Consider the following 204,463-nt stretch of genomic DNA (forward strand, 5'->3'; position numbering starts at 1 on the left):
ATCCCAAAAGGTTGATTCTGTTCATCTGGACGTTTTCAGAAACGTTTGCTCACTGATCAGGTGACTTCTTCAGTCTCAGCTGACTGCAGCTTTACAACCTTACAAACAGCACATTTGCACAATGACTGAAACCAGCAGCACCTGATATATATGATACTAATATAATACATATACATATATAATCCATACTAATGATGAAGGAACTGAGCTCACAGTCCATTGTTCATTCAGTGAACTACTCAGTTTATTTTGGGCCTCAGAAATGCTCACTCTGTTTGTACATCACTGTCAGCAATAGACTCATTCTGCTGTGTGGACAGGAACACATGTGACATCACTTCCTGTTTGTTTGTGACTGAAGAGGAAGAAGTTTACAAGGAATCATTTAGAAGAGTTTCAAACATCAACTGATTGAATCCATGAATCTGAAAACGTGTTTGTGAGTGAAAGAGACAGACATGTACAGACTGAACTATCTGTTCAACAGTCAGAGTGTTTCTGTAACAGGAGACACTCTTTACACCCCACTCAGCACAGGGACACTGAGGCACCAGGAAACAAGAACCTAAACCCAGGATAAAAAGTTTGAGTGAATGTGGTGTTGAAGGTGTGGAGGTGGATCAGAGTGTCAGAGGAGACTCTGTAGAAGGACAGAGTGCCAGCAGGACAGTCCACATACACTGCTGCTCTGTTAGAGACAGAGGAGGAGGAGGAGGAGGAGGAGGAGATGGATGTTTGTATGTTATTGTGCCAGACACGACGAGGACCATCATCAGAGCAGTACAGACTCCAGGACTGATCATTGTATCCAAACACACAGTCATCACTGCCTCCTTTCCTTCCGATGCTTCTGTAACTCACTGATATAAAAACGTCTCCTCTCCACTCGACCTCCCAGTAACAGCGACCAGTCAGACCATTTCTACACAGCAGCTGATAACCATCAAATCTGTCTGGATGATCAGGATATGACTGAACCTCCTCCACATATGTCACCTTCCTGTTGTTGTCAGACAGTTGGAGGTTTGTGTTCACTGTGTTTGTGTTGATTGTGAGTTTACAGGAATCTGATGGAGAGAACAAACACAATCCAGCTGCAGTTATTGATCCATCATCTGTTCATTGATTGACACTTTGATGATGACTCCTGACATGATGAAGATGGTTGAATGTGTGCTGCTTTGTTTTCATGAATCCCATTAAAAACACACTTACACTTCCTCAGACCTGGTCTCAACCATCGGACTCCAGCAGGCTCCACCCTGAAAGGAGGAGGGGGGTCAGAGCAGCACAGTCAGCATGCACACATGGACATTACATGGCTCTCATACACACACTGTTACACACTGAGCTCAAAGCTCGGCTCCACTGTTTTATTCAAAGAAATCTACATTTATTTATCAGCACATTTAAAAACAGGTTGAGCCAAAGTGCTGCACAGAGTAGAGAGAAAATAGGAAACATACACAGTAATTACTATAAAGACTCGTCAGAATTGAAAGCTACAGAGTACAAATGTGTTTCCAACCGGGTTTTAAAAATGTCGAGTGTTGGTGACGACCTGATGTGAAGGGCGACTGTTCCAGAGTTTGGCTGCAGCGATCGATAAAGCTCACCTCTGTTTTTACGTCTAGTTCTGGTCAGAAGCTACTTATCTGCAGACCTGAGGGCTCGACTTGGATTATTTTGTTAAAGAGAGATAAGATGGAGCCAATCCATTCAGAGATTTAAAGACAAACAACAAGATCTGGAAGTGGATTCTACCACGTACTGGTAACCAGTGGAAAAAGCTGGAAAAAGCTGGTGATGGGTCGTCTAGCACAGACCCACCGCTGGAACCAGACAATTCATGAGGGAGAGAACTGTGACAGCGCCGTTCCTTCACTTGACCTCAGTCGCTCTCGTCTGCTCCCTCGTAACACTGCTCTTTATTGAGGTTACATGAATATGCATAAGTTCATTAACATGTGACGTCTTACACAGGTATGAACAAAGAGTACCAGTCTGTGCATAGTGTAGGTGTGTGTGTGTGTGTGTGTGTTCCAGATGTGACCCTGTGACCCCAAAGCTGGTGCTAAGAGTCCAGCGGTCCCCCTAACAAAGGGCTCTTATACTTAACCAGATACAGAGTAGGTGTCCTCCTAAACCATAAATCAGTAAGAGAAGGTACGACCTCTCTCATGACCTTAAGGTGTGTGTGCATGCCGGAGCACTCTGGAAGGCACACAGAATCTTTACAGACTACTGAGGCTACGTCCACACGTACACGGTACTTTTGAAAACTGAGATTTTCCGTTTTCGTTTTAAAAAATAATCCCGTCCACACGTAAACGTAGAAATGAAGGAAAACGCTGCTAGGAACATGCCAAAGCAACAGGTGGCGATATATTCCTAACCGTGTAGAAATGTTGGCCAATCAGAAGTCTAGAAGCCTCGGTGGGAAATAGTAAACAAAGCTGGGGCATAGAAGCAGAACCGAGTCGTATGTGTGGAGGGACAGTAACTGTGTGTATATGTAAGCATTTAAACACTGCAGAGAGAACAATTCACAGTAACAGTATTGTAGAAATTCATTTCACCGAAACAATAATGTGGCGCACAGTGTGACGTCAAAAAAGGCGCACACCTTTGACGCTGCGTTTTCTGCGTTTTTCTCATCCACACGTAAATGCACAAACGGAGTTTTCAAAAATATCCACCCTGGCCGGAGTTTTTAAAAATCTCAGTTTTCAGTGACCAAAAACGCAGTTTACGTGTGGACGAAAGGTGCAAACGCATAGAAAAATCTGCGTTTTCAAAAATACCCGGGTACGTGTGGACGTAGCCTAAGGATCAAACCTCTATCATTATGCAATCGATTATAGAACTCTAAGCATATATGAGTAAATATTTCTAAGCATAAATGACAATCAACAATATAAACCTTACAGCTGGTTTTAATAACAGAATTTATTTGTTTCTCAAATGAGAAAGAGCTATCGAGAAACACTCCTAAATCTTTAGTTCTTAACTTTTCCAGTGGGCCAAGGTCAACATTATCTGCTAACGCTAAATAGGCTGCTGTTATTAACTAATGCTAATTTGATGTGAATTAGCATTATGCACTAATGTTAACACTTACTTTTTAACAATGTGAACGGCTAATGCTAACACTCTTTACATTACAACAATCTGAACTGCTAATGCTAAGTAGGCCGCCATTAGCACCTACGTCTAATTTAAGGCAAATACGCATTAGAACCTTATGCTCATATCGTTTTCGTTTGCTTTATAACAATGTGAGCAGCTACTGCTAAATACACTGCTGTTATTAGCTAATGCTAATGCTAGGGGCGATCGTGGCTCAAGAGTTGGGAGTTCGCCTTGTAATCGGAAGGTTGCCAGTTCGAGCCCCGGCTTGGACAGTCTCGGTCGTTGTGTCTTTGGGCAAGACACTTCACCCGTTGCCTACTGGTGGTGGTCAGAGGGCCCGGTGTCCGGCAGCCTTGCCTCTGTCAGTGTGCCCCGGGTGGCTGTGGCTACAATGTAGCTTGCCATCACCTGTGTGTGACTGGTTGTGTAAAGCGCTTTGGGGTCCTTAGGGACTAGAAAAGCAATTTACCAATGCTAATTTAAAGCGAGTTAGCATAATTTGCATTATAACAATGTGAGGAGTTAATGCTAAGTATGCTGCCATTAGCGGCTAATTCTAATTAGGGGTGAATAATTATTACCAGCTAATGCTAATATCGTTTTCTCTTCCCTTTTAACAATCTGAGCAGCTAGTGCTAGGTAGGCTAATGCTAGCAGCTAATGCTAATTTGATGTGAATTAGCATTATATAAGTGAGGAGTTAATGCTAAGTAGACTGCCATTAGCAGCTAATGCCAATTTTAGTTGAACAGGAATTGGCAGCTAATGCTAATACCATATTTTCTTGCTTTATAACAATGTGACCAGCAAATGCTAAGTAGGTTGCCGTTATAAGCTAATACTAATTTGAGGTGAATTAGCATTATCCGCTTATGCTAACAATGTTTTTTCGTATTTTTTAACAATATGAGTAACTAATGTGAATACTATTTTTCATTCAATTTTAACTTTTCCCCTGCGATGTGAAGAGTTAATGCTAAATAGGACGCAATTAGTGGCCAATTCTAATTTTAGGTGAATAACCATTAGCAGCTAATGCTAATAACATATTTTCTAATTTGACGTGAATTAGCATCATCCGTTAATGCTAACTCTTTTCTTTTACATTACAACAATGTGAGCAGCTAATGCTAAGAAGGCTGCCATTATTAGGTCATTCTAATTTGATGTGTGTTAGCATTATCCGCTACTGCTAGCAATGTCTTACTTTTTATTACTTTTTAACAATATCAGCAGCTAATGCTAACGCTACATTCATTTCAGTTAAGCCTATTTAGCATAAGCATAATTAACTCATTTAAGAAAGAAAGAAAGAAAAAAAAGTGTACTTTATTGATCCCCGTGGTGAAATTCCTCTCTGCATTTAACCCATTCACTCAGTGAAGCAGTGGGCAGCCATTGGGCGCCCGGGGAGCAGTGTGTAGGGACGGTACCTCGCTCAGGCACAGTGTTGCCAACTTAGCGACTTTGTCGCTATATTTAGCGAGTTTTCAGACCCCCTAGCGACTTTCTTTCTAAAAAAAGTCGCTAAAAAAAGACGTGAAAGCGCATATCGCTTTTACTCTCAACAAGCAGCGGGTGATGTAACGCAGTCAGTTCTTCTTTTACTCTTATGCTGTTTTGTGGATCAGGTTTAAAACTACTTATAAACACACACACACAAAGTAACTCCACCAGAGTGCCTATTTCGGGTCACTTTTGCCAGTCCAAGCCCGGATAAAGGAGCAGGGTTGGAATTGTGACCTTACAAAAAACAATAATTGCTAAAAGAAATTTAATTTGTAGTTCTAAATAAATTCTAAATGCATTTAGGACATTTTTTGTTCACTTTATGTCTCGTCCACGATGTTATTTCTCTCTCCAGCAGCGTAAGTTACAATTACATTAGCATGACCAATTATGCAAATTAGGTGATGACGTCATTTAGCGACTTCTAGCAACTTTTAGGACAACCAATAGCGATTTTCCTTACTGAGGAGTTGGCAACACTGCTCAGGCATACCTCAGGGTAGCTGTTCAGGGGAATCAAACCCCCGACCTTCCGATCATGCGGCCACCACTCTACCTACTAAGCAATCCCTGCCCCTTTAGCATTAAGACGTTTATGCTCAATAGGCTACCATTAGTGGCTAATGCTAATTTTAGGTGAATAAGCATTGGCAACTAATGCTAATGCTGTTTTCTCTTTCCTTATAACAATATGAGCAGTTAATGCTAATTTGATGTAAATTAGCATTATATTAGTGAGGAGTTAATACTAAGTAGGCTGCCATTAGCAGCTAAAGGTAATTTGAGGTGAATAAGCACTAGTAGCTAATGCTAATACCCTTTTCTCTTTTGTTATAATGACGTGACGTTAATGCTAAATAGGCTGCTATGAGTGACTCTTTTCCCTTGCATTATAACGATGTGAAGGGTTTATGCTAAGTAGGCTCCCATTAGCAGCTAAAGCTAATTTGAGGTGAATAAGCATTAGTAGCTAACGCTAATACCCTTTTGTCTTGTGTTATAATGATGTGAGACGTTAATATTGTTCTCAAACAACAGAATGAGAATGAAATATTTATTCAAACAGGGCCCATAAACAGCATTAGCTTACCAGCATTAGCTTATCAGAGTTTCCATCATGCTCACACAAATCCTTAGCAGAGCAAAGTGGCCTACTTAGAAATAGCTGCTCAAGTTGTAGAAAGCAAGGGAAAACAATATTAGCATTAGCTGCTAAATGTACACTTGAGAACAAATTTATTGTTAATTCAGCTATAAACGTTGAGTTTCCAGTATTTAAGCTTCCATTTCCAAATGTTAGCTGCTCCTGTCTGCCTCTTTATCACACACAAAGACTGAAATGATTCACAGCCTTGTTTCATCCTTCTGTCAGTGTCACTGACTGTCACTGTGACTGTGGACATACAGCATGGGAAACATACACATGGCTGACACTTTATTAGGTACACAGTGACAACTGTCTAAGGTAAACCGGTGACCTAATAAAGTGTATTTAAAGTTACAAAATGTTGTCTATGTCCAAATATTTATGGACCTAACTATAGGTCTACTTTTAATGAAACTCTCAACATGACTCATCAGTTATCATTAATGTTCCTGCAAACAGACTACTTGGAGACCCCTACATAAATATCCATGTACTATCCAGCTAGACTAGTGTGTCTGTCCCTGAAAATATTCCTGCATGTGTGATTGTTCATGTCTCATCTGCAGGAAACAAAAAGGAAGTGAGTGAAGGACACAGGAAATGTTTCCAGCTCTTCCTCCTCTATCAGACATTCTCTCCATACCTGAGAGTGTCCAGTCTCCAGCCTGGGTCCTTCAGTCCAGCCGACAGTAGCTTAATTCCTGAGTCACCTGGATGATTGTAGCTCAGGTCCAGCTCTCTCAGATGGGAGGGGTTGGAGCTCAGAGCTGAGGCCAGAGAAGTACAGCCTTCCTCTGTGATCAGACAGCCTGACAGACTGCAGACACACAAAACAATCAATCTTTTAAAGATCATTTTCTGTTTGTCACAATAACATCTATCCATTTACATCCATTCAATGTAACTTTATTTAAAAGTGACAATTCCCAACAGACAACAACAGTCGTCTGAAGCTGTTTAACAGTGTAAGGTAACAGCCTTCAATATTAGAGAGAAAGCCCCGAAAACCAGACAATCCACTGTGAGCAGCACTTGGTGATGGTGGGAAGGAAGAACTCCCTTTGACACAAAGATCCTCCCAGTGAAAACAGGCTCCCGGAGGAGAACCTATCAATCAATCAATCATTATTTATAAAGCACTTTTCATACAAAGATGTAGCACAAAGTGCTTTACATGGTTAAAAGCGGCCCACCCCACCCCGCCCTCCAACTCACTCCCCATACTCTCATTAACATAAACGATCATGGATACATATACCCCCCCCCCACACACACACACACACACACACACACACGCACACACACACACTTAAAGAGTAAAATTGGGCTGGGCACACATGAGCCAGGTGAGGAAACACTATCACGGGGAGCCGTCTGCACAGGGAGCCGGTCAAAGACTGCAGCCTCCAGGCTGGGCACACAGCAGGGGGGAGGCAAAGAAGCCCCCCAGCCAGGCTGAGAGGACCCACAGAGCCCCAGCAGCCACGGTTGATCACAGCCCCGGTGCAGAGAGCCCCCTCTGAGGAAACACTGGAGATATGACCTAATAAGAGTATATACCGAATAAAAAAAATAAAATAAATAAGAATGGGATACAATATAATTATAAATAGAGTAAGAAGATAAAAAATGAATAAGAATAAAATCAATAAATATTAGCTCAAAGAGTTGGCAGTTCGTCTTGTAACCGGAAGGTTGCCGGTTCGAGCCCCGGCTTGGACAGTCTCGGTCGTTGTGTCCTTGGGCAAGACACTTCACCTACCGCCTACTGGTGTTGGCTAGAGGGGCCGATGGCGCAATATGTCAGCCTCGCTTCAGTCAGTCTGCCCCAGGGCAGCTGTGGCTACAACTGTAGCTGCCTCCACCTGTGAATGTGTGAGTGAATGAATAGTGGAATTGTAAAGCGCTTTGAGGGCCTCGAAAACCGCTATATAAATGCAATACATTATTATTATTATTATTAAAAACTAAATTAATAATATAAATAGAATAAGAGGATAGAATAAATAAGCATAAAATAAATAAACGTTAAGTAAAAGCTAAATTAAAAAGGTGGTCTTGAGCCTGATCTTAAAAACATGTACGTTCTCTGTGGCCCTGAGCTCCTCCGGCAGGCTGTTCCACAGACGAGGACCATACCACTGAAAAGCTGCCTCTCCGTGAGCATGTGTCCTGACTTTAGGGACAATCAAAAGGCCAGTACCAGAGGACCTCAGGGTCCACGAGGGTTCATATGGTAAAAGCAGATCTGAGAGATGAGAAGGCCCAAGACCATTAAGACATTTAAAAACCAATAAAAGAACTTTAAGATCTGAAAGACCTGAAACACACGGGGAGCCAATGCAGCGATTCTAAAACCGGTGTAATGTGGGCCCGCCCTCTGGTCTTCGTCAGTACACGAGCTGCAGAGTTTTGTAAAAGTTGTAAAGGTGAAATATTCTTTTTGGGGAGACCAGAGAGCAGCGCAGTAATCAATGCGACTGGTAATAAAAGCATGCATCAACATCTCCGTGTTGGCCTGAGAGAGAATAGGGCGGACTCTGGCTATATTCTTTAGATGATAAAATCCAATTTTGGTTACATGTTTAATATGTGGGATAAAACCAAGCTCAGAGTCAAAAACAACACCCAGGTTTTTCACTTGTAGCGAAGGACATAGTGAAAATGCCTGTAATTTAGACAAGAGTTTCTCTCTCTGAGCCTCAGGACCGACGATTAAAACTTCAGTTTTGTCCTGGTTAAGCTGTAAAACGTTTTCTGCCATCCAAGATCTTATATCTAAAATACAGTTAAAAAGGGCATCCATTGGTCTGGTGTCATCAGGAGACACGGAGATGTACAGCTGAGTGTCGTCAGCGTAACTGTGGAAGTTCACTCCATGCCTCCTGATGACACCGCCGAGAGGGAGCATATACAAATTAAAAAGTACAGGGCCTAAAACCGACCCCTCAGGCACACCACATGTCATTCTATGGATCTTAGAGGAGCATGTATCCATACTCACCATAAAAGTTCTGTCTGAGAGACAGGAAGTGAACCAGTTGTGTACAGCACCAGAGAGGCCCACCATGTGTTTCAGTCTGTTTAAAAGAATAGCGTGGTCTACTGTATCAAAGGCTGTGCTTAGATCCAGCAGCACCAGGACTGAGAGCTTTTGGGAGTCCCAGTTACATCTAAGATCATTTAAAACCTTTAGGAGAGCAGTCTCTGTGCTGTGGTTCACCCTAAATCCAGACTGGAATATCTCCAGGATCTGTCTATCATTCAGAAAATCATTAATCTGAGTAAAAACAAGTTTTTTCTAAAATTTTACTTAAAAATGGTGAGTTGGATACAGGTCTGTATTAAAATCATTACAATCCAAATTGCTCTTCTTCAGAAGGGGCCTCACCACCGCCGTTTTAAAGGCAGCAGGGAAGACACCCAACTGAAGAGAGCAATTCATCATATATGAAAGCTCAGCTTCAAAAAAATCTACCATGACTGGTTGCAGGGTGAGGGGAAAGAGAAGAGATGAGCTCAGAGAGACACAAAAGTTAAGGACAGTCATGACATATAAAAGCATCAGGAGTGAAAAGAGGGGAGAAGAAAGCAGAGCATCATCAACAGCCTGAGCCTATAGCAGCATCACTAAGGGATGGTTCAGGGTCACCTGATCCAGCTCGAACTATAAGCTTTATCAAAAAGGAAAGTTTGAAGCTGATCTTCAAAGTAGAGAGTGTGTGTCTCCTGAACTCAAACTGGGAGCTGCTTCCACACCAAGTCCAACATAGCCAGGCTGAGTCGTTAGATTAGTCCAAAGTAAAGTCAGAAAGTCATTATTTGTGTCACATTTTAGTGGAAATGTACAACAACTGTCCAAAAGTTATTTCTAAATCTGATATTAAACAGTTTAAATGGTGAAAAAGAAAACAGAGTCAATAAAAGCCTCTTTAGAGGGTCACCAGTTTAAAACTCAGACATTTAAACTGGTGATTCTCCTTCTCTGCTCCATTTCCTCTCTAGACTTCCTGTTCCTAGGAGGGATTTGATTGGCTGAACGTCCTTTTAGCCTTTCTTTAGTTCTTTGGGTGCTAATCAAAGAGGTAAACACACGAGTCATGTGACGTGACATAAGTAGCGCTCTGATTGGTTGGGATTGACAAACTATGGTGCTGTTTGCAAGCTTAGCTTTGCAGAGGCAAGAAAATCTCTTAGATAGGGATGAGACGCTCCACAGTGACATTTCCACACTTTAGAGCTTCTGAAGTGCAGATGTTTGGAAATGCTGCTCCAACACGTGGTTCAAACACTCAGATCACGTGACCTCAGCTGCCACAGGTGGCATACCTGCGGCTTCCATGTTAGCATGTTAGCTTCAACAGGTGGTCAGTGTGAGAGCAGAAGATGATATCAGTGACATCCAAACAAGGAAGGAAGAGACTGTTGAAGGCAGCGAGCTGTGACTGCTGTGAACAGTGTTCTCACACTATTTTCTCCCTGTGTCAACATACATGAGGCTGTTTCAGCTGCAACACACCACAAACACCTTTATACAACTAAATATACTGAGAGCACACTGCTGTGGTTGCTGTGGTAACCATTCATATATCCAGCTGTTTGTGGCCGAGTCTGCTTCCTCATCCTTGGGAAAAACCCTCAAAGTTTGATGCGTTTTTGACTTGAAGCTTTTTGTGATTTGGTTTTATTTGTTGTTCTACACACTGTGAAACAAAGCTAGAAGCCCCTGTGGTACAGTGGGGGACTCAAACCCAGGACCCAACCTGCTCCAACAACAGTCAGAAGGATTTTATTAAGTCTCATTTTCTGTTCATTAGGAAAACATCAATAATGAAGAGCACATGTTTATAGAGGCACATTCAGACCAATGACAACAGTCCATTCACACTGACCTCCACCTTTTTAAATGTGAGTAAACACATCATGGTTCTGGTGCTGATGTGGTATCTGGGACAGGTGATGATTTTGAACTCAGTCTGAGGTTTGATTACATTGAACCTGCACTGCTTTCTCCTGTTTATGACACATTTATACCCAAAGTCTCAGCTGGATAACAAAGAATGAGGAAAAACACATTTGTTGAGAGAATTGTTAACAAATGTGGTGAGAGTGTTGTAATAGTTACAGACAGAACTATGATTTATTTATTTAAATGCATTCCAGGATGTTTTTTACTCACATTATGTCGCTTCCACGATGTTTTTTTTCTCTCCTACAATGTACGTTACAATTACGTTAGCATGACCATTTATCCAAATTTGGCGATGACGTCATTTAGCGACTTCCAGCAACTTTTAGGACAGCCAATAGCAATTTTCCTTACTGAGGAGTTGGCAACACTGCTAGGAGCAGTGGGTGGATGGCAGCATCATCATGAAGGATCAGTGTGAGAATAAATCATCATCCACAAAGAAAACCAGTCTGAGTGTCTGACGCTCTTGTTAGAAAGACGCAGTCGCAGCTTAACATCACAGCGATGCACCAAAGGACAAATGCGTCCTCCTTTCCCCCGAATTTGAAGGATGGGTCGGGTGTGTCCTTCGTGGCCCACCATATCCCAGAATTCATATTGCGGCCCAGCCAAACTCCAGTTTCTGGTAATGGCGGCTGCTACTAAGATTTAAAATTACTCTTATTAATCTTCCTGGGTCACAAAACTTTTAACATATTTTCAGGCGAGAATGTGAGTGTGTAAACTTCAAATATCTGCTCGGTTTATCAAGACATTGCATATTTGCAAAAGTGTTTCGACGTTTTCGGAGACGTCTGTTACCCACCAGCTCGATAGCTAGCCGAGAGCTCCAGGATTACTGAAGCCGCCGAGAGCGGCACAACTCCCTGCACATCATTTTCAGATCACCGCAGAGTTTCCCTAATCAGGTATATAATCAAGTAATATATAAGTCACTTAGACAACCTAAACATGCTATTGTTTGGCTTTTTCAGTGTTTTATTTGTTAATGAGAAAATCGGTTTGGCTGAGATTAAAGTTATTAGATTAGATAAAATAAAACTTTATTTATCCCGCGGGTGAGTTCCTCCTTGGTTTTTACACAACTGAATAAACGTCAAACAAAAAACTGATTAAACAGAAGTGTGAGATGGTCAACAATTTACGCCAGTGTCCTGTTATATTTTAGATAGCAAGCAGCAGACGGCAGAGTTTATTAAACTCCACCGAGACAGCGGTGACACCAATCAGAAGGCTAGACCGTCCAATTCCATGGCCGTTTACTTCCGGCCTACCTGACCTTCTGAGGACCCGGCCCACGTAGACCGCGAAGGCCGGGTCCTCAGGAGGATGCAGCCCATGAATTTGGACACGACCACAGTCTTTCCCACTCAACAGTTTCACTCGTCACCCAGACTAACAACACTCCACATGTTCACCACTAGGAGGCGCTAAAAGACCACATACAGTGAGATTATCAGTAAATGTCTGCTGTGTCTGACAGTGACTTGAGTTTTTACTAACTGGCTACATGAGCAGGATTAGCTGCAGTTCCATCTTTGTAAAATAGACTCAGCAGCAGAACCAAACAGAAACATTTCTACTTTTTCTGCAGCACCAACTGAATGTATGGAACCTAAACTCCAGTGACAATGAGACACATACAGTGTGACTGCTGTGACTTTACAGCTGGGCCTCATTCACTGACATTAGTCAGATATGACTGAATCTATATCACACTTAAAGCTTTCTGAAAATGAAAGAATCAGTGAAAACGAGGCACTTCAGTTGATTTTAAACAAAAACTCTGAACATAACCTGATCCAGACAAGGTTATTGGTTCAGCATCAGTAACCACGGTGATGTAGCCAGGTAAACACAGAGCTAGACAGAGACAGACAATTTATGCTCACAATCACACATCTCCAGTTAACTTTGCATGCATGTTACTGGACTGTGGGAGGAAGAGTACCTGAAGACAACCCACATAGACCACACTATCACCCCTATTTACAGAATTATAATCTAATTAGATGATAAAGTAATAAATTATTTGGTATTTTAATGAAAATACATTTTAGCAATAGTTTATAAGTCAACAATTATAGTTTTAAAAAAAAGTGACAAATCAAACAGTCAATAAAATCTTCTACAGCTGAAACTAATGTAGACAATGTCGGGGGAGGAAGTAAAAGTAAAAACCAGAGACGATAACTACCAAAACAAAACAGGAAGTGAATAACATTCAAGCTCACTTTAAGCTCAACAGTCAAATTCTGTTTTGTATTAATCTATTGTTTTGAATTTTTGTTTACATTTTATGTTTAAGTGAGGCAATGAGTCATATCACTATGACCAAATATAAATTTCATCTTTTCAGTCAGAAATAATCAATTGATCATATTTTTATTACTAAATTTTTCTGAAAATCAAATTCTGATATCTGAACAAACAGCTCTGTAAAAACCTTCAGAATACAGGAATCAAACTAGAAGGTTTGGTGGATGAAGCACTGCTAAAATAAAGAATTTGGACTCAGAGGAGCAGATGGGACATTTCATTGTAAATGAAAGAAAGAAAGTGAACAAATATCACTAAAAACCCCAGACGCTAATTTCTACATTCAGACTTTTTTAAAATCAATTGACTGTTTCTGCAATAATAGAAATCAGGTTTAACATGATCATCAGTGGAACATTTTAAATCCTGACCTGAGAGTTTCCATTTTACAGCCTGGACTCTTCACTCCAGCAGACAGATACTTCATTCCTGAATCCTGCAGGTCAGAGTTACTCAGGTCCAGCTGTCTCAGACTAGAGGACTGGGAGCTGAGAGCTGAGGACAGAGCTTCATAGCCTGTCTCTGAGAGCTTACAGTGACTCAGTCTGAAAAATGACAGATAAACATTAAACAAACACTGTTATTAAATTGCAATGAGGGTGCACAAAAGAGTTTTTAGATTTTGCAATAAATCCTGTTTTTTTACTAAGAGTCAACACTAAGAGATGACACTAACAAAAAAAGTATTACAGAAGTTTAACTGACTTTTTTCCCCATTTAGTGGCTTCTTATTGGTTAATTCTGTCAATTGATGAAAAGCACAACATAACTTGATCTCACCTCAGAGTATTCAGTTTACAGTGTGGACTTCTCAGTCCTGCAGAAAGAAACTCCACTGCTGGATCTTGCAGGTTGTTGTTTCTTAAGTCCAGCTCTCTCAGTGTAGAAGACTGGGAGCTGAGAACTGAGGACAGAGCTTCATACCCTCTTTCAGAGAGATCAGGGACACTCAGCCTAAAAAACAAAAACAAAATAAAGACATAATCTGAAAAATTGTCATTTGATAACAAACTGTTTGTGATTAATTTAAATCACTTCTTGTGTTGAACCAGTGTAAATGTCAGTGTCCTCCGGGTCCTCACTGATCATTACATTCTGTCACAAATTGTCATGGTTCACAGACTGTGTACAGTCGGAAATCAAAGTGCACGACATAGGAGAGATTGAAAAACAATCAAGCATGCAGATCTAACAACAGGAAACCAGAAGAAACACGAGGAATATAATTGATTCAGCAGCTGCAGATCCTTGGAACTGTACTGGTGAGGCAGATTGTAACATATAGAAGTGAACTCATCTTCAGCTGAGCAGTGCACTGATGCAGAGCAATAAGACCAGAGGAGGAATGAGGGAGTTGATCACCTATGGGTCCATCACAGTCTTTGAACGTCTTCAGTCAGTACAGAATCATGCTGCGAGGCTTTTAACCAGCACATGAAATAGACTGGACATTACTCCAGTTTAATCTCTTCACACTGGTAACCAGTTCATTTTAGGCGTTATTTAAAGATTTAGTCCTTACTTTTAGTCCCAGTCTATATTTCTGACTTTCTACAATCCTACAGCTCTTCTCACATCTGAGATCTTCCAGTCAAAGGAAGCGTGGTGGTAGTTACTGGTCCCACTAACTCATTTATGCAGACTCTAGTATTCAGAGTGGCCTTTAACTAATTTTAGGCTGTATGATGTTCAGTGTTTGCTGTTTAATGTTTTTATCTTCTGTGTTTTTTATTGCCTGTTTCTATTGTAAAGCACTTTGTGGTTTTTGACCTGTGAAAGCTGCTGTATAAATAAATTTTACTTACAGGATGATTCTGGACATGACTTTGATAAAAGCTGACACCCAGATATGTTTAAGACACTCTGACATTTACTGCTGCGATCAAACATTAACTATAATATACTGTATTTAGTGCTGATGATCATGTAAAAAAATATGTTTAAGTTTTTAAGGGTCCATCACACATTACACTGTTTATGTTATAAATAAAAGCCTGATCACATGTTTACTCACAGAGCTTTGTTGGAAGCTTTGACCACTGGCAGCAGCCTCAGAAGAGCCTCCTCTGAAGCAGAGCATTTCTGCAGGTCAAACACATCCAGATCTTTTTCTGATGACAGTAAGATGAAGACCAGAGCTGACCACTGAGCAGGAGACAGTTCATCTGTGGAGAGACTTCCTGATCTCAGGGACTGCTGGATCCGCTCCACTAGAGAACGATCATTCAGTTCATTCAGACAGTGGAACAGATTGATGCTTTTCTCTGCAGACAGATTCTCACTGAGCTTCTCCTTGATGTACTGAACTGTTTCCTGATTGGTCTGTGAGCTACTTCCTGTCTGTGTCAGCAGACCTCGTAGGAGAGTCTGATTGGTCTGCAGTGAAAGACCCAGGAGGAAGCGGAGGAACAAGTCCAGGTGTCCATTTGGACTCTGTGAGGCCTTGTTCACAGCACTCTGGTAGAGGAGTTTCTCTGCAGATGCTCTTGTTTCAGACTTCTTGGAGGTTGTTTGTCGTTCTTCCAGCAGATTGACTCCAGAGTTGATGAAGGTCAGATGGACATGAAGAGCAGCCAGAAACTCCTGAACACTCAGATGGATGAAGCAGAACACCTTGTCCTGGTACAGTCCTCTCTCCTCTTTAAAGATCTGTGTGAACACTCCTGAGTACACTGAGGCTGCTCTGATATCGATGCCACACTCTGTCAGGTCTGATTCATAGAAGATCAGGTTTCCTTTCTGCAGCTGATCAAAAGCCAGTTTTCCCAGAGACTCCATCATCTTCCTGCTCTCTGGACTCCAGTGTGGATCTGTCTCAGCTCCTCCATCATACTTGACCTTCTTCACTTTGGCCTGAACCACCAGGAAGTGGATGTACATCTCAGTCAGGGTCTTGGGCAGCTGTCCTCCCTCTCTGGTTTTCAGCACATCCTCCAGAACTGTAGCGGTGATCCAGCAGAAGACTGGGATGTGGCACATGATGTGGAGGCTTCGTGATGTCTTGATGTGGGAGATGATCCTGCTGGCCTGCTCCTCATCTCTGAATCTCTTCATGAAGTACTCCTCCTTCTGTGGGTCAGTGAACCCTCTGACCTCTGTCACCATGCCAACACAGTCAGGAGGGATCTGATTGGCTGCTGCAGGTCGTGTGGTTATCCAGAGACGAGCAGAGGGAAGCAGTTCCCCCCTGATGAGGTTTATCAGCAGCACATCCACTGAGGTGGACTTTCTAGGGTCAGTTAGGATTGTAGTTTTGTGGAAGTCCAGAGGAAGTCGACACTCATCCAGACCATCAAAGATGAACACAACCTGGAAGTCTTCAAAGCTGCAGATTCCTGCTTCTTTGGTTTCAGTAAAGAAGTGATGAACAAGTCCCACCAAGCTGAACTTTTCCTCTTTCAGCACATTCAGCTCTCTGAAAGTGAATGGAAACATGAACTGGATGTCCTGGTTGGCTTTGTCTTCAGCCCAGTCCAGGGTGTATTTCTGTGTTAAGACTGTTTTCCCAATGCCAGCCACTCCCTTTGTCAGCACTGTTCTGATTGGTTCATCTCTTCCAGGTGGGAGTTTAAAGATGTCTTCTTGTCTGATTGTTGTTTCTGGTCTGTCTGGTTTCCTGGATGCTGTTTCAATCTGTCTGACCTCATGTTCATCATTGACCTCTGCAGTCCCTCCCTCTGTGATGTAGAGCTCTGTGTAGATCTGATTCAGAAGGGTTGGGTTTCCTGCTTTAGCGATGCCCTCAAACACACACTGGAACTTCTTCTTCAGAGCAGATTTAAGGTTACGATGACAAACTGCAGCTGGAAGTTCTGAATAATAATAATAAAAATACAACTTCAACAAATATATTTTACAAAACACTGATGACATTTTCTGACCCACTGAGAAATGACTTAACACACTGGTGTCATGAGTGTCTCATTTATCTAACAGCTTAAAACCTTAAGTAAGAAATCATCTTACGTCTCTGTAGACGGTCAGCCAGCTCCTCCTGCTTCATTCTCCTCAGGAAGTCCACTGCGATCTTCACAAATGCCTCTCTGCTGCTCCTCTGCTCATCATCCTCCCTCTGAAACTCCAAGCACTGGGGCTTATTTGGATTCAGAGCCTTCTGGATCTTCTTCAGCTCGTTCTTCACAAACGTGATGATGTTGTCCTCCAGCAGCTGGAACAGAATACTTTATGAATGAACCACCACTCTGAACTTCAGTCTACACAACATCCACTTCTTTACGATCAAGGGGCATATCATCCACGAGCTCTTCACCAATTATAAGTTTGACTTTATCTGATTAACTGAGACATTCTCCACAACTCCACGGTCCCAAAACGTTGATTCTGTTCATATGAATGCAGCGATTTCAGTGGGAGAAACATTTCACTGGTGTTCAGAGCTGAACTATCAACAGGTTGATGATCGAAGCCAGAAACTTGAAGATGTTATAGGTGACAGAGTTGATCATACAGACAACTGGTCTTAAAGGTTCACTCTGTTTACGCATACAGATCAGTATTTAAGGTTTGACTCTCATCATCCACTGGAGCACAAACTGGGCGTCATCAGGACGCTACAACACAGAACAAACGCCATCCCCACAGACACAGCAGCCAGGGAAGCAGAAGAACATCACACCAAGAAGGTCCTGAGGAAATGTGAACCAGCTGACCAAACACATCCTGCTGCAGGATGTTAACATAGCAACATACTGATGATCCCACTCACTGTGAACAACACATTTGGTCCTGATTTGTTGCTCTGGTTTACACGTGAACTTTGACTGCTGTCACCAACTTGAGAGGCTCTACAGAAAAACTGGGACTTGTCCACAAACAGATGTATAAAAATCATAAAGTACATTACAAGGACAGCATTGCCCAATCAACTCTAATTACTATGGCCATGTTATCTCTTCTAATTAAGGTACAGACACTCAAACTAGCTGCTTTCAGTGAGAAGTCAAATGTCTGAATATGAGCTGGAAGCTGCTGAGAGTCCTCCCTCCTTCCCATGGGGTTTACTTTCTCTACTACTTTCACTATAAACACGCCCCTTTCATGCACCTGCAGAGGGCCACCAGCAGATGGAGCTGTCTTAAACAAATCCACTTGGATAGTTAGCTGTAGATGATTTTCTCAGTATGATTGTAGGATTTTGAGTTACTCTTTAGATTTATTTAAACTCTTATATTGTGCACAAGTGTTGAACGACCCATAATTTCTCTGTACTTTTCATAAGAGCAGCCAGACTTTCAGCTAGTTTTTCTTTTGCTCTGCAGGCTTTATGAAGGTGTGTCAAAGTTGTTCTTTGGACATTGGCTGCTTTTTAAATCATTTTCAGTCCTCGTACAGGAACATTCTTCAAGCTAAATCCAAGTATATTAGACCAGAGTAAACTTGATAGATATGCGTGTGTGTGTAACTCTTAGAGCTGTTTGGCTGCTTTTTATGGGGGCTGGGTCTTTGGAAAGTGAGCAAACAACAGTTTTAGTAACACACCCTGAACTGCACACTTTAACAAACAACATGAGATTTTAACTGTAATGTAAAAATCCTGTGATTCACTGTTATTAAGCACAAACACATCTATGGCCCCGTTTCTATTAGTAGCTGCTCAGATCGACTGGAGCCATTGGTTTCCATTACAGTTGAGGACCACCTAATGTGGTCGTCTCAATACAGCAGAGTGTCGACTCACATCATTAGTAAGTGCTAATGCTCCTAATTTCCATCATATTTGTCATTTATTTCTCAAAGTTATTGAAGAAACAGTTATTCAGCTTCATTCCCACTGATCTCGACTACAAACTGTTTCACTTTGGTTTTTGTTTAAAGCCTCGATGTTTAAAACGTTTCCCTGTGATCACATTTGCACCGTCTGATTTCAAAGTTTGTTTCTTTTGGTCATTTAGTCCACAGAGTCCTTGGTGTTCTGAAAGGGACCTATAAATAAATGTATTATTATTAATATTAATAATAAAGTAGTTGTTGTACATGTACAGACCATAAACATGGAGTCCAGCTGTGTTTGATGCTGCTGGGCAGACTGACCACTGGGAACCTCTGAGCTCTGCTGGTCCACTCTGTGGAGGAACCATGGACACACACACACACACATGAAGCCACTTTCATTATTAAAATGTGAATTTAGCCTCTAAAAGCTGTGTTCAGTCAGTGTTGCTGCTTCCTGTGTCTAACCTCACGTATGTGCTTCTGAAAGAACCGTTAAAATTTCCCGTAAACACTTTTAAACCTGTGAAAAAACCTTTTTAGAACAGTTTAAGTTCTTATATGTTGAACTCTTGGCTGACATCATATTGAATGCTGTGGACTCAGAATATGATGTCACTCAAGTTTACATGTGTGTGAAGGCAGACGAGTCAGTACTTTGGTAATACAGTGTAAAGTTGAATTTATTGATTGATTTCCATGAACACCACTGTGGCTCAGTGTTGTCCTGATGGAGTCTCATTAACAGCAGCCAGTATGATCCAGGCTTTAGCTGCTGGGTCTCTGTGTGACCTCTCAGACTGTTTAACAGATCAGACACAAAGAGAATCAGAGCAGCTCTGTTCTTTAAAGACAAACATGAACCCACTCAGGTCACACTTTCCCCACAGATATGAGCATCACTGTCCTCAAACAGCAAATGACCAAGTCTAACATTTGGATCTTTTCTCTTTCATTGTTTTCTTTTTAATGAATCTTTGTAACAATCTGAGGATGTTTCAGGTCATATTTATCCAGGAAACACAAACATGTAAAGGAGTCATCACAGCTCTCTGACCTCGTTGGTCCAGGTTCACCACTGAAGTTTGGATTTTGACCTTTGGACCGGTCACTCCTCACAGACGGACAGCTGGACCCTGCAGACTGTGACCTCTGACCTCTGCAGACACAAATATGATTGAAGCAGCTGTGATCACACAGACTGCAGATAATGCAGCTGTTTCCTGTCAGTAACAGTCCTCTTAGATTAGAGTTCAGCTTTTTACAGGAAAACTGGACAAAACTGATTTTTGTTACAAATTCATTTTCATTTCCTCTCAGCTCACAAACACAGTCAGACAATCAACCAGAATCAACACTGATTATAATGTCAGTGCAGAATTATTTCTGTAACTCAGTGTGTTCAGCTCTCTGACCTCGTTGGTCCAGGTTCAGCACTGAAACCTGGAGGTTGATCTTTGGACCGGTCACTCCTCACAGACGGACAGCTGGACCCTGCAGACTCTGCTCTGTCCTCCTCTTCCTCCATCATCATCTTCAGTCAGTCTGAGAGGTAAACCACAAACACTCAGTGAGTTCACATTAACAGGAGTAACTGAGTTACAGTCGCTGACCTCTGACCTGTCATGTGACCTAGAAACCAGGTCAATATGTCTGTAGGTTCAGTCATCCAGGTCATGTGATCTAAGGAGCTTAGAAAGAAAATAGAGACTTCTTTAAGTTTCTGGAAGACGTTTCATCCAAGAAGCTTCTTCAGTTTTAAAACCAAACGGTGGAGAGTCCCAGATATTTAAACCTGAGACGGAAAGAAAGCATGTCGCTGACCCACCATTGATCATGTGATGAGACACATGATCAATGGTGGGTCAACAATATAACAACAATATAAACACTTATTTCAAGGATGAAACTGCGAGTCTGATCACCAGGAGCACAGACATCTGGAGCACAAACATCTGCAGCACAAACATCTGGAGCACAAACATCTGGAGCACAAACATCTGGAGCAGCATGTTGATGCTGTTGGTTGAGATCCTGAAGACTGAAGTCCAGGCAGCTCCAGCAATGATCCACTGATGTGTTTTTATTCCACGTATGAATGTTGTTATTGACAGAGATGAAGTTACTCAAAAAAGTCATTATTACACATATTACACAGAACACTTTAATTAAAAGTAATGGAGTATGTTACTTCATTACTCCTCATAACAGTACTTTCATGTTACTGTGTAAAATGAGCTGAAACACTGTCTCATAATCACCATCATCTAAAGCTGAGGTACAGCCCCACACACCAACACAGATCCTGATGAGGTCACGTGATCTTTCTCTGAGTGTTTATGAACACAAATCAAAGATGAAACAGCACAAAGACACTTCAAAGTGATTCTACTGTAGAAACATGAACAGGTAGAAACCTGCAGCCTGACTGCTCATCACTTTGTTACCTGTTCAGGTTCAGCAGCAGCAGCTCACTTTATCACGGTGCTGGTCTGGGGTCAGTGTTTACTCAGCTTTAACGTCACTTTGGCTTCTTGGCTAGCTTAGCGTTAGCTTAGCTTTAGCTTAGCGTTAACATGCTGTCAGGTGTCTCGTGTGGTGTGTAAATATTAATCACAGTGTCAGTAATGGAGGTAAAGGGCTGACGTCATCACGTACGCTGCGTCCTCTGTGGACTCTGAGTGAACTCACAAAGTACAAACTACAAGTACACAAACACGAACGTAGCTCAGAGTGGCGGACACACTCGGCCTCGTTGGTCCAGCTGTGAGTCCGTTACCGTGAACTATGGAGCGGCAGATTTGTGCTGAACTAAGCTGCACACAGCTGATGTTAGCCAGGAAAACATTACACACTGACTTTAATGGAGAGACCGGAAATACAAACACACAGTTTGTTGTGTGAAGAAATCAAACATGAGCTGAACAAACAGTAAAGTTCCTAAAGACAAACTGTTAAAGGAGGAAACAAAGCAAACTTACAGTTTCTTCACACACCAACAACAAGCTCCACTCCACACCTGGACACTAAACACGGACACACAGGTGAGCTGCTTCCTGGAAGGAGGCGGGGCTCCACCTGAAACTCAGCACAGGTGGGAGGGGCTCAGCTCTGTGTGTGCTGATGTGTTAACTTTAAAAATATGCCGTCTGACTGCTCAGACTGAGTCAGAGTAAAGTTCACATGCTGACGTGTGGAGACATGAAACCTTGTTGTAGCTGCAGGTGTGAACACACTGATCCCAGATCAGCTCTGCTGTATTTGTAACATGAACATTTCTGCTGCAAAGCTTCAAATGTTCAGCATGTTTCTCTGTTTCCAGTCTATAGATCCAGTCACACTTTCTACCTTCACCTGTGCAGGAAAGACTGAGAGCAGAGCTGAAACCAACCGTCCAATCAGTGAGCAGCATCAACACCTGAGCTTCATTCAGACTCTGTTATTGAAGATGTTGTTGGTACAAAGTTCATCTGCTGCTCACATGAATCCATGAAAGATTTATTTCTCTGAATGTTTCTTCAAAGCTCATTTCAACCTGTTGAAGTCATGAATGAAAGTGCAGACTGAGAGTGGATCACATGATGTTTAAGGTGTGTCATGTGACATGTTCTGTATTGTCACACATGTCTCGATTGTCCCTGATATCATAGCTGCTCAAACACTGATGATTATATTCAGGGCTGGACTGGGACAAAAAATCGGCCCAGGCATTTTGACTACCCATATGGAAAAGATATTTATAAATCTTATAAAGTTTGTATCTGTCTCGTGTGAAACTTGTATGAAAAGCATACAAGAGTGAAAACAGATTTAAGATCCCTTGAAAAATTATATAATGAAACTTGTATGTTTTGGATACTTACTAAAACAATATATGAAAGTAATGAGAAAGTGGCCACTTTCATGAGTAAATCATATAAGGCTCACGTGATTTACTCATTTCTTTTCCATATGGGTAGAGACCGGCCCACCAGGTATTACAGGAAAAACCATAAATCCTTTGAATGAAAACAAACGCTGTTGTCACAGTGATGTACACTGTCTTGTTGGTATATATGCATCAATCTAATAAACTTAAACCTACACCATCCTCCCTATTCTGCTGTTCTAAACAGTACCTGAAAGTAGACTGCTTGGTGGAGTTAACCTCCTGAACTATCTACAACACATGGTGAAAACCTGAAATTAAGACAGAGAAGACTAGAGGTGAGACATGACCATTACTGATTACTGATGACAGATTTAGATATATTTTCATAAACCATTCATTTGCCACATCAATAAACAGCATGGCAGGGCAAAATATTTTTTCTAACTTGGCAACCTTTAAAAAGTGAGAGGAGACAGAAAGACAGGTGAGAAAGAATAAAAATTAAACTGACTTTTTGATGGCATTTTACACACAGTACTGGTGCAGTATCTAGAAAATGTGGGAAAATACTGGCAAAATCAGCTGATCATTGATCAGTTTCATGATTGAAGTAGAAACAGGAGAGAATGAGAGAAGAAGAGGCAGCTGTGCAGCAAAGACAGAATAAATCGCGCAATATTTTCTCTGAATACGAGACCATTCCGTTTTTTACGGGACGGTTGGAAACTCTAATAACTAACCTTATAAATAAAATAGGATAAAACAAGTTCAACATCAATAACATCAAAGCACCCGCCCAGCAGTATATAAACTCCACAAAATATGAATAAAAACAGACAGGAATATTATTCCAGATTAAATAAACTTAAAAAAACTTTAACTTTAAATATTTTGCTCTTCATAAAAATATATCCTGTCAAAATTATGCAAGTTAGAAATATGAACATGCTGCCAAAACCCCAGAAAAAATAAAGGAAAGCAAACACAAGGTTGGAGCCGCATGTAGACGGAGCTGGGCGTAGCTGCAGGGGTGGAGCTAATAAACTGTGCGGGCCGTTCAGTGTCGTACTTTCCCTGAGTGCATCATTACACTGCAGCTCCACCTGAATCTGCACAGGTGCAGCAAAGTCGGCTGACTTGGTTCAACATTACTGCAACAGGGAAAGTGAGGCAGGCTGCACTGGTGCATTAGTGACATGACATCATACATGTCCATGAACTGACAGGTTTCCTTGCTGAGCTCAAAAACTCTGAGAACTTTTATCCCAACTCAGCCAGCGGACCTCTGTATGATGAGGAATGTCGGCAAACTCTGAATCTATTTCCCACATAAAAGACTGAAACTGACGGTGATTAAAACTTTTAGCTCAGATAAAATTTACGGTCTGCGTTACGGTGATCATTACATGCTCCATTTTTAGGACTTTACCACACAGCCTTTCCTGGTGTGTGATGCAGTGATCTGCTGTTAACTCACCGGTACAGTTCTCCTGCATCTTTACTCGCATCCTGCTGACTAGTCCACTTTTTTCACCGCACAACACCGGCGCTCCATCTGTTGTAAGTCCAACAAGTTTGTCCCAGGACAGTTTCATGTCGTTACACTTTGACATGCGTTTTAAAAATGTCTTTTCCTGTCGTTGTCCCGTATGGAACGCCAGGACTGCCATAATGAATTAATTAAATACACCATTAAATAATTAATTAAATGTGGCAATAATTAATTAAAATGGGAATTAATTAATTAAATAAATAGTTATGACACATGTAATTAATTAATTATGTATTTCACATTTTAATTATTTATTGACACATTTAATTAATTATTTAATGATATATTTATTTATTTCATTTTGGCAGTCCTGGCGCCTGGCTCTCATCTTGAATTAATTTTATCTGTCAACCTCACCCATCAAACGCAGGGGGCGGGGTTAACGCTGCCCATGCAGCTTCTCTAACATTTGATTGGTTGCCGTGCAAAGTAAGTCAAAACAGGTCGATCCTAGATAATCGATTGCTTGTGTAGACTTGGGGCAGCCAGGTATCCCAGAATGCATTTCAAATCACAGGCAGCAATGGTGGTGGTGTAGCTTTAAAATACCCCGTTTTTCTGTCACCAACGACACTTTTAACAGTGTTTTAGCCGCGAATGTCGCGCTGTAATCTTCACGTCTGGTCAGGTTGTCAACATAGAACATGTTTGTGCTCAGATGTTTTCAGAGATTTCAGTAGCTCTGCTAACAGTCAGCATGCAGAGTGCACAGAGGGAGTTACGTTAACCGGTTTGTTTACATATTCCACTCTCCGTGTTCACATGTTGCATTCGCAGATTCTCATTTTCACCGAACGATCGTCTCTTTCCACCTGCTCTTGTGTCTCTGTGCTTCTGTAACATAAAGAACGAGCTGACATTTTTCTCACGAAACCAGCGATCAGCTCAACAGGCCCTCAGTTTACCTGCATGCATCCTCCTCCTCACCTGTCAGCTGTTTAACACCTGCTGCTAATTCAAGAAACACGCCCACGTTACCTGGTGATAGTCACAGTTTAACTGGGCAGCCGGTGCTCGATATTACGCAACGTCAGCACATTTTTCTGCACAAGATAAGTAAATATAGTTTTTCCCGAGCGCAGAGCTGCTGGAGCTTGTTTCCCAACAGAGCACTTTATAGGCGAACCCACTTCCAATCACCGGCACAGCTTTGAAACCTCACCTGAGTTTTAGCTCTCAGTGTTAAACGCTGGACTTAATTCACTCAGGTTCTGTCTGTCGGGTCACGTTTACTTCGCTGTTTTATTTACAACTGAGCAAATCGGTTTGGCTGAGGTTAAAGTTACGTTTCAGAACTGCACAGTTTTACAGACGTTTAATGGTTCACTGGCACATGTGTTAGACTGAACTATTCGCTTTTCTTTATCTGGTGTGTTTTGGATTTAACAGTGAATTTTGAGATTAAACTGACTTTTAAAATGTTTTTATACAAAGAGGAAAGAGAAGGCGCATTTCCACCGAGAGGAGCAGAGTTTCCAACTACATGTTCATAATGCAGACTGCAACCTGCACAGAAATATTATATCATCTGTTTTTTAATAGTTATTCTAAGCACCAGCGATCTGTTAGAATTTTTAGAGTTTACTTAACTAAAAATAAATGAGGTTAACATATAATTTGTGTGATTTTTTTTCTCTCTCTCTCTTTTTATTCATTTATTTATTTTTTTGCTTTTTCGGTCATGTTATGTTTAACTGTCAAAGGTTTGTTACAAACTATGAAACACATGGTGCAGACTTCTGGATGTTAGAAGAAAACTAATACTGCTCATGAATGAGACTAAAGGCAGGAAGGTGTCCTTTAAAACTAAACATGTTAGTAGGACCTCCCTATTTATATCATAGTTTATGAAATAGCACGTGTATTTCAGTAATAGCTACTGATTTCAGTGTAGTGGTGAACAGTCACACAGCTCACGTGGGTGTTATCTGTGATACTCCTTAACTATAATTTATCCAGGTTAACTTCAGTTAACTCTGAGCGGCTGGATCGACGGAGGTCAGACAACAATTTTACATGTATGATCTTAAAACAGGACACAGCCATTATCCGTCCTGGCCTCATATCAAATGTGAACGCAGACTGAGTCTATGTTTGACGTTTGCTTTATATCTAATCTTCCTCTCAAACATTTAAACAGCAGCGAGTCTGCAGCTGAGGGAACACAAACTCAAACTGTCTGAACAGGTTTGCTCGTTTCTTGCGTTCATTTGGTGATTTATTAAATGTATAACTGTTATTCTAATCTGCTGCTGAGTCTCTTACGCTGATGAAAATGCAGAAAACACAGATCACACCTGTTCAACCAATCGCTTTCATTCCACTTTGATCTGTGACAAACTGACGGTTCATCTCTGTTACAGTGTTGTTAGACTGCTATATTTGTGTGTTCTTTATGCTGTAGATGTTCACGTCTCTGGAATAGTTGCAGTATTAAGGATGCTTTTCTGTAAAATCATATTGATATGAGCCGTGAATTATTGGTAGATGACAGTTAGATTAGTCAGCTGGGAAACTCTGTGTTACCTCAGAGAGCTGAAGATATCGTGGACATGCTGACCTCGCTCTGTGGTGTACAGGTCCGTTTACCCTCATGATTAATATTCACAATAAAAATATTAGCCGAACATCATGAAGTCTGTATGTGTGTCATAGTGTCGAACAACCTTTGTACAGTTAAAGTCAGCAGTTACTACATGAGGAAACACCAACGTTATCTCTTTTATGCGTTTATCAGGTCACGCTGATGACTGAACAAAAGCCCAAAGATCAGCTGTTAATCGAATTTATTTGCTCTCTCTCCTCCTTAAACATGTTTTTAATGTTAGTTATAATTCAGAATTGGCGACTGAAACACGTAGGACACATAAGAACATCAGGAAATAAAACCCTGATAAATATAACCTCAGTAAAAGAAGTCAGTGTCAGCGGGGTTATTACAGGTGTACCGGGACCTGCGCTTTGTCGGCGGTAATAACAGCTCGATTGCTTGCGAGGCGAGCAGGTCTGTCCCCCGCTTTGCCGTGAGACTGGGCAGACATCTCCGAAATCATCGAAGCACTATTGCAAAGAGGCTGTATCTTGACAAACCGACCAGACACATGAAGATTAAACCACTACATTCTCAGCTAAAAAAATATTAAAACTGTATTTGGTGACACACAAACAGGGTTTTTCAAAGTTCAGTTCTGTTAGTTTCCACATGCTGGTTGTTGTGTGCTAAAAACAATGGCCACCAGGCCAAAGCAATGGTTTTGAGTCGATCAGCGTTAGCCCCGCCCCCTGAGTTTGATGGGTGAGGCTGACAGATAAAATTATTTCATGGTGAGAGCCAGGCGCCAGGACTGCCAAAATGAAATAAATAAATATATCATTAAATAATTAATTAAATGTGTCAATAATTAATTAATTACATGTGTCATAACTATTTATTTAATTAATTATTGACACATTTAATTAATTATTGAGGTGCTGACGGCTGCTGTCAGAGCGATTTGGTTTTGGTTTCTTTGCCAGATCTGTTGTCTGAAGACCAACAAGGAGACCCAATGGATTTACTTTACCAAGTGGATCATCACAGCTTTGCCGTATTGGTCCATTTGATCGACCTTTGTTGTTATTATTTATTTTATTTTCAGTTGTTACAGACGGGACAGACATGACTGAGGGATAGGAAAGGGAGAAAGAAAGAAAAACAGAAGGGGAGAGGGACAGTGAGGAAGGAAACATAAAAAGAGAAAGAAGAGAAAACAAGCAAAAAAAACAGAGCAACATACTAAACACAACACCATCACGTTAATCTAGCTAAGTGTAAACAGCAGTAAATACTAAATATTGAATGTTGTTGTGCAGCACGCAGGACAGACAGCGCACAATGTGCTTTGAAGTAGCAGCCAAGAAAGGTGTAGTTTATGTCTATGAACAGTGAACACCCGTGTGCTCACCTGTGTGGATCAGCGCGTATGGATCCTACACACAGGTTTGTAAATGAGGCCCAGCTGTTTTACATGTGCACATATATGTGACTGTTCAGTGCATCAGTGTGTCATCGTACCGCTGAGACATGACTGTCAGATCATGCATGAGGTGTGTTTGAATCCCAGGTAAACACATTTGGAGGGCAGATCATGGCCTGGATGGTGAATGTAGCTACAATCGCTGCCAGGTACAGTCAGAAACACTTCTTTCCTTCATATTTTTACCTAAAAATAGGATGCATCACTGTGACCTTTGACCTCCATGTTGTGATCAGTGTAGTTCAGTCCTGGTGCAGATTAAAGGATCTGTCCAGCTGTATCTGTATGAGTAACCTGAACACGGCGAGCGCGTGGGAGGTCGTGGCCTATTGTCTCTGTGCTCTTTGCTTGCAGTCGTCTGTCTCAGGCTCATCCCACCCTTCGAGCCATCGACATGTTCACCTTCAGAGGACCTTCTCAGGTTGGAGACAGATTGCTGCTGAAGGCGATCGTGAACAATGCCTTCAGAAACAGGTATCCCAGAACACTGGCTCAGCGCTGCAGCTGTGCAGCAGACAGAGAACTGACACGTGTCCTTACTGCAGCATGGAGGTGGGCGTGCGTGCGGAGGCCTACCACGAGGAGGGGCCTAACCGACACATAAACTCCGCCTTCATGACCTTTGAGGTGCTCGATGATGGCGGGAAGCCACGCACATTACCACGGATACGACCTGAACCCCTGGTGAGTTAAGCTAACTCTCACAAACGGCTCATTAGCGTGCTGCATCCGTAAAGTGTCTGGATGTGACGCGGCTGTCTGTGATTGGCTAATACTGACTGAAAGACATGAAATCTGCTTCAGAATTTGTGGTATGAAACCGCACTCTGATTGGCTAACAAGGTGTCAGTCACAAGACATCAGCCTGTGAACGTTTGATTTCACAGCCAGACTCCTGATAACAGCTGATCCAAGGTGAGCTCAGAGAAAGCAGCGGGTGACATCAGTGTAGCTGGGTCGGTCTTTTACACCGCCCGTGGTGCTGATGGATGGACGAGCAGGAAACATGGCCTCTGGTGGTGTTGTTAAAAAGGGTGGAGCAGTAGATTGACAGTTGGTGTCAGCTTCATTCACACTGTGGTGAAGCAGTTTGTGGAGATCGTCCTGTAGAATAAAACATGAGTATCATAAACAGAAGGTGCAGAAACACTCGATTAACCATTAAGCCGAAGGCTGAGCAAAGATCAGAGCTGTGAACTTCAAATCATGTTATCAGTCATAAACCCGTCTGATGGAGCGACCATGGTGTCGTTACAGGCTGAAGGGCGCTCGCTGTAGTCGTAGATCGTTATCAGCACCAACAAACACCGAGTAATAACACTCCACTCAGTTTGTAGCACAGATCGGTGTACTGGTCATGAACTGGTGCTGGGAATCTGCCTGCTGTGTTACACACTGGTGCCCTCTGCCTGTGTGTCTCTCATTTACAGGAAGGACAAAGGAGGTTTCAGGAGGCAACAGCCAGGAAAAAGATCAGGCTGGACAGGTACATGTCTCCAAACAGCCCCTAAAGTCTCTGCGTTTACATCAGCTTTTGTTGTGCAGCTGCACAGACCCACAGTGCCATCATCCTGATTCCTGTAACTGTGTTTAGGAAGTACATCATTTCCCGCACGCAGGGGGAGGAGCCTCTGTCTGTTCCCTGGGATCCCACCAACCAGGTGAGGAGAAGCTCCACGCGTCACCTGTACTGCTCACGTTAGTCCACGACTCACGGGAGAGAAGTCAAACCTTCTTTACATACATGTGTATATTACTGTATTACAAATAACAGACAACTTGGCACTGATTGTGTAGGCACCTTGTTGCTAGCAGCTTGTCACAAAAACATCATTAGTTCTCATTTCTGTAGCTGAATCTATAAAAACCGGACATAAAACAGTATTTTTGATTTCCACAGAGCTGCTCATCAGCTGTCGTTGATGATGTCACAGCCTGTGCTTGAGCTGGACACAGTAAACCTTTAATAGGCTCATTTAGTTTCTTTTCACCCACATCAGCGTCTCAGCTGTGTGTCGGTGCTGCGTCGTCACGACTTTTGGGACATGATTTCTGTTTCTTTCTTAAAGGATGTTCAGTGATTTTATTTGTTTGTTCCACTGCAGTTTATATGTCAGTGTATGATCTGACCGAGCAGACCTCAGCGTGTTTATGTCCCACTTAGCTCCAAAGCTGAGCCACAGTCAGACTCTCACCGCGCCTGCAGACTGATTTAGTCGACAGGCCGACGAGTCGCACCGCTGTGCTTCACCTTCACTGCAGATGAGAAATAGTGCTGCAGCAGTTTGTCTTCATTTTGCACCCTTAATACTTACACTCTTCCTTCTCTCACCAACCAATCACAGCAGATGGCCCCGCCCCTCCCTGAGCCTGGTTCTGCTGGAGGTTTCTTCCTGTTAAAAGGGAGTTTTTCCTTCCCACTGTCGCCAAAGTGCTGCTCATAGGGGGTCATATGATTGTTGGGTTTTTCTCTGTATCTATGAAGCGCCTTGAGGCGACTTTTGTTGTGATTTGGCGCTATATAAATAAAGTTGAATTGAACTGTTGGACGGCACTGATTCATATATAATAAGTAGTATTTGAATGGCGGGAGGCGGCCTGCTAACGCTGAGCTCTGGAGATGAGTTTGTGGTGTTTCCTGTGTTTGTGCTTCCAGGTGTATCTGAGCTATAACAACGTCTCAGCTCTGAAGATGCTGGCAGCCAGAAGCAACTGGCGCCTGAGCTGTGAGAAGGACCAGGTATGTGCTTCTCACTAATGAGCTGTTTGTTTGTGTGAGTCTGCCCCCATCGGTGCTTTATGTTGTGTTCACAGGTTCAGCTTTACACCCTGGAGCAGAAGTCCGTGCTGAGTTTCAAGATCGAATATGAGGTGGACGTTCCTGCTCACAGAGCCTTTGATTTACTCGCTGAGCTGAGCAACAGGCCGAGCTGGGACTCGCATTATAAGTAAGACTCTGGGACTCGTCTGTTTGACCTTTGCTACGATCAGCGGTTTCTGTGCTTCACAGCAGCAGTCGCTCGGCCCTGTTTCTACTCGCTGCCTCGGTATTGTTCTCCGATTCCAATGATGGACTTTTCTGAGGCTCAGGGTTAAAAATAAGCGATGTGTGGTTTAGGTTCATGCTGCTCACTTTGCACTGAGGCTGACATGTTATCAGTTAAGGTTAAAGTGACATTAGCTGTGAGGGCCTGTCTGTCTCTTTATTCTCACGTTTAAATAAAAGGGGAACGGTGGCTCTCCCCCAGCCGAGCCAGCCTGCAGATGAAACTCATCCTGGCTGCTTAGATTTGCAGCCTTACCCTTTGCATTGATCTCATGACCAGCAGGTGGTGGAAAGAACATGTCTGTGGAGGAGGCGGAGCTTTGTCTCCGATGCTGCCAACACCGTGGGCCTGTGCTGGTGGAGCAGACCACTGTGGGAAATCCCAGTTTTAAAACAATAACTGGATGTTGTGGATCGGTCACTGAGGTATCACAGTGGGACAGGAGTCTGATTTTTGATTTACAGCTCCATCTAATATGCTATCATTGAATCAGGCCTGGGTTCCCCCCTGCGTCTCCCTGGTTCTCCCTGCGTCTCCCTGGTTCTCTCCGCGTCTCCCTGGTTCTCCCCGCGTCCCCCTGGTTCTCTCCGTGTCTCCCGGGTTCTCCCCGCGTCCCCCTGGGTTCTCTCCGTGTCTCCCTGGTTCTCCCCGCGTCTCCCTGGTTCTCCCCGCGTCCCCCTGGGTTCTCTCCGTGTCTCCCTGGTTCTCTCCGTGTCTCCCTGGTTCTGCCCACGTCTCTCTGCGTTCCCCCGCGTCTCCTTGGGTTCCCCCCCGGGTTCCCCCCCGCGTCCCCCTGGGTTCCCCCGCATCCCCCTGGGTTCCCCCCGCGTCTCCCTGGTTCTCTCCGTGTCTCCCTGGTTCTCCCCGCGTCTCCCTGGTTCTCTCCGTGTCTCCCTGGTTCTCCCCGCGTCCCCCTGGGTTCTCTCCGTGTCTCCCTGGTTCTCTCCGTGTCTCCCTGGTTCTCCCCACGTCTCCCTGCGTTCCCCCGCGTCTCCTTGGGTTCCCCCCCGGGTTCCCCCCCGCGTCCCCCTGGGTTCCCCCGCATCCCCCTCGGTTCCCCCCGCGTCTCCCTGGTTCTCTCCGTGTCTCCCTGGTTCTCCCCGCGTCTCCCTGGTTCTCTCCGTGTCTCCCTGGTTCTCCCCGCGTCTCCCTGGTTCTCCCGGCGTCCCCCTGGGTTCTCTCTGTGTCTCCCTGGTTCTCTCCGTGTCTCCCTGGTTCTCCCCACGTCTCCCTGCGTTCCCCCGCGTCTCCTTGGGTTCCCCCCCGGGTTCCCCCCCGCGTCCCCCTGGGTACCCCCGCATCGCCCTGGGTTCCCCCCGCGTCTCCCTGGTTCTCCCCGCGTCTCCCTGGGTTCCCCCCGCGTCCCGCTGGGTTCCCCCCGCGTCTCCCTGGTTCTCTCCGCCACTCCCTGGTTCTCCCCGCGTCCTCCTGGGTTCCCCCCGCGTCCCCCTGGGTTCCCCCGCATCCCCCTGGGTTCCCCCCGCGTCTCCCTGGTTCTCCCCGCGTCTCCCTGGGTTCCCCCCGCGTCCCGCTGGGTTCCCCCCGCGTCTCCCTGGTTCTCTCCGCGTCTCCCTGGTTCTCCCCGCGTCTCCCTGGGTTCCCCCCGCATCCCGCTGGGTTCCCCCCGCGTCTCCCTGGTTCTCTCCACGGCCCCCTGTTTCTCCCCTGTCCTCCAGCTTCCTCCACAGTCCATGGACATGCAGTTAGTGGGTTAGGTTAACTCGAAACTCTCACATAGGTGTGAATGGTCGTGTTTAGCCCTGCGACCGACTGGCGACCTGTCCAGTGTGTACCCTGCATCTAAGACGGCTGGGATAGGCTCCACCCCCTGCGACCCTGAGAAGGATAAGCAGCAGAGATGGGTGGAGATCTGGGTGATGTCATCACCAAGCCCTTTGTTATGTAGTTTCCCCTTCAGTGTCTCTATGCACGAGCTCCACCCTCAGCTGGTGAAGCACAGATGCAGCTGTTTGCCTCTGCCGTGGATACATGTGGAGTAAACTGCAGCTCAGTCTTTAAACAGTGCTGTCAGTCACCTTTTTCACAGTGTGTATGTGTTTCCTCAAACAGGAAGTGCGAGCTGATTCAGCTGGTTGACAACGATGACTTCATATATCGTGTGGTGACTCCATCGGTGCGTCATGGCGCGATGGGATCTCCCACTGCAGCCAATCAGGCAAAAGGGATTCTCCAGGACTTCATCCTGTTGGCCTCCAAAAGGAAGCCATGTGGCAGCGGGTCAGTAGAACCAGATCCATCCACCTGTGTCCTGCAGGATTTCCTGATGCGTTCCCTTTCTGTTTTCCTTCAGAGACCCATATGTCATCGCCCTACGCTCAGTGTCCCTGCCCACTCAGCCTCCCACTGAAGGCTATAACAGAGGAGAGGTTCTGTGTGCTGGATTCACCATACTGGAGACCAAAGACAACAAGTCACTGGTGAGAACAACAGCATCGTACATATACTCTTATCACAGCTGGCTGTTATTAGTGTGTTATCTTTCTTTCAGATCAGCTACTTTAACCAGGCGTCTCCGGAGGTCCTTCCCTACATCTCCACAGATATTGCCGGCCTGTCCTCCTTTTTCTACCACACCTTCTGCTCCTGCAGCCAGTACTTGACCAGGAACAGACTGTGACAGCGGCAGCAGCCTGTCCGAGGCTCTCCTCAGCACCAGACGCTCACTGTAGGGACAGCCTGCTTGGTTTATGTGGTGGGAAGACTTTATGATCATTTCATGGATTGATACAAAGGTCAGCAGTAAAAATCTACTTGTTAAGTGAGTAAAATCAGCCGCTGTGTCAGTCACTGAGTTGTTAAGCTGCTGTTCATGTTTGAGGTACATGACTGTAACAGCTGTACAGGTGTGGGCTTGTACTTAATGCAGGTTCATTTTAACACTATAACTGTTTGCTGCAGTTCAACATGACGAGCTGGTTTAAAACATGAATATTCACTTTTTCCACTGAACTACAATAAAGTGTTGTGTTGTGTTTTTTTCTTGTTTTAATCGAGTGATGGATGATTTTCTTTGTTGTAAACGTTCAAAAATCAGCATTAAAAGTACCGAGTGAGACTGAGAGCACTGATGTCACCTGTGACACTTTAAAGATTTATGGATGCAAATAAATGCAGTGCTGCAGTCAGTAAGAGAGGCGGGCTGCATGTGAAGTGTTAGCTACAGCAGGAGAGCGTTTCATATGTGTGCGCCGTGTTCAGCTGCCAATCACAAACCTCAGACTTTACAGTTACAGTTACAGTTACTTTACTTTACAGTTTGACATCATCAGGATGAACAGCTGATCTGTGACATGCTGCATTATCATGAGGTGATAGGAGATCGTAGCTATGAAGGGACGGACAGGCTGTGACCACGACTGATACTCAAAGGGACAAATGTTTGCCGCACCTCTGCAGCAGTCGCTTCCCCGTTGTCCAACACGCCGCCTCTGTCCACTGCGGCTTCAAACACTGATTTCTGATCAAGCAGCTGTGCTCTGTACTCTCTGCTCAGCACAGCTGTGAACACTTCTGTCGCTTTCATTTCTACCAAAACAACAGATAGTTTTCGTTTTTCACAATTGTTACTGTAACGGTCAAAATCCCAGGACATCAGCAGGTTCAGAAATGTTCAAACCAGCTTTTCTGCCACCAAGAGTCACTAAGAACATCATCCTGATGACCGATGTGAACACAAAGGTTCAGCTGCCACATGACGTCATACATCAAGTTCACTTTAAAATTACCTTGAGAAAAACCTCATGAGGGATCGCTGAATGCTTTGTGGCACAAATGAGGCAGTTTCTTGGTGTTTCTCGCCACAGTGCCACACTGTCATTCATAATGTTACCACCAGATGTTGCTAGCATATGTAAAGTACAACTTTGAGAGCGTGCTTTGCCCGGGCGTTTCAGTCTGGCACGTTAAAATCAGGTTATAAACCCTGAGGTGTAAAACGTTTGTGTCAACCTGCCTGAAAGCCGATGGAGCAGGGAGGCCCGGCCGGTGACGGGAAGCAAAGCCACAGCCAGGCGGTTCATGAGGTCTGAGCTGTAACCTGGGTGGAGAAACTCCATCAGATCTCCTCCAGGATAGAACCTCCTCACGCTGTCCTTCTTACCTGTGAACACACACAATGAACGCAGGAAGAACTAAACAGAAGCAAACTCTTCTTCATCTCAGAAGCTTAAACAAATACACACAATGAGCAAAAGGTTTAGTTTTCACTGATTTTTCTAATAATGTTTTTATTCTTCAACAACAGTCAGAAAGAACTCACTGAAAACAAATCTGTTGATTTGAATAAATCACAAACACAATTATTATTTTACCCAAACATAATCTGTGTAAATCTGCTCCACATAAACGCTCCTCACCTACAGCCTGCTTAAATTCTGACAGCGTGGGTTCATATATGTCATAGTAGACTTGCCACGGGTGGGTGTTGTCACGGACAAACAGCAGGTCGCTAACGCTGGGGTTAACAGAGCCCTGCCACAAAGTCAGGCTGAACCTAGACACAAAACATACCAGTCAGTCTGTGGCGCTCATGGACAGACAGCAGCCCCCAGTTACTGGTTTGCAGATTTTCAGTCATTGCCATAGTAAACTTGGAAGTTATCTGTTACCGTGGTGACTGGTTGAGGAGCCAGCTCAGGTGCTGCCAGCCGCTGCGAACCAGCATGGCGTGGACTGGGAACGTCACCTAAGAGATGAAACGTTGAACAGTCAGCTCTGCCTTTCTCCGACACCTCAGCGCGTTCTCATCCCAGCACGTAACACACCGACGATTTGTCCCAGGCGTGTTGGGATGGGAGCGTGTCGAACACCTACTGGGACCACTGAAACCTGGATTCACACTCACCCTTTGAGGTACGTCTTTGATCATGTTATACATTTCTTCCACCATGGCTCTGGAGTAGGTTTCGTTTGTGAGCTGGTGAATGTAGAGTACCTAAAGAAATAAAGCAGGTACAGCTGTTGTTCAGTCAAAAATATAAACCATGTGTTTACCATCTCCACTGGGTTCAGGCCAGGTGACTGTGGAGGCCAGGCCTCCATCACTCTCCCTCTTGGTCAAACAGCCCTCACACAGCCTGCAGGTGTGTTTGGGGTCATTGTCCTGTTGAACAATACATGATGGGATGTTGCTGCAGGATGCTGTGGTAGCCATGCTGGGTCAGTGTGCCTTCAGTTTAAATAAATCTCCAACAGTGTCACCAGTAAAGCCCCCCACACCAGCAAACCATCAACTCCATGCTTCACAGTGGGAATCATGCATGTAGAGACCATCCATACACAAAGTGGAACCAAAGGTCTCAGATTTGGACTCATCAGACCAAAGCACAGATGGTCTAATGTCCACTCCTCGTGTTTCTTGGCCCAAACAAATCTCTTCTTGTTGCTTTTCCTTAGTCGTGGTTTCTTAGCAGCTGTTTGACCATAAAGGCCTGATTCACACAGTCTGCTCTGAACATGTAGAGATGTATCTGCTACTGGAGCTCTGTGTGACATTTATCTGGGCTCTAATCTGAGCTGCTGTTAACTTGTGATTTCTGAGGCTGGTGACTCGGATGAATGTATCCTCAGCAGCAGAGGGACTCCTGGTCTTCCTTTCCTGGGGCTTCCTCATGTCAGACAGTTTCATCGTAGTCTTGATGGTTTTTCTGACTGCACTTGGGGACACATTCAAAGTTTCCGACTGACTGACCTTCAGTTCTTAAAGTAATGATGGGCTGTTGTTTCTCTTTACTTAGCTCATTGGTTCTTGCCATAATATGAACTCTAACAGTTGTCAAATAGGTTGGTACACAGCTAACAGCCCTGACTTCTGCACAACACGACTGATGGTTCCAACACCACCAATGAACCCTGACAGGCTCACCTGTGAGGTGAAACCATCTCAGGTGACGACATCATGAAGCTGAGAGAAGGCCGCAGCTCTGTCAACAAAACAAAGGGCGCCTACTTACAGGAATCTAAATACATTTAGAGTTATCATTTTTTCCTTTGCTACATAATTCCATATATCTTGCTTTGATGTCTTCAGTATCTGCAGTGTAGAAAGTAGTAGAAATAAAGAAAACCATTAAATGAGAAGGTGTCCAAACTCTTGATGGGTAATGTATGTCAACATTAATCCAACTGTCTTTAATTTTAGGGATCACAAGAACATAAAAGCTGTTTTGTCTACTTTAGCTCAAAGGATTGTTTTGAAGCTCAAAGTTAAAATTCTTCTTTGAATTCTCTCATAAATGTCAGTTCAGGATTCCTCGAGTCTCTTCCTGTTTCTGACAGGAACATTCCCAGAGCCTCGTCACATGCCTGCTACAGTGGTTCAATGGGATTCTTACTGTGAGCATGCTATACCTTCCATCCAGGAGACAAAGTCACATCTGGAAACTTGTCCTGAACGAGCTCCAAAAACCTGAAAAAAGAGGGAGACATGGACTGATTCTTACATAGCGCTTTCCTGCTCTCCCAAGTTCTCCACACCACACTCACCCAATCACTTTCTTCTAAGCTTTTTAGTGCTTCCTAACTACATTCATGCTGAGATCGGAGAGCAACCTGGGGCTAGCATCATGCCCAGGGACACTTGGCATGCAGACTGGAGGAGCCAGGGATCGAACCACCAACCTTCCGATCAGTCTTTAGATGTTAGACATTTTCCCTTCCTAACTCTGAACTCTGTCCGAGGGTCTGTGTCCGGTCTAGCTAGGATTTCATACCCGCTTCCATTGACTGGAGCTACAAAGCTTGGAATGTTGGGGCCTCTGAGGATGTCTGCATTCAGCCACACAGGTCTGTTTATTCCCTTGTTGCTTTCCTTTTGTTTAAGCAGGTCCAGTGACAAACCCACTGATTCCAGAGCCTTAAAGTCCAACTTGATGCCTGCAAACAAACACGCCTTTAAAAACTGATCTGATGGATGTTCTGTGGAGACAGCTCTGATCTGTACCTTTTCCAGAAGCCAGTACAGCATCTAACCATTCGTCGAGAGTGTTGTCACTATATATGTCGGGAGGGTGTGCCATGATCGGCACTGGCTTCTCATCAGGGGTCCCATAACCCATGAGAGTGACGTCAGCTTCCAAGATCATGGTGTCACCTGAAAAGATGACAGGAGGCGGTGTTTTGTCTGTACCTGACTGTAGGTTCAGGCACCAACACCATCAAATAATGCAGTGTTGTCTGTGTGAGTTTGGGTGTTTTTACCCATGAGCGCTTTGTACATGTCCTCCTTGCTGTTGGCTCGGTGAAACCACGTAGCCAAAAGGCCGTCCGCTTCACTGATGTTCCCCGTCTGCACCAAGTACTCCAGCATGTCTCCACCAGAGAACAAGGCAGAAGAAGGAGCTGAGGGACACGATTGGACAGCAAGACAGTGACAGAGTCATAGGTACGTAGTCCCTGTCACAGCAGAACTGGGAGCTTTCAACTCAAACAGCCGACGGTGTGTTTTTGGGGAGGCTGCTCTTTGTTGGGAGAGCAGTTTGTTTAAAGTTCATTCATTTCTTCAGCTTAAAGATTCTGTTTAAACCCATCCTTGTCATAGTCACACAGTCAACTCCAGGTCTCTGCATATAATTATATCGTTTCTTTTTTGTTTGTTGCCCAATAAAGACGTCGAAATGCTGCTTTGTGGCAAAACTGGTGCCAGACTTGAATTTTGATGGTTTGTGTATGAACTCTTTGTTTGAATGACATCAACCCCAGACTCAGAAAAAGTGTAAGTGGTCTCAGTGTTTTTGACAGTAACAGCCCTGTGACATCATTTAGCCATCAGCAGGTTATCAGGTTCATATGGATGTAGGTCCAAGTGCAAAACACCCCATGTTTTACTATTTTTACATCAATATATTAATTCTACAAGATAACAGCTACAGTAGCCACCTCTTATTTCTTTATGTTTTCCTAGGAAAATACTAAATGGGAGCAATGTATGAAACATGCAGCCTGTACAGGTCTAACGAGCTTCAAAGATTTGGTCCAAACAGCCTAACCTGTCTCACACGAGCTCTCGTCTCTTTGGGAATATTTAACCTGAAGCTCCAGGTCCAGTGTGGCCAGTCCACAACAATGACCCACTGTGTGTTTTTCTATCATGATATGCTTTTACTGCACTGGCAGTGTGTTTGGGATTGTCAGCATGAAGCCATTGTGAGACAGATGGGATTTGAAAGTCTGCACTGGCTTAACGCTGCAGATACTCATGAAGGCTTTTTTCTTAGTGTCTTTTTTAAAGAAGCTACTGTCACATATTACTCAAAGAGACCAAGGTCTAATAGCACAAAACACATTGTGTAACATTATCTTTGTTACATTTCATGTCAATTGATTCAAAAGTCACACAGTTCAAAGCAGCCGTGTACTTTTTGTCCACATGACTGTGGTCCTGTCATAAGACCAGAAGCCAAATGATGAGCACTCATGCATCATGGCATTGCAATGAGCTGCAGTATGATATCAAATGAACTTTGATCACTGTAACCACTGATTTTAGCAGCAGCAATATAAAGTTGTGATGCTGACACAGCGAGTATTTAAGTGTCACGTTTGGAGAAGGCCCACTGCTGGAGGCTGCAGCACCCTGTGAAACCCTGCAACACTGTGGGCTGTTTCACCTGTGCAAAGACATCTTACTGTCACTGTACACTCAGGTGAACTCTACATGCAGTAGGTATGTATGTCACAACACTGCCAGTCGTGAACTTTGACCTTCCAGAACCACGGCTAAGCCTACAGTCTGTGTTTGTCCTTATTAGACAGACACGGTGAAGAGGAAGGAGGGGGACACACGCAGCAAAGGGCCGCAGGTCGGACTCAAACCAATGTGGTCGCCTGCTCATCCAACTAAAGCAGGTCTTTGAGATACAGGTCAAAGGTTAGGTAAAAGCAGTAATGTCACAGTTTACTGATGGTATACATGACAGCAGTTAAAAAATCCTGAACTGAAATATTTGGAAGAACTATGGTGCAAATAGAAAACAAGAAACAAAGCTTTGGCACGTCTGCTCAGATTTGACTGTTGTTCAGATCCAATGCAGAGAAAATGCTTTGAAGAAAGGCCACAGGTGGGTAAAGGCTGCTGCATGGTGATGAGTAATAAATACATTTACTCAGGTACTTTTCATCATCTGGATCATAAAGTTGCATCATTGTTTTATCATTTATATCGTACATATTGTAAAAATGTACCTGACGTCTTAGTGAGCAGCACAACAGGCACAACGATGACAGTCAGCAGCACGATGAGCACAACAGCCACAGACGACATTATCAGCAGTCGTTTGGGCAGCACGCCACGCTTCTTTTGACCTCGCTCCACTCGCTGATCGTCAGCCTCGGGCTCCATCCTGTGGGAATACACGATTAATGCTCGTCTGTCTATTCTGTGTTAGAAGCAGCATTTCAGCATGTTGTAGAGGTTTACCTGAGCTTACACGTGCATGTCTCACAAGTGTACATGCTGCTTCATCTATTTTATTAAAGAGCAACTGATTTGTCTCCAACCTGTTTTGCTTTCCTTCTGATCCTCCAGCAGTTCGTTCATCTCTCCTTTTAGCCTCTCCTGCCATTCTCACACGTCTTTCTCCTCCTGTCCAGGTTCAAATGTCTAAGAAGTAGGAGACCTCAGGGAGCGCTCACTCTTCTTTTATACGATCCTTTATCTCAGGTGCAGAGAACAGTTTTCCTTCTGATAAGGCACACACACTCTTCAGTGTCCACTTGCTGCCTGACGAGCTGTGAAGCTCTTCTGTTATGTAATCTTCACTGTTCTGTTGGAAGAATTGTGCATTACTCCACAGTGCCCCACGGAAACATGGGAGGGATTATGGCATGAACATTTTCACATTTCTACAAACATGTTACTTCCCACAGGTTCGTGTGTCAGCCATCTGTCTCATAGTTACAGCACTGGTTCCCAAACTTTTTCTGCTGCCCCCCTTTGTTTTACAAGAAAAATGTAAGTAATCTGCAATAAATTACAGGTAGTAATAAAATAAACTACTAACTCTTTTACGCTACGTCCACACCTACACGGGTATTTTTGAACACGCAGCTGTTTCGTCCACGTAAACGGCGTTTCCAATCACCGAAAACTGAGATTTTTTAAACTCCTTTTTTGCGTTTACGTGTGGACGAGGAATACAGAGTTCGTCACGCCACGTCAAAGGTATGTGCCTTTTTTCACGTCACGCTGTGGCCACGTTATTGTTTACATGAGATGAATTGCAGAATGATAGAGACAAAATACTGTTAATCTGACTGTCTGCAGGTTTGACACACAGTTACTGTCCCTCCATTTACAAAGGCAGAGGCGTCACGCTGTGATTATTTTACTGTAGTTGTTTTTTTCCTGTGTAATAATATTCAACATTGCTGTCAATACATTTTTCAAAAAATGCCTCTCTGTGCAAAATGGGTTTAAAAACATAAACAGCTGTGGGATCCTGTTTGTCTGTGATTTAAACAGCCCAGCGCTGCTCCTGATGAAGGGAAAACAATCCTGCAGGGAGACCTACCTCAGCACTTGTGCAGGTGAAGCCAAAGGGAAGATTTGCTTCATCATATTTTTTAGTCTTTGGCTCAGAATGAAGTTGGTTTGGAAACATATTCAGCGATGCTTCATCTCCTGCTTTGCGTTTCTGTGGGCGCCGTGCTAGCAGTGTCCAAGCATTTTGTTTTTTTCCCTTTTCATACTGCCCCCCCTGCAATTGCTCTGCGCCCCCCCTAGGGGGCGGGCCCCACACTTTGGGAAGGTCTGAGGCTACGTCCACACGTACACGGTATTTTTGAAAACGGAGATTTTCCGTTTTCGTTTTAAAACATAATCCCGTCCACATGCAAACGTAGAAATGAAGGAAAACGCTGCTAAAGCAGCAGGTGGCGCTATATTCCTAACCTGCAGAAATGTTGGCCAATCAGAAGTCTAGAAGCCTCGGTGGGAAACAGTAAACAAAGATGGGGCAAAGAAGCAGAACCGAGTCGTATGTGTGGAGGGACAGTAACTGTGTGTGTATATGTAAGCATTTAAACACTGCAGAGACAATTAACAGTAACAGTATTGTAGAAATTCATTTCACCAAAACAATAACGTGGCGCACAGTGTGACATCAAAAAATGCGCACATCTTTGACGCTGCGTTTTCTGCGTTTTTCTCGTCCACACGTAAACTGAGTTTTCAAAAATATCCACCTGTCAGGGCTAATGAGCGGTATGGATTCAGGCGCGGAGCTCTGGGTTGAAGCCGAAAGTGCGTTTATTTACAGTGCTTGAAATACAGTCTTCAAACACTGAAACAATGTCCTTTCTCTAAATCCCAAAAGTGGTGAAGGCGAGTTTCCCCGTGAGGTCGGTGTGCACTCCTTCCGTGTGAATTCCTTCTCCCGAAAACACCAGTGAATCCCTTTTCTCCACTCCTCCGTTCCGTACTTCTCCACCGAGCTCCGAGTACAATCCAGCGTCGACTGCCGTCTGGACGCACCGTTATATACCTCCGTGTAGTGAGGAATGATTAGCGGCAGCTGGAGCTGAAGGTTACTCTTCCGGGTCAGAGGTCGGCCTTTCTCGCTCTCTCGGAGACACCGCCCCTAGACATAGCCCGACCCGCAGAAAAGGGAGGAAGAGAGAAAGAGAGGAAGGCGCACACACATCACAAATAAACAAGCAGGTCGTCCGGGTAGGACCGTCCGACCGTGACAGTACCCCCCCCTCAACGGGAGCCTCCGGGCGACCCACGAAACTTATCCGGGTGCCGGCGGCGGAAGTCCCGCACCATGCCAGGATCGAGGATCGCAGACCGCGGCACCAAGGAACGCTCTTCCGGACTGTACCCCTCCCAATCCACCAGAAACTGAAAACCCCTACCGCGGCGCCCGGCATCCATTATGCGAGTAATGTCATACGCCGGGGCGCCAGCGATAAGCCGGGCAGGCGGCGGGGGCCCAGGAGGCGGGCACAACGGGCTGGTCCGGACCGGCCTAATTTGAGAAACATGAAACACGTTGTGTACCTTCATGTTGCGTGGGAGGGCCAGTCGGACAGTCATTGGATTCAGGATGGCCTGCACAGAAAAGGGTCCAAGGAACCGGGGAGCCAGCTTCTTGGACTCAGTCCGCAGAGCGATGTTCCCAGAGGAAAGCCATACCTGCTGGCCCACCCAATAGGCCGGTGTAGGAACGCAACGATGGTCAGCGAGCTCATTATTACGTCCGCGCGTCCGCAGAAGAGGTCGCCCTCCAGATCCATCGACAGCGCCTCATGTGTTGTTGGACGGAAGGTACGGCCACCTCGCCCTCCGTGATAGAGAGAAGCGGAGGTTGATACCCCAGGGACGCTTCGAAAGGTGAGAACCCCGTAGCAGCCGATGTGCTGGTGTTATGAGCATATTCAGCCCATGCCAACTGTTCACTCCAGGAGGACTGGTTGGAGGAGACGACACAGCGCAACATGGCCTCCAGCTCCTGGTTAGCTCGCTCTGCCTGTCCGTTAGTCTGCGGATGAAAACCAGAAGACAGACTGACCTGGGCCCCCAGCTCTGCACAAAACTGCTTCCACACCCGAGCGGTGAACTGGGGCCCACGGTCTGAGACAATGTCCTGCGGAATGCCGTGAAGGCGAAAAACGTGCTGGGTAAGGAGCTGGGCGGTTTCCAGTGCGGTGGGGAGTTTGGCCAGGGCAACAAAATGGGCAGCCTTAGAGAAGCGGTCAATGATTGTGAGTATTACGGTGTTACCAGAGGATGGAGGAAGGCCGGTGATGAAGTCCAGAGCGATGTGCGACCATGGCCAGCCGGGGACGGGCAGCGGTCTGAGAAGTCCTGATGGAGGAGAGTTCGACGACTTATTTCGAGCGCACACCGGGCACGCCGCCACATATTCTCGGACGTCCTGAGAAAGAGATGGCCACCAGAACAACCGTTGCAAAAAAGTGATTGTGCGGTTCTTACCCGGATGGCAGGCAAATCTCGCGGCGTGGCCCCAATGGATAACTTTACTCCTGGCCGCCGAGGGAACATACAGTCTGCCTTCTGGACCGGTTCCGGGGTCGGGTTCCTGTTGCTGGGCATCCCGGATCACCTTTTCAATCTTCCAGGTAAGGACCCCCACAATACAGGAGGCGGGCAGAATGGGCCTCTCTTTCTCCTCCAGGTCGACGTCAGGTGCAAACTGGCGTGACAAGGCGTCCGGTTTCGTGTTCCTGGACCCGGGTCTGTACGTAATGGTCAGGTTGAATCGAGTGAAAAACAATGCCCACCTGGCTTGCCGGGCGTTCAGACGCTTTGCCGCTTGGAGGTAGGCGAGATTCTTGTGGTCGGTCCAAACTACTACTGGATGCTCACTCCCTTCCAGCCAATGCCGCCATTCCTCCAGCGCCAGCTTGATGGCCAGCAGCTCCCGGTCGCCCACGTCATAGTTCCTCTCAGCCTGGGTGAGACGACGGGAGAAAAAGGCACAGGGGTGTAATTTACCTTCTAAGCGCTGTGAGAGGACGGCTCCAACCCCTGAATCCGAAGCATCCACTTCCACCACGAACGGCAAGGTGAGATCAGCTTGGGCGAGTATGGGAGCTGACGTGAACAGGTGTTTGAGGCAGTCGAAGGCCTGTTGAGCCGCTGGAGACCACAGAAAAAGCTGTTTGGGTGAGGTGAGTTGAGTGAGAGGCAAGGCTACTTTACTAAAGTTCCGGATGAATCGCCAGTAAAAGTTGGCGAAACCAAGGAAACTCTGCAACTTCTTCCGGGTCGTGGGCACCGGCCACTCCAGAACGGCTTTGATTTTTGCGGGATCTGCTCGCAATCTGCCCTGTTCAACGATAAAGCCCAGGAAAGAGACAGTGGAAACGTGGAACTCACACTTCTCTGCTTTGCAAAACAGGCGATTCTCCAGCAGACGGCGCAGCACCAGCCTCACGTGCTTGACATGTTCTGTTTGGGTTCTGGAGAAAATCAAGATGTCATCAAGATAAACAAACACAAAGTGGTTAAGAAAATCTCGCAGAACATCATTCACCAATGCCTGGAACACAGCGGGGGCGTTGGTAAGCCCAAACGGCATTACCAGATATTCAAAGTGGCCCAGGTGGGTGTTGAAAGCCGTCTTCCACTCGTCCCCCTCACGGATACGAACCAGATGATAGGCATTGCGGAGGTCGAGTTTGGTGAAAACGGTGGCTCCCTGGAGGAGCTCAAAAGCTGATGCCAGAAGAGGAAGAGGGTATTTATTTCTGACCGTGATTTTATTCAGTCCCCGAAAATCTATGCAGGGGCGTAGGGACTTGTCTTTCTTTCCGACAAAGAAAAACCCAGCGCCCAGAGGGGAAGTGGATGGGCGAATGATGCCAGCAGCCAAGGAGTCTGTTATGTAGCTCTCCATAGACTCACGCTCGGGCTTAGAGACGTTATAGAGGCGGCTTGAGGGCAAGGGTGCACCAGGGACCAAGTCTATCCTGCACTCATACGGGCGATGGGGCGGCAGCGATTGGGCCCTGTCCTTGCTAAACACCTGGTTCAGGTCGTGGTAATCCGTGGGCACAGAAGACAAATCGGGTGGAGCGGGCAGCCCAGCTGGGTCAGTTGCAGGCAGGCACTGCAGAGCGTAAACACTGCCCGTGGCAATACGTGCTCCACCCAGTGATACACCCCCTAGCCCAGTCTATCTGTGGGTTATGCTGCTGAAGCCAGGGAAAACCCAAAACTAAGGGGGTGTGGGGCGCCTTGAGGAGGAACAGGCGAATCCTCTCTGTATGATTGCCAGACAGGGTGAGTGTAATTTCTTGGGTGCGGCGAGAGACAGAAGCTAGTGTGCTGCCGTTAAGCGCCGAAACCTCGAGTGTTTCAGGGAGAGGAACGACCGGCAAACCCATCTTGAAGGCCAGAGCCTCATCCACAAAACTTTGCTCGGCCCCAGAGTCAATTAGAACGTTACAAGGGTGAATGCAGGAAAGAAACTGTAATTTCGCGGGACAGCTGAGGTGGAGAACCGAACTCGCAGGTGCACCCGTCAGTATCCCCACCTTTACTGACGGGCAGACTCTTTTGACCGAGAGGGGCAGGCGTCCACGAAATGCCCCCTCTTCCCGCACTCAAAGCACTCACCCACCAGTCGTCTTCCTCTCCGGGTGAATCTAGTCCTCCCCAGTTGCATGGGTTGCTCCTCATCAGCCGGAGAGCCAGGTTCCTCCTCCCTCCATTCCAGCGAGGGAAGTCCAGTTGGAACTCCCACGCCCCCTGCTGACCGCCGCCCCTCTCCAGATCGCCTGCCAAACTCTCGCATATGGTCATCCAGACTGATACACAAATTCACCAAGCCACTCAATGACTTAGGTAGCTCTTTGGTTGCCAACTCACGTTTGATGTTCTCATTTAGGCTGTTTAAGAAAGCCCCTCGGAGCGCCTTCTCCTCCCAGCCGGCTTCTTCGGACAGGATCCAAAAATCCACGGAGAAGTCCGCCACGCTCCGCCGGCCCTGTTTCAATGTAAACAAACGATGAGCAGCACTGTCTGGGTTAGACCCCTTATCAAATACACATCGAAATTTGCTTAGGAAGTTACTGTATGAGATAGAGGGCTGAGTGCTCAGCACCGCTTGAGCCCACTGCAAGGCCCGTCCAGTCATTAACTCGACCATAAAGGTGATTTTGGCAATGTCCGAGGCATACGCTTGAGTCTGCTGCCTAAACACTAAGGAGCATTGAGTCAAAAAACCCCGACATTTATCCAGGTCCCCGCCGAATTTCTCAGGCACCGGCAATGTGTGTTCACGTCGTGGCGGGGGTGGAGATGGCGGAAGGGGAGACGCCGCTGCTTCGTCTAGCAAGGCTACAGGTGGTTGTGGTTGTGCAGGGCCCCCCTGTGGCTGAATGGGTGCCCTGGGGGTAGCGAGCAACATACCTTTTAGCTCCGATACCACCTGTAGTAACGCGGACTGCTCCTCGGCGACATGCTGCAGCATTTTTTCATGTCGCTCCAATCGTTCAGCCTGGAGCGCGATCTCGCGCTGGAGGGGGGTAGAGTCCGCTGAATCCATTGCTGGCTGGATTGTTCTGTCAGGGCTAATGAGCGGTATGGATTCAGGCACGGAGCTCTGGGTTGAAGCCGACAGTGCGTTTATTTACAGTGCTTGAAATACAGTCTTCAAACAGTGAAACAATGTCCTTTCTCTAAATCCCAAAATTGGTGAAGGCGAGTTTCCCCGTGAGGTCGGTGTGCACTCCTGATCACATGACCTGCTGAGCCAAACAGTGAAAAGCTCCATGGCAACAACAACAAACAGCCTCACATATGTTAACAGAGGCTGTTAGAAGCACAGAGTCTTTACAGTCTTTCTCCTGTTTGTACACAGATCTCTGCACATCTTCATCACAGTTACTCACAGACGTGCAGAGTGTGTGGATATCAAAGCTAAGTTTCCACCATGTTTGTAGTCTGTACTGGGACTCATGGAGCATCTCTCTATGAGCACTCAGTGCTTTAAACAGTGAGTCCCAGTTTAACCAGCAGCCTTCACACCACACATCACACAGACATGGAAACTTCAAACCCTCAGACTGAAGTCACTGGCAGTCTCTGGCACCAGCGACTGCGCTAACAAACACAGCAAACAGTGAAGGTTTGGTAGAGAAAGCTGGTTGGGTAATACCAAGTACGTGGCGGAGGAGGCGGGGTTACATTACTAGATGATTAAACATGAAACTGTTTTGCTGATAATAATTGAAATGATTAAAGAAACTCATGATAATTCATAATTTTATAAACTGGAATGATGAAATTATATTGGCTGGATCTGATTATTGGGGGGTCATGACCCCGTAACCCCCCGAGAAATTATGCACCTGGTCCTGAGGTCAAATCCACCATCTTAGTTTCAGTGCTGAGCTTCATGTTCTCCCGTGTTTGTGTGCGTCCTCTCCGGTACTCCGGCTTCCTCCCACAGTCCCAACACATGCAGTTAGTGGGGTCAGGTTAACTGTGAGTGGTTGTGTCTCTGTGTTATTCCACCTTAATAAATGACTTCCTGTTAGCATTAAGTGCTTCTGTAGGACTTGTGGAGATCAGAGAAATATTTTACTGCTATTGTTCATGGTCATCATTGCTGGGTCTAAAGTCAGACCCCGCTGATCCCAGAACTTATTCCCGTGAAAGAAAAACAAGGCAACAGCGATCAATCTTTTCACTTGCAAGGGAGGCCTTGTCGGTATCTCAGCTCATCACAAATGACCTCCCCGACCGCCCCCTCTTGCCTCCTTTTATTGACAATGTTCACACAATAAACTTCCCCACGTGACCCCCCTTGGTTACAAAGACAAGGCACTGTGTGTGTGTGTGTGTGTCTGTGTGTGTGTGTGTGTGTGTGTGTGTATACTGCTGATCAAAGGGTCATATAACATAAAAGCACAGGAACATCCTTGGTCATAAAGAGGGTAGTCTCCCCCACACCCTAGATAACACAGTGAAGCCATACAAAGGGGAGCAAGTTTACCAACATCAAACAGACCTTCACAAGGATGTTCCTGTGATTAAAAACACTACTGCCCCCCTCCCAGAATCTTAAGGATCTGGGGAGGGGAGGACAGAAAGAATTCCTTAAAACAATGTACAAATGGTAACATAAAAATGACAAACATTTAACAATTCACCTTAACAATCATCATTACCATTGCATTAATACCATTAATAACATAATCTACAGCATTGATATTGTATTCAGATGTTTAAACATATTGGCACCCAATTAACTTTTATTACAGGTGCAGTTATAACCACTTTAAACTGTTGAGTTAAATCTATAATCTTAAATGTTTATATGCAGATTACATTGCATTATAAAAGAAAGGCTTAACTCTGAGTACACTCTGTGCCAAAGTAGACAGGAAGCGCAGGCTTTTGCAGAGCGTGCTTGTGAAAGTGAAACTAAAGCAGAGTCTAAGTGTGAGTTACTTTGAGGAGCTGTTGGGAGGATGCTATTTGAATAACCAGGTTATTCATTGTTTCATCAGCTGACAGCAGACCTGATGAAACCACATGTTCACATCTGTGAGGACAGACTGGACTCTTTGACTGCACCTTGGTTCTCCTCAGAGGTCTGTACAGGAGCATGTCCACCCCCACTGAAGATCTCAGTCACTGTGAAACATAGAAAGCTGCTTGTGTAGCCTCTGCCTCACATGTAGATACAGCTACAGGTTTCTCTGTCAGTCAGACTGAAACAGTGTCCTGATGCTGCATCATTCAGCTCTGTGCCCCAGTCAGCATCACTGTGAGCTACCAGTGTCAGTGTTTCTGCCCTTTTCCTGTAACACTACACTCAGCACAGGCTCAGCTGCTATCCAGTGTTGGACTTTGGCTTCAGCTGCTGTGATAGATCCTCTAACATAGATCAGCTCTGCTACATGTTGTTAGATAAGTGCAGCTGCCTGTCATGTCCTGATGTTTCTCTGGCTCAGCAGCTTCTCCATCAGAGGTTCACATGGAGCTGATCCAGTATCTCCAGTAACTGTGTTCTGTGCCTCACTGGTTCATCCTTCTGTCTGTGTGACGTCAGTCAGATGTTGAAGTTAAACTCTGTAATCTTCACTGTGTCACAGAGTTCAGTGAGTCCCGTTATTCACAGTATCAATCAGATCATCAGAGAACAGCTGATCAGCAATCAGTGGTGCCAACAGCACCTCCTGTGGTGAGAGGATGCAATAATGCAATGTAGCATTTTTACACTCAACACTTCCAGTCATGAAACTGTCTGTTGGATCTGTTTGACGTTGCTTTCTTGTGTTGCTTTCTTGGTTAGAGTTCCTCACAAATGTCCAGATTATTCTTCTAATGAGGCGTCGACCATGTTTTCAGTTCTTTGGAAGAAAACATCGCCCTTTGCCATCCTTACTTTTCTTTGACTTCTTCAAATGCAGCTGAACTCCAGCTGGTATTTTATTGGACTTTGCAGCTGTTTCTGGTCATCAGTTCATTCCTGCAAACCTCTGAACCTGAACAACAATGATGCTGCATTGCTGGCTGATCCCAAAAGGTTGATTCTGTTCATCTGGACGTTTTCAGAAACGTTTGCTCACTGATCAGGTGACTTCTTCAGTCTCAGCTGACTGCAGCTTTACAACCTTACAAACAGCACATTTGCACAATGACTGAAACCAGCAGCAGCAGCACCTGATATATATGATACTAATATAATACATATACATATATAATCCATACTAATGATGAAGGAACTGAGCTCACAGTCCATTGTTCATTCAGTGAACTACTCAGTTTATTTTGGGCCTCAGAAATGCTCACTCTGTTTGTACATCACTGTCAGCAATAGACTCATTCTGCTGTGTGGTCAGGAACACATGTGACATCACTTCCTGTTTGTTTGTGACTGAAGAGGAAGAAGTTTACAAGGAATCATTTAGAAGAGTTTCAAACATCAACTGATTGAATCCATGAATCTGAAAACGTGTTTGTGAGTGAAAGAGACAGACATGTACAGACTGAACTATCTGTTCAACAGTCAGAGTGTTTCTGTAACAGGAGAAACTCTTTACACCCCACTCAGCACAGGGACACTGAGGAACCAGACAAGAACCAAAACCCAGGATAAAGAGTTTGAGTGAATGTGGTGTTGAAGGTGTGGAGGTGGATCAGAGTGTCAGAGGAGACTGTGTAGAAGGACAGAGTGCCAGCAGGACAGTCCACATACACTGCTGCTCTGTTAGAGACAGAGGAGGAGGAGGAGGAGGAGAAGGAGGAGATGGATGTTTGTCTCTTATTGTGACAGACATAACGAGGACCATCATCAGAGCAGCTCAGACTCCAGGACTGATCATTGTATCCAAACAAACAGTCATTACTGTCTCCTTTCCTTCTGATGCTTCTGTAACTCACTGATATATCAACTCTTCCTCTCCACTCGACCTCCCAGTAACAGCGACCAGTCAGACCATTTCTACACAGCAGCTGTTCCCAGTAATCAAATCTGTCTGGATGATCAGGATATGACTGAACCTCCTCCACACGTGTCACCTTCCTGTTGTTGTCAGACAGTTGGAGCTTTGTGTTCACTGTGTTTGTGTCGATTGTGAGTTGACAGGAATCTGATGGAGAGAACAAACACAATCCAGCTGCAGTTATTGATCCATCATCTGTTCATTGATTGACACTTTGATGATGACTCCTGACATGATGAAGATGGTTGAATGTGTGCTGCTTTGTTTTCATGAATCCCATTAAAAACACACTTACACTTCCTCAGACCTGGTGTCAACCATCGGACTCCAGCAGGCTCCACCCTGAAAGGAGGAGGGGGGTCAGAGCAGCACAGTCAGCATGCACACATGGACATTACATGGCTCTCATACACACACTGTTACACACTGAGCTCAAAGCTCGGCTCCACTGTTTTATTCAAAGAAATCTACATTTATTTATCAGCACATTTAAAAACAGGTTGAGCCAAAGTGCTGCACAGAGTAGAGAGAAAATAGGAAACATACACAGTAATTACTATAAAGACTCGTCACAATTGAAAGCTGCAGAGTACAAATGTGTTTCCAACCGGGTTTTAAAAATGTCGAGTGTTGGTGACGACCTGATGTGAAGCTCACCTCTGTTTTTACGTCTAGTTCTGGTCAGAAGCTACTTATCTGCAGACCTGAGGGCTCGACTTGGATTATTTTGTTAAAGAGAGATAAGATGGAGCCAATCACTCAGAGATTTAAAGACAAACAACAAGATCTGGAAGTGGATTCTACCACGTACTGGTAACCAGTGGAAAAAGCTGGAAAAAGCTGGTGATGGGTCGTCTAGCACAGACCCACCGCTGGAACCAGACAATTCATGAGGGAGAGAACTGTGACAGCGCCGTTCCTTCACTTGACCTCAGTCGCTCTCGTCTGCTCCCTCGTAACACTGCTCTTTATTGAGGTTACATGAATATGCATAAGTTCATTAACATGTGACGTCTTACACAGGTATGAACAAAGAGTACCAGTCTGTGCATAGTGTAGGTATGTGTGTGTGTGTGTGTGTGTGTTCCAGATGTGACCCTGTGACCCCAAAGCTGGTGCTAAGAGTCCAGTGGTCCCCCTAACAAAGGGCTCTTATACTTAACCAGAGACAGAGTAGGTGTCCTCCTAAACCATAAATCAGTAAGAGAAGGTACGACCGCTCATGACCTTAAGGTGTGTGTGCATGCCGGAGCACTCTGGAAGGCACACAGAGTCTTTACAGACTACTAAGGCTACGTCCACACGTACACGGGTATTTTTGAAAACGGAGATTTTCCGTTTTCGTTTTAAAAAATAATCCCGTCCATACGTAAATGTAGAAATGAAGGAAAATGCTGCTAGGAACATGCCAAAGCAACAGGTGGCGATATATTCCTAACCGTGTAGAAATGTTGGCCAATCAGAAGTCTACAAGCCTCGGTGGGAAATAGTAAACAAAGCTGGGGCATAGAAGCAGAACCGAGTCGTATGTGTGGAGGGACAGTAACTGTGTGTGTATATGTAAGCATTTAAACACTGCAGAGACAATTAACAGTAACAGTATTGTAGAAATTCATTTCACCGAAACAATAACGTGGCGCACAGTGTGACGTCAAAAAAGGCGCACACCTTTGACGCTGCGTTTTCTCCGTTTTTCTCGTCCACACATAAACGCAAAAACTGAGTTTTCAAAAATATCCACCCTGGCCGGAGTTTTTAAAAATCTCAGTTTTCAGTGACCAAAAACGCCGTTTACGTGTGGACGAAAGGTGCAAACGCATAGAAGAATCTGCGTTTTCAAAAATACCCGGGTACGTGTGGACGTAGCCTTACGGTGTGTTCACACCGAACGCGATGGACGCGAATAGAGCGTCAGGTTTACATGTAAAGTCAATGGGGGTGACACACGCGATGACACGCGATTGCAGGTCCCGTGTGAATTCGGAAGCAGATTTGCGACAACCAATCAGGAGCCTGGTCTGGAGGAAAAGCTCATCAGTGCCGTGGCTAATCACCCAGAGCTATATGATGCTAGCTACTACTTCTACCGAGACAGGAATAAAAAGGACCTAGCTTGGAGACACATAAGTGAGGAGATCGGGCAACCTGGTAAGTTCATTCCTCCTTCTTTTTAATTTTCAGACTGACCCGATGAACCCGCGCAAAAGCTAGCAAGCCCGCCTACTGTCCCGCTTTTTTCCCCACTGATGTACAAATACCTTTCCGCTAACAAGATAATGCGTTTATTCAGAGGACATCTGCAGGAGAAAGTGGAAGAGCCTCAGGGACACTTATAATAAGGAGAAGAAGACAGAGAAGGAGAAGAGGAGTGGGTCTGCAGCAGGATCGGGGAGGAGATGGAAGTTCTTCGCCGTCATGGGGTTTCTGGACCCCTTCCTCACCCCGCGGGAGACAAGCGGCAATATGGTGCGGACCGTGGAGAACTTCCCCCCCCGAGGACCAGGGACAGCCCGGAGAGGCAGCAGGGGAGTGTCAGTCAGAAGGTATGTTTACAATGAATTAATGTAGGCAGTTAATTTATGCGTGTTGTCATACAGGAATATATTTTGTTTATTAATAAACAGTATACAGTAGTCCCGCTGTTCATCCGTCACTGCCTCGACTTTTCACAGATTTTTTTTTATTGCACCGTACAGCTTTCAACGATGCGCATTGCATTCTGCAGCCCAAATGACAAATCTCCTCCGTGTCGTGTCTCCTGCGCTTGCCAAACTTATCATGTTTGGTTTTGATAACCATCACGTCCAATAGAAAAAAACAGCACAAAAACACTCATAACTATGACCCTCATTCGGAAATAGACACCTGCACCGGGAGCAAAGAAGGTGCACAAAAGGGGCGCCGCAGACGGAGAAACAGCGCGGCATAATACTTTTACGTTTTAAAATCGACAAAGGTTTGCACTTTGAGAATCAACTTGTGAGAACTGTGACTACTGTTCATGTGCTGCAATAAATGAGAGACCACTGTATATAATAAGTATATAAGTATATAATAATATAATATTCTCTATGACTATTGTCTTCAACCTGTTAACATTTAATATTGTCTTGATAGAGTCAAGTAATCATGCAGCAGAGTCCTCCCCTGTCTCTTCTCCTGGCTCCCCAGTCCCTGGTCCCTCAGCTCCTGCTGCTGCACCCACAGGTATGAACATCAAGCACTGACAGCTTTTTACTCGCTTGGATTCCCTTGTGATCACCTTTACTAAATATCTACAACCAATCTGTTTATATCCTGTTTTTTTCAATTTTGAAAATGAAAATCTAGTAGCAGCCTTCTCATTACTTTGTGTTGTTTTGTGCTGTGTTTTACAGGCCCACAGAGGAGGACAGCTCGAAGGCAGGCGAGGGACGGGTCCCAGGACGGTGGAGCTGGCCATCCTGGAGTCCCTAAAGAGGCCACGCCCGTCTCCAACAGAACATTTCCTCCTCGGCCTTGTTCCTGCTCTGGAGAGCATGCCGCCTCAGACACGAGAATTCGTGAAATTTCAAATTTATAAATTAGCTTTTGAAAACAGCACAGCTGTGTTAAATTTGGGAACATTGGACCCTAATGATCAGTCGTTTTCTGATGAGGCAGCAGCTCTCCAGGGCAGAAACAATGTTCTTATTTTTCTCCTCCTTCTCCCTGAGGCTCTTCCACTCCAAGCTGGGTCCTTTTTATTCCTGTCTCTCTGTAAATAGTTAAATTTTATATATTTATGTTTAATGTTTTTGTTACTGAATTTATATATTGTTTCAAATAAACATTTATAATGACAAATGTCTCTGTTCTACTACAAAGCAAATATTGGCACCTGACTTGACACAAGTAGAATTTATTTCATATTATACTAATGACAAAACATACTAATACAGTGGGATGAAAAGTTTGGGCAACATTGTGAAAAGTCATTATTTTCCTGTACAAATCATTGGTTGTCACAATAAAAATTGTCAGTTAAATATATCATATAGGAGACACACACAGTGATATTTGAGAAGTGAAATGCAGTTCACTGGATTTACAGAAAGTGTGCAATAACTGTTTAAACTAAATCAAGCAGGTGCATAAATTGGCAACACAAAAAAAGAGAAATGAAATAAATATTTAGTGTATATCAATGTGTGTGTCTCCTATATGATATATGTAATTGACATTTTTCATTGTAACAGCGATTCATACAGGAAAATGATGGTGATGTTAGCTGCTCCTGTCTGCCTCTTTATCACACACAAAGACTGAAATGATTCACAGCCTTGTTTCATCCTTCTGTCAGTGTCACTGACTGTCACTGTGACTGTGGACATACAGCATGGGAAACATACACATGGCTGACACTTTATTAGGTACACAGTGACCACTATCTCAGGTAAACCGGTGACCTAATAAAGTGTATTTAAAGTTACAAAATGTTGTCTCTGTCCAAATATTTATGGACCTAACTGTAGGTCTACTTTTAATGAAACTCTCAACATGACTTATCAGTTATCATTAATGTTCCTGCAAACAGACTCCTTGGAGACCCCCTACGTACTATCCAGCTAGACTAGTGCGTCTGTCCCTGAAAATATTCCTGCATGTGTGATTGTTCATGTCTCATCTGCAGGAAACAAACAGGAAGTGAGTGAAGGACACAGGAAATGTTTTCAGCTCGTCCTCCTCTATCAGACATTCTCTCCATACCTGAGAGTGTCCAGTCTCCAGCCTGGATCCTTCAGTCCAGACGACAGCAGCTTAATTCCTGAGAGACCTGGATGATTGTAGCTCAGGTCCAGCTCTCTCAGATGGGAGGGGTTGGAGCTCAGAGCTGAGGCCAGAGAAGTACAGCCTTCCTCTGTGATCAGACAGCCTGACAGACTGCAGACACACAAAACAACAATCAATCTTTTAAAGATCATTTTCTGTTTGTCACAATAACATCTATCCATTTACATCCATTCAATGTAACTTTATTTAAAAGTGACAATTCCCAACAGACAACAACAGTCGTCTGAAGCTGTTTAACAGTGTAAGGTAACAGCCTCCAATATTAGAGAGAAAGCCCCAAAAACCAGACAATCCACTGTGAGCAGCACTTGGTGATGGTGGGAAGGAAGAACTCCCTTTGACACAAAGATCCTCCCAGTGAAAACAGGCTCCCGGAGGAGAATCAATCAATCAATCAATCAATCAATCTTTATTTATAAAGCACTTTTCATACAAAGATGTAGCACAAAGTGCTTTACAGCCTCCAGGCTGGGCACACAGCAGGAGGGAGGCAAAGAAGCCCCCCAGCCAGGTTGAGAAGACCCACAGAGCCCCAGCAGCCACGGTCAATCACAACCCCGGGGCAGAGAGCCCCCTCCGAGGAAACACTGGAGATATGACCTGGATTCGGGAGACAGACACTATCTCTACTTTCAAGATTAGGCTTAAAACTTTCCTTTTTGCTAAAGCATATAGTTAGGGCTGGACAGGTGACCCTGAATCCTCCCTTAGTTATGCTGCAATAGATGTAGGCTGCCGGGGGATTCCCATGATGCATTGAGTTTTTCCTTTCCAGTCACCTTTCTCACTCACTATGTGTTAATAGACCTCTCTGTATTGAATCATATCTGTTATTAATCTCTGTCTCTCTTCCACAGCATGTCTTTTATCCTGTCTTCCTTCTCTCACCCCAACCAATCACAGCAGATGGCCGCCCCTCCCTGAGCCTGGTTCTGCCGGAGGTTTCTTCCTGTTAAAAGGGAGTTTTTCCTTCCCACTGTCGCCAAAGTGCTTGTTCATAGGGGGTCATATGATTGTTGGGCTTTTCTCTGTATCTATGAAGCGCCTTGAGGCGACATTTGTTGTGATTTGGCACTATATAAATAAAATTGAATTGAATTGAATTGAATAAGAGTATACAGTGGGGCAAAAAAGTATTTAGTCAGCCACCGATTGTGCAAGTTCCCCCACTTAAAATGATGACAGAGGTCAGTAATTTGCACCAGAGGTACACTTCAACTGTGAGAGACAGAATGTGAAAAAAAATCCATGAATTCACATGGTAGGATTTTTAAAGAATTTATTCGTAAATCAGGGTGGAAAATAAGTATTTGGTCAATAACAAAAATACAACTCAATACTTTGTAACATAACCTTTGTTGGCAATAACAGAGGTCAAACGTTTACTATAGGTCTTTACCAGGTTTGCACACACAGTAGCTGGTATTTTGGCCCATTCCTCCATGCAGATCTTCTCAAGAGCAGTGATGTTTTGGGGCTGTCGCCGAGCAACACGGACTTTCAACTCCCGCCACAGATTTTCTATGGGGTTGAGGTCTGGAGACTGGCTAGGCCACTCCAGGACTTTCAAATGCTTCTTACGGAGCCACTCCTTTGTTGCCCGGGCGGTGTGTTTTGGATCATTGTCATGTTGGAAGACCCAGCCTCGTTTCATCTTCAAAGTTCTCACTGATGGAAGGAGGTTTTGGCTCAAAATCTCACGATACTTGGCCCCATTCATTCTGTCCTTAACACGGATCAGTCGTCCTGTCCCCATGGCAGAAAAACAGCCCCATAGCATGATGTTTCCACCCCCATGCTTCACAGTAGGTATGGTGTTCTTGGGATGCAACTCAGTATTCTTCTTCCTCCAAACACGACGAGTTGAGTTTATACCAAAAAGTTCTACTTTGGTTTCATCTGACCACATGACATTCTCCCAATCCTCTGCTGTATCATCCATGTGCTCTCTGGCAAACTTCAGACGGGCCTGGACATGCACTGGCTTCAGCAGCGGAACACGTCTGGCACTGCGGGATTTGATTCCCTGCCGTTGTAGTGTGTTACTGATGGTGACCTTTGTTACTTTGGTCCCAGCTCTCTGCAGGTCATTCACCAGGTCCCCCCGTGTGGTTCTGGGATCTTTGCTCACCGTTCTCATGATCATTTTGACCCCACGGGATGAGATCTTGCGTGGAGCCCCAGATCGAGGGAGATTATCAGTGGTCTTGTATGTCTTCCATTTTCTGATGATTGCTCCCACAGTTGATTTTTTTCACACCAAGCTGCTTGCCTATTGTAGATTCACTCTTCCCAGTCTGGTGCAGGTCTACAATTCTTTTCCTGGTGTCCTTCGAAAGCTCTTTGGTCTTGGCCATGGCGGAGTTTGGAGTCTGACTGGTTGAGGCTGTGGACAGGTGTCTTTTATACAGATGATGAGGTCAAACAGGTGCCATTCATACAGGTAACGAGTGGGGGACAGAAAAGCTTCTTACAGAAGACGTTACAGGTCTGTGAGAGCCAGGGATTTTCCTTGTTTGAGGTGACCAAATACTTATTTTCCACCCTGATTTACGAATAAATTCTTTAAAAATCCTACCATGTGAATTCATGGATTTTTTTTTCACATTCTGTCTCTCACAGTTGAAGTGTACCTCTGGTGCAAATTACTGACCTCTGTCATCATTTTAAGTGGGGGAACTTGCACAATCGGTGGCTGACTAAATACTTTTTTGCCCCACTGTATACAGAATAAAAAAAATTAAAAAAATAAGAATGGGATACAGTATAAATATAAATAGAGTAAGAAGATAAAAAATGAATAAGAATAAAATCAATAAATATTAGGTAAAACCTAAATTAATAATAGAGTAACAGGATAGAATAAATAAGCATAAAATAAATAAACGTTAAGTAAAAGCTAAATTAAAAAGGTGGTCTTGAGCCTGTTCTTAAAAACATGTACGTTCTCTGCAGCCCTGAGCTCCTCCGGCAGGCTGTTCCACAGACGAGGACCATACCACTGAAAAGCTGCCTCTCCGTGAGTATGTGTCCTGACTTTAGGGACAATCAAAAGGCCAGTACCAGAGGACCTCAGGGTCCGCGAGGGTTCATATGGTAAAAACAGATCTGAGAGATAAGAAGGCCCAAGACCATTAAGACATTTAAAAACCAATAAAAGAACTTTAAAATGGATCCTGAAACACACGGGGAGCCAGTGCAGCGATTCTAAAACCGGTGTAATGTGGGCCCGCCCTCTGGTCTTCGTCAGCACACGAGCTGCAGAGTTTTGTAAAAGTTGTAAAGGTGAAATATTATTTTTGGGGAGACCAGAGAGCAGGGCAGTAATCAATGCGACTGGTAATAAAAGCATCAGCATCTCCGTGTTGGCCCGAGAGAGAATAGGGCGGACTCAGGCTATATTCTTTAGATGATAAAATCCAATTTTGGTTACATGTTTAATATGTGGGATAAAACCAAGCTCAAGGTCAAAAATAACACCCAGGTTTTTCACTTGTAGTGAAGGACGTAGTGAAAATGCCTGTAATTTAGACAAGAGTTTCTCTCTCTGAGCCTCAGGACAGACGATTAAAACTTCAGTTTTGTCCTGGTTAAGCTGTAGAAAGTTTTCTGCCATCCAAGATATTATATCTAAAGTACAGTTAAAAAGGGCATCCATTGGTCTGGTGTCATCAGGAGACACGGAGATGTACAGCTGAGTGTCATCAGCGTAACTGTGGACGTTCACTCCATGCCTACTGATGACACCGCCAAGAGGGAGCATATACAAATTAAAAAGTACAGGGCCTAAAACCAACCCTTGAGGAACACCAGATGTCATTCTATGGATCTTAGAGGAGCATGTATCCATACTCACCATAAAAGTTCTGTCTGAGAGACAGGAAGTGAACCAGTTGTGTACAGCACCAGAGAGGCCCACCATGTGTTTCAGTCTGTTTAAAAGAATAGCGTGGTCTACTGTATCAAAGGCTGCGCTTAGATCCAGCAGCACCAGGACTGAGAGCTTTTGGGAGTCCCAGTTACATCTAAGATCATTTAAAACCTTTAGGAGAGCAGTCTCTGTGCTGTGGTTCACCCTAAATCCAGACTGGAATATCTCCAGGATCTGTCTATCATCCAAAAAGTCATTAATCTGAGTAAAAACAAGTTTTTCTAAAATTTTACTTAAAAATGGTGAGTTGGATACAGGTCTGTATTAAAGTCATTACAATCTAAATTGCTCTTCTTCAGAAGAGGCCTCACCACCGCCGTTTTAAAGGCAGCAGGGAAGACACCCAACTGAAGAGAGCAATTCATCATGTATGAAAGCTCAGCTTCAAAAAAATCTACCATGACTGGTTGCAGGGTGAGGGGAAAGAGAAGAGATGAGCTCAGAGAGACACAAAAGTTAACGACAGTCGTGACATATAAAAGCATCAGGAGTGAAAAGAGGGGAGTGGAGAAGAAAGCAGAGCATCATCAACAGCCTGAGCCTATAGCAGCATCACTAAGGGATGGTTCAGGGTCACCTGATCCAGCTCGAACTATAAGCTTTATCAAAAAGGAAAGTTTGAAGCTGATCTTCAAAGTAGAGAGTGTGTGTCTCCTGAACTCAAACTGGGAGCTGCTTCCACACCAAGTCCAACATAGCCAGGCTGAGTCGTTAGATTAGTCCAAAGTAAAGTCAGAAAGTCATTATTTGTGTCACATTTTAGTGGAAATGTACAACAACTGTCCAAAAGTTATTTCTAAATCTGATATTAAACAGTTTAAATGGTGAAAAAAGCTCTAAAGAAAACAGAGTCAATAAAAGCCTCTTTAGAGGGTCACCAGTTTAAAACTCAGACATTTAAACTGGTGATTCTCCTTCTCTGCTCCATTTCCTCTCTAGACTTCCTGTTCCTAGGAGGGATTTGATTGGCTGAACGTCCTTTTAGCCTTTCTTTAGTTCTTTGGGTGCTAATCAAAGAGGTAAACACACGAGTCATGTGACGTGACATAAGTAGCGCTCTGATTGGTTGGGACTGACAGACTATGGTGCTGTTTGCAAGCTTAGCTTTGCAGAGGCAAGGAAATCTCTTAGATAGGGATGAGACGCTCCACAGTGACGTTTCCACACTTTGGAGCTTCTGAAGTGCAGATGTTTGGAAATGATGCTCCAACACGTGGTTCAAACACTCAGATCACGTGACCTCAGCTGCCACAGGTGGCATACCTGCGGCTTCCATGTTAGCATGTTAGCTTCAACAGGTGGTCAGTGTGAGAGCAGAAGATGATATCAGTGACATCCAAACAAGGAAGGAAGAGACTGTTGAAGGCAGCGAGCTGTGACTGCTGTGAACAGTGTTCTCACACTATTTTCTCCCTGTGTCAACATACATGAGGCTGTTTCAGCTGCAACACACCACAAACACCTTTATACAACTAAATATACTGAGAGCACACTGCTGTGGTTGCTGTGGTAACCATTCATATATCCAGCTGTTTGTGGCCGAGTCTGCTTCCTCATCCTTGGGAAAAACCCTCAAAGTTTGATGTGTTTTTGACTTGAAGCTTTTTGTGATTTGGTTTTATTTGTTGTTCTACACACTGTGAAACAAAGCTAGAAGCCCCTGTGGTACAGTGGGGGACTCAAACCCAGGACCCAACCTGCTCCAACAACAGTCAGAAGGATTTTATTAAGTCTCATTTTCTGTTCATTAGGAAAACATCAATAATGAAGAGCACATGTTTATAGAGGCACATTCAGACCAATGACAACAGTCCATTCACACTGACCTCCACCTTTTTAAATGTGAGTAAACACATCATGGTTCTGGTGCTGATGTGGTATCTGGGACAGGTGATGATTTTGAACTCAGTCTGAGGTTTGATTACATTGAACCTGCACTGCTTTCTCCTGTTTATGACACATTTATACCCAAAGTCTCAGCTGGATAACAAAGAATGAGGAAAAACACATTTGTTGAGAGAATTGTTAACAAATGTGGTGAGAGTGTTGTAATAGTTACAGACAGAACTATGATTTATTTATTTAAACGCATTCCAGGACGTTTTTTACTCACGTTATGTCGCTTCCACGATGTTATTTTTCTCTCCTACAACATACGTTACAATTACATTAGCATGACCATTTATCCAAATTAGGCGATGACGTCATTTAGCGACTTCCAGCAACTTTTAGGACAGCCAATAGCAATTTTCCTTACTGAGGAGTTGGCAACACTGCTAGGAGCAGTGGGTGGATGGCAGCATCATCATGAAGGATCAGTGTGAGAATAAATCATCATCCACAAAGAAAACCAGTCTGAGTGTCTGACGCTCTTGTCAGAAAGACGCAGTCGCAGCTTGTGGGTGCAGTTAGCCGGTTTGCTAGTTAGCTGGGAGCTAACTCACTCGAACATTTGATGCTAAACTGTCTAAACTGTGTGAGCAGCATTCATTGCTGCTCTCTGTTACTCTCCAGCCTCTCTTTAACTTAGTCCTCTCAGTTTTTTTCCTCCTTACAAACTAGAAAACCTTCTTTTTCAGCTTCTCCTCCACACCCGAGCTGTGGCTAAGGTGCTAACAGCACGCAGGCTCGGTGTGTCCAAATTTATGGGCTGCATCCTCCTGAGGACACATTTGTAGACCGATAACGTCACAGCGATGCACCAAAGGCTGTTCAAATTCGTGGACTCCTCCGAATGCAGCCGACAAATGCGTCCTCCTTTTCCCCGAATTTGAAGGATGTGTCGGGTGTGTCCTTCGTGGCCCACCATATCCCAGAATTCATATTGCGGCCCAGCCAAACTCCAGTTTCTGGTAATGGCGACCGCTACTAAGATTTAAAATTACTCTTACTAATCTTCCGGGGTCACAAAACTTTTAACATATTTTCAGGCGAGAATGTGAGTGTGTAAACTTCAAATATCTGCTCGGTTTATCAAGATATCGCATATTTGCAAAAGTGCTTCGACGTTTTCGGAGACGTCTGTTACCCACCAGCTCGATAGCTAGCCGAGAGCTTCAGGGTTACTGAAAGCGCCGAGAACAGCACAACTCCCTGCACATCATTTTCAGATCACCGCGGACTTTTGCTAATCAGGTTAAAAGTAATATATAAGTCACTTAGACAACCTAAAAATGCTATTGTTTGGCTTTTTTCAGTGTTCGTTTATTTGTTCGTGAGTAAATCGGTTTGGCTGAGATTAAAGTTATTAGATTAGATAAGATAAAATAAAACTTTATTTATGCCCCGGGTGGGTTCCTCCTTGGTTTTTACACAACTGAATAAACGTCAAACAAAAAACTGATTAAACAGAAGTGTGAGATGGTCAACAATTTACGCCAGAGTCCTGTTATATTTTAGATAGCAAGGAGCAGACGGCAGAGTTTATTAAACTCCACCGAGACAACGGTGACACCAATCAGAAGGCTAGACCGTCCAATTCCATGGCCGTTTACTTCCGGCCTACCTGACCTTCTGAGGACCCAGCCCACGGAGACCGCGAAGGCCGGGTCCTCAGGAGGATGCAACCCATGAATTTGGACACGACCACAGTCTTTCTCACTCAACAGTTACACTCGTCACCCAGACTAACAACACTCCACATGTTCACCACTAGGAGGCGCTAAAAGACCACATACAGTGAGATTATCAGTAAATGTCTGCTGTGTCTGACAGTGACTTGAGTTTTTACTAACTGGCTACATGAGCAGGATTAGCTGCAGTTCCATCTTTGTAAAAGAGACTCAGCATTAGAACCAAACAGAAACATTTCTACTTTTTCTGCAGCACCAGCTGAATGTATGGAGCCTAAACTCCAGTGACAATGAGACATATACAGTGTGACTGCTGTGACTTTACAGCTGGGCCTCATTCACTGACATTAGTCAGATATGACTGAATCTATATCACACTTAAAGATTTCTGTAAATGAAAGAATCAGTGAAAATGAGGCACTTCAGTTGATTTTAAACACAAACTCTGAACATAACCTGATCCAGACAAGGTTATTGGTTCAGCATCAGTAACCATGGTGATGTAGTCAGGTAAACACAGAGCTAGACAGAGACAGACAATTTATGCTCACAATCACACATCTCCAGTTAACCTTGCATGCATGTTCTTGGACTGTGGGAGGAAGAGTACCTGAAGACAACCCACATAGACCACACTATCACCCCTATTTACAGAATTATAATCTAATTAGATGATAAAGTAATAAATTATTTGGTATTTTAATGAAAATACATTTTAGCAATAGTTTATAAGTCAACAATTATAGTTTAAAAAAAAGTGACAAATCAAACAGTCAATAAAATCTTCTACAGCTGAAACTGATGTAGACAATGTCGGGGGAGGAAGTAAAAGTAAAAACCAGAGACGATAACTACCAAAATAAAACAGGAAGTGAATAACATTCAAGCTCACTTTAAGCTCAACAGTCAAATTCTGTTTTGTATTAATCTATTGTTTTGAATTTCTGTTTACATTTTATGTTTAAGTGAGGCAATGAGTCATATCACTATGACCAAATATAGATTTCATCTTTTCAGTCAGAAATAATCAATTGATCATATTTTTATTACTAAATTTTTCTGAAAATAAATTTTCTGATATCTGAACAAACAGCTCTGTAAAAACCTTCAGAATACAGGAATCAAACTAGAAGGTTTGGTGGATGAAGCACTGCTAAAATAAAGAATTTGGACTCAGAGGAGCAGATGGGACATTTCATTGCAAATGAATGACAGAAAGTGAACAAATATCACTAAAAACCCCAGACGCTAATTTCTACATTCAGACTTTTTTAAAATCAATTGACTGTTTCTGCAATAATAGAAATCAGGTTTAACATGATCATCAGTGGAACATTTTAAATCCTGACCTGAGAGTTTCCATTTTACAGCGTGGACTCTTCACTCCAGCAGACAGAAACTTCACTCCTGAATCCTGCAGGTCAGAGTTACTCAGGTCCAGCTGTCTCAGACTAGAGGACTGGGAGCTGAGAGCTGAGGACAGCGCTTCATAGCCTCTCTCTGAGAGCTTACAGTGACTCAGTCTGAAAAATGACAGATAAACATTAAACAAACACTGTTATTAAATTGCAATGAGGGTGCACAAAAGAGTTTTTAGATTTTGCAATAAATCCTGTTTTTTTACTAAGAGTCAACACTAAGAGATGACACTAACATCAAACTATTACAGAAGTTTAACTGACTTTTTTCCCATTTAGTGGCTTCTTATTGGTTAATTCTGTCAACTGATGAAAAGCACAACATAACTTGATCTCACCTCAGAGTATTCAGTTTACAGTGTGGACTTCTCAGTCCTGCAGAAAGAAACTCCACTGCTGGATCCTGGATGTTGTTACTTAAGTCCAGCTCTCTCAATGTAGAAGACTGGGAGCTGAGAACTGAGGACAGAGCTTCACAGCCTCTGTCTGAGAGATCAGGGACACTCAGCCTAAAAAACAAAAACAAAATAAAGACATAATCTGAAAAATTGTCATTTGATACCAAACTGTTTATGATTAATTTAAATCACTTCTTGTGTTGAACCTTTGAAAGAAAGACAAATGCCAGTGTGCATTACTATTTATGGCTAAAAAACGTTTTAGTTTAAAAATGTTCCCTGTGTAAATATAAAGACCTGGAACTTGCTCATTAAATGCTAAACAAAAACAAGTGATGACTCATTCTGTGAACAGGTGATAGGCAAGACTGTAAGCATGTAGCAATGAGAGGGAAGGCTGGCTCATATCCTGCTGAGTGAGGGTTAGTTACTCTAGGAAAAGGTCAAGATATGATTGAGAGATTCTGGGAGACTGAACCAGTGAAATTTTCATGGAAATTATTTCAATTAAAGCAGATATAGTGATTAGTCCTTCCATCAGTCGTCCACAAAGCAGTGAGATAAAGTCTCAAGTCTCATTCTGCACAGTGTAAATGTCAGTGTCCTCCGGGTCCTCACTGATCATTGCATTCTGTCACAAATTGTCATGGTTCACAGACTGTGTACAGTCGGAAATCAAAGTGCACGACATAGGAGAGATTGAAAAACAATCAAGCATGCAGATCTAACAACAGGAAACCAGAAGAAACACGAGGAATATAATTGATTCAGCAGCTGCAGATCCTTGGAACTGTACTGGTGAGGCAGATTGTAACATATAGAAGTGAACTCATCTTCAGCTGAGCAGTGCACTGATGCAGAGCAATAAGACCAGAGGAGGAATGAGGGAGTTGATCAGCTATGGGTCCATCACAGTCTTTGAATGTCTTCAGTCAGTACAGAATCATGCTGCGAGGCTTTTAACCAGCACATGAAATAGACTGGACATTACTCCAGTTTAATCTCTTCACACTGGTAACCAGTTCATTTTAGGCGTTATTTAAAGATTTAGTCCTTACTTTTAGTCCCAGTCTATATTTCTGACTTTCTACAATCCTACAGCTCTTCTCACATCTGAGATCTTCCAGTCAAAGGCTTTTACTGGTCCCACTAACTCATTTATTCAGACTCTAGTATTCAGAGTGGCCTTTAACTAGTTTTAGGCTGTATGATGTTCAGTGTTTGCTGTTTAATGTTTTTATCTTCTGTGTTTTTTATTGCCTGTTTCTATTGTAAAGCACTTTGTGGTTTTTGACCTGTGAAAGCTGCTGTATAAATAAATTTTACTTACAGGATGATTCTGGACATGACTTTGATAAAAGCTGACACCCAGATATGTTTAAGACACTCTGACATTTACTGCTGCTATCAAACATTAACTATAATATACTGTATTTAGTGCTGATGATCATGTAAAAAAATATGTTTAAGTTTTTAAGGGTCCATCACACATTACACTGTTTATGTTATAAATAAAAGCCTGATCACATGTTTACTCACAGAGCTTTGTTGGAGGCTTTGACCACTGGCAGCAGCCTCAGAAGAGCCTCCTCTGAAGCAGAGTATTTCTGCAGGTCAAACACATCCAGATCTTTTTCTGATGACAGTAAGATGAAGACCAGAGCTGACCACTGAGCAGGAGACGGTTCAATGTAGAAGAGACGTCCTGATCTCAGGGACTGTTGGATCTCCTCCACTAGAGAACGATCATTCAGTTCATTCAGACAGTGGAACAGATTGATGCTTTTCTCTGCAGACAGATTCTCACTGAGCTTCTCCTTGATGTATTGAACTGTTTCCTGATTGGTCTGTGAGCTACTTCCTGTCTTTGTCAGCAGACCTCGTAGGAGAGTCTGATTGGTCTGCAGTAAAAGACCCAGGAGGAAGCGGAGGAACAAGTCCAGGTGTCCATTTGGACTCTGCAAGGCCTTCTTCACAGCAGTCTGGTGAAGTGATTGGAGTTTTAGTTTGTTAAATAATTTAGATTTCTTGGAGGTTGATAGTTGTTCTTCCAGCAGATTGAGTCCAGAGTTGATGAAGGTCAGATGGACATGAAGAGCAGCCAGAAACTCCTGAACACTCAGATGGATGAAGCAGAACACCTTGTCCTGGTACAGTCCTCTCTCCTCTTTAAAGATCTGTGTGAACACTCCTGAGTACACTGAGGCTGCTCTGATATCGATGCCACACTCTGTCAGGTCTGATTCATAGAAGATCAGGTTTCCTTTCTGCAGCTGATCAAAAGCCAGTTTTCCCAGAGACTCCATCATCTTCCTGCTCTCTGGACTCCAGTGTGGATCTGTCTCAGCTCCTCCATCATACTTGACCTTCTTCACTTTGACCTGAACCACCAGGAAGTGGATGTACATCTCAGTCAGGGTCTTGGGCAGCTCTCCTCCCTCTCTGGTTTCCAGCACATCCTCCAGAACTGTAGCAGTGATCCAGCAGAAGACTGGGATGTGGCACATGATGTGGAGGCTTCGTGATGTCTTGATGTGGGAGATGATCCTGCTGGCCTGCTCCTCATCTCTGAATCTCTTCATGAAGTACTCCTCCTTCTGTGGGTCAGTGAACCCTCTGACCTCTGTCACCATGCCAACACAGTCAGGAGGGATCTGATTGGCTGCTGCAGGTCGTGTGGTTATCCAGAGGCGAGCAGAGGGAAGCAGTTTCCCCCTGATGAGGTTTATCAGCAGCACATCCACTGAGGTGGACTTTCTAGGGTCAGTTAGGATTGTAGTTTTGTGGAAGTCCAGAGGAAGTCGACACTCATCCAGACCATCAAAGATGAACACAACCTGGAAGTCTTCAAAGCTGCAGATTCCTGCTTCTTTGGTTTCAGTAAAGAAGTGATGAACAAGTCCCACCAAGCTGAACTTTTCCTCTTTCAGCACATTCAGCTCTCTGAAAGTGAATGGAAACATGAACTGGATGTCCTGGTTGGCTTTGTCTTCAGCCCAGTCCAGGGTGTATTTCTGTGTTAAGACTGTTTTCCCAATGCCAGCCACTCCCTTTGTCAGCACTGTTCTGATTGGTTCATCTCTTCCAGGTGGGAGTTTAAAGAAGTCTTCTTGTCTGATTGTTGTTTCTGGTCTGTCTGGTTTCCTGGATGCTGTTTCAATCTGTCTGACCTCATGTTCATCATTGACCTCTGCAGTCCCTCCCTCTGTGATGTAGAGCTCTGTGTAGATCTGATTCAGAAGGGTTGGGTTTCCTGCTTTAGCGATGCCCTCAAACACACACTGGAACTTCTTCTTCAGAGCAGATTTAAGGTTACGATGACAAACTGCAGCTGGAAGTTCTGAATAATAATAATAAAAATACAACTTCAACAAATATATTTTACAAAACGCTGATGACATTTTCTGACCCACTGAGAAATGACTTAACACACTGGTGTCATGAGTGTCTCATTTATCTAACAGCTTAAAACCTTAAGTAAGAAATCCTCTTACGTCTCTGCAGACGGTCAGCCAGCTCCTCCTGCTTCATTCTCCTCAGGAAGTCCACTGCGATCTTCACAAATGCCTCTCTGCTGCTCCTCTGCTCATCATCCTCCCTCTGAAACTCCAAGCACTGGGGCTTATTTGGATTCAGAGCCTTCTGGATCTTCTTCAGCTCGTTCTTCACAAAAGTGATGATGTTGTCCTCCAGCAGCTGGAACAGAATACTTTATGAATGAACCACCACTCTGAACTTCAGTCTACACAACATCCACTTCTTTACGATCAAGGGGCATATCATCCACGATCTCTTCACCAATTATAAGTTTGACTTTATCTGATTAACTGAGACATTCTCCACAACTCCACGGTCCCAAAACGTTGATTCTGTTCATATGAATGCAGCGATTTCAGTGGGAGAAACATTTCACTGGTGTTCAGAGCTGAACTATCAACAGGTTGATGATCGAAGCCAGAAACTTGAAGATGTTATAGGTGACAGAGTTGATCATACAGACAACTGGTCTTAAAGGTTCACTCTGTTTACGCATACAGATCAGTATTTAAGGTTTGACTCTCATCATCCACTGGAGCACAAACTGGGCGTCATCAGGACGCTACAACACAGAACAAACGCCATCCCCACAGACACAGCAGCCAGGGAAGCAGAAGAACATCACATCAAGAAGGTCCTGAGGAAATGTGAACCAGCTGACCAAACACATCCTGCTGCAGGATGTTAACATAGCAACATACTGATGATCCCACTCACTGTGAACAACACATTTGGACCTGATTTGTTGCTCTGGTTTACACGTGAACTTTGACTGCTGTCACCAACTTGAGAGGCTCTACAGAAAAACTGGGACTTGTCCACAAACAGATGTATAAAAATCATAAAGTACATTACAAGGACAGCATTGCCCAATCAACTCTAATTACTATGGCCATGTTATCTCTTCTAATTAAGGTACAGACACTCAAACTAGCTGCTTTCAGTGAGAAGTCAAATGTCTGAATATGAGCTGGAAGCTGCTGAGAGTCCTCCCTCCTTCCCATGGGGTTTACTTTCTCTACTACTTTCACTATAAACACGCCCCTTTCATGCACCTGCAGAGGGCCACCAGCAGATGGAGCTGTCTTAAACAAATCCACTTGGATAGTTAGCTGTAGATGATTTTCTCAGTATGATTGTAGGATTTTGAGTTACTCTTTAGATTTATTTAAACTCTTATATTGTGCACAAGTGTTGAACGACCCATAATTTCTCTGTACTTTTCATAAGAGCAGCCAGACTTTCAGCTAGTTTTTCTTTTGCTCTGCAGGCTTTATGAAGGTGTGTCAAAGTTGTTCTTTGGACATTGGCTGCTTTTTAAATCATTTTCAGTCCTCGTACAGGAACATTCTTCAAGCTAAATCCAAGTATATTAGACCAGAGTAAACTTGATAGATATGCGTGTGTGTGTAACTCTTAGAGCTGTTTGGCTGCTTTTTATGGGGGCTGGGTCTTTGGAAAGTGAGCAAACAACAGTTTTAGTAACACACCCTGAACTGCACACTTTAACAAACAACATGAGATTTTAACTGTAATGTAAAAATCCTGTGATTCACTGTTATTAAGCACAAACACATCTATGGCCCCGTTTCTATTAGTAGCTGCTCAGATCGACTGGAGCCATTGGTTTCCATTACAGTTGAGGACCACCTAATGTGGTCGTCTCAATACAGCAGAGTGTCGACTCACATCATTAGTAAGTGCTAATGCTCCTAATTTCCATCATATTTGTCATTTATTTCTCAAAGTTATTGAAGAAACAGTTATTCAGCTTCATTCCCACTGATCTCGACTACAAACTGTTTCACTTTGGTTTTTGTTTAAAGCCTCGATGTTTAAAACGTTTCCCTGTGATCACATTTGCACCGTCTGATTTCAAAGTTTGTTTCTTTTGGTCATTTAGTCCACAGAGTCCTTGGTGTTCTGAAAGGGACCTATAAATAAATGTATTCTTATTAATATTAATAATAAAGTAGTTGTTGTACATGTACAGACCATAAACATGGAGTCCAGCTGTGTTTGATGCTGCTGGGCAGACTGACCACTGGGAACCTCTGAGCTCTGCTGGTCCACTCTGTGGAGGAACCATGGACACACACACACACACATGAAGCCACTTTCATTATTAAAATGTGAATTTAGCCTCTAAAAGCTGTGTTCAGTCAGTGTTGCTGCTTCCTGTGTCTAACCTCACATATGTGCTTCTGAAAGAACCGTTAAAAATTCCCGTAAACACTTTTAAACCTGTGAAAAAACCTTTTTAGAACAGTTTAAGCTGTTATATGTTGAACTCTTGGCTGACATCATATTGAATGCTGTGGACTCAGAATATGATGTCACTCAAGTTTACATGTGTGTGAAGGCAGACGAGTCAGTACTTTGGTAATACAGTGTAAAGTTGAATTTATTGATTGATTTCCATGAACACCACTGTGGCTCAGTGTTGTCCTGATGGAGTCTCATTAACAGCAGCCAGTATGATCCAGGCTTTAGCTGCTGGGTCTCTGTGTGACCTCTCAGACTGTTTAACAGATCAGACACAAAGAGAATCAGAGCAGCTCTGTTCTTTAAAGACAAACATGAACCCACTCAGGTCACACTTTCCCCACAGATATGAGCATCACTGTCCTCAAACAGCAAATGACCAAGTCTAACATTTGGATCTTTTCTCTTTCATTGTTTTCTTTTTAATGAATCTTTGTAACAATCTGAGGATGTTTCAGGTCATATTTATCCAGGAAACACAAACATGTAAAGGAGTCATCACAGCTCTCTGACCTCGTTGGTCCAGGTTCAGCACTGAAGTCTGGATTTCGACCTTTGGACCAGTCACTCCTCACAGACGGACAGCTGGACCCTGCAGACTCTGCTCTGTCCTCCTCTTCCTCCATCATCATCTTCAGTCAGTCTGAGAGGTAAACCACAAACACTCAGTGAGTTCACATTAACAGGAGTAACTGAGTTACAGTCGCTGACCTCTGACCTGTCATGTAACCTAGAAACCAGGTCAATATGTCTGTAGGTTCAGTCATCCAGGTCATGTGATCTAAGGAGCTTAGAAAGAAAATAGAGACTTCTTTAAGTTTCTGGAAGACGTTTCATCCGAGAAGCTTCTTCAGTTTTAAAACCAAACGGTGGAGAGTCCCAGATATTTAAACCTGAGACGGAAAGAAAGCATGTCGCTGACCCACCATTGATCATGTGATGAGACACATGATCAATGGTGGGTCAACAATATAACAACAATATAAACACTTATTTCAAGAATGAAACTGCGAGTCTGATCACCAGGAGCACAAACATCTGGAGCACAGACATGTGGAGCACAAACATGTGGAGCACAGACATGTGGAGCACAAACATGTGGAGCACACACATGTGGAGCACAAACATCTGGAGCACAGACATCTGGAGCACACACATGTGGAGCACAGACATGTGGAGCACAAACATGTGGAGCACAGACATGTGGAGCACAGACATCTGGAGCACAGACATGTGGAGCACAGACATGTGGAGCACAGACATGTGGAGCACAGACATGTGGAGCACAAACATGTGGAGCACAAACATCTGGAGCACAGACATCTGGAGCACACACATGTGGAGCACACACATGTGGAGCACAAACATGTGGAGCACAGACATGTGGAGCACAGACATCTGGAGCACAGACATGTGGAGCACAGACATGTGGAGCACAGACATGTGGAGCACAGACATGTGGAGCACAAACATGTGGAGCACAAACATGTGGAGCACAAACATCTGGAGCACAAACATGTGGAGCACAAACATCTGGAGCACAAACATCTGGAGCACAGACATGTGGAGCACACACATGTGGAGCACAAACATGTGGAGCACAGACATGTGGAGCACAGACATGTGGAGCACAGACATGTGGAGCACAGACATGTGGAGCACAAACATGTGGAGCACAGACATGTGGAGCACAAACATGTGGAGCACAGACATCTGGAGCACACACATGTGGAGCACAAACATCTGGACCACACACATGTGGAGCACAAACATGTGGAGCACAGACATGTGGAGCACAGACATGTGGAGCACAAACATGTGGAGCACAGACATCTGGAGCACAGACATGTGGAGCACAAACATGTGGAGCACAGACATCTGGAGCACAGACATCTGGAGCACAGACATGTGGAGCACACACATGTGGAGCACAAACATGTGGAGCACAAACATGTGGAGCACAAACATGTGGAGCACAGACATCTGGAGCACAGACATGTGGAGCACAAACATGTGGAGCACAGACATCTGGAGCACAAACATCTGGAGCACAAACATGTGGAGCACAAACATGTGGAGCACAAACATGTGGAGCACAGACATGTGGAGCACAGACATGTGGAGCACAGACATGTGGAGCACAAACATCTGGAGCACAAACATGTGGAGCACAAACATCTGGAGCACAAACATGTGGAGCACAAACATCTGGAGCACAAACATGTGGAGCACAAACATGTGGAGCACAAACATCTGGAGCACAAACATGTGGAGCACAAACATCTGGAGCACAAACATGTGGAGCACAAACATGTGGAGCACAAACATGTGGAGCACAGACATCTGGAGCACAGACATGTGGAGCACACACATGTGGAGCACAGACATGTGGAGCACAAACATGTGGAGCACAAACATGTGGAGCACAGACATCTGGAGCACAGACATGTGGAGCACAAACATGTGGAGCACAGACATCTGGAGCACAAACATCTGGAGCACAAACATGTGGAGCACAAACATGTGGAGCACAAACATGTGGAGCACAAACATCTGGAGCACAGACATCTGGAGCACAGACATCTGGAGCACAAACATCTGGAGCAGCATGTTGATGCTGTTGGTTGAGATCCTGAAGACTGAAGTCCAGGCAGCTCCAGCAATGATCCACTGATGTGTTTTTATTCCACGTATGAATGTTGTTATTGACAGAGATGAAGTTACTCAAAAAAGTCATTATTACACATATTACACAGAACACTTTAATTAAAAGTAATGGAGTATGTTACTTCATTACTCCTCATAACAGTACTTTCATGTTACTGTGTAAAATGAGCTGAAACACTGTCTCATAATCACCATCATCTAAAGCTGAGGTACAGCCCCACACACCAACACAGATCCTGATGAGGTCACGTGATCTTTCTCTGAGTGTTTATGAACACAAATCAAAGATGAAACAGCACAAAGACACTTCAAAGTGATTCTACTGTAGAAACATGAACAGGTAGAAACCTGCAGCCTGACTGCTCATCACTTTGTTACCTGTTCAGGTTCAGCAGCAGCAGCTCACTTTATCACGGTGCTGGTCTGGGGTCAGTGTTTACTCAGCTTTAACGTCACTCTGGGTTCTTGGCTAGCTTAGCGTTAGCTTAGCTTTAGCTTAGCGTTAACATGCTGTCAGGTGTCTAGTGTGGTGTGTAAATATTAATCACAGTGACAGTAAAGGAGGTAAAGGGCTGACGTCATCACGTACGCTGCGTCCTCTGTGGGCTCTGAGTGAACTCACAAAGTACAAACTACAAGTACACAAACACGAACGTAGCTCAGAGTGGCGGACACACTCGGCCTCGTTGGTCCAGCTGTGAGTCCGTTACCGTGAACTATGGAGCGGCAGATTTGTGCTGGACTAAGCTGCACACAGCTGATGTTAGCCAGGAAAACATTACACACTGACTTTAATGGAGAGACCGGAAATACAAACACACACAGTTTGTTGTGTGAAGAAATCGAACATGAGCTGAACAAACAGTAAAGTTCCTAAAGACAAACTGTTAAAGGAGGAAACAAAGCAAACTTACAGTTTCTTCACACACCAACAACAAGCTCCACTCCACACCTGGACACTAAACACGGAACACAGGTGAGCTGCTTCCTGGAAGGAGGCGGGGCTCCACCTGAAACTCAGCACAGGTGGGAGGGGCTCAGCTCTGTGTGTGCTGATGTGTTAACTTTAAAAATATGCCGTCTGACTGCTCAGACTGAGTCAGAGTAAAGTTCACATGCTGACGTGTGGAGACATGAAACCTTGTTGTAGCTGCAGGTGTGAACACACTGATCCCAGATCAGCTCTGCTGTATTTGTAACATGAACATTTCTGCTGCAAAGCTTCAAATGTTCAGCATGTTTCTCTGTTTCCAGTCTATAGATCCAGTCACACTTTCTACCTTCACCTGTGCAGGAAAGACTGAGAGCAGAGCTGAAACCAACCGTCCAATCAGTGAGCAGCATCAACACCTGAGCTTCATTCAGACTCTGTTATTGAAGATGTTGTTGGTACAAAGTTCATCTGCTGCTCACATGAATCCATGAAAGATTTATTTCACTGAATGTTTCTTCAAAGCTCATTTCAACCTGTTGAAGTCATGAATGAAAGTGCAGACTGAGAGTGGATCACATGATGTTTAAGGTGTGTCATGTGACATGTTCTGTATTGTCACACATGTCTCGATTGTCCCTGATATCATAGCTGCTCAAACACTGATGATTATATTCAGGGCTGGACTGGGACAAAAAATCGGCCCAGGCAGTTTGACTACCCATATGGAAAAGATATTTATAAATCTTATAAAGTTTGTATCTGTCTCGTGTAAAACTTGTATGAAAAGCATACAAGAGTGAAAACAGATTTAAGATCCCTTGAAAAATTATATAATGAAACTTGTATGTTTTGGATACTTACTAAAACAATATATGAAAGTAATGAGAAAGTGGCCACTTTCACGAGTAAATCATATAAGGCTTACGTGATTTACTCATTTCTTTTCCATATGGGTAGAGACCGGCCCACCAGGTATTACAGGAAAAACCATAAATCCTTTGAATGAAAACAAACGCTGTTGTCACAGTGATGGACACTGTCTTGTTGGTATATATGTATCAGTCTAATAAACTTAAACCTACACCATCCTCCCTATTCTGCTGTTCTAAACAGTACCTGAAAGTAGACTGCTTGGTGGAGTTAACCTCCTGAACTATCTACAACACATGGTGAAAACCTGAAATTAAGACAGAGAAGACTAGAGGTGAGACATGATCATTACTGATTACTGATGACAGATTTAGATATATTTTCATAAACCATTCATTTGCCACATTAATAAACAGCATGGCAGGGCAAAATATTTTTTCTAACATGGCAACCTTTAAAAAGTGAGAGGAGACAGAAAGACAGGTGAGAAAGAATAAAAATTAACTGACTTTTTGATGTCATTTTACACACAGTACTGGTGCAGTATCTAGAAAATGTGGGAAAATACTGGCAAAATCAGCTGATCATTGATCAGTTTCATGATTGAAGTAGAAACAGGAGAGAATGAGAGAAGAAGAGGCAGCTGTGCAGCAAAGACAGAATAAATCGTGCAATATTTTCTCTGAATACGAGACCATTCTGTTTTTTACGGGACGGTTGGAAACTCTAATAACTAACCTTATAAATAAAATAGGATAAAACAAGTTCAACATCAATAACATCATAGCACCCGCCCAGCAGTATATAAACTCCACAAAATATGAATAAAAACAGACAGGAATATTATTCCAGATTAAATAAACTTAAAAAATAAACTTTAACTTTAAATATTTTGCTCTTCATAAAAATATATCCTGTCAAAATTATGCAAGTTAGAAATATGAACATGCTGCCAAAACCCCAGAAAAAACAAAGGAAAGCAAACACAAGGTTGGAGCCGCATGTAGACGGAGCTGGGCGTTGCTGCAGGGGTGGAGCTAATAAACTGTGCGGGCCGTTCAGTGTCGTACTTTCCCTGAGTGCATCATTACACTGCAGCTCCACCTGAATCTGCACAGGTGCAGCAAAGTCGGCTGACTTGGTTCAACATTACTGCAACAGGGAAAGTGAGGCAGGCTGCACTGGTGCATTAGTGACATGACATCATACATGTCCATGAACTGACAGGTTTCCTTGCTGAGCTCAAAAACTCTGAGAACTTTTATCCCAACTCAGCCAGCGGACCTCTGTATGATGAGGAATGTCGGCAAACTCTGAATCTATTTCCCACATAAAAGACTGAAACTGACGGTGATTAAAACTTTTAGCTCAGATAAAATTTACGGTCTGCGTTACGGTGATCATTACATGCTCCATTTTTAGGACTTTACCACACAGCCTTTCCTGGTGTGTGATGCAGTGATCTGCTGTTAACTCACCGGTACAGTTCTCCTGCATCTTTACTCGCATCCTGCTGACTAGTCCGCTTTTTTCACCGCACAACACCGGCGCTCCATCTGTTGTCAGTCCAACAAGTTTGTCCCAGGACAGTTTCATGTCGTTACACTTTGACATGCGTTTTAAAAATGTATTTTCCTGTCGTTGTCCCGTATGGAACGCCAGGACTGCCATAATGAATTAATTAAATACACCATTAAATAATTAATTAAATGTGGCAATAATTAATTAAAATTGGAATTAATTAATTAAATAAATAGTTATGACACATGTAATTAATTAATTATGTATTTCACATTTTAATTAATTATTGACACATTTAATTAATTATTTAATGATATATTTATTTATTTCATTTTGGCAGTCCTGGCGCCTGGCTCTCATCTTGAATTAATTTTATCTGTCAACCTCACCCATCAAACGCAGGGGGCGGGGTTAACGCTGCCCATGCAGCTTTTCTAACATTTGATTGGTTGCCGTGCAAAGTAAGTCAAAACAGGTCGATCCTAGATAATCGATTGCTTGTGTAGACTTGGGGCAGCCAGGTATCCCAGAATGCATTTCAAATCACAGGCAGCAATGGTGGTGGTGTAGTTTTAAAATAGCCCGTTTTTCTGTCACCAACTACACTTTTAACAGTGTTTTAGCCGCGAATGTCGCGCTGTAATCTTCACATGTCTGGTCAGGTTGTCAACATAGAACATGTTTGTGCTCAGATGTTTTCAGAGATTTCAGTAGCTCTGCTAACAGTCAGCATGCAGAGTGCACCGAGGGGGTTACGTTAACCGGTTTGTTTACATATTCCACTCTCCGTGTTCCACATGTTGCATTCGCAGATTCTCATTTTCACCGAACGATCGTCTCTTTCCACCTGCTCTTGTGTCTCTGTGCTTCTGTAACATAAAGAACGAGCTGACATTTTTCTCATGAAACCAGCGATCAGCTCAACAGACCCTCAGTTTACCTGCATGCATCCTCCTCCTCACCTGTCAGCTGTTTAACACCTGCTGCTAATTCAAGAAACACGCCCACGTTACCTGGTGATAGTCACAGTTTAACTGGGCAGCCGGTGCTCGATATTACGCAACGTCAGCACATTTTTCTGCACAAGATAAGTAAATATAGTTTTTCCCGAGCGCAGAGCTGCTGGAGCTTGTTTCCCAACAGAGCACTTTATAGGCGAACCAGCTTCATCAGCCGCTGATGTCCAATCACCGGTGTTGTGCCAAAAAGTGATTTCCAATGTTTCCGTGTATTTTTTATCTGTAAAATCTTTACGTATGTTGGTAATGTTGAATTCTCCCAGTTCTTTGAATCTTTGGGCTGAAGGAAGGACACTTACTCAGTGTATAAATGCTCAATCAACAATCCTTTATTTCCATACACTTTTCACACACTGAGCATAAACCATCATGATGGGGAGAGATGCAGAGAGGGTCACAGCAAGTCTCAAAATGGCGATGTATTCCACAGCTTTTTATAGTTTTCTACTAGCCCCCACCTGGTCGTAAACCTAAACATTCAAACTCTCTTATCTGTCGTGGCGCCTAAGTTATGACCTCGGGCTCCCTGTCTTTCTACCTCCTACAAGGGTGGGGGCACAGAATGTGGTCTGTTTCTTCTTAATATCGGCACAAGGTCTTTTGCACACCACATTCTCAGAGAATGATTTAAGCAGTCTGACATGACAAGAAAACAGCGTAAAACATTCACAGCAGATAAATGGTGGCGCCCACTTGTCTAACAGAACCCAAAGGATGGTCACATTCTTTTAATCCCCAGAGATATACTTGAACTTTTGTCTATCTTACTAACAAAGTATACTGAGACATTTGGCCTACTCATACTATAAGAATACTGCAAAAGGGGGTCATATTCTTTTAATCTAAAAATATAAGGAAACTAAGTTACATATTCTGCACACATCCTAGACTAAGGAATACATTTATGTTCTACAGCTGTTTAACATAACTCATCTACCTTGACTATGGGTATAAGATAGCCTACTTTAAAATACTGATTCCACAATCCCCCTTTGATCTCTCCTTTTTTGGAGAGATCACTTACAACATACATTCTAGGGTGGAAAAGTGGTGTCAACTATTTCCCAGTCTCCTAGTATTTGTGCTTCACACAGAAACACAATTCCATCGCTGGATTTCCTCTGCGCTGTCACTTTTAGAGCTTGGCACGCTCTCTCCATCCCTCGAGTTGTCACACGTCCAACGCTGCTGAAGATTTAAGGCAGAGCACGTCGTACACCTTAGTTGTCTTCCTCAATGTCAACGATGAATCTCTCATTTTATTTAAAATCCTGCTGTGGGAAGTCTCCTCTCAATCTCCTGGAAGCTCCGTAGCACATCTCTCTGTGTGATGTCTGCTGTGGTGAAGGTGATCTCTGATCCTCCTGAAGCCTCTCTCCTGGCCTCAGCTCCCATCTGGTGGACGATCCTCTCAGCCACTCCTTCTCGTCATGGCACCTCACGATATCTACAGATTAAAAAATAACACTCCTTTCCCCACATGGCTTCCACCATGTGTCAACTCCCCAATGAGACATGTACAAGAATGTTGCACATTCTCTGTAAAACAATCTCCAGGGTTTCCCACTTGGAGCAGCCAGACTCCAACCTGTAACCCCATGTAAAAACATTAATCAGCAGTTACATGTTCAGCCTATTTAATTCCCAGCTCCACCTGGAGCCTGTATCCTGGAAGACAAATCTGTTAAATCAAACTTCACATTTGCAACCAACTGTAGATCATAAGAGTGATAAAGTATTCAGCATAAAAGACAAGTATCATGTGCAGGTTTTCTCCAATCATTAAATCACTGTTATTACCATAATTTGTCCCAAATCATGAATCATCCCAATTTATTACACAATTTAATCTGTGACTTCCCTTAAACAATGTCACTCCACCCATTTTATCACTATGAGCTCAGTAGTGGCTAGCTAATGAGCTCATATTCAACTATTCCATAAACACTGCATCTTATTTGTTTCCTCATGTCACTTGTCTGTCTCTGCTGCGAAGGATCCTCATATATCTGTGACCTCGTCTGGTGTCTGTTCCTTTCTCTGTAAGAGACAGAAAACCAAAACACCTCTCTTCCCAGCTCTAACAATCTAATGTTGCTGTTTACTGATCTTTTGGTGATTCAGAATTTGTTTAGAACATTCAGAATGTCCCAAGGACTTATCCTAATTTAGTGTATGTGTGTGTAAGCGTGTTTGCATTTAGCCCGCTGCACTGGCATTTCCTACACTTTATCAGTCCGGACTATCGCCGAACGAAGCTTATAACCTTCAAAAGACCGAGTGCCAACTCATTATAAGCACATTTGCAAGATATGTATGAAAATGATTAAAACCACTCATTCTAATAAAAGACATAAACAAATTAGCCATTTCTAATTCTAACATGTGTCCATTCAATGAAGCTAGAAAATTAAAAGAACAGGTTAGTGACCTCATATCTTAGAAAGTATCCGACTTTCTCCTGTCCAGTGTCATTGCTCCAATCTTGTTATTCTGTGTTAGGGAATGAAATCAATTTAATTGTCATGTTAGATCTGTTCAACTCCTGGCTCCGCCCAGAGCCTGCGTCTTCACAATTGTCTACAAACAAAACCTGTATTAACATAAACTTCACTTCAACATAAACTTGTTGACTACTTTTGACACCTGTAGATAGAAGATTAACATGAGGTTATAACAATCACTGTAATACAAATGTTAATATGTCAATAGCTTCAATAAATGTTCAATGCAATGCTTGTTATATGATTCTGATGTAACAATAATGCTGATGCTAAAATAACAGTAAAACACACCCTTTTTATCCCTTACTAACCACAGCAGGGGCATCTATGTTTTAATTCAGCCATGAAGCTCACCTGATTCATCACTGAGCCCCACCGGCACTGGCATCTGACAGGGTGGTGCTGCATGTTCTTCCTTTAATGTCACTATTTTCAATCTGTTAATTATAGTGCTTAAATATGAAGTAGACTACGTCCACTACAAGTCAATACAACTGTGAATGTGGCCAATTATCAATCTATTACCAATCAATAACAAACGACAGCTTTTATTTTATTCATGCTTTTAGTCAACCACTCACCCACAGGATCTCCAACCCAGAAAATTTCTTCTCCTCATTTAATGAGTCTGTCCTCCTTCCATGCCCTGGTAACTGGTCCATCCAGAGCTGTATCATTATGAAATATACATACAACAAGCCAAACCACACCTTGGTCACACCAACCCTTTTCCGCCCTGAAGATGTCCAACGCCATCTTAGTCTGGACTGTCAAAGGTGATTTTAACGCTGATTGTTCCGACAATCCATTTATAACATTTCCTGGTCAGATTAGCCAATCCCTGCACACTTTCCCACTTCCGATGATATTCCTCCCTATTCTTTGCAAGTACCCGCTTTTGGTGGCGAGAAACTGTTGGTGTGGTCAAGTGGGCGCTGTAAAAACAAAAGCTCAGGACAGAACAGTTATCAGTCATGTACTTCATACAAAATTAGCATATAATGAATTTCATATTGATCCTCTGAGTGTAATGGTACATTTTAATTTGAATTTATCAAAGCTAAACACAATAATTTTTCTTTATTTTGCTCTTGTTCTTGTGCAGCACCACATCTCAGCACATGCCCCTGTCGGTTCTATCTTACTTTTCTAAATTATTGACTATTTCAATGGAGAACCTAAATGACGTGGACCAGTGTTTGTCATTACATATCTCTATTTTGAATGTGACAAGTCTATCATTCCCCTGTTATTCATAGACATCAATAGAGTTTTTTCTTGCTTTTTCTATCAAAATTGATTGACTTTTCTACAGTGGCCCGCTATGGTTAATAATAACATGTTCAGTCATGAGTGAAATCAAAGCTTCTCTTCACTTTAGCATTTAACATTCCCAACAATATAATGTGCTGCATTAATCGAAACACAGCTAATAAAACACAATTTTCTTGATGCAAACATCAGTAGCTCAAAATTAGCAACCAAAGGATTAAGTCTGCAGTTCACACTCATGTGAAGCTACAGCCTCCCCCTTTAGTCTCTGTCCTCCTTCTACTCCTGCAAAAACAAAACAAAGCGAGACAAAACATCCACCCTTCTTTTACAAGCTGGGTGAATTGTTTGTAGACATTTACTAATCCTAAAGTCGGTATCGTTTTTGTCTCAGTGTCAAGTCAGTTTAAACATTTAGTCGTCAGTCCATCACAGTCCAGTCACATGCATACATTCACACACATTCATACCAGATATTGCTGATAATGGAGTCTCACGCGCAACCTATTCGAGGCTCCATCACCAGCAAGATGACGTCATCATTTTAAAGGAAAACAGTTCCTTGTTTTTTTTTGGACTGGATTGACTCACTGCAATCCTTTTAGGCTCAGGACTTCCCATGTGATCAATGTCCCATATAAGTGAATTTCTCCAGAGCCCATTATAAACATGGAGAAAAATACTTTGCAACTGTTTTCAGTAAGAATGTTTTATAGAGCTTTAAAGTTCAATCTCTCCGGCCTGGATTAAAGAGCTGATTTGTTAAATCAGGAACTCACAAAATACCAAAATATCACCACCGGTGGATCACTCCTCTCAGATGTTCTTATTTCAGTGCACTGTAACAAAAGCAAAGACAAACGTAACCAATAAAATACTCATATAATAACAAATACTGGGGCCCGTTGGAAACATGTCCAAGCATAAAACCATCTTTCTCTCTCTTAGAGAAAGAAAACAATTCAAACCTCACTGATAAAATCAACCTAGTGTTAAGCAAAACCCAAAATCAACCAAAACTTCACCAGAAAGTTTTTCTCCGTCCCGGGACAATATTGTGTAAGCATACAGGTACCGTAACTTCTTTTTGCACTGACAAAAACATGTTGGACCTATTTCAGTCAATAGTGGACACTAGTTGCACACAAATGTTTTGCTTTGGTAGAAACTTAAACAACTGAGTTAAATCAACACAACCTTTTCATATTCAGTAAACCTGTGCATTTTGAGTTCATATTACACGATTAAGACATGTTCATATGGAGTAAGTTGAGCTCCTGGAATATTTTAATCCTTCACAATTCTGTCATTTTATTTCAACACTATTCAATAACTTTTATCCAAATTCTACTTGGTCCCTTAAATACTACATGTTGTCTTCATATTGCCTACGGTTCAACAAAGTCTAAATTCTGGTTACCATAAAAATTGAATGGGTCTACAACAACTACCATCCTCCTATCTTTATCCTAATTGCACCAGGGCTGGGAAATAACTCTAAAGTAATAGGTTACGAGTCAGGGTGCACCCCGAACAGGTCACCAGTCTATCACCTAGAAACAAACAACCATTTACACTTACATTCACGGATAATTTAGAATCATCAATTAACCTAACTCTAATAGCTGCATGACTTTTCACTGTGGCAAGAAACCAGAATACCCAGAGAGAAACCACTGCAAACTAGCCAGACTGTGGACTTGCACCCAGGACCTTCTTACTGTGGAGCAACAGCACTCACCAGCATGCCAACAATGTAGGAAATACAGGGAAGCTATGATTTCCTGTTGAATTTTATACAAATCTTTAAAGCCTGAGGCAATTGTGTTAAATACACGTGGGATGCTTACGTAAATCCAAGGGCTGGCCCCCTTTTCTTCTTTTTATTTTATATTTTATTATTGTTATTATTTTTATTTTTTTTCAGTGTGTTCCTCCTTCAATTAAATCTCAATCACAAAAATGTGGCGCTCCGAAATAAGGCTCACACCGTTAATTCATCTTTTTCACTCTGTACCACTGCTCCTTATCAGGCTGTGTGAAGCACAGTAAACAATTCAGTCGAGGTCTTGAGCCATAAACAGACATCACTCACAGACATTGTTTTCATAACCAAACTGCCCTAGACCCTGTCCCCTAAATCTACACAAATGCCCTCTGGGTGACATGAAATGCATTTAACCAATAAACAATCAATGGCTTCTTGTTGTTGTAACAGATTATGTATTTGGACGTTTGTGTGCAGCATTTTGCGTATCAGCATAGCATTTGTTAGTAAAGCATTCTTCATTGCAGCAGCGTGTGTGTATCACTCTTCATTGCACAAACATGTGTATGTGTGTGTGTGTGTGTGTGTGTGTGGATCACTTCTCAGTGAATTGAATCAGCATTTCGATTTGTGTGCGCGTGTGTGTGTCATTTCTCAGTCAATCAACGAGTGCATATGTGTTCATATGTGTGTTTCTCTTGCGTCTGAGTCAGTGTATGTAAATGTGTGTGTTTGTGTTCATCACTTTCCTGTTCTGGTGTTCTGGGTAAACCAGGGCCTGAAGCGTGCTCTGGGGTCCTGCCTCCCCCTTTTCAGTCCGTTTGGGTCCATTGGTGCTGCTGCCCAAAGTTCTGTCCATACTGGTTCTGGCCCCAATTGAGGCAGTCCTTTTCTCCAGTGTCCTGCTTCTTCTCCTTGTCCAGCTCCTCCTTAACTTGACCCTTTTTGCTTCTGTAGCTCCTTCAGGGTTTGCTCCTCGTGTTGGAGCTTCTCGTCAGGTTTGACAACCTCCTGCTCCAGCAAGCTCCGGCCTGATTTTAAGTCCTGTATCTGGGACTCTAAGCCTGACTGATGGGTTCGATTAGCAGCCAGCTCCTCGTGAGCCATGCTCAGTTTCTGCTCTGATGTCTCGAGCTCTCACTGAGGGCAGAAACCTCAGAGTCTTTTCCGTACACGTCAGATTGAAGTTTATTGATGTTTTCCTTGCTTTGCTCCACGGCCTTCTGCAGCTCTGCTGTTCGGCTCTTCTCAGAGGTCAGCTCCTGGCTGAGCCCCGACACCTGTGCCTTCAGCTTATGTTCTTCTGCTGCTTTTGTCCAATCTGAGGTGCCTTCTGACCTCAGTTACTCCTCGTGTCTCTGGCACGCCCTTTTTGCTGCCCGATCATCCGTGTTGGTCCATCACTGTCCTGCACAGTTTTAATGCAGAGTTGTTAAGGTCAGCATTCTTTTGCTCGGCCTCACTTTTCATCCGGGCTTAATAGGCGTCTCGTCACAGCTCTGTCAGCTGAAGCTGTCTGGAAATCTCCCCCGTGTAGTGAAACGGGCCTTGGATTTAACGTTCTCCGTCTCCGCTGCATGAGATCGCTTTCCTGCAGCACTGTTGACATTCTCAGGCTGTTGTTGTGAGTCCAGCTGCTGTAGCATTTGGTCAGGGTCACATCAAAGATGGTAGAAGGGAGAGCAAAGATGGTAGAGGGGAGAGCAAAGATGGTAGAGGGGAGAGCAGGAGTCAAGGTCAGCCTCGGCTTTCCGGGCCGACAAAGCAGCCTGTAATTAAGCATAAAGAGAAAAAACAAAAACAAAACAAAAACAGACGAACAGGAAAATGATGTTGTTTGAAAATAATGTTGTTTTGGCTGTGTTATTCAGAGAGGGGCCAGGCCCTGTGTCAGCCTTCTCCCCCCCTTTTTTTTGTTTTTTCTCACCATATAATCAACTCATAACCCACCAAGTTGACAGGACAACATAGGTACACGTTAAAATTCTTAAGATCATGTTTAATAATTCAAAAAAGGAATTTTATTTCATTCAGTAATCACTTGTATTAATCAATCATAGGAAAACATGTCACAATTTGACTCTTTTAACCACTAAATTTGTTGTTTCATCACTGGTTTGTCATACCAGTGTCTTTCTTTTTGAAGTCAAGTTGTTGTCCTGCAACCCAGAGAGTTTAATTGTTAGTAGTGGATAAACTTTATCATTTAACATCAGGTGTATGTTAAGTTTCGCTGCTTTAACCTTGCTGGAAAATCTTCACGTGTTCATGAATGTAAGCTGTTTCTTCATTGCGTGTATGTGCGTTTGTGGGTGGGTTATTTTAACTTTTTTTCTCAAACAAGGCATTTCTCTAATTGTGTATGTTTTTAATTTTGTTTCCCAAATTTTGATTTCCCACCTTAAATAACAGCATTCCATGTCTTCAGCCAGGAATTAGAGCTTGCTTGTGAGATTCAGGGACACATGGTGCCAAAAACAATTCAGTGAAAAACTTGCCTGAAAATTTCCAGTGATGGTAACCGATAACTGGAGGAGAAGATGTCCTTTAAGCTTCTTTTTCGGGTGGGGACAAAGTGAGAGGTCAAACTGTAAAATTTTGAGCCAGAGCTTGGCCTGTGTGTCGTCCCAATTTTATTAATCTATGCTTTTGCTGCTGTACTCAGGTCTCCTGGTTGAGAGAAATCCACCTGTATTAAGAGACTAAAACATTCATTTACTATTTTTCTTACAACATCCATTTGGTTCATCTGCCTAGATTTTACTCTCTCTCTTGGTGCATAGTTCACACAGTCAGGCAGTTGCCTTTTATGGGCATGCAAGTTTCCGGTCACTCACCCCCAGCAGCTGCAAAGCCGTCTCTCATATATCAAAACTCAGCCAAACATTAAACATTCACCGTAGTCATTCAAAACTTTATTTGTAATATTATAATCAGCAAAATCAGCGTTTTAATTACAGGCATGTATCATTGTTTGCAAATCATACGTATATAAAACTCAATAACACGCTAAACAGGAAGTCCTCCGTGGGCTTCACAGCAGCCACCTCATTTGCATGTTCACACACTATCTAAAAATAGCTCGCAGCGCTGCAGCGCGCTGTCGTCACACACAGCCTCGTTTCACACTCAACTCTCTATGTTATTTTACAAAGACGTCTTATATTTACAATCACTCTCAGGCCTGAAAGTTTTAGCGCCTACACAATTTTGACAAATTTAAGATAACGGGTCCAACCGAAGAAAGTCCAACTTTTTTGTAATCAATTAACCAGTATCAGCCTCTAACTGTATCTGGCCTCATCTCTAAAGTCCCTAACTCAATTTAAAAGTGTCCAACACCCAAGGCCCAACCTTTGCTGCCCAAAAAAGCACAGACACCGTTCCAAACGGTAAAGTGGTCCAACTCCTAGTTATTCTGGAGTGCCCCAAGCTCCACAGTGACCAACTGACTATCCCTCAAAGAGGACAAGGCCTAGGCGTCCCTGGCCTTGGCAAGCGTTACCTCTGAGCACTGCGCTTCCTAGTGGACTCTAACCACCGTTCTAACAAAATTTATAATACTTTTAAACAACAGACAACACCCAAAAACAAGAGTATGACTGATGCAGATGCAACGTTATGGACATTGGAGACTCTCACTCGCAAAATGACCAACACAGATGCAATCTTTAGACTAATGGAGACTCTAACTCACAAAATGACCAATTCCCTATCAAACTACCTGAGACTCTAACTCAGTATTATTTTCCTTTACCTTGGGACTCTAACCCAATATTATTACTTGTAACCTTAGTTCAAATTTCAACACTCATGAGATTTTTTATCAAAATCAAAACAGGCCTTCACCAGTAATTTCAGTGAGTAGGCTTTTAATTTATACAGTCCAATTTGGCACAGTTTGGATTTACATTCAACAGGTTGTGCCTCACCTTTAGATATGCCGGCTTGCCCACTCACGTCAGACCACTGGCTCGTGCCTGCCCGTTCAACCACCTCGGACCGTCCAAACCTCCAAAACTTCCATCCCAATACCACAGGACGAGCCCCCAAAACTGTTACGGATTCAAATATTGGGGATGGATACAAGAGGAAAACCCAAAATAACCACACTGGTCCGGCCGGGTCAAGTCAAACGATGATTTAATGAACACACGCGTGGGAGATGGACACCATACAACAGACAGCATCAGATCTCAAAATGGTGGAGCCTTGATCAAACTCTTATAGCCTCTAGTGGCCCCCACCTAATCATAAAAGCCTAAACATTCACATTCTTTCTCACACAGCGCCTAAGCTACGACCTTGGCTCCCTGTTTATCTGCTCCTGATGAGATGGGGCAGTATGCTCTGTTCTCTTCTAATCAGACAAATAAGGTGATGACATTCTGTGAACAATATTTTCTTATAACTCAGCAGTATAATGCATCATAAAACAATATCATTCATCCACAATAAATCAGCAGTCTAATGTAATGCAGATTAGTTTACCAAATGTAATAGTTATCAATTCAATTCAATTCAATTCAATTTTATTTATATAGCGCCAAATCACAACAAATGTCGCCTCAAGGCGCTTCATAGATACAGAGAAAAGCCCAACAATCATATGACCCCCTATGAGCAAGCACTTTGGCGACAGTGGGAAGGAAAAACTCCCTTTTAACAGGAAGAAACCTCCGGCAGAACCAGGCTCAGGGAGGGGCGGCCATCTGCTGCGACCGGTTGGGGTGAGAGAAGGAAGACAGGATAAAGACATGCTGTGGAAGAGAGACAGAGATTAATAACTCTCTATCACATTCTTCTAATTCAGGAGCATAATGCAAACTAAAACTACATAATAATTCACAATCTTTAATTAGGGTTCTAACATGGCATAAAGTAATATCATAATCCGACAGTCCCTTCTCAGTATCTGAACAACAGACTGATGTCATTTTCATGGTTGGATCATTTAAATGAAGCTGGACTCAGATGCAGTAAATAAGTTGATTGATCATTAATGAATAAAGCTGGTCAAACACATCACGTGGACACATGTGATTGTGTATTGTAGTATTGATCCCAATGCTGGTATTAGTCCTGGATCAATAACACTGGATGGATGCGTTCAGCATGGAGCCCCTGAGCTGTGTTACAGACAAACATGAAAACTGACAGGTCTGTGTCATTCACAGTCTGTAACACTTCTAAACAACAGAGGCTGACCCAAGTGCCTCAGAGCCAGGCACGCTCACATCACAGCTCTCTAAATAAGCCAGTTTCAAAATAAGAGCTGAAAGCTGTGTTTGGTTGTGTTAGCTTATTATTGTGGAGACTAACATTCAGTGATCATGTGTTCAGACTCATAATGATTACTCTCATAAATCCTGATCTTTGTATTTACTGTGTGTTGGATCAATAACTGAGATTCATGGTATCACACAGCTGTGCTGCTGCTGCTGGTGATGTCAGCACATCTGGAACAATACGAGGTATCTGCTACCAGACTGAGCAGGACGTGAGACCTGTGGACTGTTTAAAGCTGTCCCTCCACAGCTCACTCAGACCTGATCCACACCTCAGTGATATTCTCTGACTTCCTCAGTAGAGACAGAAACCATTCAGATCTGGGACGATCAGCTGACTGATGATGTCACACAGACTGTGTTTTTCAGGAACAGTGATTCTGATGTGAGCCTGCTAGCTGACAGCAGACCTGATGAAACCACATGTTCACATCTGTGAGGACAGACTGGACTCTTTGACTGCACCTTGGTTCTCCTCAGAGGTCTGTACAGGAGCATGTCCACCCCCACTGAAGATCTCAGTCACTGTGAAACATAGAAAGCTGCTTGTGTAGCCTCTGCCTCACATGTAGATACAGCTACAGGTTTCTCTGTCAGTCAGACTGAAACAGTGTCCTGATGCTGCATCATTCAGCTCTGTGCCCCAGTCAGCATCACTGTGAGCTACCAGTGTCAGTGTTTCTGCCCTTTTCCTGTAACACTACACTCAGCACAGGCTCAGCTGCTATCCAGTGTTGGACTTTGTCTTCAGCTGCTGTGATAGATCCTCTAACATAGATCAGCTCTGCTACATGTTGTTAGATAAGTGCAGCTGCCTGTCATGTCCTGATGTTTCTCTGGCTCAGCAGCTTCTCCATCAGAGGTTCACATGGAGCTGATCCAGTATCTCCAGTAACTGTGTTCTGTGCCTCACTGGTTCATCCTTCTGTCTGTGTGACGTCAGTCAGATGTTGAAGTTAAACTCTGTAATCTTCACTGTGTCACAGAGTTCAGTGAGTCCCGTTATTCACACTATCAATCAGATCATCAGAGAACAGCTGATCAGCAATCAGTGGTGCCAACAGCACCTCCTGTGGTGAGAGGATGCAATAATGCAATGTAGCATTTTTACACTCAACACTTGCAGTCATGGAAACTGTCTGTTGGATCTGTTTGACGTTGCTTTCTTGTGTTGCTTTCTTGGTTAGAGTTCCTCACAAATGTCCAGATTATTCTTCTAATGAGGCGTCGACCATGTTTTCAGTTCTTTGGAAGAAAACATCGCCCTTTGCCATCCTTACTTTTCTTTGACTTCTTCAAATGCAGCTGAACTCCAGCTGGTATTTTATTGGACTTTGCAGCTGTTTCTGGTCATCAGTTCATTCCTGCAAACCTCTGAACCTGAACAACAATGATGCTGCATTGCTGGCTGATCCCAAAAGGTTGATTCTGTTCATCTGGACGTTTTCACAAACGTTTGCTCACTGATCAGGTGACTTCTTCAGTCTCAGCTGACTGCAGCTTTACAACCTTACAAACAGCACATTTGCACAATGACTGAAACCAGCAGCAGCAGCACCTGATATATATGATACTAATATAATACATATACATATATAATCCATACTAATGATGAAGGAACTGAGCTCACAGTCCATTGTTCATTCAGTGAACTACTCAGTTTATTTTGGGCCTCAGAAATGCTCACTCTGTTTGTACATCACTGTCAGCAATAGACTCATTCTGCTGTGTGGACAGGAACACATGTGACATCACTTCCTGTTTGTTTGTGACTGAAGAGGAAGAAGTTTACAAGGAATCATTTAGAAGAGTTTCAAACATCAACTGATTGAATCCATGAATCTGAAAACGTGTTTGTGAGTGAAAGAGACAGACATGTACAGACTGAACTATCTGTTCAACAGTCAGAGTGTTTCTGTAACAGGAGACACTCTTTACACCCCACTCAGCACAGGGACACTGAGGAACCAGGAGACAAAAAAAACCCAAACCCAGGATAAAGAGTTTGAGTGAATGTGGTGTTGAAGGTGTGGAGGTGGATCAGAGTGTCAGAGGAGACTCTGTAGAAGGACAGAGTGCCAGCAGGACAGTCCACATACACTGCTGCTCTGTTAGAGACCGAGGAGGAGGAGGAGGAGGAGATGGATGTTACTCTGTTATTGTGCCAAACAGACTGAGAACCATCATCAGAGCAGCTCAGACTCCAGGACTGATCATTGTATCCAAACACACAGTCAACACTGCCTCCTTTCCTTCTGATGCTTCTGTAACTCACTGATATATCAACGTCTCCTCTCCACTCGACCTCCCAGTAACAGCGACCAGTCAGACCATTTCTACACAGCAGCTGAGCCCAAACATCAAATCTGTCTGGATGATCAGGATATGACTGAACCTCCTCCACATGTGTCACCTTCCTGTTGTTGTCAGACAGTTGGAGGTTTGTGTTCACTGTGTTTGTGTCGATTGTGATTTGACAGGAATCTGATGGAGAGAACAAACACAATCCAGCTGCAGTTATTGATCCATCATCTGTTCATTGATTGACACTTTGATGATGACTCCTGACATGATGAAGATGGTTGAATGTGTGCTGCTTTGTTTTCATGAATCCCATTAAAAACACACTTACACTTCCTCAGACCTGGTGTCAACCATCGGACTCCAGCAGGCTCCACCCTGAAAGGAGGAGGGGGGTCAGAGCAGCACAGTCAGCATGCACACATGGACATTACATGGCTCTCATACACACACTGTTACACACTGAGCTCAAAGCTCGGCTCCACTGTTTTATTCAAAGAAATCTACATTTATTTATCAGCACATTTAAAAACAGGTTGAGCCAAAGTGCTGCACAGAGTAGAGAGAAAATAGGAAACATACACAGTAATTACTATAAAGACTCGTCAGAATTGAAAGCTACAGAGTACAAATGTGTTTCCAACCGGGTTTTAAAAATGTCGAGTGTTGGTGACGACCTGATGTGAAGGGCGACTGTTCCAGAGTTTGGCTGCAGCGATCGATAAAGCTCACCTCTGTTTTTACGTCTAGTTCTGGTCAGAAGCTACTTATCTGCAGACCTGAGGGCTCGACTTGGATTATTTTGTTAAAGAGAGATAAGATGGAGCCAATCACTCAGAGATTTAAAGACAAACAACAAGATCTGGAAGTGGATTCTACCACGTACTGGTAACCAGTGGAAAAAGCTGGAAAAAGCTGGTGATGGGTCGTCTAGCACAGACCCACCGCTGGAACCAGACAATTCATGAGGGAGAGAACTGTGACAGCGCCGTTCTTCACTTGACCTCAGTCGCTCTCGTCTGCTCCCTCGTAACACTGCTCTTTATTGAGGTTACATGAATATGCATAAGTTCATTAACATGTGACGTCTTACACAGGTATGAACAAAGAGTACCAGTCTGTGCAGCTGGTGCTAAGCTGGTGCTAAGAGTCCAGCGGTCCCCCTAACAAAGGGCTCTTATACTTAACCAGATACAGAGTAGGTGTCCTCCTAAACCATAAATCAGTAAGAGAAGGTACGACCTCTCTCATGACCTTAAGGTGTGTGTGCATGCCGGAGCACTCTGGAAGGCACACAGAGTCTTTACAGACTACTGAGGCTACGTCCACACGTACACGGTATTTTTGAAAACAGAGATTTTCCGTTTTCGCTTTAAAAAATAATCCCGTGCACACGTAAATGTAGAATTGAAGGAAAACGCTGCTAGGAACACGCCAAAGCAGCAGGTGGCGATATATTCCTAACCTGCAGAAATTTGGCCAATCAGAAGTCTAGAAGCCTCGGTGGGAAATAGTAAACAAAGCTGGGGCATAGAAGCAGAACCGAGTCGTATGTGTGGAGGGACAGTAACTGTGTGTATATGTAAGCATTTAAACACTGCAGAGACAATTAACAGTAACAGTATTGTAGAAATTCATTTCACCAAAACAATAACGTGGCGCACAGTGTGACGTCATAAAAGGCGCACACCTTTGACGCTGCGTTTTCTGCGTTTTCTCCGTTTTTCACGTCCACACGTAAATGCAAAAACAGAGTTTTCAAAAATATCCACCCTGGCCGGAGTTTTTAAAAATCTCCGTTTTCAGTGACCAAAAACGCCGTTTACGTGTGGACGAAAGGTGCAAACGCATAGAAAAATCTGCGTTTTCAAAAATACCCGGGTACGTGTGGACGTAGCCTTACGGTGTGTTCACACCGAAGGCGATGGACGTGAATAGAGCGTCAGGTTTACATGTAAAGTCAATGGAGGTGACACACGCGATGACACGCGATTGCAGGTCCCGCGTGAGTTCGGAAGCAGATTTGCGTTGCGAAAACGCCAAAACGCGTGAAATGCGCGTCACTGTAGCGCGTCTGGCGCGTTTGACTCGCGAAAAAAACCACGCGCGTGAGTTTTTGTGTTGCATTTTGTGCATACGCGCGTTTCGCGTCTACCGCTCGAGTTGGAAAAATCTGAACTCCAGCATCAAATCGCGCCGCGACAACCAATCAGGAGCCTGGTGACGTGGCTCTGACCTAGGTCAAAGGGGCAGATCCAGCCAAAGCCCTTGATTCTTCATTCAGTATGGAGGAAAAGCTCATCAGTGCCGTGGCTAATCACCCAGAGCTATATGATGCTAGCTACTACTTCTGCCGAGACAGGAATAAAAAGGACCTAGCTTGGAGACACATAAGTGAGGAGATCGGGCAACCTGGTAAGTTCATTCCTTCTTTTTTTTAATTTTCAGACTGACCTGATGAACCCGCACAAAAGCTAGCAAGCCCGCCTACTGTCCCGCTATTTTCCCACTGATGTACAAATACCTTTCCACTAACAAGATAATGCGTTTATTCAGAGGACATCTGCAGGAGAAAGTGGAAGAGCCTCAGGGACACTTATAATAAGGAGAAGAAGACAGAGAAGGAGAAGAGGAGTGGGTCTGCAGCAGGATCGGGGAGAAGATGGAAGTTCTTCGCGGTCATGGGGTTTCTGGACCCCTTCCTCACCCCGCGGGAGACAAGCAGCAATATGGTGCTGACCGTGGAGAACTTCTCCCCCGAGGACCAGGGACAGCCCGGAGAGGCAGCAGGGGAGTGTCAGTCAGAAGGTATGTTTACAATGAGTTAATGTAGGCAGTTAATTTATGCGTGTTGTCATACAGGAATATATTTTGTTTATTAATAAACAGTATACAGTAGTCCCGCTGTTCATCCGTCACTGCCTCGCCTTTTCGCTGATTTTTTTTATTGCACCGTACAGCTTTCAACGATGCGCATTGCATTCTGCAGCCCAAATGACAAATCTCCTCCGTGTCGTGTCTCCTGCGCTTGCCAAACTTATCATGTTTGGTTTTGATAACCATCACGTCCAATAGAAAAAAACAGCACAAAAACACTCATAACTATGACCCTCATTCGGAAATAGACACCTGCACCGGGAGCAAAAAAGGCGCACGAAAGTGGCGCCGCAGACGGAGAAAAAGCGCGGCATAATACTTTTACGTTTTAAAATCGACAAAGGTTTGCACTTTGAGAATCAACTTGTGAGAACTGTGACTACTGTTCATGTGCTGCAATAAATGAGAGACCACTGTATATAATAAGTATATAAGTATATAATAATATAATATTCTCTATGACTATTGTCTTCAACCTGTTAACATTTAATATTGTCTTGATAGAGTCAAGTAATCATGCAGCAGAGTCCTCCCCTGTCTCTTCTCCTGGCTCCCCAGTCCCTGGTCCCTCAGCTCCTGCTGCTGCACCCACAGGTATGAACATCAAGCACTGACAGCTTTTTACTTGCTTGGATTCCCTTGTGATCACCTTTACTAAATATCTACAACCAATCTGTTTATATCATGTTTTTTTCAATTTTGAAAATGAAAATCTAGTAGCAGCCTTCTCATTACTTTGTGTTGTTTTGTGCTGTGTTTTACAGGCCCACAGAGGAGGACAGCTCGAAGGCGGGCGAGGGACGGGTCCCAGGACGGTGGAGCTGGCCATCCTGGAGTCCCTAAAGAGGCCACGCCCGTCTCCAACAGAACATTTCCTCCTCGGACTTGTTCCTGTTCTGGAGAGCATGCCGCCTCAGACACGAGAATTCGTGAAATTTCAAATTTATAAATAAGCTTTTGAAAACAGCACAGCTGTGTTAAATTTGGAAACATTGGACCCTAATGATCAGTAGTTTTCTGATGAGGCAGCAGCTCTCCAGGGCAGAAACAATGTTCTTATTTTTCTCCTCCTTCTCCCTGAGGCTCTTCCACTCCAAGCTGGGTCCTTTTTATTCCTGTCTCTCTGTAAATAGTTACATTTCATATATTTATGTTTAATGTTTTTGTTACTGAATTTATATATTTTTTCAAATAAACATTTATAATGACTAATGTCTCTGTTCTACTACACAGCAAATATTGGCACCCGACTTGACACAAGTAGAATTTATTTCATATTATACTAATGACAAAACATACTAATACAGTGGGATGAAAAGTTTGGGCAACATTGTGAAAAGTAATTATTTTCCTGTACAAATCGTTGGTTGTTACAATAAAAATTGTCAGTTAAATATATCATATAGGAGACACACACAGTGATATTTGAGAAGTGAAATGCTTTATGCTTTTTGAAACACTTTATTAGGTACACAGTGACCACTATCTCAGGTAAACCGGTGACCTAATAAAGTGTATTTAAAGTTACAAAATGTTGTTTCTGTCCAAATATTTATGGACCTAACTGTAGGTCTACTTTTAATGAAACTCTCAACATGACTAATCAGTTATCATTAATGTTCCTGCAAACAGACTCCTTGGAGACCCCCTACGTACTATCCAGCTAGACTAGTGTGTCTGTCCCTGAAAATATTCCTGCATGTGTGATTGTTCATGTCTCATCTGCAGGAAACAAACAGGAAGTGAGTGAAGGACACGGGAAATGTTTCCAGCTCAACCTCCTCTATCAGACATTCTCTCCATACCTGAGAGTGTCCAGTCTCCAGCCTGGATCCTTCAGTCCAGACGACAGCAGCTTAATTCCTGAGTCACCTGGATGATTGTAGCTCAGGTCCAGCTCTCTCAGATGGGAGGGGTTGGAGCTCAGAGCTGAGGCCAGAGAAGTACAGCCTTCCTCTGTGATCAGACAGCCTGACAGACTGCAGACACACAAAACAACAATCAATCTTTTAAAGATCATTTTCTGTTTGTCACAATAACATCTATCCATTTACATCCATTCAATGTAACTTTATTTAAAAGTGACAATTCCCAACAGACAACAACAGTCGTCTGAAGCTGTTTAACAGTGTAAGGTAACAGCCTCCAATATTAGAGAGAAAGCCCCAAAAACCAGACAATCCACTGTGAGCAGCACTTGGTGATGGTGGGAAGGAAGAACTCCCTTTGACACAAAGATCCTCCCAGTGAAAACAGGCTCCAGGAGGAGAATCTATCTATCTATCTATCTATCTATCTATCAATCAATCAATCAATCAATCAATCAATCTATCAATCAATCAATCAATCAATCAATCAATCAATCAATCAATCAATCAATCAATCAATCAATCTTTATTTATAAAGCACTTTTCATACAAAGATGTAGCACAAAGTGCTTTACAGCCTCTAGGCTGGGCACACAGCAGGAGGGAGGCAAAGAAGCCCCCCAGCCAGGTTGAGAAGACCCCCAGAGCCCCATCAGCCACGGTTGATCACAACCCCGGTGCAGAGAGCTCCCTCCGAGGAAACACTGGAGATATGACCTAATAAGAGTATATACAGAATAAAAAAAAATAAAATAAATAAGAATGGGACACAGTATAAATATAAATAGAGTAAGAAGATAAAAAATGAATAAGAACAAAATCAATAAATATTAGGTAAAACCTAAATTAATAATAGAATAAAAGGATAGAATAAATAAGCATAAAATAAATAAACGTTAAGTAAAAGCTAAATTAAAAAGGTGGGTCTTGAGCCTGTTCTTAAAAACATGTACGTTCTCTGCAGCCCTGAGCTCCTCCGGCAGGCTGTTCCACAGACGAGGACCATACCACTGAAAAGCTGCCTCTCCGTGAGTATGTGTCCTGACTTTAGGGACAATCAAAAGGCCAGTACCAGAGGACCTCAGGGTCTGCGAGGGTTCATATGGTAAAAGCAGATCTGAGAGATAAGAAGGCCCAAGACCATTAAGAAATTTAAAAACCAATAAAAGAACTTTAAAATCGATCCTGAAACACACGGGGAGCCAGTGCAGCGACTCTAAAACCGGTGTAATGTGGGCCCGCCCTCTGGTCTTCGTCAGCACACGAGCTGCAGAGTTTTGTAAAAGTTGTAAAGGTGAAATATTCTTTTTGGGGAGACCAGAGAGCAGGGCAGTAATCAATGCGACTGGTAATAAAAGCATCAACATCTCCGTGTTGGCCCGAGAGAGAATAGGGCGGACTCTGGCTATATTTTTTAGATGATAAAATCCAATTTTGGTTACATGTTTAATATGTGGGATAAAACCAAGCTCAGAGTCAAAAACAACACCCAGGTTTTTCACTTGTAGTGAAGGACATAGTGAAAATGCCTGTAATTTAGACAAGAGTTTCTCTCTCTGAGCCTCAGGACCAACGATTAAAACTTCAGTTTTGTCCTGGTTAAGCTGTAAAAAGTTTTCTGCCATCCAAGATCTTATATCTAAAATACAGTTAAAAAGGGCATCCATTGGTCTGGTGTCATCAGGAGACACGGAGATGTACAGCTGAGTGTCGTCAGCGTAACTGTGGAAGTTCACTCCATGCCTCCTGATGACACCGCAGAGAGGGAGCATATACAAATTAAAAAGTACAGGGCCTCAAACCGACCCTTGAGGCACACCACATGTCATTCTATGGATCTTAGAGGAGCATGTATCCATACTCACCATAAAAGTTCTGTCTGACAGACAGGAAGTGAACCAGTTGTGTACAGCACCAGAGAGGCCCACCATGTGTTTCAGTCTGTTTAAAAGAATAGCGTGGTCTACTGTATCAAAGGCTGCGCTTAGATCCAGCAGCACCAGGACTGAGAGCTTTTGGGAGTCCCAGTTACATCTAAGATCATTTAAAACCTTTAGGAGAGCAGTCTCTGTGCTGTGGTTCACCCTAAATCCAGACTGGAATATCTCCAGGATCTGTCTATCATTCAAAAATCATTAATCTGAGTAAAAACAAGTTTTTCTAAAAACATTTTCCTTAAAAATGGTGAGTTGGATACAGGTCTGTATTAAAATCATTACAATCCAAATTGCTCTTCTTCAGAAGGGGCCTCACCACCGCCGTTTTAAAGGCAGCAGGGAAGACACCCAACTGAAGAGAGCAATTCATCATGTATGAAAGCTGAGCTTCAAAAAAATCTACCATGACTGGTTGCAGGGTGAGGGGAAAGAGAAGAGATGAGCTCAGAGAGACACAAAAGTTAAGGACAGTTGTGACATATAAAAGCATCAGGAGTGAAAAGAGGGGAGAAGAAAGCAGAGCATCATCAACAGCCTGAGCCTACAGCAGCATAACTAAGGGATGGTTCAGGGTCACCTGATCCAGCTCTAACTATAAGCTTTATCAAAAAGGAAAGTTTGAAGCTGATCTTCAAAGTAGAGAGTGTGTCTCCTGAACTCAAACTGGGAGCTGCTTCCACACCAAGTCCAACATAGCCAGGCTGAGTCGTTAGATTAGTCCAAAGTAAAGTCAGAAAGTCATTATTTGTGTCACATTTTAGTGGAAATGTACAACAACTGTCCAAAAGTTATTTCTAAATCTGATATTAAACAGTTTAAATGGTGAAAAAGAAAACAGAGTCAATAAAAGCCTCTTTAGAGGGTCACCAGTTTAAAACTCAGACATTTAAACTGGTGATTCTCCTTCTCTGCTCCATTTCCTCTCTAGACTTCCTGTTCCTAGGAGGGATTTGATTGGCTGAATGTCCTTTTAGCCTTTCTTTAGTTCTTTGGGTGCTACTCAAAGAGGTAAACACATGAGTCATGTGACGTGACATAAGTAGCGCTCTGATTGGTTGGGATTGACAAACTATGGTGCTGTTTGCAAGCTTAGCTTTGCAGAGGCAAGAAAATCTCTTAGATAGGGATGAGACGCTCCACAGTGACGTTTCCACACTTTGGAGCTTCTGAAGTGCAGATGTTTGGAAATGCTGCTCCAACACGTGGTTCAAACACTCAGATCACGTGACCTCAGCTGCCACAGGTGGCATACCTGCTGCTTCCATGTTAGCATGTTAGCTTAAACAGGTGGTCAGTGTGAGAGCAGAAGATGATATCAGTGACATCCAAACAAAGAAGGAAGAGACTGTTGAAGGCAGCGAGCTGTGACTGCTGTGAACAGTGTTCTCACACTATTTTCTCCCTGTGTCAACATACATGAGGCTGTTTCAGCTGCAACACACCACAAACACCTTTATACAACTAAATATACTGAGCGCACACTGCTGTGGTTGCTGTGGTAACCATTCATATATCCAGCTGTTTGTGGCCGAGTCTGCTTCCTCATCCTTGGGAAAAACCCTCAAAGTTTGATGCGTTTTTGACTTGAAGCTTTTGTGTGATTTGGTTTTATTTGTTGTTCTACACACTGTGAAACAAAGCTAGAAGCCCCTGTGGTACAGTGGGGGACTCAAACCCAGGACCCAACCTGCTCCAACAACAGTCAGAAGGATTTTATTAAGTCTCATTTTCTGTTCATTAGGAAAACATCAATAATGAAGAGCACATGTTTATAGAGGCACATTCAGACCAATGACAACAGTCCATTCACACTGACCTCCACCTTTTTAAATGTGAGTAAACACATCATGGTTCTGGTGCTGATGTGGTATCTGGGACAGGTGATGATTTTGAACTCAGTCTGAGGTTTGATTACATTGAACCTGCACTGCTTTCTCCTGTTTATGACACATTTATACCCAAAGTCTCAGCTGGATAACAAAGAATGAGGAAAAACACATTTGTTGAGAGAATTGTTAACAAATGTGGTGAGAGTGTTGTAATAGTTACAGACAGAACTATGATTTATTTATTTAAATGCAGTCCAGGACGTTTTTTACTCACGTTATGTCGCTTCCACGATGTTATTTTTCTCTCCTACAATGTACGTTACAATTACATTAGCATGACCATTTATCCAAATTAGGCGATAACGTCATTTAGCGACTTCCAGCAACTTTTAGGACAGCCAATAGCAATTTTCCTTACTGAGGAGTTGGCAACACTGCTAGGAGCAGTGGGTGGATGGCAGCATCATCATGAAGGATCAGTGTGAGAATAAATCATCATCCACAAAGAAAACCAGTCTGAGTGTCTGACGCGCTTGTCAGAAAGACGCAGTCGCAGCTTGTGGGTGCAGTTAGCTGGTTTGCTAGTTAGCTGCTCTGCTAGTTAGCTGGGAGCTAACTCACTCGAACATTTGATGCTAAACTGTCTAAACTGTGTGAGCAGCATTCATTGCTGCTCTGTGTTACTCTCCAGCCGCTCTTTAACTTAGTCCTCTCAGTTTTTTTCCTCCTTACAAACTAGAAAACCTTCTTTTTCAGCTTCTCCTCCACACCCGAGCTGTGGCTAAGGTGCTACCAGCACGCAGGCTCGGTGTGTTCACATTCATGGGCTGCATCCTCCTGAGGACACATTTGTAGACCGATAACGTCACAGCGATGCACCAAAGGCTGTCCAAATTCGTGGACTCCTCCGAATGCAGCCGACAAATGCGTCCTCCTTTTCCCCAAATTTGAAGGATGGGTCGGGTATGTCCTTCGTGGCCCACCATATCCCAGAATTCATATTGCGGCCCAGCCAAACTCCAGTTTCTGGTAATGGCGGCCGCTACTAAGATTTAAAATTACTTTTACTAATCTTCCTGGGTCACAAAACTTTTAACATATTTTCAGGCGAGAATGTGAGTGTGTAAACTTCAAATATCTGCTCGGTTTATCAAGACATTGCATATTTGCAAAAGTGCTTCGACGTTTTCGGAGACGTCTGTTACCCACCAGCTCGATAGCTGGCCGAGAGCTTCAGGGTTACTGAAAGCGCCGAGAACGGCACAACTCCCTGCACATCATTTTCAGATCACCGCGGACTTTCGCTAATCAGGTTAAAAGTAATATATAAGTCACTTAGACAACCTAAAAATACTATTGTTTGGCTTTTTTCAGTGTTTTATTTGTTCGTGAGTCAATCGGTTTGGCTGAGATTAAAGTTATTAGATTAGATAAGATAAAATAAAACTTTATGAATCCCCCGGGTGGGTTCCTCCTTGGTTTTTACACAACTGAATAAATGTCAAACAAAAAACTGATTAAACAGAAGTGTGAGATGGTCAACGATTTACGCCAGAGTCCTGTTATATTTTAGATAGCAAGGAGCAGACGGCAGAGTTTATTAAACTCCACCGAGACAGCGGTGACACCAATCAGAAGGCTAGACCGTCCAATTCCATGGCCGTTTACTTCCGGCCTACCTGACCTTCTGAGGACCCGGCCCACGTAGACCGGGAAGGCCGGGTCCTCAGGAGGATGCAGCCCATGAATTTGGACATGACCACAGTCTTTCTCACTCAACACTCGTCACCCAGACTAACAACACTCCACATGTTCACAACTAGGAGGTGCTAAAAGACCACATACAGTGAGATTATCAGTAAATGTCTGCTGTGTCTGACAGTGACTTGAGTTTTTACTAACTGGCTACATGAGCAGGATTAGCTGCAGTTCCATCTTTGTAAAAGAGACTCAGCAGCAGATCCAAACAGAAACATTTCTACTTTTTCTGCAGCACCAGCTGAATGCATGGAGCCTAAACTCCAGTGACAATGAGACACATACAGTGTGACAGCTGTGACTTTACAGCTGGGCCTCATTCACTGACATTAATCAGATATGACTGAATCTATATCACACTTAAAGCTTTCTGTAAATGAAAGAATCAGTGAAAACGAGGCACTTCAGTTGATTTTAAACAAAAACTCTGAACATAACCTGATCCAGACCAGGTTATTGGTTCAGCATCAGTAACCATGGTGATGTAGCCAGGTAAACACAGAGCTAGACAGAGACAGACAATTTATGCTCACAATCACACATTTCCAGTTAACCTTGCATGCATGTTCTTGGACTGTGGGAGGAAGAGTACCTGAAGACAACCCACATAGACCACACTGTCACCCCTATTTACAGAATTACAATCTAATTAGATGATAAAGTAATAAATTATTTGGTATTTTAATGAAAATACATTTTAGCAATAGTTTATAAGTCAACAATTATAGTTTTAAAAAAATTGACAAATCAAACAGTCAATAAAATCTTCTACAGCTGAAACTAATGTAGACAATGTCGGGGGAGGAAGTAAAAGTAAAAACCAGAGACGATAACTACCAAAATAAAACAGGAAGTGAATAACATTCAAGCTCACTTTAAGCTCAACAGTCAAATTCTGTTTTGTATCAATCTATTGTTTTGAATTTTTGTTTACATTTTATGTTTAAGTGAGGCAATGAGTCATATCACTATGACCAAATATATATTTCATCTTTTCAGTCAGAAATAATCAATTGATCATATTTTTATTACTAAATTTTTCTGAAAATCAAATTCTGATATGTGAACAAACAGCTCTGTAAAACCTTCAGAATACAGGAATCGAACTAGAAGGTTTGGTGGATGAAGCACTGCTAAAATAAAGAATTTGGACTCAGAGGAGCAGATGGGACATTTCATTGCAAATGAAAGACAGAAAGTGAACAAATATCACTAAAAACCCCAGACGCTAATTTCTACATTCAGACTTTTTTAAAATCAATTGACTGTTTATGCAGTAATAGAAATAAGGTTTAACATGATCATCAGTGGAACATTTTAAATCCTGACCTGAGAGTTTCCATTTTACAGCGTGGACTCTTCACTCCAGCAGACAGAAGCTTCACTTCTGAATCCTGCAGGTCAGAGTTACTCAGGTCCAGCTGTCTCAGACTAGAGGACTGGGAGCTGAGAGCTGAGGACAGCGCTTCAAAGCCTCTCTCTGAGAGCTCACAGTGACTCAGTCTGAAAAATGACAGATAAACATTAAACAAACACTGTTATTAAATTGCAATGAGGGTGCACAAAAGAGTTTTTAGATTTTGCAATAAATCCTGTTTTTTTACTAAGAGTCAACACTAAGAGATGACACTAACATAAAACTATTACAGAAGTTTAACTGACTTTTTTCCCATTTAGTGGATTCTTATTGGTTAATTCTGTCAATTGATGAAAAGCACAACATAACTTGATCTCACCTCAGAGTATTCAGTTTACAGTGTGGACTTCTCAGTCCTGCAGACAGAAACTCCACTGCTGGATCCTGCAAGTTGTTGTTACTTAAGTCCAGCTCTCTCAGTGTAGAAGACTGGGAGCTGAGAGCAGAGGACAGAGCTTCATACCCTCTTTCAGAGAGATCAGGGACACTCAGCCTAAAAAACAAAAACAAAATAAAGACATAATCTGAAAAATTGTCATTTGATAACAAACTGTTTGTGATTAATTTAAATCACTTCTTGTGTTGAACCTTTGAAAGAAAGACAAATGCCAGTGTGCATTACTATTTATGGCTAAAAAACGTTTTAGTTTAAAAATGTTCCCTGTGTAAATATAAAGACCTGGAACTTGCTCATTAAATGCTAAACAAAAACAAGTGATGACTCATTCTGTGAACAGGTGATAGGCAAGACTGTAAGCATGTAGCAATGAGAGGGAAGGCTGGCTCATATCCTGGTGAGTGAGGGTTAGTTACTCTAGGAAAAGGTCAAGATATGATTGAGAGATTCTGGGAGACTGAACCAGTGAAATTTTCATGGAAATTATTTCAATTAAAGCAGATATAGTGATTAGTCCTTCCATCAGTCGTCCACAAAGCAGTGAGATAAAGTCTCAAGTCTCATTCTGCACAGTGTAAATGTCAGTGTCCTCCGGGTCCTCACTGATCATTGCATTCTGTCACAAATTGTCATGGTTCACAGACTGTGTACAGTCGGAAATCAAAGTGCACGACATAGGAGAGATTGAAAAACAATCAAGCATGCAGATCTAACAACAGGAAACCAGAAGAAACACGAGGAATATAATTGATTCAGCAGCTGCAGATCCTTGGAACTGTACTGGTGAGGCAGATTGTAACATATAGAAGTGAACTCATCTTCAGCTGAGCAGTGCACTGATGCAGAGCAATAAGACCAGAGGAGGAATGAGGGAGTTGATCACCTATGGGTCCATCACAGTCTTTGAACATCTTCAGTCAGTACAGAATCATGCTGCGAGGCTTTTAACCAGCACATGAAATAGACTGGACATTACTCCAGTTTAATCTCTTCACACTGGTAACCAGTTCATTTTAGGCGTTATTTAAAGATTTAGTCCTTACTTTTAGTCCCAGTCTATATTTCTGACTTTCTACAATCCTACAGCTCTTCTCACATCTGAGATCTTCCAGTCAAAGGCTTTTACTGGTCCCACTAACTCATTTATTCAGACTCTAGTATTCAGAGTGGCCTTTAACTAGTTTAGGCTGTATGATGTTCAGTGTTTGCTGTTTAATGTTTTTATCTTCTGTGTTTTTATTGCCTGTTTCTATTGTAAAGCACTTTGTGGTTTTTGACCTGTGAAAGCTGCTGTATAAATAAATTTTACTTACAGGATGATTCTGGACATGACTTTGATAAAAGCTGACACCCAGATATGTTTAAGACACTCTGACATTTACTGCTGCTATCAAACATTAACTATAATATACTGTATTTAGTGCTGATGATCATGTAAAAAAAATATGTTTAGGTTTTTAAGGGTCCATCACACATTACACTGTTTATGTTATAAATAAAAGCCTGATCACATGTTTACTCACAGAGCTTTGTTGGAGGCTTTGACCACTGGCAGCAGCCTCAGAAGAGCCTCCTCTGAAGCAGAGTATTTCTGCAGGTCAAACACATCCAGATCTTTGTCTGATGACAGTAAGATGAAGACCAGAGCTGACCACTGAGCAGGAGACAGTTCATCTGTGGAGAGACTTCCTGAACTCAGGGACTGTTGGATCTCCTCCACTAGAGAACGATCATTCAGTTCATTCAGACAGTGAAACAGATTGATGCTTTTCTCTGCAGACAGATTCTCACTGAGCTTCTTCTTGATGTACTGAACTGTTTCCTGATTGGTCTGTGAGCTACTTCCTGTCTGTGTCAGCAGACCTCGTAGGAGAGTCTGATTGGTCTGCAGTGAAAGACCCAGGAGGAAGCGGAGGAACAAGTCCAGGTGTCCATTTGGACTCTCTAAGGCCTTGTTCACAGCACTCTGGTGAAGTGATTGGAGTTTTAGTTTGTTAAATAATTTAGATTTCTTGGAGGTTGTTTGTTGTTCTTCCAGCAGATTGAGTCCAGAGTTGATGAAGGTCAGATGGACATGAAGAGCAGCCAGAAACTCCTGAACACTCAGATGGATGAAGCAGAACACCTTGTCCTGGTACAGTCCTCTCTCCTCTTTAAAGATCTGTGTGAACACTCCTGAGTACACTGAGGCTGCTCTGATATCGATGCCACACTCTGTCAGGTCTGATTCATAGAAGATCAGGTTTCCTTTCTGCAGCTGATCAAAAGCCAGTTTTCCCAGAGACTCCATCATCTTCCTGCTCTCTGGACTCCAGTGTGGATCTGTCTCAGCTCCTCCATCATACTTGACCTTCTTCACTTTGGCCTGAACCACCAGGAAGTGGATGTACATCTCAGTCAGGGTCTTGGGCAGCTGTCCTCCCTCTCTGGTTTTCAGCACATCCTCCAGAACTGTAGCGGTGATCCAGCAGAAGACTGGGATGTGGCACATGATGTGGAGGCTTCGTGATGTCTTGATGTGGGAGATGATCCTGCTGATCTGCTTCTTATCTCTGAATCTCTTCATGAAGTACTCCTCCTTCTGTGGGTCAGTGAACCCTCTGACCTCTGTCACCATGCCAACACAGTCAGGAGGGATCTGATTGGCTGCTGCAGGTCGTGTGGTTATCCAGAGGCGAGCAGAGGGAAGCAGTTTCCCCCTGATGAGGTTTATCAACAGCACATCCACTGAGGTGGACTTTCTAGGGTCAGTTAGGATTGTAGTTTTGTGGAAGTCCAGAGGAAGTCGACACTCATCCAGACCATCAAAGATGAACACAACCTGGAAGTCTTCAAAGCTGCAGATTCCTGCTTCTTTGGTTTCAGTAAAGAAGTGATGAACAAGTCCCACCAAGCTGAACTTTTCCTCTTTCAGCACATTCAGCTCTCTGAAAGTGAATGGAAACATGAACTGGATGTCCTGGTTGGCTTTGTCTTCAGCCCAGTCCAGGGTGTATTTCTGTGTTAAGACTGTTTTCCCAATGCCAGCCACTCCCTTTGTCAGCACTGTTCTGATTGGTTCATCTCTTCCAGGTGGGAGTTTAAAGATGTCTTCTTGTCTGATTGTTGTTTCTGGTCTGTCTGGTTTCCTGGATGCTGTTTCAATCTGTCTGACCTCATGTTCATCATTGACCTCTGCAGTCCCTCCCTCTGTGATGTAGAGCTCTGTGTAGATCTGATTCAGAAGGGTTGGGTTTCCTGCTTTAGCGATCCCCTCAAACACACACTGGAACTTCTTCTTCAGAGCAGATTTAAGGTTACGATGACAAACTGCAGCTGGAAGTTCTGAATAATAATAATAAAAGTACAACTTCAACAAATATATTTTACAAAACGCTGATGACATTTTCTGACCCACTGAGAAATGACTGAACACACTGGTGTCATGAGTGTCTCATTTATCTAACAGCTTAAAACCTTAAGTAAGAAATCCTCTTACGTCTCTGCAGACGGTCAGCCAGCTCCTCCTGCTTCATTCTCCTCAGGAAGTCCACTGCGATCTTCACAAATGCCTCTCTGCTGCTCCTCTGCTCATCATCCTCCCTCTGAAACTCCAAGCACTGGGGCTTATTTGGATTCAGAGCCTTCTGGATCTTCTTCAGCTCGTTCTTCACAAAAGTGATGATGTTGTCCTCCAGCAGCTGGAACAGAATACTTTATGAATGAACCACCACTCTGAACTTCAGTCTACACAACATCCACTTCTTTACGATCAAGGGGCATATCATCCACGATCTCTTCACCAATTATAAGTTTGACTTTATCTGATTAACTGAGACATTCTCCACAACTCCACGGTCCCAAAACGTTGATTCTGTTCATATGAATGCAGCGATTTCAGTGGGAGAAACATTTCACTGGTGTTCAGAGCTGAACTATCAACAGCTTGATGATCAAAGCCAGAAACTTGAAGATGTTATAGGTGACAGAGTTGATCATACAGATAACTGGTCTTAAAGGTTCACTCTGTTTACGCATACAGATCAGTATTTAAGGTTTGACTCTCATCATCCACTGGAGCACAAACTGGGCGTCATCAGGACGCTACAACACAGAACAAACGCCATCCCCACAGACACAGCAGCCAGGGAAGCAGAAGAACATCACATCAAGAAGGTCCTGAGGAAATGTGAACCAGCTGACCAAACACATCCTGCTGCAGGATGTTAACATAGCAACATACTGATGATCCCACTCACTGTGAACAACACATTTGGACCTGATTTGTTGCTCTGGTTTACACGTGAACTTTGACTGCTGTCACCAACTTGAGAGGCTCTACAGAAAAACTGGGACTTGTCCACAAACAGATGTATAAAAATCATAAAGTACATTACAAGGACAGCATTGCCCAATCAACTCTAATTACTATGGCCATGTTATCTCTTCTAATTAAGGTACAGACACTCAAACTAGCTGCTTTCAGTGAGAAGTCAAATGTCTGAATATGAGCTGGAAGCTGCTGAGAGTCCTCCCTCCTTCCCATGGGGTTTACTTTCTCTACTACTTTCACTATAAACACGCCCCTTTCATGCACCTGCAGAGGGCCACCAGCAGATGGAGCTGTCTTAAACAAATCCACTTGGATAGTTAGCTGTAGATGATTTTCTCAGTATGATTGTAGGATTTTGAGTTACTCTTTAGATTTATTTAAACTCTTATATTGTGCACAAGTGTTGAACGACCCATAATTTCTCTGTACTTTTCATAAGAGCAGCCAGACTTTCAGCTAGTTTTTCTTTTGCTCTGCAGGCTTTATGAAGGTGTGTCAAAGTTGTTCTTTGGACATTGGCTGCTTTTTAAATCATTTTCAGTCCTCGTACAGGAACATTCTTCAAGCTAAATCCAAGTATATTAGACCAGAGTAAACTTGATAGATATGCGTGTGTGTGTAACTCTTAGAGCTGTTTGGCTGCTTTTTATGGGGGCTGGGTCTTTGGAAAGTGAGCAAACAACAGTTTTAGTAACACACCCTGAACTGCACACTTTAACAAACAACATGAGATTTTAACTGTAATGTAAAAATCCTGTGATTCACTGTTATTAAGCACAAACACATCTATGGCCCCGTTTCTATTAGTAGCTGCTCAGATCGACTGGAGCCATTGGTTTCCATTACAGTTGAGGACCACCTAATGTGGTCGTCTCAATACAGCAGAGTGTCGACTCACATCATTAGTAAGTGCTAATGCTGCTAATTTCCATCATATTTGTCATTTATTTCTCAAAGTTATTGAAGAAACAGTTATTCAGCTTCATTCCCACTGATCTCGACTACAAACTGTTTCACTTTGGTTTTTGTTTAAAGCCTCGATGTTTAAAACGTTTCCCTGTGATCACATTTGCACCGTCTGATTTCAAAGTTTGTTTCTTTTGGTCATTTAGTCCACAGAGTCCTTGGTGTTCTGAAAGGGACCTATAAATAAATGTATTATTATTAATATTAATAATAAAGTAGTTGTTGTACATGTACAGACCATAAACATGGAGTCCAGCTGTGTTTGATGCTGCTGGGCAGACTGACCACTGGGAACCTCTGAGCTCTGCTGGTCCACTCTGTGGAGGAACCATGGACACACACACACACACATGAAGCCACTTTCATTATTAAAATGTGAATTTAGCCTCTAAAAGCTGTGTTCAGTCAGTGTTGCTGCTTCCTGTGTCTAACCTCACGTATGTGCTTCTGAAAGAACCGTTAAAAATTCCCGTAAACACTTTTAAACCTGTGAAAAAACCTTTTTAGAACAGTTTAAGCTGTTATATGTTGAACTCTTGGCTGACATCATATTGAATGCTGTGGACTCAGAATATGATGTCACTCAAGTTTACATGTGTGTGAAGGCAGACGAGTCAGTACTTTGGTAATACAGTGTAAAGTTGAATTTATTGATTGATTTCCATGAACACCACTGTGGCTCAGTGTTGTCCTGATGGAGTCTCATTAACAGCAGCCAGTATGATCCAGGCTTTAGCTGCTGGGTCTCTGTGTGACCTCTCAGACTGTTTAACAGATCAGACACAAAGAGAATCAGAGCAGCTCTGTTCTTTAAAGACAAACATGAACCCACTCAGGTCACACTTTCCCCACAGATATGAGCATCACTGTCCTCAAACAGCAAATGACCAAGTCTAACATTTGGATCTTTTCTCTTTCATTGTTTTCTTTTTAATGAATCTTTGTAACAATCTGAGGATGTTTCAGGTCATATTTATCCAGGAAACACAAACATGTAAAGGAGTCATCACAGCTCTCTGACCTCGTTGGTCCAGGTTCAGCACTGAAGTCTGGATTATCATCTTTGGACCGGTCACTCCTCACAGATGGACAGCTGGACCCTGCAGACTGTGACCTCTGACCTCTGCAGACACAAACATGATTGAAGCAGCTGTGATCACACAGACTGCAGATAATGCAGCTGTTTCCTGTCAGTAACAGTCCTCTTAGATTAGAGTTCAGCTTTTTACAGGAAAACTGGACAAAACTGATTTTTGTTACAAATTCATTTTCATTTCCTCTCAGCTCACAAACACAGTCAGACAATCAACCAGAATCAACACTGATTATAATGTCAGTGCAGAATTATTTCTGTAACTCAGTGTGTTCAGCTCTCTGACCTCGTTGGTCCAGGTTCAGCACTGAAGTCTGGATTATGATCTTTGGACCGGTTACTCCTCACAGACGGACAGCTGGACCCTGCAGACTCTGCTCTGTCCTCCTCTTCCTCCATCATCATCTTCAGTCAGTCTGAGAGGTAAACCACAAACACTCAGTGAGTTCACATTAACAGGAGTAACTGAGTTACAGTCGCTGACCTCTGACCTGTCATGTAACCTAGAAACCAGGTCAATATGTCTGTAGGTTCAGTCATCCAGGTCATGTGATCTAAGGAGCTTAGAAAGAAAATAGAGACTTCTTTAAGTTTCTGGAAGACGTTTCATCCGAGAAGCTTCTTCAGTTTTAAAACCAAACGGTGGAGAGTCCCAGATATTTAAACCTGAGATGGAAAGAAAGCATGTCGCTGACCCACCATTGATCATGTGATGAGACACATGATCAATGGTGGGTCAACAATATAACAACAATATAAACACTTATTTCAAGGATGAAACTGCGAGTCTGATCACCAGGAGCACAAACATCTGGAGCACAAACATGTGGAGCACAAACATCTGGAGCACAGACATCTGGAGCACAGACATGTGGAGCACAGACATGTGGAGCACAGACATGTGGAGCACAAACATCTGGAGCACAGACATGTGGAGCACAAACATGTGGAGCACAAACATGTGGAGCACAAACATGTGGAGCACAGACATCTGGAGCACAGACATCTGGAGCACAGACATGTGGAGCACAGACATGTGGAGCACAGACATGTGGAGCACAAACATCTGGAGCACAAACATCTGGAGCACAGACATGTGGAGCACAGACATGTGGAGCACAGACATCTGGAGCACAAACATCTGGAGCACAAACATCTGGAGCACAAACATCTGGAGCACAGACATGTTTAGCACAAACATCTGGAGCACAGACATGTGGAGCACAAACATCTGGAGCACAAACATCTGGAGCACAGACATGTGGAGCACAAACATCTGGAGCGCAAACATCTGGAGCACAAACATCTGGAGCACAGACATGTGGAGCACAAACATCTGGAGCACAGACATGTGGAGCACAGACATGTGGAGCACAGACATCTGGAGCACAGACATCTGGAGCACAGACATGTGGAGCACAAACATCTGGAGCGCAAACATCTGGAGCACAAACATCTGGAGCAGTATGTTGATGCTGTTGGTTGAGATCATGAAGACTGAAGTCCAGGCAGCTCCAGCAATGATCCACTGATGTGTTTTTATTCCACGTATGAATGTTGTTATTGACAGAGATGAAGTTACTCAAAAAAGTCATTATTACACATATTACACAGAACACTTTAATTAAAAGTAATGGAGTATGTTACTTCATTACTCCTCATAACAGTACTTTCATGTTACTGTGTAAAATGAGCTGAAACACTGTCTCATAATCACCATAATCTAAAGCTGAGGTACAGCCCCACACACCAACACAGATCCTGATGAGGTCACGTGATCTTTCTCTGAGTGTTTATGAACACAAATCAAAGATGAAACAGCACAAAGACACTTCAAAGTGATTCTACTGTAGAAACATGAACAGGTAGAAACCTGCAGCCTGACTGCTCATCACTTTGTTACCTGTTCAGGTTCAGCAGCAGCAGCTCACTTTATCACGGTGCTGGTCTGGGGTCAGTGTTTACTCAGCTTTAACGTCACTCTGGCTTCTTGGCTAGCTTAGCGTTAGCTTAGCTTTAGCTTAGCGTTAACATGCTGTCAGGTGTCTCGTGTGGTGTGTAAATATTAATCACAGTGACAGTAAAGGAGGTAAAGGGCTGACGTCATCACGTACGCTGCGTCCTCTGTGGGCTCTGAGTGAACTCAAAGTACAAACTACAAGTACACAAACACGAACGTAGCTCAGAGTGGCGGACACACTCGGCCTCGTTGGTCCAGCTGTGAGTCCGTTACCGTGAACTATGGAGCGGCAGATTTGTGCTGGAACTAAGCTGCACACAGCTGATGTTAGCCAGGAAAACATTACACACTGACTTTAATGGAGAGACCGGAAATACAAACACACACAGTTTGTTGTGTGAAGAAATCGAACATGAGCTGAACAAACAGTAAAGTTCCTAAAGACAAACTGTTAAAGGAGGAAACAAAGCAAACTTACAGTTTCTTCACACACCAACAACAAGCTCCACTCCACACCTGGACACTAAACACGGACACACAGGTGAGCTGCTTCCTGGAAGGAGGCGGGGCTCCACCTGAAACTCAGCACAGGTGGGAGGGGCTCAGCTCTGTGTGTGCTGATGTGTTAACTTTAAAAATATGCCGTCTGACTGCTCAGACTGAGTCAGAGTAAAGTTCACATGCTGACGTGTGGAGACATGAAACCTTGTTGTAGCTGCAGGTGTGAACACACTGATCCCAGATCAGCTCTGCTGTATTTGTAACATGAACATTTCTGCTGCAAAGCTTCAAATGTTCAGCATGTTTCTCTGTTTCCAGTCTATAGATCCAGTCACACTTTCTACCTTCACCTGTGCAGGAAAGACTGAGAGCAGAGCTGAAACCAACCGTCCAATCAGTGAGCAGCATCAACACCTGAGCTTCATTCAGACTCTGTTATTGAAGATGTTGTTGGTACAAAGTTCATCTGCTGCTCACATGAATCCATGAAAGATTTATTTCACTGAATGTTTCTTCAAAGCTCATTTCAACCTGTTGAAGTCATGAATGAAAGTGCAGACTGAGAGTGGATCACATGATGTTTAAGGTGTGTCATGTGACATGTTCAGTATTGTCACACATGTCTAGATTGTCCCTGATATCATAGCTGCTCAAACACTGATGATTATATTCAGGGCTGGACTGGGACAAAAAATCGGCCCAGGCATTTTGACTACCCATATGGAAAAGATATTTATAAATCTTATAAAGTTTGTATCTGTCTCGCGTGAAACTTGTATGAAAAGCATACAAGAGTGAAAACAGATTTAAGATCCCTTGAAAAATTATATAATGAAACTTGTATGTTTTGGATACTTACTAAAACAATATATGAAAGTAATGAGAAAGTGGCCACTTTCATGAGTAAATCATATAAGGCTTACGTGATTTGCTCATTTCTTTTCCATATGGGTAGAGACCGGCCCACCAGGTATTACAGGAAAAACCATAAATCCTTTGAATGAAAACAAACGCTGTTGTCACAGTGATGGACACTGTCTTGTTGGTATATATGTATCAGTCTAATAAACTTAAACCTACACCATCCTCCCTATTCTGCTGTTCTAAACAGTACCTGAAAGTAGACTGCTTGGTGGAGTTAACCTCCTGAACTATCTACAACACATGGTGAAAACCTGAAATTAAGACAGAGGAGACTAGAGGTGAGACATGATCATTACTGATTACTGATGACAGATTTAGATATATTTTCATAAACTATTCATTTGCCACATCAATAAACAGCATGGCAGGGCAAAATATTTTTTCTAACATGGCAACCTTTAAAAAGTGAGAGGAGACAGAAAGACAGGTGAGAAAGAAGAAAAATTAAACTGACTTTTTGATGGCATTTTACACACAGTACTGGTGCAGTATCTAGAAAATGTGGGAAAATACTGGCAAAATCAGCTGATCATTGATCAGTTTCATGATTGAAGTAGAAACAGGAGAGAATGAGAGAAGAAGAGGCAGCTGTGCAGCAAAGACAGAATAAATCGCGCAATATTTTCTCTGAATACGAGACCATTCCGTTTTTTACGGGACGGTTGGAAACTCTAATAACTAACCTTATAAATAAAATAGGATAAAACAAGTTCAACATCAATAACATCATAGCACCCGCCCAGCAGTATATAAACTCCACAAAATATGAATAAAAACAGACAGGAATATTATTCCAGATTAAATAAACTTAAAAAAACTTTAACTTTAAATATTTTGCTCTTCATAAAAATATATCCTGTCAAAATTATGCAAGTTAGAAATATGAACATGCTGCCAAAACCCCAGAAAAAATAAAGGAAAGCAAACACAAGGTTGGAGCCGCATGTAGACGGAGCTGGGCGTTGCTGCAGGGGTGGAGCTAATAAACTGTGCGGGCCGTTCAGTGTCGTACTTTCCCTGAGTGCATCATTACACTGCAGCTCCATCTGAATCTGCACAGGTGCAGCAAAGTGCGCTGACTTGGTTCAACATTACTGCAACAGGGAAAGTGAGGCAGGCTGCACTGGTGCATTAGTGACATGACATCATACATGTCCATGAACTGACAGGTTTCCTTGCTGAGCTCAAAAACTCTGAGAACTTTTATCCCAACTCAGCCAGCGGACCTCTGTATGATGAGGAATGTCGGCAAACTCTGAATCTATTTCCCACATAAAAGACTGAAACTGACGGTGATTAAAACTTTTAGCTCAGATAAATTTACGGTCTGTGTTACGGTGATCATTACATGCTCCATTTTTAGGACTTTACCACACAGCCTTTCCTGGTGTGTGATGCAGTGATCTGCTGTTAACTCACCGGTACAGTTCTCCTGCATCTTTACTCGCATCCTGCTGACTAGTCCACTTTTTTCACCGCACAACACCGGCGCTCCATCTGTTGTAAGTCCAACAAGTTTGTCCCAGGACAGTTTCATGTCGTTACACTTTGACATGCGTTTTAAAAATGTCTTTTCCTGTCGTTGTCCCGTATGGAACGCCAGGACTGCCATAATGAATTAATTAAATACACCATTAAATAATTAATTAAATGTGGCAATAATTAATTAAAATTGGAATTAATTAATTAAATAAATAGTTATGACACATGTAATTAATTAATTATGTATTTCACATTTTAATTAATTATTGACACATTTAATTAATTATTTAATGATATATTTATTTGTTTCATTTTGTCAGTCCTGGCGCCTGGCTCTCATCTTGAATTAATTTTATCTGTCAACCTCACCCATCAAACGCAGGGGGCGGGGTTAACGCTGCCCATGCAGCTTCTCTAACATTTGATTGGTTGCCGTGCAAAGTAAGTCAAAACAGGTCGATCCTAGATAATCGATTGCTTGTGTGGACTTGGGGCAGCCAGGTATCCCAGAATGCATTTCAAATCACAGGCAGCAATGGTGGTGTAGTTTTAAAATACCCCGTTTTTCTGTCACCAACTACACTTTTAACAGTGTTTTAGCCGCGAATGTCGCGCTGTAATCTTCACATGTCTGGTCAGGTTGTCAACATAGAACATGTTTGTGCTCAGATGTTTTCAGAGATTTCAGTAGCTCTGCTAACAGTCAGCATGCAGAGTGCACCGAGGGGGTTACGTTAACCGGTTTGTTTACATATTCCACTCTCCGTGTTCCACATGTTGCATTCAGATTCTCATTTTCACCGAACGATCGTCTCTTTCCACCTGCTCTTGTGTCTCTGTGCTTCTGTAACATAAAGAATGAGCTGACATTTTTCTCACGAAACCAGCGATCAGCTCAACAGGCCCTCAGTTTACCTGCATGCATCCTCCTCCTCACCTGTCAGCTGTTTAACACCTGCTGCTAATTCAAGAAACACGCCCACGTTACCTGGTGATAGTCACAGTTTAACTGGGCAGCCGGTGCTCGATATTACGCAACGTCAGCACATTTTTCTGCACAAGATAAGTAAATATAGTTTTTCCTGAGCGCAGAGCTGCTGGAGCTTGTTTCCCAACAGAGCACTTTATAGGCGAACCCACTTCCAATCACCGGCACAGCTTTGAAACCTCACCTGAGTTTTAGCTCTCAGTGTTAAACGCTGGACTTAATTCACTCAGGTTTTGTCTGTCGGGTCACGTTTACTTCGCTGTTTTATTTACAACTGAGCAAATCGGTTTGGCTGAGGTTAAAGTTACGTTTCAGAACTGCACAGTTTTACAGACGTTTAATGGTTCACTGGCACATGTGTTAGACTGAACTATTCGCTTTTCTTTATCTGGTGTGTTTTGGATTTAACAGTGAAGTTTGAGATTAAACTGACTTTTAAAATGTTTTTATACAAAGAGGAAAGAGAAGGCGCATTTCCACCGAGAGGAGCAGAGTTTCCAACTACATGTTCATAATGCAGACTGCAACCTGGACAGAAATATTATATCATCTGTTTTTTAATAGTTATTCTAAGCACCAGCGATCTGTTAGAATTTTTAGAGTTTACTTAACTAAAAATAAATGAGGTTAACATATAATTTGTGTGATTTTCTCTCTTTTTATTCATTTATTCATTTTTTTGCTTTTTCGGTCATGTTATGTTTAACTGTCAAAGGTTTGTTACAAACTATGAAACACATGGTGCAGACTTCTGGATGTTAGAAGAAAACTAATACTGCTCATGAATGAGACTAAAGGCAGGAAGGTGTCCTTTAAAACTAAACATGTTAGTAGGACCTCCCTATTTATATCATAGTTTATGAGATAGCACGTGTATTTCAGTAATAGCTACTGATTTCAGTGTAGTGGTGAACAGTCACACAGCTCACGTGGGTGTTATCTGTGATACTCCTTAACTATAATTTATCCAGGTTAACTTCAGTTAACTCTGAGCGGCTGGATCGACGGAGGTCAGACAACAATTTTACATGTATGATCTTAAAACAGGACACAGCCATTATCCGTCCTGGCCTCATATCAAATGTGAACGCAGACTGAGTCTATGTTTGACGTTTGCTTTATATCTAATCTTCCTCTCAAACATTTAAACAGCAGCGAGTCTGCAGCTGAGGGAACACAAACTCAAACTGTCTGAACAGGTTTGCTCGTTTCTTGCGTTCATTTGGTGATTTATTAAATGTATAACTGTTATTCTAATCTGCTGCTGAGTCTCTGACGCTGATGAAAATGCAGAAAACACAGATCACACCTGTTCAACCAATCGCTTTCATTCCACTTTGATCTGTGACAAACTGACGGTTCATCTCTGTTACAGTGTTGTTAGACTGCTATATTTGTGTTCTTTATGCTGTAGATGTTCACGTCTCTGGAATAGTTGCAGTAATAAGGATGATTTTCTGTAAAATCATATTGATATGAGCCGTGAATTATTCGTAGATGACAGTTAGATTAGTCAGCTGGGAAACTCTGTGTTACCTCAGAGAGCTGAAGATATCGTGGACATGCTGACCTCGCTCTGTGGTGTACAGGTCCGTTTACCCTCATGATTAATATTCACAATAAAAATATTAGCCGAACATCATGAAGTCTGTATGTGTGTCATAGTGTCGAACAACCTTTGTACAGTTAAAGCAGTTACTACATGACGGAAACACCAACGTTATCTCTTTTATGCGTTTATCAGGTCACGCTGATTACTGAACAAAAACCCAAAGATCAGCTGTTAATCGAATTTATTTGCTCTCTCTCCTCCTTAAACATGTTTTTAATGTTAGTTATAATTCAGAATTGGCGAGTGAATCACGTAGGACACATAAGAACATCAGGAAATAAAACCCTGATAAATATAACCTCATATATATATACATATAATGTTGCTTAGGTATTATATTGGCTTCGGGAAAAAGTTGCTTGAACTGATACAGGTGTTCTTCAATCATACTTCTCAGTTGCAATACAGTTTGTAAAGAAATAATGGGAGCAAGAACTATTTGAACTATCATAATTAACTTTCTAATAAATACAACATACTCACTCTCCACACCATACAAAAGAAAAAGTAATATTTTTAAAAGAATTAGCATCTGTCCACAAGACTGTTTCAATTTGTTGTCATTAGCCGCTAAAGTGCCAAAGCTAATAGGACATGGTTTATCCCGTATTTCAAGAGGTGAGTAAGGAAAATTTTGAATGTCTGAATTGAACTTGTCTAATTCCAATTGTCCTGAGAGAATTAGGTGTTTTAATACAAATTTAACTTCCATTGATGCAACACCTTCAAAAATAACATGCATTATGTCCTGTGGAGTTTGTTTGATCAGGTCAAATGCAGGAACATCAACTAGTCTGCTTCTTCTATTAATTCCATAAGTAGTTTTGAGGGACGCTTTCAATAAATCTGTGCTTGCTTTATCTATTTCAAAACACTGCCTGATATGTTTCTCCAGAGTTCTTTGAACAAACTTATTCTCCTCAAAAACACTTTGCATATCATCAAAGTTGCATTCACAGTGTCTACATTTGCTATAAGCAAAACCAATCCCTTCTTTAAAGCCAGCAATCTCATGCTGGGCTAGCGTGTCTCCACAAATGGCTATAACAGCACCAAACAATTCAATTTCACCATTTGACATTTCATCCTTACACCATTGTAAAGCAGTGATAGATCTTGAAGTATTCTTTTCAGTACAACATCAATACCCCACTGAGAAATGTCATTTGCTTTAGCAATAGCAAGAAGTCGTATTGCAGCTAACTTTGACCTAAATTTTGGATGAATATTTCCTAAAGTATAATAAAACATGACCAATTTGTTTGCAGAAGCATGGGACCCTAAGGGGTTACATATTTCAATTTCATCTGTGTACAGTATTAATTGCAATGCATTTGGCCTCTGAGAAAACAAGGGGTGAGATGTAAAGAGGGACCCGTCTCTAAAATCATAGAAGAATCCCTCTCTGCTTCTTTGTGGTGCAGTGTTCAACATGGTAAAGATTCTCTCATTAGTCATTAACTGCTTTAGACTTTCAATTAATGGTACATAGTAAAAACTTTTGTTCCTTATGGACATGACCCTTGAAAGACCTTGCTTTACCCAACATATCTTCTGGGATACTACTACTTCCTCTGCGTTGACTGGACAGAACATTTCCCCTATGGCTCTACTCTGTCCATATGCAATGGTGGAGAAAGGATCCATGAATTTATCAAATGTACCCAAAGCCTCATCTTGAAGCTGAGTGGTTCCCTCGGCATGATCTTCAAACACTGTCTTCATTCTTTCCTTGAGCGTATCCAAAAGAACAGCCTGATACTGTTGCACTCCTGAGATGATATGTTTGGCCGTTCTCTGTGAAAACATTTGAAACAAAAGTAACTTATTCTGCATTTATATAAAAAAACATTTCTGAATTCCATTATGAACAAGTAAGACATTGATTGCCTTATGTAATGTATTGATCCATTAAGACTATAACATACCTGTGATAAGTGGCACTGTTCTTGAACACTGATAGCAAAAGCTGCAGCAGATCTGGTAATATCGTGTCTGGTAAAGGATGTTGTAGCAACAGCTTCTTCCTTTAGAGCAGAAAAACAAAGTTACTTCAAACTCCTGGCCAATTATAGAAATTCTTACATAACAGGTATAATCAGTTACACCTAATGATTGGTCCATTAAAAAACAAAGTGCATGACAGTGATTAGTGTTACAGTGAATATTCAATATAATATAAGATAATATAATATTCATTCTTTGGAATAAAGAAAAAAGAAATGGAAAAGAAATCAAAGACAAAGAAACAATAAAAAAGGGGTTGTCCATTTTTTTGAGGAGGCTAGGGATTGGATTCATGAGAATGAGATTTTATCTTTTTAAATAATGAATTATTGTTTGCACTTCGATATTAGTTTCTTTACATGTTTGTTGTATTTATTAAATTATTTATGTATTTTTAAATCACGTAATTTAGATTTGCACTTAGAACTTATGTTAGTATTAGTATATGGATATATTTTATTGTATGCATTTATTAATTTATTTAATTTTCAAGAAAATAATTCTTTTACATGTTTTGGCAGTATTTCTGGCCAACAGATTTTTTTTTACAGTGCTTCCAAATACTCTGTGTCTTACCTGAAACTGTATTCACCACTTATAATTCCTACGAGATACCCAAATTGCTGCCACATTGAACGATTTAAACGCGCTGAGTGTCTTTGATGCAAACTTCACCAGGAGACATGCCAGCCGCAGAGTGTGTGCCTGCTCCGGCTGCAGCATAACCTTTACTATTTACACTGAACTGCTATTCTGTTTATTTATTTTCAATTTCATCCTGGTGATTTAAAATCCAACCATAGTGGAAATCGCTTGTAACAGTTTGAAGAACAATATCTAGCGGTATAATATCGCGAGATCTCGTTAAATTTCTCTTGATTAAAAATGGAGAAAAGAATTAAAAGTAATATAGGACCAAATACGAGGAGTTAGACATGGCTAAATTTGTCATCAGAAGCCACACTACATTTTATTTAGTTTAACACTTACCGCGATCGGGCTGTCAACAACCTGAGGCTCCTGCACTTCAGGCAAAGATCCACCAGTTGATATTTCCACGGTGCTGGTTGTTGTTTCAGTACTACAGTTGGCAAACACTGAAACACCAAAATTTTCCGATCCTAAAGAGTGGGATGTTGGGGGGGATCCTCCATCCTCTTGGTGGGCTTCCATTCGTCAAATACAGAGGGTGCGTCCGTTTAATGTGGCGAAAGAATGAGTTAAAAACTCTGAAATCTTGTTCACAGCCATCTATTCCACAGTAAACCCAAAAATCCTGCCTTCGACCATGAGCTGCATTTCTGTGGCTAAGGAGCACCTTCAGAGTTAAAGAAACAAAGATAAAACAGATCATACATCTCCAGAGCGCCATGGTGAACTGTTTTCGCGCTGTAGCAATGCAGCTTTACTTTACCGCTCTCCACTGAAGGCCACAGATGAGAGTGTGGGACCATGGGAAAGGTAGGCAATTTTAAAAGTATATGTATCCTTAATTATCCAATTTTTCAGGTTTAAATTACATCAGTTATATTTATTTTTAGGCAATACGTGTTTAAGACTGAATTTATATTTTTATTTTCTTTTTTTTTTACTTAAAAAAAATTAAATATAAATAATTTTCTGCATGCCTCAGTTCCTGTCGTGACGTTACTTTCACACGGGACAAAATCTTTTCCCCTGCTTTGTTAACCATCAGGACCGTTACGAAGATCAAAATTATTTATCTAAACAAAGCGAACAGTAATTTAAGGTTGGTAACATTAAGTTGATTTGAAAAATACTATGGTACAACGGTGTTATTAAGATAAAGTCGTGTTTTGTGAGGGCTGCTAGTTAGCAATCTAGCTAATGTGTTAACTTTAGCTAAATTATCTTATTTAAGCCGTAGGATATTTCCAGGTACTGTGAGTGGAGGCTTTGGAACCGAACTAGAGAACTGCTGTCACGGCATGGACAAGTTTGACGATGCCATACTGTCTGTGTTGCAGGGTAAGTCTTATTTTTCAGTTATTTTGGTACGTTAGCTAAGCAGCCTTAGCATCTGTTAGCATCATTTCTGAAACTTGGAGCTAGGATTGTACTCTACTCTGAACTTTATCCACATTATAGCCTTGAGCTGTCTTTGCCAAAATAGACTTGGAACATCATTCTTGAAGACAGCCAAAAATAGTTTTATTGCATTCCCAAATATTTGATAAACTGTTTTAAGTTTGACATTTTATCCTGTTATTATTACTTATTGCTAAAATACATTTATTGACAAAAAATGACCTCAATATGTAATAAGCCACACCCAGGAAAAGAGAAATAAATATCACTTTTGAAGTTGTTTTTCTCTTTTACAGCTGCGAATATTGATGAGGAAACTGAGAAGCTTTACCCGGGATGACCTAAAGGATCTTTTTCCGGGCCATGAAAATTTCTTCCGTAGAAAGAAGATTTGGGATTTCATCAGCCAAAAGGTAAATACACATTATACCACTAAGAAGATGATTACTGTCCATATTGTCTAGCATTAATTTGCCTAATTGTGTATTTCTGTTTATATCCCACAACTGTTATAGTTTAAGAGTACTGACCAAGATGCCAACACTTGCCATCGAAGCGAGAGTAACCCCTTAGGCTTTGATGTGTCACAATGTCAGCCTCAAACTTCCACTCCAATTTCCTACACTGCTGACAAAAAAATGAAAATGCCAGACCCACCAGAGTATGTGCTGTATACAGATTCAGAGTTGGACATGGTGCGCAGTCAGTACTTTGCATTGCTCCACAGTGGAAAGGAAAAGGACTGTAAGATGTCGAAGGAGCTCTGTTGCAGACTTGTAAGGAACACAGTCACCAGCATGGTTGCAATCCTCCGTGCTAGTCCCATGGGGAAAGAAGTAACATACCCCTCCAAACTCGAAATGAGAGCAATGTCACAGAAGATTGTCGACTATTACCCCATGTTATGTGATGCTGACACACACATGCCATATGTAAGTCATTCTCTACCCACTACAATATCTAAAATTGAGTGAGATAATAAAAGGATGTACAAATATATATTATTTTACCACAGCTGACCATCTACACCAAACTGTACAAACGACTCCAAAATATGAAGTCTCCAAGGAAGAGGCAGGGCTCCATGCCGCAACGAGGCAGGCCCAGGGAGACTCTTTTCAGCTCAGATGACACAGACAATGGGACTGAAGGTGACCTAAGTGGTGAAGCAAGTGGTTCAAGTGACTATACCATACTTCTTGAGAGCAATGATGACCTCAGCGAGGATAACTCAAATGCAGGTGTGTGCTTTGGTCTGCTGTACTAATGACTTTTGGACATCTAAAACTTCAAAGAGACCACCTGCCCTCAGTTTTCTGTTCAGAGTGCATCACAAGATTTATACAGTGTTGAGTATTTTCCTTAACTTTCTAGCTATTCCCTGTTATTACATCCTGTTCATCTTCTGTTTTTTCCTCAGAGAAAGAATCCCAATTGCCGCTACCCTCCACTGTACCAACTACGTCAAACAATACTACACTGGATTTACCACCAAGTCAGCCTCATGCTCTGCACCCAGGGCTGATATAGGTCCTTCAACTGCACCTCCAGATGATGTTGTTGGTAAGTCCACCATCACCCTTATCTACCTCTCAGTCTGACTGTGGTTCCTCTTACAGCTCTTTCCAAAATATGGCTGCAGCAATGAACCCCGTTCTAAGTGTTTATTCCATAAATCATAGTGGTTTGGCATTAACTCAAGTTGGTGTGTAAAATCAACATATGATAGATCCCTCATTCCAGTTTGCCAGTTAGCCATAGTAAGTATTTTAACACTTTGTGTTGTAATGGGTGTTACTCAGTGCTGATTATTTACACATGTAAATCCTCATGCTGGTCACATCTATCATGCCTTATCACAGTGTTTCTGTCATAGATCAAATTACCTAAAAGATTTTTATCCATCAGCTCATAATCACTGTTCACACTGATGTGAACGATGTACACAGTAAACAACCTTTACCTTATTTTCACCACAGTTTTATTCACGGGCATCTTAAACTTTCGTTTTAATATTTGATTCTGTTCAAACTAACAATTAACATAAATCCATGATCATTATACGAAAAGGACACAAAGGGAAATGACCAGGACATACAGGGTCAGTTCATTACTCAAACATATTTAACCTAAACATTAATTCTCATAAATATTATACTTAAAAACAACCATGCAACCTTACTAGAAATGACTGATTAGAAAAATCTGGATTTTGTGAAGTCTAGTTACACCATGTCTTTCCCTAGCAGACCATGACAGCCTGAAGATGCAGGCAAGACATTACAAAACCTTGAGCAACATGTACAGGAAACCCAATGCAAAACCCAACCAAAGTGACGTTGCTCAAATTTTGGACCTGGAGTTTGAGGCCAGACGAGCTTTTATTGACGCAGATGTTACAAGGGAAGAAGACAGGCCTAGAAAAATATTTGAAGCATACCTGTACTTCAAAGACATACGAAATGTAAGTTCAACTACCTTCAGTTAAATTCCTTGCTTTCTCTGGATAGGTTTAGTTAGTTCTTGACTAACTGAGCACAACTTTGTCACAGGCCATGGATGAACTGCATCGCATCATTGGTGGCTCCAACTGCAAATACATAGATCAAATGAAGGGTCGATGGGTTTTGTTCGAAGGTGCAGTTCTATAACCCCCTCTCCCCTTGGATGTACGTGGAGGTAAGTGGCCTTTTCATACATTAAATCCATACATCAGATATGTTCGGATTACTTTGTTAAGATCCTTTTCTCTGTTCACAGTGGATTTTACTGTCACTCTCTTCAATGCACTTCCATCTCTTTTTCCTTCAAAAACTACACCACCAAAGCGGCTGGGAAGTGCCAGTGAGGCTCTCCTTCATATCCTCAAGGTGAGAACAGCTGCAATACCAGCCACTGTAACTTGTACTCCATTTACTTGTATTGTTATTATTAATATTATTACTTTGCTTTTCATGCTTAATAAGAGAGGGTCGAAGTTCAATTCAGCAGGGATTAAATTACTCCTTATTCAGGATTTCTTAATTGTTATTCAAAACCTACTCCAGAGAGGCAGCACAGAGCAAAAGCACATTGCAGTTAGGATACAAGTAGAAGCAGTAAAATTATATATTTAAAAAGGCCTTCAAAAACTAGAATATGTAACAAAGTTAAAAGAAATAGTTTTAAAAATCAAATGAGAAAAAAAGCACAAATAGACATGATAAAAATGCTGCAAACTAGAGAAAATTCATGCTCAGAATTTATACATTTCTAAAATGTCATATTTATGTAAGTCAGATATTTTATATTTATTGCTTCTATTCCAACAGTAAATCAGTTGGAGCATTCTAAACTCTTGATATTGCTTTTTGTGTCTTAAGCTGTTTGGATGCACAGCAACCCTTTCATTTAAATTTTGAAGAATTTGTCCTTTTTTGTGCTTTTCTAGCCGGGTGAAGATGCAATGCTACACCTGGAGAAGTGGCCTCTCTCCTCCCCAGTGCTGCTTTTTGATGGAACAACCAGCATTGTTGCTGTAGGAAACATACCAGTGACCACTCTCCCCTTGGAGGATTTCTGGGAAGGAATGTTGGTGTTGATGGCATATTACTACACCTTGCACTTAACATACCCGAAATGTGTTGCAACGGTCTATGAACAGTGAACACCCGTGTGCACACCTGTGTGGATCAGCGCGTATGGATCCTACACACAGGTTTGTAAATGAGGCCCAGCTGTTTTACATGTGCACATATATGTGACTGTTCAGTGCATCAGTGTGTCATCGTACCGCTGAGACATGACTGTCAGATCATGCATGAGGTGTGTTTGAATCCCAGGTAAACACATTTGGAGGGCAGATCATGGCCTGGATGGTGAATGTAGCTACAATCGCTGCCAGGTACAGTCACAAACACTTCTTTCCTTCATACTTTTACCTAAAAATAGGATGCATCATTGTGACCTTTGACCTCCATGTTGTGATCAGTGTAGTTCAGTCCTGGTGCAGATTAAAGGATCTGTCCAGCTGTATCTGTATGAGTAACCTGAACACGGCGAGCGCGTGGGAGGTCGTGGCCTATTGTCTCTGTGCTCTTTGCTTGCAGTCGTCTGTCTCAGGCTCATCCCACCCTTCGAGCCATCGACATGTTCACCTTCAGAGGACCTTCTCAGGTTGGAGACAGATTGCTGCTGAAGGCGATCGTGAACAACGCCTTCAGAAACAGGTATCCCAGAACACTGGCTCAGCGCTGCAGCTGTGCAGCAGACAGAGAACTGACACGTGTCCTTACTGCAGCATGGAGGTGGGCGTGCGTGCGGAGGCCTACCACGAGGAGGGGCCTAACCGACACATAAACTCCGCCTTCATGACCTTTGAGGTGCTCGATGATGGCGGGAAGCCACGCACATTACCACGGATACGACCTGAACCCCTGGTGAGTTAAGCTAACGCTCACAAACGGCTCGTTAGCGAGTGTGTGCTGGTGGTGTTGTTAAAAAGGGTGGAGCAGTAGATTGACAGTTGGTGTCAGCTTCATTCACACTGTGGTGAAGCAGTTTGTGGAGATCGTCCTGTAGAATAAAACATGAGTATCATAAACAGAAGGTGCAGAAACACTCGATTAACCATTAAGCCGAAGGCTGAGCAAAGATCAGAGCTGTGAACTTCAAATCATGTTATCAGTCATAAACCCGTCTGATGGAGCGACCATGGTGTCGTTACAGGCTGAAGGGCGCTCGCTGTAGTCGTAGATCGTTATCAGCACCAACAAACACCGAGTAATAACACTCCACTCAGTTTGTAGCACAGATCGGTGTACTGGTCATGAACTGGTGCTGGGAATCTGCCTGCTGTGTTACACACTGGTGCCCTCTGCCTGTGTGTCTCTCATTTACAGGAAGGACAAAGGAGGTTTCAGGAGGCAACAGCCAGGAAAAAGATCAGGCTGGACAGGTACATGTCTCCAAACAGCCCCTAAAGTCTCTGCGTTTACATCAGCTTTTGTTGTGCAGCTGCACAGACCCACAGTGCCATCATCCTGATTCCTGTAACTGTGTTTTAGGAAGTACATCATTTCCCGCACGCAGGGGGAGGTGCCTCTGTCTGTTCCCTGGGATCCCACCAACCAGGTGAGGAGAAGCTCCACGCGTCACCTGTACTGCTCACGTTAGTCCACGACTCACAGGAGAGAAGTCAAACTTTCTTTACATACATGTGTATATTACTGTATTACAAATAACAGACAACTTGGCACTGATTGTGTAGGCACCTTGTTGCTAGCAGCTTGTCACAAAAACATCATTAGTTCTCATTTCTGTAGCTGAATCTATAAAAACTGGACATAAAACAGTATTTTTGATTTCCACAGAGCTGCTCATCAGCTGTCGTGGATGATGTCACAGCCTGTGCTTGAGCTGGACACAGTAAACCTTTAATAGGCTCATTTAGTTTCTTTTCACCCACATCAGCGTCTCAGCTGTGTGTCGGTGCTGCGTCGTCACGACTTTTGGGACATGATTTCTGTTTCTTTCTTAAAGGATGTTCAGTGATTTTATTTGTTTGTTCCACTGCAGTTTATATGTCAGTGTATGATCTGAGCGAGCAGACCTCAGCGTGTTTATGTCCCACTTAGCTCCAAAGCTGAGCCACAGTCAGACTCTCACCGCGCCTGCAGACTGATTTAGTCGACAGGCCGACGAGTCGCACCGCTGTGCTTCACCTTCACTGCAGATGAGAAATAGTGCTGCAGCAGTTTGTCTTCATTTTGCACCCTTAATACTTACACTGTTCCTTCTCTCACCAACCAATCACAGCAGATGGCCCCGCCCCTCCCTGAGCCTGGTTCTGCTGGAGGTTTCTTCCTGTTAAAAGGGAGTTTTTCCTTCCCACTGTCGCCAAAGTGCTGCTCATAGGGGGTCATATGATTGTTGGGTTTTTCTCTGTTGATGTTGATTTCTCTGATGTTTGCATGTTCTCCCCGCGTCCCCCTGGGTTCCAGGGTTCTAACCCTGCAACACTGTGGGCTGTTTCACCTGTGCAAAGACATCTTACTGTCACTGTACACTCAGGTGAACTCTACATGCAGTAGGTATGTATGTCACAACACTGCCAGTCGTGAACTTTGACCTTCCATTCGACTTTCAGAACCACGGCTCAGCCTACAGTCTGTGTTTGGCCTTATTAGACAGACACGGTGAAGAGGAAGGAGGTGGACACACGCAGCAAAGGGCCGCAGGTCGGACTCAAACCAATGTGGTCGCCTGCTCATCCAACTAAAGCAGGTCTTTGAGATACAGGTCAAAGGTTAGGTAAAAGCAGTAATGTCACAGTTTACTGATGGTATACATGACAGCAGTTAGAAAATCCTGAACTGAAATATTTGGAAGAACTATGGTGCAAATAGAAAACAAGAAACAAAGCTTTGGCACGTCTGCTCAGATTTGACTGTTGTTCAGATCCAATGCAGAGAAAATGCTTTGAAGAAAGGCCACAGGTGGGTAAAGGCTGCTGCATGGTGATGAGTAATAAATACATTTACTCAGGTACTTTTCATCATCTGGATCATAAAGTTGCATCATTGTTTTATCATTTATATCGTACATATTGTAAAAATGTACCTGACGTCTTAGTGAGCAGCACAACAGGCACAACGATGACAGTCAGCAGCACGATGAGCACAACAGCCACAGACGACATTATCAGCAGTCGTTTGGGCAGCACGCCACGCTTCTTTTGACCTCGCTCCACTCGCTGATCGTCAGCCTCGGGCTCCATCCTGTGGGAATACACAATTAATGCTCGTCTGTCTATTCTGTGTTAGAAGCAGCATTTCAGCATGTTGTAGAGGTTTACCTGAGCTTACACGTGCATGTCTCACAAGTGTACATGCTGCTTCATCTATTTTATTAAAGAGCAACTGATTTGTCTCCAACCTGTTTTGCTTTCCTTCTGATCCTCCAGCAGTTCGTTCATCTCTCCTTTTAGCCTCTCCTGCCATTCTCACACGTCTTTCTCCTCCTGTCCAGGTTCAAATGTCTAAGAAGTAGGAGACCTCAGGGAGCGCTCACTCTTCTTTTATACGATCCTTTATCTCAGGTGCAGAGAACAGTTTTCCTTCTGATAAGGCACACACACTCTTCAGTGTCCACTTGCTGCCTGACGAGCTGTGAAGCTCTTCTGTTATGTAATCTTCACTGTTCTGTTGGAAGAATTGTGCATTACTCCACAGCGCCCCACGGAAACATGGGAGGGATTATGGCATGAACATTTTCACATTTCTACAAACATGTTACTTCCCACAGGTTCGTGTGTCAGCCATCTGTCTCATAGTTACAGCACTGGTTCCCAAACTTTTTCTGCTGCGCCCCTTTGTTTTACAAGAAAAATGTAAGTAATCTGCAATAAATTACAGGTAGTAATAAAATAAACTACTAACTCTTTTACACTACGTCCACACCTACACTGGTGTTTTTGAACACGCAGCTGTTTCGTCCACGTAAACGGCGTTTCCAATCACCGAAAACTGAGATTTTTTAAAACTCCTTTTTGCGTTTACGTGTGGACGAGGAATACAGAGTTCGTCACGCCACGTCAAAGGTATGTGCCTTTATTCACGTCACGCTGTGGCCACGTTATTGTTTACATGAGATGAATTGCAGAATGATAGAGACAAAATACTGTTAATCTGACTGTCTGCAGGTTTTACACACAGTTACTGTCCCTCCATTTACAAAGGCAGAGGCGTCACGCTGCGATTATTTTACATGTAAAGTGAGATTTTCCGTTTTTGTTTTAAAAAATAATCCCGTCCACACGTAAAGGCAGAAATGAAGGACAACGCTGCTAGGAACATGCCAAAGCAGCAGGTGGCGCTATATTCCTAACCGTGTAGAAATGTTGGCCAATCAGAAGTCTAGAAGCCTCGGTGGGAAAAAGTAGACAAAGCTGGGGCATAGAAGCAGAACCGAGTCGTATGTGTGGAGGGACAGTAACTGTGTGTGTATATGTAAGCATTTAAACACTGCAGAGAGAACAATTAACAGTAACAGTATTGTAGAAATTCATTTCACCGAAACAATAACGTGGCGCACAGTGTGACGTCAAAAAAGGCGCACACCTTTGACGCTGCGTTTTCTGCGTTTTTCTCGTCCACACGTAAACGGAGTTTTCAAAAATATCCACCCTGGCCGGAGTTTTTAAAAATCTCAGTTTTCAGTGACCAAAAACGCCGTTTATGTGTGGACGAAAGGTGCAAACGCATAGAAAAATCTGCGTTTTCAAAAATACCCGGGTACGTGTGGACGTAGCCCCAGTTAGATTTAGGCTATGTCCACACGTTCTCGGTTCTGCTTCTATGCCCCAGCTTTGTTTACTTTTTCCCACCGAGGCTTCTAGACTAGGCGAACTTAAACCTATTTTATCACGTTACTTTAAACCTTTGCGGCCGTTTTATATACCAAAATAGTGTTTTTCACCCTCAGACGTCTCACTGGTGGTTCGGATCATCAGACTGAATCCCACCGCCGTGGACCAGGCCACCGGCCCAGACCCGAATTCACGTCCTGGGGCTCTCTCCTCATCTAAGAGGGCTGTGCACAGACTTCGGTGCTGGCTCCCCACGGCGTCAGGAATCAGTGCTGGATCCTGGAACAGAGTCACAGATAACAGTTCTGATGTTTTCTGATCCGGCTCGAAGGACCAAATAATGTCAAGAGATGTATTCTAAAACACTTCTTCAGCTGAGAATCAGAGAAACACACATTTTTCTTGCTAGCAAGGGCAGTCACCAGAGCGCACGCACAAGAGTGAGGCTCAGAGACTCGCGCTGAGAGACTGCCCTGGTCTTTATTTATACATCAGTGGGTGCTTGTTCCTTACATTGGAATGTGGAGGTGTATATGTATGTGTGTGTGTCAGAGTGTGACCCCATAAACGACTTCCCTTAACCTGCTGGTCTGGAAAATCCAACAGTTCATCTATATGTAAAAAAGGCACTTAGACTAAAACTGACATAGCTACGTTAATCCTACTGTAAAACAATAAGACAAGGTACGACCTTTCCCGTGCTCCTAGGATGTGGGGGTGAACGCCAGGGCACACAAAGCTTTTGCAGACAATTAAGGATCGCACATCCTATCACTACCATATGCAAACTTATATTATTAAAAGATTATACTGACTACTAAGTACAATTTTCCATTGACACCTAGTAAGCTATCATACTTTTTCCTTTGGGAAGGTACCATCTGTGCAGTCTGCAGTTCTGTTGAAGAAAGATGTTAAATCTTTTTAATATTTTTTGAAAAATAATTGATTTATGTGCATTTTTTCCACACTGCATCAAATTAAGGTTGATTACGTCGATTAAGCATCATGAGGTGGGGGGTGGTTCCCTATTTTTTTATTTTTTGTTACTGGGAGTTGGACCCTGTTAGTCAGTTTGCTTAATATTTACGCCAAGTACTCTTTAAAATACCAGAATAGGGAGGATGGAGCAGGTTTAAGTTTATTAGATTGATCAGTTTTGCTGAACTATGAAATATTTTTTTGCATACAGGTCTAACAGAATAGCTTTAGTGTTTTGTTTTGTTTTTAAACTTGACTATGAACTTAGGCAAAGTGCAGCAAGATATTAAAAATCAGTTTTATTGATTAAAAAACACTATATCGGATTCATATCGGTATCGGCAGATATCCAAATTTATGATATCGGTATCGGACATAAAAAAGTGGTATCGTGCCATCTCTAGTCACTATGGCGACTCCAATAGGGTTACCTGTCAACTGTGGTGTATGTATGTATGGTGAAAGTCCCTGTTTTTGCTCCTCCCCTCACCTGTGGATGGACGGTGCTGTTACCGTGGTGACAGCTTGGATGTGTTTCAGTCCTGCCTGGTTATCACTGCAGGAATCTTTACTTTCACATTTATTACAGGTAATAACTCTGATTTTTCTGTGTATTATGAACTAAATGTATCCTGATACACACAGAGATGGATGAGCAGAGGTCACATGATGAATGAACAAACATGGAGTCTTTGATTTATTTAGATATTTATTGATGAATGCAAACAAACCCTGACACTGAACCATCGTCCAGCTTTCACAGAACAAACCTGATCACATGACCTGCTGACCCAAACAGTGAAAAGCTCCATGGCAACAACAACAAACAGCCTCACATATGTTAACAGAGGCTGTTAGAAGCACAGAGTCTTTACAGTCTTTCTCCTGTTTGTACACAGATCTCTGCACATCTTCATCACAGTTACTCACAGACGTGCAGAGTGTGAGGATATCAAAGATAAGTTTCCACCATGTTTGTAGTCTGTACTGGGACTCATGGAGCATCTCTCTATGAGCACTCAGTGCTTTAAACAGTGAGTCCCAGTTTAACCAGCAGCCTTCACACCACACATCACACAGACATGGAAACTTCAAACCCTCAGACTGAAGTCACTGGCAGTCTCTGGCACCAGCGACTGCGCTAACAAACACAGCAAACAGTGAAGGTTTGGTAGAGAAAGCCGGTTGGGTAATACCAAGTACGTGGCGGAGGAGGCGGGGTTACATTACTAGATGATTAAACATGAAACTATTTTGCTGATAATAATTGAAATGATTATAGAAACTCATGATAATTCATAATTTTATAAACTGGAATGATGAAATTATATTGGCTGGATCTGATTATTTGGGGGTCATGACCCCCATAACCCCCCGGGAAATTACGCACCTGGTCCTGAGGTCAAATCCACCATCTTTGTTTCAGTGCTGAGCTTCATGCTCTCCCGTGTTTGTGTGCGTCCTCTCCGGTACTCCGGCTTCCTCCCACAGTCCCAACACATGCAGTTAGTGGGGTCAGGTTAACTGTGAGTGGTTGTGTCTCTGTGTTATTCCACCTTAATAAATGACTTCCTGTTAGCATTAAGTGCTTCTGTAGGACTTGTGGAGATCAGAGAAATATTTTACTGCTATTGTTCATGGTCATCATTGCTGGGTCTAAAGTCAGACCCCGCTGATCCCAGAACTTATTCCCGTGAAAGAAAAACAAGGCAACAGCGATCGATCTTTTCACTTGCAAGGGAGGCCTTGACCGCCCCCTCTTGCCTCCTTTTATTGAATTTGTTCACACAATAAACTTCCCCACGTAACCCCCCTTGATTACAAAGACAAGGCACTGTGTGTGTGCTTGTGTGTGTGTGTGTGTGTGTGTGTGTGTGTGTGTGTGTACTGCTGATCAAAGGGTCATATAACATAAAAGCACAGGAACATCCTTGGTCATAAAGAGGGTAGTCTCCCCCACACCCTAGATAACACAGTGAAGCCATACAAAGGGGAGCAAGTTTACCAACATCAAACAGACATTCACAAGGATGTTCCTGTGATTAAAAACACTACTGCCCCCCTTCCCAGAATCTTAAGGATCTGGGGAGGGGAGGACAGAAAGAATTCCTTAAAACAATGTACAAATGGTAACATAAAAATGACAAACATTTAACAATTCACCTTAACAATCATCATTACCATTGCATTAATACCATTAATAACATAATCTACAGCATTGATATTGTATTCAGATGTTTAAACATATTGGCACCCAATTAACTTTTATTACAGGTGCAGTTATAACCACTTTAAACTGTTGAGTTAAATCTATAATCTTAAATGTTTATATGCAGATTACATTGCATTATAAAAGAAAGGCTTAACTCTGAGTACACTCTGTGCCAAAGTAGACAGGAAGCGCAGGCTTTTGCAGAGCGTGCTTGTGAAAGTGAAACTAAAGCAGAGTCTAAGTGTGAGTTACTTTGAGGAGCTGTTGGGAGGATGCTATTTGAATAACCAGGTTATTCATTGTTATCTTTTATTCATTTATATCCTTTTTATTAAGCTTTGAGTAGTGGCATTCATTTACAGCATTTATTCAATATATTACATATATATAGTTTTAGTAAACTGCTACACATCTGAGGGTGGCCTCTGTCTGGTTGTGAGTGTTAGTGGGTGAGAGGTGACACAGAGTGAGGTCAGGACACACACACACACACACACACACACACACACACACACACACACACACACACACACACACACACACACACACTGTAGGTAGGCTTATGTTCTAGGTGAGAGTTCAGATATATTTTGTTTGTAACTGCATTTTTGTGCGTGCAGAATTGCTAGTTTGTTGCAGAGCATGGCCCGAGGTTTTGGAGAAGCGAGAGCGAGATGAGCTATTCATTGTTTCATCAGCTGACAGCAGACCTGATGAAACCACATGTTCACATCTGTGAGGACAGACTGGACTCTTTGACTGCACCTTGGTTCTCCTCAGAGGTCTGTACAGGAGCATGTCCACCCCCACTGAAGATCTCAGTCACTGTGAAACATAGAAAGCTGCTTGTGTAGCCTCTGCCTCACATGTAGATACAGCTACAGGTTTCTCTGTCAGTCAGACTGAAACAGTGTCCTGATGCTGCATCATTCAGCTCTGTGCCCCAGTCAGCATCACTGTGAGCTACCAGTGTCAGTGTTTCTGCCCTTTTCCTGTAACACTACACTCAGCACAGGCTCAGCTGCTATCCAGTGTTGGACTTTGGCTTCAGCTGCTGTGATAGATCCTCTAACATAGATCAGCTCTGCTACATGTTGTTAGATAAGTGCAGCTGCTGTCATGTCCTGATGTTTCTCTGGCTCAGCAGCTTCTCCATCAGAGGTTCACATGGAGCTGATCCAGTATCTCCAGTAACTGTGTTCTGTGCCTCACTGGTTCATCCTTCTGTCTGTGTGACGTCAGTCAGATGTTGAAGTTAAACTCTGTAATCTTCACTGTGTCACAGAGTTCAGTGAGTCCCGTTATTCACAGTATCAATCAGATCATCAGAGAACAGCTGATCAGCAATCAGTGGTGCCAACAGCGCCTCCTGTGGTGAGAGGATGCAATAATGCAATGTAGCATTTTTACACTCAACACTTCCAGTCATGAAACTGTCTGTTGGATCTGTTTGACGTTGCTTTCTTGTGTTGCTTTCTTGGTTAGAGTTCCTCACAAATGTCCAGATTATTCTTCTAATGAGGCGTCGACCATGTTTTCAGTTCTTTGGAAGAAAACATCGCCCTTTGCCATCCTTACTTTTCTTTGACTTCTTCAAATGCAGCTGAACTCCAGCTGGTATTTTATTGGACTTTGCAGCTGTTTCTGGTCATCAGTTCATTCCTGCAAACCTCTGAACCTGAACAACAATGATGCTGCATTGCTGGCTGATCCCAAAAGGTTGATTCTGTTCATCTGGACGTTTTCAGAAACGTTTGCTCACTGATCAGGTGACTTCTTCAGTCTCAGCTGACTGCAGCTTTACAACCTTACAAACAGCACATTTGCACAATGACTGAAACCAGCAGCAGCAGCACCTGATATATATGATACTAATATAATACATATACATATATAATCCATACTAATGATGAAGGAACTGAGCTCACAGTCCATTGTTCATTCAGTGAACTACTCAGTTTATTTTGGGCCTCAGAAATGCTCACTCTGTTTGTACATCACTGTCAGCAATAGACTCATTCTGCTGTGTGGACAGGAACACATGTGACATCACTTCCTGTTTGTTTGTGACTGAAGAGGAAGAAGTTTACAAGGAATCATTTAGAAGAGTTTCAAACATCAACTGATTGAATCCATGAATCTGAAAACGTGTTTGTGAGTGAAAGAGACAGACATGTACAGACTGAACTATCTGTTCAACAGTCAGAGTGTTTCTGTAACAGGAGACACTCTTTACACCCCACTCAGCACAGGGACACTGAGGCACCAGGAGACACAACCCAGAACCCAGGATAAAGAGTTTGAGTGAATGTGGTGTTGAAGGTGTGGAGGTGGATCAGAGTGTCAGAGGAGACTCTGTAGAAGGACAGAGTGCCAGCAGGACAGTCCACATACACTGCTGCTCTGTTAGAGACAGAGGAGGAGGAGGAGGAGGAGGAGGAGGAGGAGGAGGAGGAGGAGGAGATGGATGTGTCTCTGTTATTGTGCCTGACATAACGAGGACCATCATCAGAGCAGCTCAGACTCCAGGACTGATCATTTCCTCCAAACAAACAGTCCTTACTGTCTCCTTTCCTTCTGATGCTTCTGTAACTCACTGATATATAAACGCTTCCTCTCCACTCGACCTCCCAGTAACAGCGACCAGTCAGACCATTTCTACACAGCAGCTGATCCCAGTAATCAAATCTGTCTGGATGATCAGGATATGACTGAACCTCCTCCACACGTGTCACCTTCCTGTTGTTGTCAGACAGTTGGAGCTTTTTGTTCACTGTGTTTGTGTCGATTGTGAGTTGACAGGAATCTGATGGAGAGAACAAACACAATCCAGCTGCAGTTATTGATCCATCATCTGTTCATTGATTGACACTTTGATGATGACTCCTGACATGATGAAGATGGTTGAATGTGTGCTGCTTTGTTTTCATGAATCCCATTAAAAACACACTTACACTTCCTCAGACCTGGTCTCAACCATCGGACTCCAGCAGGCTCCACCCTGAAAGGAGGAGGGGGGGTCAGAGCAGCACAGTCAGCATGCACACATGGACATTACATGGCTCTCATACACACACTGTTACACACTGAGCTCAAAGCTCGGCTCCACTGTTTTATTCAAAGAAATCTACATTTATTTATCAGCACATTTAAAAACAGCTTGAGCCAAAGTGCTGCACAGAGTAGAGAGAAAATAGGAAACATACACAGTAATTACTATAAAGACTCGTCAGAATTGAAAGCTACAGAGTACAAATGTGTTTCCAACCGGGTTTTAAAAATGTCGAGTGTTGGTGACGACCTGATGTGAAGGGCGACTGTTCCAGAGTTTGGCTGCAGCGATCGATAAAGCTCACCTCTGTTTTTACGTCTAGTTCTGGTCAGAAGCTACTTATCTGCAGACCTGAGGGCTCGACTTGGATTATTTTGTTAAAGAGAGATAAGATGGAGCCAATCACTCAGAGATTTAAAGACAAACAACAAGATCTGGAAGTGGATTCTACGACGTACTGGTAACCAGTGGAAAAAGCTGGTGATGGGTCGTCTAGCACAGACCCACCGCTGGAACCAGACAATTGATGAGGGAGAGAACTGTGACAGCGCCGTTCCTTCACTTGACCTCAGTCGCTCTCGTCTGCTCCCTCGTAACACTGCTCTTTATTGAGGTTACATGAATATGCATAAGTTCATTAACATATGACGTCTTACACAGGTATGAACAAAGAGTACCAGTCTGTGCATAGTGTAGGTATGTGTGTGTGTGTGTGTGTGTGTTTGTGTTCCAGATGTGACCCTGTGACCCCAAAGCTTTACAGACTACTAAGGCTACGTCCACACGTACACGGTATTTTTGGAAAACGGAGATTTTCCGTCTTCGTTTTAAAAAATAATCCCGTCCACACGTAAATGTAGAAATGAAGGAAAACGCTGCTAGGAACATGCCAAAGCAACAGGTGGCAATATATTCCTAACCGTGTAGAAATGTTGGCCAATCAGAAGTCTAGAAGCCTCGGTGGGAAAAAGTAATTATTTTCCTGTACAAATCGTTGGTTGTCACAATAAAAATTGTCAGTTAAATATATCATATAGGAGACACACACAGTGATATTTGAGAAGTGAAATGCAGTTCACTGGATTTACAGAAAGTGTGCAATAACTGTTTAAACTAAATCAAGCAGGTGCATAAATTGGCAACACAAAAAAAGAGAAATGAAATAAATATTTAGTGTATATCAATGTGTGTGTCTCCTATATGATATATGTAAGTGACATTTTTCATTGTAACAGCGATTCATACAGGAAAATGATGGTGATGTTAGCTGCTCCTGTCTGCCTCTTTATCACACACAAAGACTGAAATGATTCACAGCCTTGTTTCATCCTTCTGTCAGTGTCACTGACTGTCACTGTGACTGTGGACATACAGCATGGGAAACATACACATGGCTGACACTTTATTAGGTACACAGTGACCACTATCTCAGGTAAACCGGTGACCTAATAAAGTGTATTTAAAGTTACAAAATGTTGTCTCTGTCCAAATATTTATGGACCTAACTGTAGGTCTACTTTTAATGAAACTCTCAACATGACTTATCAGTTATCATTAATGTTCCTGCAAACAGACTCCTTGGAGACCCCCTACGTACTATCCAGCTAGACTAGTGTGTCTGTCCCTGAAAATATTCCTGCATGTGTGATTGTTCATGTCTCATCTGCAGGAAACAAACAGGAAGTGAGTGAAGGACACAGGAAATGTTTCCAGCTCTTCCTCCTCTATCAGACATTCTCTCCATACCTGAGAGTGTCCAGTCTCCAGCCTGGATCCTTCAGTCCAGCCGACAGTAGCTTCAGTCCTGAATCACCTGGATGATTGTAGCTCAGGTCCAGCTCTCTCAGATGGGAGGGGTTGGAGCTCAGAGCTGAGGCCAGAGAAGTACAGATATCCTCTGTGATCAGACAGCCTGACAGACTGCAGACACACAAAACAACAATCAATCTTTTAAAGATCATTTTCTGTTTGTCACAATAACATCTATCCATTTACATCCATTCAATGTAACTTTATTTAAAAGTGACAATTCCCAGTATCACAGGGAGCCGTCTGCACAGGGAGCCGGTCACAAACCGCAGCCTCCAGGCTGGGCACACAGCAGGAGGGAGGCAAAGAAGCCCCCCAGCCAAGCTGAGAGGACCCACAGAGCCCACAGTCGATCACAGCCCCGGTGCAGAGAGCCCCCTCCGAGGAAACACTGGAGATATGACCTAATAAGAGTATATACGTAAGTAAGTAAGAAGATAAAAAATGAATAAGAATAAAATCAATAAATATTAGGTAAAACCTAAATTAATAATATAAATAGAATAACAGGATAGAATAAATAAGCATAAAATAAATAAACGTTAAGTAAAAGCTAAATTAAAAAGGTGATCTTGAGCCTGTTCTTAAAAACATGTACGTTCTCTGCGGCCCTGAGCTCCTCCGGCAGGCTGTTCCACAGACGAGGACCATACCACTGAAAAGCTGCCTCTCCGTGAGTATGTGTCCTGACTTTAGGGACAATCAAAAGGCCAGTACCAGAGGACCTCAGGGTCCACGAGGGTTCATATGATGAAAACAGATCTGAGAGATAAGAAGGCCCAAGACCATTAAGACATTTAAAAACCAATAAAAGAACTTTAAACTCGATCCTGAAACACACGGGGAGCCAATGCAGCGATTCTAAAACCGGTGTAATGTGGGCCCGCCCTCTGGTCTTCGTCAGCACACGAGCTGCAGAGTTTTGTAAAAGTTGTAAAGGTGAAATATTCTTTTTGGGGAGACCAGAGAGCAGGGGAGTAATCAATGCGACTGGTAATAAAAGCATCAACATCTCCGTGTTGGCCCGAGAGAGAATAGGGCGGACTCTGGCTATATTCTTTAGATGATAAAATCCAATTTTGGTTACATGTTTAATATGTGGGATAAAACCAAGCTCAGAGTCAAAAACAACACCCAGGTTTTTCACTTGTAGTGAAGGACATAGTGAAGATGCCTGTAATTTAGACAAGAGTTTCTCTCTCTGAGCCTCAGGACCGACGATTAAAACTTCAGTTTTGTCCTGGTTAAGCTGTAAAAAGTTTTCTGCCATCCAAGATCTTATATCTAAAATACAGTTAAAAAGGGCATCCATTGGTCTGGTGTCATCAGGAGACACGGAGATGTACAGCTGAGTGTCGTCAGCGTAACTGTGGAAGTTCACTCCATGCCTCCTGATGACACCGCCGAGAGGGAGCATATACAAATTAAAAAGTACAGGGCCTAAAACCGACCCTTGAGGCACACCACATGTCATTCTATGGATCTTAGAGGAGCATGTATCCATACTCACCATAAAAGTTCTGTCTGAGAGACAGGAAGTGAACCAGTTGTGTACAGCACCAGAGAGGCCCACCATGTGTTTCAGTCTGTTTAAAAGAATAGCGTGGTCTACTGTATCAAAGGCTGCGCTTAGATCCAGCAGCACCAGGACTGAGAGCTTTTGGGAGTCCCAGTTACATCTAAGATCATTTAAAACCTTTAGGAGAGCAGTCTCTGTGCTGTGGTTCACCCTAAATCCAGACTGGAATATCTCCAGGATCTGTCTATCATCCAAAAATCATTAATCTGAGTAAAAACAAGTTTTTCTAAAATTTTACTTAAAAATGGTGAGTTGGATACAGGTCTGTATTAAAATCATTACAATCCAAATTGCTCTTCTTCAGAAGGGGCCTCACCACCGCCGTTTTAAAGGCAGCAGGGAAGACACCCAACTGAAGAGAGCAATTCATCATATATGAAAGCTCAGCTTCAAAAAAATCTTCCATGACTGGTTGCAGGGTGAGGGGAAAGAGAAGAGATGAGCTCAGAGGGACACAAAAGTTAAGGACAGTCGTGACATATAAAAGCGTGAGGAGTGAAAAGAGGGGAGTGGAGAAGAAAGCAGAGCATCATCAACAGCCTGAGCCTATAGCAGCATCACTAAGGGATGGTTCAGGGTCACCTGATCCAGCTCGAACTATAAGCTTTATCAAAAAGGAAAGTTTGAAGCTGATCTTCAAAGTAGAGAGTGTGTGTCTCCTGAACTCAAACTGGGAGCTGCTTCCACACCAAGTCCAACATAGCCAGGCTGAGTCGTTAGATTAGTCCAAAGTAAAGTCAGAAAGTCATTATTTGTGTCACATTTTAGTGGAAATGTACAACAACTGTCCAAAAGTTATTTCTAAATCTGATATTAAACAGTTTAAATGATGAAAAAAGTTGTAAAGAAAACAGAGTCAATAAAAGCCTCTTTAGAGGGTCACCAGTTTAAAACTCAGACATTTAAACTGGTGATTCTCCTTCTCTGCTCCATTTCCTCTCTAGACTTCCTGTTCCTAGGAGGGATTTGATTGGCTGAACGTCCTTTTAGCCTTTCTTTAGTTCTTTGGGTGCTAATCAAAGAGGTAAACACATGAGTCATGTGACGTGACATAAGTAGCGCTCTGATTGGTTGGGATTGACAAACTATGGTGCTGTTTGCAAGCTTAGCTTTGCAGAGGCAAGAAAATCTCTTAGGTAGGGATGAGACGCTCCACAGTGACGTTTCCACACTTTGGAGCTTCTGAAGTGCAGATGTTTGGAAATGCTGCTCCAACACGTGGTTCAAACACTCAGATCACGTGACCTCAGCTGCCACAGGTGGCATACCTGCGGCTTCCATGTTAGCATGTTAGCTTCAACAGGTGGTCAGTGTGAGAGCAGAAGATGATATCAGTGACATCCAAACAAGGAAGGAAGAGACTGTTGAAGGCAGCGAGCTGTGACTGCTGTGAACAGTGTTCTCACACTATTTTCTCCCTGTGTCAACATACATGAGGCTGTTTCAGCTGCAACACACCACAAACACCTTTATACAACTAAATATACTGAGCGCACACTGCTGTGGTTGCTGTGGTAACCATTCATATATCCAGCTGTTTGTGGCCGAGTCTGCTTCCTCATCCTTGGGAAAAACCCTCAAAGTTTGATGCGTTTTTGACTTGAAGCTTTTTGTGATTTGGTTTTATTTGTTGTTCTACACACTGTGAAACAAAGCTAGAAGCCCCTGTGGTACAGTGGGGGACTCAAACCCAGGACCCAACCTGCTCCAACAACAGTCAGAAGGATTTTATTAAGTCTCATTTTCTGTTCATTAGGAAAACATCAATAATGAAGAGCACATGTTTATAGAGGCACATTCAGACCAATGACAACAGTCCATTCACACTGACCTCCACCTTTTTAAATGTGAGTAAACACATCATGGTTCTGGTGCTGATGTGGTATCTGGGACAGGTGATGATTTTGAACTCAGTCTGAGGTTTGATTACACTGAACCTGCACTGCTTTCTCCTGTTTATGACACATTTATACCCAAAGTCTCAGCTGGATAACAAAGAACGAGGAAAAACACATTTGTTGAGAGAATTGTTAACAAATGTGGTGAGAGTGTTGTAATAGTTACAGACAGAACTATGACTTATTTATTTAAATGCATTCCAGGATGTTTTTACTCATGTTATGTCGCTTCCACGATGTTATTTTTCTCTCCTACAATTATTACCCAAATTAGGCGATGACGTCATTTAGCAACTTCCAGCAACTTTTAGGACAGCCAATAGCAATTTTCCTTACTGAGGAGTTGGCAACACTGCTAGGAGCAGTGGGTGGATGGCAGCATCATCATGAAGGATCAGTGTGAGAATAAATCATCATCCACAAAGAAAACCAGTCTGAGTGTCTGACGCTCTTGTTAGAAAGACGCAGTCGCAGCTTGTGGGTGCAGTTAGCTAGTTTGCTAGTTAGCTGCTCTGCTAGTTAGCTGGGAGCTAACTCACTCGAACATTTGATGCTAAACTGTCTAAACTGTGTGAACAGCATTCATTGCTGCTCTGTGTTACTCTCCAGCCTCTCTTTAACTTAGTCCTCTCAGTTTTTTTCCTCCTTACAAACTAGAAAACCTTCTTTTTCAGCTTCTCCTCCACACCCGAGCTGTGGCTAAGGTGCTACCAGCACGCAGGCTCGGTGTGTCCAAATTCATGGGCCGCATCCTCCTGAGGACGCATTTGTAGACCGATAACGTCACAGCGATGCACCAAAGGCTGTCCAAATTCGTGGACTCCTCCGAATGCAGCCGACAAATGCGTCCTCCTTTTCCCCGAATTTGAAGGATGGGTCAGGTGTGTCCTTCGTGGCCCACCATATCCCAGAATTCATATTGCGGCCCAGCCAAACTCCAGTTTCTGGTAATGGCGGCCGCTACTAAGATTTAAAATTACTCTTACTAATCTTCCTGGGTCACAAAACGTTTAACATATTTTCAGGCGAGAATGTGAGTGTGTAAACTTCAAATATCTGCTCGGTTTATCAAGACATTACATATTTAAAACAGTGCTTCGACATTTTCGGAGACGTCTGTTACCCACCAGCTCGATAGCTAGCCGAGAGCTCCAGGGTCACTGAACGGCACAACTCCCTGCACATCATTTTCAGATCACCGCGGAGTTTCGCTGATCAGGTTAAAAGTAATATATAAGTCACTTAGACAACCTAAAAATGCTATTGTTTGGCTTTTTCAGTGTTTTATTTGTTCGTGAGTAAATCGGTTTGGCTGAGATTAAAGTTATTAGATTAGATAAGATAAAATAAAACTTTATTTATCCACCGGGTGGGTTCCTCCTTGGTTTTTACACAACTGAATAAACGTCAAACAAAAAACTGATTAAACAGAAGTGTGAGATGGTCAACAATTTACGCCAGAGTCCTGTTATATTTTAGATAGCAAGGAGCAGACGGCAGAGTTTATTAAACTCCACCGAGACAGCGGTGACACCAATCAGAAGGCTAGACCGTCCAATTCCATGGCCGTTTACTTCCGGCCTACCTGACCTTCTGAGGACCCAGCCCACGTAGACTGCGAAGGCCGGGTCCTCAGGAGGATGCAGCCCATGAATTTGCACACGACCACAGTCTTTCTCACTCAACAGTTACACTCGTCACCCAGACTAACAACACTCCACATGTTCACAAGTAGGAGGCGCTAAAAGACCACATACAATGAGATTATCAGTAAATGTCTGCTGTGTCTGACGGTGACTTGAGTTTTTACTAACTGGCTACATGAGCAGGATTAGCTGCAGTTCCATCTTTGTAAAAGAGACTCAACATTAGAACCAAACAGAAACATTTCTACTTTTTCTGCAGCACCAACTGAATGCATGGAGCCTAAACTCCAGTGACAATGAGACACATACAGTGTGACTGCTGTGACTTTACAGCTGGGCCTCATTCACTGACATTAGTCAGATATGACTGAATCTATATCACACTTAAAGCTTTCTGTAAATGAAAGAATCAGTGAAAATGAGGCACTTCAGTTGATTTTAAACAAAAAATCTGAACATAACCTGATCCAGACCAGGTTATTGGTTCAGCATCAGTAACCATGGTGATGTAGCCAGGTAAACACAGAGCTAGACAGAGACAGACAATTTATGCTCACAATCACACATCTCCAGTTAACCTTGCATGCATGTTCTTGGACTGTGGGAGGAAGAGTACCTGAAGACAACCCACATAGACCACACTGTTACACCTATTTACAGAATTATAATCTAATTAGATGATAAAGTAATAAATTATTTAGTATTTTAATGAAAATACATTTTAGCAATAGTTTATAAGTCAACAATTATAGTTTTAAAAAAAGTGACAAATCAAACAGTCAATAAAATCTTCTACAGCTGAAACTAATGTAGACAATGTCGGGGGAGGAAGTAAAAGTAAAAACCAGAGACGATAACTACCAAAATAAAACAGGAAGTGAATAACATTCAAGCTCACTTTAAGCTCAACAGTCAAATTCTGTTTTGTATTAATCTATTGTTTTGAATTTCTGTTTACATTTTATGTTTAAGTGAGGCAATGAATCATATCACTATGACCAAATATATATTTCATCTTTTCAGTCAGAAATAATCAATTGATCATATTTTTATTACTAAATTTTTCTGAAAATCAAATTCTGATATGTGAACAAACAGCTCTGTAAAAACCTTCAGAATACAGGAATCGAACTAGAAGGTTTGGTGGATGAAGCACTGCTAAAATAAAGAATTTGGACTCAGAGGAGCAGATGGGACATTTCATTGCAAATGAAAGACAGAAAGTGAACAAATATCACTAAAAACCCCAGACGCTAATTTCTACATTCAGACTTTTTTAAAATCAATTGACTGTTTCTGCAGTAATAGAAATCAGGTTTAACATGATCGTCAGTGGAACATTTTAAATCCTGACCTGAGAGTTTCCATTTTACAGCGTGGACTCTTCACTCCAGCAGACAGAAGCTTCACTCCTGAATCCTGCAGGTCAGAGTTACTCAGGTCCAGCTGTCTCAGACTAGAGGACTGGGAGCTGAGAGCTGAGGACAGCGCTTCATAGCCTCTCTCTGAGAGCTTACAGTGACTCAGTCTGAAAAATGACAGATAAACATTAAACAAACACTGTTATTAAATTGCAATGAGGGTGCACAAAATAGTTTTTAGATTTTGCAATAAATCCTCTTTTTTACTAAGAGTCAACACTAAGAGATGACACTAACATAAAAATATTACAGAAGGTTAACTGACTTTTTTCCCATTTAGTGGCTTCTTATTGGTTAATTCTGTCAACTGATGAAAAGCACAACATAACTTGATCTCACCTCAGAGTATTCAGTTTACAGTGTGGACTTCTCAGTCCTGCAGACAGAAACTCCACTGCTGGATCTTGCAGGTTGTTGTTACTTAAGTCCAGCTCTCTGAGTGTAGAAGACTGGGAGCTGAGAACTGAGGACAGAGCTTCATACCCTCTTTCAGAGAGATCAGGGACACTCAGCCTAAAAAACAAAAACAAAATAAAAACATAATCTGAAAAATTGTCATTTGATAACAAACTGTTTGTGATTAATTTAAATCACTTCTTGTGTTGAACCTTTGAAAGAAAGACAAATGCCAGTGTGCATTACTATTTATGGCTAAAAAACGTTTTAGTTTAAAAATGTTCCCTGTGTAAATATAAAGACCTGGAACTTGCTCATTAAATGCTAAACAAAAACAAGTGATGACTCATTCTGTGAACAGGTGATAGGCAAGACTGTAAGCATGTAGAAATGAGAGGGAAGGCTGGCTCATATCCTGGTGAGTGAGGGTTAGTTACTCTAGGAAAAGGTCAAGATATGATTGAGAGATTCTGGGAGACTGAACCAGTGAAATTTTCATGGAAATTATTTCAATTAAAGCAGATATAGTGATTAGTCCTTCCATCAGTCGTCCACAAAGCAGTGAGATAAAGTCTCAAGTCTCATTCTGCACAGTGTAAATGTCAGTGTCCTCCGGGTCCTCACTGATCATTGCATTCTGTCACAAATTGTCATGGTTCACAGACTGTGTACAGTCGGAAATCAAAGTGCACGACATAGGAGAGATTGAAAAACAATCAAGCATGCAGATCTAACAACAGGAAACCAGAAGAAACACGAGGAATATAATTGATTCAGCAGCTGCAGATCCTTGGAACTGTACTGGTGAGGCAGATTGTAACATATAGAAGTGAACTCATCTTCAGCTGAGCAGTGCACTGATGCAGAGCAATAAGACCAGAGGAGGAATGAGGGAGTTGATCACCTATGGGTCCATCACAGTCTTTGAACGTCTTCAGTCAGTACAGAATCATGCTGCAAGGCTTTTAACAAGCACATGAAATAGACTGGACATTACTCCAGTTTAATCTCTTCACACTGGTAACCAGTTCATTTTAGGTGTTATTTAAAGATTTAGTCCTTACTTTTAGTCCCAGTCTATATTTCTGACTTTCTACAATCCTACAGCTCTTCTCACATCTGAGATCTTCCAGTCAAAGGCTTTTACTGGTCCCACTAACTCATTTATTCAGACTCTAGTATTCAGAGTGGCCTTTAACTAGTTTTAGGCTGTATGATGTTCAGTGTTTGCTGTTTAATGTTTTTATCTTCTGTGTTTTTTATTGCCTGTTTCTATTGTAAAGCACTTTGTGGTTTTTGACCTGTGAAAGGTGCTGTATAAATAAATTTTACTTACAGGATGATTCTGGACATGACTTTGATAAAAGCTGACACCCAGATATGTTTAAGACACTGACATTTACTGCTGCTATCAAACATTAACTATAATATACTGTATTTAGTGCTGATGATCATGTAAAAAAATATGTTTAAGTTTTTAAGGGTCCATCACACATTACACTGTTTATGTTATAAATAAAAGCCTGATCACATGTTTACTCACAGAGCTTTGTTGGAGGCTTTGACCACTGGCAGCAGCCTCAGAAGAGCCTCCTCTGAAGCAGAGTATTTCTGCAGGTCAAACACATCCAGATCTTTTTCTGATGACAGTAAGATGAAGACCAGAGCTGACCACTGAGCAGGAGACAGTTCATCTGTGGAGAGAAGTCCTGATCTCAGGGACTGTTGGATCTGCTCCACTAGAGAACGATCATTCAGTTCGTTCAGACAGTGAAACAGATTGATGCTTTTCTCTGCAGACAGATTATCACTGAGCTTCTTCTTGATATACTTGACTGTTTCCTGATTGGTCTGTGAGCTACTTCCTGTCTGTGTCAGCAGACCTCGTAGGAGAGTCTGATTGGTCTGCAGTGAAAGACCCAGGAGGAAGCGGAGGAACAAGTCCAGGTGTCCATTTGGACTCTGTAAGGCCTTCTTCACAGCAGTCTGGTGAAGTGATTGGAGTTTTAGTTTGTTAAATAATTTAGACCATGTGGAGGTTGTTTGTTGTTCTTCCATCAGATTGAGTCCAGAGTTGATGAAGGTCAGATGGACATGAAGAGCAGCCAGAAACTCCTGAACACTCAGATGGATGAAGCAGAACACCTTGTCCTGGTACAGTCCTCTCTCCTCTTTAAAGATCTGTGTGAACACTCCTGAGTACACTGAGGCTGCTCTGATATCGATGCCACACTCTGTCAGGTCTGATTCATAGAAGATCAGGTTTCCTTTCTGCAGCTGATCAAAAGCCAGTTTTCCCAGAGACTCCATCATCTTCCTGCTCTCTGGACTCCAGTGTGGATCTGTCTCAGCTCCTCCATCATACTTGACCTTCTTCACTTTGGCCTGAACCACCAGGAAGTGGATGTACATCTCAGTCAGGGTCTTGGGCAGCTGTCCTCCCTCTCTGGTTTCCAGCACATCCTCCAGAACTGTAGCAGTGATCCAGCAGAAGACTGGGATGTGGCACATGATGTGGAGGCTTCGTGATGTCTTGATGTGGGAGATGATCCTGCTGGCCTGCTCCTCATCTTTGAATCTCTTCATGAAGTACTCCTCCTTCTGTGGGTCAGTGAACCCTCTGACCTCTGTCACCATGCCAACACAGTCAGGAGGGATCTGATTGGCTGCTGCAGGTCGTGTGGTTATCCAGAGGTGAGCAGAGGGAAGCAGTTTCCCCCTGATGAGGTTTGTCAGCAGCACATCCACTGAGGTGGACTTTCTAGGGTCAGTTAGGATTGTAGTTTTGTGGAAGTCCAGAGGAAGTCGACACTCATCCAGACCATCAAAGATGAACACAACCTGGAAGTCTTCAAAGCTGCAGATTCCTGCTTCTTTGGTTTCAGTAAAGAAGTGATGAACAAGTCCCACCAAGCTGAACTTTTCCTCTTTCAGCACATTCAGCTCTCTGAAAGTGAATGGAAACATGAACTGGAAGTCCTGGTTGGCTTTGTCTTCAGCCCAGTCCAGGGTGTATTTCTGTGTTAAGACTGTTTTCCCAATGCCAGCCACTCCCTTTGTCAGCACTGTTCTGATTGGTTCATCTCTTCCAGGTGGGAGTTTAAAGATGTCTTCTTGTCTGATTGTTGTTTCTGGTCTGTCTGGTTTCCTGGATGCTGTTTCAATCTGTCTGACCTCATGTTCATCATTGACCTCTGCAGTCCCTCCCTCTGTGATGTAGAGCTCTGTGTAGATCTGATTCAGAAGGGTTGGGTTTCCTGCTTTAGCGATGCCCTCAAACACACACTGGAACTTCTTCTTCAGAGCAGATTTAAGGTTACGGGGACAAACTGCAGCTTGAACTTCTGAATAATAATAATAAAAATACAACTTCAACAAATATATTTTACAAAACGCTGATGACATTTTCTGACCCACTGAAAAATGACTTAACACACTGGTGTCATGAGTGTCTCATTTATCTAACAGCTTAAAACCTTAAGTAAGAAATCCTCTTACGTCTCTGCAGACGGTCAGCCAGCTCCTCCTGCTTCATTCTCCTCAGGAAGTCCACTGCGATCTTCACAAATGCCTCTCTGCTGCTCCTCTGCTCATCATCCTCCCTCTGAAACTCCAAGCACTGGGGCTTATTTGGATTCAGAGCCTTCTGGATCTTCTTCAGCTCGTTCTTCACAAAAGTGATGATGTTGTCCTCCAGCAGCTGGAACAGAATACTTTATGAATGAACCACCACTCTGAACTTCAGTCTACACAACATCCACTTCTTTACGATCAAGGGGCATATCATCCACGAGCTCTTCACCAATTATAAGTTTGACTTTATCTGATTAACTGAGACATTCTCCACAACTCCACGGTCCCAAAACGTTGATTCTGTTCATATGAATGCAGCGATTTCAGTGGGAGAAACATTTCACTGGTGTTCAGAGCTGAACTATCAACAGCTTGATGATCAAAGCCAGAAACTTGAAGATGTTATAGGTGACAGAGTTGATCATACAGATAACTGGTCTTAAAGGTTCACTCTGTTTACGCATACAGATCAGTATTTAAGGTTTGACTCTCATCATCCACTGGAGCACAAACTGGGCGTCATCAGGACGCTACAACACAGAACAAACGCCATCCCCACAGACACAGCAGCCAGGGAAGCAGAAGAACATCACATCAAGAAGGTCCTGAGGAAATGTGAACCAGCTGACCAAACACATCCTGCTGCAGGATGTTAACATAGCAACATACTGATGATCCCACTCACTGTGAACAACACATTTGGACCTGATTTGTTGCTCTGGTTTACACGTGAACTTTGACTGCTGTCACCAACTTGAGAGGCTCTACAGAAAAACTGGGACTTGTCCACAAACAGATGTATAAAAATCATAAAGTACATTACAAGGACAGCATTGCCCAATCAACTCTAATTACTATGGCCATGTTATCTCTTCTAATTAAGGTACAGACACTCAAACTAGCTGCTTTCAGTGAGAAGTCAAATGTCTGAATATGAGCTGGAAGCTGCTGAGAGTCCTCCCTCCTTCCCATGGGGTTTACTTTCTCTACTACTTTCACTATAAACACGCCCCTTTCATGCACCTGCAGAGGGCCACCAGCAGATGGAGCTGTCTTAAACAAATCCACTTGGATAGTTAGCTGTAGATGATTTTCTCAGTATGATTGTAGGATTTTGAGTTACTCTTTAGATTTATTTAAACTCTTATATTGTGCACAAGTGTTGAACGACCCATAATTTCTCTGTACTTTTCATAAGAGCAGCCAGACTTTCAGCTAGTTTTTCTTTTGCTCTGCAGGCTTTATGAAGGTGTGTCAAAGTTGTTCTTTGGACATTGGCTGCTTTTTAAATCATTTTCAGTCCTCGTACAGGAACATTCTTCAAGCTAAATCCAAGTATATTAGACCAGAGTAAACTTGATAGATATGCGTGTGTGTGTAACTCTTAGAGCTGTTTGGCTGCTTTTTATGGGGGCTGGGTCTTTGGAAAGTGAGCAAACAACAGTTTTAGTAACACACCCTGAACTGCACACTTTAACAAACAACATGAGATTTTAACTGTAATGTAAAAATCCTGTGATTCACTGTTATTAAGCACAAACACATCTATGGCCCCGTTTCTATTAGTAGCTGCTCAGATCGACTGGAGCCATTGGTTTCCATTACAGTTGAGGACCACCTAATGTGGTCGTCTCAATACAGCAGAGTGTCGACTCACATCATTAGTAAGTGCTAATGCTCCTAATTTCCATCATATTTGTCATTTATTTCTCAAAGTTATTGAAGAAACAGTTATTCAGCTTCATTCCCACTGATCTCGACTACAAACTGTTTCACTTTGGTTTTTGTTTAAAGCCTCGATGTTTAAAACGTTTCCCTGTGATCACATTTGCACCGTCTGATTTCAAAGTTTGTTTCTTTTGGTCATTTAGTCCACAGAGTCCTTGGTGTTCTGAAAGGGACCTATAAATAAATGTATTCTTATTAATATTAATAATAAAGTAGTTGTTGTACATGTACAGACCATAAACATGGAGTCCAGCTGTGTTTGATGCTGCTGGGCAGACTGACCACTGGGAACCTCTGAGCTCTGCTGGTCCACTCTGTGGAGGAACCATGGACACACACACACACACACGAAGCCACTTTCATTATTAAAATGTGAATTTAGCCTCTAAAAGCTGTGTTCAGTCAGTGTTGCTGCTTCCTGTGTCTAACCTCACGTATGTGCTTCTGAAAGAACTGTTAAAAATTCCCGTAAACACTTTTAAACCTGTGAAAAAACCTTTTTAGAACAGTTTAAGCTGTTATATGTTGAACTCTTGGCTGACATCATATTGAATGCTGTGGACTCAGAATATGATGTCACTCAAGTTTACATGTGTGTGAAGGCAGACGAGTCAGTACTTTGGTAATACAGTGTAAAGTTGAATTTATTGATTGATTTCCATGAACACCACTGTGGTTCAGTGTTGCCCTGATGGAGTCTCATTAACAGCAGCCAGTATGATCCAGGCTTTAGCTGCTGGGTCTCTGTGTGACCTCTCAGACTGTTTAACAGATCAGACACAAAGAGAATCAGAGCAGCTCTGTTCTTTAAAGACAAACATGAACCCACTCAGGTCACACTTTCCCCACAGATATGAGCATCACTGTCCTCAAACAGCAAATGACCAAGTCTAACATTTGGATCTTTTCTCTTTCATTGTTTTCTTTTTAATGAATCTTTGTAACAATCTGAGGATGTTTCAGGTCATATTTATCCAGGAAACACAAACATGTAAAGGAGTCATCACAGCTCTCTGACCTCATTGGTCCAGGTTCAGCACTGAAGCCTGGAGGATGTTCTTTGGACACGTCACTCCTCACAGACGGACAGCTGGACCCTGCAGACTCTGACCTCTGACCTCTGCAGACACAAACATGATTGAAGCAGCTGTGATCACACAGACTGCAGATAATGCAGCTGTTTCCTGTCAGTAACAGTCCTCTTAGATTAGAGTTCAGCTTTTTACAGGAAAACTGGACAAAACTGATTTTTGTTACAAATTCATTTTCATTTCCTCTCAGCTCACAAACACAGTCAGACAATCAACCAGAATCAACACTGATTATAATGTCAGTGCAGAATTATTTCTGTAACTCAGTGAGTTCAGCTCTCTGACCTCGTTGGTCCAGGTTCAGCACTGAAGAATGGATTTGGATATTTGGACCGGTCACTCCTCACAGACGGACAGCTGGACCCTGCAGACTCTGCTCTGTCCTCCTCTTCCTCCATCATCATCTTCAGTCAGTCTGAGAGGTAAACCACAAACACTCAGTGAGTTCACATTAACAGGAGTAACTGAGTTACAGTCGCTGACCTCTGACCTGTCATGTAACCTAGAAACCAGGTCAATATGTCTGTAGGTTCAGTCATCCAGGTCATGTGATCTAAGGAGCTTAGAAAGAAAATAGAGACTTCTTTAAGTTTCTGGAAGACGTTTCATCCGAGAAGCTTCTTCAGTTTTAAAACCAAACGGTGGAGAGTCCCAGATATTTAAACCTGAGACGGAAAGAAAGCATGTCGCTGACCCACCATTGATCATGTGATGAGACACATGATCAATGGTGGGTCAACAATATAACAACAATATAAACACTTATTTCAAGGATGAAACTGTGAGTCTGATCACCAGGAGCACAAACATCTGGAGCACAAACATGTGGAGCACAAACATGTGGAGCACAGACATGTGGAGCACAAACATCTGGAGCACAGACATCTGGAGCACAGACATGTGGAGCACAAACATGTGGAGCACAAACATGTGGAGCACAGACATGTGGAGCACAAACATCTGGAGCACAAACATGTGGAGCACAAACATCTGAAGCACAGACATGTGGAGCACAAACATGTGGAGCACAAACATCTGGAGCACAAACATGTGGAGCACAAACATGTGGAGCACAAACATGTGGAGCACAAACATCTGGAGCACAGACATCTGGAGCACAAACATCTGGAGCACAAACATGTGGAGCACAAACATCTGAAGCACAGACATGTGGAGCACAAACATCTGGAGCACAAACATCTGGAGCACAAACATCTGGAGCACAGACATCTGGAGCACAAACATCTGGAGCACAAACATCTGGAGCACAAACATCTGGAGCAGCATGTTGATGCTGTTGGTTGAGATCCTGAAGACTGAAGTCCAGGCAGCTCCAGCAATGATCCACTGATGTGTTTTTATTCCACGTATGAATGTTGTTATTGACAGAGATGAAGTTACTCAAAAAAGTCATTATTACACATATTACACAGAACACTTTAATTAAAAGTAATGGAGTATGTTACTTCATTACTCCTCATAACAGTACTTTCATGTTACTGTGTAAAATGAGCTGAAACACTGTCTCATAATCACCATAATCTAAAGCTGAGGTACAGCCCCACACACCAACACAGATCCTGATGAGGTCACGTGATCTTTCTCTGAGTGTTTATGAACACAAATCAAAGATGAAACAGCACAAAGACACTTCAAAGTGATTCTACTGTAGAAACATGAACAGGTAGAAACCTGCAGCCTGACTGCTCATCACTTTGTTACCTGTTCAGGTTCAGCAGCAGCAGCTCACTTTATCACGGTGCTGGTCTGGGGTCAGTGTTTACTCAGCTTTAACGTCACTCTGGGTTCTTGGCTAGCTTAGCGTTAGCTTAGCTTTAGCTTAGTGTTAACATGCTGTCAGGTGTCTCGTGCGGTGTGTAAATATTAATTACAGTGTCAGTAAAGGAGGTAAAGGGCTGACGTCATCACGTACGCTGCGTCCTCTGTGGGCTCTGAGTGAACACACAAAGTACAAACTACAAGTACACAAACACGAACGTAGCTCAGAGTGGCGGACACACTCGGCCTCGTTGGTCCAGCTGTGAGTCCGTTACCGTGAACTATGGAGCGGCAGATTTGTGCTGAACTAAGCTGCACACAGCTGATGTTAGCCAGGAAAACATTACACACTGACTTTAATGGAGAGACCGGAAATACAAACACACACAGTTTGTTGTGTGAAGAAATCGAACATGAGCTGAACAAACAGTAAAGTTCCTAAAGACAAACTGTTAAAGGAGGAAACAAAGCAAACTTACAGTTTCTTCACACACCAACAACAAGCGCCACTCCACGAAGTTCAAGAAGTGAAAGTAAACTTTCAGCCTAATGAGGCGTTTGAGGACAATCAGGGGCTTTGAAACACTATGCTGCGTTCCAGTTCCCCTCAGAAACTCCTAAACCTCTGGCAGGCTGTGATTTATTTCTGCTGGTTTTCCAGTTTGAAGCACAAACATCTGTCATCACTTTGTTGTTCTTCTTCCTGCAGCGTTTGAATATTTCACCACTGAACTGATGTTTCTTCAAAGCTCATTTCAACCTGTTGAAGTCATGAATGAAAGTGCAGACTGAGAGTGGATCACATGATGTTTAAGGTTTGTCATGTGACATGTTCTGTATTGTCACACATGTCTCGATTGTCCCTGATATCATAGCTGCTCAAACACTGATGATTATATTTGAAGAATTATTACTGATGGCAGCAAAGTTTGAATGGAGCTCTCTGTCTGTGCTGATTTGTCGCCCTCTGGAGGTCAAAGCACAAACTGCACGATGTCAGTGTAACCACCACAGAGACAGGAAGTGTTTTTATGACTGAAACACTGAAATGATGCTAACGGCTGTCGTTAAGCTCACTGATAGCAGTGCTCACACTGGCATTGGGAATTCCACAGTGTTTCCTTTAATACACCTTCTCTTCGTCAACCATATAAGCCCGGTTGAACGGCTGCAGCTTAACAAACATAGTGTTTACAAACATAGCACAGTGTTCGTACAACCCATAACGTTGCAAAAGAAAGGTGTCTGGAGAGGTAAAACATAAAATCCGTCCCTCCTCATGCACTACCGTGCAAGCACATGTCCACACGTGTCTTCACGCCTGAAGTACGCATTTTAAGTGCGATTACCTCACCGCCACGCAACAACGGCTGTCACAATCCGAAGTGTACTTCAAATGCATACTCCAAATGTGCCGTCGATTTCCCCAAATATCAAGCGTGGTCCGGTGCACGCTTCGTGGTCCCATATATCCCACAAATCATAGCGCGGCGGTGGGTGTGGATAATTTTGCCACAAAATACGGCAGAAGGGAGCGGCCGAAGAGTGAACTGTCAAAAGTAAGTACTGAATATGACGTCACTTATTTATGTGCGAATGTTTAATAACGAAGAACAATAAAACAATACTGTTGGCCACATGTCGGCAAAGTTTTGTAACATTAGTGATGTTCGTACTTTCAGCGTTAACTTGGTTTTAAAGCCTCATATGTGTGTATATATACATATAATGCAGCAGCAGTTTTTTACAGTTACCTGCCTGCTATACCCAAGAGACGTGATGATTTATGGTGTCGGCCCTGTTATCACAGAATGGACCACGTGACCAGTTAAAGTGGTGACAAACTGTTGGCTCTGTCAAAACCAAAAGTAGTTATTGGGGCTAAAAAAGGATTTACAGCCTATTAAAGGTGCAAGAGAGCTGATCCAGTTTCCAGCGAGTCCATCATCAGCTGGGCTGATTCATGACCAGAACGTCCCAAGTGTGAAGTCAGTGAATCAGTGCTGGCCTGGTGCTGAACACAGTGAGGCTGAAGGGACTGTGGAGACATCAGCACATCACATTTTATATTGGTTTTATTATAATGTGCTTCTAGTAAGGAACAAAAGCACAGACACCAACCTCCTGATCTGCGGAGCAGTGGTGGTAGAGGAACTTCGTCTCAGCTTTTTAGTAGAAGAGGGGGTGAGGTGGACTTTGGAGGGCTTCGGGGGAGGGAGGATGGAGCAGTGTGAAGTCTTGGACAGGTTTAACCTGACACAGAAAACAAGAACACCTCATATTTGTGTGTGTGTGTGATCCAAGAGCAAATACTAAACTTGATCCTTCACAAAAACAAGCACAACGAACAACTTCTCCAAAAATCCTTCTGATGATTTCTACGCTCACTGCAGGAATCAACATCTGCACACACACTCTGTACAAGAGACAAGAGACAAATACGCTTCGACGTGTGGGAGGTACCTCGAGTTAACCTCCGTGGAAGCCCAGTTCTTGGTTGTGTCAGGTTAGCAGTTTAGTGATGTTAGTTTACAGGAGAAGCACGTTGTGAGTTTGGTTCGTGGTCGTCCTTTGGTTTCTTTTTGCCGCAGCTCCCATATCCCCGATTTGTAACTATTTACTTTTTATCAAATGTTTCTTGAACTATGGCAGCATCTTATATATCTGCTATATTTGGGCCGTGGATTCAGGGACCAAAACAAAAACTGTAGTGAGCAGAGGTATTATCTACTGATTGTTTGTCTGGCGGCAGCCACGGGTGGAGAGCAGAGGCAGCGGGCAGGCCAATCGAAACGCAGCTCAGGCCGCGGCTGCAGCAAAAACTTGGGCGTAGGAGGAGCGATTCTGGCAAACCGTCAGGAGGGGGAAGTGGTGCTCTACCAACACGGTGTCCAGTAAAGATGGAGGCCTGCTGACTCCAACTGAGGACACTGTCAGGCAGTAGAAGGAATACTCTGACAACCTCCACAACCTTAATCTCACTCATGATTAACTAAAGTATCCAAAGACAACAACTTCTCTTGTTGCATTTAGGTTTCAGTTTAACCGAAGAACAAAAAAGGATGCATGAGCTCGAGCAGGTTATACACAACATTTACGCTGCACAGATGAGAACACAGCAGGATTTCATGCAGTCCAGTCTGTCTGTTAGACAGCGTGCAAACAAAGCATTCGACAACAGTCACTTATGTACTTTCTGACATCCACAAAAACATGTTGGTGTCTATTATATCTCCTTGTTAATAGAAACTTTGTTTTGAGCTAATTCTCAACGTGTCTCTTGCACTGACCACAATAACCATTTATCATTAATTAAATTACAGATATTGGTACCTTGAGCAGGATGACGCTGATCTCGGTGGGCGTTTTCCCTTCAGTGCTCTCAGTTCGTCTCCCTGTGTCAGACTGACTTCTTTGCAGTTATTCTGCACAGACACAGAAAGAAAGACACAATTAGCAGCATGAAAACACAACATTGTGATCAGAACTCAGTAGCCTGTTTGAATTCTGCAGTAACCATTAAAAAAAGGTGCTATGAAGTCACACCGCTGACCTCATCCAAGCTATATGACTTGCAGAGCACGGTGTTGATTGACAGGTCATCCATGCTGGAAAGCAGCGAGGACACTGCCTCCTGTTTGCCTCCCTGCACAGAGTCAGAGTGGTGAAGCTGCTGTTGCTGCAGCTGCTGCTGCCGACTCCGTCTCTGTTGGACCAGCTTCTGTTTAGACCGATGCACGTCACCCTGAACCCACAAACTGTGCTGCTTCCTGCACACAAACATCAAACACACGCCACAAACTAACTGTGATATCATGTTTAGCAGGTATAACATTCAACATCCTGGTTTAGCGTGTAAGTAGACACACAAAGCTAGTAGCCATTAGCAACAGAGCACTACTGTGGCGTAAGGAGGAAGTGTGCGTCCAGAGCTGAGGAGAGAAACCAGCTGACTGCAGTCTGCAGCAGTAACACAGTTTCAGGCTTTTTTTAATTCGATTTGATTCATCATCCACCAGTTTCCCACTGCTGCAGTCACCACCAGCTGCACATGGGCACCCTGGGGAATGCCCCACCCTGACCTCCACCTTTTGCTTCTCTTCTAACTTTTACTACATTTCCAGCGTGCTCCAACCATGACCTCAGCATGGAGAAACATCTTGTGTGGTAACAGCAATAGATGCCACAGCCTAAGCACAGACGGGCCTTGTTTGTCCAGCACATCTCACAGATGCTCGATGAGATTGAGATCTGCCGACGTTGAAGGCCAAGGTGACGCCTCAAACCCTTCCTGATCTACTTCCTGATCTACTTCCTGATCTACTTCCTGATCTACTTCCTGATCTACTTGTGCTTCGTGTGAAGACTCCAGCGACACTCGAAGTATTAGAGAACAGCTGTACTCAGTGACCAACGCCTTTTGGGTCATTGCAAAATGTCAAACAGCTTGTGTTTAAATAAAAAAGACTGGAAACAGAAAAAGTGGACCAATCACACCTTCACAGATAAACGCAATGACCCTGATGAAGGCCACTAACACGTTATGGTTCCCTAATACTCTGTGACTGGAGTCTTCACCTCGTCAGATCTTTCTCCGTGCACCTTGGAGGTGAAGTTGCCGTCTGCTTGTGTTTTGTGACATTATCCCAATGAAGTGTTGCAGACGTGTCTGTGTGCACATCATCTGGAAAGCATTACTCCTGTACTTTCATGAACGGCACTAAAGCTTAATGATTGTCTCCGACTGATACCTTTGGAGTCACGGAAATTGGAGCGTTTGGTTTGAGCGTCACAGCTGAGGCACAAACTCACTCTTCTAAGAAGTTTTGCTGTGGACCGATGATAGATCCAGGTCTGCAGACTCTGATCCAAGCAATCGTCTCGGCTGCAGTAAACCGGAAGTGCTTCATCAGGTAGCAGCCAATCAGAGTGCCCGTGCGGCCTAATCCAGCTGTAAATGGATGGAGTGTTTAAAGAGACAAAGTTAAGATAAAAGAAATAAATGACATCAATTAAACATACATAAACACTTGCAGTCCTACCTTTACAGTGCACTGCCACTGCCCCGTCTGTGCTTTCACACACATGCAGAAAGCGTCTGACGATGAGGTCAGAGGGCGTGGTCCCATCAAGGAAGAAGAGGTCGTGGTGCTCAAATCCTGCATCCTCAAACCGCCTGCCATCATACAACTTCCTGTTCAGACGAACCACGGTCGTTACGTCATTTTGGCAAAAGTATGAGAAGTATGCCTCGGGTGTGTGGAGGGGATAACCTGGAGACAGAATCAACAACAACTGAGTTACGTCGTACGTTTCAATCAGCGAGGGTCTGTTTTTAATGCAAGTCCTGTCTCTTAATGCAAACGTAAAATAAGATTCAATGACGTAGTGTCAACTGATTTATATTGTAAGGTAAAGACGTTAAATACAGAGAAAACTCAACGATCGAACGGCCCCAAGCACCTGCTGACAGCGCGAAAGAAAAACTCCCTTTAACAAGAACCAGGCTGAGGGAGGGGGAGCAATCTGCCGCATGTGGTCGGGGTGAGGGGAGGACAACGGGACAAGAGACGGACTGGAGAGCCAGAGGGGAATAATAACTACGTGCAAAGTGGTGTAACTACACAGGAAGTAAAAAGAGCTGAGTGATGAAGAAGCATGAGTGCATCATGGGAAACCCCGAGCCACTGCAGGGCTCAGGCTCGTCTAATCCAGCCGTAACAACATGACAGCACTAAGCAGGAAACAATACACGCCATCAGAAGACAGCAGGGTAAGGTTAGCTCTTCTCAGCTGTTTCAGGACGTGCAGGCACTGAGGGGCTGCACAGGCCTTCTGTCAGGCCAAGCAACGTGAGCACTGATGTTGGTTTGGAGGCATGCTTTTAGCTTTTAGCTTAGAGATTCTGACTCACCATCTTCTATCTTACCACGAGAATGAGGGCTACTGAACGCCAGAACCTTTCCCGGAACGATCCAGTTCATATCTCCATTTTCAACTCGCTAAAAGCACAAAAAGAAAGGAAAGAAAGACTGTGATAGAGGTTAGCGACATATCAGTTAAAAACATGGATCCAGAACACCTTAATTATACCACCACTGCAGTAATGAACACATACGGTCTTTTATCTTTCATTGGAAATCAGTTTTGTTGCAGTGGACACAGGTGAGCTGACCTTTACTTCACTGACTGTCTATCACTTGGACGGGTGAGTTATGGATCAATCTAACTGAGAAACTGAGGAAGTACAGCGTGCACCAAGGCAGGCCTGGACATCGTACGAGCCCTTGGTTGGCCCTGACTGTGTTACTAACAGCACTGCAAATAAACTGGATGAATAACAAGCGTACGTTACTTATTTCTTACTGTATCCTGGTCCTGTTTTCATTGATATCGACCTGTAGCACAGTCAGCACTCTGCAGTCTGTTACCTCATAATGTTCATATTCTTCTGCACTGAACCTTTCAAAATCCAGGAAACCATGTTGTAATGCCTGCAGAGGAAAAGAGCAGGAACAGATTTTCACAACAAAAGCACAACTCCCCCCAAAGGGCTGAAATGTTTAGTGTTATAGTGATGTGCAGTGGTTTCACAGATTCAGTTCAGTTTTTTTAGCACCAAATCACAACAAAGGTCACCTCAGGCAGTTAATATTGTACGGTAAAGACCCTACAGTTATACAGAGGAAACACAATCAGACCACCCCTACGAGCAGGCACACTGGTGACAGTGGGGAGGAAAAACTCGTTTTTAACAGAAACACATGTTCACCGGAACCAGGCTCAGGGAGGGGCGGCAATCTGACTGCTGAGAGGCTGAGGGGACGGAGACAGGACCAAAGACACACTGTGAGGACAGCCAGAGATTAATAACAAGGATGATTCAGTGCAGAGAGGTCTGTTAGATGGGGCCTGATTATTTAAGACCTTGTATCTGAGGAGCAGGATTTTGATCTGGCTTCATGGACAGATAGAGCTGGGTGTCATCTGCATAGCAGTGTAAATGTATGCTATGTCTTCTAATGATGCTGCCTAAGGGAAGCATGTATAATGTAAACAGAATTGGTCCTAGCACTGAACCCTGTGGAACTCCATAATTAACCTCAGTGTGTGAAGAGGACTCTCCATTTACATGCACAAATTGGAGTCTATTAGATAGATATGATACAAACCACTGCAGCACAGTACCTGTAATACCTACAGCATGTTCTAATCGCTCTAATAGGATATTATGGTCGACAGTATCGAACGCTGCACTGAGGTCTAGCAGGACAAGCACAGAGATGAGTCCACTGTCAGAGGCCATAAGAAGATCATTTGTAACCTTCACTAAAGCTGTTTCTGTGCTGTGATGAGCTCTGAAACCTGACTGAAACTCTTCAAATAAACCATTCCTCTGCAGATGATCTGTTAGCTGTTTGACAACTACTCTTTCAAGGATGTTTGATATAAAGGAAGGTTGGAGATTGGCCTATAATTAGCTAAGACTCCTGGGTCTAGAGATGCTTTTTGAGTAAAGGTTTAACTACAGCCAGCTTGAAGGCCTGTGGTACATAGCTGATTATTAGAGATAGGTTGATCATATTTAAGATCGAAGAATTAATTAATGGCAGGACTTCTTTGAGCAGTTTTGTAGGAATGGGGTCTAAAAGACACGTTGATGCACTGACTATTTCTTCTTTAGTCGTTTGTTTTCAATTCCTGTGTGTTTGTACATCACTGAAGTATTTCATCATTAGTAATTATTAAACTCCTTTGTAGTTCTCTCTGCTCTCTTCTCTCACCCCTCACCTGTCACAGTGAATTGCTGCCTCCTTAAACCTGGTTCTGTTGGAGGTTTCGTCCTGTTGGAAGGGAGTTTTTCCTTCCCACTGTTGCCAAGTGTATACTTCTAGTGCAGTGCTGTAGGGTCTTTACCTTATAAGTTAAAGTACCTTGAAGTAACTGTTGCTTAGAATTAGTGCTATGAATAAAACTGAATTCAATTACTGTTGTTACAGAATAAGAGGAGAACAATGTCAAATGTGGCTCAAACTGGGATTTTTAAGTTAAAATGAGGTTAAAATGACCAAAATGAAGTTAATAAGTGTCATTTTAATTTTACTAAAATCATCTGTTTTAGACGTTGTTGCTACCTTGTGGATTCCTTGTAAGCAGTTTAGGAAGGTGAGGTTAAAAGAGCACTCTCCAACTGCTGCGTCTCTGTGGCAGACACACACACACACACAGACACACACACACACACACACACAGACACACACACACAGACACACACACACAGTGAGAGGAATACAGTAATAGTAGTTATTAGTGATGGGTCCAGCAACACTAACGCACCGACGCATCTATCAAGCTCACAGAGCGAAGCCTGTATCGGTGCGTCGCTTTAAGAAAAAGTCACGTGATCGATACAGCTGCTGTATCGCTCATTGCCAACGCGCCAAACTGTGTTTAAAAGGTACCGCATCTGCCAACGGAACGAGTCGTCAGCAAAAAAAAAAAAAAAAACCCACAAAATTACTCTTGCAAAGATAAAAAAAAAATACACATCTCTCTACAACAAATAATAATACACATCTCTCCATAACAAAATGGAGCTCGAAAGAAAAAGAAATGCTTCTGCTGTGTGGGATCATTTTGATCTTTTAACTGCAAATAAGGGAATAGTTTGTCTGTCTTTGTTTCAGTGTAATCTATCAGAATAGGAAAAGCAGCAATGTGACTTGCAGTGTAAATTATTTATTTCATTTTATGCAGGTTGAATGTCGCATCTGTTCTGCGGAGCTTTCTTACACAAACAAAAGCACCTCAGTGTTTAAGCATTACAGAGCCAAACATGAAAATGAGGAGACAAACACACTGAGAATGAACACAGGTCGGCCTATATTGACACTGAACAACTTTATCATCATTTTTTTAAATTAATATGTGTTTTATTATTTTGAAATCAAGCATCTGGGAAGACTGTTCTGGACCAGGCTGTTGTGAATTTTATTATAAAGGAGTGCAAACCCCTTAGTATTGTGGAGAGTGTCGGAGAGAAACATTCCAAGATCAGAGGATCCTTTAACAAATATATCCTTTTCTGAATAGAAATTTATAATAAACTCTGGGTCAATTACATTTAAATGGGTAATATTACATTCACAATACTTTCATTTTAATTTTCACTTCATGTCATTCACAATATATTTTAAAGATGTCTAAAATATTTGCAATGTAAAATATATAAAATTATTCCATGGAAAGTACAATACCTTACAGTGTATACAAGTATGACTAGGTCATTGAATCAGTGTCTGTTGTGAGTCTCAAGTAAGTTGCCTGCAATGATATTTAAGATCCAGCAGGTGTCAGTATGGAGTAAAACAGCAACACTGTGTCGACGCAGTATCGATACAGTTTGGAGAATGAAATGCTTCACGAGGCCTCATCTACCCATCGCTAGTAGTTATCAGGGTTCAGATCATATCTGATCACATGTGGTCTCAGGCTTGTTTGCACTGTAAATAAACACAAAGCATCACTAAGAGTGTAAAAACTAAGCAGCAGCTATTCAGCTGAGCTCAGGACTGGGACTGGGGGGGAATGTTAGCTCAGTCTAGATGAATGAAATCAACCCACTGGCACCGCTAAAGCTCACTAAGAGCTCATAAACTGTTAACAATTGATTCAAATCTCTGAATTCAGTTTTATTTATATAGTGCCAAATCACAACAGCAGTAAAAACCCTACAATAATACAGGAAAATGTTCCCATCCCAAACTTAAAAGTGTGGGTTTGATGAGGTTTCCTGACCTCCTGGAACCTTCATGGTCGCCAAATAATTTCCAGCTAGGTGGAGTTTCTTCTTGTTACCCCTGCTTGCAGTCTTTATGCTAAGCTAAGCTAAGCTGGATGTAACAGACAGAAGGATAGTGTCTCAGTAAATGTAATGACAACAGCCCAGCATGCAGTGCTGTCTCGTAGAAAGCAGCAGCCTGTACCTAAACGGCATGTAGCCTGTGTTGTTTCCTGCTATCAGAGTCCTGTAGGCATCTTCTGGGCTTCTCTTCAAATACATCACCTACAGGGCAGAGTTAAACTACATCACTAATAATGGACAGACAGACGGGCAATCAGATGGTGTGATGGACAAATGAAAGGATATTTACAGCATAGGCACCAATGAGAACAGCAGCATTGGCTCTCTTCTTCTGGTCGTAGCTGGTGTAGTGAACCAGTCTCTTTCTAGACATTGTGAAAGACTATAAACCAATAATGATAATCAATATTCAGTGAAACAGCACATGTGCATTAATACATTTAAAATAAGCGTCTACTGTCAGAGGAGTGCACACACACCATCAGAGCAAAGACCTTTCAAAATAAGAGTCTACTGTCAGAGGAGTGCACACACACCATCAGAGCAAAGACCTTTCAAAGTAAGAGTCTACTGTCAGAGGAGTGCACACACACCATCAGAGCAAAGACCTTTCAAAATAAGAGTCTACTGTCAGAGGAGTGCACACACACCATCAGAGCAAGGACCTTTCAAAATAAGAGTCTACTGTCAGAGGAGTGCACACACACCATCAGAGCAAAGACCTTTCAAAATAAGAGTCTACTGTCAGAGGAGTGCACACACAACATGAGAGCAAAGACCTTTCAAATTAAGAGTCTACTGTCAGAGGAGTGCACACACACCATCACAGCAAAGACCTTTCAAAATAAGCGTCTACTGTCAGAGGAGTGCACACACACCATCAGAGCAAAGGCCTTTCAAAATAAGAGTCTACTGTCAGAGGAGTGCACACACACCATCAGAGCAAAGACCTTTCAAAATAAGAGTCTACTGTCAGAGGAGTGCACACACAACATCAGAGCAAAGACCTTTCAAATTAAGAGTCTACTGTCAGAGGAGTGCACACACCATCAGAGCAAAGACCTTTCAAAATAAGAGCGTAACACGTTTTCTAAATGATGTCTATACAGCAAACAAAGCCCTGAGTCTGAAGACCTTCATCTGCATTACCTTCAGCTTCCTGTTGAGTTTCCAGCAGTATCTGTACAGCATGGCCAGGTTGAGGGGCCCAAAGTCTGCATAAAAACTGCAACACACAGCGAGAGATGGAGGAGCTTTCAACAATTACAACAACAACACAAATCAGCCACAAAACTAAACCCACTGACAGGTGAAGTCGGTGACATTGTTCATCTGGTTATAATAAAATGTTTCTCTGAGTGTATTTAAGTTGTGTCTTCTGTCGTTGCCGGTCCGTCTGTGTATCTGCCATGTTTCACCCGTGTGTTCTGCCCACCCTCCTTCATGCTCGTGTTCTGCTTTGTGTTTACTAGTTTAGTTATTCCCAGTATAGTTTAGTTTAATCTTCGTTTGCCATTTTTTCCCTGTGCTCTGTGTTCAATAAACCACCTTCACGACTGCCTGCAATTGGATCCTCCTTTATTTCCTCCACACGGCTCACTCCACTGTGACAAAAGCCATCTCAGGTTTACTCACAGACCACCTCCCCGGTTAATCACAGCTCAAACACCCGCTCTGTGACAGACACACTGAAACTGTGATATATCCCATGATACTGATGCTCAGAGTTGAGCATCAGGAACTCAGGCTACGTTCACACTGCAAGCGAAAGCGCATCAAATCAGATTTTCTGACCCTCTGTCACCATCTATCCGATCATGGTGTGACAGTGTGAACGGCACAAATCTGATATTTTCAAATCCGATCTGGGTCACTTTCGTATGTGGTGCTGAATCTGATACATATCTGATGTTTTAGAAAGCTGCTGTTTGATGGTCATGTCACATTAAATCCGTCTTTTACGTCACTGACACAAGACGGACGCCAATTATCAGCGCCGGAGAAGACATCGTGAACGCTTCCATCCAGTGAAACTGTTGGGAAGACAACGTTGGAGAAACGTGAACATTTTATTTGTACTGTATAATCTGCAGATTCTGACAGAAATCTGCAACTATCCTTTGAAGCAGCGCTCCTCTAAAACAGCAATAAGGATTATTATTAGGTTATTTACATTATTATGGAAATAACAAAATAACTTAAAGCAAAAATTGGGAAACGTGAAGTCTGAAGTCTTTATATTAAGACCATCAGTCAAACAATACTGTTGCTCTGGGTCTAAACAGAGCGCGTTGTGTGTGACGTCTTCTTTTGCGCATGCGGCCGCTTTGAGCGTTCACACTAGAGCGCGTTTGCTGTCACATTTTATTTGTAGTGTGAACGAGCAGACAAAAAAATCAGATTTGATCAAAAAAATCTGAATTGAGCATCAAGACCTGCAGAGTGAACGTAGCCTTAGAGTTCCTAAAAAGTCCTGAGAGGTCAGGAAATGCTGGAAACCAGTTTCCACCCAGCCCTGTGTACTGTGGTGGCCTGCAGCTCCACAGCAGAACATCCACAGTATGAAGGTGCAATTTGCAGGGCACATATAAACGCATAGATGGAACATTTTTCCAAGGCTGTTTCACCTCTGATCTGTCTCTCATCGGTGTATAAAGGCTGTATAATTAAAACTATTTTATATCCTAAAATAAATGCAGATCATTTAAGGAACCATAACTCGTGCGTGCTCAGTCAGGGGTTATGACCACAGAGTAGGCCAGGACCAGATGATTGGTTTATGACATCAGTCACACTGGTGATACATCAACAGACATTTTCATGGGAGAAACAGTGCAAATGTATCAACATGACAACACAGGGTTGGATGAAATTCTCCACAAGTATGTGGACTTCATGTCTTCACTGACGTATGAGCTGTTCCTGTTGGAGGGTTGACGGCGTGTCTCATGTCACACTCCTCCACAGTGAGGATGGACTTATTGATACGTGCCTCTGGTGACTGCACTTCAAAACAAGGAGTGATTCAACTGCTCTGCTAGTGAAGCATCAGCTCTGTGACTGCTCCTGTACTCGGTGATGTGCTGCCCTCCTGACACACCTGCCTGCTGTTGTTGCTGTCCAGGTGATCTTCCACCTGTACTGTGATTTGGCCTTTCAGATGCCTCGTTGCACCGTCACTCGCTCTGAAGGCAGCCGGTGGACGTCCCCGGTCATCCAGGGCTTGTGGTTGGGATAGACCAGGTGACACAGTACACCTCCAGGTCTGGATGTTCAGGAATGTCCTGGTGGTGTGGAGACAGTCCTGCAGCTGCTGTAAGGCTTCATCAGGCCAGGTTCTGATAGTCTTCGTGGTGGCCAGAGCAGCTGTCCTGACAGGAAGCAGCTTCCTGCTCACATCCAGGCGGCATGGCGGCACTGTAAGGAAGTTCTTTCAGGGTCTCCCCACCTATTAGAAGTTTTACCGTCCCACTGCTCCCGGCCCTGCTCGTTGGGAATCGTCCAATTAGAGTTTTCTCTCTAATATTGTAGGTTGTTTACCTACAAAGGGCCTGGATGTAACTGATGTTATACAAATAAAACTGGACTAAACTAAATCACCAGTTAAGCTAACGTGAATGAACATGCATGTCTTTGGACTGTGAACCAGGGAAAACGTGTGAACTCCAACTAGAAAGACCACAGTTTGAACCAGGACACCATCCCTCCGGGTGGAGCAGTGGACTTCCTCTAACAGTATAATGGTAATCAGAGACCAGTGATGAGAAGTCAAGGAAGGACAGGACCATGACTGTCAAAAGGCGTGTCTCTCTGAAATGAACAGGTGGGATATTAATGAGGTCAAAGGAATTTCTAAAGGACACGAAACAACAAAAACAAACAAAGTTCATCTGTTACAAAAGAGGCATCAGAAAGAAATGATTTGTAGGAGCGTGTGCTGGCAGTGAGCAGGAGCAGACTGTTACCATGGAGACTTTCAGTGGCAATGACATCGCAGCGTTTCTCACTTTTCAGCCATTCGTGTGTTTGTTGAGTGAATCTGCAGGATTCACTGAACCTTCAGCTCCACGTGTCTCTCAGACCAGCTCGGCTGACATAATCAGCTACAGCTGGTTAGCAGAATCATGAGGAAGCTTCACACACTACACGTTTTACTGCACAACAGTACGAGACACCCCGAAGCACTGAAGAAGCTGGAGATCTCCTTCAGGCACTTGTAGCCTCTCAGCCACAGAGACCAGATCTCTGCAGATCTCTGCAGATCTACTGGACAGATGACATGAAGCCATCAGAGTTTGAGTCACTTTGAATGTTTTATGCTTGTTGCTGTTATAGAAAGTCATGAGTTTACTTTTACATGGTACAGAAAGTATTTTGTTAAATGAACATTCAGCTAAACCAAGAACAACACCAACTATAATATCAGCATGTGAATGATAACATCCGGACTCACTTTAAATGGATGTCAGACGGCGGTACGTCAGAATTGGGGATCAGACTAGATCACAGCTTACCTTTCATATATGAGCTCCTCATCCGTGCTGAAGAAGTGTGTGTTGGCTGTATTCTTAGGTTTGACCCGCAGAGTGGCAAAGTACAGGCGGTCTGTGGTGCACACACACACACACACACACACACACACACAGGTTACATTCAGCCTCACAGACAGTCCTGGCTTCAGATACAGGGCGATAACGCTCTCTTGTCCCGATCACACCGAGCTGCTGACTGTATCCAGGTATTTTTGGTGTCTCGGTTACAGCACAGGATCAGTTCCCCTCATTAACTGCTGCTGAAACCAAGGCAGGACCCAAATCTCCGTCCTTACATGACACACTGGTGCTGGTTACTTAACCTGATTTAGCCAAACTTAATCCTCGCACTACTGAAATGCTTCTTTTTACCAGATTAGAGAACGATGGGTCGTGGCTTCATAAACGTAATAAACTTTGTAATTCTTTGCTTTAACTAAACTGTATTATTTGACTCTATGAGTGAATGAGTTGTGGGACACTGGGCTACAACCTGCCAACTGTTAGCCTGTAAGTTTGAACCTTTCAGCTACATGTAGTTTTACATGTACTCATGAGTGAAGCAGCTTCAGTAAAACTGGAAAGTTCTGCAGTGATAGCTGAAAAGAGAAAAACTTATTCCTGGAAACGAGCTGCTGTGTAAAGGCTGTGAAGCTGACCTGCACCTGCATGGACTCACTTTACCAGGATTCTTTTTACCGTCTTAATGCACAGCTGTTACAGTTTATATCATGTTAATTATAGCAGACACAGCTGAAAACGATCCAGCATCCTCCAGGCCAAAGGCCGACCAGCTGCCCCCACAGTCCTGTCAAGAGTTATTGTTCTCCACAACAATGCACAGTGCTGATGAAGAAGCTCCAAAATAATCAGAAATGTCCTCGTCTCTTATTTGGTTAGTGTCCCCATGATGGAGACCATCGTGGTCAGTGTAGCTCACACTGAATCATACTGGTTTAGCTTTGTTTGAAAGAACAAATGAGCCAAAATGAACGAGCAGGTCAGTGCTGTGTATTTATGTCCACGCGCGCTCTCAGTCACACACATGGAAATATTGCAGGCTGTAGTTTCTTATAGAAAACCATTATGCAGTATTACATCCCAGCACTGATGTTAAACTTACCCTTAATAAATTCTGATGAGCTGGCCTGCTCATATCCATCTGCCATTTGTTACAGTGGGAATGGTCACAGTGTCCCGGAGTGAGTTTGTCCTCTTCTTATCTGTTGTGAGACCACTCGAGATGTTCCAAAAATATCAAGAGTTCACTACAGAATAGCATTTCACCTGCGTCACTACTGTAAATGAAAAGGGTCCAACTTTAAAGTCTCCCCGCCCGCCGCTGATGAGGAGCATGTGTAAAGTCTCCAAAGTCGCTCCGCTCCACGGACTGCGCCTGAACCCAGAGGTTTCCGCTCTTCCATGCCTGAACTACAACGAATATCCCAGCAAGTAGAAGATTTACAGGACAGCCCAGAGTCGTGGCAGCGATGATCTCTCTGCTGCCTCGCACATGCTCAGTCAATGGTCACATAAACGCACGCACGCACACATCACCGGCCGTGCTGCCAAAGCCTGCTGGAGCTGGATTTAAACAGAAATCCCCTTTCCCAGTAATATAAACTGTATATATATTTATATTTTTATTTATATATATTTATATATATTTATATGTATTTATATTTATATATATATTTATATTTATATTTATATTTATATTTATTTATATTTATATATATTTATATTTATTTATATTTATTTATATATATTTATATATTTCAAGGCTGCTACAAAATGCACCGTTTGCTTATTTGTATTTGTGTGAACATTACAAAAGTAACACCACAAAGTCATCTATGCTGATGGCATTTCTCTCCTGTCTGAGTGGCCTCCCTCTTCCACATGTTGTGCTATGATGAGAGCTGGGTTAGGTTGGATGGAGGACTGCACTGTGGTTTGTTCCCATCACCCAAAGCTGTAAAGCCAAAGTCCTGAGTGCCAAATGTCTGAGCTGCCTGACTGAACTGTGACTTTCACAGGCCGCTAGCTAAGTCTGCACTTGCATCACTTAGTTTTCTAATCAAGTGTTTGCTTGTTAAACAGAAATATTTAGAATGACTACAGATACGGGGGTCGCCTTACAGTTTACATGCATTGATCTCTAAAGGGCTCCATATGCTACACGGTGCTGTCACACTGTGCTGTCAGAGCTGGGCCTGTCACCACTGACTGGAAGATCTCCACACCATTAGACTGCATCACTGTTGGACTAGCCTCACACAAACTCATGTAATGAGATGTCACTTTTCCCACGTGTCTCTGTTTCTGTGCTGGGACAAGGTGAGACTGGGAGAGCAAAGCTTTGAAGAATCTCACATATAAAACATGTTTTCAGACTTTTTTGTTTAACTCCACATTGTGATGTCTTCTACGATGTAAATATGAAAAACCATCAAATGAGAAGGTGTATCCAAACTTTCTGTTCTTTTCTTAAATGTATTTTTGTCTTTATTAGACAGATGCAGTGAAAACTGACAGGAAAGTGAGAGAGGGACACAGGGACTGCTGCTCATCCAGCTGCGCTAAACCGGCGCCGCAGGTGTGTCCAAACTGGTACGAACAAGGTCTTCAAGTCCGTCCCGCACCTTTGCCCCAAAGAATCAAGCATGGGTGTCAATAACAAAAGTGTCCTAATGAAGACACTGAGGACGGGACGTTTCTTTGTTGGACGCGCTTGTTTGCCAGACATCAGGAACAGATTTGTTTCTCCACGTGACTCATTTCATCTCCACAGAAATATTTCCACCACAGTGTGACTTTTTCCAAGAACTTGTAACGTTTGAGTTTAGCTATGGAGCCGGCTGAGGCGCGCCCTTTCACACGCGCCCTTTCACACGCGCCCCTGAACTGAATTAATAACGTGAGGAAGATGAGAGGAGAGCGTTTCCTTCTTGATGGCTTTATGTTTGTAATGCTACACTGAGCTTACTGTCTAACGGAAAGCTACGTGCAGACGTGTGTGTGTGTGTGTGTGTGTGTGTGTGTGTGTGTGTGTGTGTGTGTGTGTGTGTGTGTGTACAGTCCTATTCCTGGTTTTAGCTTAATCTGCTCCAGTCAGCCAATTAGACATCAGATTACCTGGAGGAAGGTTGGAGGGACAGGTGAACGGTAGCCGAGGACGCCTCCATCAAGGTGAAGCACTGACGATGATGCTACTGATGTGGAGACAATAAGCTATGTATGGGATTATTATTATGTGAAAAGACAGATTTTTATCAGCCCTTGGTGATCATAGGTTGGTCTCCAGTGAAAGACTGCCACCTGCTGTCTGTTTACATGCTCTGTCTGCTCGTCATGTTGGCCCTGGGTGAGAAGCGACAGCCTCTGCTGTAGTTACTGATGCACCAACATGGATACGAGCAAACTACCAGCTTCATGTAGATTTGTTTTAAAGGCTGAACGCTGCATTACCAACCAGCCAGGCAACAATGAAGATCATTAAACTGAGAAGGGACTCTGTGTCAGTATTTTAGATAAGTGATAAAAAGATCATATCTCTGAGTTTGATGCAACAGAGTTATTTTATACAAATATGCAATAATGTCCAAGCAGAAGTTTTGTGAAACTTTGGGTAATAAATGAGATATTTAGGAGGGGAGGGTTTGTTTTTGTGACACTGCTACTCACATTTCTGAAGCAGGACACGGATCCACGCACATCATGTTAGCGTTGCTTTTTTCTAATTAACCAAAGACAAAAAGGTCGTCTGGCTTTGTGATGTGACAAACGTCTGTGTAGAGTAAATACATCAGTGTGAAACGCTGCTATTTCTCACATCAGGGGAACGTGAAAAAGCCTGTGAGGGTCCATACTTTATTCTTTGACTAGATTAACTATGATGATTCTCAGCTCTAAGTAATCATGAGCCTCGTCTGTGTAAAACAAGCTGCTTCAGCACCACCATCTGAGTTTAAGAGCAGGGCTTCTGTACCAACACGAGCCTGAGATGACTGTTGTTTGATCCAAGGGTTGGAAAAGCCTCTGAAGTCAGTCAGAGACTGTCCTGACTGTTTGGGTATGTTTATCCACTGATGGGGTAGCCAGCATGATCCATTCATTTGACCTGTTAAAAAAACACCACCGGTGATCCAGACGTCCAACTACACGATCCCACCACCTGACACGCCGCTCTTACACGTACAACACGTGTTTGAAGAGGAAACCAGCTTCCTCACCTGGTCTTTGGTTAAATATATGAACTGTCAGGTTTAGGACATGTGCTTGAGATGAAGATACAACATTAAACATGTTTCTCCCAGCAGACATGACACCAGTCTGTGTTTCATGCATTCATGCAGCCGCTACACCTGCTTCAGAATTCATTTTAAAATCTTGGTACTGACTTTTAAAGCTTTGACTTGTGATGTTCTGCTTACATTTCTGATCTTGTAGAACCCCACACTTCCTCTCGCAGCCTGAGATCATCTAATCAAAGGCTGCTGGTAGTCCCACGCACATATTTTAAACCAGAGGTGATAGATCTTTTAGAGCGGCGCCCCCAGGTGGTTGAATGCTCTCCCTCCATCATTACGTTGCCTTGATTGTATTTGTTCTTTTAAAAAGCAGCTTAAGAGTCATTTATGTAGATTGGCTTTTAATTAGATTTGTGCTGTTTTATTATTAATGTATTTTATGTATTTCTGTTTATATTACTGTGAAGCACTTTGTGGTTTTTATCCTGTGAAAAGTGCTACATAAATAAACTGATTTGATTTTACACTTGTTGTAATGATGAAACATGAAGATGAGAGACAGAGAACTGCGTACAGCCAACATCAGCGCTCCATCTGATGAATGTGCTCTGATGTAACACGTCAGAGATGGCACATTGAACTTTCCAGGAAGCTGCTGCTGACACTCAAAGCTGTCATCGATGCCGTTTTGGGATTGTGACGTAAAACAAGCTTCAGTTTGACCAGAACGTTAACACCATCCAACTTTAGAGATGTTGCACAAATGGAAGAACGCAGTCTCACATATTTGTTTAATATGTGCGTTGAAGGACATGTCCTGGTCAAAAATGACTCCAAGGTTCCTCACAGTGTTACTGGAGGCCAAGGTAATGCCATCCAGAGTAAGAATCTGGTTAGATACCATATTTATAAGCTTTTCAGGGCCGAGTACAATAACCTCAGTTTGATCGCTGTGGTACTCCATCACTGCCATCACATCAGTGCTGGACCGACTCCCAGTCCTGCAGCAGTTCACTCAGTTCTTGAAGCATCACAGCTCTCAGAGATTGCTTCCAACTTGCGAGGTCTGAATAGCTCCGTTCCCAAAGCAATTTCTGCCACAATGTCCTCCTACAGGAAATCATTTTCATTCACAAGATCTGGCAAATCTCCTTTGAGGATGAAAGGAAATCATTACACAGTCAGTGACGAGTCACAGTTTGTCAGGTCAAAGAGTCCAACATCCTTCTGTTCTTGACAAAAATATTATTGAGCTTTATAATCTAAGACGAAACGTCTTCCTGTCCTTCAAAGCTTAGAAGATAAAACAGAAAAGATTCAGGATTGATTGTTGAACACGTCTGGAAGATCGATATGTTACTTCTTTTAAACAAACCACCAAATGAGCAACACAACACCTGGAGCACACCTGGAGCATCTGCTGAAGCTGTTCTGGAGGAACATGGTGTCCCAAAAGGTTACTGACCTTCAGTGTCATATGTTTATATTAAACTTGTTATATTAAGTGTAGATTGTTTTGCTAAAGCATATAGTTAGGGCTGGACCAGGTGGCCCTGAATCCTCTCTTAGTTATGCTGCAATAGACGTAGGCTGCTGATTCCCATGATGCACTGAGTGTTTCTTCTTCACTCACTATGTATTAACAGACCTCTCTGCATTGAATCATATCTGTTATTAATCTCTGTCTCTCTTCCACAGCATGTCTTTATCCTGTCTTCCTTCTCTCACCAACCAATCACAGCAGATGGCCCCGCCCCTCCCTGAGCCTGGTTCTGCTGGAGGTTTCTTCCTGTTAAAAGGGAGTTTTTCCTTCCCACTGTCGCCAAAGTGCTGCTCATAGGGGGTCATATGATTGTTGGGTTTTCTCTGTATCTATCATTGTAGGGTCGACCTGACAGTATAAAGCACCTTGAGATAAACTGAACTGTAAAAGGTGTGATGACAGCATCAGTGTAAGGAGCCAATACTTGATTGACGTGTTTGAGATTCAGTTGAAATATAAGTACTGCACATGGACGTGTCCCACCAACAGAACAAGCCTCAGAGCACATCACAGTTAGAATCAAAGCACTATAACAGAATATGATGCTGAACTAAAGCAGTATTTTTAATGCTCTCCCTCGAAGAAATACGACATGAGTGCAGCAGAGGCAGAGATATTGTGACGTGCAGCCTGTGGTGTTTTTACTGGACCTCCTCTCTGAAACTCACTGGATCAACCAGCCAGCCAAAATGACCCTGGTTACGTCATCAGTTTGATTTTTAATTAAAAAAACTCCTTCAGTGATTCGTCAGACATCAGTGTGCATGTACACACACTGTTACAAATCAAGACAAATACAATCAAGTCAGAGTGTTAAGAGGTGATTGTTGTGGCTCAGCTGGTGTTCCCACAGAGATCGACCCACCATCATGTAAAGTTGTCCAGTCTTAGCAGCTGTGAGTGACGTGGACGCCGCCTGGCTTTGTGTTCTTTGTGTAATTAGCTGAGAGAGGATTTGGTTCACTTGTGGTTAATAACAGCCTGTGGAGAAAAGCCTGCCTGCAGTGAAACTGTCATATTTGATTTGTTTGATTGTTTCTTCCAATAAGTTAAAACATAGAAAAGTCAGACTGGTTTTAGGTCTTTGACTTACAACATGTTCCTCGTGTTCTGTGTAACAGTGTTTATGTCTTTCATGCAGAATCCAGGCTGTGGCTGAGAGCTGGAGGAGTCCTGAATCTCCCAAATTCATTCATGTTTGTAAAGCAAACCAACACATTTATTCTTATCGTTTAAATCAGAGTTTAAACCAAATAATGAGGCAGCATCAGCTGTGTGCGCGCGTGTGCGTGCGCGCGCGTGTGAGAGAGGAGTGCATCTGTCTGTGTGGTGACGTCACCCCGCCCTGCCTTGTCCTTTGCGTAATCCGCGCCCGTCCAGGAGGATGAGTCCAAACACTTTGATTTCCTTTAACAAATCCGTGTCGTTCAAACCAATTAACGAGACCGTCTCACGTCTCCGGGAGGACAGACGGCTGCGGGGAGCAGCTTCACCTCTGCTTTACTCTTCGTGCTGCTCTCTGTGGAGAGGAGCGCAGAGGGAGGATGTGAGGGCTCCAGGATGGATTCTGAAGAAGATAATGCGACACGGAGACGCGCGGCTCCGCGTTTCACTGCAGATATCGACGCTCTGCACATTTAGCCACTTCCGTCCTGCTATTATAAGCGACGCGGCTTCTGATGTGTTTGTTGTGAGTGGAAGCGCAGATGATGCCTATTGATCCCTGAGAGGTGTGTTGGTGTATCTGAGCTGCTTTCTCCGTCAGCGCACGTTTGAGCTCTTATTGTCTGGCGGGTTGCGGGGCTGTGGGCCTTGTTGGAGCGCGCAGGCTGCCGCTGCACCGTCCGGCCTGCACGCTGCGATAATCTGCTCCACTGAACGTCGGCGGCTGTAATCCTGATCTAAACGCGCTCTTATGTAACGAGAGGGACATTTTGTGTGCAGCTGCTGTCACTGCGCGCTTCATGATGCTGTGTGTGTTCTTTGGACCTTTACGACAGTGTAGCGCTGTTTATATGGATGCGTGCGCCATCAGTGCACTGCTGTGTAATCACATTTGTGTAACATCACTGTGAACAGACTATAGCGTTACTGATATTATATTTTATATATTACTGCATATTTAATAAGGACTAACGACAGTTCAGCACAAAAGACAAACAACAACAGATTTCTGGTTCGCAGCATCTTCACTCCTCCGTCTGTTTACATTCTGATGAGCTCAGATCTCCAGCCTGCAGCTCTGCTGTGTAATGGCTGCCTGCTTCATGTGTCCTTGACAGGAAAAAGCTCTTTTTTGCTGTTCACTGCGTTTGTTGGGCAGGCAGGTGTTACCAGCTCACAGCTGCTGTGAAGGACACACAGAAAGGAAGAAGGTGAGCAGGGAAATAAGCACTACAGGTAACAAAGTGAGTCTCACAGGAGCAGCTGTGTGAGGACTCCAGACCTGTAGACATGCATGTTACCTGCACGTGTGAGAGGATGGACCTGAACAGAAAGTTGAACCTAAAGCTCATCACCAGCATCAGTCTGTGACGCCTGGCTTCCCCCCTCAGTGTTCACAGTGGACCTTGATTTAAAATCAGTCAATTAAGGCACGCGGTGAATGCCAAGAGAGGAGCCTCCGCTGCTGCACCGCAGCCGGATCACAGTAAAAGCTGCTGTGCACTTATTTATGTGTGCATGTGTGCACAGAGCAGGACGATGACTGACCAGGAGTTTACTGTGTCACTGCAGGAACACCCTCGCTGTACGTGTAATAACAGTAAATGTAGACGTCTGTGTGATAATAAAATATCTGGATCCAAATACAAAGTGGTAATTCTTTCCTCTGCCTGACACGGACCTGCACACCGTGAAGAACCAAAGCCTCCATCAATCTTTAGCAGCTGAAAAGCTTTTTACAGTGAAAACCTAAAGTAAGCCCGAGTGAGGCTCTGCTGGGGAACACAATAATAATGATGATAATGTTCTACTTTCTATTATGTGTTAGTGGATTATGACTCAGATTCTTAATCTAATTAATGACTCATTCTCACCCATAAGTAGATCCAAACACATTCACTAACTGATGAACGTGATGTTTGTGAGTCAGAGAGAGTACGCTACTGTACAACGAGGAAGCCACAGAGCAGCGTAGCCTCACTCGCTCACAGCGATATAACCACAGACGTTATGGTGTTTGAGGATTTCGTGTGTTCGGGCTCAGATGACATTTCGTTAAACGCTGCAGTCACTTTAACTTGATCTGAAGGAAGCTGGTGGGAGCAGAAGCCTGAGGGAGGTTCCAGCGTGGCCGACTCTTTCTATTATTCTGTTTTAGCTTGTTTACATCTGAACGTCCTGGTTTACAAGCCCGTCTAATCTGACCTGCTGCCTGTTAATCCTCAGCAAGGACTGAGCTACATTTAGTGACCCTGCTGCTCTGGATGTTTCCACTTTACTGTCAGCTATCGCCAGCATCTCAGAAACGCTCGTTCCAGAATAATCCTGTGTTTCACCCACTCTGCTCCATCCACGCTGACACAAACGCACAGATTATGTAATCTGTCTTTACACAGACGAGGCGTCATGTTAATCCTTCACAGCTAGGATACACATGATCACTGCAGCCACTGCACAATATTATATATTTAAAATGCAATCGCAGATCCCACTTACATGAGGCGTGGGCTCACCTGAGACTGGCTGATTGTGACCCACACCTGTTTTCACACCCTGGCTCGATTAGGCAGAGGATCAATAGGGGGCCCACGCCCCTCTTGGGGGCTTCAAATGTGGGACTCTGTTGCTCTGAGCTGAAGAAGCTCCTTCTGTTGTGCACGTGTTGTGTTTTCCTGTCTGCACACTGCGCTGTTTCTGTGATTTTGTCACAGCTCGGTCATTTAACCAATGACCATGAAGTTAAACCGTTTAAACGCTTCAACCCTAACATGCGAAACGTCGTTCAAACACCAGATGGCGCTGATGTCTTTCTCTCCACTTGCACGATAACGCTGCTCAGCGTGGAGAATCACTTTGTTGAATCATACCCAGAGCCTGATTAGCCACACTGCTTTCCACAGAGCGCGGCTCCTCCACACACTGTTGAGTCAAAGACTCCGGGCATCCGCGTGGTTACTGACACGGCCCCACGCTCGCGACCACTTCCCCTCGCGCGTCTAACCCAGCGGAGTGTTTCACAGCAGCGCACCGACTCAGAGTCTGACTGCAGACAAACACTCGAATATGAAGCGTGGATCTCCTGCCTGAGAGTGTGGAACAAGTATCACTATTACTGGCTGATTAAACACATGCAATCATCTCATTTAACTACATGGCCGCAGTTCCACATGTTGTGTTCTCATATTTGTTTTTAATACTTAAAAATACGATTTCAAAATAAATCCGCATCTGATCGAGTCAGGCGCTAACACGGAGAGCGCATGCGCAAACGTCCCGCTGGTCATAAATAATAAATAAATAAATAATAATACGGAAAACAAAAAAACGTCACTCGGTTCCAAAGGTGGCAACGTCATATATGTGGCATTCAAGTGTCATTGGAATATACAGCTCACTGAAATCAACGACTGTAATAAACACAGTTTAACTGAACTTCCAGGCAAACAGCATCATGTTAGAAATATTTACTTTCTGGAGAAAACTGGATGAATAAAGTTCTGATGTCAACATGGCTTTTAAATCAAGCCAGCCTGATTTCATAGCAGTGGCTGTAGTTTTACAGATATTAGACCAATCTTCTTCAGATGGCTCTATCCAGCCTCTTCCTCCCACCTACATTTAATATAGGCAGGAGACAATTTCCTCTCAGTTTGTAGTGTTGAGTGTATCATAAACATTTGGGTTTTTAGCACTTTCCCTTTAGATATGTTTATAAAGATTTGAACTAGAGATTTTCTCTCTTTAGACACGATATTGTTATTAAAATAAGATCTTAATTGGAGATATCTAAAAAAAATCACCTCTCTCCAAGTTGTAACTAACTGACATTTGTTGAAAGGTATCTAAACCTTTTTCAGATGATATTTTCCAGCATGCAGTGACACCCAGGTCGCACCAGTTTCTAAACCTACTGTCAATATTTGCAGGGCTGTATTATATGCTGTCACCGTAGTATTCTCTCTTTCAAATGTTTTATCTTTAAATTCCCTAAACCAGATACTTACTGGTGCATTCATGCAGTAGGATACTTATTTAAAAATGACTGTAACAATGATTTATCTCCAAGAATAGCCGAAAGGGGAACATGAACTTCCGCCTGGTCCGTTTCTTTCCATTTGGCGTCACATGTTGAGTCGCACCATGCAGTCAGGACTCTGACTGTGCAGCCTTATAATCATTTTCTAGACATGGACGAGCCATGCCTCCTTTATTTCTAGATAATTGCAAGGTGGTATACTTTATTCTAGGTCTGTGTTTTCCCCAAATAAAATTTGAGAACATTCTTTTCCATTCGATAAATGGACACCTCGACAGGCAATGCCAGGAATAAATAAAGCAGTTTAGGTAATACCGTCATTTTTATTCATTCGATCCTGTTATGCATATTTATTATCAGTAGAGACCATCTATCCAAATCTGCTTTAATGTTTGCTGTTAGAGGGGTGTCGTTACATTTGCAAATATCGGCTGATTCTTTGGGAAATTGAACCCCGAAATATTTAGTTTTTATTCCAATTATTCTTCGAGGAGTTTTAGAATATATTTATCTGGATTATATTTAAAGGTAAGAATTTGAGTTTTATGAAGATTTAACTTGTAATCAGAGTATGAGCCATACGCATTGAGCAAAGATAGTAATATTGGTAGGCTAATGTCAGGTTCACCAGGACATCATCTGCATACAGACAAACCTTAGACTCTTTGCCGTTAATGGTAACTCCTGTAACTTCCTCGCATTGTCGAATAGCAATGGTTCAATAAACAGTGCAAATAGAGCAGGGCTAAGAGGACAGCCCCGTCTACATCCTCTTTTAAGAAGAACTAAATCTGAGACGTCCCCATTAACCTTTATCCTGGCAGAAGGATAATTATATAAGCACCTCAAACAACTAATAACCTGGTTATTAAAACCCGATATAAAAACTCCCATCTAACAGAATCAAAAGCTTTTTCAGATGGCAGGAATTTAAACTGTTATAAATCATTTGTTGTCTCTGTCAATAATAGGTCGAACATATCTCTCACGCATGATGTCAAGTCCTTTTAAGCCAGAAAGAACATTCACAAAGTAGAAGCTGCAATCAGCTTTTGCCAAAGTGACTATCCTTTATTTATGCTGGTAAAGTCTCACTGACAGTAAAATAACTTGTGCTTTTAGCTTTAAGATACACAGATGAGGGCTTGTAGGACATTTTAATCAAAACAAAATGTGGATTATATATGAAACATAGACATGATGATGATGTCACCTATTGGTGATGGTGATGATGTCACCCATTGGTGACATCATCACCATCACCATTGCCATTAGGAATCCTCAAGTTGTGAAAGTAGTGTGATCATCCTGTGAAACAGGATGCTACATGCACACTGGCTTCCTACGTGTCTATTACAAATGCATAACAAGCACACCCTGGAGTCTCCTCTTTAACTCTAATGGGCACCTTCGTTTCCAGAGTAAACGTAACGCTGTTTTCAGGAAGAATAAAAATAGTGATTGACACTATAAGAAAATCATTACTGGTATCAAAGAGCAGGGACGACTTCAGCTATGACTACAACTGGAAGCCTGCCATTAAAAATGTGACATTTATGGCATTCCTGCGTTGGCCTCGTTTGATAAATTTAAATGTGACGACATTATGACGCCGAGTCCTCTCTAAGCCAGCTCATTACCTCACCATTAAGCTTGACAACGACCAGTTTACTCCCCACATCTGGTGACATCTCACGCAGAAAGCCACACCTCGTTACACCCACCACTACTTTACCTTCGCCGATCTTCGGCCCGTTATTATATTTCCCACTGCACGCGAACGCAGCGGGAGACGGGAGGTGGAGAGAGGTAGAGGATGAACGACAGCGAGAGAGCAGGAGAGGAAAAACACATAGGAAGACCCAGCTAACGCCGACACTGTTGGCCTGTCCTCCAGAAACAGCGATAAAAACAGAATTACGGTTTTTATCTTTAGCTGAGATGCCGCTCCGCAAACTCTTCGTCGAGTGTGTTTGAGACCGCAGAAATGCTGTGCCGGTAGTTAGCTAGGTTACCCGTAAAGACAAAAGGGCACCTCTGAGCATAATCTTTGGATGAGAGTCGCTGTATAAGCAGCGAAAGCCTCCCGCTGCCTCCCGGCTACAGTAACGGTAGGAGAGGAAGACTGACTCCGCGGCCGACATGAAATTCACAGAGCATCTGTCAGCGCACATCACCCCGGAGTGGAGGAAGCAGTACATCCAGTATGAGGTGAGTTAGCTTCACGTTAAACCTGTACTAGCAGCTAGTTAGCACACTGGCTAACTACACAACCGGTTACTTCATTTTAGAAATCTTATTTAAACATGGCCGTCGTCCTTTAACAGGGAAAACACACAGGGCTCCTTCAGCGGATGTGCTTCAATACAAGCAGCAGCAGGTCGTTAGCGTTAGCCGGGCAAACTAGGCTAGCTAGATTTGTGTTGTTGCTCTGCAGGTTTGAGCCGCGTCCCGTGTGCTGGCGTGCACGCGCGTGTCCTCCCAGATGTGTTTAGGAGACAAACCGTTTCGGCTGAGTCATCATTTGTCGAGCCCGTTAATCTTTGCCCGTTAACCCCGGTGTCTGTCAGGGAAGAGGGGCTCAGGTCGACCTTTGAGCGATCAATGCCATTGATCTCTGCTGGAGCCTAATTTGCACGAGGGTCTGTCAGTGTAAACAATAACATACATGAACAACACTGCAGCCTCTCACCCTGCAACTGACCGCATGCTGTGCTCGTCAAGGTTGCTGTGAGCACTCTGAACCAGACAAAGCTCTTCAGCACCGTCATCCAAATACCAGCGGAGGAAATGTCAGTGAGACCCAGCCGAGCATCGGGGACTCGTGTAGGCCCTGTGTTGGTTTTTCACGCTGAATTGGCTGTATTACAGATAACGGCTCATAGTCACTGCCAGTGTTTGTTTTCTGCTTTCTTTTCACTTTGTGAACTAACTGAAATAAAACCGTTGTTGTCCTCAGAGTTCCCGTGTTCCCACTTGCACCAACAAGAGTTCCTGTTTAGAACAATAAGTTTATGGCCTTCAAACCCCAGCAGTGGATTAATAATATAGGTCGAGTGATGTTTGTGCAGAGCCTCAGGCTCTAACGTGTTTACTTATTCATTTTTGGCAAAGTTCTGATAATTTGTTAGCTCCAGATATGAGCAGAAAGAAACCTTTTGTCAACTTACAACCAAATCTTGCACCGTGAAGCCCCAAAGTTAGTGTAGAGTCTTGAAGCGGCAGGCACAGACCACGATAATCCTGGACCTCTGCGTTCACATGCAATCAGTGTGTATTGAAGTGGTTGAGTCCAGTTGCAACAGGCCAATAAAAACACATGCATCAAATATCATCTGCTGTTACAGCCTCTGTCAATATGTATGTGTGGACATAAGCTATAAAGTTGCATCGAGAAGTGTTGTACACCACCTTGTTGTGGCTGGACTTCAGTGTCGTGTTCCTGTCTTCAGGTTTCCTCTCGTAGCTGTGAGCAGCGGTGTCGGCCTTTTTGGTGACAGCATTTGCACTGCTCACAGTCACAGACTGCTACAGCTGCACAGGCTTTAGTCAGTGTCACTGAATTTGCTAGCATGACAAAACTGGACCCATCAGGATGAGTAGGAGCTTCTTTACATACTCGTTTGTTTAGCTGAAGCACTGATTGGGTCAAATCTGCATCTCTGTATCTCTCAGTCTGTGTGAGCTGGAGCTGAGATTCTGGCTTGAAGTCAGAAGCCATCAGTCATCTCCTCGGCACTCGCGACACGTTGTTTTAATCTGGTGTTCCTTTTGTGTGACATTCACATTTAGCTTGGAGCCAAATACCTTTTCCAGAAGTTAGAAATGGTATTAGCAGCCTTGTTCGGTGTTTTATCAGCCTTGTAGCTTTTTAAAATTCACATTAGGTTGGCACAGCTCGGCAGCTCCAGGCACTGAGAAATACCTGTAATCACAAAACAAACAGCCTCAGCTGAAACAGAGAGTTGCTGACTTGGAGACAAGCCGGTCAGGTTAGTCTGATGGGAGTGTCCATCAGCAAGGAGTGTTGATGGTGGCGAGCTGCACAGACACGCAAACATGTGCACATAGGACAGAAGCACAGACGTGGACAGATGCGCAGACGTAGACAGATGCGCAGTCATAGACAGAAGCGCAGACGGGGACAGATGCGCAGACGTAGACAGATGCGCAGACGTGGACAGATGCGCAGACATAGACAGAAGCGGAGACGTGGACAGATGCGCAGTCATAGACAGAAGCGCAGACGGGGACAGATGCGCAGACGTAGACAGATGCGCAGACGTGGACAGATGCGCAGACATAGACAGAAGCGCAGACGTAGACAGAAGCGCAGACGTGGACAGATGCGCAGTCATAGACAGAAGCGCAGATGTGGACAGAGGCTCAGATGTGGACAGAAGCGCAGACGTGGACAGAAGCTCAGATGTGGACAGAAGCGCAGACGTGGACAGATGTGCAGACGTGGACAGATGCGCAGACGTGGACAGATGCGCAGACATAGACAGAAGCGCAGACGTAGACAGAAGCGCAGACGTAGACAGATGCGCAGTCATAGACAGAAGCGCAGACGGGGACAGATGCGCAGACGTAGACAGATGCGCAGACGTGGACAGATGCGCAGACATAGACAGAAGCGCAGACGTGGACAGATGCGCAGTCATAGACAGAAGCGCAGATGTGGACAGAGGCTCAGATGTGGACAGAAGCGCAGACGTGGACAGAAGCTCAGATGTGGACAGAAGCGCAGACGTGGACAGATGTGCAGACGTGGACAGATGCGCAGACATAGACAGAAGCGCAGACGTAGACAGAAGCGCAGACGTAGACAGATGCGCAGTCATAGACAGAAGCGCAGATGTGGACAGATGTGCAGACGTGGACAGATGTGCAGACGTGGACAGAAGCGCAGACGTGGACAGATGCGCAGACATAGACAGAAGCGCAGACGTAGACAGATGCGCAGTCATAGACAGAAGCGCAGATGTGGACAGAAGCGCAGACGTGGACAGAAGCGCAGACGTGGACAGAACGCAGACGTGGACAGATGCGCAGACGTGGACAGAAGCGCAGACAGAAGCGCAGACGTAGACAGATGCGCAGACGTGGACAGAACGCAGACGTGGACAGATGCGCAGTCATAGACAGAAGCGCAGACGTGGACAGAAGCGCAGACGTGGACAGAACGCAGACGTGGACAGATGCGCAGACGTGGACAGAAGCGCAGACGTGGACAGATGCGCAGACAGATGCGCAGATGTGGACAGAAGCGCAGACAGAAGCGCAGATGTGGACAGATGTGCAGACAGATGCGCAGATGTGGACAGAAGCGCAGACAGAAGCGCAGACGTAGACATGGACAGACATCTAGGAGCACCCTTAGTTGTAGCGTGTATGTGTGCTAATAATCCAGGTAACAGGAAGTTGTCTGACTACAGAGACAAATTTAGCGTGGACAGGGACGTATCAGGAGGCAGATGGAGATGATGTTGGGCCACAGCTTTAACAGTGTTGTTGACGCCATCAGCAGAACGTGTCTGTTTGGCTGGACTGCACGTACATCTGTGTGTCTGACACACTCAGAGGCTGGTCACATGCCCGCCCAGCAGTTTTCACCCACAGATAGGAGTTTATGACTTTGTAACTATAAACGGTGTCACAGCAGCACTATTTTATCTTCTGCACAGCTGCATACATGTGGGATTAATCAGTCTGCAGGTGCATGCATGTAATGCATGGTTACAGTGCAGTTACAGTTACCTGCTGGCACTCAGAGCAGTATTATTCAGTGACCTTGAATTTCTTGGTCTCGCTGACATAAAATCTGCATGGCTGGATAAAAGCTGTTGTGGAATTCACTTCTGGCTTCTCTCCCATCTTGTTCATATAACCTTTGTTTGAAAACGCCAAATCTGATATATCTTTGCTATGCGAGGGAATGACGAGTATTTCAAACAATGGCCGTGTATTTGTTACTTATTTCCTCCGAAGGTTCAGAGGCTTTCTTCCTGCCCCAGCGGTGTTTGGACACAGAGCAGATGGAGCTTGTTGTTCCACCCAGCTGTAAATCTGGCCCCGGGCCGTGTTAGTTTTAGTCCTGTGAAGCTGTGGGACCCGGGCCTGTGACGTTTGCAGAGCCGTGGGGTTCAGGGCCGTTACATGTGTGCGGTGTTTTCTGTCAGAGCAGCAGAGGCCCATGAACTGAGCTGACATGATGTCTGCTAAAACAAAGGCAGTTACCTTCTGTGTCGGCGGTTTTCAGCATGATTGCAGTTTTCCCAGCACTGCTGACATTCCAACACTGTGCAACTTGTGTTTTTTACTGAAGTTTTATCATCAGAGCGTGAGAAATGTAGCAGTAATAACAATACTAATCCAGGGTCAAACTCTGTTGACATGCTGGCTCCATGTAAACCTGCAGAGGGAAAGTGCCAGACTCAGACAGGCGCTGTACGAATCAAAACGCCTGCTGGTCATCCGTATGACTCAACGGGCTCATTGACTACAAACCCTGCTGCATGACTACATGGCTGGAGCTCTAACAGTTGAGATGTTTGTGTGTGTTGGAGGACGGAGGTCAGGATAATGAACCAGACAGAAACAGGAGAAGCGAGTGGGTAAGAAAAGAGAAAGATGGGACTGGTCGGCTCGTTTAGTTACCAGCTGATCTGGTGTAATAACAATGAAACCAGGTCAGTTGTTTCTTCTCATTGTTTGTTTGTATGGCTCAAAAGCACAAATAGATCTTTCAAATCTTTTCTAACGCTCATAAACAGCAAATAAGCTGCTGCTGTGTCAGGAGCTGGTGATGCTGCAGACGTGGTGTTTCTGCAGCTGCAGCCAGACTAACGTCTTAACTCGATCATAGAAACATGTAGAAGTTCAGTGAAACATCAAACCTGTACTACAGCTGCAGGCGAGGCCGCGTACAGAGTGGGTGTGATGTCACACCGCTTCTATAATGGCGACAGGCACTGGCCTGGTCTCAGACATCCGAGTTGTCAAACGCACCTCTGCCAGCTGATGTTTGAATATTTGCACATTCCTGGTAAACTGGTGTTGCTGGTTTTTCTCCAAATGAAGAACCAGTATCGATCCTGCAGAATAAACTGTTGCAGCACTGCTTGATACTGAGCTAATGAGCATCGATGCAAGAACCATGCATGTCTTTAGGCTGGAAGACTGACGTTCATTCAGACGAAGCCCTTTCATCAGCTTCCACATTACAGCGCTCGTTAAATGGGGATTGTTTTGGGCTTCGTCCTGCTGTGGTGCAAGCACCTGTTTGCTGCACAAGTATCTGCATCTGCTATTGATGAACTGATCAACATCTGTGGATGCGTGCACCCTGCAGCTGTGAAGTGCTCATTGGTTGGGAACAAACACAGCTTACAGACCTGAGTGCTGGTCAGCAGTGTGTGAATGTGCTGGTGATCCACAAAGACCTGTGTGTGCATTGTCCTGAAATGTGTGGGTGCTGCTGCAGGACATCCTGGTAACAGTCAGAGATGGAAGGATCTAACCCAGCATGCTCATAGAGCAGGTGGGCAACTCCAGGCCTCGAGGCCCAGCGTCCTGCAGGTTTAGATCTCACCTGGGTCAACACACCTGAGTCACATGATTAGTTCGTTACCAGGCCTCTGCAGAACTTCAGGACATGTTGAGGACCTAATTTAGCCTTTAAATCAGCTGTTTTGGTCCAAGGACACATCTAAACCTGCAGGACACCCTCGAGGCCTGGAGCTGGACACCCCTGTCATAGACCCAGTGTTGGTATGGTGCTGACATGTGCATGTGGCTCTGTGTTTGTCAGTGGTATGGATGAGCTGCCGTAGCTTATGTGCCTGTTTGTCATTGACTGCATTTTTGCAGCACAGCACTGCAGCTCAGGCTGTGCAGCAGAAGTGGAAACTGAGCTGCAGCACTTCATGGGAAGTTGGTTTGCTGATGCTAGCTGGTTTCAGGTGAGGAAAAGAGAAGCTGACAGTGAAATGAGGGTTTTACTCCAGGCGCTGTGTTAGTCAGAGGACATTGAGAGGAGGCTTTCTGCATGGTGACAGGCCTCATTAAAGTTATTTTTCCACACTCTGGGATACGACTTGGAGGTAACATTGTAGCATGTTTCCACTAATGTTGCTACAATTAAAAGCTGATTGGTTTCTACTGTACTCACACTGAACCACGGCATGTCTGAACTAAACTGGGCGGTGTACAGTAAACTAACTTAAGACCACAGGGTCTTATTAAGCTGAGTCATCTTGAGTACGTAGGCTTACATGTACTTGTAGAGCAAAGAGTCTGGTGGGCGAGCTGCTGGGAATCCAAACGTGCACCAGTGTGAAGCTGAGCTCGTTTTAATGAAGGTTTCTAAGCGTCCAGCTCCAGGATGCAAAGTTTGTGATGGTTGGTGCAGCAGGACAGGAAATCATTCATAACTGAGACGCCCACCCCTCTGTGAAAATGGCCCTTTGGTGTTTTCTGTTATTCTGTTACATTATCTCCTGCTGATAAAACACAGGCAATTTAAGCTTTTAGAAAACAGACTCAAAAGTATACCAGACACACTTAACATCACCTGTCGACGGTGTTGTGTCAAACTACCTGCCCTCAGTCTGATTTTGTAGATTTGAATATATTCCGATAAAGAAGATAAGTGTGTCTGTTGTTGCTCGTCTTCAAACACCCAAACGAACACAATCACACGTCACTCCCTGTGAAGAGCTAGCTTCAGAAGTCCAGACTTTAATGACTGCCTGCACAAAGCAATTACGTGAATCCTATTGAAAGTCTGTGAGGTGAACCGAAGACCAAGGTCCGTGCCAGCACACCATCAACTCTGGAGGAGCTTTGCACAAATTCACCATCACTACAGTTTAAAATAGAATAGCAGCGACGTGGCCAGCTGATGTACTGAGCTGTAAACATGTTATTTGTCCTGCTGACGCTGACAGTCTGACTTAATTTTGGACCGAGTGGCTTTCAGAGTTTGCAGTTTTTACACTTCCATGTTGGTATTTTCTGCTCAGCCTCGTGTTTAGTTGGGCTCTGTTTGGGAGTCGTTGACCTCTCAGGTCACTGATGAACCAGCTCCCGTCAGCTGGTGTCTGATGCCTCTATTTTAGCCTGAATCAGCAAATATGAATGTTTGTAAGTTGGAGAGCAGTTTTCTTATTCTACTTTTTTCATTAAAGACTTCTTTTTATGGATTTACCACAAATGAGGAGAACATACATGTTGCTACAGGGTGGCTGTAGCTCAGGTGGTAGAGCAGGTCTACTGATCGGAAGGTTGGTGGTTCGATTCCTGGCTTCCCCCAGTCTGCCAAATATCCTTGGGCAAGATATTAACCCTAAATTGCTCTCTGATGCATCCATTGGAGTATGAATGTGTGTGAATGTTACTTTCTTACTTAGAAAGCACTTAGATCAATGTGCTTGTGTGAATGGGTGTGAAAGCGCTTTGAGTGCTCAGAAGAGTAGAAAAGCGCTACATAAGAACCAGACCATTTACTATTTGAAGCCTGAACCAAAGTTTGCTACAGGGGGGAGAGCATCTACTGATCAGAGGTTAGCTAGGAAGCACTAAAAGGTGCTTGTGTGAGTGAGTGAGCATGTTGTATAAAGAGCTGTGAGCGTGAGAGTAGAATAGTGCTTTATAACAACGAGTCCAAAGTCATCTCTCCCAGCTCGTCATCAAACTGAACTCTGGTGCTGATCCAGGGTCAGGGGAACAGGTGACTTCATTGTTGTTGTCGACCCTCTGATGAACATTTGTGTTGTCTCTCGCTGTCTTTGGATCATCTACCCACTTTTCACATAATGGTATGATCCCAGTCTGTCTCTCCGTGTGATTGGCCACATTGGATGCTGAGCAGCTGAATCTTCAGCTCTTCCTGACTGAGGTCGGCTCGTTCACGAACAGCTCATCACTATAATCAACGTGCACTGACTCGTAGTGATGACTGCTGACTTTCAAGAACATTTCAAGAACCCACAGAAGAACACTGGGAACACTGGGAACACTGGGAACATGGCAATTGTGGAGATTAAAGGGAACAGAAATAAAGGCTTCAGCGTCATCACCCTCGTGTCTGTAGCCAGATCATACATGTAGAAACACCAGTGTTGGAAAGACTGAGTAAATATGTGCATGTAAAATGATTTACTGCTGATGATGCTGGGAGCACTGGGAGCACTGGGAGCACTGGCTGATGCCTGATCCTCGCCTTCAGATGAAACTTCCCCGCGTGCGTCTTGTCATATTCAACTTTGGCGTCTGTGTAAAATTTGTCAGTGTGTCTCTGTCTCCCACAATGCTTTGCAGCCTCTGAGCAAATGATTCTTAGACTGTTGATAGCCCTGATCTGCTGGCCCTGCTCCTGATGTCTGTGCAGTGATGCACGTTGTTGTTGTTTGTATGCTGAGTTAAATTAAAGCTGCAGACACTGGCCTGCTCTGCTCATATGAAGCATATGGATCTGTGAAAAGGTTCGACAGCATCTTCTGTACAGGTGAAGTCAACGTGAAGCTGGTCAGACAAATGTGACACAGTGCTGTTAAAGTTGTTTCATCCTTTTTTAAAAACAAACTGTTGACCATCTGGTGTATGTTACTGACTAACCATCTCTGCACTTGCATCAGTGCACAGTCCAGATGTTTTGGTCGCCATCAACAGCATCTGGAGTAATTCAGGCTGGGTAGCTGGGCGCTGTTCTTGGCAGATGTGGCGTAGTTCGTTTAAATAGTTTGGTTTCCTGGTGTGGAGCTAACGTTTAAGCGTAGTCGGAACATTTTCACTCGAGCTAAAGTCGGGCCGTTTGATAGGCTGTTTCAGATGCTAGCATGCTAGCATGCTTTAACCATCCCAAACCCAGATGTGCGTTTGGGTTCATTCTTCTGTTCAAACACACATTTGTGTCCTGCTTTCAACTGTCTAGCTGAAGAATTGAAAGGTAGTCCTTCATTGTTCTCTCCGTTTTCTGGAAACAGCCCAGATGCCTGACAGTTCGAACGCCTTCCAACCAACCTGTGTCTCCTCTGACCATAAACCCTCTGGGTCCACGGTGATGTCAAACTGGCTTCAGTAACTTATTGAACGCTGGTGTTCCAGCAGTTTGTAGTTCATGGCAGGCTTCACCCTGTTAGGAACAGGCCAGGAAGCACTAACTCGTCTCTTCTCCTCTCAGGGTTTCCTGCAGACCTCAGTAAAGTGGTGACACCTGAGATTAACTTGTGATGATATCAGACTGTCGACGATTTAAATGCCCTCTGCCAGGAGAGTGGCCGATTCTCCAGATGCTTGTTGCTGGTCTAGTCGAGGTGCAACGTGTGAACATTAGTGATTGCGGATGTATTTGTGGCCCAATGTGAAAGAAAAACCACTGCAATGAAAAAGGTGCACGTTAGTTCATGGTGTGCAAAGAAATCAGTAAACTTGCTGTGACTTCTGTGACAGCTCGTTGTTTCCACGTTGATCAAATAGGATGATGTAATCAGATACGAAGGTTATTTCGATGTACAAACCATAAAAGAAAATGAAATCCTTATTGAAGCCCTCTGATGAAGCTAATTACATTAAAGGTCACTGCGACCAACACATGGAGGCATTGTCTGCTGTCACAGTCAGCAACGCTGTTTCCTGACTACGGCTGAAAACACAAAGAACTGCTCAGTCAGACGTTAATGCTGCTTTAGCTTTTAGCTTGCATCACTCGTGCGTCAGCGGTGATGTCACTGCCCTGCAACAACAAACCTCACCTGTCAGCAGCCCCGGGAGCGCTCTTTAGATTCTGCCACAGCATCTTTCAGGCTCCACTAAAGAGCAGAGCTTCATATCTCGTCTGCGCTGTGGAGCTGGGACAGAAAAATGAGGAACAACCGAGAGATCTGGGTTTTTACATGACACACATGTGAGCAATAATCCAGTTATGACTCATAATCCTGCTGACAGTTTGGTGTCAACTAAGTGTTTGTGCTGGTGGGCAGGGTTGGAGAAAAGAGCGAGGGGAAGGAGATTAGGGAAAGGAGCAAGATTTCCAACAGCCAGCGAGGAAAAGACGCCAGCAGAGTGTAAAGAAAGGAGCGCTGCAGAGAAACTCACAGTTGGAGATTTGTGGTCAGCTGGTGTGGGTCAAAGGTATGCCCGTGGTGATCGCCGCAAGCTGCGAGAGAGCGAGGCGGCAGCGAAGGAGAAAGAACAGAAGTAGGGTAATCTGCGGGGATAAGCACAGCTGCCCTTGTTCCTGTTGAGCTGTGCGTTGTGCTTTGGAAACTCGCTCCTGACCACATGCTGAGCCAGCCTCCTGTGACCACCAGCATCTTACTGTCACACACGCTGTGGGCGCAGGACCAGTGTGGGAAAGCGCTTTGCAGCTATGGCTCAGAGCGCTTTACGCTGATCGCAGGCGGGCGCGTTGTGTCAGGGTGATGTTCGATAACAGCAGCCGCCACTTTCATTAGTTACAGAGCAGCAAAACAGGCTAAAGGTCACCGAGGCCGAGGCAGGTAAACCCTGCAGATGACACATGAGACACAACCAGTAGGACCAGTATGTACTGCACTGGCCCTTCTTGCTGCAGTATTGATAGCACTGCTTCTGCCATTCTTCACCATCACTCAGATGTTGGTATCAACTCTGTCTGTGAGGAAGACGTGGGGGCGTGAGCTATTTCAGCTCTTCATCGAACGTTTTCTACATTTAGCCTGGACCTGGTTAAAGAGATCAGAGAGGTGTGATAGCTGATCCCAACATCAGTCAGGGCTGAACGTGGATCCTTTCTGGAAATGTGTCATGAAGATAAAGGAGGTGCCTGAGCCGTGTTAGAGCCGCTGATGGTTTTCCAGGATGAAGGAGTCCTGGCATCGGAGCTGTTTTTGAGCTCCGCTTCTGTATTGACCCAGTTCTTTCCCTGGTTATAGCTCACCTGTTCAGTAACAGTGGGGTTGTTTCATGCATCATGCAGTGTAGTGTGTGTCCTCTGTGTGTTGTTGCAGAAACATCAGAGCCTGCAGGTTTTATTGGGCATTGAAGAGTTTCTTCTTATCGATGTCCTACTCTGTGATTAGTTTGTTCCAGCGCTGCAGCGCAGCACAGGCCTGACTGCGTGGGCCGTCGTTCGTCCTGCTTCACTGCTGCCCAGCAGGCCAGGCTGCCACACAGTGAGCTCATTGTGAGCCGGTGCCCTGCTGGCATTCTGACTAACTGACCACTCTACTATCTAACCCTGGAGCAAGCGCTGATGAAAGGGGGCGACTGTCCTGCTGAAGCTCACTGAGACTGGGTGACTCCTCGTCCTGTCCACAGTGGGGACAAAGCACAGCGTACACGGCCCCACAGTATGAAGCAGGCTGCTTTATTAAAGGCTGGATGAAGAGCTAAAGAACAGATCAATAAAAGAAATAACAGACTGCGCTCTGTGACTGCAGGAGGATGCACCAGGATGGGCTGCAGGTTGTTTACAGCAGGTCTGAACACCTGATGGTCACACAGCACTGTGATAGGCTGCTGCTGTGGAATCACTCTCATTGACCTGATGATAGGATATATGTTTGTACAGGTGACTGATCTGGTGTTTTTACTGTCTGCAGGCTTTCAAAGAGATGCTGTATGCTGCTCAGGACCAGGCCCCGTCTATCGAAGGTACGCATGCACACACAGTCACTGATGGCCTCACAGGAAATCACATCGACTTCCTGTTTCTTTCACCTTCTCTAGTCTTACTTATCAGAGCTGTTGCTGTCTTTGCTTTGTGCTGGAAACTGTTGTGTTATCATTTCAGTGTAAGACCACGCGTGTTACACGTTTATATTAGTGCCACAGCTGAACATCCAAACCCAACAATTCATAAATACTGATGTTCAAAAAAAGAAAACATGTTGAGAACACTTATAAAGCAGTGGGGTATACGCCCCCCCATGGCGTCAATCACAGATTAAAATAGGTTAAAGACATCAGTTACAGTTAATGGTACATCTTGTACATCTTTAATGGCTACAAACAGACACAGAACTTCTCTTTTCTATAACACCTTCCATACAAGGTAATAAACTTCAAGCCTTCAGGACCTCTGGGGCTAATTATTGACTAAAATACAGTTAGAAGCTGAATGAGTTTAAACACATTCCTAGAGTATATGTGTTATATGTATTGTAAGCATGCATGCAGTTATCCTTCTATGCTCTAGTCTCTAACACAATAGATTGTGAAGACGTCGCGCTTCTGCAGACTGAGCAACAACTCTTAATGAGCACAAAGACTATGCACTGTGTATGAAATACTTCTGTTAACATAATGGAAGGATCCTCAAATGAACATCTTCAACTTTAATGCATCAATACTGTGAGAAATATTATTAGATAGAATAATGCTGTAAAGAATGTTATCAATGCAGCTATAATGATGCAGATTAGGCAGCAATGAAAGAATTTCTGTATCTCCACAGGATTTAAAGATCATGAAAACTGGCCTCCAGCTCAGTGTGTTTGCTGGGATAGCTGGGCACAGACTGGGAGGTGTGGTCACACAGAGTAGTGCTGCCCAGTTACTGCCTTACTTACATTCAGTTAGGCTGATTGATTGATTGATTGATTGATTGATCCTGAAAATAACGATCAGTGGAGTCCAGTATTCTCTATCCCAAACACATTCAGAAAATATCTTTACTGCAGCTACTGATTACTTTAGTAATCGAGTAATCTATCGATTATTCCATCGAGTAATCCGATTACTGATCCGATATGCGGCATCGGTCTGATCCTGACCTAAAGTGCTGGATCGGATATCGGGGAGAAGTGAGAAATGTAACCTGATCCATCAAATGTCACAAAAGCACCTCACAAAACCTGCGACATGGCGTAACCCGGCTCGTGACCTCAGCGCGTCGGAGCAGCACGCGTCACGTGACAGAGCGGCTGTAAAGTGCGCGACCTGTCGGCGGGCTGGACGCTGAAAGCATCTGGAGCCGCACTACGTGACACGGCACCTCGGAGGAAGCCGTCCCAGAGACTTCCTCTGTGAATGTTTGTGGAGCTTCAGAGCCGGCACATGGAGCTGGGACGTCTGCGCGACGTGTGACCGAACGATGGACAGACTCACGATTTACTGTTACAGGAAAAAACTGTTACAGGCTGAACAGTTTCAGGGTTCCCAAAACGAAACATGAAAAACACTTTTTTCATCCTTGTGTTAAGTTTATTATAGAAATGACAGAAACTCCAGTCTGAGGTTAAACATGATGGTAACGGCTCCGACATCCATCCTGATCCATCCTGATCCATCCTGATCCACTCTGGATGTTTCTGTGTAAGAGCTCCACAGGTTGTTGAATATGAACATTAGTTTGCGCTCCTTTTTCCCAGAACAAAGAGTTTCTGAAATCTGCATTAAATTACATTTTAATTTACTTTAAATATTACTTGAAGCACTTAGACTGAAAGCTGTGCTAAAGGTTTAAATACAAAGATGTCGCTGAACTGAAACCTTTTGTGTTTTTAACTTTAGTGTTTTGTTTTGTAAATTTGAGTTTGAACTTGCAGGAAGCTGTAAACAGTTTTATTGATTACAAAATGGACTTTATCAGATTCATATCTGTATCAGCAGATATCAAACGTATGATGTCGTATCGGGCAGAGTGGTGGTATGGCGCCATCTCTGCTGTGAACATGGGTCACACTCAGTTTGTTGATGAGGGACTCCACCAGCTCTGTGAAGGTTTGAGTGCTGGTCACAGGATAGGAACAGCTCAGCGTCTCAGTGACGGCGCCGCCTCTTGGTCTTCACGCCGTGTAAACCGACTCGGCTGCACGTTACGGCGAGCCGGCGTCGCTGCCTCCTGATGTCAGTGGTTTCTCCACGCGCTGCTCCTGAACACGTTTCTATTGCAGGTCTGAGTCTAGTTTTTAAATCTGGGTGATAATAACTGATGTTCCTACATATCAGCAGCATTTAAACCAACGTCAGTGTTGATTTTACGATAAATGTGTTGTTCACTAAACACGCTGCTGCTCACGGCCCTGTGCCTGTTTGCAGCAGCTGTGCGTCTGTGTCTTTGTTTGTGAGTGAAGGAAGCAGCGCACATCATTGCTGAGTGGGAGCCCAGCAGCCCCTTCAGGAGTCCACAGTGGGAAGCACGAAGCCTGAGTGTCTGACTGCAGGTTGACGTTAGCCCAGGTTTCATGTGCAGGAGCAGTTAGGTTTCCCAAACGAAGCAACGATGGGCGTGTGATGGAAACGCACACGTCTGTCTTCATGCAGTAGCTTTGTTTGTTTGCACACAGCTTCAGCTGCATTCAGCTGAGCACATGAAAGCCCAGGATACAAACAGCATCACAGTTCTTCACCTCCAATCGTTTTATATGACGACACTTCGGCCTACATTATTGCTTAATTATGTGTCTTTGCAAAAATACAGCAGCAGGAGCCACAAAATGACCAAAATTTAAGGCCTGAAATCATCTTAGAAAGTCTTCAAACCAGTTATCAGAGGCCTGTATTCATCATGTAATGACTGGTCGTGTCACTGCGCTGCATACTTAAACTTAAAGCAATACTAAACAACGTGACGAGCACAGTGCGCTTCCCTCATCTTTCATCTTACTTTGACAGAAGCGACTTTAACCACTTGAAGGAACTATTTCTGTCCCAAATGTGATGTTAGAAACCCAAACAGCAAACCGTGTCACCGCTTCCACTGCTGCTTTGCACCAAACATGGCCGCAGCTGCCAAAGGACCATTGATCCTGCGTACACGGCTGAGTGCTATTGGTTTTTAATCAGCAGCAGGAGTGAAGCGAGTGAATTCAAATATCATTTCAAACCTGAGGACCAACGCCTGTTTTAAGCTCACGCACATATTTGACTGTGAGCACAGAGAGTCAGCGTACAGATGGAGTGAACTGTCACATCTGTCCGGTGTTTCACGATGCGAGGCATCCAGATGGAGTTCAGAGGTGGTGTGAAGCTGATCACGTCTGAACTTTCACACATTTTATTCTGCTTACACAGAAGAAACATGTTTCTGTTCATGTGTAAATGTAACAATGACACGTTTACCTTGATCACAGTTTTAAGATGATCCAGACTCTGGTCGGCTCACGTGTTTGGTTGTGCTGAACCACGTTCTTCAGTTTGATTAGGCCAGTTAGCTGCTTATTGTAGCTAGCACAGGTCAGTAATCATGTATCGCTCATGGTAGGGCCGCCACGATTCGTCGACCATCAAAATCGTCGACCATCAAAATCGTCGACGACTCATTTGAAGCTTTGTAAGATCCCAAAAGACGCAGGAATAAGTAGTAGGATTTAAGAGTGTAGTAACGGACTGAAACTGAAGGTGGCAGCACTGCATGTACAAGGATGCCAGCTGCCGTTAAACCCCGAAGAAGAAGAAGCAGCTCCGGTATCGTAGCTGTGTCCAAATTCTGAGGCTGCATTTGGAGGCCGATTATGTGACAGCGACGCGACGGAGCCGGTCCAAATTCAAAGACTCCTCCAAATGCGTCCTTAATTTCCCCAGATTTGAAGGATGGGTGGGGTGTGTCCTTCGTTGCCCAACCTATCCCAGAATTCATAGCGTGGCCCTGCCAAGTCCAAGAGCACCTGGCTGCAGCCGCTGGGGAGCGCCATATTGTGACCTCCACAGCAGCTGGACACAGTAACACGTGACTTCAGTTAAATCGACTCTGACAGCGAAAACTAAATTGTGTTTTTGTTGCTATTGATGCTGCTGAGAAATAAACTTGGTTCTGAGTGTTTTAACACACTAACATCCCTTCAGCTCGTTCGTGGCCAAAGTGTCCGTGTGTCATGTTTTTGTTTCTTTGCTACTTTTTCTGCATAAAGGTTTTTCCATAAATATAAAATAGTCATTACTTTTTACATTTAATCCTTCAAACACCTTTTTCTGGTTCAATGCACGTGTTTGAAGACAACCTCAAAACTCACCATTTCATATATCAGCAGTGCTACTGGAAACTACTGCACAGCGGTCCCTCGCTATAATGGTTCACCTTTCGCAGACTCGCTGTTTGCAGACTTTTACAGAGCGTTGTGTTCTGATTGCTGTGGGTCACTGTTGTGTCTCCTGTACAGCACAGAGTGCGTTCAGCTCGTCAAATTCACATAAATCTTCGATGGTTAGCAGCGTGACTCTGACGTGCTGCATGTTTGTTTTCTCCCTTTGGTTTCATTCTGTAACACTGGACTTACTTTTCTACAACGGTTTGAACTTTGAGAGTTTAAACAAGAGAGAAAAGTGTGAAATGTTCCTGCCTGTCTGAGAAAAGTGTATAAAGTTTGTAGTGACGGCTTTTACAGCCTTTAAACATCTGTAATCATTGTAAAAACTAAAGTTGGCTACTTCATGGTTTCACCTGCCGCGATAAACGAGGGACCGCTGTATTATTCATAGTGGAGTCTGGGACATCTAATAGATTAACATCATTGATTATTGTGCACTGTTATTTCTGTTCAAGGAGAGCAAAAATATGAAACTCTCTCAGCTTGTTCGTTGCCAAAAATGTGCATGTTCACAAAATGCTGTAAAATGTATATTTTATAGCATTTTGTGACTCCGACATATGATTTCAGCTGAATTACAAAAACTGTTCATGCATTTGTGTCATCGTGCTTCGATTATTGTAATGCCCCGTTCACCAGCTTGGATAAATCATCTCTTTCTCGCCTCCAGGCCATACAAAATGCAGCGGCCAGGCTACTAACTCACATCACTATTTCATATTCTTCACACTGGCTCCAATAGATGATAAACTCTTGTTTTAACACACAGAGCACTAAATGGCCCCAGATTATTTATCCCAGCTTCTTATAAAACACTCTGCTGCTCGTTGTCTGCGCTCACAGGCTCAGAGTTTGTTGGTTGCTCCCCGACTGATGACGAAAGGGGGCGGAGCCTTTCAGTCTGTGGCACAGTTTACCACCACAGTTACGTTTGGTTGACTCTGTGGATTCTTTAAAAAGCAGTTAAAACTTCATTATTTAAACTTCTGTTAATCAACACTTCTGGATTGTTTTGAATTTGCATTGTTTATATTATTTTATTACTTAATGTTTTCTTTATTTGAACCTTTGTGTGCAGCGCTTTGTGACTGCCTGTCTACGAAAAGCGCTAAATAAATAAACCTCACTTACTTACTTATTAAAACATTTCTACTTTTACCGACTTTAAAGTAGCTCCAGTTCCTTTCATCAAAATTTGATCTACATTCTGTTTTTACTCTTTAAATGCCAGTTAGGTCGTATATGTTACCAGTGACGTTTCAGATAAAAGGTGATAAAGTCCTGATGGTTTCATGAATCTTTGTATTTATTTATTTTCATATAAGCATCGAGGACAAGGCTGTCTTGCAATTGTTGAGGTCACTAGTGTGCGCCCCATTTCTTCCAGGATCACTCTTCATTTGTAGGTTTTAGTGGACTCTTACTGCTGTGAAGTGGTTTTCATGGGACAGAGGCTTGTATTCCAGGATCTGGGAGATTGTGAGCAGTGATGCCCTTCCTACCATCTTTCCAAAAATTTAAATGATCTGGAAGCTGTTAGTCTGACTTACAGCAGCAGCACTTTCTGCAGCTGCAGAAACTCCAGGACACGTTTACAGTGTTTGTTGCTGTTTGTGCTGCAGCTGCAGCTTTGAATTATTTTTTGAGAGTTAATATTTTGTTCTTGTTGTGAAATCTACAAGAGTAAAAGTGTTTTAGCAGATGCTTCAAAGCTACGTTTGACTGGGAAACTCAAAGCTCAACAGTGCATCAACAGAAATTCACTGCAGCCTGTGCAATATTTAATGCATCATCATTTTGTTCCAGTCTATCTTGCAAACACATATTTGTGCTGCAGTGCCATGCACAAACTACTGGACCCTTCAAACCTGTGTCATTCTTTTGGTCCGTTGCAGCGCAGTAAGCCATCAAACAGCCTTATTGGAAAATCAGAATTAAAAAACAAAACAAACAACCCCCCCCCCCCCCCCCCCCCCCATGCTTTTAAAACGAGCTCCAAGTCCTCTGCAAACTGAAAAACAAAGAGGAAGAAGTCCCTCTACACAAACACTGCAGATGACAGGCCAGGCAAACATCTATTGACCTGTTTGAATGCCTCCTCATCACGTGAGCCTTGAAGTGGCTGGGCTCCTGGGGAGGCGGGGCTCCTCGGGAGGCGGGGCTCCTCGGAGAGTGCAGCGGAGAGCCGTCCTGATAGTGGTGGCTGAGTTGACGTTGAAGAATGCTGACATGACAATAAAGTGCATATTTATAACTTTAACTATGAGGTATATTTAATACCAACAGACCTTTGAAAGGCAAAGCATTGTGAATTTGTCCATTTATCTGCTGCTCGATCTTTGCCCTGACAGCAGGGCTGAGAGCACAGAGGGCAGTGAAACAGCCAACACGTGGTGCATTCCTGCAATTCTGGCTTGGAGGCAGAATTCAAATTGACATGTGCATCCAAAACAGATAAACACCATATACACATTTGAGTTCAGGTTTTAGCAGAAATAACACGTTACACTTAGCATGTAGAGATACATACGTGTCTATTGACAAATAACAGACAGTTTAACAAAGGCTAACTCAAATCTGGGCAATAAAGAAGCAGTTTAAAGTAATCTTGCGTCCCTACATTTTCAAATAGACCCTGATTTGAAAATGTAGGGAGTACAAAGTACAGATACTCATGCTGAAATGTACAGATAGGTTCCAGTTAAGTCCTGCTCTCTTACTTAAACCAGGGCCAGTAAACATGTCTGTGTTTCTCTCCCATGAAGCACGATAAAACAACATTTAAAAATGAGCGCTATTATAACACAAACAGAGTGCCAGCATGACCAGTGTGAGCAAACTAGACGATTCCTACAATTATGAAATTACTGACAGCAAATTCATATATGAAAGACTCCCGACCTTTACGATCCACTTGTAAGGTTTCCACTGTATCCATGCAGAGGACGTGTTTCCGGCTACTGTGGAGGTCGCAATATGGCGCTCCACAGTGGCTGCAGCCAGACCCTTCTCGCCAATTCCAGTTTCCAACAGTGGCGGCCGCTACTCAGGTTTAATATTACTCTTATTACTTTTTCTGGGTCACAAAATAAACTTTTCAGATATTTTCAGGAGAATGTGGCTGTGCAAGCTTCAAATACCTGCTCGGTTTATCGAGACATCACATATTTGTAAAGGTGACGTTTTCAGAGACGTCTGTTACCCACCAGCTCGACAGCTGACCGGGAGCTCGAGGCTCACTGGAGCCGGTGTTCTGACAAAACAACCACCTATCAAGCCGTCCTACTTGTTGTTACTGCGCATGCGCACAACTCAAAACAGCCATGTTTCTGCTTTTAATAGGACACGCCTATTATTTGACCCTACCCCGATCTCGTGCGTGCGAAAAAAGGTTATTATTAAACGTCTTACTTCTTTATTACAGTTGATTCTTGTTTTCCTTAAGCTGTCGTCAAACCTTTCAAGCTAACATGTGTTTTTGCAAAAATACTCCAATTTGGAGTCTCAGTTGAAGTCATCTTTCTTGATTTAGTGCTTCTAAACTTCTGTAAACTACAGAACGAAGCATTCTAGCATACAAATGCAAAACCATGTAACAGCTTCTAATCAAACAGCTGTGTTTCCCCTCCATGATTGTGTGTTAACATTAGATGACTGTGTGCTGGCAGCACGTTGTGATGGTGTGATTTGGCCATCAGAACGTCCTACCTCTGGATATGTATGATGGAAGCATGAACCACGTAAGGTAGCATTGATAGACATGATTATAAATTTATGTTACGGTAGGATGAACACCGGGGAGAACAGCGAACTCCCGCACATCGCTTTCAACCCCCCGCCGTCTTTCTCTACTCCGGTTAAACACTGTATATAAGTCACTTAGGTCAGCGGTCTCCAACCTTTTTAGCGCCACGGACCGGTTTATTCCCGACATTATTTTCACGGACCGGCCTTTAAGGTGTCGCGGATAAATACAACAAAATAAAACTAGTACCAGTACTGAAAAAAAGAAGATTTATTCATAACACACGTGAAAAGACCCAGGAAAACCGAGTAAACGATAAAAACGATAACAAAATAACGCTGAAAACCAATAAAACCTCTGAAAACCAAACATTTCACTCCTGAGCCTCAACTCTCGCGGACCGGTACCAAACGACTCACAGACTGGTACCGGGCCGAGGCCCGGGGGTTGGAGACCGCTGGTTTAGATAACTTAAAAATGTTACTGTTTGTCTTTGTGTTTTGTTTGTTCCTGAGTAAATCTGTTTGGCTGAGATTAAAGTTTTCACACAGCTGAATAAACGTCAAGCAGAAAACTGATTATCAGAAGTGTGAGATGCTGAGAGTTTACTCCAGTGTCCTGTTGTAGTTTAGATATGAAGGAGCAGCTGAGTTTATTAAACTTCACCGAGACAATCTGCAAATCTCATTAAAGTTTAATAAACTACCATCTTGTCTTTATTTTTAGTTAGCACCTTAAACACTTCCAGCTGTGAGCTGATGATAGTTATATAAGAGCAGATGCTGCTGCGTTTTACGTCCAGTGGACGATGATCTGATCAGTCGAGTAATTACAAAACTAATCTGAGCAGTCGACTATCAGACGAATGGTTTGTGGCAGCCCGAGCTCATGGAGGTGACCTCAGCTGCTTAATTATGAATTGGGATGAAAAACATCATTGGTGAGCCTGACATGTGTCCCTAATGAGTGTTATGATTGGGAGTGATGTCAGTGTTACAGATTAATACCCGTCCCATTAAAAGACATCTGTAGATCACATGGCTTATTTGTCTGTTTATTGATGCTGGGCTGAGTGACGTGATGGAGGGTGGGCACTGTGTATGCTCCCTGATCACTCAGTCACAACACTCACCTGCTGCCTCCCACCAAAGCTACTTAGTCAGGTAGATGCTCTGTACCAGATGACCACATTGTTGTTGTAATAGCAACGTACTTATTAGGCTGTTTTCCCAGCATCGTAATGATGTTTGTTAGAAAAGTAAACATGTTGATGTCATTAAATGATGCGCAGACAGCAGTTTCCTGTAAATGACAATCAGCGATTGTCTAAACCTGCGTTTTGCCAAAGAAAGCTTACATCATGCTGAGCTGGCGTCCTGAAAACGCTGCTCGAGGTTTCAAAGGAAAGTGAATAACCTCTGATCAGTCGGGTCACACAGCTACAGCACACCTTGACACGGTCCTGCGTTTCGCCCATCACCCTGTTCATAGTCCAGTCCGTGAATAAACCAGCTGCCATGTTTACAGCTGCCCCTCAAAAGCGTGAAGTGTTGCAGAGCTTCACCTGAGCTCACTCTGTTCCACTGCTGTTTGAGCTCCAGTCTGCTGACTGTGTGGCCACTGCTCCCACAGTAAAGTCACCTGTATGTGATGTGCATGTGCACTAGCTAAGGTACACACAGCTGTATGTTAGCGAGGTGGGGAACACACTGTGGCGCCCCTCCCTCCCCCCTGCAGTGGGCGTAGCTGCACAAACGCTGCTGCACACGATGCTGAAAAAGCTCCACGAGTGGGTTAAACCCTTTGAAGATGAATGCTCTGTAGTATACTGTGCACTATAGATAGCACTGGGTGGTCTGCACCGCCCCTCTGTGTGGTGTTATATAGAGAGTCACACGTTGCTGTGAGGCTGTGATTCACGGCTGATCGTCGAATGATTAAAGCCTCATATTTGTGTCCACGTCAGCTGACATGCACTTCCTCTGCTTTGGTTTATTTTCTGACTCGTCTCTCTGTCTCATGTTTGCTCTTCTGTGATAATCACATTATGTAGGCGATGGTATCGTGTTGTTTGTTTGGACCCTTTGTGAAAATGTGTTTTATTGGAATAATTTGTAAAATGAATCAAATCTCTTAATGTTGAATAATGATTTTGTTAAATCAAACTTACAGTTGAACGTTAACTCTTCTTCTTCTTCTTCTTCTTTGCTGTTACTGCTCTTGTTGTTGGGTCAGTTTTCTCTGTTCCCTCAAAAATGGTGTCCAGTGTTTGAAACGACATTATCATGACGGCCTACTGCCTGCACACTCTGACCACGAGAGGCTGCTCTGTTGTGCACCAGGACACGCCCAGGACGCCCTGCAGCGAAATGATGAGGCGTTCTGCTGGATTTAGGCCAAGGTGGTCTCAGTTCATCGTCCAGGGATGAACCTGCTCTGTTAAAGCACAGGCTGCTAAGCTCTGGTATCCTGAGGAAGTGTTAGTCGGCTCAGCACAGGGCCCGCCTGTGGATGCTGGGCCTTCAGCCCACTCCATAAAGTCTGCTTCTGATTGTTTGGACATTCACAGCAGTGGGCTGTGGGCACGCTGTTTGTCCTTGCAAAAGGAGCAGATGCCGGTCCTGCTGATGGGTTAAGGATCTTCTACGGCCCTGCCCTCTAGGATCTCCTCCATACTCGTCAGACTCTGCTGGGAGATGCAACAAAGCCTCTTGCATGACAGGCACTGATGGAGGAGCTGCACTAACCTGTAGCATTGAGATATTGCTCCATGCTACCAGTGATGCTACTCTAGCCAAATGCAAAACAAGACTGCTGCTCTGGGACCAGAACGCTTCATCAGTCCAGACTAGTGACAAACACTGGATGAAATCACAGAACGCAATTTATGCAAAGTGTGCAGCTTTGCATGGACTCAAAGAGCAAATGCATTGATGCTGTCCCACACGGGGGACACGCTGGAGGGATAAGTGCTCTTTGTCCAAGTCAGAGACTTTATCAGCCGGTATCAGACGAGTGTTGCAACCAGCCGTGCAGGATCGCATGCTGTTTGTGAAACACTGCACACGTTCACCGAGGCTGAGGATAGAAATGTTTCTGTGCAGCTGCACTAACACCTCACAGTGTAGGTGGGAGGAGTTTAATGCTGCGGATCCACGTACGGTTAAGGAAAATCTGTGTGGAAGATAGAGGTGGGACTCACCATACATCCACGATACGATATTATCACAATACTTAAAAATATTTTGCGATATTCAGATTCTGTACATAAAGGTAAACTTTATCAATCATCATTTTCTCTAATATCAAAGTCTCACACTCAGTCTTTCTCTCATTTCAGTTTGATTGTTGACAAACTGAACGGTTTGTATTACAGTCTAGTCCAACTTAACTGAATCAACCATCTGGTACAATTATAGCTATTCTGAACTATGCAGTTTATGAAAACTATGCAGCCCCTTCAGCAACTGAAGAATTTGAAAGTAAATTAAAATGAAAATAAAACATGTCTTAAATTAAAATAAGTAAACTGTCATGTTTATTAAACACATTTGGACAGTGAAGGAATGTCAGGATTCTTGCTCAGAAAAAGGATCAACATGCTCTGAAGTCAGAGCACAAAAACCTTTTTGTAACAAAGTATCCATTTCTGCTGTCCCTGTATCCATACATTATTAGCAAACAAACTATCACCATGCTACACAGTATCCATTTTTCCCCCAGCCCTAGTGGAAGAGAGCGCGGTGGCGTTCCTGTCGCACGTCTCAGTGTTTTGGGCCCAACGTGGCGCCTGGGTGCTCGCTGTAGTTGCTACGTTCCACAAAAGAACACACGAAATGTGCAAAGCAGGGTGTTGCTAAAAAACCTGCTTGTCAAATGGAAAGTACAGGCTTTAGCTGAGACACAGACATGGCATAATGGTAATAATGATAATAATCATTATGACTTGACTGAGACACGCAGAGAAAAGAGCCGAATAAGGCCCAAACGGGATAAGGAGATTACGGCAGTCTGACAGCTGTTTGTGTGTTTGTGCGCTGCTGAGAGAGGGAGTGGTTTGGACACGCCAATTTACTTAATTTGGTGTCTTGTCTAAAAGCAGCCACTCTGAAACACAGTGAATCACTGAGTGTGCACACTGAACCACCTGACCCGCTGTTGTTTGCTTGTTGTTGCCGTGACAGCGGGCTCAGCTCGGACACACAGGTCTGCTCAGGTCAAGTTTACCAGAATCGGTGACGTGTGACGTTGTTGAGATGAAAATGATCCAAATTACAGGACGGCTAAAAGTCTGAAAAAGCACATGAGTCAGTGGGAGGAGCAGGAATCAGCGTTCAGGTAAGTATAGCGCTCCTGCCAGGACATGCTTGAACAGAAGGGAGACACTCCCACTGCCACTCTTTGATTAAAGTGGACACGCCCACTTTCCAGTGTCCGTGGTTATTTTGCTTGTTGTCAGGTGACTTCAGCAACGCTCCATCACCGCACGTTTGTGCACATCAACCT

At 43.3% G+C, this 204,463-nt stretch overlaps 12 protein-coding genes and 1 long non-coding RNA gene across 42 annotated transcripts in view; 6 read left to right on the forward strand and 7 right to left on the reverse strand.

Annotated features, from left to right (window-relative positions):
* Nucleotides 1-217: 217 nt before the first annotated feature.
* LOC146498557 (protein NLRC3-like) lies at nucleotides 218-75,394 on the reverse strand. Of its 6 annotated transcripts, none has more exons than XM_085139985.1 (10): nucleotides 71,686-72,142; nucleotides 70,903-70,981; nucleotides 68,865-69,066; nucleotides 66,910-68,710; nucleotides 65,311-65,481; nucleotides 64,904-65,077; nucleotides 13,451-13,624; nucleotides 6,432-6,605; nucleotides 1,216-1,262; nucleotides 218-1,067 (listed from the first exon to the last, which is right to left on the reverse strand). In XM_085139985.1, exons 1-10 carry the CDS (start codon nucleotides 71,802-71,804, stop codon nucleotides 529-531), a joined length of 3,480 nt encoding a protein of 1,159 aa, XP_084996111.1. In that variant the 5' UTR covers nucleotides 71,805-72,142; the 3' UTR covers nucleotides 218-528. The 6 variants fall into 6 exon arrangements, with proteins under 6 accessions (XP_084996111.1, XP_084996109.1, XP_084996110.1 ...); XM_085139980.1 differs by lacking the exons at nucleotides 218-1,067; nucleotides 1,216-1,262; nucleotides 6,432-6,605; nucleotides 13,451-13,624 and adding exons at nucleotides 50,534-51,386; nucleotides 51,535-51,581; nucleotides 55,968-56,141; nucleotides 74,754-75,394 and having other exon boundaries at nucleotides 71,686-71,815; XM_085139982.1 differs by lacking the exons at nucleotides 218-1,067; nucleotides 1,216-1,262; nucleotides 6,432-6,605; nucleotides 13,451-13,624 and adding exons at nucleotides 50,534-51,386; nucleotides 51,535-51,581; nucleotides 55,968-56,141; nucleotides 74,218-74,823 and having other exon boundaries at nucleotides 71,686-71,815.
* LOC146498558 (acyl-coenzyme A thioesterase 11-like) lies at nucleotides 28,426-34,288 on the forward strand. Its single transcript, XM_085140057.1, has 8 exons — nucleotides 28,426-28,932; nucleotides 29,679-29,734; nucleotides 29,843-29,909; nucleotides 30,905-30,988; nucleotides 31,063-31,196; nucleotides 33,366-33,533; nucleotides 33,607-33,733; nucleotides 33,805-34,288. The coding sequence occupies exons 1-8, from the start codon at nucleotides 28,534-28,536 to the stop codon at nucleotides 33,931-33,933; spliced, it is 1,164 nt and encodes a 387-aa protein (XP_084996183.1). The 5' UTR covers nucleotides 28,426-28,533; the 3' UTR covers nucleotides 33,934-34,288.
* On the reverse strand, nucleotides 33,658-40,952 carry LOC146498559 (protein FAM151A-like). The gene is made up of 10 exons (XM_085140056.1): nucleotides 40,812-40,952; nucleotides 40,497-40,654; nucleotides 38,514-38,654; nucleotides 38,257-38,406; nucleotides 38,027-38,189; nucleotides 37,665-37,722; nucleotides 36,160-36,249; nucleotides 35,924-36,000; nucleotides 35,672-35,808; nucleotides 33,658-35,415 (listed from the first exon to the last, which is right to left on the reverse strand). Exons 1-10 carry the CDS (start codon nucleotides 40,874-40,876, stop codon nucleotides 35,225-35,227), a joined length of 1,230 nt encoding a protein of 409 aa, XP_084996182.1. The 5' UTR covers nucleotides 40,877-40,952; the 3' UTR covers nucleotides 33,658-35,224.
* LOC146498560 (transcription factor Adf-1-like) lies at nucleotides 52,462-56,301 on the forward strand. Its single transcript, XM_085140307.1, has 4 exons — nucleotides 52,462-52,472; nucleotides 53,230-53,387; nucleotides 53,530-53,782; nucleotides 54,357-56,301. The coding sequence occupies exons 1-4, from the start codon at nucleotides 52,462-52,464 to the stop codon at nucleotides 54,364-54,366; spliced, it is 432 nt and encodes a 143-aa protein (XP_084996433.1). The 3' UTR covers nucleotides 54,367-56,301.
* Nucleotides 75,395-90,649: 15,255 nt separating the features above from the next.
* LOC146498561 (NLR family CARD domain-containing protein 3-like) lies at nucleotides 90,650-112,921 on the reverse strand. 8 transcript variants are annotated; one of them, XM_085140008.1, is made up of 11 exons: nucleotides 112,209-112,921; nucleotides 110,262-110,332; nucleotides 110,057-110,186; nucleotides 109,699-109,800; nucleotides 108,916-108,994; nucleotides 106,878-107,079; nucleotides 104,923-106,723; nucleotides 103,322-103,495; nucleotides 102,915-103,088; nucleotides 95,999-96,172; nucleotides 91,529-91,694 (listed from the first exon to the last, which is right to left on the reverse strand). In XM_085140008.1, exons 3-11 carry the CDS (start codon nucleotides 110,173-110,175, stop codon nucleotides 91,544-91,546), a joined length of 2,976 nt encoding a protein of 991 aa, XP_084996134.1. In that variant the 5' UTR covers nucleotides 110,176-110,186; nucleotides 110,262-110,332; nucleotides 112,209-112,921; the 3' UTR covers nucleotides 91,529-91,543. The 8 variants fall into 8 exon arrangements, with proteins under 8 accessions (XP_084996139.1, XP_084996134.1, XP_084996132.1 ...); XM_085140013.1 differs by lacking the exon at nucleotides 112,209-112,921 and adding an exon at nucleotides 90,650-91,499 and having other exon boundaries at nucleotides 91,648-91,694; nucleotides 110,057-110,883; XM_085140006.1 differs by lacking the exon at nucleotides 110,262-110,332.
* Nucleotides 93,602-95,459, forward strand: LOC146498562 (uncharacterized). The gene is made up of 4 exons (XM_085140082.1): nucleotides 93,602-93,731; nucleotides 93,873-94,124; nucleotides 94,698-94,787; nucleotides 94,958-95,459. The coding sequence occupies exons 1-4, from the start codon at nucleotides 93,602-93,604 to the stop codon at nucleotides 95,140-95,142; spliced, it is 657 nt and encodes a 218-aa protein (XP_084996208.1). The 3' UTR covers nucleotides 95,143-95,459.
* Nucleotides 112,922-118,263: 5,342 nt separating the features above from the next.
* On the reverse strand, nucleotides 118,264-120,731 carry LOC146498563 (uncharacterized). Of its 2 annotated transcripts, none has more exons than XM_085140059.1 (3): nucleotides 120,235-120,731; nucleotides 119,166-119,264; nucleotides 118,264-119,034 (listed from the first exon to the last, which is right to left on the reverse strand). In XM_085140059.1, the coding sequence occupies exons 1-3, from the start codon at nucleotides 120,415-120,417 to the stop codon at nucleotides 118,279-118,281; spliced, it is 1,038 nt and encodes a 345-aa protein (XP_084996185.1). In that variant the 5' UTR covers nucleotides 120,418-120,731; the 3' UTR covers nucleotides 118,264-118,278. The 2 variants fall into 2 exon arrangements, 1 of the variants encoding a protein (XP_084996185.1); XR_014870543.1 differs by having other exon boundaries at nucleotides 119,018-119,034; nucleotides 119,837-120,317.
* Nucleotides 120,732-121,617: 886 nt separating this feature from the next.
* Nucleotides 121,618-126,620, forward strand: LOC146498564 (acyl-coenzyme A thioesterase 11-like). 2 transcript variants are annotated; one of them, XM_085140089.1, is made up of 12 exons: nucleotides 121,618-121,706; nucleotides 121,809-122,225; nucleotides 122,309-122,534; nucleotides 122,714-122,856; nucleotides 123,540-123,757; nucleotides 123,846-123,972; nucleotides 124,054-124,163; nucleotides 124,724-125,176; nucleotides 125,382-125,501; nucleotides 125,573-125,711; nucleotides 126,174-126,229; nucleotides 126,339-126,620. In XM_085140089.1, exons 8-12 carry the CDS (start codon nucleotides 125,139-125,141, stop codon nucleotides 126,445-126,447), a joined length of 462 nt encoding a protein of 153 aa, XP_084996215.1. In that variant the 5' UTR covers nucleotides 121,618-121,706; nucleotides 121,809-122,225; nucleotides 122,309-122,534; nucleotides 122,714-122,856; nucleotides 123,540-123,757; nucleotides 123,846-123,972; nucleotides 124,054-124,163; nucleotides 124,724-125,138; the 3' UTR covers nucleotides 126,448-126,620. The 2 variants fall into 2 exon arrangements, with proteins under 2 accessions (XP_084996215.1, XP_084996216.1); XM_085140090.1 differs by lacking the exons at nucleotides 121,618-121,706; nucleotides 121,809-122,225; nucleotides 122,309-122,534; nucleotides 122,714-122,856; nucleotides 123,540-123,757 and having other exon boundaries at nucleotides 123,838-123,972.
* Nucleotides 126,621-127,673: 1,053 nt separating this feature from the next.
* On the reverse strand, nucleotides 127,674-156,230 carry LOC146498565 (protein NLRC3-like). 12 transcript variants are annotated; one of them, XM_085139937.1, is made up of 11 exons: nucleotides 156,139-156,230; nucleotides 151,312-151,441; nucleotides 150,954-151,055; nucleotides 150,171-150,249; nucleotides 148,133-148,334; nucleotides 146,178-147,978; nucleotides 144,578-144,751; nucleotides 144,172-144,345; nucleotides 137,632-137,805; nucleotides 135,788-135,834; nucleotides 134,766-135,639 (listed from the first exon to the last, which is right to left on the reverse strand). In XM_085139937.1, exons 2-11 carry the CDS (start codon nucleotides 151,428-151,430, stop codon nucleotides 135,077-135,079), a joined length of 3,435 nt encoding a protein of 1,144 aa, XP_084996063.1. In that variant the 5' UTR covers nucleotides 151,431-151,441; nucleotides 156,139-156,230; the 3' UTR covers nucleotides 134,766-135,076. The 12 variants fall into 12 exon arrangements, 11 of the variants coding, with proteins under 11 accessions (XP_084996067.1, XP_084996068.1, XP_084996063.1 ...); XM_085139935.1 differs by lacking the exon at nucleotides 156,139-156,230 and adding an exon at nucleotides 153,285-153,391; XM_085139936.1 differs by lacking the exon at nucleotides 156,139-156,230 and adding an exon at nucleotides 152,749-152,864.
* LOC146498566 (dual specificity protein phosphatase CDC14AB-like) lies at nucleotides 154,579-168,641 on the reverse strand. Of its 2 annotated transcripts, none has more exons than XM_085140053.1 (14): nucleotides 168,326-168,641; nucleotides 167,185-167,275; nucleotides 163,820-163,895; nucleotides 162,960-163,052; nucleotides 162,792-162,871; nucleotides 160,941-161,007; nucleotides 159,237-159,299; nucleotides 158,720-158,807; nucleotides 157,848-158,078; nucleotides 157,618-157,756; nucleotides 156,359-156,575; nucleotides 156,139-156,230; nucleotides 154,927-155,058; nucleotides 154,579-154,843 (listed from the first exon to the last, which is right to left on the reverse strand). In XM_085140053.1, exons 1-14 carry the CDS (start codon nucleotides 168,369-168,371, stop codon nucleotides 154,795-154,797), a joined length of 1,464 nt encoding a protein of 487 aa, XP_084996179.1. In that variant the 5' UTR covers nucleotides 168,372-168,641; the 3' UTR covers nucleotides 154,579-154,794. The 2 variants fall into 2 exon arrangements, with proteins under 2 accessions (XP_084996179.1, XP_084996181.1); XM_085140055.1 differs by having other exon boundaries at nucleotides 158,735-158,807; nucleotides 168,326-168,639.
* An 11,312-nt stretch (nucleotides 168,642-179,953) lies between these two features.
* The window catches only part of LOC146498567 (solute carrier family 53 member 1), a 42,268-nt gene continuing 17,758 nt past the window's right edge, over nucleotides 179,954-204,463 (forward strand). For 2 of the 4 annotated variants that reach the window (XM_085140026.1, XM_085140027.1), the window contains exons 1-2: nucleotides 179,954-180,409; nucleotides 191,785-191,836. In XM_085140026.1, the coding sequence (XP_084996152.1) occupies nucleotides 180,341-180,409; nucleotides 191,785-191,836 (121 nt within the window). In that variant the 5' untranslated portion in view covers nucleotides 179,954-180,340. The other 2 variants (XM_085140029.1, XM_085140028.1) reach the window with 2 other exon arrangements.
* Nucleotides 183,338-186,836, forward strand: LOC146498568 (uncharacterized). The gene is made up of 2 exons (XR_014870559.1): nucleotides 183,338-183,457; nucleotides 183,546-186,836. It is a non-coding gene; the product is annotated as an uncharacterized LOC146498568 (long non-coding RNA).
* The window catches only part of LOC146498569 (uncharacterized), a 242,972-nt gene continuing 237,538 nt past the window's right edge, over nucleotides 199,030-204,463 (reverse strand). Inside the window, exon 7 of the transcript XR_014870542.1 lies at nucleotides 199,030-199,333. The gene's annotated coding sequence lies outside the window, so the exon portion shown is untranslated. The remainder of the gene's footprint in view (nucleotides 199,334-204,463) is intronic.

The sequence above is a fragment of the Neolamprologus multifasciatus genome, chromosome 18 (assembly GCF_963576455.1).
Source record: "Neolamprologus multifasciatus chromosome 18, fNeoMul1.2, whole genome shotgun sequence".
Lineage (NCBI taxonomy): Eukaryota > Metazoa > Chordata > Actinopteri > Cichliformes > Cichlidae > Neolamprologus > Neolamprologus multifasciatus.

Bases quoted from the DNA above. Each gene is read 5' to 3' on its own strand.
- LOC146498564 (XM_085140089.1), top strand. From the start codon at position 125,139: ATGGCCTGGATGGTGAATGTAGCTACAATCGCTGCCAG. The intron at 125,712-126,173 runs GTGAGTTAAGCT...TCTCATTTACAG, and splicing joins GGATACGACCTGAACCCCTG to GAAGGACAAAGGAGGTTTCA. The intron at 126,230-126,338 runs GTACATGTCTCC...ACTGTGTTTTAG, and splicing joins AAAAAGATCAGGCTGGACAG to GAAGTACATCATTTCCCGCA.
- LOC146498558 (XM_085140057.1), top strand. From the start codon at position 28,534: ATGAGTAACCTGAACACGGCGAGCGCGTGGGAGGTCGTGGCCTATTGT. The intron at 28,933-29,678 runs GTGAGTTAAGCT...TCTCATTTACAG, and splicing joins GGATACGACCTGAACCCCTG to GAAGGACAAAGGAGGTTTCA. The intron at 29,735-29,842 runs GTACATGTCTCC...AACTGTGTTTAG, and splicing joins AAAAAGATCAGGCTGGACAG to GAAGTACATCATTTCCCGCA.
- LOC146498565 (XM_085139937.1), bottom strand. From the start codon at position 151,430: ATGATGATGGAGGAAGAGGAGGACAGAGCAGAGTCTGCAGGGTCCAGC. The intron at 137,806-144,171 runs GTCAGGATTTAA...GTGTGTCTGCAG, and splicing joins TGTAAAATGGAAACTCTCAG to TCTGTCAGGCTGTCTGATCA. The intron at 135,835-137,631 runs GTATGGAGAGAA...TCCTCCTTTCAG, and splicing joins TGGAGACTGGACACTCTCAG to GGTGGAGCCTGCTGGAGTCC.
- LOC146498557 (XM_085139985.1), bottom strand. From the start codon at position 71,804: ATGATGATGGAGGAAGAGGAGGACAGAGCAGAGTCTGCAGGGTCCAGC. The intron at 65,482-66,909 runs GTGAGTAAACAT...TTTGTTTTTTAG, and splicing joins AAAGCCTCCAACAAAGCTCT to GCTGAGTGTCCCTGATCTCT. The intron at 13,625-64,903 runs GTCAGGATTTAA...GTCATTTTTCAG, and splicing joins TGTAAAATGGAAACTCTCAG to ACTGAGTCACTGTAAGCTCT.
- LOC146498562 (XM_085140082.1), top strand. From the start codon at position 93,602: ATGGAGGAAAAGCTCATCAGTGCCGTGGCTAATCACCCAGAGCTATAT. The intron at 93,732-93,872 runs GTAAGTTCATTC...GCGTTTATTCAG, and splicing joins TGAGGAGATCGGGCAACCTG to AGGACATCTGCAGGAGAAAG. The intron at 94,125-94,697 runs GTATGTTTACAA...TTGTCTTGATAG, and splicing joins AGGGGAGTGTCAGTCAGAAG to AGTCAAGTAATCATGCAGCA.
- LOC146498561 (XM_085140013.1), bottom strand. From the start codon at position 110,175: ATGATGATGGAGGAAGAGGAGGACAGAGCAGAGTCTGCAGGGTCCAGC. The intron at 103,496-104,922 runs GTGAGTAAACAT...TTTGTTTTTTAG, and splicing joins AAAGCCTCCAACAAAGCTCT to GCTGAGTGTCCCTGATCTCT. The intron at 91,695-95,998 runs GTATGGAGAGAA...TCCTCCTTTCAG, and splicing joins TGGAGACTGGACACTCTCAG to GGTGGAGCCTGCTGGAGTCC.
- LOC146498566 (XM_085140053.1), bottom strand. From the start codon at position 168,371: ATGGCAGATGGATATGAGCAGGCCAGCTCATCAGAATTTATTAAGG. The intron at 156,576-157,617 runs GTGAGTTTGTGC...GTTTGTGTGCAG, and splicing joins CAGCAAAACTTCTTAGAAGA to GAAGCAGCACAGTTTGTGGG. The intron at 156,231-156,358 runs GTCAGCGGTGTG...GTGTCTGTGCAG, and splicing joins AGTCATATAGCTTGGATGAG to AATAACTGCAAAGAAGTCAG.
- LOC146498560 (XM_085140307.1), top strand. The intron at 53,388-53,529 runs GTAAGTTCATTC...GCGTTTATTCAG, and splicing joins TGAGGAGATCGGGCAACCTG to AGGACATCTGCAGGAGAAAG.
- LOC146498563 (XM_085140059.1), bottom strand. From the start codon at position 120,417: ATGGAAGCCCACCAAGAGGATGGAGGATCCCCCCCAACATCCCACTCT. The intron at 119,265-120,234 runs GTAAGTGTTAAA...TCTGCTCTAAAG, and splicing joins TTGTTGACAGCCCGATCGCG to GAAGAAGCTGTTGCTACAAC. The intron at 119,035-119,165 runs GTATGTTATAGT...ATGTTTTCACAG, and splicing joins AACAGTGCCACTTATCACAG to AGAACGGCCAAACATATCAT.
- LOC146498559 (XM_085140056.1), bottom strand. From the start codon at position 40,876: ATGGCAGGAGAGGCTAAAAGGAGAGATGAACGAACTGCTGGAGGATCA. The intron at 38,655-40,496 runs GTACATTTTTAC...CGTGTCCCTCAG, and splicing joins GCTGCTCACTAAGACGTCAG to CTCCTTCTTCTGCCTTGTTC. The intron at 36,250-37,664 runs GTATAGCATGCT...TTATTTCTTTAG, and splicing joins CTTTGTCTCCTGGATGGAAG to GTACTCTACATTCACCAGCT.